At 38.3% G+C, this 288358-nt stretch overlaps 1 protein-coding gene and 1 pseudogene across 1 annotated transcript; one reads left to right on the top strand and one right to left on the bottom strand.

The window, feature by feature from the left end:
- Positions 1-24716: 24716 nt before the first annotated feature.
- Positions 24717-26125, bottom strand: LOC149749208 (peptidyl-prolyl cis-trans isomerase A pseudogene; annotated as a pseudogene).
- A 4845-nt stretch (positions 26126-30970) lies between these two features.
- DCHS2 (dachsous cadherin-related 2) lies at positions 30971-182402 on the top strand. The gene is made up of 19 exons (XM_022599653.3): positions 30971-31663; positions 46475-46706; positions 61735-61971; positions 62975-63991; positions 66753-66940; positions 68258-68357; positions 79663-79820; positions 80912-81755; positions 83969-84208; positions 102397-102531; positions 102748-102957; positions 109741-110598; positions 138804-138917; positions 148666-148877; positions 151924-152075; positions 168934-169064; positions 171752-172038; positions 173017-173149; positions 175105-182402. The coding sequence occupies exons 2-19, from the start codon at positions 46634-46636 to the stop codon at positions 177729-177731; spliced, it is 7716 nt and encodes a 2571-aa protein (XP_022455361.2). The 5' UTR covers positions 30971-31663; positions 46475-46633; the 3' UTR covers positions 177732-182402.
- Positions 182403-288358: the final 105956 nt, after the last annotated feature.

Consider the following 288358-nt stretch of genomic DNA (forward strand, 5'->3'; position numbering starts at 1 on the left):
ATCCATGGAAAAATATTCAACGTCATTGATCCTCAAGGAAATGAAGATTTCACAACCACTAGAATGGATAAAATTAAAAAGACTTCATCAGTGTTGACAAGGATGTGGCGCAGCTGGAAGTCTCACGTGTTGCTGGGAAAATACTTTGGGAGAAAGTGTTTGGTAGTTTCTTAATGAAGTTAAATATACACTTATCCATGACCCCGCAATTCCATGCCTAGATTTTTACCCAAGAAAAGTGGGTAAAAAGCCACGTACAAGAATGTTCATAGCAGCTTCTTTCACAGTAGCCCCAAACTGGAAACAACACACATGTTTATGGGAATGAATTGTGCTATGTGGATTTAATATAACACTACCCAGCAGTATAAAAGAATGATCTGTTGAAACATGAAACACTATGGATGAATTTCAAAACCCCTATGTTTGAGTCAAAGAAACTAGACACAAAATAGCACATATATTATTGATATTTTATTTATGTGAAGTCAATGAGCTAATAAAATTAGTCTGTGGCAATAGAAATTAGAATGGTTGTTGTTTATGGGGTGGAGAGTAACTGGGTGAAGGAATGAGGAAACTTTCTGGGGTGACAAATATTCTGTATTTTGAATCATGTGTTGGTTATGCAGATACACACACATATGTATATATATATATATATATATATACCATGAAATACTATGTATATTAATATATATGCAGTATGTACATATATATTAGTCAAAACTCATCTAACTATACCTTAAGATTGACACATATCTGAATATAACTTTTACTATAATTTTTAAAAATGAAGGAAAAAAGCTTAAGGTAAGGGCATGGACGCCATTTCATTTTCTGGAGATGGATGTAGTCGGCAGCTCACAAGTTGGGAGCAAGCTGGGGTCTGGGCAGAGAATGACGGTGGCTGCAGGTAGAGGAAGAGGCGAATGAGAGCACAACAGAGCTGGGAGAGAGGGAGGGATATCGTAGCTATCCTGAGTATAAAACTTGGGGGAAGGCAAAGCTGTCCAAGAAGGATGTTTAGGGAATTCTGTCTGTTGGAAGCAGTGTGAAGACTCTGGTCGTCCCTTTAAGAAGACCTGAAGAGCTCTGTTATTCTTCTTGGCTTTCAGAATAGATTGGTGTTCTTTTGAAAGTGTGACCATACTGAAACTAAGGGTTTCAGGTGGCATGCCCAAGCGAATTCAACTCTCTTGTTTAACTACCATACAACACAACACCCCCATGGCATGGGGGTGGGTACTGAGGAGTGTAGTGTAAATCTCTGATTTCCTGGGTAAAAGGGGCCTTTGAAGGAGGTTCTGCAGTCAGCCTTCTGTCATCAAATGGTAAGGGATAGTCCTGAGAGCCTAGTCACTTTAAAGGGAAATTTTACCTCTGCTTTATAAATGAAAATCCTGGTGATTTCTTCTTGGTTGCTTGTACAGGCTGAAGCACCCTGTGCTGTGGATTTATAGTCTCTTGCAGCTTGTTCACAGCAGTTTGGAATTCCCTCTCTATTCCTTTGTTTCCAGGGGGACCCCTAGGTTCCCCTGACTGTTGTGAAACAGCTCAGAGCTTCGAAAACCTCAGGAGAACATTCTGGGCACAGCTGGAATTTAGTCTGTTTACTGCTCAGCCACTAAAGACCTATATTAGTTATGGATTCAACTTTGGTATATGAATCCCTTTGCCACCAACCCCCTCTGCTGGCCTTGAATTTGCATCTTACACTCAACCCGTTTCCCCATCTAGTGTGATTTTTTTATTTTCTTGGAAAATAAAGAACTCCAAATGAAAACAAAATGTTCATTTATGAGTAGGCACTCCACAAGACAGTTATTATTGTCCCCAGTTCTCGTTTTCTGCCCGCCTTCCTGTCCTTATCCATCACAACACCGTGACTCAGTAGTTCTCAACCCCACTCCCCAATACATCATTGTACAGCCATGAGACACGTCTCAAATGATGGGCTTTCCCCCCTAAATGCAGAGAGCTTAAAAAATATATTTCCATAAAGTATTTCTAACTATTAACAGATTTGTTTACTAGTTTTTCATGTTTCTTGGCAGATTTTAATGTTAAAATCTTGCATGCCATCTGCTTTGAGGGAAGGATTAAGAGCAAGGGGAAGGGTGGGAAGGTAGAAGCTGAATTATTCTTAACAGCTCTGGGAATGATACCATATTTTAAAATCAATCCAGAATGGAAAATGGAAATTGCTTTCAGGCATGACGATCCAGCATTTACAGCTCAGTTTCTGTTTCCAGTTCTCCCAGAACACAGATATCATGAAATCTTTCATGAAACTCCAGATCTCCTCTTAAGATGATGTTTTGGAGGCATGGAAAAAAAGCCACAAACACTGAGGGCTTTTGCTGATAAAGGGTAAAATAAGTCTGTTTCCTATTCCCCCTCAACTAGTGAGAAGGAGGTCGGAGTGGGAGTGAGGTCCTAAGAATTTGATCAGGTTAAAAGAAAAAGTCTTTCTAAAGCCTCTGTCGATGTGCTGCTCTGAGGTGTGCACACCTATAATGAAAGAGCCTGTTAAATAGGATACCTTAGTGAGTTGAGTTTTTGAGGATGCAAAGCTAGATTTAGGCCTTAGCTTTGAGTAGGAATGGAGAATTGAATGTCTTCATCTAGTAGCTTTACAGGCATACGTTTACTGCTTTTTGCAGATATTGCATTTTTTATGAATTAAAGGTTTGTGGCAGCTCTGTGTCAAGCAAGTCTATCAATGCCTTTTTTCACAGCATTTGCTTATTTTGTGTCTCCGTGTCACATTTTGGTAATTCTCACAATATTTCAGACCTTTTCATTATTATTATATTTCATTACAGTGATCCGTTATCCACTGATAATCTTTGTTGTTATTATTGCAAAAAGATTATGACTCAGTGAAGGCTCAGATGATGGTTAGCATTTTTCAGCAATAAAGTATTTTTAAATTAAGGTATGTACATTTTCTATGCCTAATGCTGTTGCACACTTAAAGACTATAGTATATTGTAAACGTAACTTTTATATGCACTGGGAAACCAAAAAATTTGTGTGACTCACTTTATTGTGATATTCAGTTTATTGCCATGATCTGGAATTGAACCCCAGTATCTCTGAGGTTCTGAAACGTGCCTGTATATGACTTTAGTGATTGGGGCTGGCAGTCAGTTTGCGGAGAAGGGTCCTACTTGGGAGCTTACTGGAATGAGAATGACTAAGAGTGACATTATCCTGGGGATAGCCTGATAAGGATAGACATCGAGTAACATTTATTTTCCACAGAAATAGACTCACAGGCATAGAAAACAAACTTATGGTTACCAAATGGGATAGCGAGGTGGGGCGGGGGAAGGGCAAAGAGATAAATTAGGAGTTTGAGATTAACATATACACACTACTATATATAAAATAGATAAACAACAAGGACCTACTGTATAGCACAGGGAACTATATTCAATATCTTGTAATAACCTATAATGGAAAAGAATCTGAAAAAGAATATATGTATATGTATAACTGAATCACTTTGCCGTACACTTGAAACTAACACAACATTGTAAATTAACTAAACCTGAATAAAAAATAATAACATTTATTTTCCAAAAATTATTCAAGAACTTTGGAAGTTATCCTATATCATAAGCACATTATCTGAGACATGCCTCATTGCTGAGCCCTGCAATGATGTATTGCGGCATAGTTGTTGAGAACTACCTCAGTGTGACATTGGAAGGGCTGGAGTTGTGATGGGTAAGAACAGGAAGGTGGGCAGGAAAATGAGAACTGGGAATAATAATTTTGTTTTAGTGCTTATTATGTGTCAGGCATTGGGCACTTTCTGTACATTATTTCATTGAATCTTCACCCTGGGAAGTGGCTGTTATTCCCACTTAACACAATCAGTAAATGATGAATCCAGGATTCAAAATCCTATTTAGTGACCCTATTCTTATAGGGCATAGAGAAAATGTACCATATGTAATTCCTTATTTAAATGAAATTAAAATAAAATCAATAAATATCCATTGATCACAGTATAAGTCTTTGTAAGGACATAGATTTTGAATTATTCAGCCTTAAAACGGGAGATCCTACCATTCATGACAACATGGATAAACCTGGAGGACGTTATTCTAAGTGAAATTAGCCAAACATGGAAAGAAAAATACTGCATGACCTCACTTGCATGTAGAATCTAAAAAAGTTGAATACAAAATGTAAAATAGTGGGTTATCAGGGGCGGGGAGGTAAGGGAAATGGGGAGATGTTGGTCAAAGGGTAGAAAGTTTCAGTTATGTGGGATGAATAAGTTCTAGAGATCTAATGTACAACGTGATGACCATAGTTCATAATACTGAATTGTATAGTGAACATTTTCTAAGAGAGTAGATATTTGGTGCTCTCACCACACACACACACACACACACACGTAACAAATAAGGAGATGGGTGTGTTAATTACTTAACTATGTTAATCATTTCACTAGATGTATGTATATCAAAACATCATGTTGCACACCTTAAATAGATACAATTTTAATTCAAAAAATTAAATTTTAAAAAAGGATAGAAGGTAAACATATATCAGATGGGACTTCTCTTCCCAAAGCAAAAACAAAACCCAAAGCATCTTTACTTCTACACCCATCCTCACCTCCTTTTCGGGCTTGGTCCTTGGTCTACTCAGCAACACTTTTTAAAAAAATACCTTCAGTCTCTCCTCTTGCATCCCTTCTACATAGTTCTACTTTATCCAGCTGAAAGATGAGCAGATATTCTGAGATAATGTGCCAGGTTTTCATTCTTCATTTTCTGGTGAATGAGAGAAGGGAAAATGCCTCCCAGCCTGCCCCCCCATCTCCTCATTTTAAGATGCTGTTGCTGTGAAAGCAGGACTACAGAATTCATCGGCAGAGGTGAAATCCAAGTCTCAGTAAATGCAGTTTTTAAAAGGAAACCTCTTGTAAGAAGGAAACACGTTGTCTGTCCTTGAGAGTGTTAATTGTGAAGTGGGTAAAACTTGGACGTTATGGCCCAGTCGGGCTTAAAGAGCAGGGGAATGCCTGACTGCCAAGAAGGGACAGTTGTCTAGAAAAGCAGAGGACACAGCATCATGGGATTAAAGGGTGTCACAGTTTTGTGAAAAAGCAAGTCATATTTGGTAAGGAGCCTAAGAAGTGTAAGTGAACTTCTTATATGATATGTGATGCAATATTTTATTTAAGTAGAGCTTATGTCCTAAGTTGGGCCATTTTCAGGAGTACAAATTAGCTTTCTTCTTGAATGTAGACTAGGTTTCCTAGACTTAGACAGCCCTGATTTCAAATTTCTGGCTTAATTTACAAAAGAGGTTGAGAACAGAAATAGAGAAGATAACCAGTTATTAAGTCCTAACTCAAATTATATGTGTGGTGAAATAGGATTTGACAAATACGTAAGATACTTTTGCCTAATAAATGTTCAGTCAGATAACTGTTTATGTCCCCTCCCTATTCCAACTTCTAGGGACTCTCCAATGTCATTAGAATAAAGGACACATTTGATTGCATGTCCTGCTTCATAGTACAATGTCCTTGTCTACTCTTGGCTTATACAACCTGCCTCTGAGCCTCCTCCATCCACGACGGCCTGGGTTAGACAGTCATGTCTCTTATTTTTTTGCTCAGACTGTTAATTTCACCAAAGACACCTTCCTCTTTTCTTAGGCTCCCCAGTTCCTTCCAATTCCTTGAGATCCTGTTTAAAGAAGTGATGGCAGGAAGGTTTAAGAAATACAAATAAATCAAATAAGGAATGGTCAGTATTATAAGAATGAAATTCTATGGGAATTCAGGGGAAGGAAAGATTACTTCAGCTCAGTACATCAGGGAAGAGGTAGCAAGTCGTTGAAATTGTCGGAAGACAGAAAAGCAGGGAGAGACACACATTCGCACACATGTGCACACACTCAGGCGTCAGCCGGGGACGGGATATGGGCCAGGCAGTCATGGTCTTCTCAGATCTGGACTCAGAATGCCAATTATTAACCCCCAGCCCAGACTGGCTTCAGCTGTCACCTCTAGACTGCCCTGTGTGACTGTGACTGTGCCTCTGTGTGCAACTGCAGGGGAGCTACATGGAGCGGCCGTGCTGCCCGGGGACAGGTGTGGACAGCAATTCTTGGTGGGTGTAGCAATTGCATTTGGGCCTTTGCATTCAAATAAATGAACGAATTCTGAGTAGGATTTGATCATACTGAAGTGAAGGGAGGGAAGGAATTCCAAGCAGAGAGAACACCGTGAAACACCATGTGTGAAATGGGGGACTGTATTTTGACAGGAACACAGACACTAAGAGTGAAACAAGAGAAAATAATTTGTAAAAGCGGGTTAGGGACACTGGAAACTTTGAATGCAACTGTTGGCATTGGGAACTCATTCCCTTCCTGAGTTCAGAGCCAATTAAGAGATCTCAGGAGTCAGTAGTGATGGGATCATAATCTCATCACTATTACCTTTAAAGCTGATTAGAGAGTGTTCTTTTAGACCAGTGGCCAGCTGGGTTTGTTAATTAGAATTACCAAACAGGAATGGGAATCACTGGGTAACTCAAGGCCTCTTGAAGGAGAAGGCCTCTTACTATGTGGCAGACAGCAGGGACTATTCAATTGGTTATTTCCTCCCTCCCTCCCTCCCTCCCTTCTCTCCTTCCCTCACTATTTCCTTCCTTCCCTCCCTCCGTCCCTCCTTCCTTTCTTTTCTTCTTTTCTTCCTTCCCTTTTTCCCTTACCAGCTACTCTTCTACATGCTGAGGATAAAGTACTGAACAAGACAGACACAGAATTTATATTTGAGAAAGAGTTCAAGTTAAGGCTGACCGAATCTGAAAAGAAAATCCCAGAGAGGCCTCAGCTGGTTATGCTCAATTTCTTCTCCCAAACTCAAGATGCATTATAACCACAAAATGACAAATGTTTACCTCACTTAATTTTCTAACCTATAAAATGGTATTAAGAATTCTTCCCTTGAATAACTCCTCAATTTTTTTAAGTCAAATGAAAACATATTGAAAATGTTAGCATACTATTAACACATAAAGAAACGTTTAGTTAATAAACTGTAGTGTTTTCTCCATGTGCTCTTTCTTCTCCTTCCTTAGCAACTCTTATTACCTTAATTTTTCTTTGTCTTCTTATTTATTCTTTCGCTTTCCTTCTTAACTTGGCTGCTTTTCTCCACTAAGGATGTTTGAGTTCTTTCCAAGAAAACCCTTCCTTGAGTTACTTTATGTAAAAGTCCTATAGCTAATCTGCATTGGAAAGAAAATTTGCTTGTGCTTTGGAAATGCTTTAAGTCATTATTTAAATTTGATAAGCTTGATGAATTGGGAGATTGGGATTGACATATGTACACTAATATGTATGAAATGGATAACTAATAAGAACCTGCTGTATAAAAAATATAAAGTAAAAATTAAAAAAAAAGAATTTGATAAGCTTCTGAGTGTAAAAATAGAACATGGTCAATGAGCAGAAACTTTCCATTAGAACAGGGAGCTTTATTGAGTGCTTGGCTGCACCAAACACCCTGCTGGGCAGTGGGAAATAACAGAGAGCAAGATGGAAATGGTCCCTCTCCGTGAAGAGCTTTTGTTCCGTGGGGGGGGACAGACCACAAGGGTGATCAATGATGGGGCAGTCCAGGGGGCTATGAGGATAGATGCGAAGACTATTTGAGGAAGTGCTATTTAAGGACTTTAGCTGGGTCCCTTAGATGGCATTCTGAGGACCAAGAATCTTTAGCTGACATAGTATAGAACAGTGTATGGGCATGTGCACCACAAGTGCACACATCTGCGGGTGTATATTGATTAAGTTAATGTATTTTGTACTCCACCTAATTAAAAATATAATATGAAGCTGCTAATAAAACTACACAAAATTCACAAAGATAAAAATAAAATTAAGGAAATCAGGGAAAGAGATAAGGGAAGCGGCACAGTAAGATTAAGCTAGGAAGAATTTAGCACATGGAAATAGAGTCTGCAGGATCACGCACATGCGTTAAGGCTGGAACTATTCCCGTAGTGACAGGATTCATGTAGATACATTTCTCCTGTTCAGAAGAAGAAGCATTGACTTTCCTGGAACTAAAGCCTTGGGGAACCTTTCTCCTGTAGTTCTTTACAGAGGGAACACAGAAATGTAATAGGAAATCCCCTAAACAGTGTGCTTAATGATAATACACCGTTCTGTAAATGTGTTTGTATTGGGAGCAGGGAGGCAAAGCAGTGCAGCCCGTGCTTCCATTACATGTACCTGCACTACCTTCTTTTTCCTCCAGGAAGGCAAAGCTGCTAAGGCGTCTAAGTTTCCAAACCTTAACATTTGCCAGCTGTGGTTATGATGCTTTTCCCAGTATGAAATCAGCAAGTTGGAGTCTGTAATGGAACTCACAGCCTTAAGTCTATAGTGTGGATTTCCCCACTTTGCCTTCCCACTATTTGTCTTTTCATTAGGATTTTTCAAACCCATGGGTCCCCCTTGAGTTTAGGGTGTACGTGTTTGTGTTTATATCTGAAAGTACACCCTTCAGATATAAAAGACCTCTGTGCATAAATTTAGGGTACCCCTTTGTTTTTACAAAACATATACAGGAGAGGTACAACTACAAGATAAAAGTCAAATGATTCTAAGTGATGATATTCATTCCCCAAAGAGGATGAGATGCTTAAACGTGGATCCTTTTTTTTTTTCACATCTTTATTGGAGTGTAATTGCTTTACAATGTTGTGTTACTTTCTGCTGTACAGCAAAGTGAATCAGCTATATATATGTACATATATCCCCATATCCCCTCCCTCCTGAGCCTCCCTCCCACCCTCCCTATCCCACCCCTCTAGGTGGTCACAAAGCACCAAGCTGATCTCCCTGTGCTATGCAGCAGCTTCCCACTAGCTATCTATCTTACATTTGGTAGTGTATATATGTCAAAATGCTACTCTCTCACTTCATCCCAGCTAAATGTGGATCCTTTAAAAAAAAAAACCAGCAACCAATTCCCCTTTCTAGACTTTTCAGACTTTCAGGGTGTCCTGTATGGGTGGAGTGGGGCAAAGGTGACTCTTAAAAATCATACAACATAGAAGCTTCATATATATGTGTGTACAAACACACACACACATATATGTGGAGTAAAGCAGGCTCAATAGAAAACACTGTTTACAGAAACACACCATTTAAAAAGTTAATGTTTGCCATGATTTCATCCCAAGAGAGAATGCCTGTTACGAGTTTGGGGGGTATATTCTTCAGATTTTTATTTCCTCTGGAAATAGTAACATTGCTGTAACTCAGCACGATGGTCTTCTATCTTGAATTAAGAAACTGGTCAAAAGGAAATGAGCCTTACCTTTCAATGGGCCAGGCAGTACCACGTGGCCCATCATCTTCATCTCCTGCTGCTCACATTGAAGGAGTGCAGGTGATGGCAGGGAAAGTCGTATCTGATTTTCTTCCTCTGGATGGAGCCCCCAAACATGTATGGTCTCCTTTGTATTTTAGATTCTTGAGTGCAGTGCAGCCCATGATGGAGTTGACAGGGTTGGGAAGTGAGGCATGGTACTCCCAGCCTCACTGCCCCTCTGCCCTGCTCTGGCTCGGGCTTTCATTCCCATTTGCGTGTGGCCTCTCTCTTGAAGAAGTATTCCTTTGCCCTAGTCCGGCAGTCTTTTTAACTCTTCCTCTCTTCCCTCAGCACCTTATCTCCTCTTGAAAACTCAGCCCCAGTAATTCTCTGATCCTTCCCTTTTGCTTCTGGAGTGGAAGAGGTTGATTTCATCCTGAAGTAGAGGTGAGGAAGACCTGGACAGCTGTGGAATATCCAAGGAATATTAAGACATCTCTCATAATGAACGGGAGTCCCTCCCTAGCCGACCCACCATAGTGCACAAAAAGAGCCCTTGTCCCTCTGGGAGAACCATAAAAGCCCTTCTCTTCCCTTCGCCTGTGACGCCCTAGACTCAGAAGCAACAGGACCATTGTACCACATATGTTATTTTTTTAAATTCAAAAGTGGGATCTAACTGTACCTATAAAATTTTACAACTTTTATTCTTAACAATATATCCTGGTTATTTTTCTATGTGTGTACACATGGATCTGTTTTATTCTTTTTAACAAACGCATACGATTCCACTGTGTAGCTCTAAAATTAACTAATTCCATTGTGATGGACCTTTGTATTGTTTGCAATTTTTTCTGGAAAATGATTATATCTTCAACATTCACTGGACATGATCAACATTTTTTACCTTTCCCAACTGAAAGGCAAAAATAATATAAAACAATCACAAAAAAGATTAGATCAGAGCTTTTATGATTATTTTTGAAGTCAACGGTTTTTATGAATGTTTCTACGTATGTTTTTACATATGTTTCCTGGCCTGCACTTACCTCACTTGATCTCTCAGCATCATTCCATAACTTCTACTTCTAAACTAAGGAGCACAGTTAGTCTGCAACTATTTTGCTAGGCCTTTTTTTCTCACAGTTAGGAGACAGAGTAGAAAGTTTACTCCTAGGTTTTTGACTTGAGCCACAGGGTGTATGGATGCCATCTAACTGGAAAAGAGAAGAGAGAAATGGGGAGAGAAGTGACTTGGAGCAGTGGGTGGGAAGAAGTGGAAAGTTTTATTTTGGGTATGTTGAATGTGAGATGCTCATAAACCAGTGGGCAAGTCATGGTGAAGGAGTGAATCTGAGCACAAAGAGGGTTTGAAGTTGAGGTTATCCTAACGTAAGAAGTATTTAAAACTGTGTAATTGATGAGCTCACCAAAGCAGGAAATCCAGAGAGAGAAGAGGATATGTTTACTCAGCAGTTTGAAAGCACTGATGACTGTGCATATGAGGCAGATATGAAAGTAAATGAAAGTAAATGAAAGTAAATCCCATTGTGAAATACTAGAGGTAGGAGGAAATTAAAAAATTAGGTATATCAGCTTTTGTAATCCCCGTTTCCTCTGCCAAGTTTCATGTAAATCTCATATTGGCTAAAGAATTTATGTCTGAGCTTCAGGGAAATAACACCTTGGAGGAAATATTTAGCTAAGATCCCCTTATGAATTTGTTTGTTATTTAGGGATTTATGGTATTAGACATTGTGACTGTCTCTGATAATCATACAGCATTTGTAATACAAGTTCATTTTTCGATATACAAAATGTTTCTGATTGTGTAATTCTTTTTGTTTCCAGATACCTGTAAGAATACCATGAAAGCATACAATTAAAGATTGATTTTCTTGAAACACATTTCTTTTTCATTTTATCATACTTTGGTGATGAAGAGTAATGTAAAATATTTGAAAATGACAGTTATTTTGAATAATTAAAGAAGTTATACCGTGATATTGTTTGTGAAAATGATACAGAGGACAATAGTAAATGTTAGATAGTAAGAAGAACCAGCACCAAGAGAATGTTACTCTTGTTACTAACACTGTTAATGCTAATAATAAACAATTCAAAAGAGACCTTGAAACTCAAGAAACTCATACAGTTAGAACTTGTGATACCAGAAGTCATAACTGTTTTCAGGTGTATCTGGAAGTAAAAGATGATGTAGGTATATTTTGGGCTACTTCATGTGCGCGTGCATGTGTGTGTGCATGTGTGTGTGTGAATTATTATGAAGTGAGTTGATTTTTCTTTTATTTTTGAATTTTATTTATTTTTTTAAAAAACAGGTTCTTATTTGTCATCAATTTTATACACATCAGTGTATACACTGATTGTCAATCCCAATCGCTCAATTCAGCACACCACCATCCCCACCCCACTGCAGTTTTCCCCCCTTGGTGTCCATACGTTTGTTCTCTACATCTGTATCTCAACTTCTGCCCTGCAAACTGGTTCATCTGTACCATTTTTCTAGGTTCCACATACATGCGTTAATATATGATATTTGTTTTTCTCTTTCTGACTTACTTCACTCTGTATGACAGTCTCTACATCCATCCACGTCTCAACAAATGACCCAATTTCGTTCCTTTTTATGGCTGAGTAATATACCATTGTATATATGTACCACAACTTCTTTATCCATTCCTCTGTCGATGGGCATTTAGGTTGCTTCCATGACCTGGCTATTGTAAATAGTGTTGCAATGAATATTGGGGTGCATGTGTCTTTTTGAATTATGGTTTTCTCTGGGTATATGCCCAGTAGTGGGATTGCTGGGTCATATGGTAATTCTATTTTTAGTTCTTTAAGGAACCTCCATACTGTTCTTCATAATGGCTGTATCAATTTACATTCCCACCAACAGTGCAAGAGAGTTCCCTTTTCTCCACACCCTCTCCAGCATTTGTTGTTTGTAGATTCTCTGATGATGCCCATTCTAACTGGTGTGAAGTGATACCTCACTGGAGTTTTGATTTGCATTTCTCTAATAATTAGTGATGTTGAGCAGCTTTTCATGTGCTTCTTGGCCATCTGTATGTCTTCTTTGGAAAAATGTCTATTTAGGTCTTCTGCCCACTTTTGGATTCGGTTGTTTGGTTTTTTTTAATATTGAGCTGCATGAGCTGTTTATATATTTTGGAGATTAATCCTTTGTCCGTTGATTCGTTTGCAAATATTTTCTCACATTCTGAGGGTTGTCTTTTCATCTTGTTTATGGTTTCCTTTGCTCTGCAAAAGCTTTTGAGTTTCATTAGATTCCATTTATTTATTTTTGTTTTTATTTCCATTACTCTAGGAGGTGGATCAAAAAAGAGCTCGCTGTGATTTATGCCAAAGAGTGTTCTTCCTATGTTTTCCTCTAAGAGTTTTATAGTGTCCAGTCTTACATTTAGGTCTCGAATCCATTTTGAGTTTATTTTTGTGTATGGTGTTGGGGAGTGTTCTAATTGCATTCTTTTACATGTAGGTGTCCAGTTTTCCCAGCACCACTTATTGAAGAGACTGTCTTTTCTCCATTGTATATCCTTGCCTCCTTTGTCATAGATTAGTTGACCATAGGTGTGTGGGTTTATCTCTGGGATTTTTATCTTGTTCCATTGATCTATGTTTCTGTTTTTGTGCCAGTACCATATTGTCTTGATTACTGTAGCTTTGTAGTATAGTCCGAAGTCAGGGAGTCTGATTCCTCCAGCTCTGTTTTTTTCCCTCAAGACTGCTTTGGCTATTCAGGGTCTTTTGTGTCTCCATAAAAATTTTAAGCTTTTTTGTTCTAGTTCTGTAAAAAATGCCATTGCTAATTTGATAGGGATTGCATTGAATCTGTAGATTGCTTTGGGTAGTATAGTCATTTTCAAAATACTGATTCTTCCAATCCAAGAACATGGTATATCTCTCCGTCTACTGGTATCATCTTTAATTTCTTTCATCAATGTCTTATAGTTCTCTGCATACAGGTCTTTTGTCTCCCTAGGTAGGTTTATTCCTAGATATTTTATTCTTTTTGTTGCAATGGCAAATGGGAGTATTTCTTTAATTTCTCTTTCAGATTTTTCATCATTAGTGTATAGGAATGCAAGATATTTCTGTCTATTAATTTTGTATCCTGCAACTTTACCAAATTCATTGATTCACTCTAGTAGTGGTCTGTTGGCATCTTTAGGATTCTCTATGTACAGTATTATGTCATCTGCAAATAGTGACACTTTTACTTCTTCTTTTCCAATTCGTATTCTTTTTATTTCTTTTTCTTCTCTGATTGCCGTGGCTAGGACTTCCAAAACTATGTTGAATAATAGAGGTGAGAGTGGACATCCTTGTCCCGTTCCTGATCTTAGAGGAAATGCTTTCAGTTTTTCACCATTGAGAATGATGTTTGCTGTGGGTTTGTCATATATGGCCTTTATTATGTTGAGGTAGGTTCCCTCTATGCCCACTTTCTGGAGAGTTTTTTTTTATCATGAATAGGTGTTGAATTTTGTCAAAAGCTTTTTCTGCATCTATTGAGATGATCATATGGTTTTTATTCTTCAATTTGTTAATATGGTGTATCACATTGATTTATTTGCATATATTGGACAATCCTTGCATCCCTGGGATAAATCCCACTTGATCATGGGATTTGATCCTTTTAATATATTGTTGGATTCTGTTTGCTAGTATTTTGTTGAGGATTTTTGCATCTATATTCATCACTGATATTGGTCTGTAATTTTCTTTTCTTGTACTATCTTTGTCTGGTTTTGGTATCAGGGTGATGGTGGCCTCATAGAATGAGTTTGGGAGTGTTCCTTCCTCTGCAATTTTTTGGAAGAGTTTAAGAAGGATGGGTGGTAGCTCTTCTCTAAATATTTGATGGAATTCACCTGTGAAGCCATCTGGTCCTGGACTTTTGTTTGTTGGAAGATTTTTCATCACAGTTTCAATTTCATACTTGTGATTGGTCTGTTCATATTTTCTATTTCTTCTTGAATCAGTCTTGGAAGGTTTTACATTTCTATGAATTTGTCCATTTCTTCCAGGTTGTCCATTTTATTGGCATACAGTTGCTTGTAGTAGTCTCTTAGGATGCTTTGTATTTCTTCGATGTCTGTTGTAACTTCTCCTTTTTCATTTCTAATTTTATTAAGTCCTCTCCCTCTTTTTCTTGATGAGTCTGGCTAATGGTTTATCAATTTTGTTTATCTTCTCAAAGAGCCAGGCTTTAGTTTTATTGATCTTTGCTATTGTTTTCTTTGTTTCTGTTTCATTTATTTCTGCTCTGATCTTTAAGATTTCTTTCCTTCTGCTAACTTTGGGTTTTGTTTGTTCTTCTTTTTCTAGTTCCTTTAGGTGTAGGGTTAGATTGTTTACTTGAGATTTTTCTTGTTTCTTGAGGTAGGCTTGTATAGCTATAAACTTCCCTCCTAGAACTGCTGTTGCTGCACCCCATAGGTTTTGGATCATCGTGTTTTCATTGTCATTTGTCTCTAGGTATTTTTTGATTTCCTCTTTGATTTCTTTAGTGATTTCTTGGTTATTTAGTAACATACAGTTTAGCCTCCATGTGCTTGTGTGTTTTATGCTTTTTTCCCTGTAATTGATTTCTAATCTCATAGCATTGTGGTCAGAAAAGATGCTTCATATATTTTCAATTTTCTTAAATTTACTGAGGCTTGATTTGTGACCCAAGATGTGATCTATCCTGGAGATTGTTCTGTGTGCACTTGAGAAGAAAGTGTAATCTGCTGGTTTTGGCTGGAATGTCCTATAAATATCAATTAAATCTATCTGGTCTATTGTGTCATTTAAAGCTTCTATTTCCTTATTTATTTTCATTTTGGATGATCTCTCCATTGGTGTAAGTGAGGTGTTAACATCCCCCACTATTATTGTGTTACTGTCGATTTCTTCTTTTATAGCTGTTAGCAGTTGCCTTATGTATTGTGGTGCTCCTATGTTGGGTGCATATTTATTTACAATTGTTATATCTTCTTCTTGGATTGATCCCTTGATCATTATGTAGTGTCCTTCCTTGTCTCTTGTAACATTCTTTATTTTAAAGTCTATTTTATCTGATATAAGTATTACTACTCCAGCTTTCTTTTGATTTCCATTTGTATGGAATATCTTTTTCCATCCCCTCACTTTCAGTCTGTATGTGTCCCTAGGTCTGAAGTGGGTCTTTTGTAGACAGCATATATATGGGTCTTGTTTTTGTATCCATTCAGCAAGCCTGTGTCTTTTGATTGGAGCTTTTAATCCATTCACGTTTAAGGTCATTATCGTTATGTATGTTTCTATCACCGTTTTCTTAATTGTTTTGTGTTTGTTTTTGTAGGTCCTTTTCTTCTCTTGTGTTTCCCACTTAGAGAAGTTCCTTTAGCATTTGTTGTAGAGCTGGTTTGGTGGTGCTGAATTCTCTTAGCTTTTGCTTGTCTGTAAAGCTTTTGATTTCTCCATCGAATCTGAATGAGATCCTTGCCAGGTAGAGTAATCTTGGTTGTAGCTTCTTCTCTTTTATCACTTTAAGTCTATCATGTGACTCCCTTGTGGCTTGTAGAGTTTCTGCTGAGAAATCAGCTGTTAACCTTATGGGAGTTCCCTTGTATGTTATTTGCCGTTTTTCCCTTGCTGCTTTCAATAATTGTTCTTTGTCTTTAATTTTCGCCAACTTGATTACTATGTGTCATGACGTGTTTCTCCTTGGGTTTTTCCTGTATGGGTCTCGCTCTGCTTCCTGGTCTTTGGTGGCTATTTCCTTTCCCATGTTAAGGAAGTTTTTGACTATAATCTCTTCAAAGATTTTCTTGGGTCCTTTCTCTCTCTCTTCTCCTTCTGGGACCCATATAATATGAATGTTGTTGCGTTTAATGTCCTAGAAGTCTCCTAGGCTGTCTTCATTTCTTTTCATTCTTTTTTCTTTAGTCTGTTCTGCAGCAGTGAATTCCACCATTTTGTCTTCCAGGTCACTTATCCGTTCTTCTGCCTCAGTTATTCTGCTATTGATTCTTTCTAGTGTAGTTTTCATTTCAGTTATTGTATTGATCATCTCTGTTACTTTGTTCTTTAATTCTTCTAGGTCTTTGTTAAATATTTCTTGCATCTTCTTGATCTTTGCCTCCATTCTTTTTCCATGGTCCTGGATCATCTTCACTATCATTATTCTGAATTCTTTTTCTGGAAGGTTGCCTATCTCCATTTCATTTAGTTGTTTTTCTGTGGTTTTTTCTTGCTCCTTCATCTGGTACATAGCCCTCTGCCTTTTCATCTTGTCTGTCTTTCTGTGAATATGGTTTTTGTTCCACAGGCTGCAGGATTGTAGTTCTTTCTTCTGCTGTCTGCCCTCTGGTGGATGAGGCTATCTAAGAGGCTTGTGCAAGTTTCCTGATGGGAGGGACTGGTCGTGGGTAGAGCTGACTGTTGCTCTGGTGGGCAGAGCTCAGTAAAACTTTAATCCACTTGACTACTGATGGGTTGGGCTGGGTTCCCTCCCTGTGGGTTGTTTGGCTTGTGATAACCCTACACTGGAGCCTACCTGGGCTCTTTGGTGGGGCTAATGACAGACTCTGGAAGGGCTCACGCTAAGGAGTACTTCCCAGAACTTCTGCCGCCAGTGTCCTTGTCTCCATGGTGAGCCACAGCCACCCCCGTCTCTGCAGGATACCCTCCAACATTAGCAGGTAGGTCTGGTTCAGTCTCCCCTGGGGTCACTGCTCCTTCCCCTGGTTCCCGATGTGCACACCACCTTGTGTGTGCCCTCCAGGAGTGGAGTCTCTGTTTCCTCCAGTCCTGTTGAAGTCCTGCAATCAAATCCCACTAGCTTTCGAAGTCTGATTCTCCAGGAATTTCCCCTCCCATTGCTGGACCCCCAAGTTTGGAAACCTGACATGGGGCTCAGAACCTTCACTCCAGTGGGTGGACTTCTGTGGTATAAGTGTTCTCCAGTCTGTGAGTCACCCACCCAGCAGTTTTGGGATTTGATTTTACTGTGATTGTGCCCCACCTACGGTCTCATTTTGGCTTCTCCTTTGTCTTTGGATGTGGGGTATCCTTTTTGGTGAGTTCCAGTGTCTTCCTGCCAATGATTGTCCAGCAGCTAGTTGTGATTCTGGTGTTCTCACAAGAGGGAGTCGAAGTGAGTTGATTTTTGAATGTTAGTATTGAGTCAACCACTTACTTAACGTTGCTACCAGTATTTCTATCTGTTCTTTTGCCACAAGATTATTAAGAATATCAAATACCTAAATCAGATCACTGAAATTAGTTAATAAATCAAAACCAAGTAGGATTTTGAGCCTACCAATCAGGGGATCAGCTACTGGCAACCTAATTTTTATGTCATAAATATCAGCTAATTGTTCTTTTAAGGATGAGTATCTTACCTGTGTTGGAGGATTTGACCTCATGAAAACAGTGTTATTGGTAGAAAAGAGCTCTGGGAGGAGCACTTCCATGTGCTGTGGGACTGGGTGACTCTATTCCTCTCACTTTTTTTTGATTCCTTTAGCACCAGTACATTGGAGGGTTTGGGGTTTTTAATTTTGCTAGATTTGAGTGACTATGTGCGTGTGTGTGTGTTTACAGTTAAGTTTAAAAGGAGCTTCACAAAAGAAGATAATGTTTTTAGTTTTAGTTTTTCCAATGACAAGCATTATAAAGGCATAATATAAAAATTTAACTGAGCGAAAGCATTGGCTGGGCCCTGAAATAAAATAAAATCATTTGGTTCTTCTTCTTCCTCTGCTGCTGCTGCTTCTCCTTCTGTTTTATAATTTAGCTTTACTGTAGGGATACAACATAGAGGCAGCAATGAATGGAGAGTAAACTTGCGAATAAAACCAGCTCAAACACAGGATCTCAAATGAGCCCCTGATAAACTTTAGACTGAAGTCACTTCAAAGTTACTCTCTTGGGCCTGAAGCACTGACCATTTTTCTAAGAGAAGATTTCTCCCTATGCTTTAGATTGCGGATTGACAAACTATGGCAGATGGACCAGATCTGGTCTGTTGCCTGTTTTTGTAGCACCTGTGAGCTAAGAACGTTTTTATATTTTTAAATGATTGGAAAAAAAGAGAAATAATATTTTGTGATAAGTGAAAATGTTATGAAAATCAAACTTGGTGTTTATAAATAAAACTTTTATTGGAACAAAGCCATTCATTTACATGTTGTCTGTGGCTCTTTCACGCTAAAATGGCAAAGTTGAGTGGTTGTAAAAGAGGTCTTATGGGCTGCAAAGCCTGAAATATTTATTATCTGTCCCTTTACAGAAGAAGTTTGCAGACGCCTGCTTCAGCAATCAGTAATAACCTAGGCCTTGTAACTCTTATACATCTGAGCTTAGTGGGTCTTCAAGAATGAAGTACTAGAGGATGCACTCTCAAAAAGCTGTATAAATGGATGGCAAATACCTATAAATACAATTCTTTTTAGGTTTTGTATTTTTGCTGCTCAACTTCTTTTTCATAATATTGTTTCAATAAAACTATCTCTATGAAAATGTGGACAAAAAAATTGTCTCTTAGCAAATTTCAATTAAACAGTACAGTGTTATCAACTGTAGTCACCATGTTTTATATTGGATCCTCAGACCTTATTCATCTTATAGCTGAAATTTTGTACCTTTTTACCAGCTTCTCCCTCTTTCTCCCAGCCCAGGCAAACATTTGTCTACTATCTGTATCTATGAGTTTGACTCTTTTTTTAAAGATCTACCTATAAGTGATACCATGCAGTATTTGTCTTTGTCTGACTTATCTCACTTAGCATAATGCCCTTAAGGTCCATCCATGTTGTGGCACATGACAGGATTTTCTTCTTTCTCATGGCTGAATAATGTCCCATTGTGTATAAACATACCAGATCTTCTTTATCCATTCATTCATTGATGGAGACTTAAGTTGTTTCTATATCTTGGTTATTGTAAATAACTCTGCAGTCAACATGGAATGCAGATATCTCTTTGAGATACTGATTATATTTCCTTTGGATATAAACTCAGTAGTGGGACTACTGGATCATATTGTAGGTCTGTTTTTAATCTTTTGAGAAACCTCCATACTGTTTTCCATAGTGACTGCACCAACTTACATTCCCACCAACAGTGCATGAACGTTCCCTTTTCCCCATATCCTTGCTACCACTTGTTATTTCTTTTCTTTCTGATGATAAGCCCTTCTAACAGGTGTAAGGTATTGTCTGATTGTGTTTTGATATGCATTTCCTGATGATTAGTGATGTTGAGCACCTTCTCATGTACCTTTGGCCACATGTATGTCTTCTTTGGAAAAATATCTATTCAGATCCTCGACCTATTTTTTATTAGATTTTTTTCCATTGAGTTATATGAGTTATTTTTAATATATATGTTGGATATTAACCCCTATCAGATATATAATTTGCAATTTTTTCATTCCATAGGTTTTCTTTTTATTTTGTTGATGGTTTCCTTTGCTATGCAGAAGCTTTTTTGTTTGATGTAGTCCTACTTGCTATTTTTGCAAGTTGTCTTTGCTTTTGGTGTCAAATCTAAAAAATAATTATAAGACCAGTGTTAAGGAGGTGACCCACTATGTTTTTTTTTTAGTTTTTTTAAATTTTATTTATTTTTTGGCTGCATTGGGTCTTCATTGTGGTGTGTGGGCTTTCTCTAGTTGCAGCAAGCAGGGGCTACTCATCATTGCTGTGCACAGGCTTCTCATTGCAGTGGCTCCTCTTGTTGTGGAGCACGGGCTCTAGGTATGTGGGCTTCAGTAGTTGCAGCATGCGGGCTCAGTAGTTGTGGCTCGTGGGCTCCAGAGTGCAGGCTCCATAGTTGTGGCACACAGTCTTATTTGTTCCGCAGCATGTGGAATCTTCCCGGACAAGGGATTGAACCTGTGTCTCCTGCATTGGCAGGCAGATTCTTAACCACTGTGCCACCAGAGAAGTCCCCCCACTATGTTTATTTCTTGGAGTTTTATGGCTTCAGGTCTTACATTCAAGTCTTTAATCCATTTTGAGTATGATATTAATTTTTGTGTATAAGATAGTAGTCCAGTTTCATTCTTTTGCATGTGGCTGTCCAGTTTTCCCAAAACTGTTTATTGATGAGACTGTTGTTTCCTCATTGTATATGCCTGGCTCCTTTGTTGTAAATGAATTGACCATATATGAGTGAGTTTCTTTCTGGGCTCTCTATCCTGTTCCATTAATCTATGTGTCTATTTTTATGCCAGTACCATGCTGTTTTGATTACTATAGCTTCATAATATAATTTGAAATCAGGAAATGAGATGCCTCCAGCTTTGGTCTTCTTTCTCAAGATTGCTTTAGCTATTTGGGGTCTTTTGTGGTTCTGCACAAGTTTTAGCGTTGTTTGTTCTATATTTGTGAAAAATGCCATTGGAATGTCAATAGGGATTACATTGAACCTGTAGATAGCTTTGGTAGAACGGACATTTTAACAATGTTAATTCGTCCAATCCATGGGCACAGAATATATTTCTATTTATTTCCTTCAGTTGCTTTCATCATCGTCTCATTGCTTTCAATATAAAGTTTTTCACCTCCTTAGTTAAATATATTGCTAGATATTTTATTCTTCTTGATGCAATTGTAAATGGGATTTTCTTAAAAATTATTTTTCTGATAGTTCATTATTAGTGTTTAGAAATGCAGCAGAGTTTTGTATATCAATTTTGTATCCTGCAATTTCACTGAATTCATTTATTAGTTCTAACACTTTTTTTATTAAGGTTTTTGGGTGTTCTGTATATAATATAATGTCCTCTGAAAATGAAGACAGTTTTACTTCTTACTTTCTGATTTGGATGATTTTATTTATTTTTCTTACTTAATTGCTGTGGCTAGGACTTTCATTACTATGTTGAATAAAAGTGATGAGAATGGAAAACCTTGTCTTGTTCCTGATTTTAGATTAAAAGCTTTCAGCTTTTCACCATTCAGTATGATGTTAGCTGTAATATATGGTCTTGTCATATATGTTAGCTTGTCATATATGACCTTTATTATATTGAGATATGTTCCTTCTATGCCTAATTTTTTGGGAGTTCTTATCATGAATGGATGTTAAATTTTGTGTCAAATGCTTTTCCTGCATCTATTCAGATGATCACATGATTTTTATCTTTCATTTTGTTAATGTAGAATATAACATTGATTGATGTGTAGATGTTGAACCACACTTGATCATAGTGCATAATCCTCTTAATGTATTATTGAATTTGGTTTGCTAATGGTTTGTTGAGGATTTTTGCATCTATATTCATCAGAGATGTTGGCCTGTAATGTTCTTTTCTTCTAGTGTCCTTATCTGCTTTTCGTATCAAGGTAATGCTGGCCTTGTAAAATGAGTTTATTTCCTTTTAATTTTTATTCTATATATTGGATTTTTTTCATAAATGGGATATTTTATATATAATTCTTACTTGCCTTTTTTCTTTTTTACTTAATATATGTCTTTATGTATAGACATAGTTTCCATGAATACACTGAATTCTATCTTATGGATGAATTTATAATTTATTTAATAATTCTTTAATTGTGGGAATTTCAGTTTTAGAATAAATAATGCTATATTATATGTCTTTTATACAAATATTTGTCTACATATAGTCCTAGAAATATACTAACTGCGTTAAGGTATATTTTTAAGTTTGGGAGAATGCTTACCATATGTATATGGTAAAAACAAAGCTACTTTCTAGATAGGCTTTACAAATGAGAGCATACTTCAATAAGTGTTACTGGGAAAAGAGGACAGCTACATATAAAAGAATGAAATTAGAACACTCCCTAACACCATACACAACAATAAACACAAAATGGATTAAAGACCTAAAAGTAAGGCCAGACACTATCAAACTCTTAGAGGAAAACATAGGCAGAACACTCTATGACATAAATCACAGCAAGATCCTTTCTGACCCACCTCCTAGAAAAATGAAAATAAAAACAAAACCTAATGAAACTTAAAAGCTTTTGCACAGCAAAGGAAACCATAAACAAGATGAAAAGACACCCTCAGAATGGGAGAAAATATCTGCAAATGAAGCAACTGACAAAGGATTAACCTCCAAACTTTACAAGCAGCACATGCAGCTCAATATCAAAAAAACAAGCAACCCAATCCAGAAATGGGCAGAAGATCTAAATAGACATTTCTCCAAAGAAAATATACAGATTGCCAACAAACACATGAAAGAATGCTCAACATCATTAATCATTAGAGAAATGCAAATCAAAACTACAATGAGATATCACCTCACACTGGTCAGAATGGCCATCATCAAAAAATCTAGAAACAATAAATGCTGGAGAGGGTGTGGAGAAAAGGGAACCCTCTTGCACTGTTGGTGGGAATGTAAATTGATACAGCCACTATGGAGAACAGTATGGAGGTTCCTTAAAAATCTACAAATAGAACTACCATATGACCCAGCAATCCCACTGCTGGGCATATACCCTGAGAAAACCATAATTCAAAAAGAGTCATGTACTAAAATGTTCATTGCACCTCTCTTTACAATAGCCAGGACATGGAAGCAACCTAAGTGCCCATCAACAGATGAATGGATAAAAAAGATGTGGCACATATATACAATGGAATATTACTCAGCTTTAAAAAGAAATGAAATTGAGATGTTTGTATGAGGTAGATGGACCTAGAGTCTGTCATACAGAGTGAAGGAGGTCAGAAAGAGAAAAACAAATACTGTATGCTAACACATATATATGGAATCTAAAAAGAAAAACCAAAAAAAAGGTCATGAAGAACCTAGGGGCAAGATGGGAATAAAGACACAGACCTACTAGAGAATGGACTTGAGGATACGGGGAGGGGGATCTGTAAGCTGTGACAAAGTGAGAGAGTGGCATGGACACATACACACTACCAAACGTAAAATAGATAGCTAGTGGGAAGCAGCCGCATAGCACAGGGAGATCAGCTCGGTGTTTTCTGACCACGTAGAGGGGTGGGATAGGGAGGGTGGGAGGGAGGGAGATGCAAGAAGGAAGAGATATGGGGACATATGTATATGTACTGATTCACTTTGTTATAAAGCAGAAGCTAACACACCATTGTAAAGCAATTATACTCCAATAAAGACGTTTAAAAAAAAGAGCATATTTATTTCATGTTTGCCACACTTAATATATTATTTTAATGATTGCCAATTTGCTGTTAATTTAATAGTTGCCAATTGTTTTAATGGTCACCAATTTTAATAATTGCCAGTACTTGAAACATATTATTTTATTTTTCACCTATTTCACTACTAGTGAGGTTGAAAATCTTACACACATTTATTCTTCTGTGAATTGTTTATGTCCTTTGCCTAAATTTTTAGTAATGAGACATCAGTATTTTTATTTTAAAAATTTATTTCCATATTAACTATTTTTTTACATTTCTTACAGGTGTCATAACTAATTTGCATTGAAATTTTTTTGTGTGTGGTATTTTTGACATAGTGGAGTTTTAAACGGTTATGTAGTCATTGTATTGACTTCTCCCTTTGTGATTTCTGTCCATCTGTTTTAGTTTTGTAATTCTTTCTTGCTTTGAAATTTCTTTCCAATGTAAGAATCAGCCAAGAATTCCCCTATATATTCATTGTGCTTTAAATGATTTCATTATTTACATTTAACATATCTGTGTAGAATTTATTTTGGTGTGAGGTTAATAGCAAACTTGATTTTTTTCCCCATGTACTTTGCCAATTTTTCTAGCAACTTTTGTGGATAAACCCACATTCCTCAGTGGTTTATGATGCTTTCTTTGTAATATATAAAAAAAATAAAATAAGTTTACCAAGATCTTTTTCAGGTCTTACTTTTGTGTTCTACTGAACTGCCTGCTAATTCTCTTTTTTTTTTTGAGATCACACTTTCTTAATTTAACACTTTGTAATAACTCATAAAACAAGTTACCACCCCACCCCTACCCACTGGTCTCTTTTCACAACATTTCCTTTGGCTGTTTTTTTTGGGGGGAGGTGGTGAGAAGGGCAATAAGTAGTAGGATTAATGGTCTTTTAATCCCATTCCTCAGTTAAGGCAATAAAAAAATTATCAGAAAAGTAACATTTTTTAAATTGTAACTTGAGAGTATATGTTCAGTTTATTCATCTAACAGCTCTATTGACTTCTCTGAAAATACATTTAAAAAAATGAAAGTAAAATACAGTTCTGTTTCCAATTTCTGAATAGTTCCAAATGCCTGAGGATAGTTTTCTTCTTTTGCAAGTTTTAGCATTTTGGATTTTATTCTATGATGATATAGATTGATTAATGGATTGTGTTTTAGGAATAAAAAATATTCCTCAGTGAGTGTTTGATGGGTGTTATGAAATATCTTGTTCTTTTATTGTTGTTGTTGTTGTTTAATTTTTATTTCATAATCATAAACTTAACTCTGCAGTCCAGCAAGACTTGGAGGGGGACAAGGAAAATATGGAACCCAAAGAAGTGCCGTGAGAACACAGAGATTATAGGATGATGCATGCAGACAGGGATGATGGGTGCTCTCCTGAGCTGAAGGAATGGTGTGGTGGTTAAGATAAAATGCAAGTCAAATTTATTAGAGTTGTCCACAGTGGGCAACGGTGATGTTTTCTCTGGTCTTGCCATTCCTAGTCCCATAGCATTCCATAGCTTCCACAATATTCATGCCCTCTTTCACCTTGCCAGGGACCACATGCTTGCCACTCTGTCTTGGCAGTGCAGATGAAAAACTTGGAACAATTAATGTGGGGTACAGCATTGCTATGGACAAGATACCCGGGTCCCTATGCTTCAGGATACTATTGTCATCATCAAATTTCTCCCTTGGATGGACTTGCTACCAGTGCTATAATGGCATGTGAAGTTACCACCCTGGAACATGAACCCTGGAATAATTCTTTGAAAGCAGGAACCCTTATAACAAATTCCTTCTCACCAGTGCTCAGAACAAAAGTTTTCTGCTTGTCCTTGGGAATTTGTTTGGAAACAACTCAAAGGAGACGTGGCCCAAGAGCTCGCTGGTGGTGGCCATGTCAAAGAGCATGGTGGGGGGTGACCATGGCTGGGCAGCGCCATGAAGCTCCCGGAGGGTGGCCCTGGTATCTGTAAAGCTATCTTCTTCTTATACTTATGCAATTTTTCTAAAGTCAAAATAGATTAGATTAGTTATAAAAGCTATTTCTAAAACATGCTTGCATTTTATGTACAATATTAGATTCCTTCATTCCTGCAACAAAGTTTTAGAGCATCTTCATCTTGAGCCAGGTACTACTGTTGTGGGTGCTGGAGATGTAGCAAGGAGCAAGAGTGATGTAATTCCAGTGGGGAAGACAAATATTACATAAGCAAATACATAAAAACATATAATGAAGTATAGAGATCAGTGCTCTGAAGAAAAGCAAAGCAAGGACAGAGGATAGCAGAGGTGAGGGTGACACTCTAGTGTAAGGTGATCAGGAAAGGCCTCTGGGGGGATTAGGTGGTGTTTGCAGAGATTTGAAAGAAGTGAGGGAGTAAGTTATACAAGCTGGTGGATTCATCAAGGAGATCAGTGTATTCAGAGGGGAGTGAGTGAGTCAGAGAGAAGTGGGAGGCGAGGTCAAATGAAAGAGCTGGATTCTATGAGTATGAGAAGCCACTGGAAGATTCTGAGCAGGAGAGTGACATGATTTGGTGTCGTTTCAGTAATATCTCTTTGGCTGCCAAAACAATAAGTGAATGGTGGTGCCATTCACTAAAAACACTGGGAGGACAGCAGATATTGGAGCGGTGGGAATTAAGAGTTCTGTTTGATCATAGAACATTGGAAGTGCCTATTAGTCACTTGAGAGGAGGTGTAATTGGATGATGCATGAATCTGGGGTGCAAGTCCAAGTATTGGGGGAATATATGTTGGTTTAATGCCCTGGGGCTGGGTCAGATCACTCAGGATATGTATTAGTTTCCTAGGACTTCTATAACAAATAACCATGAACTTCGTGGCTTTAAACAACAGAAATTGTTGTTGCTCATAGTTCTGGAGGTTAGAAGTACAAAATCTAGCAGGGCTTTGGCCCCTCTGGGGGCTCTAAGGGAAAGTCCGTTCTTTGTTTTTTCCAGATTCTGCTACCTGTAAAGTACTCCTTGACTTGTAGCTGCATCACTCCAGTCTCTGCCTACAAGGCCACATTGCTTCCTCCTCTTCTATCTGGGATATCTCTGACTCTTTCTTATAAGGACACTTGTCACTAGATTAAGGGTTCATCTGTGTAATCCAAGATAAACCCCTCTCAAAATCCTTAATCACATCTTTGGCAATATAAGGTAATATTCACTCTTTTGTAAAATAAAGTAAAATCCACAGTTTCCAGGGATTAGAAAGCAGACAAGTCTTTTTGGGGACCACCTTTCAGCCTGGTACAGGCAATGACTGTGGATTGAAAAGCGAAGTGGCCCTAAGACTGAGCTCCAGGGCACTGCAGTATTCAGAGGTCAGAAAGAGAACACAGAGGCAGTAAAGAAAACTGAAGGGGGTCAGTGAGGTATAGGAGGAGAAAGAGAGTCACAGTGTGGTGTCTGATGAAGAAGTGCTTCAGTGAGAAGGAGATGATTCACTGTGTAGTGAACAGCTGAGTGGTGTAGAAAATAAGGGCCCAGCCTTAATTGTTAGACTTGGTCGTTGGTGAACTTGCCAAAATTGTATTCAGAGAGTGGCATACTTGATTCCATGTGTTCCCCAATCCTGAATCCAGCTTCCACTGAAATATAATCCTGTTTTAGCTGTAGGATCCATGGTTGACCAAGCACTTCAATGTAAGAAGCTATTTTGTGATTCCTTTTTTTCTATTTCAAGTTCTGTGTGTAAGTATGTTGTGTCAATAACCTTGTTTCTTCAAACTGGTTTATGCTTATGGTAGAAATTTTGGAAATTACAGTAAGAACAAATTAAAGTGAATTATTTAATTTAAAATTTTAAGTGCAGCCACTTTTTTTTTTCCCTAGGATTTTTTTTGTTTATCACTCATTTTTTTGATTGGGCTCTGAGGCTTTTGTACAGACATCACTGAATTAAGTGTGATATGATTGCCCAGCAACAGGTAAAGGACAGTGTTGCTAACAATATATTACCCTATCTATGACTCTTGGTTGAGTTTTGGGTTTCAGGGTGCCAATGTGATTGGCTGGGAAGGTGCCCAGTTGTTGAAGAGGATATCTTCCAAAGTAGAGGGAGGCTATGCTGGTGATGGGAAGGCAAATAGATCCAATCTGTTTGTAAAATATGAAAACACGTTTTCAAGAACCAGCGTTCTCAATTTGTCCCTGCCTCCATGACACATTCATATGGAAAAATCCTTAACCAGATGTTAAAATGAAGGAAGTGGTAAAAATTCTTTAAATTTCAGGAAGCTAATAATGGAATCAGGGAGATATCAATATTTTATTAATTTCTTGCATCTTTATAATGTCTGCATTAAATTTGCGAAAGATCAAACTAAGGGAGAACAGTTCTGAGAATAAGTTTAAAGTAAAACTTATCAAATTCCTCTCAGTCAAAAGCAGGTAAATTGAGATTGAGAGGAGGAATGCAAGGATGGCATTGAGGGTGCTGTAGTGTGGCTCTTTGAGTAGATTCAAGGATAAGATCCTCCCAAGATCTCCTCTAGATCCCCAGTTTAGCACCATAAGATAGTGATAATAGACTCTGACCAGATGCTTCTTTCTTTGATTTAAGCTGCTATCTCCAAAGAAAGGGCCCACTGAGCTTATTTACTTACTAATCAGGATTTTCTCTTGAAGATTTGGCAAAGCCATTTCCATTTTCTACTATTTCAAATTATCTAAGTTTTATGCGTAAGTCAATGGAAATTGGAAAATGTAGACCTCTTAAAAATGCCAAATTATATGTAGACATTCAAAACCAATTATTAGTGGGTGGAAAATGCTGTTCTGGTATATTAGGCCAATAGTTTTAGGGAGTTGAGTACAAACAAGGAGGAATACATTTTAACTTCATGATTCTGAAACTCAGGATCTGAACTGCTAACATAAATTGAGATCGGTACTCTTATCCTACTTTTGACTCCATACATTTTGCTTTGCCAAAAGTCCAGATGACAAAAAAGGTCTTGAAAGTGGAAATAAGGAAACTTATTATTGTTTTATATAAGCCACATTATTTGTTAATATGTGCTATTACAGGCTGAGAATGAATTTTTTGAATTTAAACGTCATTGTATTTATCTTCCAATCAAGCCAAAGTTATTGAGAATACCATATGGTTTTAGAAGATATATTTGGTGTCTTTGGGAACGTGAGGCTACTAAATAATTAACAGCTGACAGAATGGAGTAGACCAAATGTACTTGGAATTTAGCTCTTTGTAGTGAGGAAGTTTGTGGATTCCCTGGTTCAGCCCATCTGATAAGAAGAATAACTCACAAACATGTTAGCTGGTTGCACAGGATGAATAATTTTGCCCATGAATATGTGATAGATGAGAGTGAAGATAAATTTTAAAGACTGTGTCATCAGCTGAAAAAAATTAAAGAGGGAAATAATATTGCCAGTTGTTAAGCATTTCATCAGGTGCAGGGGTTCTCAACCTCAGTGCTATTGATATTTGGGGCCAGATAATTCTTTGTTGTGGAGTCTGTTCTCTGCATGGTTTAGCAGCATCTCTGGCTTCAGCTCACTAGATGCCAGTAGCACCCTTTCCCCAGTGTGACAAGAAAAACTGTCTCCAAACAGTGCCAAATGTCTTCATGGGGGCAAACTTGCCCCTGATTGAGCTAGGCTACACAGATAACCCCCAAAGTCAAATTCTAGTTATATGTTCAAGATATAGTAGAATGAAGGGGCAGGCTTCTTGAGAACTTGTGCTTGTTGAACATGTTATTGGGATGGGGTTTCATTTGGGCAGCATAATAATTAAGGTTTAGCTTCTGCATATACATTGTATTGATGAAAAGTAGATATTTTTTCAATCTAGATTTAATTGAGAACAGTAGATATTGTAGGTGATTGATTGTCTTCTATTTCACCTCCCTCCAAAAAGCCTGACAGAAATATGTAGGACTGCCAAAATGAAATCTGTAGTAGGATAACATTGGGGAGCCTTCTCAGGGTATGACTTTCCACTTACTTGAATTTCACTACGTAGAGAGGCCACCGGTGACTTACATAATTTTATATGTGTGTCTTCCTATAGAGATGAAGTGGCACTTGTGGCAGAGACTGTATTCACCAAATGCCTATGAGATCCTTGACTTTTCCCAGTCTCCTTCTGAGTTAGGTTGGGGCCATGTAACTAGCTCTGGCCAGTGAAATGTAAGCTGAACCTAACTTCTGGGCTGAGGAAGCTAAAAACCAGAGTGCCTCTTCCACTCTCTCCTTCTCCCCTATCGTAGTGGCTTTGGGAGCCTATGAACCAGACAAGAGTTGCTCCTTTCTTTCATTGTCTCTGTACTCATTTCATGGAACGTCTGTTAGTTGGACATTGAACTCTCTGAATTGATCTGCTTAATTCTTTTATTTTCAGTGGCCATCACTCTTTATTTTTCTACCGTTTGGAACTCAGTTGGAATTTGGCCATGGGGAATAGAAGGTTCAGCTAAGACTCAGGCATCACTGTCAGTTGCCTTTTTTCATGTTATTGATATTCTGGTGAGAAAGCCACATGCATATGAGGTAAACAGTTACTTGGAATGATGTTACACCTGATCTAGCAACTTCTTCCCTGAAGGAAGGTCAGGGGATTTCGGGAGTGTTTTTTCAGTAAATAAAGGATGAAATGACGAAAGGACAAGTGGTGACACAGGAGGCAGGATAGCATGATCATTAGGAGTGTGTAGTCTGCGGTTCAACTGCCTGGATTTGAATCGTAGTTTTGACCCTTTTTAGCTATGTGATCTTTGGCAAGTTACTTTAGCTCCCTGAGCCTGACTTTTCTCATCTGTAAAATGGAATTCATTATAGGTTATAAGTATGTAATATATGTTTAGCAATTAGAATAGTACCTGTTCTGTAGCATATAGTTCTTTTACTTTTTTTTCTTTCTCCTTCTTCCTCTACCTCCTCTTCTTTCTCCTCCTTCTCCTTCTTCTTCTTCTTTTGGTTGATCTTCCCTTAAGGTGCTTCTTTTATTGTAAGTTCTATTTAGATGTTTGCTGTTACTATTAATTAGGTTGCAAATCAAAAGAATTATACCAAGCCTATGAGCTCAAGAATATGTTGAGTTTTATAAATAGCCTGTTGTATTTCTCACTATATACTCCCATAGTTAGTGTAAATCAGTTAAGTGTTTTCATAATTCCACTTGCTTCGTCTTTCCTACCAGGCATATGACAACCACTAACATAAATGGTATTTATGGTCAAAGAGAAAGGTGCCCTTTCCTCTGTGCAGTTACAGCTCCATGTAAGTGCACCTGTTGGCAAGCAGAGCACTGGCTGTATTTCATCCCCATGCAGCCACTGGGCAGGGCGCCTCTGTGTAGTGTTCAGTCTGCATGACTGTTGGGGCTCTGATGGGAGCATTACCCCTGGAAGGAAATCTGGCTTGGGAAGTTCAAATCTCATGCTCCAGGGTGAATTCTGTCAGTTGGGTTGGATTACTAGTAATTGTGCCTGATTTCCTTGTCCTTCCCTTGTTGCTCTGAAAGGGTGAGGGCGAGCATTGAGCCCATCACCTGAAGGGCTTGGGTATGAGTGGGAATCCACAGGTATGTTATCAGGTGGTTAGTATATGGATTTAAATCCTTGAGAGTGGATGAAATCACTTAGGTGTAGTGATTGGAATAAGAAGGCAAATGGACCAAGGAACTCACACTTTCAGAGATCATGTGAAAGTATAGGAAAAGAAAAGGAGACTGAAAAGGAGACCTCACAAAGGGAGGAGGACAGTGAGGGTGAGTTGTCGCAGAAGGTAAGAGAAGAGAAAGAGAAAACCAAAGCCTACACTTTGTGAATAGCTATGCGGGCTACTTGGCTGTGCACATCAGGATAGTGATTCATGATCCATTGAAAGGTGACGCTAGCATTTCTCTTTCCTCACTGATCAACCTCCTGTCTCACAGGTAAAAGCCTCCGATGCAGATGCAGGACTCTATGGCTTTGTTGAATATTCTCTTTATGCTGGATTCCAAAGCTATGAAGCATCTCAAGCATTCCAGATAGACCCACATGATGGGCAAATCTGTGTTTCTCAAGATATCGACAGGGAAAGGGATCCAGCCACCTACGATCTCTTGGTGAAAGCTAAGGATGGGGTAAGTCTTTATGTATGAAATTTTAAACATACTCAAAAGTGAACCACTGTGTGTGTATTAGAGAATACCAAGGATTATCAATCAACAACTGGCCAATCTTGTTTCATAAATCACTACCTCTTTCCTTTGCTGGAGTGTTTGGAAGCAAATACCAGACATTATATCATTTCATCTGCAAATAATTCAATAATATCTCTAACAGATAATGACTTTTTTTAAAAACACAACTATAGTAAATTAACAGTAATTCTGTAATAATATCTACTATCCATTCCATTTAAAATTTACTGGATTACCTAAAAATGTCTTGAAGTAGTTGGCGTGTTTAAATCAAGATCCAAATAAGTCCACGAATGGATTTGATCGCTGTATTCCTTAAATTTCAATCTGTAACAGTTAGTCCCCCACTCATCCCCCTTACCTTTTCTCCTACAGTATTTATTTTTGGAAAAAAATCAGATCAATTGTCTTGTAAGTTTTCCATATTCTAAATGTGGCTGATTACATCCTTAGGATTCACTTAATGTGTTCTTTTATCGTAGTTCCTATAAACTGGCATTTTGAGCTAGAGACTGATTAGTTTTGGCTTTATATAGGTGGTGCTCTGTGCTTCTTATTACATCAGCAGACACATAACATTATTTCATTAAGGGTTGCAGTAGGGTGATTTTTGAATTCTGTCTTTCCTTTTGCATTTATTATCTGAAATACTTCAATTAAGAAGAATGTTCTCAAGGGCTTCCCTGGTGGCGCAGTGGTTGAGAGTCCGCCTGCCGATGCAGGGGACACAGGTTCGTGCCCTGGTCTGGGAAGATCCCACATGCCGCGGAGCGGCTGGGCCCGTGAGCCATGGCCGCTGAGCCTGTGCGTCCGGAGCCTGTGCTCTCCAACGGGAGAGGCCACAACAGTGAGAGGCCCGTGTACCGCAGAAGAAGGTTCTCTCATCAACTATTTGATTACACTGAAATATAATTCGTACAGGAAAGGTAATATAATGCTTGATTCTTTCACTGTATCAGTTTTTAGAATAATGAGTTGGTGCATTTACCATCTCCAAACATTACTGATGATTTTTTTCCTAGTTTGGTTATAAATTCTTATATTTTTTGTATATTTGTTATGTTTTGTACATTACTGAACTTATCTTTTCTGATGTTCATATTAATTGAACCATCTTGGATCAGTGGGGGCACCTTCAATTTGGCTTTTATGTCTTTTTTGGGTAAACTTTTAAACTAACGTATAAAGTGCATGCAGAAGACTGCACAAATCATGAGTGTACAGCTCAATGGATTTTTGAAGAATGAAAACATACGTAGAAGCAGATGAAGAAACATTACCCGTACCCTGGAAACCCCTCTCTCAGCCCCTTACTGTGACCATCCTTCCCACCCTTTAGGATAATCATTATTGACTTCTAATACCAAATATTATTTGCCTATTTTTAAGCTTTCAGTGAATGGATTCATACAGTATGTGTTTTTATTGTTTCTTTTACAGGGCATTATTTGTGAGCATCATTCTTTCTGTTGCGTGTAGCAATAGTTCATTCATTCTCATTGGTTTATATTATTCTTTTATGTGAATTTACAATAATTTTTAATCTGTTTTGTAATTGATGGAATCCATTTTAGGCTATGACAAATAGTATTTCTATTAACTGTGTTATACATGTAATTTATTGAAAAAATATAGGCATTTATATTGGGTATATATTTAGGAATGGAATTGCTATGTCATAAGAAAATCAAACAACTTTTCAAAATAGTTGTACCATTTTATACTCCCACCAATTTCAGTTGTTGTACATCCTCCCCAACATTTGGTATTTAATGTTTTTTTACTTATAGCAGTTCTGTACCTGCGAAGTAGCGTATCACATTAGAGTTTTACTTTGCGTTTCTTTGATGACTGATGAATTGAGCACTTTTTCATATATTTATTAGCTATTTGTATAACTTGTTTTGTGAAGTGTCTAATTCTTTACCCATTTTCTATTGTACTATTGACTTCTCTTTGTTATTGATTTGTATGAATTCTTTACACTTTTGGAATGGAAGCCCTTTGTTGGATATATTTATGCATCTATCTTGTCCAGTTCTGTGGCTTACCTTTTCACTCCCTTAGTGGAGTCTTTTGAGGAACAGAAATTCTTAATTCTAATTAAACTCAGTTTATCCATTTGTTTCCCTTTACGTCTAATACTTTTTCTGTCCTTTTAAGAAGTATTTGTTTACCTTGGGGACATGAAGTTATTCTCTTGTTTTTTTCTTCCAAAAATTTTATTGCTTTACTTTGTACACTTATTATTTCAATCTAGTGGGAGGAACATTTATTTTTTCACAATATGGATATTCAGTTGACTCAGCACCATTTACTGAAATGATCACTCTTCCCTCACTGTGCTGTAGTGTCACGTTTGTCATGAATCACTTGACTGTACATGTGTGTGTCTATTTCTGGACACCCTATTTCTGACCTCTTTGTCTACCTTTGTACTAACTCCATATTCTCTTAATTACTTTAGCTTTATAATAGGTCATGATATCATGTATTTGTTTAGCTTTGTCCTTCATTTTCAAGATTGCCTTGGTTGTTCCTGACCATTTACATTTCCAAGTACATTTTAGAAACAGCTTATTCAACTTTTATTACATTACAGCAAAGGCAGTCTTCTTTATGCACTGTTCTACACATTTTTTTCACTTAGTCTATTTTGGAGACTTTCCTTATTTCTTTTCTTATCTGCCTACTACTTACTTGTGTAGATTGGTACTGCTAACACCTTTCTGGTCTAATCTTTCTCTTTTGATATTAGTGGGAGAATTTACCTAAGACACAAATTGATGGGAAAAGGTGAATCTAAATATATTTATTACAAGTAATCACGTAGAAACAAACATGAAAATAAAGTCATTTAACTCAATAAAATTACAATGATGTATTTGCTTAGATTTAACAGCCCCTCTCTATGTGGTTTCAGGAATTTTTGCTTCAATGTAAGAAAAGAAGTAGGAAACAAACGCAAGAGTAAACAGAGGAGTTTAGGTTAATTCAAGTCTATGTGATTATTTAAAACTCAATATATGCATACACAAACATTTATCCAAGGCTTCAGAAATATATTCTTAATAGACTTTGAGACAATTATAAAAGGAGTCCATAACCAGTTTAAATCCGATACTGCAGTAGTTGAACATTTGTTTCTAATTAGTTGGGTTTTTTGGATGATTTTATAAAAGCGTATGTAGAAATTATCTTAATATAAATAAGATTACTTTATGCCAGAAATTTTTTACTGCCAAAAAGTAGTGCATTAATTAGGAGCATTGGCAGTGGAATGAAAAATCAACCTACATATTCTATTTAAACCTCCTTGCTTATTTCTTTCTGTTTCCATATTGAACCTACTCTACACACATACTCTATGAAGAATACCTTCTTTCCCTCTCAGCTCTCCAGTCTCTATTGAAAATTCAAGTTCATCTTTAACCACACCATACCTCCGTAAAGCTTTCCAAGACTGAACAAAGGAGATGCTTTTTTTTCTCCAGTTAAAAGGTATTTTATTTTCAGGATAGCTGAGAAAGTGTTTACAGACAGTGTAGCAGCTTTTGCTAGTTTTTAGAAATCAAAGAAGAGACAATCTTCAGGTTGATTATTGCTATGGTCTGAATATTTGTGTCCCCCCTCAGATTCATATGTTGAAATCCTAAAGCCCAAGGTGGTAATATTAGGAGGTGAGGCCTTTGGAAGGTGGTTAGGTCATGAAGGTGGAGCCCTCAGGAATGGAATGAGTGCCCTTATGAAAGAAGTCCCAGAGATCTCCTTAACCTCTTCTGCTGTCTGAGGACACAGCAAGAAGTTGTGGCCTTCACCAGAACCCAGCCATACTGACACCCTGATCACATACTTCTAGCCACCAGAACTGTAAGAAACAAATTTCTGTTGTTTATAAGCCATCCCGCTATGGTATTTTGTTATAGATGATGATGTGCGTGAATATTCTGTACAGTGTTTATATGTTTAGAATATTCTTCTGTAAAAACTCCTTGTTTTGTAGATGGAAAACACTCCAACAAAGTACAACATATTCCAGTTTTGTTAGAATAGAAACATCCTTCCTGTGGGTACTTCATATTCAAGGTCTCATCCTCCTTTTGAGGTGATATCCTAGGCCCAGCTCCGTTAGCCATGGGAACTGGTCTGCACCCTTCCTGGTTTTAATTTAGATTTTATTATTATTCAAGAATGAGTAAGGAGACAACTGCCATGGAAAAAACAGTTTGTTATACTCACAGACCCCAAGAGGAGGAGCATGCCACATTCTGGGAGGGAGTGTACATGGTGTGTGCACAACGGGAAGCACTGGGTTTGTCAGGAGGCAGAGGGAGAGAGGAAAACTCTGGGTAGGGGCCTTTTTTGTGGTTTCCAAGGGAAGGAATGGGAGAGGCAGAATAAGCAGGCTTAAGCCTGGCTAGAGAGAATAGTTTCAGTGGCCTGGGGCATAAAGTCTGTCTCTAGTTATCTGGTACCTGGCTGTGGGGTGATTAGGACAGGTGAATAGTGGTCCAGAGTGTGAGAGCCAATAAAGGAGGTGGTTGGGAGTGTTGGTTTACATTGGAAAAGCATTCTCGCCTGACCCCCTGGCAGTCCCTCCAGGACAAGCAAGACCCCGGATGTCAAAGCATCAGGACCCAGAAAAGGAAGATGCAGCCAATGCACTACCCTGGTGCAGAGTCTTTCCAGAGAGGATGGCAAAGGGCTGACCTGAACCCTGGTACGCATCAGACTACACAAAAGAAAATCTTTGCAGCCACCTTGTTTCACTCCAATTTCTTGGAAATAACACTCAGTCGTATTCAGGGAATTCACTACTCAGTTTAACTTCTGGCCCAGAGTAGGATCTTAAATCATCAAAGCAAGTTCGGGTCATGGTATGGGCTACTCTCAGCACTTTCTTCTCCTTTGTGTCAGGCCCCGGCATCTCAAGAAAACTTCACTCAGTACTGCTCAGTCCTGGGTAGAGTCCACATACTGTTGGTCAGGCGCCACCAATGTGCACCTACCTCCTCTTCACCCTCCTCCCCACTTTCCTCTTTGGTCATCATCTTCCTCAGCTTTATCTCTTCCTTCTGAGTCTTTTAACTCATCTCCATCATTCTCCAAGTTTACCTCCTGCAGATGCTCTTTGTTTTTGGATCCATCTCACCAAAGTCTTCCATTCTTCCATCTTGTAGAAATCAAGGCAGTACAAGTCATTGGGGATGAAATGGCAGTTACCTGCTTCAAACAAGCCCCAAAAACGTAGAGCAGCCTGTGCTTTTGGACCAGTATGATTTTGGAATGAGGACTTGGCTCCATCAGAGGTCACTGGCTTTGTCTGAACCCTCTTCCTCCTTCCTGTTGCCTGTGGTGGAGGGCTCTTGTTCAATGGTGATCACGGTCCCATCTTCAACATCTGCCACTTTAACCCCCTCCAGGGGCTCCTGGATGCCGGCTTTCCCACATCCCCGCTTGTTATCACCTTTGGGTTTCACTTTTTTTTGGTCTCACTTAGTTTTGTCTTCTCTGACCCAGGTGTCATAGAAGTACAGTTAATCAAAATCATTGCCCTTCAGGCTCTCTTCCCATTCTTCGTCACAGACACCCCCAAGGAGCAGTGTCTGATGATTCAGAACCACACCTGCCTAAACGCCAGCTCTTGGAGTGAGTTCCCCAAGGGGTACTCTGAGTCCACACCCATTTTCCTTTTCTTCCTTCCTCAGACTTTAGTTGGAGTTTATTTGAATGCAGGGTATGTTTGTCCACCTTTGTTGAACTTTTCCAGTAGCCTCCACAGATGAATATGGCCCTCTGGGGAGTGACGGATCTTTGGCAGCCCAGCCTGGGTGTGGCCCCATCCCTCATGGTGACAGCTCACTCCATGTGAATGTGCCCAGGTTAAAGGCATATGTGTCATTGTCCTGGAGGTAATCCCTTGTACTGTTGTGGAAACCACCAAGAAGAATTAGCTGTGTTTTCCAGGCTACCATCTGATACCTGCTTTGACCTAAAGGACCTCCTGATGATTTGATTTGCTCCCAGGTCTTGAGTGCCAAATGCAGGACCCAGAGGTTTGTGTAACGATAGGATCAATTCATCTTTCTCAGAATGAGCAGAGAATGACACATTCAACATTGGTGAGTGGGGAATCACAGTGTTTCTATTGTCTGAGTCTTTTTTAGCATCTAGCATTTAGAAATGGGCTATCAGAGCCTCAGGGTCTCCTCCTTCCCCAGCACTTGGACAACTTCTGTCTTCTCCTTCTTGCCCATCATGAGGGGTCCCGGTGGCGGGGGCTCCAGAAGGGAGCGGCACACTCAGCCAGCCTGGAGGCAGGTCCTCTTGGGGGCAGACCTGGCGATGCATTTTTAAAGATAAGTTTTAGAAGAGTCTTTCCCCGCCCCCAAACCATAGGATTTTAACAGCTTCCTAATCTTCACCTTGTTCAGACCTGAAACTGCCTCCAGTGTCCCTAGTGTTTGCGTCAGAATGTATGAGAGCAAGCAACTTGTGTGTGTGTGTGTGTGTGTGTGTGTGTATTATCCAGTGTTCAGGATTTATTCTGTTATCAGCATAACCTTTGTAAACTTCTTCTGTGATGAACTGTGCATTTCTACAGGGTGAAGTCTTCATCTGTCATCATTACTCTAATGCAATATCTACTCACAGCACATGTTCCTAATCAAAAAAGATTGGTAAAGATGAAGATATCAAGGTTGATAGCGACTTGGTAGGCTGTCCCCTAGAAGCAATCTAGCTCCAATTTGAAAAATTAATGAACTCAGGCAAGACGTTTTAGGTCCAAGATGTTGGATTCTAGGCCATAATGAATTTAATTAAAACAATGAACTGCACCTTGACAAAGGCCTTTAACTGTACAAAATTACCTTGACAATCTATGGTTTTTCCTCTGATCCTTTCTGTTTCTAATATATGTCCTGAAAGCTCTTTGGAAGAAAATTGCTGAGAACCCATTTGCTGCTGGTTGCTAAGAGATATTTATCTATCAATAGAAGAATTCTTATTAAAATACCTAGATGTTCTGGGCTTCTTCTCTATTTATCCTTGTGATGACTGTCAATATTTTTTAAACTCAATCCCTTCTATTCTACCTGTATTGCTTCTGAAATAGTCTATTTTTGCTACTGCAATTGCTGCTATTTACCTCATACATAGAAGTCATGAGGAGGCTATAAAATTACATGATGAAAATAAATAATTGGATTACACTGCAGGTCAACTGATTTTTCACAATAATTGAATTATTCCATGCTTATGTCTAACTCCTATTTCCTTTTACTATTCATTTTCTGCAAATGAATGTTTCCTTTTTGGTGTGTGTGTTTATTAACATTCTATCTCTATTTTTTGTGACATCCTGAACTCTGTAGCTGAAATATGTGTTTGAGATAAAGCTATTTCAACTCTTATCTCACCACTCCAGGCTTACGGGAGGGTTGTTTCAGACTAGCAATATAGAAAGTAGATTGACACCATTATATATATTCATGATAAATGTTGACTATTGAAGTTATGCTGCAGAGTTTGTATATAATGCAAATAAATCTCTGGAAGCAAACTTGCTAAGTAAAAGGGCTAATTTTTTCCTTTCCCCCCCAGCTTGATTGAGGTGTAATTAATAAATTAAAATTGTATAAGTAGGTGTGCAGCACGTTGTTTTGATTATATGTACACATAGTGAAACGGTAATTACCACCATTAAGATAATTAACATATATCCATCATCAAGCACAGTGAGTGGTGAGAACACTTAAGATCTACTCTCAGCAAAACTCAAGTACACAGCAGAGTTTTATTAACCATAATCATCATGCTGTACATTAGGTCTCCGGAGCTTATTTACTCTACATAACTGAAACTTAGGGCATGCTCATTTTAATTTTAATAGATTATGTTATCTCATTTTCCAAAAAAGAATTCAAGAGCTTATTCTTATCTTATATTTCATTGGTCACAACCCTGCTACCCCAGTTTGAGGAATAAACCATTGCCCAGTTGCCCACATTTTCTAGCTAAATTGTCTTAACCATATCTCGAAATGCTTGTCTGCCATTCTTTAAAACACTACCAGGATTAATTCCCAGATGTCTTAAATGCCACTTTGCCTCGTTCTTACCTCTAGAAGTGTAAGCCTCCCAGCCATCCATCATCTGTATCCTCATCCCCATCCTGCTCTGTTCATCCTTTAATCTGGACCAATCTTCTACCCACCCTCCCGTACTCTTCTACCACACCCTCAGGAACTCCTGGTCCATCATTTAGCAAAATCTCTTGCACACCCAGCCTGGTGTCTGACTGCTTCTTCATCTTCTTGCCCTGATCAAAACAGGCTTCCCCTGAGGATACCGATTCCTCTTCGCTCTCTCGCACAGCATTCCATATTCCACTAATCACAAGCCGGGAGTGAGGTGCTGAGGTGGGTGCCCTCCTGTTGCCCACTGCAGCATCCAAATCATTTTTACTCCTTTCTACAGGACCAACTCCTTTTGAAGTTCATATTGTCGGACCACACCATGGACGATCTTTGTTGCTGCTGTCATATTCTAAACCTTGTTGTCACCAAGGACCTTTACATCTTACTCAGTCTTCCTCTCCATTACTGTTCCCTCCTGGAAACTTCACTGTCCATTTTTTGGACCACCCAACACCCTGAGCCTCTCAATTCCTTGTCTTTCTTGTTTCCAACCTCTGAAATCTTGATGTCCAGCATGCTGTATTCTGATAAGCATTCTCATCTTTCTCTCCACTTACATAGCACCTCCACTCCCATAGAGTGATCTCCTGTTAAGACCACTAGTTTACTGACCCATCTTTAAAGTCATTCAGCTGCAAACTCCCTTTACTTCCATTGCTCCACAGAACTTTCCAGATAAAACCCCAGCCCTATCTAAACCCGACTCTGCCTTTTCTGTACTTGCCTAAGCAGCTGAATGTGCCTGGAGAAAAATAATATACCTGCTTGAGAGAGAAGTCCTTATCTTCCTGCCAGCTATTGGCTCACATCCTTTGCCCTCTTTCCTGTTAGTAGAGAAGAGATGTCCCTGTTTGCGTTGAAAGCAAATCCCTCTGCTGTTCAGGCTCCCCCCATTCCAGCCTTCTTAAGGATCTCACTTCTGTAATGATTTTGTCAAATTCAATTGAATATCTCCCTCCCGTAAGCCTACAGGGCATAATACTAGTGTCCTGGGGAGGGGGAAGGGTAAGCTGGAACAAAGTGAGAGAGTGGCATGGACGTATATATACACTACCAAATGTAAAATAGATAGCTAGTGGGAAGCAGCCGCATAGCACAGGGAGATCAGCTTGGTGCTTTATGTCCCCCTAGAGGGGTGGGATAGGGAGGGTGGGAGGGAGACGCAAGAGGGAGGAGATATGGGGATATATGTATATGTATAGCTGATTCACTTTGTTATAAAGCAGAAACTAACACACAATTGTAAAGCAATTATACTCCAATAAAGATGTTAAAAAAATAATAGTAGTGTCCATCTTTTGAAAAAAAACCTCCTTTTGATTGCAGGTACCTTTTGAGAAAACCGTTTTCTTCCTCTTCTATCTTTCACTGCAAATCTACTTAAAATAGTTGTCTCTGTTTCCTCATTTTTCAGTCTTTCTTTGATCCATTCTTCCCATCCCACCTCTCTAGTAAAACTGCTTTTAGTAACATGATTTACATTGTGACACATCCTGGGGTTCTTTCTTTATTTTCATTTTATTCGGCTTCTCAAGCAACTTGAAATTGTTCTTTGGACACTGCTTCTCTTGGCTTTGGTGACACCATGGTTCGCTGATTTTTTTTCCTTAACAAACTGGACCCTCAGTTCCCTTCACCTTTGCTTGTTGAATTATGAACTATAGACTTGAATGCATTGGCAAAAGAAAGCACAGCCCAGAAAAAGCTAAGAAACGTGAAGGATAGATATTAATATTCTATTCAGGAGTCCCAGAGGCAAAAACAGAGAGCATGGGAAGCAGACAATGGCCAAAATAGACAAAACAACAGATATTTTTCCATATCCAGTGTTGGTCCTAGACAACCCTCCTGCCTTCAATATTGCATGCTTTCAAGTCTGGTGATTTCCCCCAATACGTCTAACTTTCACAGCACTTCTTGAGAGGATTGGGATTCAGGTAGATTGGTTAAGAGTCTCTTACCATAATTTTAAAACCTAAATGATTAAAATTATATCAAAGTGAACCACAACTTATTGGTGGAAAGAGAAAGGATAAGACAAAGTTAAGAAATATTCATATAAAGAATTTATGAGGTGTATTAGTTACCTATTGCTGTGTAACAAATTATTCCCACATTTAGCAGCTTAAAATAATATGCATTTAATATCTCATGCAGTTCTAAGGGCCAGGAACCTGGAAGCAGCTTGCTGGGTGGTTCTGGTCAGGGTCTCTCAGAGGTTGCATGATCAGGACAGTCTTGAGGAGCTGGACAGAAGTTTAGTTTCAGAGGATTGGGAAGTGAACACTTGATGGAACAGAGAAAGCTTAGATTAGCTTTCACCACACTGTGCTCTGTGGGATACTTGCCTCCTGAGATGTTCATTCCACTGAGGGTTCTGTGATAAATAATAGTGGAAAACAGCTCAGAAATCACCCCACCTGATTGAAATGTGCCTCGGGAAGGTTCTGTGACAAGTCCTGAGGCCGAGAACCCATTTGACTTGGTTAATCCACCGTTTCCTTTTTGACTAAGGAACCTCTTTATTTGTTTATTTTTATGATGCACCTTTTTTTGCTACCTCAGGTATCTTTTTCTAAAACTTAGATTTGATCATGTCCCTTCATTCATGACAGCAATAGTGTCCCAAGTGGGGGTTTAGGAGGAAAACATTACAACTTAGAATTTCATCCTTTTAAAACTTTTGTGGTATTTTTAATATATGTAATGTTTAGCATAGTAAATGAATCTATAATTTATTAGTAAATATATAGGTATTCAGGGTGTACACTCCACACTTTTTACTGAGAGAGTCTACAGGTGTGCAGAACAAAGTCTATCCTCCTTAGCATTTAGATGAAGCTCCATGAATCTGACCATCAAGGCTTTTCTTTAGATTTTTCCCACCCTCTACTTCTCCCTCCAAGCCATGCCAGTGTGCTTACCTCTCCTACAACATGACAGAGACTTTTTAAAAAATATCTTTATATTTTCTAGGATGTTATTTTTACCTGAAATATCTGTTTTATAAATCCTATTTTTTTTTAATTTTTAAGAATTTATTTGAGCAAAAATTGATTCAAATGAGGCCGCATTCAACCAGAAGTAGTTAGGAGTGCCCCATGGACAGGAGCAGGGGAAGGATTTTTATAAATAAGATGCAGAAGCAAAGCAAGGAAATGATTGGATTGGCTGTAGCTGAAGCACTCAGATTCTAGTCCTGTTCATTGTCTTTGAGGTTTTGTTATCTACCTATAAATGGGACTGGATCCTGAATTTTTCTAGTTTCCAAATATCTGGCTGTGACTCTCCAAACCACATTTCCAATTTTCTCCTACTCTTCTGATTTGGAATCACTATAACAAAGACTGCCCTAGAAACTCACTGGGAGGGACTGTACCAGGTCCTCCTCAGTCCCCAGACGGCAGCCATGCCTCAGGGCCCACATCTCCCGATTAAAATGGGCTCCTCCAGACTCAGACCTGCACACCCGCTGGAGCTCTAAAAGCCTATTTGTTTGTGAGGACCCATCTCAAGGATCCCTTCAGCCCTGAGGCTTCCCTCCATTCAATGCTCACAGCACATCTGCATCTGAGTAATAAAGATCCACAATCTTTTATGTGTAGTTCTGAAAGCTCTCAAGATGGAGAGTTTTGAAAACTCATTTGGTGAGAAATCTGACTTGAACCAACATGAGACTATTCATGTTTTTTTTTTAATCCCTCTAAATGTGTCTATTCATCCATTTTGCTACAGAATATTAAGTGATTAAGGGCTGACACTCCAGACCTCATTAGGTATAGCCACTATATTTCTTTTATAAAACTTAAAAAATTCAGGATTCCAAGACAAATCTATCTGGTCCCAAGTATTTAGGATAAGGAGGCTGTAAAATCTTATAATTGATGGTGACTAGCCATAATAAATCCTTTCATACATATTATATCACTGCTTCCAACAGCAGGCCTGCAAGGTGAACAGGCGGCCCGCTTTACAGAAGAGGCAGCTCAACCTCAGGCTCCCTGACGTTCTTGAGACTGTGGTCCCAGAGGCCAGCAGGACCAGATGTCAGATCCAGACCTCCTGGCTCCAGATTGTCCCTCTGTGCCACAAACCCCGTTGTATAGTGTTTGTCTCATAAATGTTAAGTCCTTTGTAAGCAGGACTTAATCTGAGATGGAGTCCATGGTTGGCATTGCCCATAGCATAGTCTTTAAACAAGTCCTTCGTGAAAGGTAGAATTTATACCATAGCAATAATTTAAAGATCTAATTTAAAAGAAGTCACAGGGGCTTTGGGGACAGATTAATCTCTGTTCCAGTTGCAGATCTGCTATTTATAGTCTCACTTACTTTGGACAAGTCACATAGGCTCTCTGTGCTTTGGTTTTCTAGTTGTAAAAGTGGGGAAACCATAAAAATCTTTAGAAAGGGAGATTATAACAATTGAAGGTGAAAATACACGTGAAACACACTTAACATTCATTCACAAATGGTTATTATAAGAGGAAAGTGCCCTCATTGATACATTTAACAGATAAAAATTGGATTCATGAAAAGGAAGACTGAATCTATGTATAATACTGTTCCTGCAAAAAGATTCACTAATCTGTGACAACAAGCTCTTCACTTTGTCCATTTAATATTTTGCTTGTTTTTGGTGACATGGACTGATTGAGGGTCTTCATGGATAGCCCAGGAATGAACATCTTTGTTCTTAAAGATGGAGTGATCTTCATTTCTTCACATGTTCCCCACTCTCTCATTTCTTCTCTTACCTGCTTTCTCAGCACCCCCACCCCCCGCACCCCAAACCTAAATGACTTCTTGAACTTGTGGAGAAATTTAAAAGAAAGAGGAAAGTAAGGATAAAAGGAAAGCAAAACTGAGAAGGAATCCATTTTGGAGAATCAGCAGGCACAGCCTTTCCCGTCTGCTAGGAGTCAGCTTGCAGCCCCCTCGCTCCGCTCCACTCCACCTGAGGATCCACAGGTTACTTAGCTTTACTAAAGCGCCAGTCTGCATTTTAAGGATACAGACTGGATGGAACTGCCACTGTTTTTATTTTTACTGTGTTAATTTAGAACTGGCATAGGCCTGGCACTTTATTCAGCTTAGAACATGGAAAATCACACTATTTTTTAGTCTTTCTCAATTCTGTTTTAGTCCCCAGTGTCTCGGGTACATGGGCCCTCAGCACATGAGAGGCATTTCTGGATTCGTGGTTAACTTCATCCCAAACAATATGAAATGATGCTCTCTCTCTTGCCCTTCATCACCCTCAGCTCATGCTCCCTCCAGAGCCCACAGCAGCGTGCTCTCTTTGTCCTGTGCCAAATCTTCTTCTTCACTGCCTTTGGGTTTCCTCTTTGCTCAGTGCATCCTGCCACAGTTGGGGAGGGGGAATGTGGGGAGACAGAGAGAGAGAGGGAGGGAGTATAAGTAAGTGAGAAAACTCAGGCTGTTGTGACTTACCAAGGATTTTTGTCCAAGATGAAAGTATCAAAGTGTACCAGATAGTAATAGAAAATGGTGCTTTAAGTAGGAACATATGCTTTACTTTAGAAAAGTAAAACTTGCAGAGGATTATCTTCTTCTATTGTGCTCTCTCTCCTCTCCTTATTTTTAGATGGAGGAAACGCACACAAAAAGCCAGTATGGGATCCACTTCTCACTGTTTTATACACTATATTTCTTATCTAATACATGGAAAATTAAGAACCCCAAAACAAATCTGGTCCCAAGTCTGTAGGAAAAGTACTTTCACTGCTACCTTCTGCTCTGGACTTGATGATTTTCTGGCTTCCTAGCTGTGGTCCCAGAGGCCAGGAGGACCAGATGTCAGATCCAGATCTCCTGGCTCCTCCAGGAGGAGGAGGGTTCAAGGAGGGTTTAAGGAGGGAAGAAGGTCTCCCTCCTTCCAAACTTGCTGCCCTTCAGGGCAATCAACCTACTCCTCTGCTCAAAGCCCTCAAATGGGTCAGAGCCACGGTCCCCTCAAAGGCCCACAGAGCCCTCTGTGAACTGTCCCTGCCCGTTTGATATCACCCTACTGGTTTCCTTGCTGTTCCCTGAACAGGCCTGGGATGTACTGCACTCCTGTCTCAGGGCCTTTGCACTTGCTCTTTCCTCTGTTACAATTTTCCTCCAAATAACTGAAGTCTAGCTCCCTCATATGGGTCAGTCTTTTCTTGCACTCCCCTCCAATACTCCCTTACCCTTTCTCCTTAGCAGTTAAAGATTATTTGTGGGATGAAAGTGGTTCTTTTTTTTCACTCTTTGGACATCAGGGAAACTTTCCTTGAATATCTTTGGCCTCCACTCTGAAATTATTGCCTCTTAGGAGCTTTAAGTGGTAATCTCATTCCTATTTAAGAATCAGCATTGGAGTATAGATACCATGAACTCATAGCTCAAGGTTAAAAGTAAAATGAATATATATTTAAAGTGAATATATATATATATATATAAAATTTGTTGTTTCAAAAGTCTATTCTAGGATCCTTCTTAGTTATTCTGCATCCCAGTGTTCAGGTGAGACCCATTTGTAACCACTTCTCATCCATCCAACAGGGTGGACTCAGCGCCCAAGCTTTTGTTCGTGTGGAACTGGAGGATGTGAATGATAATGAACCCGTGTTTAACCCGTCAACCTATGTGACGAGCATTAGCGGCCAGACCCAGCCAGGCACTGAGATCATCAATGTTCTTGCCTCAGACAGGGATTCCGGGATGTATGGAACAGTGGCTTATGAGCTTGTCCTCGGAGACCTGTCATTCCTTTTCACCATCGACTCCACCACAGGTATGTGAGCTTGGAATCAACAGCTTCTGCATAAGAGCCAGAAAATTAGCTGAATTGGTTTTTCCTTGACAGGGGTGTTGCAGGACTCACTTCACCTTCCATCAGGCAGCAAGGCATGCTGAAAGGAGCCGGGCTTTGTAGGTTAGGACTGGATCTGATTCCCAGCTTTGCCTCCTCTTGGTTTTATGACCTTCATTGGCCTCAGTCATCATTTCAACATACAAATACACCCTACTAGTGTAAAGAGCATTGTACGGACATCCAAAGAAATCCCTTTCTGGTACTAGGTCTGGCATTCCCTTAATCTCTTTGGGTCTTAGTTTCCTTGTTTTTGAAATGACACCTAAAGCTCCTTTTAGTTCTCTAATATGGTAATTGTGTATCTGCCAAAAAAGTCCAACGGGCAAACAATCTTTCAGAAATAATCAATATTTAAGAGGTTACTTCCTCTTCCTATTAGTTTGTTGTTAACAAAAAAAAAGTTTGAAATACCTGGTTACAATATTTGGTTACAATATTTGGTATTTTATAACCAACATTTGGTTATAAAATTTCAAGTTTATAATATTACATTATAATCCTATGGAGATATTACAGATATTTTGCCCAAAACTGAGGCTGCAAAGAAAAAGAAAAAATTTTTTTCCTTTTGCTTTTTTACTTTTACAAAATATTTTATTTTATTTATTGTAGTAAGAACATTTAACCTGAGATCTGCCCTTTGACACATATTTCAGTGTAGAGTACATTATCGGTGACAAGAGGTACAATGTTGTACAGCAGATCTAGGGTTTATTATTCATCTTGCTTAACTGAAACTTTATGCTCATTGACTAACAACTTGCCATTTCTCCCTCCTCGCTGGCCGCTGGCAACCAGCTTTCAACTCTTGGATCTGATGAACTTGCCTATTTTAGATCTTTCATATGAGTGAAATATGTAGTATCTGTCCTTCTGTGGCCGGCTTAGTTCACTTAACATCATGTCCTCCAGGTTCATCCATATTGTCCTGTGTTGCAGAAAGTCCTTCTTTTTGTCAAGGCTGAATAATGTTCCATTGTAGGTATATGCCACATCTTCTTTTTACATCCATCTGTTGATAGACATTTAGGTTTTTTCCGCAACCTGGTAATTGTGAATAGTGCTTCATTGAGAATGAGAGGGCAGAGATCTCCTCAAGATTATATTTCTTCTTAAAACACCTGCTCTGAGCATGGCTGGAATGTGTTTCTGTTGTGATGATGATGGTGTCAGGTGCTACACTAGGCAGTTCCGTACGTTGTCTCATTGGATCTGTACAACATCCTTTGCAACGACAACGTTCATTAGCAACAAACAATAATTTACACAGGGAATCCGATCTACCGAGTTAGTTTGCCCTCTCAACGAGCCCCATTAGGTAAAGAGTCATTGCTTCTTACCTGGTAAGTGTACTTCACCTGGCATGTATGACTGGCTGGGGGATTAGTCGTTTACAATGGCAGTCTTTACAAGGCAAAACTTTCCTTGGTCAAAATAATCCACTGATGTGTGGCCCTTTTAACATTTCAAAGATCAGAAGAAAATACATTTTTAGGAAATTAGTCTACTTATCTTGGCTTTTTCAAAATTCATCTAAACTGAGGACCTTAGCTATTTAAATGGTCAGGTCCTCCAGGGCACTAGCATTGCCAAAAATATATAGGTCAGCCAGTAATCAGGGCACAGGATCTAAAAGCATTTAGCAGATTGTTTTTAAAAGACATCAATACACTCATCCTCAAGTTTCCCCTGGATGATCTTGAAGAATGAACTATACTGTATTGTGTTTTTAGGAGATATTTCTGTTGCTGTGCTGGCTTCAGTCAGCCACAGGCTTCCACTCCTGGCACGGGCATTAGACAAATGCCATTGTTAATCAGGGAGAACACTTTAAGTAGGTTATTATCTAGGGAAGTATGGTATTTTTTTTAAAGCAAAGACCAACTTCATATTGGAAGTAACCTTGGGTTATTATTGTTGGCAATTTCGATGTTGCTGCATTTAGGGTGAAAACATTCTCAGTCTTACAGTGCTGAGAATGTGGTTGCACCTAATCACAACTCATGAGAAAGTCATAAGAGCTGGTAATGCTTTACTTTTTTAACCTTTAGAAGAGAATGAAACAGTATCATGATTAACTATGGGAAAAAGTTGCCTAGTGAACAGGTAGTCTCCAATTTGAACAGTTGAGTTGTTCATCTGTTGGTTGACTACAACTATGGTCACATTTTCTATTTTGTACATAATAGTTAGGCCTCTAGGCCATGCCATAAAAGTCAGTTTAACTGTTGATGTTCTCAAAGAATAGAACAAGGACCTGTATTGAAATATGGTTTTCCTCTTCTGGATCTGTGTCTTTGTTGAACCTATAAAAGGCTGGGCTTTCTTGCTTTCACTATAAAGGCCTGTGTCTACAGAGCCTGTCAGTGTAAACATAGTCTCAAGAAATTGCCTCTGTCAATAAATATATGTGGAATAAATGAATAAATGACCTTTAGAAATAATTGGAAAGTGATTTAAATCCTTATTGCATCCTCTTAAGAAATTGCAAGGCAGTATCATTGATAACACAGAGCAAACCTTCATTTAAAATCCTCTTTCCCTATTGCAGCATGGCGGGGACACTAGGGCCTACCCCCACTTTCCCCAGAATTCTCCCAAATTCTCTCTCCAGTGTAACTGTGCCAGCTCTTTTCTAGGTATACAAGTATACAAACTAAATACACACACACACACACATGCATATAGTTGTACATAGTTATATAGTAGAGGAGAAGATTGAGAATTGATAGCCAATTTATACATTATCACTTCTTGAAATACTCTAAAATTCTCTCTTAGAGACATTCATTCATTTTCTCATTGGTTCCTTCGTGCTTTCATTTTGAGGCTTCCTATATTAGACATGCTATTTTATAAGCTTACATACTTTGTGTTATAGCCTCAAGTGTTCATGAAGATGAGATTTTCCATTGATCTGTTTGTGCCACAACCAAGACTCGTGCATTAAAAATAGAGCTTTTGGACTTACTGTGTTCATCTGGGAAGAAAAATGTTTTGGAGAAAACTGGAGGGTGTGTGGCGATGTCCTAGTTGTTTTCTCTTGTGGGTTTATCTTCCTGTTCTGTTTCTGGCTTTCTAAGTGTGTTGTTGGTTCAAAGAACATTTTTGTATAACGGGTTTCGGCACCAGGAGAGAGAGATTGACTTAAGCCTTCGTTTCTGTTATTCTCAGTTAGTGGGTTCTTTTGATGTGGGCACGAGGCAGACCACACTGTTTTGAGTTTTAAAAGGAGGAAACACAAGAAGCTTATTTATTAATAGCTCTTTTTCATGTATTTTTAATCCCATTTTTTGAACTACAGGTTGATTTTTTTTACATTGTCTGAAGTAGTCTCTTTAGTAAATAAAAGGAGCAATTTTTAGCTTTTGTGTTGTCCTATATATTTAGTAATTTTACTCTGCAACAAACATTAGTTCTAATTCAAATCATTTTAAGGTGACAGGTTTCAAGCATTTGTGTGGGTCATTTATTATTGCCCAGTTACCTCTTTTGCTAGGGCTACCTGTGGTTAAATTTTTGTGATTTATCTCATGTTAATGATATACAGAAAAGTCAAAAGTTCGGAAAAGAAAGGCAGAAAATGGAAGCAAGTTAATTGTTTCCACAGATATGAACCAAGCAGTGCTATCCGTGTTTGGGATACATCAGTGTATAAGACAGACAAAAATTCCTGCTTGCTCTCATATATCTGATAATAGACCTTATGTTGCCTCGCTTATTGCCTGTCCTGGGTTTAGTTGTGGTGCACATAAAAGCCAGGTTGAATACCATGGAAAAACAAGGAATTAAAAGGGCAACTGAATGAGTTAAACCAGCCCTGCCTCTGTGTTTAGTTGTAATCTCTTGTTTGTTCAGAGTGTGTGGATTTTAACAGGGATTGTAAGTAATGTAGCACAAAGTCTGTTTTTATCTCAAGGGCAGATTCTTTTCTAATCTTAGTTTTACACTCAGTATTCATACCTTGTAATGATTCTCATAATTCTTCATGATTGTCACTTTCCTACATTCAGAACATTCTGATATATAGTTAACAAATTAATACCACACCTTATTTCATATGGGATGTGAACTTGCTCATGCCCCCAAAAAGTGACTTTCTTTCATTTGCAAGACAGAGACTAAAATTAATCATGAGCACCTAATCAGTGTGTGTCACTTTCATGGGAAACAAAAGCATGTTAGAGGGTTTTCTCATTAGTTTTTCCAGTATAAGATCACAGACTCTTGGAGATGGAGGGGACCTTACAGATCAGCTCCCTCATTTAGTGGAGGAAGAAATTGAGGCAGAAAGGGATTTAGTGACTTCCCTAAAGGTACACAGTTGGTAAATGGCATAATAGGACTTGAACTCCATCTTAGACCTGTGATCTGTCCCTATACTGTTCCATCTCAGACAATACTTTTTGACATCTTTTCCATATATTGCCTATTTGAGCCTTACATCAACGTATGACATAAGCAAGGCAGATGTTTTTATTCCCATCGTAAATTAAGAGACTGAAAACCCTAAGAGACTTAGTGATTTGCTCAAGGAGTTAGTAGTACTCCTGACACTTTTACTTCTCTAATTTCCATTTCAAAGCTCTTTCCATGGGACTTCCCTGGTGGCACAATGGTTAAGAATCTGCCTGCCAATGCAGGGGACACAGGTTCGAGCCCTGGTCAGGGAAGATCCCACATGCCGAGGAGCAGCTAAGCCCATTTGCCACAACCACTGAGCCCACGTGCCACAACTACTGAGCCCATGTGCCGCAACTACTAAAGCCCATGTGCCTAGAGCCTGTGCTCCACAAGAGAAACCACCGCGATGAGAAGCCCTCACACCACAACAAAGAGTGGCCCCATCTTGCTGCAACTAGAGAAAGCCCATGTGCAGCAACAAAGACCCAACACAGCCAAAACTAAATAATAAATAAATTTATATATAAAAAAAACTTCCTATGATTATGGTTTTAAAAAAAAAAAACTAAAGACAAAGCTAAGATAAATGTAAGTTCCATTGATTCAACTAAATAAGATAGAAATGATCTCTCATTGTGACTTCCTATATAAGCCTATTTGAGATAATAATTATTCTGTTGATTTATTTACTCTTTTCAGTTGAATAAATAGAATTCAGTGGAATCTTCCAAAATAGGTACATTTTTCTTAAGAACTGTTTTAGTTGTCAGTATGAGATAGACAAGTTCAAAATATTCATCCTACTCCTTTCAGCCAATGCAGCTTAGTTACCCAGATTTGTGTGGAAAATAAAGAGTACAATATCATCTATTTGGTGAATAAGCTTCTATATTCTCACAAAAGGAATATAGGAAGGACACCATAAATATCAATAATCAATAAGAAATTGATATTGATATCCCATAGTTTTTGGTCTGTCTCTGTTTTTGAGAAAATTACAGACTCCATGTTTGGTGAAGGTCATGATTTTGTGCTTATTTTTGTTCTTTTTAAAAAAATTTTTTTTTGGGTTGTGTTGGGTCTTTGTTGCTGTGCTCAGGCTTTCTCTAGTTGCAGCAAGCATGGGCTACTCTTCATTGTGGTGCGCGGGCTTCTCATTGTGGTGGCTTCTCTTGTTGAGGAACACGGGCTCTAGGCATGCGGGCTTCAGTAGTTGTAGCACGCAGGCTCAGTAGCTGTGGCTCAAGGGCTCTAGAGCACAGGTTCAGTAGGTAGTTGTGGCGCATGGGCTTAGTTGCTCCACAGCATGTGGGATCTTCCCAGACCAAGGATCGAACCCGTGTCCCCTGCATTGGCACGTGGATTCTTAACCACTGCACCACCAGGGAAGTCCCTTATTTTTGTTCTTAACTATCCCATAGCTTTCACTTTTAGTAATGACCTATAGGTTATTTTCTAACTACAAAGTACTACTTTGGTGAAGAGTATCCCATCTTTTCTAGGAAGCTTGATTCTAAAATTATTGCTTAATTAGTTGAAGAACATGCTTTTATTTGTATATCAGATTTAAGAGACCTTTGTCTTTAAGTTCTTTTATTAGTCTATCAATTAAAATAATTCATCCCAGCAATTTCCTCTATTTAAATAAGTGACAAGATAAATAGCATAGACAAATACTATTGCACATTATAATTAGTATGTATAACTCTAAGCACTACAGTAACTAAAATTTAAAATAAGTAGTGCTCTGTAAGTGAATCAACATCTATTTTTTAAAGTTAAAATTGATCCCCTGGACTGGTGGTTAATGATAATTTGCAAGTGTCATGAAAAAAATGAGAGCCAAATAATCACTGTACTTTAAAGTCTTAAAATATAATGTCATAAGTCTTAAGCTGGCTAATATACAGGTAAAGAGAGCTATTGATTTTACTTACTGTTTTATTATTTATTTTCTATATATATAATATGTAATATATATATATTTTTACAGCTACATTTTCTGGCCCATCAGCATTTAGTAGACAGCTTAGTCTATTTACGAATGTTGAATTCAAGTAAGTGAGTTTTCTAGCTCCCCTTTATACTTGAATGGTTTTAGAAGTGAATGTTTTGAAATATTCCACATATAGAAGGGCACACTTAATCTTAATACTCTCCTCTTCTAAGTGGTGACTGTTCATTCAAAGAAACTTACTAGCTTCTTACTGGTCTCTAGTAGAAACTGTTTCACTGCACAAAGTTGGCTTTGCAAGCCAAAAAAGTAGTCCTTGGCTCAGAAGAAGCCTAGTAAAATTCATACATATAGGCATGAGATGGAACTTGTTCAACTATAGAAAGACAGATTTGGTTATCTCACCTGCTTGCCTAAAATCTTTCGATGACTTTCCATGGCTCTTTGGCCGGAGACCAAATCCTTGTTATGGTCTCCCAGGCTCTTCATGACCTGCCCTCCTTTCCCCTGTGGCCTGAGCTCCAGTAATTCTCTTTACTCTTTGTTCTCATTCTTTTTTTTTTTTTCGGTACACGGGCCTCTCACTGCTGCAGCCTCTCCCGTTGCGGAGCACAGGCTCCGGACGCGCAGGCTCAGCGGCCATGGCTCACGGGCGCAGCCGCTCCGCAGCATGTGGGATCTTCCCGGACCGGGGCACGAACCCGCGTCCCCTGAATTGGCAGGCGGACTCTCAGCCACTGCGCCACCAGGGAAGCCCTGTGCTCATTCTTTACACCAACTATTTCTTCCCCTTCTCTTCCTCCTCCTCTTTCTTCCTCCTTCTCCTCCTTTCCCTGAGCCCACCATGTTTCCCTCCATAGGCACGTCATGCATTTTCCCTTCTGCACAGAACATTTGATGGCTCTATCCTCTTCTCTTCCCACACTCACATATTCACCTAGGTAATGGCTGCAGACACAGTCTATTTTGCTCCCTACCACCTTTCCAGTTACTAGCACATTTCCTGGAATGTAGATGGTACACAATAAATGGTCGTTGATATAAAAAAGGAAAGAATGAGATGGAGCTGTTGCCACGAGAAAGTTTGCAGTCCAGCTGAATCGACAATAATAGCGCATATAATTTACAGAGAAGAGATCGGTGGGTGCCGGAGCTGGGGATGGAGTGGGGCAGGTCACGTGGGCAAAGGGGGTTAAAAGGTACAAACTTCCAGTTATAAGATAATAAATCCTGGGGATATATGTACAGCATCGTGACTGTAGTTAACAATATTATACTGTAAATTTGAAAGTTGCTAACAGAGTAGATCATAAAAGTTCTCATCACAAGGAAAAAATTTATAAATATGTGTGGTGATGGATGTTAACTAAATTTATTCTCGTAATCAGTTCACAATACATACATATATCAAATTATTATGTTGCACATCTAAAACTAATACAATAGTATTAGTCAATTATATCTCAATAATAAATAAATTAAAAAATCATATTATGAAATTACAATAATTTTTAAAGTTTAATACCGGAAAAGAAATAGATAGTCCAGACCAGAGTACAGAAAACTATGGAAACATATGTGGAAATATAGGAAAAAAAAATATAGAAGGCCAGACTCAATAATTACATTCCGAAGGTCAAGTATTTGAGAATATGACCACACACTGTAGTGTAGTTATTTGACCAAAAGAAGCCCAGCTGTCTGGCTCCTAAGAATCTTCAACAGATGGCATTCTATACTTAAAGTATTTTATCTTCAGACTTACATTAAGCAAGCTCTTTCTTTTGATGTATCAAACTGAATGCCAGTTACCAGGTTATAGGGAAAAAACGTAACTGTCACAGGAACTGAATTCTTAAGGCTTCGTGTCCAGCTTGCCTTCTCCGCTCAGGCACACTATGGAGAAAGCCAAATCAGTCTGGGAAAGTTTACAGAGAAACGTTGATTTTTAAAGAAGGGAATGAGATAATGTTAATGTTTAGTGGTACCAGATTAAAATAACCGGATGGATCTTCTCCGTAATAAAGATGCTCTTGCCAGTAGAACAGAACTGTGAAGGCCTGCTGACTCACAGCGTTCTGCGTTACTCTGCCGTTCGCTGGGAGGGAAGTACCTGAAGGCTGTTCCCACTTCTCTTGTACAGCCTGGGCCTGAATTTGTGTGCCTAACATTTACCTCTCTTTTACCTACTTTTTCTGGACTCGTCATCAACCCTCTGGGTTAGAACATTTAAAAGATACATTTTAGATACAATCAAGTGTGTAAGCCATAGACTCCCACTGTCTCATGTCTCATTAAGGTGACTTTGCATTTGTCTTCCCTGAAACAGAAATTCTAAGAGTAAACTCCACGTATTGATGGCATGAGGACCACAGGGAGAGCAGACCTTCAGAAGAGAACTTGGGAGAATCTAGAGTAGTCGGGGAACTTGAGCTGAACCTCACAGGAGGGCTCAGATTTGGATATGCAAGTGGGGGAAGAACGATAGTGATTCAGGAGAAGTGAAGAATATAAATGAAGATGTGGAGAGGGAGATTAGTAAGCATTTGTAACAAGAAATGAAAATGGAAGTTAGGGCTGAGTTACTAAGATATATACCACAGGGATCCTGTGCAGGATTATTTACAAAGGAGGGAACTGAAAAGCAGTTTGATTTTTCTACTGAACTTTACCCAGCTTGTCAGAAGTATAAAGGTTTCTAAATTGGAGATAAAAGGGTTGATAATTTGGAGAGAGCTGCTGTGGATTTGTGGGTTACCCCCAGGTGGGGTGCCTGCACTTCACCAGTCAGAGAACTGAGTATTAACCCCTGCGGTTCGGGGCTAACAGACTCAAGTTTGTCTCTCACCTGAAAAATCTAGAGCAGGAATGATGGACGGTGGAAGAAAGGAGGGGTTTCTAGGGTGAAGATAAGCCGTTCCTGGAGTTTGTGGGGCCCGTGGTCCTCTGGGGTGGAGACAGCTGGTGTGGAGCTGTTTTAGGTCCTGCCCACTAAGGCCAGAGGGAGAGGTCTGAGCGTTGTTAGCTTTTCAGGAGGCAAGGAAGCAGTAAGTGAACAGTCTGAAGAGGGATATGGTTACGTCTGTTAAGGTTGCCTCAGATTAGAAGATGGAAGGTTTCTCCAAAAAAGCCACAAAAACACTAGTGATAGAAGGTGGTTTCTAAACAGCTGCCCAGGTGGAAGAGCACTGACGCTACATCACGGCGATGGTGCCTGTCCAGTGAGAATGTTCCCACTCCTCTCCCATCCCCTCCTTTCCCCCCAGGTGCACCGAGATGGTTCAGAAACTCATATTAGCAATATGAGGAAGAGAGAGAGAAGCAGCCAGCGACATCTGACCTACAGCATGTGCTCCACCTGACCTTTATTTATATATATTTTTTGCCTTAAATTATACCTATTTATTTATTTATTTTTAATTTTATTGGAGTAGAGTTGCTTTACAATCATGTGTTAGTTTCAGGTGTACAGCATAGTGATTCAGTCATACATACATATATTCATTCTTTTTCAGATTCTTTTCCCCACCTGAACTTTAACTCAAGTTTACACTTTGATTCTTCTAAAGACATTTATATTCTAGTTATTAAATTGAAACTGTTTTGTGACTTAAGGTCACAGAAATAACTTTAATTGGTTGCTAGTGATTGTGGAGGTGGTAGGAGCTTCCTGAATTTTCACGTAGGGGCAGGAGAAGAACAGGTGGCCATACAAAATAAATCAAAATAGGTAAAAAGAAATTTCACATCATCCTGTACTGTGAATATAGGCTACAAACTAGTGTGAAGTTTGGCTTATGTTTAAGAATTCTCAAAGGAAATTTTTACCCCTCTGTTCTGCACCAGGTTTCAAGTCATAAATTTTCACTGGGGAGGCAGGGTTTTATTTCTAGCTCCCTCTTACACTGAAAGTTTTGTGGATCTAATTTTATTGGTGGAAGTCCTGCAAGACTCTCCCTCTCCAACCTGCTCCCATCCCCAAGGGCCCTGGTCTTGTCTTCTGCCCCCAGAGTTCCACAAGATCATTAGAAGAAAAGTTCAAGTACACTAGGGTTTGGTAAATACACTGAAGGCCAAAGCTAAATTCAGTATGCTGCATATGCTCTGGGTTCCTGACATCACTTAATTTTTTAACTTCTTTACTGTCAATTTTTAAAATGTATTTAAGAGGTTATATTTTTATTTTTTTGCAGCACTTGCTTTCAAGGGGAGGGTTGGTCATTGTATTTAGTATCAGAAAACAGTTGTTCCCTTTAGTAATTCTTTCAGTGATAGTTTGTAAGAAGTAAATTATCTAACTGTCTTGGTCTTATTTTATGCTTGTGATAGTTAATTTTATGTGTCAACTTGGCTAGGCTATGGTACCTAATTTTTGGTCAAACACCAGTCTAGATATTGCTGTAAAGGTGTTGCTGTAAAGGCTATGGTACCTAATTTTTGGTCAAACACCAGTCTAGATATTGCTGTAAAGGTGTTTTTTAGATATGATTAACATGTAACTCAGTAGTATTTGGGCAAAGCAAATAATCTTCCATAATGTGAGTGGGCCTTCTCTGATCAGTTGAAGGTCTTAAGAGAAAAGACTGATGTCCTCCCAGGAAGAAGTAAATCTACCTCTAGACTGCTTTCCAACTCAAGACTGTGACATTGACTCCTGTAGAAATTTCTAGCCTTCCAGCCAGCCCTACAAATTCCAGACTGACCGACCCCCACATGAGCCAATTCCTCAAAATAAATGTCTCTCTCTCTTCTCTCTTTCCCTGTCTCTCCCTCTCTCTTTCCTTATCTCTCTCCCCCTCTTTCCCTGTCTATCTTCTCTCCCCCCATCTCTGTCTCTGTCTCTATCTATCTATTGCAACTATTCGTTTTTGCTTCTCTGGAGAACCCTGACTGATCCAACGTTCCTCCTGTAAAATAGTTTACCTGGGGCTTCCCTGGTGGCTCAGTGGTTAAGAGCCACCAGTGCAGGTGACACAGTTTCGAGCCGTAGTCCGGGAAGATCCCACATGCCGCGGAGCAACTAAGCCCATGCGCCACAACTACAGAGCTCGCGCAGCTAGAGCCCGTGCTCTGCAACAAAAGAAGACACCACAATGAGAAGCTCACACACCGCAATGAAGAGTAATCCCCGCTCACTGCAACTAGAGAAAGCCCGTGTCCAGCAACAAAGACCCAGTGCGGCCAAAAATAAATAAATACATTAAAAAAAATAGCTTATCTGAGTAGAAAATTCTAGGTAGGCAGTTGTTTTCTTCTGTAACTTTCACAATATTACTTCATTAACTTCTGACCTCTGTTGTTGCCATTGAGAAGTCTGTTGTCAAAGAATTGTTCCTTTATATGTTCTCAGTTTTTCTTCTCTTGTTGCTGCTATAAGATTTTATCTTTGTCTCTCTTTATTCAGAAACGTCACTGATGTATCTAATTATCAGCTTCTCATTTTCCTGTATATGAGAATCATTCCCCTCAGAAGTACCACCATCAGCCACACTGGTCTTGCAGTCCCCCTTGGGTGGTAAGCACCACCCTCACTGTGCCTTCTCAAAGGTGATCTGAGGGTAGATTTCTATGTTTTGAACATGAACAAGTTACTGTTAGATAAATATTGCCAAAAGTGCCTTTTGGACAGTGTACATCCATACCACACCCTTTATTAACCCTACATAATATAACTTAAAAGTTTTAGCAAACATTAGAGGTGAAAACAAGAGGTAATTATTTTTATTTTGCATTTGTTATTTTTAATGAGTTTGAGCATTATCATATTTATTCATACTTTATTCTTTCTTATCTATCTGCCCTTATCCACTGCTACCCTAACTTTTGGCTTACCTGTATTTTTTCATCTTAGTTACAGAACTCTTCAGTTATTATGTATACTAAATTGTTGTTTATATATTTTCAAAATGTTGTTTTTTGATTTTATTTATAAACCATGGAGTAAACTAATGAATAAGTGAATGAATGATAAGAAAGACAAAAACCATTAAAGTACAATGTAGTAAATGTATGATAGGCACATGTACTCAGGCCACTGTGAGATCCTGGAAGAGTGGTCTCTGAAAGAGAGTGGAAGGTAAGAGAAGGTCATCTGCGCCAGGTGAAAGTTGAGCTGTGCTTTAAAACATGAGTAGAAATCATTGTCAGAGAAGATGAAGTTATTCCAGGAAGGGGATGCAGCAATCTAAAGGGAAGAGCAAGATCTATTCTGGAAATTAGAAAGAGTTGACTGTGCCAAGAGCAAAATGTCCTGTACAGAGAGAATGGTGAGATGGGGCCACAGGGATGCAAAAGCGCTAATTGAGTGGCTTGGTTATTACGATAAAGCATTTGAACTTCCCCTGAAAACTGGGGGAAGCACTGATAGGCTGAGATTTGGATTTTAGGAAGACTATCCTAATACAAGTATGAAGAATGGTTTAGAAGGAGTCAGTCTGAAGGCAGGAAGACCAGCTTATGGTCTACTTGAGGCAGGCATTAATCTTTTCATTGTCATAATCATCAAGAGTGGAAAATAAAACTCTTAAAAAAGTCTCAATAATTAAAATTGAGTTAACTCTAGAAGACTCTGTGCCCAGGGAGTGGGGGGTTATTGGGGTAGAGAGACTTTTCATTTTCTTCTGTAGACAGACACTTTTGCATTATTTGAGTTTTATTTTTTAATCAAGCCAAGACTTTAATAAGAAGAATTCTGAAGCTACTCAATAACGGAAGGGAAAGACCTGACTTAGAAATTAGTGTGATGAGTATTGAGTGCTTTGGTGGACCAGCAAATCAGTGTGAACCCCGATTTTAACACGGCTGCTAAAAGTGGGTGTGATAATACTTGGTTACATTAGTATTTTATAAGTATTCCAATAAAGAATGTTTATACTCTTCTTTGTTATAGTCAGATTGTTATCTGGAACCATGTGTTCCTGGATCAACTTGGAGAATGTTCAGGAGAAAGGAACTGTAAGAGAAATGACGTAAAATCATGTCAGATAAGAAAACGGGGATGCTGTGCCTGGAGCAGGTCTGATGAGATATTTGGCTTTGGTTATTGATGATGTGTTTGCCAAGGAGAAATAAGACAGATTCACTAAATTTCTAATGGGAATAGGAACAAGGAATTGGAGTTATAAGAGGGAATATTTGATTTAAAAAAAGAAAGAAATCAAATGGGTGTCACCTTTTTTATGCCTAGAAAACTGATAATTCTGATGTTTTTGCAAGCTTCTCATAAACTGGCAAAACTGCAGTAGTCCTTCATTTAACTAATACTTACGGCCAATTGTGTTGTGATAGATTCCATACACTTCAGCCACATTTATTTGTTTGTAAATTCATTTAAAAGTTTGTCTGTTTTTCTTTTTTGTTAACTACAACTAACATTTTCATTTCTAAGTTGGTTATCTATTTTCATGTTTTCACACTAACACACCAATGGGTGGGTTAGCCATATTAAATGATTGGTTTTCTTAGCATTACTGGATCTCTCCCCAACTTATCCATTAAGACCTTCTCCTCTCACAAACACTCTGTGTATAAGCCTAGCTTATCCCCATGGTTTTAACATTTTTGAAGTTTTCCTACCCACAGCCATTGATATTATACCCTCTCATCAATAACAAAAAAAATGGAGTTCCTTGAAAAAAAGTGCTGCACTCCATGGTCTTGTTCAGGACAAATGGCAAATACCCCAGAAGATAAAACTTTAATTTCATCTGTAGATTTAGGGTCCCGGTGCCTGGGTAGATTGTGATCACCCAACAACCCTGCATTAGCTTAGACTACATTGGATTACGGGGTATACTCTGCTAGTCCATCATCCTGGGCTGCTGATATGGTAGGAAGGCCTAACAAAGGCAACAGTTTTTGTTTTTCTGGTGAATTGATATACTTCCAAGATGTCTAATATTTAAGCTCTGGAAATATTGCTTACTTGACAGAATTTGGACCATCATTTTGCAAATATGCTCAAGTTCTTTGATTGGAAAGTAGATGTATCAAGGTTCTCCAGAGAAATGGAACCAACAGGAGACATATAAATATAAAGACATATAAAGATAAATATAAAGAGATTTATTGTAAGGAATTAGTCCTGTGATTATGGAGATTAACAGGCCCCAAGATCTGCAGGTGAGTTGGTAAACTCAGGATCCAGAGAACCAATGGTGTAGCTCGAGGTTGAAGGCTGGCAGTCTCAAGACTCAGGTGGAGCCAGGATGTTTCAGTTCAACTCCAAAGGAAGGGAAAAAACCAATGTCCCAAGTCTAACAGAGTCTGGCAGGAGGACTCTCTCTTACTTGGAGGAGGACCAGCCCTTTTGTTCCAGTCAGGCCTTCAACTGATTGGATGAGGCCCACCCACAGCAGGGAGGCCAATATGCTTGACTCAGTCTATCCATTTGGGTTAATCTCACCCAAAAACACCCTCACAGAAACATGCAGCATAATGTTTCACTGAATATTTGGGCACACCATGGTCCAGTCAAGTGGACACATAAAATTAACCATCACAGTAGCATTAACAGATCAGGTGTTACTATGGCTCATCAGTATTTATTGCATGTTATCTGGTTTTTAATTCTCTCCTTCCCCTACCCAGGGATTATTTACTTAACATCAACTCTTAGTCATTTGGAATCCACGACACTTTTGCTGATGGTCTGTGCTCGAGATGGTGGTGGGCTCACATCTGTCACTAATGCTGAAGTCACCATACACATTCTTCAGACAACTCTGGCACCCACTGAATTTGAAAGGCCTAAGTATACTTTCTCAATTTATGAAGATGTGCCTGAAGACAGTCCTGTGGGGACAGTGAAAGCAAAAGAGTCCTTGAGTAAGTACTTCTTATGCTGCATTGAAATCCATTACTGGAACATTTTCTATATTTTCTTAGGTTGTACAGTCTTGAATAAATCTTTCCTTTTCTCCATGCAAGAATTGAGACCATACAATCTATGGCTTGTTCTTTGTCCTCTCAACATTATTTTTATCCTACTTTGTTTTTCTAATCACAAAAGTAACAGGTACTTTTAACCCATTCTTCAAAGCGCACGTGCACACACACACACACACACACACACACACTTCCAAAAATTTTTTAATGAAAATACATGCAACTATCTTTGTTGTTCTACAATGACCATTTTTCCCCACTTTGTATATTGTGGACAGTTTTCCAAGTAACTGGACATCATTCCGTCTCATTAAAATTAGAAGTTGCATAGTATTTATTTAAACATTTCCCTTTTGCTATCAATTTGAATGATTTACAATCATTTTTGCTAGTCCAAATACTACTCAAGCAAACATCCTTATATGACTTGTACAGATTTCTCTGCAAGAAAAATTCTTAGAAGTGAATTACTTGTCCAAAGATCTTGTCATGCTCCGTAACCCTAACCCATCTTCTCTCCTTTCCTTAAATTTTAGGGAGGGTATTTTCCTTTTATTGGTAGATATCATAGAGAAACACCAGTGTAAACTTGACTTTGCTTCCTCAAATATATAAAACAGACTGTAAAACAGGCATCCACGTTATTTTCTGAATACCTTTCCCTTTTACTTAATACAAGAAGAGGTAAGGAAGATGGTGAAACTCGTGGCTTGCGCCTTGTCCATTGGACATTACTTTTGTCCACTAATACATCTGAAACCATGTGTCCACTTATCAACAGGCTTTGGAGAGCTGAGGAAAATGTGAGAAATTGCATCGTATTCTCTGTGGATGTGATATACATTAATGCTTTCAGTTCTGTTTCCAGTAGGTACATTCTTTTGGCATAAAGTGATTGCTTTCTCTTTTCATTTTGCTCTTTTTTTTTTTTTTTCCTTTTCAGATTCCTCAGAGCCAATTCTTTATAGGATCTCCTCTGGTGATCTGGACGGAAAGTTCTTTATTCACCCATGGCTGGGCACCATTCGAACCCAGAAGCCTCTGGATCACGAAACACAGCCCGTGGTTGTGCTCACCATCCAGGCACAGCTCGGCAGCTCTGCCGCCTGCAGCAGCACAGAGGTCAACATAACTGTCATCGATGTCAATGACAACCGCCCAGTGTTTCACAAAGCCTCCGATGGGGTTACGATATCCCAGAGCACAATGACTGGCACAGCCTTGTACCACGCCCGTGCAACAGACAAAGACAGCGGGCCCAACGGGGTCATCCGCTATGCCATTGCCAGTCAGAGCCCGAGCATCTTTTCCGTTGACTCGGGGCTTGGTGTGGTGTACCTCAACGAGAGCCTGGCAGGCGCTGGGCCCCAGGAGTGCACTCTGACCCTCATGGCCCAGGATCTCGGCGTTCCTCCTCAGGCATCCCTGTTAGTGCTGACGGTCACTATTGAAAAGCAAGAGCAAAACCCGTCTTTAACTTTTGAGCATTTGGTCTATCAAGCGGAAGTTAGTGAGTCCCTCTCACTGATGACCCCGGTCCTGAAAATCCAGGCCTGCCAGCTTGGCCCACAGCACACACCCCCGCAGCTCCTGTACTTGCTGGAGTCCGGCCCAAACTCGGCTGCGTTTGGCATCCATCCTTACACAGGTTGGATTTATTTGCGGCGACAGCTCGACTATGAATCCACACAAACATATAATTTTAGAGTGTTTGCCTGGATCCCGGAGGACAGAATGTCACAAAATGTGAGCACTTCAGTAATTGTTCATGTCCTGGATGAGAATGACAATTCCCCTACCTTCTTGCATGATGTCTTGTTTCTGAAAGTCAAGGAGAGTCCTGTTCCCCAAGGGGTAATAGGCAAAATTACAGCAATTGACAGAGACTCGGGAAAGAATGGACAGCTGTCATATTTCCTTTTGTCTGATGGAAAATTCTTCAAGATGAATCCTAATACAGGTAGCATTTTGTAGCTTGCACTTATTCCTTTAAAATTGGAATTGACAAAACTCAAATCTTTTAGCAAACATATAGTTAAAATTACAGTTTTTAGTAAATATCTTTCTTGATTATAGTATTGTGATTTTTAAAGTGAAGTCAAAATTGAACAGAATTTTCCCTTAAATGATTCATATTTCTCTTGCCTCACACCCACATACTGTCCGTATATGGTTCTTATTTTGAATTAGAGGTACACTCAGAAATGGACTAGATAAATTCTTGTGTAAAGTCTAATTCCACCCCCCCGCCCAACCACTCTTTTTCATTTGTAGATGTCTTTAAAATTTTTCAAATAATATTTTATAAAGTATAAATGTCATCAGTGAAAAACTAGAGAATAATCCACTTTTTAAGATTTTAAGTTAAGATTTCAAAGTCACTCTTTTGATATATTTCTCCATTCTCATTTTGATGAGGGAAACATAGGGAAAGGGCAAATATTTACACTGAGGTTTTTTTCATGTCTTAATTAGTTAAGTTAAATATACAAATGTTATTATATTGTATACATTTACAAAGTCTTTAATTCCTGCAAATACCTACAAATGAACTATGTTTATACTGCAACCATGTAGTTGGAGAAACTGAAACTCGAGTAGCTCAAGTAACATGCCCAAAGTCACAGAGCTAGAAAGAAGTGAGAAGGTCACCGCTTTGTACAATTCCAGGAGGCACCATTCATGTTGTGGCCTTGGTACGTGGTGCCCCTTGCTCTATAGTGGGACAGAATTTGAATTCAATTCTGATTACCTTCAAAGTACCTATCGTGTGGATTAGGAAAAGGTGCCCCTTCCTCCAGCAGATGGAGCTTTACACCAGGGCACAAGGCCTGCCGAGATTGCAAGCTGGATCTCGGCTCCCATTCAGTCCTGAGCTGGGCCCCGCAGCAAGGCACAAACTGCACCGGCTGCACAGGATGGTCCGGCTTGCTCTTTACTTCCACGTGTTAGATAGTTCGCTAGGTTTTCTACTGCACTCGGTAATTTATTTTTTTCGAAAGAAGTTGAAATATACATTCGGTTCCCCCATGATCTTCTCTTTCCCACAGTTAGTCCAGATTCAGACCAGGTGTCCATTCCTAGAATCGCTGTACGGCTAGAAGCAAGAAGCTTCACCTTGGGACTCAGTTTCCTTACCTTGAAAAAAGGAGACAATTGCCGCCATGCTCCGTGTCCCGCTCTGGGTGTGTGTGTGTGGGGGGTGGGGGGTGAAGAGTTAAAGTGTTATGAAGGGACTTGGAAGGCTACATACTCGTAAGCTGTTCCTGTTCACTGGGGCTGGGGACAGTGGGGCAGCGCAGGGGTTGACGACATCCTCCAGTGCGTGGCGTGCATGCGCAGCACGCAGGCACGCCCTCCACATCCGGGGCTCTGAGCAGCCTCAGGTGGTGACCCGAAACCTCACTCCCACGGAACCCTATGTGGAACCCCCATGCCCAGCCCCGGCTGAGCCTCCTAGTCTTTCCGAACAGCTGCTACATGTCAGTCAGAGTTGGTGCAGCAAATAAAAATCTGTTTGCCATTCAGGATTTAGGGTTTTTCTAGAAGAATTGCATTTTGGAACTTTAAAGATGCAGTTGTTGTCTTTGTCATTTTTATTAGAATCACACTTATACTAAACACTTTATAAATATAGTTGATATAGTAATTGGATATGGTAAACACTGCATTATACCTTCACCAATTCAGCAACTTATCCAAATATGAATTTTTTGTTGTTCCTGATTTCACTTTTTGTTTTGTTCTACACACTGTCATTTGTTCTACACATTTCATTTGGAGGAAGAGGGCAAAAAGATCTTGGTAATGGCAATGTTAGGTAGTAGTTGCTTCTTGATTACTTTCTCACAAATAGATATTTTCATAAATAGTGAGGATATTAACGCCTGTTGGAACTCTGCAGCGGGAGACGGGCTACCAGAGATGGCCCTTGGCGGTAGGTAGAGGCAGTTACGATTTTATGCCTGAGTCTGTGGATGAAACACGAGGCTAGTCGCCTAGAAAACAGTTTTAGCAAGAATATGTAAAATATGGCTTGTAAAGCATGAAGAGTTTTATTTGGGAAGCCACTGTCCTCACTATACATATATTTTGTGAGATAAAAATAAATAACTCTATACATAAAAGACAAACCATCACCTAGGACTGTATTTGATTTTCATGAAGGTACCTTGCCATTATCTTAAGTAATGATAACAACTCTCACGTTCGTAATAATTTACAGCTTACAGAGTCCTTTTAAATTTATGATTGCGTTAGTGTTTGATAGCCCTAGGAGGTAGGGTCAGAGAGGTCCTTCTGTGCCTGAGGTGAAGAAACTGGCGCCCAAACCAGACCTTGTGATGTCAGAGCTGAGGTGCTTTCTGTATATTCAGTATGAAGGGAGACATGCTGTAACTTTAAATCTTCTAAATTATTATTAAATTACCACAGAGTATTTTATTATTTGTTGTTATGGATTCATTCTTTAGTTCGAATGGTTGATGGTAGATAATTTGAAATACAAAGAATGACAAATTGAAGGTGGCAGAAGAAACTTCAGAAAATTCTTTCAACAGCAGAGCTAGATTACTAAAGCATGTGGTCTTGGAAGTTGTGCTTTTAGAGCTTTATATCTGATTTTCCTTTCTGGGAATTGGTCTGAGATTTAATTGGTGGTTCATAAAGCCACAATTCTAGTACAAGCGTCAGCCTCTTTCATCCTGCTCTGTGTTTCTCAGGCGAACTTATCAGCTGGGTGGCCTTGGATCATGAGCAACGGGTGCACCATCAGGTGACTGTCTTAGTGACCGACCACGGCTCCCTTCCTCGAAATGCCACCGCGCTGGTGTATGTCTCAGTTACTGACATCAACGATAACAGGCCGTATTTCCCACAGTGCCTTCCTGGGAAGGAATTACACATCAAGGTATGTGGAGCCAAGTAGCCGTGCAACGTTTGTAGTATTCTTAGTTACTTGTTTTGAGCACCATCTTGTGGTAAAAAGCATGAATTTATCCAGTCAGTCTTGTGTGGAAATGCATACATTTCTAGAGTTCGAATTGTCCACATGTCAAAAAAAAAAAAAAACACAATTAAAACAAGAAAAGAAAATGCTTATATGTGTTATTTGGGATCACACATTCAGTGGTTTTATGATAATGTAGTTCTGTCTGTTGTATGCAAACGTCATGGTACTTCATTATCAGTATTGCTCAGACATGGCTTGTTTTTTTTCAGTAATTTGCATGCCTTTCTTTGTCTACAGCTCCTTGTGGGCAATTGAAACACATCTCTAAGATGGTTAGTTGAAGATAGGAGAACAATTTGTAGCTCTAAAGTGGAGGGACCTGCAGCCAGAGATTGTAGCATTTGATCTTTGCAGGCACATGCGGAAACTTCTCATTATATTTACATGATCTTATCTTTTTCATTTCCATGTTTTTGTATGTTTTATAATGTACATAATAAGTTAGCATATTAGTTCATGTACATAATTAATAAATGTATCTTGGAGGAACTCATACTTTTTTTTAAATGAAAGGGTTATATGAATAAAACGTTGGGAAGCTATTGCTCTGAAACAATTGGGCGTTCAAATTGAGATCAGGTATGCATATTGAAAACCTCGAAATAGGTATTGAGGAAGTTAATAACTTTAAATTTATCTTCCAAAATCATATTTAAAGAAAATTCTACCAATGCAGAACATTATGATACTATCCTTATGATTTTTATTAATATATCGTTTTATGTATCATGGCTTAATTAGGCAGTAAGACCCTAAACTTGGAGTTCAATTCCACATGTACATTTCAGAATTTCAGGAAAGTTTCTGTTAATTAATAAGGTATGTTTCCTGAAATAATGGCTTATGTTTATCTTTAGAGTATTTTGGATCTTTTAAAAGAAAGGGATGAATAAGAAAATGCCAGAATTCTTAAAAAGCATCAAAAGTCTAAGATTTTTTTAGTCAATTTTATTTCCTTTTTTTCTCAAAATTAGATTAAATGCTGCAGGTAATTTGTTCAAATTGAGAAAAACATTTACATTTGTAATGTGGATTTTTTTCATGGTTTTACACCCATATAACTTTTATATGGTAGACATTTGCATTTCGTGTGGATTTAAAAGTAGTTTAAAAAAATAATGCTTAGTAGTAATGTGTTCTGTAACTTAAAGATTCATTGATATTTCTTTTTTAAATTTCACTGACTAATTTGTAAGTCATTTGTCTTAATGACAGGTTCTGGAAGGTCAACCAGTAAATATGTTGGTTACAACTGTGTTTGCAAAGGATCTTGATGAAGGAAACAATGCAGAAGTTATATATTCAGTATCTTCAGGTAAAAGTTACTATATATAAAGGATTAAGAGCTTTTAGAATTTCCTCTTTTGTCTACCAACCATCTGCCTCCTTCTGGGAAAATAGTTAACACCGAAAATAGCATCATATTGCAAACAAAATACATTTGTTATTTTCTAGAATCACCTTTAAAAAAAAAAATTAAAGTTTAATGGGGGCTTCGGTCGGATCCCAGGGAGAGGACTGGGGTTGGCTGCGTGAACACAGCCTGAAGGGGGATAGTGCGCCACAGCTAGCCGGGAGGGAGTCCGGGAAAAAGTCTGGAGCTGCCGAAGAGGCAAGAGACTTTCTTACCTCTGTGTTTCCTGGTGTGTGAGGAGAGGGGATTAAGAGTGCCGCTTAAAGGAGCTCCAGAGACGGGCGCGAGCCGCGGCTATCAGCGCGGCCCCCAGAGATGGACATGAGACGCTAAGGCTGCTGCTGCCGCCACCAAGAAGCGTGTGTGAGCACAGGTCACTATCCACACCTTCCCTGCTGGGAACCTGTGCAGCCCGTCAATGCAGGGTCCCATGATCCAGGGAAAACTTCCCTGGGAGAACACACGGTGTGCCTCAAGCTGGTGAAACGTGATGCTGGCCTCTGCTGCCGCAGGCTCACCCTGCATCCGCACCCCTCCCTCACCCCCGTCCTGAGTGAGCCAGAGCCCCCAAATCAGCGGCTCCTTTAACCCTGTCCTGTCTGAGAGAAGAACAGACGCCCTCAGGCGACCTACGAGCAGAGGAGGGTCCAAATCCACAACTGAACCCCGGGAGCTGTGCGAACAAAGAAGAGAAAGGGAAATCTCTCCCAGCAGCCTCAGGAGCAGCGGATTAAATCTCCACAATCAACTTGATGTACCCTGCATCTGTGGAATACCTGAGTAGACAAGGAATCATCCCAAGTTCAGGATGTGGACTTTGGGAGCAACGATATATATATATATATATTTTTTTCTTCCCTTTTTCTCTTTTTGTGAGTATGCATGTGTATGCTTCTGAGTGTGATTTTGTCTGTATAGCTTTGCTTTTACCATTTGTTCTAGGGTTCTGTCTGTACTTTATTTTTTTAATCAAAAAAGTTTTTTTCTTCATAATTATTTTTTATTTTAATAACGTTATTTCATTTTATTTTACTTTAATTTATTTTCTTTTATTTTATCTTCTTCTTTCTTTGTTTTTGTTCTCCGTGTTATTCTGAGCCCTGTGGAGGACAGGCTCTTGGAGCTCCAGCCAGGTGTCAGGGCTGTGCCACTGAAGTGGGAGAGCCAATTCAGGAGACTGATCCACAAGAGACCTCCCAGCTCCAAGTAATATCAAATGGTGAAAATCTCCCATAGATCTCCATCTCAACGTCAAGACCCAGCTCCACTCAATGACCAGCAAGCTAGAGTACAGGACACCCTATGCCAAACAACTAGCAAGACAGGAACATAACCCCATCCATTACCACAGAGGCTGCCTAAAATCATAATAGGCCACAGACACCCCAAAACACACCACGAGACATGGACCTGCCCACCAGAAAGACAAGATCCAGGCTCACCCACGAGAACACAGGCACTAGCCCCCTCCACCAGGAAGCCTACATAACCCACTGAACCAACCCTAGCCACTGGGGACAGACACCAAAAACAACTGAAACTACGAATCTGCAGCCTGCGAAAAGGAGACCCCCAAAACAGTAAGTTAAGCAAAATGAGAAGACAGAGAAACACACAGCAGGTGAAGGAACAAGGCATAAACCCACCAGACTTAACGAATGAAGAGGAAATAGGCAGTCTACCTGAAAAATAATTCAGAATATTGATAGTAAAGATGATCCAAAATCTTGGAAATAGAATGAAGAAAATACAAGAAACATTTAACAAGGACCTAGAAGAACTAAAGAGCAAACAAAGAGTGATGAACAACACAATAAAGGAAATTAAAATTTCTCTAGAAGGGATCAATAGCAGAATAACTGAGGCAGAAGAACGGATAAGTGACCTGGAAGATAAAATAGTGGAAATAACTACAGTAGAGAAGAATAAAGATAAAAGAATGCAAAGAATTGAGGACAGTCTCAGAGACCTCTGGGACAACATTAAACACACCAACATTCAAATTATAGGGGTCCCAAAAGAAGAAGAGAAAAAGAAAGGGACTGAGAAAATATTTGAAGAGACTGTAGTTGAAAACTTCCCTAATATGGGAAAGGAAATAGTTAATCAAGTCCAGGAAGCACAGAGAGTCCCATACAGGATAAATCCAAGGAGAAACATGCCAAGACACATGTTAACCAAACTATCAAAAATTAAATACAAAGAACTAATATTAAAAGCAGCAAGGGAAAAACAACAAATAACACATAAGGTGATCCCCATACAGTTAGCAGCTGATCTTTCAGCATAAACTCTGCAAGCCAGAAGGGAGTGGCAAGACATATTTAAAGTGATGAAGTAGAAAAACCTACAACCAAGATTGCTCTAACCAGCAAGGATCTCATTCAAATTTGATGGAGAAATTAAAAGCTTTACAGAAAAGCAAAAGCTAAAAGAGTTCAGCACCACTAAACCAGCTTTACAACAAATGCTAAAGGAACTTCTCTAGGCAGGAAACACAAGAGAAGGAAAAGACCTACAATAACAAATGCAAAACAATTAAGAAAATGGTCATAGGAACATACATATAAATAATTACCTTAAATGTAAAAGATTAAATGCTCCAGCCAAAAGAGATAGACTGGCTGAAAGGATGCAAAAACAAGACCCATATATATGCTGTCTACAAGAGACCCACTTCAGACCTAGGGACACATACAGACTGAAAGTGAGGGAATGGAAAAAGATATTCCATGCAAATGGAAGTCAAAAGAAAATTGGAGTAGCAATTCTCATATCACACAAAATAGACATTAAAACAAAGACTATTACAAGAGACAATGAAGGACACTACATAATGATCAAGGGATCAATCCAAGAAGATGATATAACAATTGTAAATTTTTATACACCTAAAACAGGAGCACCTCAATACATAAGGCAAATACTAACAGCCATAAAAGCAGAAATCCACAGTAATGCAATCATAGTAGGGGACTTTAACACCCCACTTTCACCAATGGACAGATCATCCAAAATGAAAATAAATAAGGACACACAACCTTTAAATGATACATTAAACAAGATGGACTTAATTGATATTTGTAGGACATTCCATCCAAAAACAACAGAATACACTTTCTTCTCAAGTGCTTATGGAACATTCTCCAGGATAGATCATATCTTGGGTCACAAATCAAGTCTTGGTAAATTTAAGAAAGTTGAAATTGTATCAAGTATCTTTACTGACCACAGTGCTATGAGACTAGATATCAATTACAGGAAAAACTCTGTAAGAAATACAAACACATGGAGGCTAAACAACACACTAGTTAATAACCAAGAGATCACAGAAGAAATCAAAGAGGAAATCAAAAAATACCTAGAAACAAATAACAGTGAAAACACAACGACCCAAAACCTGTGGGATGCAGCAAAAACAGTTCTAAAAGGGAAGTTTATAGCGATACAATCCTACCTTAAGAAACAAGAAATATCTCAAATAAAAAACCTAACCTTACACCTAAAGTAATTAGAGAAAGAAGAACAAAAAAACCCCAAAGTTAGCAGAAGGAAAGAAATCATAAAGATCAGATCAGAAATAAATGAGAAAGAAATGAAGGAAACGATAGCAAAGATCAATAAAACTATAAGCCGGTTCTTTGAGAAGATAAACAAAATTGATAAACCATTAGCCAGACTTATCAAGAAAAAAAGGGAGAAGACTCAAATCTATAGAATTAGAAATGATAAAGGAGAAGTAACAACTGACACTGCATAAATACAAAGCATCATGAGAGATTACTTCAAGCAACTCTATGCCAATAAAATGGACAACCTGGAAGAAATGGACAAATCCTTAGAAATGCACAACCTTCCGAGACTGAACCAGGAAAAATAAAAAATGTGAACAGACCAATCCCAAGCAGTGAAATTGAAACTGTGATTAAAAATCTTCCAACAAACAAAAGTCCAGGACCAGATGGCTTCAGAGGTGAATTCTATCAAACATTTAGAGAAGAGCTAACACCTATTCTTCTCAAACTCTTCCAAAATATAGCCAAGGGAGGAACACTTCCAAACTCATTCTACTAGGCCACCATCACCCTGATACCAAAAGCAGACAAAGATGTCACAAAGAAGGAAAACTGCAGGCCAATATCACTGATGAACATAGATGCAAAAATCCTCAACAAAATACTAGTAAACAGAATCCAACAGCACATTAAAAGAATCATACACTATGATCAAGTGGGGTTTATACAAGGAATGCAAGGATTCTTCAATATACGCAATCAATGTGATATACCATATTAACATATTGAAGGAGAAAAACCATATGATCATCTCAAGAGATGCAGAGAAAGATTTCAACAAAATTCAACACCCATTTATGATAAAAAACCCTCCAGAAAGTAGGCATAGAGGGAACTTACCTCAACATAATAAAGGCCACATATGACAAACATCGTCCTCAATGGTGAAAAACTGAAACCATTTCCACTAAGATCAGGAAAAAGACAAGGTTGCCCACTCTCACCAATATTATTCAACATAGTTTTGGAAGTTTTAGCCACTGCAATCAGAGAAGAAAAAGAAATAAAAGGAATGTAAATTTGAAAAGAAGAAGTAAAACTGTCACTGTTTGCAGATGACATGACACTATACATAGAGAATCCTAAAGATGCTGCTAGAAAACTACTAGAGCTAATCAATGAATTTGGTAAAGTAGCAGGATACAAATTAATGCACAGAATTAATGCACAGAAATTAATTAATGCACAGAAATCTCTTGCACTCCTATACAATAACAGTGAAAGATTAGAAAGAGAAATTAAGGAAACAATCCCATTTACCATCGTGGCAGAAAGAATACAATACCTAGGAATAAACATAATTTAAGGAGACAAGAGATCTGTATGCAGAAAATTGTATGACACTGATGAAAGAAATTAAAGATGATACAAATAGATGGAGAGATATACCATATTCTTGGATTGGAAGAATTAACATTGTGAAAATGACTATACTGCCCAAAGCAATCTACAGATTCAATGCAATGCCTATCAAACTACCACTGGCATTTTTCACAGAAGTAGAACAAAAAATTTCACAATTTGTATGGAAACACAAAAGACCCTGAATAGCCAAAGCAATCTTGAGAAAGAAAAGCGGAGCTGGAGAATTCAGGCTCCTGAACTTCAGACTATAGTACAAAGCTACAGTAATCAAGACAGTATGGTACTGGCACAAAAACCGAAATATAGATCAATGGAACAGGATAGAAAGCCCAGAGATAAACCCATGCACATATGGTCACCTTATATTTGATAAAGGAGGCAAGAATATACAGTGGAGAAAAGACAGCCTCTTCAATAAGTGGTGCTGGGAAAACTGTACAGCTACATGTAAAAGAATGAAATTGAACACTCCTTGACACCATACACAAAAATAAACTCAAAATGCATTAAAGACCTAAATGTAAGGCCAGACACCATCAAACTCTTAGAGGAAAACATAGGAAGAACACTCTATGACATAAATCACAGGAAGATCCTTTTTGACCCACCTCCTAGAGAAATGGAAATAAAAACAAAAATAAACAAATAGGACCTAATGAAACTTCAAAGCTTTTGCACAGCAAAGGAAATCATAAACAAGACAAAAAGACAACCTTCAGAAAGGAAGAAAATATTTGCAAATGAAGCAACTGAGAAAGGATTAATCTTCAAAATTTACAAGCAGCTCATGCAGCTCAATATCAAAAGAACAAACAACCCAATCCAAAAATGGGCAGAAGACCTAAATAGACATTTTTCCAAAGAAGATATACAGATTGCCAACAAACACATGAAAGAATTCTCAACATCATTAATCATTAGAGAAATGCAAATCAAAATCACAATGAGATATCATCTCACACTGGTCAGACTGGCAATCATCAAAAAATCTAGAAACAATAAATGCTGGAAAGGGTGTGGAGAAAAGGGAACCCTCTTGCACTGTTGGCGGGAATGTAAATTGATACCGCCACTATGGAGAACAATATGGAGGTTCCTTAAAAAACTAAAAATAGAACTACCATATGACCCAGCAATCCCACTGCTGCGCATATACCCTGAGAAAACCATAATTCAAAAAGAGTCATGTACCAAAATATTCATTGCAGCACTATTTACAATAGCCAGGACATGGAAGCAACCTAAGTGTCCATCAACAGATGAGTGGATATAGAAGATATGGCACATATATACAATGGAATATTACTCAGCCTTAAAAAGGAATGAAACTGAGTTATTTGTAGTGAGGTGGATGGACCTAGAGTCTGTCATACAGAGTGAAGTAAGTCAGAAAGAGAAAAACAAATACTGTATGCTAACACATATCTATGGAATCTAAAAAAAAAGAAAAAAATTTGGTCAGGAGAACCTAGGGGTAAGATGTGAATAAAGATGCAGACATAGTAGAGAATGGACTTGAGGATACAGGGAAGGGGAGGGTAAGCTGGGACAAAGTGAGAGAGTGGCATGGATATATATACTCTACCAAACGTAAAATAGATAGCTAGTGGGAAGCAGCAGCATAACACAGGGAGATCAGCTCGGTGCTTTGTGGCCACCTAGAGAGGTGGGATAGGGAGGTTGGGAAGGAGTGAGATGCAAGAGGGTAGAGATATGGGAACATATGTATATGTATATGTATATGTATATGTATAACTGATTCACTTTGTTATAAAGCAGAAACTAGCACACCATTGTAAAGCAATTATACTCCAATAAAGATGTTAAAAAAATAAAATAAAATAAAATTTTAATGTAAAATCATATTATTTTTTCTATGTCCTATTTAGAAATCAACCAGCCATCCACTTTAAATGAATAATTTTCAGTAATCTGAAATGCAAATCAACTTTTACTGACAGGAAAATACTAGTTAATGGACAAAAATTGGTATTGAGTATAAAGACATATGATTATGAACACCAAGCATCTGTGAATCTCTATGAAAATTAAATATTCTTAAGTTCAGAGTAAATCATATTTAGAAAATGCAGAGTGAAGTAAGTCAGAAAGAGAAAAACAAATATTGTATGTCAACGCATATATGTGGAATCTAGAAAAATGGTAGATGTACCTCTTTGCAAGGCAGAAATAGAGACACAGACATAGAGAACAAACGTATGAACACCAAGGGGGGAAAGGGGAGCTGGGATGAATTGGGAGATTGGGATTGACATATATACACTAACTAATATGTATAAAATAGGTAACTAATGAGAACCTGCTGTATAGCATGGAACACCTGCTGTATAGCAGGGAACTCTACTTCACTGTACAGTAGAAACTAACATATCATTGTAAAACAACTATACCCCAATTTAAAAAAATAGGATTAATAAAAAAATGCCACATACATACACACATATATGTGTATGTGGGAATTTTATTGAGACAGGCTTATGTTTATGTTTTTCCTTGAGAATGCACAGGCCTCAGATTGGATCCAGTGATTAACTTTAGTTGGCATTGTGTTTTTATACCATTTTAAAAGAAATTTGTTGCTTTGTCGTGTTTGACACAAATGTAGGGAAGCAAGGGACAACATTGCTGTTACCTGCAGATAATTTAATTGTCTTCATGGAAAACCCCAAATATGCTACAGGCAAATCACTAGAATCAATAACATAAAAAATTTCTGGGAACAATGTCAACATACAAAAATCACTAGCATTTTGAGAACTAAGCAGGATTTCAAAAGTTTCATTCACTGTAACGAAGAAAATCATTGGGTGTGGGGTCCAGTTTACTGTGAAGATCATGAAGTTTAGGCTTCAAGGTTCTTCACTAGCACGGGCTCCTCTGGGTGGGAATATTGTCCTATTTTCTTTAAAGAAGGACCATCAAATTATGTGTTTCCCCCCTCTCCCAAATCAGAATCATCTTGACTAGAAGCATAAGGAGGAAAATTTCAATAAAAGATACTTAAGACCTTTATGTAGAAAATTACAAAATAGATGAAAGACCTAAAGTAGAAAGAAATGAAAAGGCAAATCATGTTCATGCTTGGGAAGATGACATAGTGGGTTGTGCAGTAACAATGAGTCTGCTGAATACACACACACAGGTTAATAGATTAAGCTATAATCCTGCTATGATGCCGTTATTTGGAAAGGAACAAAACCATGCTATATATTACTCATGAATATATGGACTAGAAAGATACACCCCCACTTTAGAACAGAGGCTGTCTACAGGGAAGGAGGAAATGAGATTTGGAGGTACACACAGGCCCTCTGCTACACTTATATTCTGTCATTTCTTTAAAAAAGTTGAAGAAATATTGCGGCTTTACCAATCTGGAAATGTTTACATGGATGGTCATATATTTCTGAATGTTTGAAATGTTGATTTTTTAAAAAAATTAGCTTCTGAAATGATACTTGGGGCATCACAATATAAAAAGGTGGTGATATCTGTTATGTTACTCATACCTTTGCTTTAACTTTATCCAATTACAAAATAGAGGCAACTACAAAATATAAGATAAAATAACAAGATAAAAATCAATATGAGAACAAAGATATATATATCACATTCATGAAAGTTTTCATTCTCCTATGTAAATGGATCAAAGCATAGAAATCATAACCAGTAGATGTTACATAATTTCCTGCTCTATACTCTGACTTTCTTAAGAGCAGGAGTTCTTTTTTATTTGCCGTTATTTCCCCTATAACTGGTAGTGTCTGTTACATGATAGTGACTCACTGACAGTTGAATAAAAGAATGAAAGAGAGCCACTAGCCTAGACATCGTCTGAAGTTCTTTGGGTTGTTTAAAGTATTTAGATTTTATCAAAGAACACAAATCTGCCATTTAGCAAACCAAATAAAAAAACCCCTGCCATGATCAATTTGAATTAGAAGTATCAATATAAACTTATGACATATTTTAGTGTGTGCATGTGTGTATTCTGTGACCACTGAAAAAGGCCTAGAAACAATGACTGACCCAGAAGCAATGAGCAGGATACAACCTCCCAATACTGTATTCCATGGAATGAACCAGGAGTCCTTGGAGAAATGACTGACTCCAGGTCTTGAACAGGAAATCTTCAAGATGAGTCTGTAACATTTTGTCACCCCAGATACAAGGAGGCTGTTAAAGATGACTAGGATCATATCAAAGACTCAGGAACCTCCTTTAAGACGATCCTAAGGTTCAAAGATGGAACAATTTGAACACCAATAGGGATAATATTGGGAATAGATTGAAACTCTTATAATATGTTTAAATTTATGCTTAATGATTCTTAAAACAGAAACTAAACAAACCTTTAATTATCATAGTTGAAGCACTGAAGGATGTTAGTAAACCAATCCATTATTTTGAAGACTGTTAAATAAAAGTTTACCATCAAACATTTATCCTGACTTTTCGTATAATGAACTGTCCCACTGGGTTACCAATAAGTACATAAGAAGAAGTTGCTCTTTAGTAATATATTCCAGCTAATAAATGAAGAAGAGATCATAGACTCAATGTTATACTTTGCAACATTTATTGAATCATTAATGGATCCAGGCTGTGCACCAAAGGGGGCCCACATCACAAAAAGAGACAATCAGACATGTGCTTCTGAAGGAAAACACAAAACAGCATTTATGAAGTAGTCTTCCCCCCAAACAACCTGAATCTGATTAATTCTCTAGATGTACCTCCCAATTTAAGGAGAACATAGAGGACAGAAAAACATATTAAGCTACACATTGGAGATAAGCAACAGGCAAATCTAGACCACATGAAGCTTCAGGATACATGATCCAGTTCTTCAGCAAATGAGTTGCAAGAACAAAATAAAGAGATGGATGGCAGGAATGCATAGATTGAAGAGATATGCAAATACAGATTTTATGTTGAACCTAATTTGACTAAAAAAAATAAGATATTTATGAGACAACTGGAAATTTAAAAGTTAATTAGATATTTGATAATATTTAGGAATTATTACTAATTTTTGAAAGTATAATATGGTACTGTGGTCGTATTAAATTTTTCCTTATCTTTTAGAGAGCATGTTGAAAAACATACAGAAGAAATGATATGATTTCTGAACTTTGCTTCAAAAGAAGATGGTGAAGGGAAATATGTGAATGGGGAATAAGATTAGCCATGAGTTGGGCTTCCCTGGTAGCACAGTGGTTGAGAGTCCGCCTGCCGATGCAGGGGACACGGGTTCGTGCCCCGGTCCGGGAAGATCCCACATGCCGTGGAGCAGATGGGCCCATGAACCATGGCCGCTGAGCCTGCGCGTCCGGAGCCTGTGCTCCGCAACGGGAGAGGCCACGACAGTGAGAGGCCCGCGTACCACAAAAAGATTAGCCATGAGTTGATAAATATTATTATTATTTTCCAAATGTTTTTTTAAATAGGATATTGAATATAGTTCCCTGTGTTACACAGTAGGACCTTGTTGTTTATCCATTCTATATATAATAGTTTGCATCTGCTAATCCCAAACTGCCAATACAACCTTCCCCCACCTCTCCTCCCCCTTGGCAACCACAAGTCTGTTTGCTATGTCTGTGAGTCTGTTTCTGTCTCATAGATAAGTTCATTTGTGTCATATTTTGGATTCCTACATATAAGTGATATCATATGGTATTTGTCTTTCTCTGTCTGACTTATTTCACTTAGTATGATAATCTCTAGGTCCATCCATGTTGCTGCAAATAGCATGATTTCATTCTTTTTTATGGCTGAGTAGTATTCCATTGTATATATGTATCACATCTTCTTTATCCATTTACATGTTAATGGACATTTAGGTTGTTTCCATTTCTTGGCTATTGTAAATAGTGCTGCTATGAACACAGGGGAGCATGTATCTTTTTGAATTAAAGTTTTGTCAGGATATATACACAGGAATGGGATTGCTGGATGATATGGCACATGAGTTGATAAATATTGAAGCTAGGTGATAGGTACATGAAAGTTCATGATATCACTGTCTACTTTTTTATATGTGAAAATTTCTATAATAATTTTTTTAATCTGTTATGTTTCTTGTCTGTATTTTTAGTATTATCCTTATGCTCATATTCACACAGAGCTTAAGGTAAATAAAATTTCCAAATGATCACATGTATATTTGGATTAATTAATTCTCTGTATTCTGCATTGTCAACTAACGTTAACTTCTTAATTTTGTGTGTGTTTGTGTGTAGAGGGTAGTACTGATCACTTCAAGATTGATGCCAACAGTGGTGAAATAAGAACAACCAGAGTACTTTCACATGATTATGGACCTTCTTACAGGATGACTGTAATTGCCAGAGACCAGGGGGTGCCTCCTCTTCAAGGACAGGCAGTTATTAATATTCAGGTAATAGCTCATATCACACAAAGTGTGGAAAGATGCTCTGAGGGCTTTTTTAAATTTTATATACAAATGTAGAGTGAAGATACATTAAATATACGAATACTCTTTTTGAGCATTGCAGATGTATGTGTGCATTATATTAAGTGATTTTATTATCACTTGAGAAATGATTAGGTTTAAATAATTTTTTATTTTAAATTTGTACAGTTACTGACAAGATACTTACCTCCATCACTATGTGGATGTTTATCCTGCTTTGTTTATAAAGAACAAAAAGTATCTTTTCTTTTACTTTTTCCTAATTGCAAGGACCTGGTAAATTTGCAGGAGAAACGTGTGTAAATAAATGGCCAATATAAATTGCATAGTTTTTGTAATTATTTTTAAAATTAGGAAAGGCACTTGAGATTTGTATTTTAAGACTTTCCTTTAGTCGTAATGAGCAAACAAGCTGTAGGAAGTCTCCATAGTAGGAAAAAATTACATCAACCCATCAGAAGCAAAATGACTGTTTACAGGAAGATTTTTTTGTTCAAGCACGTGATAATCAGTAATATTAATATAGGTATGTATACTAATCAAGAATATATGTCCCCAAGAGTTCTGTTTCCAAATTATATTCTTTATTGATTAAGGATATGTGGGTTAGGAGAAACTTCTATCATAATATCTCAAGAATCTGGTTTCAGATAAACAAAGGCATATGATACTTAAATGTATGCAGATGTTGTCATTAAGGAAATATGAGTTTCTAGGACTTAGAGTAGCTTGGAGAACTAGCTCTTGTACACTGTCTTTGAAGAACCATAAGACTACAGTTCACATAAACAACAGCGTAGCCTCACCAAACTATCATTGCATCCATTGCAGCAAACGGGAGTGGAAAGTCCTATACTTTCTTATCTCCTAGCTATTATGCAGTTTTCAGTCTTCAGAGGCATACTGGAATTATATAAGATAAAAAAAGACATTTTCTCACAATTAACATATGCATATTACACAACTGGAAGGAATTAGCTTCCAAAAGAATAGCAGCACCTGTGAAGTCTTTTTAAAAACCCCAAATTAACAACTCCTTTTTATTCTTATTTCAGGTGATACCACTATCCAAAGGGAGAGCTCTCATTTCTCAGAATATTAAACACTTAGTTATACCAGAAAACTTGAAGCCTGCAAAAATAATGAGCTTGATAAAGTCACCTGATCACCTTCAACAACATCATAGTGGAAAGTTACATTTTAGTATCGCTGCAGATGACAAGGATGGTCACTTTGAAGTCGACAGCTCGACAGGAGACTTGTTCCTCTTTAAGGAACTGGATTATGAAATGACGTCCCATTATCTTTTCAGGGTGGTAACTAAAGACCACAGCAGAAACCCTCCCATGAATAGCACAGTCTTCCTTAGTGTTGCTGTGGAAGATCAGAATGACCATTCCCCATCTTTCCGGGAGGAGTTCATTGTGATCAGCGTGGAAGAGAATGCCCCTGTCGGGACTCTGGTGCACGTTTTCAATGCCAAAGATGGTGATGGCAGTTTTTTGAACAGTAGAGTACAATACTTCATTGAAGCCCACCACCCTGGAGTGAATCCATTTCTCATCCACCCCTCATTTGGCACTTTGGTCACCGCTTCCCCCCTTGACAGAGAGAGAGTTCCGACTGTTGTCCTGACAGTAACTGCATCCGATCAGGCTGTGAATGTGACAGACCGGCGACTGAGATCGCTGATGGCGAAGGTAGTGATTTTGGATATAAATGACCACAGCCCCACTTTTACATCTTTCCCCATCGCCCTTGTCAAAGAGGATGCCGCGGTGGGCTCCTTGGTGCACCACATAACTGCTCAAGATCCAGACGCAGGAAGGAATGGAAGAGTAACATTCAGCATCCTCTCAGGAAATGAAAATATGGCCTTTATGCTAGATGAGTCATCAGGTACTGTCCTTGTCACTGTCAGTTAAAGCCTGTGATCACTTGCTTACATTTATCTTTTTCATTTTCCTCTGTTATAAAATCATAGTTCTCAAGATGCATATGCTTTAAGGAAATTTGACTTGATTTACTGTTTAACTTATATAGATGATAGGCACAGAGGTCATATTCAGAGAACAAAGAGTAATTGGCCTGTTTGTTAACATTGACCTGCTTTGTAGCTAGCTCACATTTCCTGGGATGAATATACAGTAGCCAACTTCTTTACCCCCATTGTGTGTTTTCATAGGGTAGGAGATGAAACCAAGAGTGAATCAAGGTAGAACATGAGTCAACATTGTTCAAAGAGTTTAGTATGGAAACTTATCTCTAAGATCATACAAACATACACTTGTAAATAGTTGGAAATCATGTATTTTTAAATGGTTGTATTGATATTGACATTAAGACCCTTGCTTTTCACAACTGAAACATTTTATTTTTGGCAGAAGCATTTATTCACTGTCAAGTACTCTTTGGAAATGGCACTCACTGTCACTTCCCTTGTCTTGCTGTTACCATATTGTCAGATAACATCTTCTAAAATTTTTGATGTTGTTTGATGGACAATTATACATTCAAAGTGTCATTCTTGTTATATTGGAAATGAAATTCCCTCAACCTGATTTTCAGAAGATATTGAAGTGATGGACTACCATCTCATTCTCTAAAGAATAAAATCATTTCTGCATGAGCCTTAGAAAAAAATCTCAGATGTATACCATTTGGCCCAACTGTTAGTAAGAGCATTATTTGGAATGGGACTGAATGTGTAGAATTTGGAAATCATGATTATAGTCTGGCTATATACTGTTGGAAAATTTCATCAAAATATTTATTAAATCCTGTGCATATGGTTCTGTTCTGAGACCTGCATGAACACCACCTAAAAGCCCAACTGACAGAGAGATAGTCCAGACCCAGTTGGTGATTTCTGTTAGAGCTGGGGTCTCCAAGGATCTATTTAAACGATATTTAAAATGCTTTACAAAATGGCTAAGGAAGGTCTATTTCAGATTGTTAAAGAGGGTGGATAAAATTAGAATTGCGTCTCAGTAATATAGATATCCTGAATCTTAAACAATTGCAGTGGCTGTTTCAGTTGAGATATTTTTTTCAAAGACATAACATGCTAATTGCTGAAGGCACTCTTATGAAATAGGCTATTTTCCTCTCACAAAGCTCATATTTTTTAACCAAGAAGACAAAGTGATATTTTCAATGGCTTTTGGCTATGAAGTGTAAAATGATAAGCAATTATGGAGAAACCATTTTATATATAAAATCTGAATCAGTAAGCTTCTTTAATTATTTGAAGAAAAGTTCTTATAGGAGGAGCACGTGTTAGAGGAGCAAACAACAATCCTAAAAGAAAAAATGTGACAATTGGAGTTATGTAACAAATATATGTGTGCAAGTTGCTTATATGAGTTATATGCTTAAATGGCAGTTGGATGGAGACATTGTATTCGTGAAGTTTATTGTCCGAGTTATAGTCTTTACTATTTTTTGTTAATAAAAAAAGACAGTTAAATGAGATTAGTATAAAGAGACTATAACTCTTTGACAAAAACTAAATCTCTTAAAGGATGTAGCCATACTTTTTGTAACTTGGTCACTTTTACACATGAAGTGTCCTTTGACACGAAGAGGGATACTGTTAGAACCTAGATATATTTTTAAATGAAGGTAGAGGGACTTCCCTGGTGGTACAGTGGTTAAGACTCCGCGCTCCCAATGAAACCGGGTTTGATCCCTGGTCAGGGAGCTAGATTCCACATGCATGCTGAAACTGAGTTCACGTGCCACAGCTAAGGAGCCCATGTGCAGCAACTAAGACCTGGCACAACCAAATAAATAAATATTAAAAAAAAAAGAAGGTAGATGTTGGGTAGATAAATATTCTTGATGTAATCATCTTAGTAGATAATGATATGTTATGGATTATTTCTGAATTCTCATTCATCCTTATAATTTAAATTAGAATGACTTTTCTAATTAAAGATGTTCTCTTTTATTCCAGATAATATATAAATTTAAAGTTGGTTTCATAATATTTATTCTTTAACAGAGAAAGCTTCTGAATTTTTAGCAACTTAGATGAGTTAGAAAAAAGTATAGTAAGCATGACTTCTCCAAAGAATATTACCTATTGCTTTTCTCTTCTTTCAAAACAGGTTTACTAACTACTACTTCGCCTTTGGATTATGAGTTAAAAAGTCAGTACATTCTGACCCTTCTGGCACTGGATGGTGGCACACCAACACTTTCTTCATCCCAGACTTTGACAATTACTGTTCTTGATGTAAACGATGAGGCCCCAGTATTTAAACAGCACCTATATGAAGCTTCAGTTAAAGAAAATCAAAATCCAGGGGAGTTTGTCACAAGAGTTGAAGCTGTGGACAGAGATTCAGGTAACTCAAAAATGTGGGAACTAAGTAATCGATGTTAAAAGCAAAAATTGACATTTACCAGAAACTTGAAAACAGTTGCTAGTTATTTCAAACTTCTAGAATTTCTTTAATTAGCATACACAGAAAAAAAATTGAATGCATAGTGTGTACTTTTTATAGCATTTGCTTGTATTGATTTTTATTATTACTTAGAGTGGTACATATCTAATTAATATACATTTTATTGATTTGATTTTGATAATAAACAGAAGTATAGACAAAGGATCACACTTTTTTCAGACTGTAATAGCTAGATACATGGAGTACCAGAAGGTAAATCGTTCTTTATTTTCTCTATATGTAGCATAATGGAAGAGATTGGATGCTGGTGTCAGACTGCCTGGCTTTGAATCCTAGAACCACCACTTAAGCTGTGTAACCTTTAATAAGCTATATACTGCTCTCTCTCATCCTCTGTTTGCTTATCTGTAAAATGGGGATTATGATACAGCCTAATTCATAATTCTGTTATGAATATGAATGAGTTATTACCTACAAAAGGCTGAGACCAGTATCTGGCACAATAAACAGTCAATAAATGTTAACTTCCATCATTACTGTATTACTGTTGTGTTATTAATATCAACCACTGTGTTCAGACAAATGACTTTGAAGTAAACAGTTACTATGGCTAGGAATTTATAAATGTCTTAGAATTGCTTTTCAATATCACTATGACTTTTTTGGCCATGTAAGCTTCAGTAACTTTAATAATATCCTTTTTTAATTTTAAACAAAATAATTATAAAAATTATAGTGAAGTAGTTGCCATTAACAGCATATGCTGAATTTTCCCATCTGAATTAATACAAATAGTTTAATAAGCCAGTATTTTTAAATTCACATTTGTATATAGCAAGTGGCAATACATAATCAATATAATATTTTGTTCTTTTCTTGCAAGAATTGTAACAGATGTTTCTATGGAAATAATAGTATGAAAACTAGCACTTTCCTCCTAAATTGTTTATCAAAGGGGCAAAATATACATTTTCTTGAACTTTTAAATTATATACCGTTTAGATGCTTTGCACTTTGGGGAAACATCATATTTTAATGAAATGCATTTTATGTGATGCGATGAAGATTTTCAAGGGCCAACCCAATTTTCTCTTTTGACCAGAGCGGGGCAGTGTGATCAAAGAGTTTTGCTTACTGTGCTCACCAAGAGGGCTGGAGTGTGCTAACAATTGCTTGTCCCAACTCTGCTTAAAGAATTTAGCACATTTCTGGCAGTGTGGTTTTTAGTTGATAGAAACAATGGAGAACATACATAAGCTTTGTGTTTCCAATATACCCAGTTTAGTAAAGTTCTCCGAGAGGATTGATTCTCTGGTGTAAATTGAGTAACGCAGAGCTCCGGGCAACACAGAAACCACTTCCCAAAGTACACAGACATATGCTGAACCCATCACTGACATGTGATTTAGCAAGCGTTTAAGGTCTGTAAAATGCTTCCTCCCTTTGACTTTATTTTATTAATTTTATTTTTTAAAATGGACTCTACTTAAAGGATTTATTTGCTTTAATATTTGAAGGCAAAAAGAATTTCTCTCAAAATTTTTCATATGTCAACTAAAGATGATTACCATAAATACGCTTTCCAATTTTTACTGTCAAATTGCCAAGCGTTAGTGTAATTTTCTTTTGGAATGAATGGTCTGCAACCTGTTACTTATAATTGAATTGAAAGTTCATTATTCTAGACATTATGGTTTGCCAGGGAATTTAGATGCAAAATTGCTGGTTTTCTGGCTTTGGCTTTATGGGTGTTTGAGATACACATTAGCATTTCCTGAGTCTCACGCACCTTCACAAGTTTTGTAGACAATTTTGGTTTACTGGAAATCTCAGTGTTTTTAATGAAGCCAGATCTGTTAAGCCAGTGGTTATGTAAATGCATGTGAATTTGGGTGTATGCATGTGTTTCTGAACATATTTTTCCTAAATCTTTTTTTTTTTTTTGCTTATTGGGTTAAGACAATGAAAAAGGATTATGCACAAGAATTAAATGATGTAGTCAAGATTTTAACATAACTGGCATCATATTGGAATTTATGAATGGTTTACTTTATAGTCTGTATTTTTAAAAATATTATATCATTACTTAATACTAGAAAGGTTAACATATGTTTTCTAGCATTCTACAATGTAGTTTTTAAAATGTAAGCCTAACAGCATTGTTTGGCATTCAAAACCCATAGGAATTTGAGCACTGAATGTTTATGATGTATGACTCACACTGGTTCTAACAGGAGTTTTTTCTTGTATTAAAAGGGAAAAACAACTACCACTTTTAAACTAAGATATTAAAACTGCTGCAGCATTTGGTGCCAACAACAAGAGCTCCATTGTTAGTGGGAAAAGATCTATCCCTAAGGGTACCTCTCCCCCAGTCCTGGGAGGAAAGGGTGCCCCAGCAGGGAAGATGACTCAGTCCTGGTGATGCATTGGCTCATTCATGGTGAATACAAAATAATTCAACAGCACATCACCATACAAAAATGTCGAATTCTATAGTGAAATCTTATTCTCTATCCCATAAAAATTGTATTCTGTATCTGGATTTATCTTGAACAAACTCTACATCTGGTTTCCCAGAAACTGTCTCATGCTGGATGCATAACCCCACCCAACAGCCTGCTGTCGGAGCAAAGGAGAAACACTGCCATGACAGTATTTCATCTGTTTCATTGAATCTAAGACACTATTAATTGTAAGAAGCATCTAACTTCAGATATATTAAAATTTGGGGAAAAAATGTGTCTTAGAATTAATGAAAAAATTAAACAGACAAAAAGGACTACTCACCCAGAGACAATCACTATTAAAACTTTGAAATATAATCCTATTTCGTTTAATACATGGTGTTTTGATTATATGATTGTCTAATTTTCTGCCTGCCTTTTAAGCTGTGAACTCATGGATTCAGAACATATTTTACTTGCTTTTATCCCAGGTCCCTAAGATAATGCAAGCTATGACATAGGAGTTTAGTAAATTTTTTTGACTATATGATTTGAGAAACTGGAACATCTGTGAAATAGGCTGCTACAAGCTGCCTTCACTCTTCAGAACTCATTTATTTGTTTATTTCTTCATTCAATCAGCAAGGTACAATCCTGTTTTTCCTTTAGGAATGTTTGAGTTGTGTAGGCATTGTACAGTTGAGGAATCACATGAAAAAATATTTTCATGAAAAGTAAATCTGAAAACAACACTCCCTTCGTCAGAATTCTTAATTAATTCCTCATGGTTTTGAGGATGAAGTTCTCTTCTCTTTTAGCTTAACAACTAGGCACTTTAATAAGTGACTGTAGCTTTCCCCTCTATTCTCAACTCCTATCACTCGCCTGCCTTTACGGTAGGACAGGGTTATGCAAACTTTTCTCTGTAAAGGGCAAGATAGTGAATGTTTTAGGTTTTGCAGGCTATACAGTCTCTACTACTTAATTCTGATGTTGGAGCAAGACAACAGCAATAGATAATACATAAAGAATTGAGCGTGGCTGGGTTTCAGCAGAACTTCACAAAATCAGGGGGGTAGGCTGTATTTGTCCACTGGGTTTGCCAGCCAATGGTCTGACAGGTATATCTAATTAAGACATCTAAGTTTCTTACAATTTTCTGATCATCAGATCCAATTATGATGTCATCATGGTAGTAGATCAGTGTGATTATCTACTGGATGCTGAGATGATCTTTATCTCTGCTGAGTAGATGATGGCTGATAGTGGAAGAGTTTACATAAAGATGTACCATTGTTCCTGCTGGATGAAATCAGATCACTTGTGATAGTCCTTACAAATTTCTATAGAGTATTGGTTCTCATTTCAGTTACTGTGTTCTTTAACTGTTTGGTTGTTCTTTATATTTTCTAACTCTTTTTTTAAAACTTCTTATAACTCCTTGCTCTGTGCATCCATTCATTTCCCAAGTTCTTAGATCATCTTTACAGTCATTACTCTGAACTCTTTCTCAGGTAGATTGCCTATCTCCATGTTGCTTAGTTATTCTTCTGGGGTTTTATCTTGGTCCTTCATCTGGAACATATTCCTCATTTTGTCTAAATTTTTTTGTATTTCTATATATGTTTTGCTTCTCAGCCTTGGAGAAATGGCCCTCTGTAGGGGATGTCCTATATGTCTCAGCAGTACAGTCTCCTTTCATGACCCAAGGGCCAGAGACCAACTAGTCCCAGGGTAGATTCTGACCTGTGTTTGTGGACTCGGTTCTGCAGGCTGCCGGACAGTTTTCTTGCTTCTGGCAAGAAAACTGCCCTCCCCCCTGGTGGATGAGGCTGATCTAGAGGCTTGTGCAGGCTTCCTAGTGGGAGGGGCCAGTGCCTATGTAATAGGGAAGAACCTTTTGTATTCTATTGCAAGTTAATCACTAAAGGGATGTTGCCCAAAAGCTTAAATTATACATAATGACCCAACTCTCAGAACCCTGCCTCCCAGGTAATGAGCATTAAGCTAAAATACCTTTGTTTAGCTCACAGGAAACATCCTGACCAGGTCCACCAGTGAGTGACTGCAGGAAGGAACAAATGAACATGTTCCCCTCCGGAGGCTGATGGGAACCAGGAAGTGTTTGACTTTACTCCCTCCCCTTTTAGTGTGAAAGAAGCCTGAATTCTACCTCAGGCAAGATGGTTCTTTGGGGCACAAGCCCTCCATCTTCTCAGTTTTCTGACTTTCCAAATAAAGTCATTACTCCTTGCCCCAACAACCTGTCTCTCAATTACTGGCCTGTTGTGCGGCTAGTGGTATGAGCTTAGACTTGGTAACACTTGCCCACTGGTGGGTGGAGTTGGGTCTTGGCCCTCTGGTGGTCAGGAGTGTCAAGGAGTATGTCTAGAGGCAGCTGTGGGCTCAGGAAGTCTTTAGGCAGCGTGTTTGCTGATGGGCAGAGCTGTGTTCCCACCCTGTTGGTTGTTTGGCCTGAGGCAGCCCAGCACTGGATCCTGCAGGCTACTGGATGAGGTCAGGTCTTGGTGCCAAAATGTTGGCCTCCAGGAGAGCTCATGCTGATGAATACTCCCTGGTACATGCACCACCAGTGCCCTTGTCCTCAGAGTGAGACACAGCCGCGCACCCTCCCTCCATCTCCCTCCATCCAGGAGACCCTTCAAGATCAGCAAGTAGGTCTGACCCAGGGTCCTATGAAGTCACCGCTTTTGCAGTCCTCCAAGGGTAGAGTCTCTGTTTCCCCCAGTCCTGTGGAGTTCCTGCAATCAAGACCTGCTGGCCTTCAAAGCCAAATGCTCTGGGGGTTCAATCCTCCATATTCCAGACCCCCAGGCTGGGGAGCCTGATATGGGCCTCAGAACTCTCACTCCTGTGGGAGAACTTCTGCAATATAATTGTTCTCCTGTTTGTTGGTTGCCTACCTGAGGGGTATGGAATTTGATTATATCATGAATCCTCCCCTTCTACCACCTCACTGTGGTTTCTTCTTTATGTCTTTGGATGTAGAATGTCTTTTTTTCATAGGTTCCAGTCTTTTATCGATGGTTGTTCAGAGTTAGTTGTGATTTTGGTGTGCTCATGAGAGGAGGTGAGCTCAAGGTTCTTCTACTCTGCCATCTTGTCCAGAAAGTTCGAGAGTGTTGGTACTCAAAAGGTGGTCCCCGGGACCAGTGGCACCATCATCCACAGCCTACACAGAGGGCAACTACCAGAGGGCATTTAAAAGATGCTGGTGTCCCTCTAACCAATGGCTTTCCCAGGGTCTTTATGAAGGGAGAATACTCTGAACTGTTGGTAAATGTAGTTAGAGGAGGGTGGTGGGCATGTCATGATAAATGGTAAATTTACCATTGGTAAATCCATCCTAATGTTCTTCTCCATTTCCTTAAGCTTTTTGATTCCTTTCTGTATAGTATGCAAGGGAAGATCTGGCATCTCAATCTCAATGATGATAGACCACTATTGAATGCAGCCAATCAAAAGAAACTGTCAAGGGAAATAACTAAAAGAGCTAGCACATTAAATTCAGAATCTCTGGTAGGAACACCACATCAATAAATCCAGCTGAAACCAAAGTACTATTTTATCTTCCTGGGTTTCACATCCTTAGAATTGATTTCCACACATTTTCCACAGATTTATTCAATATAAGTTAGAAAAATCTTGCTATTATTTTAAAACTATAAGCTGTCTCTAATTGAGTCATATTTGCATGTAACTGCCTGCAGTATGTTGAGATCTGACTCTGGTTGTAGGTCTTCTCGTGAATAGGTATCCCCTTGCAAGAAGTTACCTGTTATATATCTGCTGTTCAATTTGGTTCTGATCTTCAGAGAGATTAATTTGGGGGCTTCCTTAGAAGTTTTTCAGTTTTTTGACTATGACTTGAGCTGCGACTTTAAAGACTCAGCTTATAATTTTCTTTCTGTAAGTTCCCATTGCATTCAGAGACAGCCAGTTCACATCATACTCCTTTTACTATCCCATGGCCAAAGTCAGCCCCACTTGGTCCTCTAAGGAATAGAAATCCTTTAATAGTCAGTTCATCACAATCAAACACAGGTGATAATTTAAATGATCATGGTACCGTTGAAAATGAGAAATTACTAGTGTTCCATTTCCTGTGGGCAGGGAACCCAGCACTGCCTTTAAGGCCAAAGGCATAACCAAATCAATCTCAGAATCCCTAATACCTGGGACCCAGTCCTGGTGCCAAGTACCGTATCAATCAGGTGCAGTCAGGAAAACCAGCTATTACAATACAGGTGTTGGAAGGCTGAATAAACAGAAAGGGAATCCTGAAGTAACCCAGAAAAAAATAACGGTAGGAAGCAGCTACCACCTCTAATCCCTGGAAACAAGGAGAATAGGTCGAGATTATCAGAACCTAGGAAAAAAATGAGAGGAGGGGCCTTGCAGAGCCTGGTCTGGGAGTGCCAAAATAGAAAGTTGTGAGCAGTTTCTGCACTAGAAGAAATGGCGTTGCTGACAGGGAAAATAAGAAAACAGGAAGAAGAAGTCCCATCTGCTCTCCTCTGACCTCAGTCTCCCTCGAGGGTCCCTTTGTGGCAGATCCTAAGAGGGGCTCAGCTGGCAAAGGAGATTCTGCACAGCTGTGGTGTGCAGATTCCCTAGCCCCAGCATCGCAGGGCGGAATGGGGAAGAATGGATTCAGAGCTGAGTCACAACAGTTTAATAACTAGTACACCATGTAAAGGACAGAGGGAGGAGCTGGCAGAGGGAACAGCAACTACAAAGGCCCCAACAGAAAGACACTTAGCATGTTCAGAGAGCAGAAGTGAAGCCCGTGGGCCAGGAATATAGTGCAGGAGCAAGTATATGAGAAGAGCTTGTGTCCACATCACATGAGACTTTGTAGACTGCGGTATGGAGTTTGGTTTCTATTTTGAGTGCATTCAAACACTTTCTTCCCTCTTACTTGTTAAATCCTATTTATCTTTAGGGTCTAAGCTTATACAGAAAGCAATACAAACTCACTCAGTCATGTCTTACCATGTGGAATTGTAATTGTCTGCTTACTTCTCTGTATCCAGTGCTACACTATAAGCACTGTGAGAGCAAAGAATGTGTCTTCTTGCCAGCAGTTATATCCTTAGCACCTGGCATGGTACCTTGGCACCCGCTATCACTCTCTCTATATGTTTACTGAATAAGATAATAAATGAACAAACTATCTACCTGTAATAAGTCTTCCCTGATCCCCTTCCTCAGTGATTTCACATATTCCCCCACACCATCTCCCTCACTAGAGGGGAGCTCTGAGGACCAAGATAAGTACTAATTATTCAATGGTATCTTTCCAGTGCCTGGCACTTGGTAAATGTGCACTGCATAAATAAACATATAAGTGAATGAATCAATCAACCAAATAACTGGCGCTCAATACATATGTGTCATCTGCATATAGGTGGAAACTGAAGCCAGTGAAGTGGGAAAGAGGTGGAATGAATTCCTTCCTCCCTCCTTCCCTCTCCCCTTCTCTCCCTGCCTTCCTCTCTCTCTCTTTGTTCCTTCCTTTCTGTGTTTTTTAACATCAGTCAGCAATACCTGAAGCCAAGAGAAAACAAGTCAACTAAACATGGTCAGTAGATCTTACAACCAGAAGCTTACTGGTGACTGTAGAAAGAATAACTAGATACAGCAGTGGTTTCAAGCTAGCTGCAGAGAATTTTAAAAAGATGCTTGGCTATAAAGAGGAGGAAAAAGTCTTGTTTCTTACAGCTAAACTATAATTCAAGGAAAAATTATAAATGGGAAAGATTAGAACTGACAGGAAAATTTCAAGAGAGTATTTGAAGGATTACTTTTGCCATTGAGACACAAAGCAGGAGGTAGAGTTGAATACAGATGCAGAAAGTTGAGGGAGCTTTTTCCCAATGCCTCCATTTTCTCTAGGAAATAGGAAGGGAAATGATTTGTGAGAGTGAACCAGGGGGTGGTCGGGTAGAAGAAATGAATAGGAGAGGGGTGACCAAAGAGATCTGGAAAGATTGCCAGATGACAGTAACATTTCAGTGGCCTCCATCTATGCTTTCGTGAAGTTTTCTCCAGCCCCAGTTATCTGCTGGATATTCCAGGAGGACAGAGAGATGGCTGGAATGAATCTGGACTGAGGTTTTGCTGGCCTTCTTTGGTAAAAAGCCACAGTACCTGAGGAAATTTGCAAAGTTGCCAAAGTGTTAATTCATGGGGCTGGACTGAAGAGGAAAAGAAATGAACTGAAGAGGCGTATCCTAGAGTAGGAGAAAGCAAGAAGTCATAAGGCTGTAGGTCTCGAGGTCTAAGAACAGATATATGTATGTGTACACACACACACACACACACATCCTTTGGTGTGTTGTAAGTGTATCACTGAATATCTTCAGATCCAGATTTCCAATTTTCTTAGTAAGGTGATGGAATTAGACTCAATAATCTCTATTTTACTTTTATTTTCTTTGTTCTCAAGTTTGATGATGTTGTGTTTAATCTGGAGGATTATAATAAGTGTGTGAGGAGGAAGAAGCAAGGCACTAATTGAATTCTAAAAGAGCCATAGTACAATACTTTAAATTTAGCTCACATTATTTAAGTTGTGAAGGGTGTGAAGTTCGGAGTGTGAAATCATATATGTGCAAACTACAGTTATAAATAAAGATCTCATTTATCCTTAATAATATACTAGGAGGATTGAAGGTGAGTAGATTGTTACCTTAGGGATCAAAGCTATATAGAATAATAGAAATGATAAAATCTGAAAGTTTCTAAAACGTCAGGGGAGTATTGGATACAAAGGTAAAGCACATTAGAGAATAAGTAGACCAATAGGAAGAAGGGAAACCGAAAAGATTTGAGTTTATGTTTAAGCATGTGAAGACATTTTCTAGATTTGACAAGTGTTAGGAGTTTAAACTGTATAATATATAATATATGTAATATATAATATGTATAATGTGTAATAACATATTATAAATGAGTGGATTATTGAAAAATTAAGGGTCCAAAAATTAAAAGATGCTGTTCTCCATGAAAGCTTCCTGCAGGTAGGGGCCATACCTGCTGGATTCACCACTCTCTCTTCGGCAAACAGCACTGTGCTTGGCACGTAGTTATGCTCACCAAATATTTGAGGAACAAAGAAATTAGATTTAAGTTGGTATAGTCCCCATTTTCATAATGTAGGATGAGATAGGAATAACAAATTTTATCAATCTGGAATTTTTAAAAATTCTGTCTTGACCATAGAAGAGATTAAGGTCATTATGAGATCAAAGTAATCACTATGAGTGTTAAATAATCATTAAATTAATAATATGCTTAATGACAGAATAAATTTTCTGGTGACCTCTGATTATACCATATCAAATACTTTGACCCTGCCTTATTAGACTTTTTTCTCAAGGTTATTAAAATGCCTGCAGATAATCCCAAATATCCTTTCTCTTTCAAGTGACATAGTAAGAAGTCATTTATATTTATTCTTGTATAAAACTGGCATTATATTCCACTTTTTCCAGTACTCAGTTCTATATTGTATCTACTAGATCACAGCAGATGAAAATTTAGTTTTTAAGACAGGCAAGATGGAAATGTGTAATTGAAGTTTTTTGTTAAGTCCAAAGAAGAGTGTTTCATCATTTATTAAAGTGTAAATCATATATGCTAAGTACTATGTCTGTACCTAGATACTCATCAGTGAAGAAAAGAACATAGGAAAATGACTGAAAGGAACTTGTGTGAAGTGCAAATAAGCTGCAATGTCATGGGATAAACTCGTTCAAGTTAATGGTATGAGAGATCTTCATACCCAGTGATGGAAATGATGTGACACTTTTCTCTGAAGGGAAATGAAACTGCAGAAATATAGGAAGAATTATTTTCAAAATGCATAATAATATGGTACCACATTTCTCACTCCAGATAACAGACTGAATGCTAAGTAGAAAACAAAATGAACCAAAAATACACACGTGAGCAATTCTACATGCTCACCTCCTGTGCTGGAGAATGAACAGAGTAACATAACTGGGCACAAGCAGTTTTGTTTGTTTGTTCATTTATTTATTTATTTTAAAATCTTTTCTAGAGTATAATTGCTTTACAATGGTATGTTACTTTCTGCTTTATAACAAAGTGAATCAGTTATACATACACATATATCCTTATATCTCTTCCCTCTTGCGTCTCCCTCTCTCCCACCCTCCCTATATCACCCCTCTAGGTGGTCACAAAGCACCGAGCTGATCTCCCTGTGCTATGTGGCTGCTTCCCACTAGCTATCTATTTTACATTTGGTAGTGTATATATGTCCATGCCACTCTCTCACTTTGTCCCAGCTTACCCATCCCCCTCCCCAATATCTTCAAATCCATTCTCTAGTAAGTCTGTGTCTTTATTCCCAAATTGCCCCTAGATTCTTCATGAACATTTTTTTCCTAAGATTCCATAGATATGTGTTAGCATACGGTATTTGTTTTTCTCTTTCTGACTTACTTCACTCTGTATGATAGACTCTAGGTCCATCCATCTTGCTACAACTACAAATAACTCAATTTTGTTTCTTTCTATGGCTGAATAATATTCCATTGTATATATGTGCTACATCTTCTTTATCCATTCATCTGTTGATGGACACTTAGGTTGCTTCCATGTCTTGGCTATTGTAAATAGAGCTGCAAAGAACATTGTGGTACATGACTCTTTCTGAATTATGGTTTTCTCAGGGTATATGCCCAGTAGTGGGATTGCTGGGTCATATGGTAGTTCTATTTAAAAAATTTTAAGGAACCTCCATACTGTTCTCCATAGTGGCTGTATCAATTTACATTCCCACCAACAGTGCAAGAGGGTTCCCTTTTCTCCACACCCTCTCCAGCATTTATTGTTTGTAGATTTTTTTGATGATGGCCATTCTAACCGGTTTGAGGTGATACCTCATTGTAGTTTTGATTTGCATTTCTCTAAAGATTAGTGATGTTGAGCATCCTTTCATGTGTTTGTTGGCAATCTGTATATCTTCTCTGGAGAAATGCCTATTTAGGTCTTCTGCCCATTTTTGGATTGGGTTGTTTTTTTCTTTTTGATATTGAGCTGCATGGACTGCTTGTAAATTTTGAAGATAAATCCTTTCTCAGTTGCTGCATTTGCAAATATTTTCTCCCATTATTAGGGTTGTCTTTTCATCTTGTTTATGATTTCCTTTGCAAAGCAAAAGCTGTTAAGCTTCATTAGGCCCCATTTGTTTATTTTTATTTCCATTTCTCTAGGAGGTAGGTCAAAAAGGATCTTGCTGTGATTTATGTCATGGAGTGTTCTGCCTATGTTTTCCTCTAAGAGTTTAATAGTGTCTGACCTTGCATTTAGTACTTTAATCCATTTTGAGTTTATTGTTGTGTATGGTGTTAGGGAGTGTTCTAATTTCATTCTTTTACATGTAGCTGTCTAGTTTTCCCAGCACCATTTATTGAAAATGCTGTCTTTTCTCCACTGTATATTCTTGCCTCCTTTATCAAAGATAAGGTGACCATATGTGTATGGGTTTATCTCTGGGATTTCTACCCAGTTCCATTGATCTATATTTCTGTTTTTGTGCCAGTGCCATACTGTCTTGATTACTGTAGCTTTTCAGTATAGTCTGAAGTCTTGGAGCCTGATTTCTCCAGCTCCATTTTTCTTTCTGAAGATTGCTTTGGCTATTTGCAGTCTTTTGTGTTTCCATACAAATTCTGAGATTTTTTGTTCTAGTTCTAGAACAATGCCAGTGGTGGTTTGATAGGGATTGCATTGAACCTTTAGATTGCTTTGGGTAGTAGAGCCATGTTCACAATGTTGATTCTTCCAATCCAGGAACATGGTATATCTCTCCATCTCTTTTTATCGTGTTTAATTTCTTTCATCAGTGTCTTATAATTTTCTGCATACAGGTCTTTTTTCTACTTAGGTAGGTTTATTACTAGATAATTCATTCTTTTTGTTGTAATGGTAAATGGGAGTGTTTTCTTAATTTCACTTTCAGATTTTTCATCATTAGTGTATAGGAATGCAAGAGATTTCTGTGCAGTAATTTTGTATCCTGCTACTTTACCAAATTCATTGATTAGCTCTAGTAGTTTTCTGGTAGCATCTTTAGGATTCTCTATGTGTAGTATCATGTCATCTGCAAACAGTGAGAGTTTTACTTCTTCTTTTCAGATTTGGATTCCTTTTATTTCTTTTTCTTCTCTGAATGCTGTGGCAAAACTTCCAAAACTATGTTGAATAATAGTGGTGAGAGTGGGCAACCTTGTCTTTTTTCTGATCTTGGTGGAAATGGTTTCAGTTTTTCACCATTGAGGACGATGTTGGCTGTGGATTTGTCATAGGTGGCCTTTATTATGTTGAGGTAGGTTCCCTCTATGCCTACTTTCTGGAGAGTTTTAATCATAAATGGGTGTTGAATTTTGTTGAAAGCTTTCTATGCATCTATTGAGATAATCGTATGCTTTTTCTCCTTCAATTTGTTAATATGGTGTTCCACATTGATTGATTTGGGCACATTGAAGAATCCTTGCATTCCTGTTATAAATCCCACTTGATCATAGTGTATGATCCTTTTAATGTCCTTCTTGGATTCTGTTTCCCAGTATTTTGTTGAGGATATTTGCCTCTATGTTCATTAGTGATATTGGGCTGTAGTTTTCTTTCTTTGTGACATCTTTGTCTGCTTTTGGTATCAGGGTGATAGTGACCTCATAGAATATGTTTGAGAGTATTCCTCACTCTGCTGTATTTTGGAAGAGTTTGAGAAGGATAGGTGTTAGCTCTTCTGTAAATGTTTGATAGAAGTCACCTGTGAAGCCATCTGGGCCTGAGCTTTTTCTTGTTGGAAGATTTTTAATCACAGTCTCAATTTCAGGGCATGTGATTGGTCTGTTCATATTTTCTATTTCTTCCTGGTTCAGTCTCGGAAAGTTGTTCTTTTATAAGAATTTTTCCATTTCTTCCAGGTTGTCCATTTTATTGGAATATATTTGCTTGTAGTAATCTCTCATGATGCTTTGTATTTCTGCAGTGTCAATTGTTACATCTTTTTCATTTGTAATTCTCTTGATTTGAATCTTCTCTCTTTTTTTCATGATGAGTTTGGCTACTGGTTTATCAATTTTGTTTATCTTCTTAAAGAGCCAGCTTTTAGTTTTATTGATCTTTGCTATTTTTTCTTTCCTTTCTTTTTCATTTATTTCTGACCTGATCTTTATGATTTCTTTCCTTCTGCTAACTTTGGGGTTATTTTGTTCTTCTTTCTCTAATTGTTCTAGGTGTAAGGTTAGGTTGTTTGTTTGACATGTTTCTTATCTCTTAAGGTAGGATGCTATTGCTATAAACTTCCCTCTTAGAACTGCTTTTGCTCCATCCCATAGGTTTTGGATTGTCGTGTTTTCATTGTCATTTGTTTCTAGGTATATTTTTATTTCCTCTTTGATTTCTTCAGTGATCACTTCGTTATTAAGTAGTGTATTGTTTAGCCTCCATGTGTTTGTATTTTTTACAGATCTTTTCCTGTAATTGATATCTATTCTCATAGTGTTGTGGTCAGAAAAGAGACTTGATATTACTTCAATTTTTTTAAATTTACCAGGGCTTGATTTGTGACCCAAGATATGATCTATCCTGGAGAGTGTTCCATGAAGCACTTGAGAAGAAAGTGTATTCTGTCGTTTTTGGATGGATAGTCCTATATATATCAATTATATCTATCTTGTTTAATGTATCATTTAAAGGTTGTGTGTCCTTATTTATTTTCATGTTGGATGATCTGTCCATTGGTGAGAGTGGGGTGTTAAAGTCCCCTACTATGATTGTCTTATTGTTGATTTCCCCTTTTATGGCTATGAGTATTTGCCTTATGTATTGAGGTGCTCCTGTGTTGGGTGCATAAATATTTACAATTGTGATAAATTGTAAATTTATAACATTTCTTCTTCTTGGATTTCTTCTTGGATTGATCCCTTGATCATTATGTAGTGTCCTTCATTGTTTCTTGTAACAGTTTTTCTTTTAAAGTCTTTTTTGTCTGTTATGGGAATTGCTACTCCAGCTTTCTTTTGATTTCCATTTGCATGGAATATCTTTTTCCATCCCCCACTTTCAGTCTGTATGTGTCCCTAGGTCTGAAGTGGGTCTCTTGTAGACAGCATATCTATGGGTCTTGTTTTTGTATCCTTTCAGCCAGTCTATGTCTTTTGGTTGGAGCATTTAATCTTTTTCATTTAAGGTAATTATAGATATGTATGTTCCTATTTCCATTATCTTAATTGTTTTGGGTTTGTTATTGTAGGTCTTTTCCTTCTCTTGTGTTTCCTGCCTAGAGAAGTTCCTTTAGCATTTGTTGTAAAGCTGGTCTGGTGGTGCTGAACTCTCTTAGCTTTTGCTTGTCTGTAAAGCTTTTAATTTCTCCCTCAAATCTGAATGAGATCCTTGCTGGGTAGAGTAATCTTGGTTGTGTTTTTCTCCCCTTCATCGCTTGAAATGTGTCCTGCCACTCCATTCTGGCTTGGAGAGTTTCTGTTGAAAGTTCAGCTGTTAACCTTATGGGAATTCCCTTGTATGTTATTTGTTGTTTTTCCCTTGCTGCTTTTAATATTTTTTCTTTGTATTTATTTTTTGATAGCTTGATTAATATGTGTCTTGGCGTGTTTTTCCTTGGATTTATCCTTTATGGGACTCTCTGTGCTTCTTGGACTTGATTAACTATATCCTTTCCCATATTAGAGAAGTTTTTAACTATAATCCCTTCAAATATTTTCTCAGTCCCTTTCCTTTACTCTTCTTCTTCTGGGGCCCCTATAATTCAAATGTTTGTGTGTTTAATGTTGTCCCAGAAGTCTCTGAGACTGTCCTCAATTCTTTTCATTGTTTTTTCTTTATTCTGCTCTGCACTAGCTATTTCCACTATTTTATCTTCCAGGTCACTTATCCGTTCTTCTGCCTCAGTTATTCTGCTATTGATCCCTTCTAGAGAAATTTTAATTTCATTTATTGTGTTGTTCATCACTGGTTGTTTGCTCTTTAGTTCTACTAGGTCCTTGTTAAATGTTTCTTGTATTTTCTCCATTCTATTTCCAAGATTTTGGATCATCTTTACTATCATTATTCTGAATTATTTTTCAGGTAGACTGCCTATTTCCTCTTCATTTGTTAGGTCTGTGGGTTTTTACATTGCTCCTTCATCTGCTGTGTGTTTCTCTGCCTTCTCATTTTTCTTAACTTACTGTGTTTGTGGTCTCCTTTTCACAGGCTGCATGTTTGTAGTTTCCATTGTTTTTGGTGTCTGCCCCCAGTGGGTAAGATTGTGTAGGCTTCCTGGTGGAGGGGACTAGTACCCGTGTTCTTGTGGATGAGGCTGGATCTTGTCTTCTGTTGGGCAGGTCCATGTCTGGTGGTGTGTTTTGGGATGTCTGTGACCTTCTTATGATGTTAGGCAGCCTCTCTGCTAATGGGTGGGGTTGTGTTCCTGTGTTGGTAGTTGTTTGGCATAGGGTGTCCAGCACTGGAGTTTGCTGGTCGTTGACTGGAGCTGGGTCTTGGCATTGAGATGGAGATCTCCGGGAGATTTTCACCATTTCATATTACATGGAACTGGGAGGTCTTTTGTGGACCAATGTCCTGAACTTGGCTCTCCCATCTTAGAGGCACAGCCCTGACCCCTGGCTGGAGCACCAAGAGCCTGTCATACACATGGCTCAGAATAAAAGGGAGAAAAAAAAGTAAGAAAGAAAGAAAGAAGGAGATAAAATAAAATGGAATAAAGTTATTAAAATAAAAAATAGTTTTTAAAAAAATTTTTTAAAGTAATAAAAGAAAAAGCAAGAAGAGAGCAACCAAACCAAAAGACAAATCCACGAATGATACCAAATGCTGAAAACTATACTAATACACAAACAAAAACAAAAACGGACACACAGAACCCTAGGACAAATGGTAAAAGCAAAGCTATACAGACAAAATCACACTCAGAAGCATACACATACACACTGACAAAGAAAGAAAAAGGGGAAAAGATATATATATCGTTGCTCCCAAAGTCCACCTCCTCAATTTGGGATGACTTGTTGTCTATTCAGGTATTCCACAGATGCAGGGTACATCAAGTTGATTGTGCAGATTTAATCCGCTGCTCCTGAAGCTGCTGGGAGAAATTTCCCTTTCTCTTCTTTGTTCGCTCAGCTCCTGGGGTTCAGCTTTGGATTTGACACTGCCTCTGCGTGTAGGTCGCTGGAGGGCATCTGTTCTTCGCTCAGACAGGATGGGGTTAAAGGAGCAGCTGCTTCGGGGGCTCGGGCTCACTCAGGGTGGGGGGAGGGAGGGGTAAGGATGCGGGGCGAGCCTGCGGCAGCAGAGGCCAACGTGACGTGACATTGCACCAGCCTCAGGCACACCGTGTGTTCTCCCGGAGAAGTTTTCCCTGGATCATGGGACCCTGCAGTGGCGGGCTGCACAGATCCCAGGAGGGGAGGTGTGGAGTGACCTGTGCTTGCACACACGCTTCTTGGTGGTGGCAGCAGCAGCCTTAGCGTCTCATGCCCGTCTCTGGGGTCCGCACTGATAGCCGCAGCTCGCGCCCGTCTCTGGAGCTCCTTTAAGCGGTGCTCTTAATCCCCTCTCCTCGCGCACCAGGAAACACAGAGGCAAGAAAATGTCTCTTGCCTCTTCGGCAGCTCCAGACATTTTTCTGGACTCCCTCCCGGCTAGCTGTGATGCACTAGCCCCTTTCAGGCTGTGTTCACGCAGCCAACCCCAGCCCTCACCCTGGGATCCGACCTCCGAAGCCCGAGCCTCAGCTCCCAGCCCCCACCGGTCCCGGCAGGTGAGCGGAGAAGCCTCTCGGGCTGGTGAGTGCCGGTCGGCACCGATCCTCTGCGCGGGAATCTCTCCGCTTTGCCCTCTGCACCTCTGTTGCTGCGCTCTCCTCCATGGCTCCGAAGCTTCCCCCCCTCCGTCACCCGTAGTCTCTGACTGCAAAGGGGCTTCCTAGTGTGTGGAAACCTTTCCTCCTTCACAGCTCCCTCCCCATTGCAGGTCCCGTCCCTATTCTTTTGCGTCTGTTTTTTTCTTTTTTCTTTTGCCCTACCCAGGTACGTGGGGAGTCACTTGCCTTTTGGGAGGTCTGAGGTCTTCCGCCTGCATTCAGTAGGTGTTCTGTAGGAGTTGTTCCACATGTAGATGTATTTCTGATGTGTTTGTGGGGAGGAGGGTGATCTCCACATCTTACTCTTCCTCTATCTTGAAGCTCTTTGGGCACAAGCTTTTAAACACAGGGTCCACCTACAGAAATTGCCATTTGCCCTGCAAGCTTATAATGATGCCATTAAATCACAATTGGGTGTTAGCAGGAGTAATTAAGAATATGTTGTAGGGTTGCACACTCATAAGAAATTTTTTATGGGAGGGAGAAAATCTTAAGCATTCACTGTGGGAAGGATTTTTGAAAATCCAGCATTTCAGCCAGGAGACTTTTATTTAGCAAGACCAGCCAAAAGAGTTGTTTTAAATTTTTGTTTTTGTTTCTGACCTTAATTTGAAGGTTACGTGTCTTGCCTTTTTTAATCTATGGCCCAACATGTTCATAGGAAAAAGGAGAAGAGACAGTTGGATTCCAAGGGGATAATGGCTGAGTTTTTCCTCTATATTTTCCTTTAGGAATCAATTCCAAGCTTCAGTTTGAAATCATGCCAGGTGCTTTATTCGGGTTGTTCGAGATAAATCCTGACACTGGGGAGGTGGTGACAACCACCACACTTGACAGAGAAGTTCAGGAAGTCCTCACCCTTCGAGGTAAGGGATCCCTTGACTGTGCTAAACAAACAAAAACAAAACCAGGCAGCAGGCCATTGAGAGGGGAAATTTTACATTTCAGTAGGTTGTCTTTAAATAAAATATTATTGACCCAGTGCTACCCGGTTAATTTGGTCTGTTGCTGTCTGGTTAGGGCAGCATATTTTAGGTATGAATTAATGGCTACCATCTGTGCCATCTTTTGTTCCTTGTCAGTACTTGTACGTGATGGGGGAGCCCCTGCTCTGTCTGGGACTACAACAATTCTCTGCACAGTGGGAGATGAAAACGATCATGCACCGGAGATTATTGTCCCCAGGCATGACATTGAGGTTCTGGAAAACCAAGAGCCAGGGCTTGTCTACACTGTTTTGGCCTCTGATATGGATGCTGGCAATAATGGAGCTGTCAGGTATCACATAATTGGTAAGTATTATCTTTATTTAAATAACCCCCTCCCCAGGATACCAACTCGGTTGACACACACTTCATGGAGTGCATTCAGCATTTGGTATCTAGTGCAGTGTTTACAGAACGCACACCTGCTAAGAACTGATTGGTGCCCTGGGTCTCCTCTCCTCCTCCCCACAGCCACCCTGATTCAGTGCCCTCCAAACTCCTCAAAAATCTGCCCTTGACAACTCTCGCTGTTAGTAATCCACTAATATTAGTGCATGTACAGATGGAACAGATAGCTTTTGTTTTCTATTTTCACTTTTTCTCTATTTTTACTTCTCTCATATGATCACTTAGTTTTATTATTTTGAACAGTCAAGACTTTCTTTCAGGTCTAGAGGACATGAGTAGAAAAACAATTCCCAGATCTGCAGACCAATGAAACACTTCAGATCTACAGCAATACCCCAGAGATCAAAGTCTTTAGGAACTTCTACACTACCAATTGTGGTTAAGGACCAGGGTTTGTGTTTTTCGAAATTTCCAATCTGATGTGACTGATACTTTTGTAAAATCCAATAAATATAAATTACTGGGAGAAAAAAATCAAAGGCATACAAAATGCAAGCCCCAGTTTTTAAAAACTATTACTGTATTATGAAAACATAAGATTATTCTCTCATGTTGCTATAAAATTTTCTAAATACTTACTCTTAATTTCTTTGTATTTATCTTGTTGAGGACCAGCTACAAGTAATCCCCAAACAGCACCTGTCACCTCTCACAGCATCAAGGACATTCTTTTTGACCATTCACTTCCCTTTCCCAAATGGTCAACGGTTCCTCTCTACTGGCTTTTCCCATCAGTATTTCCAGTATTTCCCATCTTGAAAAGCATAGATGTCTCCCTTCACTCACTGTCTCTTTTCCTTCACAATCAAACTTCTTGAAAATTGTTGTCTACACTCTGGTTTCTGTGTCTTTACTTTCATTTCTTAGCCTGCTGTAAAATGTGTTCCACTGAAGTCACTCCACCGAAACTACCCTTTCCAGAGACATAAAAGATCCCGTTGTTGCCAAATGCGTTGGATCTTTCTTAGTTCTTAATTTTTTTTTTTTTTTTTGCTGTACATGGGCCTCTCACTGTTGTGGCCTCTCCCATTGTGGAGCACAGGCTCCGGATGCGCAGGCTCAGCGGCCATGGCTCACAGGCCTAGCCGCTCTGCGGCATGTGGGATGTTCCCAGACCGGGGCACGAACCCGTGTCCCCTGCATCAGCAGGCGGACTCTCAACCACTGCGCCACCAGGGAAGCCCTCAGTTCTTAATTTAATTGTATTGCTTTGTGTCTTTGTGCACCATGTCCTGGACACTTGGTCTCGCCTTGACTTCAGAAAGCCACTTACTTTCTTTTGGTCCTTCATCTGTCTTTCTAGACAAGTCTTCCCAATGTCCTTGTTCTTCTGGTGGTTCTCTGACTTGTTAGAGTTTTCTGGATCTTTTTGGCATATCTTTTTCTTTTCTCATAGACACACTCTTTCTGGTCATTTCATCCAGTTCCTGTTTTCAGCTACCACTGGACCTCAATATCTCCCTATCTTGACTGTACCCTAGATCTAAGTCCCATTAAAGGACATTTTAAAAATTGAAGTATAGTAGACTTACAATTGCAGATGTCCAACATAATAATTCAATGTTTTTATAGATTATGCTCCATACAAATTTATTATAAAATATTGAGTATTCCCAGTGCTGTGCATTACACCCTTGTAACTTATTTTATACCTAGTAGTTTGTACCCATGATTCCCCTTCACCCACTTTGCCCCTCTCCATGACTCCCAATACTATGTTAAATAAAAGTGATGAGAGTGGGAATGCTTGTCTTATTCCTGATCTTAGAAGAAAAGTTTTCAACTTTTCAATGTTGAGTTTGATGTCAGCTGTGGGCTTGTCATGTATGGCCTTTATAATGTTGAGGTATGTTTCATCTTTACCAACTTTGATAAGAGATTTTATCATAAATGGATGGTGAGTTCTGCAAAATGCTTTTTCTATGTCAAATGAGATGATCATATGGCTTTTACCCCCCCCTTTGTTGATGTGGTGTAACACCTTGATTGATCTGCAGATATTGAACCATCCTTGCATCCCTGGAATAAATTTCAATTGATCATGATTAAAAATCCTTTATATGTATTGTTGAATTTAGTTTACTAATATTTTTGTTGAGGGTTTTGCATTATGTTCATCAGGAATATTGGCCTGGTAATTTATTTTTGTAGTGTCTTTGTCTGGTTTTGATATTAGGGCTTCATAGAATGAGTTTGGAAGTGTTCCCTTCTCTTCAATTTTTGGTATAGTTTGGGAAAGATAGGTATTAACTTTTCTTTAAGTGTTTGATAGAAACCCTCAAATTCTGGTGTTAGGAGTTTTTTTGTTTTTTGTTTTTTGTTTTTTTTTTGCATTACGCGGGCCTCTCACTGCTGTGGCCTCTCCTGTTGCGGAGCACAGGCTCCGGACGTGCAGGCTCAGCAGCCATGGCTCACGGGCCCAGCTTCTCCGTGGCATGTGGGATCCTCCCGGACCGGGGCACGAACCCATATCCCCTGCATCGGCAGGCGGACTCTCAACCACTGCACTACCAGGGAAGCCCCTGTTGGGAGTTTTTTGATTATTGATTCAATTTCATTACTTTGGTCTTGGAAGTGTGTATGTTTCTAGGCATTCTTCCATTTCTTCTAAGTTGTCCAATTTGCTGCTGTATACCTGTCAATAGTATTCTCTTATGATTGTATCTCTGTGATATCAGTGGTAATTTCTCCTCTTTCATTTCTAATTTTATTTACTTAGACTTTCTCTTCTTTTCTTGATGAGTCTGATTAACAGTTTTATCAATTTTGTTTATCTTTAAAAAAAAAACAGCTCTTAGTTTCACTGAGCTTTTCTTTTCTTTTTTCTTTTTTTGGTCTCTATTTTATTTACTTCTGCTCTCATCTTTATTATTTCCTTCCTTCTGTGGACTTTGTACTTCTTTTTCTAGTTCCTTTAGATGGAAAGTTAGGTTGTTTATTTAAGATTTTTCTCGTTTCTTGAGTTAGACCTGAATTACTATAAACTTCCCTCTTAGAACTGCTTTTGCTGTGTCCCATAGATTTTGGAAAGTTGTGTTTTTCTCTTCATTCATCTCAAGGTATTTTTTTTTAAATTTCCCCTTTGATTTCTTTGTTGACCCATTGGTTTTTTAGTAGTATGTTGTTTAGTCTCCACATGTTTGTGTGTTTTCCAGTTTCCTTCCTGTAATTGATTTCTAGTTTCATACCACTGTGGTCAGAAAAGATGCATACTTGATATGATTTCAATCTTCTTAAGTGTATTGAAGATTTTTTTTGTGGCCTAGCATGTGATCTGTCCTGGAGAATGTTTTATGTGCACTTGAAAAGAATGTTTTCTGCTGTTTTTAATGGAATGTTTTGTAGATATCTATTAACTCCTTCTGATCTACTGTGTCATTTGATGTGTCCCTTATTGATTTTCTTTCTGGATGATCTGTTCATTTATGTAAATGGGGTATTAAAGTTCTCTACTGTTATTGTATTTCTGTCAGTTTCTCCCTTTATGTGTGTTAATATTTGCTTTATATAGTTAGGTGCTCTTGTACTAGGTGCATTTATGTTTATGAATGATATATCTTCTTCTTGGATTGACCCATTTATATGATGCCTTTCTTTGTCTTTGTTATTAACTTTATTTTAAAGTCTATTTTGTCTGATATGCATATTGTTATCCCAGCTTTCTTTTCATTTCCATTTGCATGGAGTATCTTTTTCCATCTTTTTACTTTCAAGTGAATATGTCTTTAGATCTGAAGTGAGTCTCTTGTAGGCAGCATATAAATGGGTTTGTTTTCTTATCCATTCAGCCACCCTATGTCCTGTGATTGGAGCATTTAACCTATATACATAAAGTAATTACTCACAGATATGTACTTACTGCCATATTGTTACTTGTTTTCTGGTTGTTTTTATAGTTCTTCTCTGTTCTTTTCTTGTTCCTTTAGTCTATTCCCTCACAGTTTAACTATTCTCTTTAGTTTTACGTTTGGGTTCTTTTCTCTTTGTTTTTTGTATATCCATTGGAGATTTTTGATTTGTGGTTACTATGAGGTTCATATATATCAATTACATATAGCTGTTTTAAACTGATAGTGTTTAAGTTCAAACACATCCTAAAAGCTTTACATTTTTTCACTCCACTCCCAACATGCTTTATGTTTTGTTGTCATATTTTACATCTTTATTTACATCCCTTCAGTGTTTATCATAGTTATTGTTGATTTTATAATTTTTATCTTTTAACCTTTGTACTAGCTTATTTAAGTAGTTGATTCACTGCCTTTACTATATATTTATATTTATCAGTGAAATTTTTTTTCTTCACATCTTTTTAAAAATTTTCTTTTTATAGCCTTTTCTTTTTCACTTAAAGAAGACACTTTAACATTTCTTATAAAGCCAATTTAGTGGCAACAACCTCTTTTAGTTTTTGCTTGTCTGGGAAACTCTTTATCTCTCCTTCAATTCTGAATGATAACCTTGCTGGGTAAAGTGTTCTTGGTTGTAGGGTCTTTCCTTTCAGCACTTTAAATATGTCATGCTACTCCCTCTGGCTTGCAAGATTTCTGCTAAAAAGTCAGCTAATATTTATCGTGGTTCCCTTGTATGTGACTCTGTTTTTCTCTTCCTGTCTTTAAAATTCTGTCATTCACTCTTTAACTTTTTCCATTTTAATTATGAAATGACTTAGTGTGAGTCTCTTTGGGTTCATCTTGTTTAGGCATCTCTGTGATTCTTGGACCTGGATACATTTCCTTTTCAGGTTAGTGATGTTTTCAGCTATAATTACATCAAATATGCTTTCTGCCCCTTTTTTCTCTCTCTTCCTCTCTGACCCCTATAACACGAATGTTAGTATGCTTGATATTGTTCTAGAGGTCCCTTAAATAATCCTTATTAAACTTTTTTTCTTTTTGCTGCTCTGATAGGGTGATTTCCACTATTCTGTCTTCTAGGTCGTTTATGTGTTCCTCCATATCACCTAATCTGCTGTTAATTCCTTCTAGTGTATTTCTCCTTTCAGTTATTGTATTCTTCAGTTCTAATTGGCTCTTTTTTATATTTTCTAGTTCTTTGTTGAAGTTCTCACTGTATTTGTCTATTCTTTTCCTAAGTTTGGTGAACATTTTTATCACTATTGCTTTGAACCCTTTATCAGGTAAATTACTTATCTCTGTTTCATTAGGCTTCCCTCCTCCCCATCCCAGTGTTTTATATTGCTCTTTGCTTTGGAACATGTGCTTGTGTCTTCTCATTTTGTTTGACTCTCTATGACTTTCTTCTCATTTTGTTTGTTTGTCTCTATGAAATTAGGGAAAACATACCCTTCTTGGTCTTGAAATCATGTCTTTGTGTTGAAGCAGTTGGAGCATCCCTATGCAGTCTGCCTATGTCCAGTGGCTTTGGTGGTAGAGCTGGATCTAAAATGATCATGGGACATGTCTTCTTTTGGGATGTGCTAGCTGTCACTGCCCTATCAGGGGGTGGGGCCAGGGTCTGAGGGGCTGGGACCACAATCCTGAGTGAGCGTAGTGTCTCCTTTGTGCTATAGAGGTTTCTGCCTTGGCCAGGGCTGGGGCTAGGACCCAGAGGGCTGGAATCGGAGGCTGGTGCAAGCCCTGGCTTCTCCCAAGGTGCACTGATGGTTTCTGCCTTGTTAAGGAGTGGGGCTGGAGCAGGAGAGGCTGAGGTAAGAGCCTGTCTCAGACAGGGGTAAGGTGCACTGGAGAAGTCATAGCAGGCTGGCCAGAGCACCAGGCATGTTTCAGTCTGCTGCCTCCGTGCTGGGACTGGGAACAAACAAGTGAGTGTCCACACTCTTCAAGAGCAGAGTCTCAGTTTCCTACAGGCTTCCATTAAGCCCCACTGGTTTTCAAACCACCTAAAGGGGCTTCTACTCCAAGTGCTGGACCCCAGGGCTGGTATGCCCAATGTGGGGCTGAAACCCCTACCCCTGAGGGAGGATCCCTGAGCCTCTGAAATCCTTCTCCTCTTCTGGGTCACACACCAGGGGTGTGGGTCCTGACTAGATTTCTTCTCCTCCCCTCCTACCAGACTCCACATGGTTCTTTCTTTGTAATCTTGGTTGTAGAAGAGCCATTCTGCTAATCTTCAGGTCAGTCTCAGAGAGAGTTTCTTTTTATGTAGTTTTGATGTCTTCCTGAGAGGAGGTGAGCTCAGACTCTTCCCACTCCACCATCTTGATCCTACCTCCTAATAAATTTTTATTTTCCACTCTCTCTCTCCTTTTCACAGTGAGAAAGCAGAATCAGGATCAGTGCCTTTGACAAGAAATAGCATTTTTGTTCACACTTTATGTCCTGTGGTGGACTGTGGACTTTGCTCTGTGTCATCCTCACTCCAGAACTGCCCATCAAAGGACGTATTTGTATGACTCTCATACCAAACCAAACCAAAAAGATGTTAAAATTAGTTCAAGGAGAAATGTAAGAAACACACACATACACACACAGAGCAAAAATAAGGAATTCTGAAATGCAGAAGAGGTCTATCCATAGGATAGTAATCAATGCCATTCCACTAGACACAGTTAATTATCATGTACTTACAAAAGTACTTACAAAAGTGCTAGGATGTAATAATCAGGAAATAAATATTTGTTGTATGAATATATATATTCATGGGAAAGGGCTGCTACTTTTTGAATTCAAATGTATTTTGAATTGTTTTCTTTACTAGATGGAAATACTGATGAGTACTTTGCTATTAATGAAACATCAGGAGAACTCTCAATCACTCGTGCTTTGGACCGGGAGCAAGTCAGCAACTTCACCCTAGTCATCCTGTGCTCCGATCTGGGGGATCCACCCCGGAGCTCCATGGTGCAGCTGCAAGTCAGAGTTCTGGACGACAATGACCACAGTCCTTCCTTCTCCAGGCTCCATTACCAGGCCTCTGTGAGAGAGGACGCTCAAGTGGGAACCGTGGTTCTTGTGCTCTCTGCCGTGGACAAGGATGAAGGCCTGAACGGGCAAACTGAGTATTCTCTGGTGGAGGAGGCTTCCGGGGCATTCACCATTGATCCCATAGCAGGCACATTGAGAACCAGCCACATCCTTGACCGAGAAGCCAGAGCTGAGCATACATTTAAGGCTGTGGCCAGAGACTGTGGTGTCCAGGGCTCAAGAAGCACCACGGTGATCATAAAAATACATGTCACTGATGTTAATGACAATGATCCAGTTTGGGAACAGAATCCCTTTGATATTTTTCTTTCCCCCCAGTCACCTACTAACCAGATGACTGCCATCCTGAGAGCCAGTGACCCAGACTTGGGGCCCAATGGAACTGTCATATTTAGTTTTGCAGAGCCCCAGTCAGTGTTTTCTATTAATGAATACACAGGAGAAATTCAACTTCAGCAAAACCCAGCTTCAGAATATTTTCCTATCTGGCTGCAGTTAAAAGTTGTTGACCAAGGGTTCCCAGCTAGGACAACCACTGGTCTCTTGGTCATTCACATGGAAGAAGAAGATGTAAGGATTTCCTTCAGCCAGCATGTGTATAATGGGATTGTGCCTGAAAATTGTGAGGCAGGTGAGTGTCAACTGTTTTGTACATTGTCCCAGTTTTGGCAAAATGCTTAAAACTAAGGATTATAGAACGAGCGCTATCACGGTTCAGTTATGAATTTTTGAGTCCAGCCAATTCTTGATATGCCAACTTTCATTCAAAATTTGTCATTAGAAAAATACACTCAAATACAGTAAAACATGCACACACACTCCCCTTTAAAGACAGCAAAAGGTAGTAAAAATACTGAAAGATAAATTATTCAAGGCTCATAAAGTTTAACTTAAATTTAAAATCTCAAATAAAAACCCTTTTATTTAAATGTTTATGAATTCTGAACAACTGTACATTTCCTAAAGTACTTTCCTAGAAGTACAATGAAAGGTGAAGTATGTTGTCGTTCAGTGACTGTCATTGTGTCCTTGGGCAGCTGGATGTCTCTGCCTCAGTTTCCTAATCTGCAAATTAAGGATAAGTTTGGTGCCTACCTCATTAGGGTATAAGACTGAATAAGCCAGTTCATATAAAGCACTTAAAACAGTATCTGACTCAGAATCAACATGTAATATATGGGAACTGCTGTTATTATTATACTTCATTTTATATTATACTTCATTTTGATACAGTCAGCATTGCTTTCAAACAGTGCAGTAATATCTGATCTTCAAAGAATTTGGCACAGATTATACTACTCAGAACAGGCTTCAGTGAATGGTAACTATTTTTCCTCATAATGCTAAAATATTTTTCAGTTATTTCCCTACTCAAATGTATGCCATAATGGGAAACATAAAAAAAATTAATTTAAATGATCTTTCTAGCCCAAAGCAAAAAAACCCATTTGTATATAGTTGTGGATTGAAAGAAATCCAATCTAGGTAATTATATCTAACTAGAGAGTTGAGAAATAAATCTTCTGAACCTTTCAGCCAGCCAGAGGGCAAAGCACATGGACTCCAGGGCTTGGGAGAGAAGGAGTTTGCCTGCGACAGTTTGATTTGTGCTGTTTGCTTTCTCCAGTCATTCTTGGTTTTTGTTTTGTCATTTTGGATTCAGTTTCACTTTATCCGTACCTACAACAACCACTATTTAAAAGGCAACCTTCATTTTTCTGTAATTGATCTATACATTCCATAGTGAAAATATTTTGTTACACGTTATATTCTTTATGAAAAGAGAATATTCAATTTAATATTGAATGTCAAATTAGGGTTCTTCTCAGTTGCAGATTATTAACCTTTGATCTTGTTTTGAATTATGGTTATCTCATGGGCTGCTTATTCGGAAGGCCTCTTATTGATTCTAAACATAATTAAGGGTAAATTGCAATTAGCTTCATTAAATGAAATAATAGCGAAAATAACTGGAAATGTCCACCCATATACTTAGGTGTGATGAGATTTCTGTGTAAGAGTTAAATGTTAAATAACATGAGATATTCCTTAGAGCTCTGTTTCTGTACCTCTGGAGAGGTATACATCCCAACCCCAGAGCAGAACCTGATAGAAAGGAAAGGTGACATTTTCTAAATAATACAGCACAAAATATATGAATCAATCTTGAAATTGATCTGATAAAATCATAGAAATTTTGAGCCCAGCTTTTTTCTGCAATGAACATATAAACATTTTTTTTCCTAAATACCCTTGACACATGACCTTTCAGTCTCTACTTGAATATTTCAGTGACTGAAAGTTTAGGACAGTGGTTCTTGAACTTGTGTGTGAAACAGACACTCTGATGATCCCTGAAGTTTCTGCTTCAGTAGATCTGGGGTCCAGGAACTGCTGTTTTTAACAAACTCTGCAGGTGATTTGGTTGCATGACAATGTTGGAAAACCCTTTCATGTGAAAAGTCATTCCTGCATTAAACCCAGATCTGCCTCTTTTATGTCTGTCCATAAATCCTAGTCCTGCCCTCTGGAGCACTCCACTGATCTACACAGTCACTCTTCAGATATTTTATTTGCTCCTTCAACAAAATTTTTATTGCGTATTTTGTGCCAGGTCCTCTTCTACTGGGATATGTTAGTGAGCTAAAAGACAAAGATGCTTGTCCTTGTGAGGCTTACATTCTAGCAGGGGTAAAGAGACAATATCAAAGAACGTAATAAATAAATAAAATGTAGTGTATGTTAGACGGTGTTAAGAGCTATGGTATAAAGAAGCAGAGCAAGGGGTGCTGGGGGAGGCACAAATGCAATTTTAGATAGCAGGTTAGGGCAGGCATCATTGAGCAAGTGACATTTGGGCAAAGACTTAAAGAGAGGAGGTAGCCATTCGTATATTTGGGGGAAGAGCATTTCCGAAAAAAAAAAAGGAGAAATCCAGTGGGAACCCGCCTGGTTTGCTCAAAGAACAGTAAAGAGGACTGTGTGACTGAAGCAGAGTAAGCAAAGTGAAGAATGGTAAAAAATGAAGGTCAGAAGCAAATGGACCAGGCAGGGCCTTGTAGGTCACTGGGGGGTCTTTGGCTTTTACTCAAAATAGTTTTCCCGTCTCTAGTTCTTCACTTATTCTTCACATAATGAGATCTCTAACCACGGCTAATGAACATTCTCATCCAATATAAATTCTGCAGAGTAGTAGGCATTAAATAAATTATCACTCAAAAGAATTGGCACAGGACTCATCGTTGTGTCACACTTTTTCACATTAGTAATTGAAATTTCTAAAAATTGAGTAATGTACCTGGCCATTTCCTAATAAAGATATCCCTGGTGGCGCAGTGGTTGAGAGTCCACCTGCCGATGCAGGGGACACGGGTTCGTGCCACGGTCCGGGAAGATCCCACATGCCGCGGAGCGGCTGTGCCCGTGAGCCATGAACGCTGAGCCTGCGCGTCTGGAGCCTGTCGCTCCGCCACAGGAGAGGCCACAACAGTGAGAGGCCTGCGTAACGCAAAAAAAACACAAACAAACAAACAAAAAGATATCCTTTCTCAAGTCACCCACGATTAATTTGTTTGCAGGATTAAACCTAAATAAAAGTCAATATCTAAAGCACCCCAAAGAAAATATTTCGGTATGACATTAAGTTATGGGTTAGTAAGTATAATAATATTTGTGGTTGAATTCAGAAATGATTTAATAATAACCCTAATAAAAACTGCTGTGGAAGGGGAAATTATTCACCTGTTTTCATCTTTGCAGTGCGCCATTCATTTCTGTGTCCGAGACTCACTCTGTCGGTAGTGGTTGCCTTTACGGGAAGGGAACTACCCCTACTTTGGTCTGTTTCCCATCACTCAACCTTCCGTCTACCCCCAGCCGCAACAGTTGGGAGTAATCAATGTGGCGAAGAGTAACCTTGTCTGAGATAAAAAATAAAACTAGGGCAGAAGACAGTGAAGACTAAATTACTTTCTTACCTCTGAAGGTGGGCCTCCTGTTTCAGTTCATTCAGAAAAGCTAAAGAATACATGGGCAGAAGCCTCTATTCTGCTATCGCATCATTGTGTTTTCTTTGACCTCTGATTAGAGTTGTCCTTCTTAGTCCTCTTGTATTTAGAATTACTGAACTAAATTTGACTTCTACCTTTTTAATAGAACTTAACACTCTTAAAATTTGTTTATTAAATCTTACACATAAGCAAGGTTAATACCTGGCAGTAATACAGCATATGGTACCCATCAATATCCAGGTAGGTGTACTTTTCAAGACATCAGAAGCAATGGGTTGGGACCTTGCTTTGAAGAGTAGCTATGACATGTGAAGGGCATGGAGGCTAAGGGGAGAGTAACCTAAAAGCTGCAGCATATGACAGGAAGGAGAACTAGAGGAGGAAAGGATGGTGGTTAAGAAGGCTGTTGAATCTGATTAGATGCAGCTAACCTACACCAGGGTCGTCAGGATTCCCTAGGCCCCAGTGAACAACGACAACAAAGTGCGTAACGTACTGATTGACATATGCCCCAAATATTTCAAGCTGGCCAAAGCTTTGCCTGGAGCATGAATTTCGTACATATTGCCAGATCATATCATGGACACCAGAAGGTGATTTTTTTAAAATTTGGATTCCAGTGGTTTTAAGAGATTGTAAACCCATTGATCAGTGTTAGAATGGCCTTGATATACATTATTTAATAGCATTTTATAACTTCCAGAATTATTCCTGTCCCAAATACATCTGCAATTTTAATCTTTATTTTCAAAGGAAACATATGTGCCTATTGGAAGCTCACATCATCTGTGGCTCACTCAAGCATCCCATCCGGCAGGCACCGCCTGACATCCCGAGTGAATTATGTTCTGTATCATCATAAATCCTATTACCCTAAACTGCTTTTAACATTTAGATTTTTTTTAAAGAAAATAAAACGTTAAAATAAATAACTCTAATGTATTTATATTTGTTTAACATTTCTTTCTTGGAAAGCCCACACGTTTGAGTTTTGATTGACATTATTTTCATCTATTAACAACATTAAACTTAACACTTCAATTGTTTAAAACAGTACATAGTTCAAAAATAGATTTATATATATATACATACGTATATATACTTTTTTATAGTTTATAGCATTTTAGAAGAAACCCTTCAGTAGGTAAGGTCTCTTTAAGTCATGAAATGTTCATTTATTCACAGAAAGAGTCATTTCAGAACGTGCCAGTTGCCTGTAAGGGAGAGGCTGGCCATACAGCAAGGTGACAAGAAAAGCTGAATCCCAAATGATTCCCCGCTCTTTACCCTTACCACTTGCTGTTCCTTTTTTACCCACATGAGACGAAATATAACCATTCTGAATCTTTTTGAAGTGAAATATAAACCACTTGGTTGTCTGTGACATTCCAATCCATTAAACCATTTAAATGAACCTTCTAGAAGCCAGCTTTTATTTCTTCTTTTCCACTTCCAGAGCTTTGGTTATACCAATGAGGGTGAATCAGCAACCGTAGTCCCCATTGTGGACTTTTCACAACTTCATGCATTTTTAATAATTACTAGAGAGGAAACATTGAAATTATGAATTGCCTGATTAAAAATGGAATAGTCAGACATTAAAAGACTTGAGATAAAATGAAAACATGATGATGATACAGGAGTGCATTCTAACTAGTAAAATATATTTACTATTGTCTCATAAACAAATTAGATCTTGATATTTTGGAGGAAAACCTTTCTTCTGGCCCTTTGGCAATTGATCCAGAATTCTGGCTCCTGCTGTCGGTAAGGTGGGGTGCATGTACGTGGAGTATGGACATTGCGATAGGACTTAATGTAGCTGAGTGAGTCTCTACTGCTCTCCTGCCCAGGATGGGCAAGTTCTCTTTCTCCTTCTAGAGAGTGGAAATAATAACAACTGACTCACAGAGAAACGGTAAGGATCAAGTGAAGTCATGTGAGGGTACTAGTCACAGTTTTCATTGTTATTGTTACCTTCTTTCTGTCCCAAATCCTTGATTGAATTCTATAAAGTTAGCTGGCTATACATTCACACCAGAGCAACCAGTTGTTACTTAGCAGTTATTTAACAGCAATGAAATATTTGCAGTTTCTAAATCCCTACCACTCCTTTCTGTTCCACCTGGTCCCCAAACCAGGTAAGAACTGTACTTTCCAAGGTGACAGAGTTCCCATAATTTTGGAAGTGCTGTCTCTATGTCATCCACGGCTTTGGAACAGGGCCCAACGTATAACTTATGATAATGAAAAGAGGGAAGCAAATAGTATCTATCATTCCTATTCCATTCTTTAAGGCCAGTCTCCTGTTTGGAATGAAATTCACTGGAATCAGTGCCATCTAACTAGCCATTGTCAAACAGTGTCAAATTCCATCACCTTACCTATGATTCTAAGATAGCTCTGGAGGAGACAGAAGGAGAAAGGCCTTACAAGGTCAAATCCTCTCAAAAGAAGATGAACATCTCACAAGGAATTTTTCATTTTTGTAAATTAACCCCAGTCCCACATCTGAGCCTCAGTCACCTGGCTCAAGGCCTCATCTTAACAAACCAGGGAGTTCTTCCCCTGAGGTTAGGGGTTACTAACTGTTAGGAAGGAGACTGATACATAAGCGAGAGTGCAGTTCCTTTATTTACAGAAGAACTATGATTGCCATGTGGATTATAGTAGTCATGTCAGGACGACCAGCTCTCTCTTTGTAGGAAAAAGGTCACAGGAACCCAAACTGTACTCAGAAGGTTGCTTGTTAATCCTAAATAGTTCAAGCAGGATGTGATTCAAGTGTTGAATGTCATCAGCCTGTGTTACCCTTTCTTCAGAAAGAACTCATGCAGCACTGCCAAGTAGAATTTTGTGATGCCTTCATGACTGTCTGGCCTTCCGTTGCTCATTAACTTGCTTTTTATTTTTTTGCTTTAAAATTTTTTTATTTTATATTGGAGTAGAGTTGATTTACAATGTTGTGTTAGTTTCAGGTGTACAGCGAAGTGATTCAGTTATACCTATACATATATCTATTCTTTTTCAAATTCTTTTCCCATTTAGGTTATTACAGAATATTGAGCAGAGTTCCCTGTGCTATACAGTAGGTCCTTGTTGGTTATCTATTTTAAATATAGTAGTTTGTATATGTTAAACCCAAACTCTTAATTTGTCTCCCTCCCCACCTTTTCCCTTTGGTAACCATAAGTTTGTTTTCTAAGTCTGTGAGTCTGTTTTGTTAAATAAGTTCATTTGTGTCATTTTTGCTCATTGACTTCCTTTTGGCCACACATACCTTCTTTTGGTATCTTAACACTTCCATCAAGCCTTCTGCCATGGGAACGATTCTGTTTTTTCAGGTGATTTTGCATAACTCTCTTCTGAACCATTATATTTTGTTTAGCGATGTAACAGGGTTAATGTTTTTTAACAACTACTTTTTAAAGACTGTTTAGGTACACAGTAAAATTGAGGGGAAGGTAACAGAGATTTTTCATGTACCCCTTGCCCCAGTACATGCATTCCTTCCCTCATTATCAGCATCCTTCCCAGAGTGGCACACTTGTTAAAATCAGTGAACCTACACTGATACATCATAATGACCCAAAGTCTATAGTTTACATTAGGGTTCAACCTTGTTGTTTTACATTCTATGGGTTTGGACAAATGTATAATGACATGTATCCACCATTATAGTATCATACAGAGTAGTTTCACTGCCCTAAAAAGAAACATGCTCTGTCTGTTCATCCTTTCCCCCATACCTCCAGCCCCAAACCCAGACAACCACTGATCTTGTTATTGTGTCCATAATGTTGCCTTTTGCAGAATGTCACATAGTTGAAATCATACAGTATGTAGCCTATTAAAATTAGCTTCTTTTACTTAGTAATATGCACATAAGTTTCTTCCATGTCTTTTCACTGCTTGATAGCTCATTTCTTTTCAGCACTGAATAATATTCCATTTTCTAGATATTGCAGTTTATTTATCTATTCATCTACTGAAGGACATCTTGGTAGCTTCCAAGTTTTGACAATTATGAATAAAATTGCTACAGAAACCAATGTACAGGTTTTTGTATAGACATAAATTTCCCACTCCTTTGGGTAAATTCCAAGGAGTTTGATTCCTGGGTCTTGTGGTTAGAGTATGTCTAGTTTTGTGAGAAAATGCCAAACTGTCTTCCAAAGTGGCTGTACCATTTTGATTTCCCACAGCAATGAATGAGAGTTCCTGTTGCTCCACATCCTTGCCAGCATATGGTGCTTTCAGTGTTGTATATTTTGGCCATTCTAATAGATGTGTGGTTATATCTCATTTTAATTTGCATTTCCCTGATGACATATGATGGGGAGCATCTTTTCATATGCTTACTTTCCATCTGTATATCTCCATTGTTGAGTGTCTTTTAAGGACTTTTGTCCATTTTTAATCAGGTTGTTTGTTTTCTTATTGTTGACTTTTAAGAGTTCTTTGTATATTCTGGATAGCAGGCTTTTATCAGATATGTCTTTTGCAAATATTTTCTCCCAGAATATGTCTTGTCTTTTAATTCTCTTGGCATTGTCTTTTGCAGAGCAGAAAATTTTAATTTTAATAAAGACCAACGTATTAATTCTATCTTTCAGGGATCCTGCCTTTAGTGTGGTATCTAAAAAGTTATCCCCAAACCGAGTCACCTAGGTTTCCTCCAGTGTCTAGGAGTTTCTTATTTTAACATTTTAAATTTAGGTCTGTAACCCATGTTGAGTTAATTTTTTAAAGGGTGGAAGGTCTGTGTACAGATTCTTTTTTTTTTTTTTTTTTGGCATGTGGAAGCCTAGGTGTTCTACCACCATTTATTGAAAAGACTCTCCATTGTATTGCCTTTGCTCCTTTGTCAAAGATCAATTGACTGTATTTACATGGGTCTATTTTGGGCTCTCTATTCGCTTCTATTGGTCTATTTGTCTATTCTTTCACTAATACCACACTGTCTTGATTACTATAGCTTTATAGTCTTAAAGCTGAGTAGTGTCATTCATCTAACTCTGTTCTTGTCCTGAGGGTTAATATTTTTGAACCATATTTGTATTGCCTGTCTGTGGGTAAGACCTTCCACCTATTCTGCAAGAGACATCCACTTGTTCTGGATACATTAGGATAGTTACAGCAAAAATGCAAAGAGAGAATATTCTGCCTTTGACAAGCAAAATGGGCGGTCCTTAGTATAAACAAAGATGGCTCCTGAAGAAATCTGCCACATGGAAGGAAAGGAAAGCCTATTCCATCTACTTGCTGGGGAATGCAGGAAGGCCAATGAGAAAAGATGTAGGAAACAAGTGGTCAGCCACAAGCATCCCGGGCCCCCTTCCCCAAAGCTGTCATCCTGGAGGGAGCCAGTGAGACAGCCTAGGAAAAGCTAAAAGCAGAGGACACTTTGGAACTCTGGGAGGACAATGCCTCACGGGGTAGATTTTTCCTAACATGAGTTAGTGGGAGCAGACTAAAATGGGCAATGTGTTTAGGTAAAAAGAAGGCACAAGTGAGTGTTCCATTCCTGTTTGGCTCTTGCAAGGCCTAGAAGACCCCCCATAGTCCCAGCATTCCCACTGTGGACACAGATTAATGCATAGTACAGGCCAGCTGACTGCCATGAAGACCATGGCTGCAAGTGATGAGATGAGCCCCTCCCCAAATCTGTTGGGTAGACAGCTGAAACGCAGGGTTACATAACATGCCAAGTATCAAAAACCTACATCAAAAACAGCTGCAGTGGGGCCAGGCTAGCAGGGTAGAGTTCTGAGCCTGTACATGTTGACATGAAAGATGAGATTCACTGCCTGAAGACAAATTCTAAAAGCCAGTGGACAGCACACAAAGATCCCACCTCATCACTGCCAGTCTCCCCCGAGCAGTGTCATTTTAAAGAGCAGCAGCAATGCAACAGGGAGGGAGCCTCAAAGACTGAGCATGCATCCCAAAGCTGCTAAGTTACCTGAAAGTACTGTTTCAAGGGAACAGACTGAGATGACATTAATAGCATGTTAAGACGGCCATTTTTCTCTGTTGTCCATTAGGGTGGGGCTCCTAAAGAATATTAGACCCATCATAAGAAATATAGAAATTATTTTTTCTTTGCACATCTAAGTTGTACTGTGTAAAACTGAACTCTGCTTCATTCATTTTAAGTTCTTAAAGAGCACCCATCTCTGTTCTTGAGGATGCCAGATAAATGGTGACTGTATACACAATGTTGTGTGCTCAGTACTCATTTTTTTAAAGGTATAGGAAATGGGTGGTCATCCTTGTAAAGACCTTTGAACATCTCTTTCATCTCTTCTCTTACAAGATAGTTTTGATGACCAAATAAGCATTTTGTAATCTCCAAAACATTTTACTTCATTGCTACCAACAGTTATAAGTGTAAGACATGGAGATGAAAGTACAGCCCGGAGTAGCTGGGAGAAGCTTCCCACTATGAACAGAACCAGAAAAGAGCTTGCTTCTAGTAGGTGTTCACCAAATTCTTATTGAACTCATTTCACCATTTAACAGTTATACTTCTAAGAAAACAAAATGGATATGCTCAAATGAGAATAAAACCAGGCCAAAGAAAAAAAAAAAAGATGAGGAAGACACTTAGTTCTGGGCAGGGGAAGTGGTCCACACAAAGGCGTGGGGACTCAGGAGCATGTGGCGAGTTTACCATCCTGTGCAGCAAATCATCTGGAACAGCTAGACAGAGGCTCTCATGAGATTTCCAATGATGAGCTGGACCAGAGAGACACTGATGGCCTTTCAATTATCAAAAGAGTGACAAAAGAAACTTTCGTATTGTAGAAAACTCACTTTGGAGGCCTTGTGAAGAAGAGTGCCTTGGGAAAGAGAGATGAGTTAGAAGGGTACTGTATAATCCACATGGTGAATGACCAGGGCCCAAGTAAAACTGCGGTGGTGGGGGAAGACAAGAGGGAATGTTGTCTCTGTGTTTCCAAGACAGCCACGGTGGGACTTCTTGATTATTTAGACCCAGGGTTCTCAACCCTGGCTTCATGTAGATACACCTGGGGAGTTTTAAAAATTACTGATACCTGGACATCAACTCCCCCAACCCCCAAACCAATTAAATGAGAATCTTTGAAGATAGAACAGACCTTGTGAATTGGTAGAAGCTCCCATGTAATTATGTGTGCAAGTCAGGGGTAAAGGTAGATAGAGAGAGGGCTGAGAAGAAATCCAAAGTAATGCCAATATTTTACAGGAGTTGGAGATGCAGTGCATCTACAGAAGAGATTGAGATGGAGAGGCCGAGGCACTGCTGACCATTCCTGGGAGGATGGTGTTAGAGAAACAGGAAGGTGGCACATTCCAGAAGCAGGGAGTGGTTAACCATATCTAATTTGCAGCTGAGGTTTGGGAAGATAAGGACTGAAAAGTGGCTGTTAGCTCAATCGGAGGCCTGTCCCCAGAGCAGAAGTGAATGAGGTGGTGGGGCTACCACCCACTGGGAGTGGGGCTACGGCGCTCACAGAACCTTTCCACGGTGGAGCTGGGAAGAGTGTTACCTGAGATGGTCTGAAGATACCATCTTGGCATAGGGAAGTAAGAACATGGTAGAAAGGAAGGCATGTCTGAAAAGGTAAGTCCGTGCATCAAATATAAAAGGATAAGAGAATGACACAATTAGCAAAATGAAGGGCTGGAAGAGTTCAGGAAGGAAATTCTGAGGAGTAGGTTTGAAACGCTGTTGAAATTGTTCAGGATGTGGCAAAGAATAAAGACCAGTAGCCGAGACATCCTAAGTGAACAAGAGTCGGCCGTGGCTGTTTACAAGAATCGTGTGCAGCCAAACAGACTTCAGCAGCTTTGGAGAGGATTGTGAACCTTGGAGAGCACCAAGTTGCTAGAACTTAATATTTTTAGAAACCAGAGTATAGAGGAGTGCAGAGTGAAGTGGAGATGGGGAATTCAGCCATTTTTGACAAGGCTGGGCCATGAAGGGACAGAAAGGAATGTTGCAATAGCTTTAAGAACCCTGAAGATCTGAGGGCTATTTTATTTTGTTTTTGAAAGCTGAAAGAGTTTTAGACATTGGTGATTTACTGCACTTTAAAGTCTACAAAGAATTTTCGTTTACATGTAAGTCAGAAACAACAAAGCACTTAGAAATATCAGAATCTCCATTCATTGCTTTCTGGTCTCAGTCGGTACCTGTCATTTGTGGAGGCTAACCCAACTTTCAGATTATTTTGAGGGCAGCAGTCCTGTCTCCCTGAAAAGCTGCTGTGGCAATCAAATGGACTCATTAAAATTAACCTCATAAAAGGCATTTCTTATAATCTAAGTGAAACATTTTTAAGATTTTGGGAGCCACATTTTATTTGTTTCTTGAAATAATTGGAAATGTGCTATCTCATAACCAAAGTTGATCACTCATATAAAAAATTGTGTAACCTTTCTTTCTGGACATGTGCAGGCTCTGGATTCTGACTGATTTTTGGGTTCCAGGAGCTGAACGGAGAATAAGGATGGGTCTTAAAAGTGCAGGGAATATTAAGTCTGATTATCAACCTGGGGATGCAGCCTAGACAGGGAATGGCTGCAAAATGAGGGGAGATCAGCAGCGGCCGGTCCACAGGCAAGATCTGGAGTCTGACCCAACATCGAAGCAACAGTGAAAATTCTCAAGCTCATATTTTGAATCTTCATGTTTTAGTTTTCTGTAAATTACAAAATTGGAGAGTAAGTAGGGGCCTCCAGGAATCATTTTAGCACTGCGTTTCTCAAGGTTGTTATGAGTGCATTTTTAAATGATTAAATGAAGCCATTTACAGTTAATCACTCCTTTTAAAAAAGTTGCCCACTAAAATCCGTAATCCCATTAAAAAATATATTTCAGACTGTTTACTTCTCATTGCATGTATTAATTCTATATTGGTTTTCTTCCTCATGCGTCTTTCTCTAAAGTACATGAAAAGTCAAGAAGCACTTTTTATGACTTCCTCTATTATTTCCTTAGGTGTTCACAAAAGCAAATGTGTTCAAGATTGCATGTCTTTTACATTTTAAAACATAGTTTTCATCTGTTCACAAATTTTGGAAAATTACTCATTTTGAGCATTTTCCATGCTTTTTCTCATCACAGGGGTAGAATTTTTGGAAAGCCCTATGTTCAGTCATTTTTTGATGATGAGAAGGTGGGAAGGAAAAAAATCAACTCTTTTTTTTTTTTTTGGCTGTGGTAAGAAACACATAAAATTTACCATTTTTAAGTACACAGTACAGCAGTGTTAACAGTATGTATATCATTGTGCAGTGGATTTCTCCAACTTTTTCATCTTTCAAAACTGAAACTCTACACTCATGAACAACTCTTTCCTCTCCCTCCACTCCAAGCAAGCACCATTCTACTTTTTGCTTCTAAGGGTTTGACTATTTTAGATACTTTATATAAATGGAGACATGCAGTATTTGTCTTTTTGTGGCTGGCTAATTCACATAATATCCATCAATGTTGTGCCATAAGACAGGATTTCCTTCTTTTTTAAGGTTGAGTACTATACCATTGTATGTTTATACCACATTTCTTTATCCATTTATCCACTTAAAGACATTTAGTTTGTTTCTACTTCTTGGTTCTTGTAAATAATGTTACAGTGAACATGGATGTGCAGATAAGTTTTTAAGATCCTGTTTTCAGTTCTTTGGATATATACCCAGAAGTAGGATTGCTGGATCATATGGTCGTTCTAATTTTGATTTTTAGAACATCATCCACACTGTGTTCTATAGTGGCTATACCATTTTACATTCCCACCAACAGTGTACAAGGGTTCCAGTTTCTCCTTACCTTTATTGACACTTGGTAGTTTCTTTTTTTGTTTGTTTTTTTTGATAGCAGGCATCCTAACTGGTGTGAGGTGACATCTCACTGTGGTTTTGATTTGTATTTCCTTGGTGATTAGTGATGTTGAGCATCTTTTCATGTACCAGTGGGCCATTTGTATATCTTCTTTGAAAAAATGTCTATACAAGCCCATTGTTCATTTCATTTTTCAATTGGTTTTGTTTTCTGTTGAGTTGTAGGAGTTCCTTATATATTTTGGAGATTAACCCCTTATCAGATATATAATTTGCAAATATTTTCTCCCATTACATAGATTGCTTTTCACTCTGTTGATTGTTTCCTTTGCTGCATAGAAGCTTTTTATTTTGATGTAGTCCTATTCATCTATTTTTGCTTTTGTTGCCTGTATTTTTGCTCTCACATCCAAGAAATTATTGCCAAATCCAATGTCATGAAGTTTTACCCCTATGTTTTCTTCTAGGAGATTTAAATTCATTTTTAGTTAATTTTTAAATTATGGTGTAAGATATTCAAATACATTTATTTTGCAGTTATCTAGTTTTCCTAACACCATTTGTTAAATAGACTATCCTTTCTCTATTGTGTAGCCTTGGCATCCTTGTCAAAGATCATTTTAAAATATATGTGAAAGTTTATTTATGGCATCTCTATTCTGTTCCATTGGTCTGTATACCTCTCTGTATGTCAGTACCATACTGTTTTGATTACTGTAGCTTTGTAATGTGTTTTTAACTCAGGAATGTGAGACCTCCAGCTTTGCTTTTCTTTCTCAAGATTGTTTTGGCTATCCAGAATACTTTGAGATTTCATATGAATTTTAAGTTTTTTTTCTATCTCTGCAAAAAATGCCATTGGGATTTTGATAGGAATTGTGTTGATTCTGTAGATTGTTTTGAGTAGTATGAACATTTTAACAATATTAAGTCTTCTACTCCATGAACACAGAATGTATTTCCATGTATTTGGGTTGTCTTTCATTACTTTTAACAATGTTTTGTACTTTTTAGTATATAAGACATTCACCTCCTTGGGTACGTTTATTACTAATTATGTTTTGATGCTATTAATTGGAATTGTTTCCCTAATTTCTTTTTTTCGATTATACATGGTTAGTGCATAGAAATACAACTGATTTTTTGTGGAATGGTTAAGATTTTCTACATATAAGATCATGTCATCGTGTCATGAGAACAGAGATAATTTTACCTCTTTTTTGATTTGGAAGCCTTTAATTTCAAAACCTAATTTCCCTGACTAGGATTTCCAGTACTATATCACATAGAAGTGGCAAGAGTGGACATCATTGCCTTGTTCCTGAGCTTAGTAGAGAAGCTTTCTGTTTTTCACCATTGAGCAGCATGTTTGTTACCTGTGGGGGTTTTTATATGTGACCTTTATTATTTTGTGGTAATTTCCTTATAATACTTCTAGTTTATTGAGTGTGTTTATCCTGAGAGATTGTTGAATTTTGCCAAATACTTTTTCTGCATGTATTGTGCTTTCTTATCCTTTGTTCTATTAATGTGGTGTATCACAGTGATTGATTTTCATATGTTGAACAATGATTGCATCCCAGGGATGAGTCTCAATTGGTTATGGCACCTGATCATTTTAATATGCTGTTTAATTAGTTTGCTAATACTTTGTTGAGGATCTTTGTATCTATATTCACCAGGGTTATTGGTGTGTAGTTTTCTTTTCTTGCAGTGCCTCAGTCTGGTTTTGGTATCAGAGTAATGCTGGCCTCACAAAATAAGTTTGGAAGTGTTCTATCCTCTTTAATTTTTTTGGAAGAGTTTGAGAAGAACTGGTGTTAATTCTTCTTTATGTGTTTGGTAGAATTCACCAGTGAAGCCATCTGTTCCTCTTTATTGGGAGGTTTTTGATTACTGATTCAATCTCCTAACTAGTTACAGATCTGTTCAGATTTTTTCTTTCTTCATGATTTGATTTTGGTAGGGTGTATGTTTCTATAAATGTATCCATTTCTTCTAGGTTATCTAATTTGTTGGTGTATAATTGTTCATAGTAGTCTCTTATGATACTTTTTATTTCTATGGCATAAGTTGTAATGTGTCCCCTTTCACATTTCTGATTTTTCTTATTTGAGGCTTCTCACTTCTTTTTTCTTTTCTAGCTAAGGAATTTTTAATTTTACTGATCTTTTTAAAAATAAAGTTTTATTGATTTTTAATTGTTTTTATACTTTTTTATTTATTTCTACTCTAACCTTTATTTTTTATTCTTTCCTTTGTTTTCAGTTTGTTCCTCTTTTCCTAGATCCTTGAGGTATAAAGCTATGTTGTTGATTTGCAATCTTTCTTCTTTTTTAATGTAGGCAGTTACTGCTATAAAATTCCCTCTTAGTACTGCTTTTGCTACATCTCATGTTTTGATATGTTGTGTTTTTGTTTCATTTGTCTCAAGATATTATCTAATTTTCCTTTAGGTTTCTTCTTTGACCTGTTAGTTGTTAAAGAGCATGTTCTTTAATTCCCATGTATTTGTAAATTTTCTAGTTTTTCTTTGTTGTTTATTTCTAGTTTCATTCCATCATAGTCAGAAAAGATAGTTGGTATAATCTTCTCAAGTTTGTCCAGATTCTGTGGCCTAACATATGATATGCCCTGGAGAATGTTCCATGTGCTCTTGAGGACACACTTGGGAATGTTTAATACACATGAGAATGTGTATTCTGCTATTGTTGGGTTAAGTCTTCTGTGTATGTCTTTTAGGTCCAGTTAGTCTATAATGTTGTTCAAGTCCTCTGCTTCCTTATTGATCTTTTGTTTGGTTGATATATCCATTATTGAAAGTGGGGAATTGAAATATCCTACTATTATTGTGTTACTATCTATTTCTCCCTTCAATTCTGTCAATGTTTGCTTCATATGTTCAGGTGCTCTACTGTTAGGTACACATATACTTAAAATTGCTACATCTTCTTGGTGAATAGACCTTTTTTTATATAATGTCCTTCTTTGTCTCATGGCAGTCTTTGACTTAACCTCTATTTGGTTTGATATAAGTACAGCCATCCCTGTCGTCTTTGGGGTACCATTTGCATGGAATATCTTTCTCCATCCTTTCACTTTCAGCCTATGGGTGTCCTTATACCTAAAATGAGTACCTTCTAGACAGTATGTAGTTGGAGTTTGTGGGTTATTTTTAATCCATTCAGCTACTGTGTTTTTTAATTGGGGACTTTTATCCATTTATGTTTAAAGTAATTATGATCGGGAGGGACTTAGTATTGACATTTTAAAATTGTTTTCTGTATGTTTTGTAGTTATTTTGTCCCTCTTTTGTTCTCTTGCTGCCTTCCTTTGTATTTCACTGATATTTTGAAGTGTCAAGCTTTGAGTTCCTTCTTATTTCCTTTTGTGTTTCTTCTATAGGTGTTTTCTTTGTGGTTACCATGGGGATTACATAAAACATCTTCTAGTTTAGCAATCCACTTTAAACTGATAACAACTTAACTTTGATCATATACAAAAACTCTTCTCCTTTACTTCTCCCTTCCACTTTATGATATCAATTTCACAAGTTATATCTTTTTATATGTTGGTCCATTAACATAGTTTTCTACTTAAAGTTATATTTAATGTTTTTATCTTTTAAATTTTATACCAAAATTAAAAGTGATTTATGTACCACCATTACAGTGTTACAGGATTGGTATTTGTCTGTAGATTTACCTTAACCAAAGAACTTTGTATTTTTGTATGCTTTCATATTGCTATCTAGACTCCTTTTATTTCAACTTGAAGGACTTCCTCCAGCATTTCTTCTGAGGCAGATCTAGTGGTGATGAACTCTCTGAGCTTTTGTTTATTGGAGGTCTTTATTTCTTCTTCATTTTTGAAGGACAGTTTTGTTAGATATAATATTCTTGGTGACAATTTTTTCTTTCAGCACTTTGAATAAATCATCCCACTCCCTTTTGGCTTGGAGTTTTCAAAAAGACTTTTTGGACCATCTACTGTAGTTGTTAGACTATATCTCTATTGGGGACTAGATCTAAGGTTTTCTATTCAGTCATCTTGCTGACGTGACTCCCACTTTTTTTTCTTAAATGATTGAAATATGTTTAAGTGTTTCAGTGGCTGGACATTTAAGATATAATAGATATTTCAAAAGTCATCCAAATGTTAAAAAAAATATTTCTCAAGTCAGTCATCTATAAGAAAATGCTTGCATTGCTTAGAAATAACAAAAGTAAAACTCTAGAATTATTTACTCAGGACAATTCTAAATAAAAGTTCTCATAATTATTTTACCTAAATATATCCACAAATATTGATTTTTATACTCCCACTGTGTTTATTGTTATATAATTCTGCCTTTAAATGTTGCTGTAGGTGGTGGTAGTGTTTTAACAGTATTTTTGTAAAGAAGAAAAGAACAAGAACATTAACTGTGTTATACTTTTCTTATGCAATGTTAGACTTAAAATGAAATTCATAAAATCCTGAAAATGTAAAAGGTAAATGCTTCCACATATTTCACTCACCTCATGGAAATTGAAGATACAGTATTTTTTTTTAACATCTTTATTGGAGTATAATTGCTTTACAATGGTATGTTAGTTTCTGCTTAATCAACTATACATATACATATATCCCCATATCTCCTCCCTCTTGCATCTCCACCCCACCCTCCCTATCCCACCCCTCTCCGTGGACACAAATCACTGAGCTGATCTCCCTGTGCTATGCAGCTGCTTCCCACTAGCTATCCATTTACATTTGGTAGTATGTATAAGTCCATGCCACTCTCTCACTTCGCCCAGCTTCCCCTTCCCCTTCCCCATGTCCTCAAGTCCATTCTCTACATCTGCGTCTTTATTCCTGTCCCAACCCTAAGTTCTTCAGAACCATTTTTTTTTCTTTTTTTAGGTTCCATATATGTGGGTTAGCATACGGTATTTGTTTTTCTCTTTCTGACTTCACTCTGTATGACAGACTCTAGGTCCATCCACCTCATTACAAATAACTCAATTTTGTTTCTTTTTATGGTTGAGTGAGTAATATTCCATTGTATATATGTGCCACATCTTCTTTATCCATTCATCTGTTGATGGACACTTAGGTTGCTTCCATGTCCTGGCTATTGTAAATAGAGCTGCAATGAACATTGTGGCACATGACTCTTTTTTATTTTTATTTTAATTTTTTTTGCGGTACGCAGGCCTCTCACTGTTGTGGCTTCTCCCATTGCAGAGCACAGGCTCCGGACGCACAGGCTCAGCAGCCATGGCTCATGGGCCCCGCCGCTCCATGGCATGTGGGATCCTCCCAGACCAGGGCACGAACCCACGTTCCCTGCAACGGCAGGTGGACTCTCAACCACTGCGCCACCAGGGAAGTCCACATGACTCTTTTTGAATTATGGTTTTCTCAGGGTATATGCCCAGTAGTGGGATTGCTGGGTCCTATGGTGGCTCTATTTTTAGTTTTTTAAGTAAACTTCATGCTGTTCTCCATAGTGGCTGTATCAATTTACATTCCCACCAACAGTGTAAGAAGATTCCCTTTTCTCCACACCCTCTCCAGCATTTATTGTTTATAGATTTTTTGATGATGGCCATTCTGACTGGCGTGAGGTGATACGTCATTGTAGTTTTGATTTGCATTTCTCTAATGATTAGTGATGTTGAGAATTCTTTCATGTGTTTGTTGGCAATCTGCGTATCTTCTTTGGAGAAATGTCTATTTAGGTCTTCTGCCCATTTTTGGATTGGGTTGTTTGTTTATTTGATATTGAGCTGCATGAGCTGCTTGTAAATTTTGGAGATTAATCCTTTCTCAGTTGCTTCATTTGCAAATATTTTCTCCCATTATGAGGGTTGTCTTTTCATTTTGTTTATAGTTTGCTTTGCTGTGCAAAAGCTTTTAAGTTTCATTAGGTCCCATATGTTTATTTTTGTTTATTTCCATTTCTCTAGGAGGTAGGTCAAAAAGGATCTTGCTGTGATTTTTGTTATAGAGTATTCTGCCTATGTTTCCCCCTAAGAGTTTTATAGTGTCTGGCCTTATGTTTAGGTCTTTAATCCATTTTGAGTATGTTTTTGTGTATGGTGTTAGGGAGTGTTCTAATTTCATTCTTTTACATGTAGCTGTTCAGTTTTCCCACCATTACTTATTGAGGAGACTGTCTTTTCTCCATTGTATATTCTTTCCCCCTTTATCAAACATAAGGTGACCATATGTGCATGGGCTTGTCTCTGGGCTTTCTATCCTGTTCCATTGATCTATATTTCTGCTTTTGTGCCAGTACCATACTGTCTTGATTACGGTAGCTTTGTAGTATAGTCTGAAGTGCAGAAACCTGATTTCTCCAGCTCCGTTTTTGTTTCTCAAGATTGCTTTGGCTATTTGGGGTCTTTTGTGTTTCCATACAAATTGTGAGATTTTTTGTTCTAGTTCTGTGAAAAATGTCAGTGGTATTTTGATAGGGATTTCATTGAATCTGTAGATTGCTTTGGGTAATAGAGTCATTTTCACAATGTTGATTCTTCCAATCCAAGAACATGGTATATCTCTACATCTGTTTGTATCGTCTTTAATTTCTTTCATCAGTGTCTTATAGTTTTCTATATACAGTTCTTTTTGTCTCCTTAGGTAGGTTTAGTTCTAGGTATTTTATTCTTTGTGTTGCAATGGTAAATGTGAGTGTTTCCTTAATTTCTCTTTCATATTTTTCATCATTAGTGTATAGGAATGCAAGAGATTTCTGTGCATTAATTTTGCATCCTGCTACTTTACCAAATTCATTGGTTAGCTGTAGTTGTTTTCTGGTAGCATCTTTAGGATTCTCTATGTATAGTGTCATGTCATCTGCAAACAGTGACAGTTTTACTTCTTCTTTTCAGATTTGGATTCCTTTTATTTCTTTTTCTTCTCTGATTGCTGTGGCTAAAACTTTCCTAACTATGTTGAATAATAGTGGTGAGAGTGGGCCACCTTGTCTTGTTCCTGATTTTATTGGAAATGGTTTCAGTTTTTTGCCATCGAGGACAGTGTTGGCTGTGGTTTTGTCATATGTGGCCTTTATTATGTTGAGGTAAGTTCACGCTATGCCTACTTTCTGGAGGGTTTTTATCATAAATGGGTGTTGAATTTTGTCAAAAGCTTTTTCTGCATCTATTGAGATGATCATATGTTTTTTATCCCTCAGTTTGTTAATATAGTGTATCACATTAATTGATTTGCATATATTGAAGAATCCTTGCATTTCTGAGATAAACCCCACTTGATCATGGCGTATAATCCTTTTAATATGCTGTTGGATTCTGTTTGCTAGTATTTTGTTGGGGATTTTTGTATCTATGTTCATCAGTGGTATTGGCCTGTAGTTTTCTTTCTTTGTGACATCTTTGTCTGGTTTTGGTATCAGGGTGATGGTGGTTTTGTAGAATGAGTTTTGGAGTGTTCCTCCCTCTGCTGTATTTTGGAAGAGTTTGAGGATAGGTGTTAGCTCTTCTCTAAATGTTTGATAGAATTCGCCTGTGAAGCCATCTGGTCCTGGGCTTTTTTTTGTCGGAAGGTTCAGTATTGGTTTTTATGTTTTACCATTTTTACCTTGATGTGAAATGAGCAGTAATTGTAAGTTTTATCCAGATGCCCAGAGACAGACTTTTACTTAAAATGTGTACAATAAGGCAAGACCTAGAAGAATTCCTGATCCTTTAGTTATTTCCTATTTTTTCAGGCAATCTCAGATTTAATCTTTGCTGACCTCAGCTTCTAATTTGTAGTATTTTCATTGAATGATATTTTTTGTGTGCTACTGTTCCATTTAATATTATGAACATTTTAGTTGCAATAAAAATAGGATTGTTTCTTTCATGAGAGAGGCCATATGTGATTCTTATTTGCAATTCTGTACTCACCTTTGTTCTTTTACATGCAAGCCATCTCCATGTTTTCTTTTGTGATTGGGCATGTAATAAGCATTCTAACCCATGAAGAAAAGGCCATCAGCAAGACCATACATCTTGCCGTTGTGGCTGTTTCTCTTCTTACTGCCATTGTTAAGAATACGTGACAAGCCAGTTGAAATAAAATTTCCTGTGTTTAAAAAATAAATTGTATCAGGAAGCACAGAATTGTGATGTAGCACTGAAGATAAAAAGTACTGTGAAGGCATATTCCTACCATAAATGTAAGACATTTTTATATTAACAAGGTCTCCTGAAATGTAACAAAATAAGCATCAGATTATAATGCAATTTGAGAGTTCTTAACATATGTAGTAACTTGACTGAAAAGGATTGATTAAAATCCTTTATTTTGTGACTGAATGACTTCATAACTGGTTTGAAAAGAATAATTATTTCGAAACTCTGACAAATGATTTTTAAACTTTGTCACAGTTTATTTTAAACATAATGTTTTAAAACAGAGTAACACATCCAGTTTTGGTTTCCGTGTTCTTTCTCCATTATGGATATTGTTTTATGCCTTTTTCACTGAATTTTCAGTTTTGTGGAGAATATCACATACGTGTTTCCTTTAATATTTATAGTGATCATTTCTCTTTTCTTGAGTGTTAAGTGTTGAAAAGGCTCCTGGGGTAAATATTGTCTGTTCCAAGCCTTTTCTTTCTTCTTTTCTTTTTAGTGAAAAACTTTTACCTATCTGGAAAAAAAATATGTCAATTTGACTTCATTTAGGGGTTGTCTCTACTATGGACTGTATCAGGATGGGTTTCAAGCTTGTTCCTAGGCCCTCTACAGTAGGATTCAATGAGGAAACCCAGTAGAGATCTTGAATAGGTGCTATTTTTTTCAACTACTGCAAATCCCACTATCAGAAGTGGTGTTCTTGCATTGAATAATTTAAAAAATAATAGCTGCTGTTGTTTTAGAACAGTCCTGAAGGCAGAGAAGCATTTTTCTAATCTCCCAGTCTGTAACACTTCAGTGATCACCTCTTTTCCTTACTTCCTCTCTCTGTCTCCTCTATTCCCTCCCATCTTTCCATACTTATTAAGCACCTACTTAATAGGTGTACAAAGGAACAATATTTTTCTTCCAGTTTTATTGAGCTATAATTAACATACAATACTGTATAAGTTTAAGGTGTACAGCATCATGATTTGACTTAGATATATTATGAAATGATTACTACAATAAGTTTAGTGAACATCCATTATCTCATATAGATATAAAACTAAAGAAATAGAAAAAAAAATTTTCTCCTTGTGATGAGAGCTCTTAGCATTTACTCTCCTAACAACTTTTATATGTAACATAGAGCAGTGTTAATTCTGTTTAATCTGCTGTACATCACATTCCTAGTATTTATTTATCCTGTAACTGGAAGTTTGTACCTGTTGACCACCTTCATCCAATTCCCCTACCCACCATGACCCTGCCTCTGGTAACCACAAGTTTGATCTTTTTTATGTGAGTTTGTTTGTTCATTTTTGAAGTATAATTGACCTACGACAGTATGTTAGTTCCTGGTACATGACACAGCAATTAGATATATCTGTACATTTCAAAATTATCACCATTATAATTCTAGTTGTCATCTGTCACCATACAAAGATATTACATAATTATTGACTATATTCCCACACTGTACATTTCAAAATCATGACTCATTTATTTTGTATCTGAAATTTGTACCTTGTAATCTCCCTCACCTATTTCTCTCCTCCCTTCTGGCAACCATCTCTTTGTTCTTTGTATGTATCTATGATTCAGTTTCTGTTTGGTTATGTTTATTCATTTGTTTTATTTTTTAGATTCCACATGTAAGTGAAATCCTATAGCATTTGTCTGTCTCTGCCTGACTTATTTCCATCCATATTGTCACAACTGGCAAGATTTCCTTCTTTTTAAGGCTGAGCAATATTCCATTGCACATATATACTACATCTTCTCTATCCATTCATCTATTGATGAGCACTTGAAAATGATGTGTATTCTGCTGCTTTGGTGTGGAATGTTCTATACATATCTATTAAGTCTACCTGGTCTAATGTGTTGCTTAAGGCTGGTGTATCCTTATTGATTTTCTGTCTGGATGGTCTCTCTATTGAGGTAAATGGGGTGTTAAAAGTCTGCTACTATTATTGTATTACTGTCAATTACTCCTTTTATGTCTGTTAATTTTTTCTTTACATATTTAGGTGCTCCTATTTTAGGTGCATATATATTTACAATTGTTATATCTTCTTGGAATAATAATTTTATCATTCTGTAATGTCCCTCTTTGTCTCTTATTACTGTCTTTGTTTTAAAGCCTATTTTGTCTGATATAAAGTACTGCTACCCTTGCTTTCATTTCATTTTCATTTGCATGTAATACTTTTTTCCATCCCCTTACTTTAAATCTATGTGTGTCTTTAGATTGAAGCGGGTCTCTTGTAGGCAGAATATATTTGGGTCTTGTTTTTATATTCATTCAGCCACTCTATGTCTTTGGAGCATTTAGTCCATTTACATTTAAAGTAATTATTGATAGGTATGTCTTATTGCCATTTTGTTAATTGTTTGGGGTGTGTTTTTGTAGTTCTTTCTGTTCCTTTTTCCTTTTTGCTCTCTGCCCTTGTGATGACTGTCTTGGTGTTATATTTGGATTTCTTTCTCTGTTTTGTGTTGTATCTGTTATAGATTTTTGGTTTGTGGTTTATATATAGCTATGTATATAAATCACACATATATGTGTGTGTGTGTATATATATATATATATATATAATTATTTTAAGTTGCTGATCTCTTAGTTTGAATACATTTTAACAACCCTACATTTTGACTCCACAGCATTTACTGTTTTTGACATATTCTACAACTTTTTGTTTTGTGTATCCCTTAACTACTTATTGTGGATGTAGATGATTTGACTACTTTTGTCTTTTAGCCTCCATTCTAGCTTTATAAGGGGTTGATCTACTACCTTTACTTATATTTGCCTTTACCAGTGAAATTTTTCCTTTTGTAACTTTCATATTTCTAGCTGTGGCCTTTTCTTTTTTGCTTAGAGAAGTGCCTTTACCATATCTTAGAAAGTTGGATTCCTGTTGCTGAACTCTTTTAGCTTTTGCTCATCTGTAAAACTTTTGATATTTCCTTCAAATCTGAATGAGACTTTTGCTGAGTAGAGTGTTCTTGGTTGTAAGTCTTTCTCTTTCATCATTTCAACTATATCATGCCACTCCCTTCTGGCCTACAGAGCTTCTGCTGAAAAGTCAGCTGATAGCCATATGGGATTCCATGGTATGTAACTTATTGATTTTCCCTTGCTGCTTTTAATATTCTCTCTTTATCTTTAATTTTTGACATTTTAATCACAATGTGTCTTAGCGTCATCTCTTTAGTGTTGATCCTGTTTGGGACTCTCTGTGCTTCCTGGACCTGGAGGTGTGTTTCCTTTCCCAGGTTAGGGATGTCTTCAGTTTTTTTGTCTTCAAATATGTCCTTTCTTTCTCTCTTTTCTTTTGGGACCCCTAAAATGTGAATGTTAATATTGATGTTGTCCCAGAGGTCTCTTAAACTATCTTCATTATTTTATCCGTTTTTTTTTTTTTTTTCAGTTCAACTTGAGGGATTTCTGATACTCTGTCTTCCAGGTCAGTGATCCATTCCTCTGTATCATCTAATCTATGGTTGATTTATTCCAGTGAATTTTTAATTTCATTTACTGTATTCATCTCTTTTTGGTTCTTTTTTAAATTTTCAAACTGTTTGTTAAACTTCTGTGTTCATCCATTTTTCTCCCAAGTTCTTTGAGCATCTTTATGATTATTATCTTGAACTCTTTATCAGGTAGCTTGCTTATCCCTACTTTACTTCATTGTTTTTCTGGGGTTTTATCTTGTTTCTTCATTTGAAACATATAAAGCAGCAAATATTTGATACACACAACAACATGTTTGATTCTCAAAAATGTGTGCTAAGGCAAAGAAGACAGTTATTGTATGATTTGCGAGTACATGAAACTTTAGAGGCAAAACTAATCTAGATTTATAAAAATATATAGAATACAAATATATAGAAAAGCTCTTCTGCTCTCATGGAATTTAGTTCAATTTTAGCAGAGAGGTAAGATCAGTCTTCAAGTGTGTTCTGAACAAGTTCATGAGTGACAAATAAGTACCACCATCTAAGAGCTAGAAGATCTGGTAACAAAAAAGGAGAAATTCATCTTCTCTGTCAGAAATGGTAAATGGCCAGACACAGGACTGTAGTCAAGCCACAGCAATATTTTGTTCAACCCAGGTGGTGGCTTATTTTTCTCCCTAAATTAAATATTTTCTGACATTTGGGAATTGGGAGATTTCACATGAAAATAAATATCAATTTTTGACTTTCTCTTGAAAAGACCAGAATCCCCAGTATCCTGAAGCCTGCTTTCCCTGCTGGCAGTAATAAGTTAAAGCTGAGTGCCTTAGTCGCATCAGGCAGTCTCTGGCCCCCTCCACCCATCTAGCTCCTATATATGTCCATGCTTCTTGCTTTTACCAAAAAGCATCTGAGCTAATGAGCCCTGATATGTACTCATCTCTGACACCTGTTTCCTTATCAAATGTTTCCTTTCACTTTTCCTCTGGTGCTTTGCTGACACCATCTTATATCAGGCCCCCAGTGATACATACTCACCAGTCAGAGAGCCTCCTACAGAATCCACCTCATTCTCATCTCTCCCACTCAGTGCAACATGCCTTTGCCAGTAGGCAGCATCCTATAGGTCAGGATGAAAGTTAAGAGGAGAGGCAGGGTCATTGCCAGAGTGGGAGTCTAAAGTAGATGCCATAAGTTATAGGCCTAAGACAAGAGGGTCAGGATGAGTAAAGAATTATCAAAAGTGGTGGGTAAATAGAGAACAAGAAGGCAAAGTACAAAGATGAACTAAAAAGGGGATTGGAAATGGCCAATAAGCACATGAAAAGATGTTCAACATCATCAGACACTAGGGAGGTTAAAATTAAATCCACAGTGAGACACCACTACACACCCACTAGGATGACCAAAATTAAAAAGACTGACAATACCAGTGGTTGTAGAGCAACTGGAATTCCTGTATGTTGCTAGCAGGAATGTAAAGTAGTACAACCACAGTAAAAAACAAGATCTTACTGTATAGCACAGGGAAATATAGTCAATATCCTGTGATAAACCATAATGGAAAAGAATATCAAAAATATTATGTATATATATATATATATAAGTTAATCACTTTGCTGTACACCAGAAACTAACACAACATTATAAATCAACTATACATCAATAATAAATAAATAAATAATAAAATGGAACAACCACTTTGGAAAATAGTTTGGCAGTTAATAGTGTATGCAGGTTAAACATACACTTACTGTAGGAGTTTACCCCTCAGGAATGAAGACATGTGGCCATCAAGCCCTTTTACATGAATGCTGATAGCAGCTTTATTCATAAGCCCCATACTGAAAACAACCCAAATGCCCATATGTAAGTAATGGATAAACAAATGTAGACTGTCCAAGGGTCTGAGAGAACTTTCTGAAGTGATAGAAATATTCTACATCTTGATTGTGATGGTGGCTACACAGGTGTGTATAGTTGTTACAGGTGTGTATAGTCATATATAGGCATGTGTAGTATATAGAACTATATACTTAAACTATATGTATATTATTGTAAGTTTTATCATAATAAAGTTGATTAAATAAAAATACTTAAAAATAAAACAGGACAGGCAGTCATAGGAGGGAGACAAATGGACAACCAAGACAGGAAGCAAAGCAGAGGTGAGCAGCAAAGGGCATAAGATATTATAAACAAAGACGGCAAGGTGCTAACTTGGGGCCCAGATGGATTCTTGAAAATCCTCCCAGTGAAATTGCAGTTCTAATCATACCAATTGTCTTATTATCTCTGTCAGTCCTTGCTAATTCTTCTCTTATGCTGGTAATCAGTCTGTTTCCTAGAAACTGACATGACTTCCTTCTTTCTTCTCTAATTCCTACCCCTAAATCAATTTCTGTTTTTCCCTTGAAGTTATCTCTTTACTGCCCCTGCCCTAGCTTAACAATTCTTGAATGAATCTGTATCATGCAGTTAAGACCTTGGTTACTTTCTAGTTGGGTTGCTTTTACCTACAAGTCTACTGTAAACTGGTTAAAGGAAGATTTCTTATATTTATACCCTTGTTACCTCCTTTCCCACATCCCATGCAATGTTCAGGGAAATGTGTCAGCATATGTCTTTAATTTGTCCCCTTCTTTTCATCCCCCCCACCACTATCCTAGGTTGTTGTCTCTTGCATGATCTATGGTCTATTGCAGTATTTCTTTTCCTTTCTTACAGCTCCTTGTTGTCCAGACAGCAGTGAGATTGATGCCTTTTAAAAGTAAATCAGATGATTTTACTTATTTCCTTTAAATGCTTCTATATCTTCCCATTGCACTTAGAGTAAAATCTAGTCCCTCCCACCTCGACACTGTCTTCACCATCCACATTTCCCCTACGCACTGTGCCTCACCAAACCAAGCCCTCTCCCAGCCCAGGGCCTCTGTGCTGCTCTTCTTTCTCCTAGAATCCTTTTCTTCCCACTCTTTCTATGGCTTCTCATGTTTCAAAGTTCAACTGGAATGTCATTCCTCTGAGGCCTCTGCAAAGGGGTATCCACCTCCCTGCAGAAAAAGTATTTTATATCACATAACCTTGTTTATTTCTTTTCAGGGAACTTAGCATATCTGAAATCTACCTTGATTATGTATTTCTTTAATGGCTTACTGTTCATCTCCTTCCATCAGTTAATAACCATCAAGAAGACAGAGATCTTTTCTACCTTGCTTGTTGCTATATCCCCAACACCTAGCATGGGGCTTGGCTTTTTGAAGACACTCAATAAATAATCATTGACTGAATGACAAGTGAAAATATAATAGGCAAATAATAACCAAATAACCAAATAATAACTTGGTGTTTGCTCTTGTTTTTCCTGAATTTTCTTTTCCTAAAGCTCTTTTTTTTTTACCTAATTTTTACAGGCACTTCTATTGTGACTATAAAAGCTTTTGCTACTGACTCAGTTCGGGACAACATTAAATATTCAATTTTTAGTGGAAATGAAGATGGAGTTTTTTCCTTGTGCTCCAACTCAGGTAATCCTTCTCTACCTTCTAATAGCTTTATTTTCTGCTCCACTTAATGTTACTAATAAGACATACTTCTGCAAAGAAAACTCAAAATTTGAAAGGTAGAAATTAGAGGTAAATAATTTAAAAGGTAAACAACAAAGAGTTTTTTATTCTGGCTGATGAGAAATCAAGAACTATTTGTTTATATGTATTCCTTAAGAAGTCTATTCCCATTTCCAAATTAAACAGTACCTATCCTACCCTACTTGTTATTTGATGATAACATGGTTTCTATTTATGATTTACCTATCCATTTGGGAGAATTGGAGATGTAGTAGGGAGATCAGTGAGAATGGGTTTGAATTGAAAATAAGCACACATGTGTAGCCTTAGGAAATTTTCATCAGAGATTCTTCTGATTTGCCACTTAATGTCAACAGTGCAACAAAAAAGGATGGCTGGAAAGGTTTCTATGTGGTGGTAAAGAAATTACTTCCAAATACAGCATGTATTAAATTTAGCTTTAATAAGACCATTATTGTGCTTTAAATGAATACCAATTGATTATTTGGAACATACTTTTTTTAACTAACAACTATGTAGTGGATATGTATCTACTGCTTCGTTGTTAACCTCAAGAAGAATGTTTTTAATAATTTCTATATTACCATACAACTGCCTTATTTAATCCATACTATGTGCACATGGGAAGAATTGAGAGGGGTCATTTCTTAAGCAAAAGCCTTCTCATCCAGGGTAGCGTTACGACTTTTTGGTCCATGCAGCCTTTGCTCAGCAACCTCTCTAAGGTAGCCTGCAAGAAGTCTTCATCTCTTCACCCTATCATTTGGTTAAGGGGTGATGCAGAAAACCTGTTGGCAAGAAGACCATTTGCAAATACCACCAAGCTTTAAGTTTCTAGCAGTCGGGTGTCTGAGGGTTCTGGGAAAGGAGCTGAGATTAGAACATTGAGGAAGAAGGTGAATATCAGAGTATGCACATTTTCCCAGGTCACCCAAATCCTTCTGCCATCACACACCTAACATGGCCCAGGTTTGGCCTTATTTTCTATAGTCTCTCATTAAAATGCAGATAAAATATGCCTAGGGTTAGTTCAAAGAAGTCATCCACAGAAAACTCTTTATTTTTTAATTAAGAGATCATTTATTTAAGTTGAAATGTATTTCAAAATTTTATTGTGAAATAGCTACAAGATGGTATGTTGAGGTATACAACTGCTTAATGGACAGTAGTAAAATAAAAGCCCATGTCTTTGCCACCCATCTCCAGAGATGAGACATGGCTAGAAACTCAGGAAGCCCCTGTGTGTCCTTTCCCTCTCACATCTGTCTTATTTCACCCCAGAGGTCATTGGCAAATCAGTAATCTGAATTTGGTATTGATCCCTGCCTTTTCTTCATTATAATTTTCCCACCCCATTTGAATCCCTAAAAAATGCGTTATTTAGTTTTACTTTGATTTAAACATCATAATAGAATTATGTTGAATGAACTCCTCTACGGCTTGATTTTTTGCTCAACATTTTTACTATGATGTGTAGTGCATAAGCCATTATGAACACATGAAGGAAGAATAGCAAAGAATGATATGTACCTGCTGCCAAGGCTATAAAATAGAATACCACCATTATCACCGATGCTCCCTTTGGGCCCTTTTGTGATTGCGCCTTTTCTCTACACTGCTCCAGGCTGATTAATGCCAAGACTTCAAGGATAATCATCCCCTTGTGACTTACAGTAAATGTATTCCTACAAATAGGAATATAGTAAAAGCATTGATTTTGCTTTGAAATTTACATAAATGGATTCATACTCTATGTATTCTATTGATATTGTTTTTTAAATTCCAAGTTAGAATCACCCATGTTAATGTGTGTAGCTGGGTTCTTTAATTTTCATTGCTTTACGGTATTCTATTGTAAGTCTATATCACAACTTATTTATCAATGTGCTGTTGATGGACAGCAAGGTTTCTCTGTCTGGGGATATAATGAACAATCTTGCATGTGTCTTCTGGTGCACATGTAAGGAGTTCTGTAGGTCCTAGAGTGTATGTTGGGCGTGTATCTCAGAGGGTGCCTATGTGCAGCTATACAGATAGTGCCAAATTGTGTTATGAAGTGGTTTATCCGACTTTATATTCCACCAGCATTGAATGAGAACTGTCACAGTTGTCCATGTCCTACTTTCTATTGCCAATCTGGTGGGTGTGAAATGTTATCCCACTGTGGTTGTAACTTACATTTCCCTTAGTACGAATATATTTGAGCATTTTTTCATAGTTTATTGACTATTTCTGTTTTCTTCTATGTGAAATGCATATTGATATCTTTTGCCTATTTTTCTGCTAAGTTTTTTGTGTTTTACTTGTTGAAGTGTAAGGATTTTTAATATATTTTTATTAGTGTTTATCCTTTGTTTTTTGTTACAATTTTTTTTAATAATTTGTGACTTGTCTTTCACTCTCATTAAGGCACGTTTTGAGTTTAACGTTAGAATGAATCAGTCTTATTTTATGATTTGCCTTTTTTGTAGGCTGTTTAAGAAATTCTTCCTCACCGTGAGATCATGAAGATATTCTTACATTGTCTTTTAAATTTTTTATAGTTTTCCTGTGTTTCACATTTATATCTTTAGTGCATCTAGGATTGATTTTTGTGTTTTACGTGAGTTAGAGATAGCTTTTCTTTTTTTCTTTTCCTCTCTTCTCCTCTCCTCTCCTCTTCTCTCCTTTCCTTTTCCTTTCTTGTTTTTCAACCAGGACTCCCAGTTATTCCAATGGCCTTATTACCGTGTGATCTACAGTACCAGCATGGTCATACACCATGCTTCCTGACTCTACTGGACTCTCGACTCTTTTCCATTCTTCTCTTTGTCTATCCAAACACTGACACCACACTGTCTTAATTACATTTGCTTTATAAATCTTCATATCAGGGAAGCAGCAACCCCACAATATTTACCCCATCTTCATATTCTTCCTCATGAGTATATTAGCTGTTATTGTCTATCTGGCTCTAATATAAAGCATTGTATCCACTTGTTAAGTTCTACACACACACACACACACACACACACACACACACACACACGCCTATTGGGATTGTTTTTCCATGGAAAGGATATTTATTCATGAATTTTGGGATTATATACAGCTGTTCACACCTTCATGCATGTAACCCATATAACTATGGCATACACATTTGATTTCAGGTGGAACCTTACCCTAATTAACAACAACAACAACAACAAATCTCAAAAAAAATCATATAGCTTCAATCTAGAATTTAAGTAACTTAATCATCAGGCCAAAGTGTCCTTCTTTTAAATCTCACAAAGTCCTGCATAGCTATGCATTGTAGGTAATAATCATCTACGAAAACTTTTCTTGATTGACTTTTAAAAAAATTGTTGTAAGAACATTTAACATGAGATCTCTCTTAACACATTTTAAGTGCACAAAACTGTATGTTAACCATAGGCATGGCGCTGTGCAGCAGAGCTCTAGAACCTGCTCATCTTGAATAACTGAGGCTTCATTTCCCTCTAACCAGCAACTCCCTGTTTCCCATGCCCCTACCCATGGCAACCACCATTCTACTCTCTGCTTCTGAATTTGACTACTTTAGATACCTCACATAAGGGGAATCAAGTAATATTTCTTTTTTCTGTGACTGGCATATTTCACTAAACATATGTCCTCAAGGTTCACCCAGGTCATATATGGCAGGATGTTCTTTGTTAAGGCTGAATAATCTGTCATTGTAGGTATACACCACATTCTCTTTATCCATTCATCCACCAATGGACATTTAGGTTGTTGGAATTTCTACTGGAATTATATTAATTCTAAATATCAATTTGGGGAAAATGTGTATCTTTACAGTATTATCTTCGAATCCAGGAATAATATGGAAAATCACACCAATTACTTGTTAATAATTTAATAAAATTACTGTTTCTTTAATAATTGTAATAAAGATTTTTCTATAGCATATTTCTTGCTAGATTTAGTCTAAATATTTTATACTTCTTGCTGAGGTAAATGAAAATAGTGCTTTTTCTATTTTTTTTTAAAGATTTTTTTGATAGGGACCATTTTTAAAGTCTTTATTGAATTTGTTACTATATTGCTTCTGTTTTACGTTTTGGTTTTTTGGCTGCGAGGCATGTGGGATCTTAGCTCCCCGATCAGGGGTCGAAGCTGCACCCCCTACACTGGAAGGTGAAGTCTTAACCACTAGACCACCATGGAAGTTCCCCAAAATGCTTTTTCTGACAGTGTTGGTGTGTACACTTGAAATTAACTTTTATATTTTAATTTTGTATCTAGCAAACTTGTAAACTCTTATTGATTCTGATATTTTTCTGAACATTCAACGTATACAATCATCTGGGAATGACCATTTTTCTCTGTTTGTTGGAAGTTATATAGCTTTTTCTTTCTTTTAGTGGTTAGCCTAGCTATTTTTTTTTATTATTTTTTTTTGCAGTACGTGGGCCTCTCACCGTTGTGGTCTCTCCCATTGTGGAGCACAGGCTCCAGATGCGCAAGCCCAGCGGCCACGGCTCACGGACCCAGCCACTCTGCAGCATGTGGGATCTTCCCAGACTGGGGCACAAACCCGTGTCCCCTGCATCGGCAGGCGGACTCTCAACCACTGCACCACCAGGGAAGCCCTAGCCTAGCTATTTTGACATCTACAATTAAAGCCTAACATTAATCAATACCGTGCTCCTAAATAATATACGAGACTTAGAATTCTTTACCTTCTAATATCCCTTTTCCAATTTATAAAATTTTTTTGACCACAATTTTAGTTCTTTCAAATTAAGCATTATTAATATTTTAAAATTTACCTGCTTCTTTGCTACTCTCTTTGCTAACTGTTCTTTCTTCCATCTCAGACTTTCCTCTGGAATCATTTTACTTCTACCTAAAGTACATCCTTTTGTGAGAGTCTGTTGCAGTAAACTCTCTCACATTTTAGTTGTCTAAAAAAGTCTTTAATACTTGTTTTTAAGAGATATTTTTGCTGGGTTTCGAATTCCAGGTTCATAGTTATTTTCTCTTATCATATTTAAGATATTACCCTACTGTCTTCTGGTTTCCACTTGTTGCATTAAGAAATCAGCTGTTGATCTAAATACCACTTACTTGTACCTTTCTTTGGAACTCCAGTTAGACAAATATTGGGGTCATATCACTCTCTCCTACATCTTTTTCAAATTTTTCATCTCTGTGTGCCTCTTCTCTTCAGCCTAAGGAACTATACTTTTCATTTCCAGAGGTTATCTTGGATTCTTTTTCAACTCTTTTTGGTGTTTAAAAAAAATAACCTTTTGTTCCTTGCTAATGCTTCCAACCTTCTTTTTTATATATTTAAATATTTAATAATTACATATTTTGTGTCCAATAATTTCTGCATCTTAAGTCTTTGAAGATTTATTCTGTTATCTATGGATTTGCTGGCTGTCATTCATGGTGCCTTGCTTCTCTGTGATTTTTGTGCTTGTTAACTATAAGCTACTCCATTGTCCTGGAAACTTTTTCTTTGAGGATTCTTTGAAGCCTGGGTTGAATTTTTTCCCTAAAGGAAAGATGTGTTTTTGATTCTGCAAATCACCTAGATGCTCATCAAGCAAAGCTGATATAATGGCTTACATTAATTTTGGGGAATTTAAATATATATATGTATATATATATATATAATAGTATAGCTACCATAAATTCAGGCTTAAGCTAATGAATTCTCAGCAGAGATTTTTTCTCTCTTTCATCTGACATCAAGGTCAAGAAAAGCAAGTTTCTGTGCATTCATTTTTAATTTTTTTTTAATATTGACCACTAATTTGGAACATATGTAGCCTTTAGGTTTACAGCTTTATTTTGGTTTTCCTATTGGATCGTTCACCTTTTGCGGGTTCAGGCTTCTTCCCTTGTTTTCCACACCATGTGCAGTTATCAGAAGTGAATCTCAAGGAAGAGGTTATGTTAAAAACCCTTAGAACAAAAACAAGCTTTTAGTGCTTGCTTGCCTCCCTGAATGACTGTTTTCATTTATTTTTTTTTTCCTCTGAGGATTCCTTACTACTGTAGCAACTCAGTAATGCATTTCAACAAACACACACACACACTCACAATTTATCAAGCATTTTAGTTGTTTTTATGATGAGGATTGTTCCAGTCTGTAGTTTACCATACTTTTGTCAAGAAACATTTCTAAGAATCTTTAATTATGATATTAAATTCATCTTTCCTGACACATAATCATTAAATTTGTGTCTCAAGGCATCTAACATAGGTTTTATCAATGTATATTTTTTAAAACATAAGCCAGTTAAAATAGAAAACTGGTATGTATGACAAATCAGTAAACTTGATCTCTAATGTTGCAGTCACTTTTCTTCAGGGTAAAATGCGAGAAAACTATTTTATTAGTTATTGGTTTAGTAAGTTATGATTAGATGGCTCTCTGATGAGAACTGTGTTTTCTGTCCAGTTGTGTCCGAGTGTGCCCTGTTCCATAGTCACAAACCACAGGTTTACTTTTGCATCTAAACTTCTTGTCACTATAACTTAAAAACATCTACTACTCACTGTTTAAACCAGAAGGAATTTTGGAGCTTGACTATTTGACTAACATTGTCTATGTAAATAACAGATGGTGGTTTTCATTCCATTATTTGGTAGATTAACATAAAACAAAATGATCAAACTTTCAGTGTTTCAAGGACGTAGCTTTAGAGCAGAGAGTTTAAAAGCTTTTCGATAACATAAATGTATATCACGTTCTGCTTTGGGCATATACATGTATGTGCGCACAGCTTGTAATTGACTGAAGTAACTCACTTATGCTATCAAACATTGAGTATTTGAAGAATCTAAATCTCATTTTGATGTGTACTTAAAACTTGGACAAAAGCTATACAAGTCCATATATCAGAAGGAAAATATTACTACAATTTTCTTCTCAAGTTATTAAATAACTGGCATGCTAACATACAAGAATGAACAAAAAGTTGGTATTTGTGAGCCTGTTAGTCTAAGGAAAGCATGGACTTCTGCCCATATATTAGACAGAGCCCAGTAGTACTTTGATCTCACTGGTGACAGTAAATCCTTGATGTCTCTGAGAAAAATATACATAGATCATCCAAGGCGAATTGTGGATCTAGTAGGTGTGCCAGCCTTGAATCATCTCACAGACTGGTTATTGTCTTTTCTATTTGCACAACTTTCACAGCATGTGCCAATTATTATGTCAAAAATAAAAACCAAGCAAGGAAAGCATTAGAACTGCAGATCCATTCCAAGTGCAAAATTCCAATTATCAAAGCCTAAACACAAGCCTTTTATTAGAAAATCCACTTTGATCTGCACTGTAATTGGCACACTTTCTACTAAGTGACACTGGCAATTTAGTGTTGTGTTTCAACTTTATTTTTCTTTACTAATAGTAACAGAACATGGTAGCAAGCTGAATGCCCTGTTTGGTGGAGACAGAGCTCCAGATGAGAGCTTTGGGTCCACCTAGACTGGGGCTTCTCTGCTCAGCTCTTGTTCCACAGAGACTTCTAAAAACCATATTCTTTCATTAGCAGCTCATCAGCATGCATTTTAATGATTCTTCAGCTGCCAATCCTTAAATCTACTCTAAATTTGCTAAGAGGGGCTTTGGTAACATCAGACCATGGTTTGTAAAAGTAATTTGGTTTTCTGAATTGACAACTAAATCTGATGACAATAAGTGAAAGTGAATTTATGAAGTTTTAAATTTGGCAGTATAGTGAGTCCTTCATATAGTATATAAATATTTATTTTTTCTTAATAACAGAAGCAATAAAATCCCCCCAAAACACTCAATGCCAAAGTTAGACTTATTAGAACAAGATATGATTACTATTAGCATCCAAGTAGGTACATGATAGCCTGAAGTTTCCTTGGCCTACGTTGGTTCTCTAGGGGATCTGGTTCAGATAGAGCAATCAGAACTGTGGCTTCCAGGTCATATTTCCAGAGACTGTACAGGTTCTTTCACCAGAAGAGCAAATTTTAATAGTCCATAGCTATTAAATGTTCTCCTTCTACATTCAGAGCTTATACAGATATTAAATCTGTATCTGCTGATGGAGGGCGTGAGAGACACATGCACTGTGTCACTCTCCCAGCAACCCTATGGAGCCATTATTCATATCCCCGTTTTACAGAAGATGAGACTCAGCTCGACAGAAGCTGAGTCACTTACTACAGGTCACAAGCTTAGTAGTGAGGGAGCTAGGTGCTTTACCTAAATGAAGCAGCCAGGGCTAGGGTTTAGGCTTGGTTTCAGGTTTCTCAAACTCCAAATCAGTATGCACTTCAGCAGGCTCCACTCGACGGAATTTCTGACATTGAGAGCTAAGTAAATCATGACAGTGGAATAATAATAACAATCAATTCAGTAAGAAATTTAATTACAAAAGGGAAGAAACAAAACAGAGTAGAAACTAGAGAAGGGAATTCTATCGGGGAGGAATTTTCTTAGTCTGGGGAAAAACCTGTGTAGGGCATAAACCTCAAGGCTCAGTTTCCCTCACCTGGTTCTACTTGTTACCTGGGGGTGTAACAAATATTATTGGGTGCTTCCATGTGCCAGACCCTGAGCTAGGGATTTGGGAGATGGTGATGTAAGAGATAACCATCCTCACCTTGTGAATCTTCTAAACCAAGAGGAATAACTTGGCAGAAATAGGTGAGCAAAGGCCCTGCAGGCACTTTTGGAGAGTCTGTTGGGGGCAGACGTGATGATGGTACAGGGCTGGGTGGTCTGGAAAGAACCCTGAGGATGTACAGAAGTGGGGACAATTCCAGGTGGATGGAAAATCCTGCAGGACAACTCTGAAGTGAGCGTTTGAGGAACAGAACATGTATGAGTCTTACAGCCAGAGCAGACAGAGCAAAGGGGAGAAAGAGAAGAATGAGATTTCTCAGGTGGGAGAGGCTGGAGCAGGTGGTCCTGGGGAGGCTAAAAATGCTGAACTTCATCTTAATTGCTGTGGAAGCCAATCAAGGGTTTTATGCAGGACAGTCACAGTGTTGGTTTTTATTATTTAATTCAGAATGGGAACTGGTTGAGTGGGGAGGCCAATTAAGTAGACTAACACAGGGGACAAGGTGGGAAATGCTGGTGGCTTGGAGGAGGGCAGCAGCAGGGAAATGGAGAGGGTGGATTCAGGAGATGTTTGAAAGGTGGACTTTGCAGACATGGGCTAAATATGGAGACGGAAAGATGACTTAAGAGAAAGCGCTCAGATTTCAGATACTCATGGCTTCTTTCCCTCCTACGTGTCTGAACCGTGTAAATGTCTGCCTGTTCTCACCTTTTTTCACAATGACCCCGGGCACTAGGAAAGGGGGCCCAGCCAGTGGGAGGAGTTGAGGGACAGGTAAGCATGTGAGCATATGGGTCAAAGGTGATTTGAGACTTTTTAAATAAAATAATTTTCTGGGCTTCCCTGGTGGCACAGTGGTTGAGAGTCTGCCTGCCGATGCAGGAGACACGGGTTCGTGCCCCGGTCCGGGAAGATCCCACATGCTGTGGAGCGGCTGGGCCTGTGAGCCATGGCCACTGAGCCTGTGCATCTGGAGCCTGTGCTCCGCAATGGGAGAGGCCACAACAGTGAGGAGCCCGTGTACCGGAAAATAAAAAATAAAATAAAATAATTTTCCTTTCTTTTTTTTTTTTTTTTCTCTCTGGAAATAAAACTAGGAGAACTCACTGTGCAAGAACCCAAGTTTCTGGATTTTGAAGTCAGAAATGAAGTTCAGCTCATTGTTTTAGCTGAAAGTAGCGAGCATAGAGCCTATAGCAAAATAGCAGTCTTCATCCAAGATGTGAACGATCATCCACCATGCTTTGGGCAAAGCATTTACCAAGTATCAGTGTCTGAGGGCCAGTTCTACAATACTCACATCATACAGGTAACAGAAATGTGTTGTGTGTGGGGGAGTGTGAATTAAATTTTAAATCTTTCCTTGGCATATACAATATTTGATGCACTGGATGGAACTTTAGGTTGAAGGAAGTCTGGAGTTTCTGAGCTCACTCTCCTTCCCCCATCCATTTCGTGCTCGGTTAGACCCACATGCTTTCTGTAGGGCCCCCGTAGAACACTAGCAGGGAATCTAGAGGGGCACAAAAAGCAGCTCACCTTACACATGTGTACAATTCAGTGCGGAAGTCAGAAGACTAAGTATACAATTTAAATGCAAATTACTAATGTTATAATAGAAGTGTATGTTGAATGTCATGAGAGAAAAGAGGAGGCACAGCCTGTTCCTGGAGGAGAGTGTCAGTCTTCATGAAGAATGAGGTTTGCACTCAGTCTTAAAGGGTGAGCAGGCATTTGCCAGGTGGAGCTGCAGCCAGATGAGCATGACGGCAGCACAGACACATGGAAAGGGCCCCTGGTTTGGGTTTGCAGGTGTCTCATGTGAAAGTCATAGATTTGCTGTTTCAAGCCCAGCCCTATCTTGGGACAAAGCCCCATGCTCTGAAAAAAGAGGGTCTGTTCACATGGCAGTCTTCTTGTTCAGGCTCCAAACCCACCCGTCCTTGATAGACTCTACCTGCTTCAGGGACTGGTGCCCATTTTCACCTTTCCCTTCAAGGTTGAACCGATGTTTTGAATTCAAGAACCTGGACATTACAACACCTACAGGCTCTTGGGAATCTGCACAGGAAATGGGTATAAACCCCCATCGTGACAGTCAGCAGCCTAGTGGGACATTCCCTTTGGCCTCTGTAACCCCACTCCCATGACCCAGCACCGCATGACTTTCTCTCTGTGGTAGATGGGGGCAGGGATCCAGGTGATCCCCTAGGTTACTGTGCCGCTACCTTCGCCTGAACATATAGAGACACTTTCCTTTGATTCCTGCCCAGTTCAGATGCACACGTTCGCCTCTGACGGTGCAAACAAGACCAGTAGAGGCTCAGCTGTCTTGGAGTTTTAGCTCTGTGCTCCCCACATGGTCCAGGATTCCCGGGATTTCCTACATTATTTCTGCCCATTTATTTTGTATGATTGGAGCCTAATTGCTCCAGGTTCCAGCCTGTTCCAGAAGTGCTGCACCTTTACTCTAGCCATGACAGAGATGCTTGAGAGGAAGGTGAGGAGGTAAAGGCGTTCTCTTGTTCAGCCCCCGCACCCCCAGTGATGCCTCTTCAGCGGGGATCATGGACGCCTCCAGCGCCACTGCGGGGCCTGCTTGGTCACAGAGGACTCCTCCCCGGGGCGCTGGTGCATCACGCTTTGTCGCACCTGCTAACCTGGACAGAGATAGACCACTCATGTGGAATATGTGAGGGTGAGGGTCCCATTAAAGCCCATGTACACCCGACAGGGAGACAGCCTGACTTGCCAGTGGTTCAGGTGATAAAACCTTCGAGAAGGCCCAGTCAGAGACGGATACAAGGAACTTTGTTCTTCATATTTTTAGATCATTTAGTTTCCAGGAAACTAGAACTGCCATTTGCCTGTATCCTGTTCAGATAGACAGGAATGTAGAAGGCTCTGGAGTTCTTGCTTTTTGCTACCACACTGCCTACGCACCCTCCTTTTGGTTGCAGCCCCACAAACTCCCTTTAGGAACTGACCCTCCTCAGCCAGATGCAGTCTTGATGGGACTGTCGGTCAAAGTGGTGACCTCCCCCCGACCCCACCCTGCCACAAGGTGCTGTCAACTGCCTCGGTCCCATAGAGACTTTCTCTCCCTGGAATTTGAATCTTGAGTGGTAGGACACCAGACAGAGACATATTAGAGCTGATTCGTCTTGATGGCAACAGCTCAAAGAAGCTGTGCCTTAGAGCTGTTCAGGTTCTTGTGCTTCACCTGGGCACCGTCTTTCTGCTATGTTTCTTTCCTGATGAAGTTGGCCATAGTGGATTTGTGTTGCTGGCATCCAAAGACCCTAACTGATACGCCTCCTGGGAGGCCTACTCTCTGTAACTCATTTAAGTGTACGGCCTAGGGGACATAATGGACTTTATTTTGCTGGTGTGCAGATAAGTTTCTCTTCCTTGTGATCTCGAAGGGAACTGTCTGTTGCTGCCTTTCTGTACCAAATAGCTGGTGTGTGCCCTCCTGATGAGGTCCTGATGAGGTTCTGGATCCTCTGAGAACTCTGGCAGCAGTGTGAAGGATAGATTGAAAAGGAAGGGAGTTACAAGCAAAAACCCACCAGGATATCAGTACAGTCACCCAGGAGAGAGATGACAGGCGATGGGAGCTCAGGCCAAGGCTGAGGAGCCTAGAAGATAAAAATAAATAGAAAGAGGGACTTCCCTGGTAGTCCAGTGGCTAAGACTTCATGCTCCCAATGCAGGGGGCCTGGGTTCGACCCCTGGTCAGAGAACTAGATCCCGCATGTCACAACTAAGAGATTGCATGCCACAATTAAAGATCCCGCATGCCACAACTAAAAGATCCTGTATGCCGCAACTAAGACCCAGCACAGGCAAATACATAAATAAATAAATATTTTTAAAAATAAATAGAAAGAAATTAATCTGTCAGCTTGTTCTTAAACAAGATCTTGAATCCACTAATAGAATTAGTTTGTGATTAAAATGTAAAGCAGACTAAATAATATATCTCCATGGAGAGTGATGCAGAACTTTTGTTTTATCTTCAACGCTAGTACTTGGACAACTCATCAAATAAATCACCAGGACCTAACTTTGTTAGCACTAAATCTAGGTTTTGTTTCATTTAGCGCAAAGCATGCAGTACTCCTACTGAAAATTACTTGGAAATCCTTTCAATGAATCTTCAGAATAGTCTTCTCACCCATTATCTACTTTAATATAAATGTAAGCTTCAGCCATGGCTAATATTCCTTTGGTCATTGTCTTTAAAGTGTGTTTGACCGTGTGATTCTTTCATAATGCATTTCTCTGAAAAACAGGCTTAACCCATTCTGCAGATTCAATCCTTACCTAACGGAGGAGTTTCTTCCTCACAGGTTTTTGCCACAGACCAGGACAGTGGGACAAACGGCCTCATCGAGTATTCTATTCTCTCCAGCAACCAAGTACAAGCGTTCCAGATGGACACACTGAGCGGTGTGCTAACAGCAAGTGCAGTTCTGGATTATGAGTACACCAGAGCCTACAGGTTTGTCCAAGACTCAGATCCGTTTGACCGGCTATTCTGCTTTGTTGCCCCACAGTGCTTACCCTGCAGGCCTCTTTGAGTAAAAGCACACCCATAAAGTTGGACGACTTCGGGAAGAAAACCTAAGAAACTGTGAACCTTGTTTGTCTCTGGGGAAGTGGTCACTTGGGAAGCCTGGGGTCAAAGAGACGCTTGACTTCCTTATCATGCATTTCAGTCTGCCTTGTATTTGTATGTTCTTCCGAAAGACCATGCACAGACAGTGTTTCTTTTAATCCTCACGGTCACCTCCAGAGAAGTTCAGTTAGGCCTTTTCTCACTCACTAATGAGACAAGGGACATGCAGTGTCTCACTCAGGGTTACAGAACCATTTAACCATTAATCATGGTCTCACTGCCAGGTGTTCTAATGCCAAATCACACTGTTTCCACCCTACAAGCTACAGAGCAGACCTTCTATTGAGGGAAAAAACAGGAACACAAGATACCTGAGTGTCAATATTCTCCTAGGCCAGACTACTTACATGTTATATGAAGAAAGTGCAGTGTATTCCTGTGGTTGAGTAGCAAGAGCCAATTAAAATGGGATCTGTTGCTGGGTGGACTGGATTAATTTAACTCTGAAAAACTTCCCAACTCTAAACGTTTGATTAAGTGTTTAGTTCTTTTTGTTTAATATATTTCAAAATATTACTTCAAAGGTATTTTAAAAGTTTAGTTTAAGACCTTACCCTGTGTTAACTAGTATAATTTTTTCAGGATTATTTTAGTGTAATCAATTGTCATGATACTTACTATATAAATATATTAAAATCAATTGTATAAATATGTTATAACCTATTCCTGCTACATTGTATCTATAGTAATTTTAAGTGTAAAGCTTTTTTTTTCTCTCCATAGATGACTGCAGGTAAATCTCAGCCTAGTTGCCACCTGAGTGATTACAAATTCAGAGATTCTTGAAGGTCTGCTATGTTCCAGGAACTAAGCATTTCCTGATTGCAATGACTTTCTGTTACAATGTTCTTATTCAATGGAGCATAATTAACGATTAAATTGAACTCCTTTCAGCATTTTCCTATTTGAGTCACAGTTTCAACGTTCCCATTTCCAACATTTAAATTGGTCCCAATATTTAAAAGCACCCCTCTCCAATTCCTCATGAATTTAAGCTGGGAGAAGCAGGAACTGAGGGAAGATGAAATCTGCACACACTGCCACAGAGAGACTCAGAGGCAACCACACTCATGCTCACACACACACACACACACACACACACACACACACACACGCAGTCTCCACTGTCACCGAGGCAAGGGAACATTTTGAACCCCCTGCCTCTTCAGGTTTTCCCCCTTCCCTCCCCCCTTGTGGCTTCTCTGACTTTTTAGTGCTTTTCCTGATATTTAAGGCAGTGAGAAAAATAGGAGGATTTTCCCCAGCCTGCTATACCTTTAGTGAATGTTTTGGAAAAGATGTCATTTAGCATTTAACTTTTGTTTTTAACTTTTGAATTTCGCTATTTTGTCTGACACAGGAAGATATTCCCAATTCCAGCCCTCTCTTTTACAGTATAAAATGAGGGGGAGGAAGATACTGTCAGTTGTGATTCTACTCAATATAAATGCATTAAATAATTTTTAGTTCTCATATTAAGCCACATACAGGAAAACTCAGTGGACAGACTATGAAAAATTAGTTCTTTAGTTCTGTCTGACTGATATTTCTGAATTTCATAAACTATTTACCAAGCATGAGACTGGGAATATAAAGACACATGAAACAGTTCTTGTTTTCAGGGAACTCGAAAATCGAGTGCCCTGATAAGCCATGGCAGGAAGCATAGTAATAATCACAATATGTGCCATTTATGGAGCACCTGTTTTACCGGTTGAATTCTCATAACAGCCTTAAGATCTACAGAGTGAGGAAACTGAAATTCAGAGATGTAAAGTCTTTTGCCAGGAATAGGCAGCCAGTAAATGTAGAACTGAGATTCTTGCCTGTGTGAATGGTCATAGTAGGACTTCTTACCGTATCCTGTGAATGAATCTTTAGAGTATATACCTGTATGTTTACAAAAACAAAGCAGAAAAAACACTTTAGAAACTTAAAATAGTAATATAAAATAAGTTCCAACTCACAGTTGTGAAACAACACATGTCTAGCTGTGAGCATGCAGAGATGGGATTTGAATCACTGTTCTCCACTGCTTGAGTTATAACTGATGGGGTGAGATTTATCCCTGCTTAAGTTGGTAATCGATATTCATGTAAGTCTTATAAAACTTTAGGGCCAAGATTTAGTTAGTCTTTTCAGGGACTTTAAATAAAAACGAGAAACAAAAAAGCCCTAGGCAAATTTAAATGTTTAAAAATTCACTTTCTGTAGCATAAATATTCAAGGTCAAAGAGCAGTTATTGCCAGGAGCAATGCTAAATTCATACACTCCATTGAACACTCATTATGACTGTGAGAGAAAAAATAAAAAGCAGTTATATATACAAGGTAGGAAATGGGCTGAAATGTTAATTGTCTTTTCCAAAATACATGACTCATAAGCAGCAGGGCTGGGATTGGAACCTCAGTCTGTTGAGTCCCCATGGAAAATGGAATAAAGGCTTTCCAGGCAAGAAGCATGAGGAAGGGCATGGACACGTGAAAGTGTTTGGTATATTTGGAAATAACAAGTGGTACAGTGCACCTGAGAAGCACTTGAGTGTGGGATTATAAAAAAGAGGCTGGGGGTGTGGAGGAATAGGAGGAAGATAGTCAAAATGTACAAACTTCCAATAAGATAAGTACTGGGGATGTAATGTACAACATGATGACTATGGCTAACACTGCTGTAAGATATACAGGAAAGTTGTTAAGACAGTAGGTTCTTAGGGTTCCCATCACAAGGGGAAATGTAGTTTTCGTGGGGTTTTTTTTGCATCTATGTGAAATGATGGATGTTAACTAAACTTATTGTGGTAATGATTTCACAATATATGTAAGTCAAATTATGCTGTACACCTTAAGCTTATACAGTGCTATGTATCAATTATATCTGAATAAAACTGGGGGAAAAATCTCAGTCAGTGATGTGAAAAACGAAACAAAGCAACAGCAAAAAAAAGAGTCTGGTAGGTCACAGGCACATTTTTGAGAAATTTATATGCCATGTACTGGAAATTGTACTCTATTCTGTAGGCTATATAAAAGTGTAAGCAGTTGAGTGCATGCTAAGATCTTTATTTTTGAGGACATCTGGTAATGGATGTCTTGCAAGACAGAGAACCAGCATCAGACAGACCAGTTAAGCTAGACAACAGCTGACAAAGATCTATTATGTGGATGAAGCTGTGAGGATGGGAGGAGGGGACATACTTACTAGTTGATTCAGATATGGAGTCCATAGGAACATGGTGATCAGTTGAATTTATTCAACAAGGAAAGAGATAGAAAATGCTTCTGAAGTTTCCACATAGGAAAGGCGGGAAGAAGAATAGATTGGGATTGGGATTTTTTTTCTGGGCATTTTGAGTTTGAAGGGCCAGTGCAAGAGCAAAAGTAAAGATACTCCTTTGGCAATTAAAAATAATGATCTGGAGCTCAGGAAAGAGATCTTCATTCAGGATTTAGACTTGGGCTTCATCCAGGGAAAATGTGTAAAATGGAATTACCTAGGACACTATGTGAAATGAGAATTTGGGGGATTATCACCACTTGGGGGCCAGACAGAGCAAAAGCAGCCAGCAAGATAGATTCAGGGACTACAAACATCAGAACAGAACCTGGAAAAGGGGATTTCGTGGAAACCAAGAGGAAAGGTTGACTGCACAAAAGAATAAGCTTTCAGAATTTGTTTGGATTGGAATCTGCAAAAGTACTCCTTAATGTAAAAAGTTTGCAAGGAATATACTTCTCCCAAATTGTTTCCTAACAAGATAAAGTACACACTGTTGTATTTGCAGGTTAATTAATATAAAACAGTGAAGTTAACTTAAAACTCCAGTTAACAGATTGATTTTCTTTTTTTTTTTTAAATAAGAGAAAGAGGGACATTTTATGATAAAAGAACTAATACAGGCAGTGTACAGTAGCCATAAACTTTTACATACCAATCAACAGTAGAGCCAAATACATAGAATAATATCATATTTTTTTGTTTTGCTGTGATGATATTTTCTTTTTAACATCTTTATTGGAGCATAATTGCTTTACATTGTTGTGTTAGTTTCTGCTGTATAACAAAGTGAATCAGCTATACCCATACATATATCCCCATATCTACTCCCTCTTGTGTCTCCCTCCCACCCTTCCTGTCCCACCCCTCTGGTCACAAAGCACCGAGCTGATCTCCCAGTGCCCTGCGGATGATTCCCACTAGCTATTTTACATTTGGGACTGTATATATGTCAATATCACTCTCTCACTTTGTCCCAGCTTGCCCTTCCCCCTCCCCATGTCCTCAAGTCCATTCTCTACATCTACATCTTTATCCTTGTCCTGTCCCTAGGTTCTTCAGAACCTTTTTTTTTTTTTTTTTAGATTCCATATACGTGTGTTAGTATACGGTATTTGTCTTTCTCTTTCTGACTTACTTCACTATGTATGACAGACTCTAGGTCCATCCACCTCACTACAAATAACTCAATTTCCTTTCTTTTTAATGGCTGAGTAATATTCCACTGTATATATGTGCCACATCTTCTTTATCCACTCATCTGTCGACAGACACTTAAGTTACTTCCATGTCCTGGCAACTGTAAATAGTGCTTCAATGAACATTGTGATATATGACTCTTTTTGAATTATGGTTTTCTCAGGGTATATGCCCAGTGGTGGGATTGCTGGGTTGTATGGTAGTTCTATTTTTACATTCTTAAGGAACTGCCATACTGTTCTCCATAGTGGCTGTATCACTTTACATTCCCACCAACAGTGCAAGAGTGTTCCCTTTTCTCCACACACTCTCCAGCATTTATGGTTTGTAGATTTTTGATGATGGCTATTCTGAAAGGTGTGAGGTGATACATCATTGTAGTTTTGATTTGCATTTCTCTAATGATTAGTGATGTTGAGCATCCTTTCATGTGTTTGTTGGAAATCTGTATATCTTCTTTGGAGAAATGTCTGTTTAGGTCTTCTGCCCATTTTTGGATTGGGTTGTTTGTTTTGTGATATTGAATTGCAAGAGCTGCTTGTATATTTTGGAGGTTAATCCTTTGTCAGTTGCTTCATTTGCAAATATTTTCTCCCATTCTGAGGGTTGTCTTTTCGTCTTGTTTATGGTTTCCTTTGCTGTGCAAAAGCTTTGAAGTTTCATTAGGTCTCATTTGTTTATTTTTGTTTTTATTTCCATTTCTCTAGGAGGTGGGTCTTGCTGTGATTTATGTCATAGAGTGTTCTGCCTATGTTTTCCTCTAAGAGTTTTATAGTGTCTGGCCTCACATTTAGGTCTTTAATCCATTTTGAGTTTATTTTTGTGTATGGTGTCAGGGAGTGTTCTAATTTCATTCTTTTACATGTAGCTATCCAGTTTTCCCAGCACCACTAATTGAAGAGGCTGTCTTTTCTCCATTGTATATTCTTGCCTCCTTTATCAAAAATAAGGTGACCATATGTGCATGGGTTTATCTCTGGGCTTTCTATCCTGTTTCATTGATCTATATTTCTGTTTTTGTGCCAGTACCATACTGTCTTGATTACGGTAGCTTTGCAGTATAGTCTGAAGTCAGGGAGCCTGATTCCTCCAGCTCCGCTATTCTTTCTCAAGAGTGCTTTGGATATTTGGGGTCTTATGTGTTTCCATAAAAATTGTGAACTTTTTAGTTCTAGTTCTATGAAAAATGTCAGTGGTATTTTGATAGGGATTTCATTGAATCTGTAGATTGCTTTGGATAGTACAGTCATTTTCACAATGCTGATTCTTCCAATCCAAGAACATGGCATATCTCTCCATCTGTTTTTATCATCTTTAATTTCTTACATCAGTGTCTTATAGTTTTCTGCATACATGTTTTTGTCTCCTTAGGTAGGTTTATTCCTAGGTATTTTATTCTTTCTGCTGCAATGGTAAATGGGAGTGTTTCCTTAATTTCTCTTTCGGGTTTTTCATCATTAGTGTATAGGAATGCAAGAGATTTCTGTGCATTAATTTTGTATCCTGCAACTTTACTAAATTCATTGATTAGCTCTAGTAGTTTTCTGGTAGCATCTTTAGGATTCTCTATGTATAGTATCATGTATGTGCAATCAGTGACAGCTTTGCTTCTTCTTTTCTGATTTGGATTCCATTTATTTCTTTTTCTTCTCTGATTGCTGTGGCTAAAACTTCCAAACCTATTTTGAATAATAGTGGTGAGAGTGGGCAATCTTGTCTTTGTCCTGATCTTAGAGGAAGTGGTTTCAGTTTTATACCATTGAGAATGTTTGCTGTGGGTTTGTCATACATGGCCTTTATTACATTGAATTAGGTTCCCTCTGTGCCCGCTTTCTGGAGAGTGTCTATCATAAGTGGGTGTTGGATTATGTCAAAAGCTTTTTCTGTATCTATTGAGATTATCATATAGGTTGTTTTTAAAATATCTTTATTGGAGTATAATTGCTTTACATTGTTGTGCTAGTTTCAGCTGTATAACAAAGTGAATCAGCTATACATATACATACATCCCCATATCTCCTCCCCCTTGTGTCTCACTCCAATCCTCCTTATCTCACACCTCTAGGTGGTCACAAAGCACAGAGCTGATCACCCTGTGCTATGCAGCTGCTTCCCACTAGCTATCTATTTTACATTTGGTAGTGTATATATGTCCATGTCACTCTCCCACTTCGTCCCAGCTTCCCCTTCCCCTTCCATGTGTCCTCAAGTCCATTCTCTACATCTGTGTCATTATGCCTGTCCTGCCCCGAGGTTCTTCAGAACCATTTTTTTCCTGATTCCGTATATATATATCATATGGGTTTTATCTTTCAATTTGTTAGTATGGTGTATCACATTGATTTGTGTATATTGAAGAATCTGTGATAAACCCCACTTAATCATGGTGTGTGATCCTTTTAATGTGCTGTTGGATTCTGTCTGCTAGTATTTTGTTGAGGATTTTTGCATCTATGTTCATCAGTGATATTGGCCTGTAGTTATCTTTCTTTGTGACATCTTTTTCTGGTTTTGGTATCAGGGTGATGGTGGCCTCGTAGAATGAGTTTTGGAGTGTTTCTTCCTCTGCTATATTTTGGAAGAGTTTGAGAAGGATAGGTGTTAGCTCTTCTCTAAATGTTTGGTAGAATTTGCCTGTCAAGCCATCTGGTCCTGGACTTTTGTTTGCTGGAAGATTTTTAATCACAGTTTCAATTTCAGTGCTTGTGATTGGTCTCTTTATATTTTCTATTTCTTCCTGGTTCAGTCTCAGAAGGCTGTGCTTTTCTAAGAATTTGTCCATTTCTTCCAGGTTGTCCATTTTATTGGCATAGAGTTGCTTGTAGTAATCTCTCATGATCCTTTGTATTTCTGCAGGGTCAGTAGTTACTTCTCCTTTTCATTTCTAATTTTATTGACTTGACTCTTGTCCCTGTTTTTCTTGATGAGTCTGGCTAATGGTTTATCATTTTGTTTATCTTCTCAAAGAACCAGCTTTTACTTTTATTGATCTTTGCTATTTTTTCCTTCATTTCTTTTTCATTTATTTCTGATCTGATATTTCTGATTTCTTTCCTTCTGCTAACTTTGGGGTTTTTTTGTTCTTCTTTCTCTAATTGCTTTAGGTGTAAAGTTAGGTTGCTTATTTGAGTTTTTTCTTGTTTCTTGAGGTAGGATTACATTGCTATAAACTTCCCTCTTAGATTGCTTTTGCTGCATCTCATAGGTTTTGGGTCATCGTGTTTTCATTGTCATTTGTTTCTAGGTGTTTCTTTTTTTTTTTTTTTTTGCAGTATGTGGGCCTCTCACTGTTGTGGCCTTTCCCATTTGTGGAGCACAGGCTCTGGATGCGCAGGCTCAGTGGCCATGGCTCACGGGCCCAGCCACTCCGCGACATGTGGGATCTTCCCGGACTGGGGCACGAACCCATGTCCCCTGCATCGGCAGGCGGACTCTCAACCACTGTGCCACCAGGGAAGCCCTGCTTCTAGGTGTTTCTTGATTCCCTCTTTGATGTCTTCAGTGATCTCTTGGTTATTTAGTAGTGTATCATTTAGCCTCCATGTGTTTGTATTTTTTGAGTTTTTTTTCCTGTAATTGATATCTGGTCTCATAGTGTTGTGGTCAGAAAAGATACTTGATACAATTTCAATTTTCTTAAATTTACCCAGGCTTGATTCGTGGCCCAAGATACGTGCTATCCTGGAGTATGTTCCATGAGCACTTGAGAAGAAAGTGTATTCTGTTGTTTTTGGATGGAATGCCCTATAAATATCAATTAAGTCCATCTTGTTAAATGTGTCATTTAAAGCTTGTGTTTCCTTATTTATTTTCATTTTGAATGATCTGTCCATTGGTGAAAGTGGGGTGCTAAAGTCCCATACAATTGTGTTACTGTCGATTTCCCCTTTTATGGCTGTTCGCATTTGCCTTATGTATTGAGGTGCTCCTATGTTGGGTGCATATATATTTACAATTGTTTTATCTTCTTTTGGGATCGATCCCTTGATCACTATGTAGTGCCTTTCTTTGCCTCCTGTAATAGGTTTATTTTAATGTCTATTTTGTCTGATATGAGAGTTGCTACTCCAGCTTTCTTTTCATTTCCATTTACATGGAATATCTTTTTCCATCCCCTCATTTTCAGTCTCTATGTGTCCCTAGGTTAGAAATGGGTCTCTTTTAATTTTATTTATTTATTTATTTATGGCTGTGTTGGGTCTTCATTTCTGTGTGAGGGCTTTCTCTAGTCACGGCAAGTGGGGGCCACTCTTCATCGTGGTGTGCAGGCCTCTTACTATTGCGGCCTCTCTTTTTGCAGAGCACAGGGTTCAGATGCGCAGGCTCAGTAATTGTGGCTCACAGGCCTAGTTGCTTTGCAGCATGTGAGATCTTCCCAGACCAGGGCTCAAACCCGTGTCCCCTGCATTGGCAGGCAGACTCTCAACCACTGCGCCACCAGGGAAGCCCAGAAGTGGGTCTCTTTTAGACAACATATATACGGGTCTTGTTTTGTATCCATTCTGCCAGTCTATGTCTTCTGGTTGGAGCATTTAATCCATTTACATTTAAGGTAATTATCGATATGTATGTTCCTATTACCATTTTCTTAATTGTTTGGGGTTTGTTATTGTAGGTCTTTTCCTTCTGTTGTGTTTCCTGCCTGGAGAAGTTCCTTTAGCATTTGTTTTAAAATGGTTTGGTGGTGCTGATTTCTCTTCACTTTTGCTTGTCTGTAAAGGTTTTAATTTCTCTATTGAATCTGAATGAAGTCCTTTCTGGGTAGAATAATCTTGGCTGTAGATTTTTCCCGTTCATCACTTTAAATATGTCCTGCCACTCCCTTCTGGCTCCCAGAGTTTCTGTTGAAAGATCAGCTGTTAACCTTATGAGGATTCTCTTGTATGTTATTTGTTGCTTTTCCCTTGCTGCTTTTAATATTTTTTTTCTTTGTATTTAATTTTTGATAGTTTGATTAATATGTGTCTTGGCATGTTTCTCCTTGGATTTATCCTGTATGGGATTCCCTGTGCTTCCTGGACTTGATTGACTATTTCCTTTCTCATATCAGGGAAGTTTTCAACTATAATCTCTTCAAATATTTTCTCAGTCCCTTTCTTTTTCTCTTCTTCTTCCGGCTCCCCTATAATTCGAATGTTGGTGTGTTTAAGTTGTCCCAGAGGTCTCTGAGGGTGTCCTCTATTCTTTTTTCTTTATTCTGCTCTGTGGTAGTTATTTCCACTATTTTATCTTCCAGGTCACTTATCCATTCTTCTGCCTCAGTTATTCTGCTATTGATTCCTTCTAGAGAATTTTAAATTTCATTTATTGTGTTATTCATCGTTTGCTCTTTAGTTCTATGTCCGTGTTAAACATTTCTTGTATTTTCTCCATTCTATTTCCAAGATATTGGATCACCTTTACTTTCATTTCTATGAATTCTTTTTCAGGTAAACTGCCTATTTCTTCTTCATTTGTTTGGTCTGGTGAGTTTTTACTTTGCTCCTGCATCTGCTGTGTATTTCTCTGTCTTTTCATTTTGCTTAACTTACTGTGTTTGTGGTCTCCTTTTTGCAGGCTGCAGGTTCATAGTTCACGTTGTTTTTGGTGTCTGCCCCCAGTCCGTAAGGTTGGTTCAGTGAGTTGTGTAGGCTTCCTGGTGGAGGCGACTCGTGTCCATGTTCTGGTGGATGAGTCTGGATCTTGTCTTTCTGTTGGGCAGGACCATGGCTGGTGGTGTGTTTTGGGGTGTCTGTGACCTTATTATGATTTTAGGCAGCCTCTCTGCTAATGGGTGTGGCTGTGTTCCTGTCTTACTAGTTGTTTGGCATGGTATGTCCAGCACCAGAGCTTGCTGATCCGGTCTTAGCGTTGAGACAAAGGTCTCTAGGAGACCTCTCGCCAATTGATATTACGTGGGGCTGGGAGGTCTTTGGTGGCCCAATGTCCTGAACTCGGCTCTCCCACCTCCAAGGCTCAGGTCTGACTCCCGGCCAAAGCATGAAGACCCAGTCAGTCACACAGCTCGAAGAAGAGGGAGGGAAAAAAGTAATAAAATAAAATGAAATAAAGTTATTAAAACAAAAAATAAAAGAATATGTTATTAAAATAAAAACTAATAAAAAAGAAGAGAGCACCCAAACTAATAAATAAATCCACCAATGATAACAAGTGCTAAAAATTATATAAGATAAGCATAAAAATCAGAAACTAGTCAGTTGCATATAGGAAACCCCAAGTCTACAGTTGCTCCCAAAGTCCACCACTTCAATTTTGGGACAATTTGTTGTGTATTCAGGTATTCCACAGATGCAGGGTACATCAAGTTGATTGTGGAGATTTAATCTGCTGCTCCTGAGGCTGCTGGGAGAAATTTCCCTTTCTCTTCCTTGTTCGCACAGCTACTGGGGTTCAGCTTTGGATTTGGCTCTGCCTCTGCATGTAGGTCGCCCTCTGGCATCTGTTCTTAGCCCAGACAGGATGGGGTTAAAGGAGAGACTGATTAGTGGGCTCTGGCTACTCAGGCTGGCAGGAGGGAGGGGTATGGAATGCAGGGTGAGCCTGGGGCGGCAGAGGCCAGCATGATTTTGCAACAGTCTGAGGCATGCTGTGTGTGTGTGTGTGTGTGTGTGTTCTCCCAGGGGAATTGTCCCTAGATTACGGGACCCTGGCACTGGTGGGCTGCACAGGCTACCAGGAGGGGAGGTGTGGATAGCAACCTGTGCTTGCACACAGGATTTTTGGTTGGCTGCAGCAGCAGCGGCCTTAGTGTTTCATGCCTGTTTCTGGTGTCTGTGCTGATAGCCACGGCTTGTGCCCGCCTCTGGAGTTCATTTAGGCAGTACTCTGCCTTCTGTGGGCAGACAGGGTAGGAATCCCGTCTCCTGGCACACCTTGAAACAATGGTCTCTTGACTCTTAGGCACTTCCAAACTTTTTACTGGACTCCCTCCTTGTGAACTGTGGCACACTAGCTCCATTCAGGCTGTGTTCATTCAGCCAACCCCAGTCCTCTCCATGGGATCTGAGCTCCGAAGCCTGAGCCTCAGTTCCCAGCCCCCACCCACACCAGCGGGTGAGCAGACAATCCTCTCAGGCTGGTGAGTGCTGGTTGGCACCCATCCTCTGTGCGGGAATCTCTCTGCTTTGCCCTCCGTACCCCTTTTGCTGCGCTCTCCTCTGTGGCTCCGAAGCTTCCCCGCCACCACCCCGCCATCTCCACCAGTGAAGGGGCTTCCTAGTGTGTGGAAACATTTCCTCCTTCACAGCTCCCTCCCAGAGGTGCAGGTCCCCTCCTTATTCTTTTGTCTCTGTTTTTTCTTCTTTCTTTTGCCCTCCCCACGTATGTGGGGAGTTTCTTGACTTTTGGGAGGTCTGAGGTCTTCTGCCAGCATTCAGTAGGTGTTCTGTAGGAGTTGTTCCGCATGTAGATGTATTTCTGATGTATTTGTGGGGAGGAAGGTGATCTCCACGTCTTACTCCTCCACCAACTTTTTACCTTCTTACATCCAATCCTGTCTTTGTATTCATAGCACTATTCATTTAATCAATAATCAGTGTTTACATAAAATGAGTATACAGGTGTTTACTTCAGAGCCAGGTCATACTGTATAATTATATTTCCTTCCTTACCCTCCCCCTTATCCCCAGCATTAATGATTATCTTTGGGTTTTGCTCACCTGATGTGCTATATCCATGTACTTAATTCCTTGTAAATATTCCATTAGCTCTGTCAGACATGCCCACTCATCTTTCTCCACTGATATGCCTCTCATATCAAATATTCTGTGAAGTCCTCTGTTCCTTGGAGACCTCGGTCCTACTGCTTTCTGCCCTCCTGATCTAGCTGGACAGTGTGGCTCCCTAAGCCCGCTGCAAAGCTGGACCCCATGACTTGTGACTTTGTTTTACTGTTCTCCAACATTGGGCCTGTGATTTTCAGATCCCGTGTCTTTCTCTTACTTTGCTCTTCCAGTAGTTTTGTAGGAAAAGGTGCCAAGGAATTAAATTCTCTGAGTTCTTGCACATCTGAAAATGCCTTTATTCTACTCTCACATGTGATTTATGCAATGGATAATATAGAAGTTGAACATTTCTTTTAGATTTTTAAAGGCATTTTTCTGTTATATTTTAAAACTCAGTTTTGCTATTGAGAAATCTGATGCCATTCTAATTCTGTGTTTGGTATATGATTTGTTTTTTCCATCTTCTGTGGAAATTCTCAGGTTATTTTCTTTATCTACAATGTTTGGACATTTTGTCATTATGTACTTTGGTGTGGGTCTTTCCTTGTGCTGAGTACTTGGTGTGCTCTTTTAATGAGGATAAATGTTTCTATTTTTTGTATTATTTCACTGATAATTATCTCCCTTTTGTTTATTGTTTTGTTTTATTTGTTTACTTTGCCCTGCCTCTTTTTCCTGGATCCTATTCAGTCAAGAGTTAGACTGCCAGATCGATCCTTTGTCAGTGATGTTTTATTCTCTACTTTCCATTTCTTGTTGTGTGTGGGGTTTTTTTGTTGTTTTATTTTTCTGGGAGATTTTCTTAATTATAGCCTTCTAAACTTTCTTTTTCACTTTTTGGTTTGAAAATTTTTGAATATTTTGTATTTTTTATTTCCAAAAGCTCTTCCTTGATCTTTGAGCTTTTCCATAGCATCTTGTTCTTGTTTTATGCATTATCTTTATTATTGTCTCCAAGGACATTAATTAGAATTGTTTTAACATTGTCTTTTTCTCTGTCAAGATCTCTGCATCCTTTGGGTTTATTTCTTCCCTTTGTCTATTTTACACTCTCTTTTTCATGTGGGAGACTTTCTGTAAGTAACTAACAATCCTTGGTCCTAGGTGAGGCAATAGCAAAGTCAGTTTCTCTGGGTGGATCTCATTGACCAGCACACTTGGCTTTCAGATGAACCAGAGAAGAACCTGACTACTTTGCAGGATGACATACAAATAACGGTATATAGAGAGAGTTTTTTTTCCCTTTGGGAGGGGATTTCATTTCTTCAGGGACAGTCCCTCGATATTACTTACTCTTAGTATGAACATCAGACATTGTGTTGCCTGGGAGTGAAGAGCAATGGGCAAGGGGACTTGATTGTTCTGGATTTTGAGTTTAAAAGAATCTTTAAGCTATTTTTAGCTCGATATCTCACCCTGCCCTTTGCCATGTTTTGAGCTTCTCCTTGGTTATATGAGAGCAAATCTGTTTCTCACTCATCCTTATCTCTTTACAAATGCAGAATGCATTTTAATCTATGGTTTTCTCTGGCCCACTTATCTGTAACCACTTCTCAATCTACTTGCATTTTCCAGAAATTTGTTTAAATTTCTCCCCCACTCCACTCACTAATATCTTCTCACATTTTCTTTTTTAACCTTATCAACATATACCTTATTTTAAATTCTTTTGCCATCATTACAGCAGAATATCTAGAGGAAGAGGAAATAAAACGTGTGTAGATATAACCAGAAGTCATAGCTCTTCCTTTCAGAGGTGTTATGATTTTGGCTGATATCATATGATTTTGGCTGGAATTTCAGTAGGAACACTTAATTCTGGGTATACTTTTAATATATTGTTGAGAGAGAGTTTTGAAAAAGTCCTCTACCACCATCTTAAATATTAAGGCAATCAGAAAAGATTCTGCCTGGTCAAAGTCTCATTTAAACTTTAACACAGTGAGAAATAGCTTTCCATCAGTGGTAGAGTAGGAGAACTATGCTCTGAACTAGAATGGGACTGTCTTTATCTGGTCAGCTTCATTTATTGTCTCTGCTGATACACTAATCAGGGCAGCAGTTCTGGAACATGGAACCAGTTGGACCAGCTAAGAGTTTTACAAAACCTGCCGGGGAGCCATCACAGAAAACTTGAGGTCCCTTAGAAGTTATGTGTAGAATTTCAGTGGATCTACCTTCATAATTTTTCATTTGTTCTTCAAACCATTGAGTTGTCCTTTTGTTTTGAAACAGAATCATATTTCTCTCTATATCAAAGAATCTTGCTTTTTTAACCTGACATAGGCATTACATGGAACCCCTGAAGTTATAATACTGTGAAAATAAGAGTGGTTATGGCTATAGTGGAAGAATCAACAGAGCCATACTTCGATGTCTTGGCTGAGACTTTAGTATGACATTGGGGAGGGGCAGGCAGCAGGGGCAGAGAACATGATGAGTTGATTATTTTTAGTAAAATTTTTCCATGTGTACCTGACTTACATTCATGCTAACAAAATTAACTTTCTACATGGAATTATTCCTATGCTCTAGAAATGTGAAATTTAAATAGTTGTTCTACTGATGTCCCAACTTCAATAGGGTAGAAAGCAGCCTGTGTTCTTCATGAGCAATAGATAAGTAGTGATCATTTGCTACTAAGTGGAATTTAAACCAACAAAAAGTTGACACTTATTTTGCATCATTTTAAACATTTAAGGTTGGAAGATAAAGAACACTTATCAGGTAAGCTAATAATGGAAAATAAAGTAGAAGTGTGTCAACTTCCAAGTCTCCGTTTCTTAAAAGATAGTATCACCAACTGGCTAAGACTAATTCCACTTCTGAAATGAAGATCATCTTCCAATTGACAGCTTACTTTATTACTCAGCTACCCTCCTGGAACTCATAGTGTTTAGAGGGGAGTGAAAAGCTAATGATTATGCATTAGGGTGTGATATATACACAGTAAGAGAGGCATATTGAAAAGTATCATATAGTAGAGCACAAGCTTTCCAGTCAACCAAGACCTGGGCTTGAATCCTGGCTCTGTCATCTGATACATTTATAATCTTGAGCAAATCTTGAGAAACCAGTGCTCAAAATATATTAAAGAAAATCAAATAAGGCAAGACATCTACCTTTAAGGAACTTGTAGGAGAGGCAGACAAATCATTAAGAAGAAGAGGTGATGATTGCTATGGTGGAAGAATGTACAGGGTGTTATGGGGTAGAGAAAGAGGCATCTAAATCAGATGAAAGGCCAGTGAAATCTTACAGAGATGTGAGCTTTGAAAGACAAAGATGGTGTAGGGACCAGAATTCCAGGCAGAAGCTGTGTCATAGAAGGTCGTGTATGTGCACAAGGCTGTATTACTTCTTGTAGACATGGAAAGCTAAGGAAAAGTTTTAAATAGGGGAGTCAGGTTTTCAAACCAGGATTTTTGATAGAGCAATTGAGGAGTTGCAATGTGGAGGATGAAGAGGAGCAGGTGAGACTTGCAGTAGGCAGATTGATGAGTAACAAGTACTCCAGTTGAGAAAAGGTATAATGAATACACAGAATGCCAGGTAAAGATGATGAGGGGATGAGGCTACAATGACCAACTTGTCCTAGTTTGCCTAGGACTGTCTTGTTTTAAAAAAAACTGAAAGTCCCATGCCCCAGGAAACCTTTCAGTTCCTGCAAAGCAAGATGGTGGATCAGCCCATCTGAGGTTCTGAAGGTAGGAGTGAAATGGATGGGGACACTGATCCAAGTCATATTCAGATGGTAAAATCTATAAGACTCATAACTAGTTGGATGTTGTCAGGGTGGTGACAGAAAAGGAGAAGTTGAAGACACTAATCAGGTTTCTAAGTTGGTTGCTGGAGTAGCGAGTTGTACCATCATCTGAGAGAGATTGAATCACTGTGTGTAAATTCTTTCAAATCATGGACTTTTACCTCTACTTTATAGTCCTAGTCAATAGTGCCTCTTTTGCACATGTATTATTCATGGCAGTTCCCTCTCTTAATTCTACAATTTTGATTGATTTGCAATCTAGATCTGAAAAAAAAATAATACAAAGCAATCTTTTAGTGGCTGTATCTTTTGTTAGTGCAGTAACATGGAACTATGTAGCAGCACCCAGGCCATGTGTCCAGGCTGGAGGCAATCTCCTTATCTAAAAAACAGGTGCTGGTGTTTGTACTTTTTAGGTTGTTCTTAGTAGAAAGGACTGAATTTTATAGTCGGTCTCCTAGAGAGGGTTCATCTGTTTTAACTACTTCACAACCCCTAGTCTTTGGATTTGATTCCCTAAATGTGTCAAAAACAAATACATTTCAGGCTACCATTCTTATGAAATAAATTTTAAATGATGCCATTTAGAAAAGTCAGGGGAGACATAAAAGTAGCTATTCAGCTCATTTTTAAGTTTTCAACTGGATATTTCATATTTATGTTGTTTTCTTATTCTCTGAATGATGGATAACATTCCTTGATTCTTTTCTAAACCAGCTTGATTGTACAAGCCACAGATAAAGGTATACCCAGGCTTTCTGGTACAACTGTGATCAAGATACAAGTGACTGATACAAATGACAATGCCCCGGCTTTTCTCCCCTCTGAAGCAGTGGAAGTTGCAGAAAGTAAGTGTGGTGATTTGAAATATCAAACTTGTATAATATCATCTACCATTTTTTCAGCTGGGTGCTATGTGAAATATAAGTACTAATCCTCAACAACCACATAACATAAATAGTTTTTATCTTCATTTTACAGAATAGAAAATGGAGGGTCAGAAGTTAAATATCAAATGTCAAAGAAGTTAAGAGTTAAAGTTGGGATTTGCATTCAGACCAGCAGGAGGCTGGTTTCCCAAGGTCAAACCACCATTCCACACAGCTTCTTCATGTGTATGGACATTGCTTAAAAGTGAAATCTCTATGAAGAGCATCTTTTGTTGACTGCGTTGCTCACCATGAAGCTCCCCTGAGAGGCAGTGATGTTCTTAGACTAATAACTCTATTAGTCTTTGTGTTGCTGAACTCAGGTCTGGCTGTTCACCACTCGAAAGCCAAACTCAAGAGGCAAGTGTTGGTAGAAAGGAAAGGCTGATTTTTTTCAGGAGGCCAGTAATTGGGAGGGGAAAACATACTTGTGTCCAAAGGCCAATTCCCCACTGCTGATCAGGGGGCAAGAGCTTCTAAAGGGGAGTTTCATGGGTGTATAGCCAGAGGGAGGGGGCGATGAGCAGAAGAGCACAGTCAGCTCTGAGGATCAAGTTGAAATTTGTCATGTGATGGTCTGATCAGCATCATCTTGATTGCTTTAAGCCCAGATAATCTTCAGTTCCAGGGTTAGTTTGTTCCCATTTCTTTAAGGCTGATTCTCAGAATTGTGGCAGCTTATGTCATGGCTACAGCCTGGCCATCATGTAGTTAACTTCTTGATCTGGTAGAGGTTTCAGTATCTACAAAACAGCTCAAAGAATATGGCCCAGAATATTATCTATAGCCCTTGAGGAGGAGCTAAAGGTCCTTGACCATGCTTAATGACTAAACTATTATGATTTTGTCCTGTTTGACTACTTTTCTTTTGTTTCTGTATTTCCTCACTTCTCTGATTAAATTTATTCTTTTATTTTTTTCATTTTTTGGTCATGCCACGAGGCTTGTGGGATCTTAATTTCCCTACCAGGAATTGAACCCAGGCCCTCAGCAGTGAAAGCATGGAGTCCTAACCACTGGACCACCAGGGAATTCCCTAAATCTATTCTTTGACTAAAATTTTTCTACAGACAAAAGAAAGGGGGAGGACATGGTGGGGTATCTGTCCCAGGAAAGCCCCATAAGGTTCTGCTCAGTTTTATTTGCAGTACACTAATGACAAGTAATAAGTGAAGGGAGTTGGATGTTCCTCGCACAGAGTTATCATTTCCTCTAGTGTAAACTAAACTTCAACATTTGCAGAAAAATTTTACCACATTAATGGTAGAGGTTGAAAATACAAAGTTTTACGTTATATTCTGATTAGCCTTAATTGTTTGGGTCTCTGGGTTATATGAAGACTCCGTAGTCTGTGATCTCAAAGTTGTTTGTGGTCAATGGCTGTACTGGTAAAACCCAACCCAACTTTTTATAGTTGAAGTTGCAAATAGTGGCCCTTCACTATCCTCTCTCCTTTCACTCTTAATATCCAACTTCTTCCTAAAATGTGCTTAACATTTTGTTATGTTCACTTTCCAAACAAATTATAAACATTACTGCTTGCAGAGGGCTGTATTCCAGAAATTTTTATATATAAGGATACCTACAAATATTTTTAAAAATCTAAAATACTCTGCCAGTAAAAAATTGTCTAGTTTCGCCTCTCACCAGTTGGATATATTTTTCCCAGCTTTTACTGAAGGTAAGAGTACATGCACTGGAATCAAAATGCAGCAATGTGCCCAGGATAAATATATCACAAGAACAAGCTGTATAAATCAAAACATACCGAAAGGGGTCAAGTGTGGTTGGTGCATGTCAAGAATGTTCAAATTTGAAACATGAAAATTATGAGTCTCCCACACAGTGGAACTATTCTGAATGCCTTGGCATCTTCTTTCCACCTGCACCATACCTGTCAGCTCCAAAACAAAGTCCCTGTCTTGGCAGTTTAGGCTAGAGAATATATATGACATGTGAGACATTTACCATGTCATCTATTTGTGATTTTTTTTGGTGAATAATATTAGATATCTGTTTTCATCACTAGTATGATGTACACTTTCTATAGTCTTTATAATTTTGAGAGTCAGATTTTAAGAGAAGGAAGCAGTGTGTGCCACTCAAAAGAAATAATTTTATAAAAATGAATATAAGGAACTAAGTATCTATTTCTAACTTTAGAATCCAAATATTTTCATTTAAATCTTGCCTACTTTTCATAAATTTATGTTTTGTATTAATGTTTTGAGTAATAACCTTTTTCCCACCCACATCCCCATTAATATATGGTTTTGATATAGAAACTATATAGTACAAATAAGTGGCTTAGAATGTTTCTTGGTGCTGGAATTGTGTTATAAACATATGATGAAAAGTGTAATATAAAAATTGAATATACCCTACTTCCTCAATTCCATACTCACTGGTAAATTTTCACTTTTATTGGGCTCATAAATTCTTCAGAGTTTTTGTTCAGTTCATAACGAGCCTTGTATGAGAAATCATGCCAATAAATAGCAAATCATGTTGGACTTAAAATCAAAATGCTTGGATTGAACTGTTAAAGAAAAATATTTCAAAGGATGACTTTTAATGGAGACTGACAGTGGTCATGACTATTTCAGATTCTTTGCCTGGTGTAATTGTGACTCAGATATCAGTTCATGATGTGGATTTGAATCCAGCTTTCATCTTCAGTTTCGTCAAAGAGAGTAATCCTGGAACTAAGTTCGCTATTGATCGGAACACTGGGGTAGTGGTGCTAGTGAAAACACTGGACTTTGAAGAAGCTACTGAATATGAGCTGCATATCCAAATTTCAGATTTGGTGCACCACACGGAAGGGACACTCATCGTCCATGTGCTGGACGTCAATGATAACCCACCAGTATTTTCTGAAGATTCTTACCAGGTAGAGAACTTAAGAGATGTTGGAACTTGAAGGAATAGGGAATAATGTTGACACTAATTTAGACAAACAGACAGTATTCACTGCTTTTGCTGCCTAAGTTGTTGCTGAGAGTTTTATATTTAATATTATGGAGGATAGAAGTACATATGGAATTGAATATCACATTCAATTCAATTTCTTAGGTATGTATCACAAATCATCATATGAAAGTATGTCACCATTTTTCTAGTTTTTAGGGATTGGGATCCAGTTGTTCATAATAATTGGGACTTGCCTAATATTTGCAAAGCCACAAATAAGACAATAAGGTAGTTTGGATTATCTGCAGTTAATTTGAGAAAACCTTTTCTTTCCTAGGCATGTATTTTTGAATATATTGATTAACATTTTGCAGAAACAAATCATGAACAAAACTCTACAGTGTAAACTGTAGATTTTAGGGCATAGTATATGTTTATAGAAGTAAGGACAATGATAACATTCACCTAAGTATTTGGATATGGGCTCCAGGACTCTTGAATGTAACAAATGCAAGGTTTACCTGTAAACACAGGAGAGAAACTAACAAATGCAAGGTTTACCTGTAAACACAGGAGAGAAGCTAACCTAAGTAATGATCTTCTGTGAAGGCTTGTTAAATAATACAATGCTCATAATTATAAAATGTACAGTATAATAATACATTAGTAAATGCATTAGCTGTCCTCTACCACACAGAAATAATTTTTAGAAGGAAAATTTTTCATAATAAAAATCAAAACTGAATGAAAAATTTTTAAAGTTTTTGTTTTTCTGAATTCTGGAACTACTAATACAATCGTCTTAATATGTTCACTCTATAAATTAATCTGCCTAAAAAAGTCAGGTTCTCTGTCTTTTCTATAAGCAAAATGAATAAAAGGGCCTCAGGTTCTGACCCTGCTCATGAAAATAGCTACAACCTTAAGCACAGTGCCCATCTCCCTCTTTTCCCCTCAGGTCACCATTTCCGAATCGGTGCCTGTGGGGCACGCAGTGCTGACCGTGGTGGCCACAGATGTGGAAAGCAACGAGAACATTTCTTACAGGATCCTTTCTTATTCTAAGGCATTTTCAATTGATCCTACAAATGGTGAGTTATTTATAGTGGCTTTAGCATTCATAGGTTTGAGTTACAGGGTGGAAGCCTGAAATAATCCTTTCCAAATGTGCCACCTCCATCCCCACACGCTGGTATCAAAGACACCACCTTCTTATTTCTCTTCACGTCAAATTCTGTGGTAGCAGATCCTGGTGCTATTTCTCTTCTCCAACATTTCAATGGCTGGAAAGCAAAAGGAACTGATTAAATGCTGGCAAATGCACAGAAGTTCAGAGACCTCAGTATAGTAAATACCAGCTCATCCAGCCAACCAAGCACAGTTGAAGTAATTAGCCCAGGCCTCAACAAGAATCAAAATGAAGTCAAAGAGGTTCATTTAGAACTGAAGACTTCATGTTACCAGAGTTTAGAAGCTTTTTTTCCAAGCCAAGTACAAGAAGTTCAGTAACAGCATCACATATTCAACAAGGACCAAAAAAAAAAAAAAAAAAACCAAAAAGGAAAATTATTTGAGCATCTCTACTAAGTGAAAACAATTGAGGATGTTCTGGTTTCTTTGATGTCTCCCAAGGCTCCTCGTTTTGTTATCAGAGATCACGACATTTGTGGTTGTGAAATGCATTCAGGCAAGGATTTCAGGTTAGAAAAGTAAAGCATTGTATAGAGAAAATTTAACAGCAAGTAAACATTAAAAGCTAAATTTGATAAAGATGAATAATTAGCAAAGTGCTGTCCCTAACAGAGCACATACTAGAAAAGAACAGGGCTGGGACACGTTACACTGTGTGTTCCCCATCTCCACCCACCACTGCGTTGTTTCACAAGTGAGAGCTGACTTATAAGTCAAACTCTGGATGATCGATGTTAATTAGGTTTACTCTGCTGATCACTTTACAGTTACACAAATATCGAATCATTATTTTGTACACCTGAAACTAATATAATGTTATATGTCAATTATATTCTCAATTTTAAAAAGTTAACCTCAGGATTACCTGAACGGAGAATTTAGTCACCAAATACGAGTATGAGGCCCTCAGAGTATGGTAACGGGGAGAAGTAGGTAATGTCGCCACACAGCCTGTAGATGAATGATTACTGGGTGGACTCGAACATGTCAAGAATTTGGCTTTCCTCTCTCTCTCTGTCTCGCTCTCTCTGCCACAGCAAATTGCAGTGTGACATCGTCCCTCTGAGCACTCGATCCTGGCAACACTTTTGCTTGATGTGCATTATCAACAGACTTTACATTGATTAGAATGTTTTTAAAATCTTGAATATTATCAGGTCAACTGAGTTCATGGTGGGACCCAAACTGAAATGTGGCATTTAAAAGATACCATTTTGTATTCTTTCTTTGTGACCATACTTAAGACACATTTTCCTTAGAAAAATATTGTTACATACATACTTATAAAAATTATATATTTCTATATTTAAGATGATAAAACGTATTACACATATTTCATCAATGGGGAAAAATCCACTTGCTGAATTAAACAAGAGCTTTAGGAAAAGCATCTCTAGAATTCAGCAATAGTCGTTAAGTCTGCATTATCATATTTACTACTTTCATTTGACTAGCATGAGTGCCATCCAGCATTTCCAGATTAAATATCTTTATGCCAGAATGTCTCTATACATGTGTCTATGCATAGTAGAATGGGGTATAAGTTATTCAAATAAGAATACATTTTCTTTAAAAAGTAATAATGGAACAATTTACTATACAAAAATAAAATGTTTAAAAACTTGTGGCAAAATCATCTTCAAGCAGCACACATATTTAATAGCGTGAATGCCATGAATATTATTTCTGAATCTTAAGGTTACAAAAGTATAAATGTAATCATCTAAATTTTCTATTTGGAGTTACCTTTGGTTGTAACTAACAGATATCTTTACATATTAGTAAATATTTGCTGACTAAGATGATCATGAAAATTTTACTTCACAACATTGAAAGACTATGTCTTGTTTTTCAGGCACAGTATATACTATCAATCCTGTCTTACTTCTGGATAGAAAATCAACAATTCGATTTCTTGTTGAAGCCAGTGATGGTGGAATTCCTGACCTGAAGGCTGTTACCTTAGTGGAGATAGAAATACAAGATGTGAACAATTATGCCCCTGAGTTTGCAATAGAATATTATAATCTTAGCTTGAGTGAAGACACTCCAATTGGAAGCACACTTGTCACCTTTTCAACTGTTGACCATGACTGGACCCATGAAAACACTCATGTTGAATATTCCATCATCAGTGGTAATTCACAGAACAATTTCCATGTGGAAACTAGTTTCATTCATTCAGAATATACTTACAAGCAAGTTGGTTACCTGGTGTTGATTCACAATCTGGACAGAGAAGCAACCGCCAGTCATAAGCTTGTCCTTCTGGCATCTGACCATGGCTGCCCTCCACTGAGTTCCTCAGCCACTGTGTCAATAGCAGTACTCGATGTGGATGATAACCCACCTGCATTCAGCAGTCTGGAATATCATGCCCACATCAAGGAAGGTACCCCTCGAGGGAGCCCCATCACTGTGGTCTCAGCAAGTGACTGTGATGTGGCTTCACATGCAGAAATCGTCTACCACCTAATCTCTGGAAATGAGAAGGGGCATTTTCACTTAGAAGAAAAAACTGGAGTTCTTTATTTGATTAAACCTTTGGATTATGAAGAAACGATAAAATTTACTTTAACTCTCCAAGCTTCAGATGAAGAAAAGAAGCATTTTTCTTTTGCAGTTGTGTTTGTCAATGTCCTGGATGATAATGACCATGCACCTCAGTTTATGTTCCCAAACTTGAACTGTGCTGTTCCTGAAAATCTTCCTGTTTTCTCCACCATATGTTCTGTAAATGCTTTGGATTTTGACACAGGTCCTTATGGAGACTTGACCTATTCTATAGTTTCATCCTGTTCTCTCCTTCATGAGATGCCGCATGATCATGACCTCTTCCTCATTGATCCCTTATCAGGGGATATTCGTGCTCAGCAAGTCCTTGACTATGAACATGACAAAAAACACTGCCTCACAGTTCAAGCCAAAGACAAGGGTGACTCAACAGCCTCCTTAATGGTTTGGGTGGATATTGAAGGGATAGATGAGTTTGAACCCATTTTCACTCAGGATCAGTATTTTTTCAACCTCCCAGAAAAGAGTAATGTAAGACAGTTGATTGGCAGAGTGGAAGCATCCGATGCAGATGCTGGTATTGATGGAGTTATTCTTTACTCCCTCGAAACTCCATCTCCCTTCTTTTCAGTAAATAAAACTAACGGAAATATTTATTTAAGTGGAGCCCTTCCCCTAATAAAAAGTCAAGTCAGCAAAGAAGACACCATCGAAATGAAAATAATTGCTCGTAGCCCCAAACTGGACTCCAAGTTTACATCTTGTACTGTTTTTGTGAATGTGTCTTTTTCCTTGGAAGGAAAACACTCCACAGAATCAGCTAACAGCTTTTTGATCAGTCTCACTGTCTCCTTTTTAGTGTTTTTGTTACTTGTCTTCATTCTAATTGTACTTATTTTAAGACATAAACAAAAAGATGCAATAAACAATTTTGAAGAAAAGAAAACATCATCAGCCTTAGATATCAGTGTGAGACCGACCAGGGATGCCAGCACGCTGAAACCCTTCCAAAAAACTAATGAGAGTGATAATGAGGTAGTGCCCGTGGACTCCATGCCTGAATGGTTGAGTTTAACAAGAATTATGGAGAAGGACATTGCACATCTGTACAGGCACTCAAACTCCAGTGGTCACTATTCTGTGGAAGGAGAAACTGCAGAAGATAAGGAAATCCAGAGGATAAATGAGCACCCTTACAGAAAGGACTCTGACTCAGCTCTGAGTGATAGGGAGTCCAGGGTGCCAGACTCCGGCATTCCAAGGGAATCAGACCAGCTCTCTTGTTTGTCTGGGGAAACTGATGTGGCGGTCACTGCTGAAACAGCAGAAACCAGCCATACATTTGAGGAAGGAGATCAAGGACAGGGCTGTGGCACTACCTATGTTCAAAATAACATCTTACTCCAGCCTCTAAAGAAGAGAGAAGGAAAAGTGGGCATCCTGGCTGATGTCAGAAAAGAGGCCGTCTTTATTTCAGGTGATCAGGAAGCAGGATGTGCAGCTCTTTCAACCCAGAGAAACTCTGATCATGATGTAAGAGGCAACTATCACTGGGATTATCTCCTCAGTTGGGAACCCAAGTTCCAACCTCTTGCATCAGTATTTAATGACATTGCAAAACTAAAGGATGAGCACTTACTTATGCCTGGCATTCCAAAGGAGAAGAAATCTTTTGTTTTTCCACCACCTTTGATAACAGCAGTAGCCCAGCCCGGGATTAAAGCAGTTCCACCAAGAATGCCAGCCATAACCCTGGGGCAGGGACTTCAGAAATACCCACACTCCCCCATTCGCTATCATCAAAGTTCTCTGCCGAAAGCCATGACGCCCAGTTTTTCTCCATCCCTTTCTCTGCTGACCACACAGACCCCTGCCATAACCCCGCTGCTGTCAGATGGAGAGTTATTAGGAACACATCTGAGTGGTACATGCCATGAACCTAAAGCAGCAGATGAAGCTCAAATATAAAACAATTGTGATGTCAAGCACCTGCTCTCCATTGGTCATGAATGATTGGACAAAACATTCCTAAGTGAGCTCCTTGAGATTGGGCTCATTTATCTATGAGTGAGGGATATAATTTAGTCTAGGTTTTTAGAACTCTCTCATTTAAGTTTGGAGAATTTGTTTCAGTCTTAATGAGAAGTTACCCTGTCTTTTAACCTTTATGTTTTGCTCTCAGGACTCAAGTTTGTATATATTAAGTAGTGTATATTCTGTCACACCTGGTCTTCTGTATGGTTAGATTTCCAAAGGACACAGTGAACTTGGCTGACCGCCAAAACGTTTATATGAAAATAAATGGAAATCAAGTATACTGTATTCTGGTCACTTTACTGCTGATCATTCTGCTACTTATAAAACAAATTAGTAAAGATGAATAAAAAATGACTGTAGGACAAAAAGTAGCAGAGAGTGGAAATTTGGAAGGATAAACAAGTTGTAAAGTGAAGCAGTTTTCTGCAGATCTGATATACTTGGAGATGCGTTTCCCCATTTTCCCCATAAGCCACACTTGGGGAGTTTAGCCATAATTTGAATTTACTATGGTGTCTTTTGGAAATCTAATGAGAAATTAAGAATGAAATTTGTCATACCTCTGTGCCAAATAAGAAAATTATTCTTGATTAAATGAACCAGAAATGCATGTTCTTAATGGAGAGCCAGTATTGATAAAAGCAATAATGTGTGGTTGGCTGCCACTGAAGACATATTTCCTTGGCCTTCTTTACAAATAAAATGATTTTTTTTTCAATGTTCTGTCTTGTAACATGGTACGGGTACAGACACTAAACTCTGAAGATTAATTTGTGTATATTTCTTCATTTTATTTTCTTCTACATTCAGTAACTTTTGGTGAGAAATAATTTATCCACTCAATGTCAGTTTAAAAATTTTCACTCAGATAAAATTATGTTATTTGCTAATAATAAATTTCATAGAGTAATGTAGCAATATATTTTTAATGAAGATTTTTTTTATATAAATACTCCTACTATAAAAGTTAAGAATGGATGTCAGAAGTCTTTCTACCATTTGTTTATACTCTTATTTAGCTTCAACTGTCACTAGGCGGAACAGTTTGGCAACATGGTTAAAATAATTGTTTTGTACAACTACTGTTTCAGAAATATAGTGGTACTGTGTGGTGCCCATATATATATGTATATATAAAATGCTAGCTCCTTCTGTTTGGTGAGCCTGAGAATCTGTCAGAGATTCTTATCCCTTCCAAGAAAGCAGAGCACATCCTGATGAGGCTGGTCCAAAAGTCATCCATGGTAGGCAACGTGGCCAGGCTTTGGAGTAAGAGTTTAGGATTCTAATGTCGAGTCTAGAGGGCATCTGGTGTAGTTTTCTTAGTAGTTAGTGTGGGATTCAGCTATAGGAATATTTCCTTTATGTTTTCTTTCAGTAGTCCTATCTGTAAATTTATGTGGGATGACTAATGTCTCTTTACTGAAAAACATTTTAGGATGCCATGTTTGATATCTAGTTTTGTAGATAAATAATTCTAAGAGTTCCTATGCTGATTTTATCAAATATATATTAGAAATTGTATGAAACATGAAGGCTTTTGGAGAAGCCTGGAATCCTAGGGAAAGTGATTTAGGCATGGAACGCTTAGATATTAAAGGATGAGTGCATGTTTCTCTTTTTCTTCATGGCATCCGGAGAAGAAGATTTCATGGTTTTTCTAAAAAAAAAATAATAATTATTACAGTGTTCCAATGTTTATTCTCTCTTTGATTTTCTTCGAAAAATTCGTTTGAGCATACGAAGAAATGCTATATTGATTTTCTTTTCTAATTATACATGGAAGTTTTGTTTTGCGACAGAATTATTTCTAGTAAGCAAGAACATTTTGTTGTTTTTAATTAAACAGGTTCTTCATTACTTATGCTTAAAAAGCTATCTATCTAACTCTTCTGTAAGTTATTTGCCAGTGATTTTATTCCTCATTCTGGACACAATTCTGCATTTTTTTCTAGACATTTAATAAAAACAGAAGACATGAAGAATTTAGAGCTATTCCTTACCAACATCTAGTGGATTTTTAATTGATGACTTTATTAATACAGTATCCAAAGCCACACCACTGCCAAACGACTATTACAGTAGGGTTGAGAGTAAAAATGTGAACATGCTGGTTAAGTGTTTGCAGTAAATCATATGTCAGCCCTTTCAACTAGAGTGTTTTTTTCCTAAGTAAACAATATAATTTGTACAGTTTTCCTTCAAGTTTAATATTAACTTGCCTCATATGTTCTGTGTTACTTTGCTGATCTACACACCAGCTTTAGCACTCTGGAGGGGGTACAGAACTTGTTAGTGGAAAATCATATTAAGCCCCAAATTCATAAGCTATAAAATAAAAGACAGTTGTCTCTTGTGGAATTTTGCCTGCCTGAAATTCTGGACTTTCTTGTTGGCAGCCTTAAAAATACTGGTGTAAATCAGGACCAAATGGATATCAAAATTCCATGTCCTAGTAGTAATCATGGAGTTAGCTTCCAAAACAGATTCCCAGGCAAAGAAAAGGAAAAATGCAGCATCTTTAGGGATTTGATCATTTAACTGTTCTTTAAAAATATTATAATGCACTGTAAACTACCAGCTGCTTACAGGTGTGCACACTTGGTCCATGATAGATGTCCTTGTGAGACAGGGCTTGTGTTTCTCAGCACCTTTACCCTCAGTTTCAGAGTCCCCCTTTCTGTGTTTTCCAGAAGTTATGGTGATGAAAATTAATTATTAATTTAAAAATTATTTCCATCCAAACATGTTTTGTTACTTTTGTTTTGACCTTTTACACATACCTTATCTTTAAGTTAAAAAAAAAGCAAGACATAACTAAGAGGATCTAAGATGTTAACCCACTTCAGAGCACTGAAGGATATGGATGGCTAGTGGATTCTCACATGACGTCATGGATAAGCTCATTGGGTTTATTTTCATTGAGCTCGAAACTATAGAGCTATCTGTTTGGTCATAGCTGGAGAGTTTGTATGGATAATCATTCTGTCCAAGAGGGATGCCAGGACCAGGAAAGTTGCAGAAGTGTTGCTTATGACCCAAACCAAGCATTCCAGGGTGAGTCACTGAAAGTAGCTTTCATCCATTGTAAAGGTGGAGGGAGAGAAGGAGGAAAGGAGAGAAGGAACAAAGGACAGAAGAGAAAAGAGAGGATCAAATCTGAAAAGGAATAGTTTAGGGCATGGGTAAAGAAATACAAGAAGGCAAAAGGGTAAGGACCTGTAAAAAGAAATTTTTAAGTGTAAAGATTTTGCTGAGTCACTTGCCCTTCCTGGTTCATCCTGTTGAGGAATCTCTCTCTTTTTTAAGGAATTTCTTTTCTCCTTCTTATCTGCTCCTCTCAGGCCTCTGCCTCCATCATCTGATAATTTAGGTTTATCAAGCTGTGAACCTAAAGCTAGGCGACAATGAACTAGAATGCATTTGACCATAAGCACTTGAATTTGTTGTGGGGTGGGTTGTTTTTTTCTTTTTGGTGAATTAAAGAATTAAAAAATCGGAATATTGCCTTACCTTATTCCCCACTCTACATAACTTTGGCATTGCAAGAGCCACAAATTTAAGTTAGTGACTTCATACCAAATAATGAAAGTTCAGAAGGCAGTTGGGACAGAGTATGGAATTTTAGTACTTAGTCTTTTTTTCTGGTAGCTCATCCTCTTTAAAAATGAGCACTTGCTTCGTAATTGGGATTTTATATTAAAATGTTACATTTTATATAACTTTTAAGCCACAATATAGGCATAGTCAATAGTTTGTTCTCAAGTATTGTCAATTTTATTTGAATTCTGGTGACATAAATTATTTTGATTCCATATTCATCAAAGAAATCTGTCTCTTAGAAACAAAATTATGGCAATCTTAGAAAGAATCAACCCCAAATGACTGGAGTATCAGACTATTTCTTTCTCTTAGACACTTGGCACTTGGCTATTTAATGACAATTTAGCACTTCCTACTGTTTTGGTCTATATAACTTTCCTCATCTCACCCAATATATTTGCTAAGCCAAAACTGTGAAATGAGTAGTAGAGAGGGGAAAGTGTACCAAATAGATAGCAGATGCACAAGTGCATCTCTTGAGTGAGAAAGCCTTATTTTGGTTAGAAAACTAAATACATGGATTTTGTTGTTAGATAGTAAACCCTCAGGGCAAAGGCCTGGTCTCCACCTGTATTATGAAATACAGATGTTCTTAGAATGAATGAGTACATATGTGAATGTTCACAGACAAGGCCATAGTTTGAGGGTGAGATGCATAAGCCTTGACCCCATTAGGTGGGAATTCTAACATAGTTCTGTGATTTGAACCAATCATAGGAGAGAGAGAAAGTCAGTGTAAAGAGCCTATCAAAATATTATAGAATATCTTAGATAAAGTCAAATGACCAGGTAATTCCTTCTTCAATCTGATTTGTTTTCTCTTTCTCCCTTCCTTAAAATGTACATACATTTCTTGTGAGTTTTAGACATCATAGAAACAAGTTAGAGATGACATTCAAAAGCATATTGTTTGAGACTGTGACAATTCCTGACTAAGCACACTGGTTCAATTTAATTTCAGTTCCTGGATTAAACCACAACTGCCCTATGCCTAGCAGAATGAAGTTCTATCAATAAGAGAAGAGAATATAGTTCAGTAGATATGCCTAGAATGTTTACATCAAAACTTATTAAAATATAAAATAAAAGCAATATGAGGAATTTATGAAGGAAATTCTATATATGCATATATTTAGTATGTGTTAAAAGTGATATTTTAAACAAGTACAGATTATTTATCAATAATAAATGCATACTGGGGAATTGAGGGAGGGGGTAAATATGATGTATTTCTTCTCACACCATAAACAAAGCTGATTTTTAACTGAATGAGTAAAAGTTAAAATGAAACCATAAGGACTGGAAGAAAAGCATAGAATAAAGGTAGGAAAGACCTTTTTTAAATATAAAAGCAATAAAAAGTATTGCTTTTTATTATGACAATAAAAAGTACTGTAACCAGTTATGAGAAATGATAATTGGGAAATACTTCATAGGTTTAATCAACAAATACTTAGTACCTATTGTGGACAAGTCATGGATCTGGGCTCTGGAGATACAGAAGTTAGGAGAATAGATAAAGCCAGTGAATTTACATTTACTTTTTATTGAGGGAGATAAAAATAAAAATACAATTTCAAGTAATGTTAAGTGTTATATGAAGAAAAAATTTTAAAAGCTATAAAGAAGAACAAAGACATTGACAAGGTTGTGGTGGAATACAGCAGTGCAATCCTGATTGTATCTTTGGGGGAGGTTTCTGATACGATGCTATTTGAACTGAATGAAGTGAATGAGCCATGCAAAGGTCTGAGGGGGAAGTATTGAAGGTACATGTGTCAGCAAGCACAGGGGGCCTGGGGTAGGAGCAATTAGAGTGTTTGGAAAACTAAAGCCAGAGTGGTCTAGAATTACTGTGAGAGGAAGAGTAGCATGAAATAAGATCATGGGGGTAGCTAGAGTTCAGATTATGTACAGTCTTGTAGGTTATGGTAAAAGGCTTCAGATTTTGTTCCAAGTGTTATGGGAAGTCATTGGTGGCTTCTTCCCAGAAATATGATATTATCTGATTTGCATTTTTGAAGAGTAACTGGCTACTTTTTGAAAATTAGGCCAATGCAGAGGTGGGGAGCAGGTTAGTGCAGTAATAGTACCCTAGTCAATTGGCTATTGCAGTAATCTCAGCTGGCGATGATTGTAGTTCAGCTGGGCTGTTATAAGTGGAGGTGAATAGAGTCAAGATATATATTGGAGGAAATGTTGCTAGTTCTTGATAGTGAGTTGGATATGGGTATGGAGAAAGCTAGACATGAGTCCAGGGCTTAAGAGAGAATTTAGGGCTATAGAGAAAAATTGCAGTCATCAGATTATGGATATTATTTAAAGTCAACTGGATGAGATCAGTGAGGAGTAAAGGTAAATAGAGAAAAGATCCCAAGACTACCTCTTGGTCCTTACCAAGAGATCAAAAAATAAAGAAGATCCAGCAAATAAATCCCAGAGGAAAACAACTAGTGAGAAAGAATAGAAAATCAGGAGAGTTTGATTTTCCAAAATCCAAGTAGGGAAAGCAGTTTACGTTCTGGTTAGTGCAAGATAGCAACATCAGTGTAGATTTTAAATATTCTCAAATGACCTTACGAAACAGAACAAGTGAAGTCATTCCTACAAATTCTATAATATAAGCAGGCAAAACAAAAACACCAATTATTAGCAGTAGCAGCGAGGAGCAAAGGAGGAATTTCCAACTTTCAGCCAGAGAACTGGAATCTCCAACAAGTACATGCCTGTGCAAGAAAGATCTATCCTTGGAAGAGAAACCTAGCAGGCAGTTCTAAGAATAACTGTCAAAACTGGGAAAGGGCTACAGAACACCTACTTTGTAGATGAATGTAGAAAGGCTAAAGTGAAATTAGACTATGCTGGTGTGTCCAAGTCCTCAGAGCTTTCAGAAATACACAACCAAATTGCCTTCTAAAAGGCACACAAATTGCCTTCTAAAAGTTGCCACACCAACTCTCCTGAAAGTAGAATTCAAATTCATATGACTAATAAAGGGAAAGAAGTCCTAGATACAAAGGGGGAAAGGGGACCAGAGAAACTAGAAGGTACAAAAACGCTCTTATTTATAAATAATTTGCAGAAACAAGAGAAGATGGGGGTCCTAGAACCATGAATCTAGGAAAGCTTTTCTAGTCTGTCATCACCCCTATACGGTAATGTTCTAAAATAAGGAAAATCCATCTCAATAAAACATGAGTAACAGAAAATAATTGCAGTATAAAATATATTGTAAGCAAAAAGACTAATTCTCTGAATGACGTAACAATGGACAGTGAAGACACACTAGAATAATTATGGCTAAAAGGCCAAAGAATACTGTGACTTAATATTTCAAAACTAGGTAAAAGAAAGTAATAAAACACTTTTTAAAACACTGTAAAGTTTGCATAATCAATCAGAAAAGACTAGCTAAAAGACATTAAAAGAAAGAGCTAAATGAATAATTAAAAATAAAAGAAAAAAATTGAAGACTAATCTAGAAGGAACAAAAAGTTAATAGATACTAATGAAATGATAGTAAGAGAAAAAGAATGAAAAGAAAAAAATGGAAAAAATCAAACAGAATTTTTTAAAATGAGTAAAAGAATTAGAGATGATAGATTTAGCAGACTGGAAAAAATGATTCAATGTGTATATAAATTTCATTCCTTAAGAAGAAAACTAAAGAAAGCAGAAAAATTATAATTCAATAACACTTTCCAGACATAAAACAAAATTTGAATTTACATATTGAAAATGTATACCATGGAAAAATCAACCCATGTTAAGACTAACATAGATTTTTTCAATCTATTGTGCTTTAAAGAGAAAGGATATATCCTTTGGGCTTCCAGATAAAAAAGCCAAGTGACTTACAAGGTGAAGAGATTGACTTACTTTTCAACAACAGTATTTTAAGCCGAAGACTGTGGTGTAGTATATTTAAGATACTTGAAGAAAATGTAAGCCAAAAGTTTGTATCTAGATAAACTTACCTTTAAGTATACATATATCATCAATGAGGCTGTGAATGTGCAAGACCTCAAGGAATATTTCTAAAGAATCAACTAGGGAATGAATTCTGAGAAAGGTTCACCATAAAGATATTAAATATATTTAAAGGTAGAGCTGATAGTGAATATAAAGGTGGTAGCATATTATTGAATATATATTTAATATATGCCCTGACAATGTTTTTAAATTACAACTTTAAAAATGGGGAAAGAAAGGAAGAGCACATGGAAATAGAATGGTTGTCAACTGCCTTATAGGTCCAAATTGGGAGTAAATGGTATTAGAATTAGAAAGTAGAAGAAATTAAAGGTAAAACCAGACATTACTGAGCTATAAAACAAACAAAAAGATACCCATGGAGCTTATGAATAAATAAATCTGGGTCTTTAAAAATCAACTAAATTAAATCAGTTAAATGTGAGAAAATACAAGACTAGAAGATAGCATATAAAACTAGAAAATAATATACAAAATAAGAAATAGAAAGAGGGAGTAATGATAGCTGTCAAAAGAAAGAAGGTAAATCAAAAGAGACTTTTCTGCAAATTCTATACAAATTCATTTGAAACTCTAAAAGGAAATAAATAATTTTCTAGGAAAATACAATTACCAAAATTGACCCAGGTAAACATAGTCTAAACAGAATGAACTTAAAAGATTAAATAAAGATGTAAAGAATCTTCCCCACAGATATTTCTATAGTGAAATTTTACAAAACCTATAAAGATTAGGTCACCCAAATGCTATTTAAACTATTTCAAAACATGAAAAAGTAAGGAAAATAATGGATTTAATATAGAATTAATATCAAAACCTGAAAAATAATGTACAAAACAGAAAAATAGTCTATTTTCACTTATAAATATGTATGCAATTATTAATTAAAATATTATTAAAAAGAATTAACTGTACATGAAATGGCCATCATCAAAAAGTCTACAAACAGCAAATGTTGGAGAGGGTATGGAGAAAAGGGAACCCTCTTGCACTGTTGGTGGGATGTAAATTGATACAACCACTATGGAGAACAGTAACTTAAAAAATTAAAAATAGAACTACCATACGACCCAGCAATCCCACTATTGGGCATATGCTCTGAGAAAACCATAATTCAAAAACAGTCATGTACAACAATGTTCATTGCAAAACTATTTACAATAGTCAGGACATGGAAGCAACCTAAGTGCCCAACAACAGATGAATGGATAAAGACGATGTGGCACATATATACAATGGAATATTATTCAGCCATAAAAAACAATGAAATTGAGTTATTTGTAGTGAGGTGGATGGACCTAGAGTCTGTCAAACACAGTGAAGTAAGTCAGAAAGAGGAAAATAAATACCGTATGCTAACACACATATATGGGATCTAAAAAAAAGAAAAAAGAAAAAAAGGTTCTGAAGAACCTAAGGGCAGGACAGGAATAAAGACACAGACATAGAGAATGGACTTGAGGACACAGGGAAGGGGAAGGGTAAGCTGGGAAGAAGTGAGAGAGTGGCATTGACATATCTACACTACCAAATGTAAAATAGGTAGCTAGTGGGAAGAAGCTGCATAACACAGGGAGATCAGCTCGATGCTTTGTGATCACCTAGAGCAGTGGGATAGGGAGAGTGGGAGGGAGACGCGAGAGGGAGGGAATATGGGGATATATTTATATGTATAGCTGATTCACTTTGTTATACAGAAGAAACTAACACAACATTGTAAAGCAATTATACTCCAATAAAGATGTTAAGAAAATAAAAAGAATTAACAGTACATGAAAAAATTTACACCGTAACATGGGAGACATTTCATAAATAAAGAGATGATTAATTATGAAGAAATCCATCAATATAATTCATCATATTAATATACTATGGAGAAAAAATAATATGAACATTTTCTTAAATGGCAAAAAGGCACTTAACAAAATACAACATCTATTCTGAACAGCACTTGGTAGTCATGAATGGACACTTACATATTATGAATATTTCCTTAAAATGATAAAATCACATCTAATCCAAAAGCCAGTATCTTCCCCAGAGAAACTGAGACACACTAGATCCTTTTTTGCAAAAGCCAGGAACAAGACAGTATGCCTACTACCTCCACCAAAATCTAATATTGTAGAAATTAGTCCACAGAATTAAACAAGAAAGAAATTAGAAACAAGGTTTGAAAGAAAAAGGTAAGACTATTTTTACTTGTAGACTACATTATGTATTTATGAAAATATCAAATTAATTGATGGAAAAGTATTGTGAACAATAAGAGAATTCAGTAAAGTTGCAAGATATAACATTAATATACAAACATCAATTCGATACTCTTCACATATATGAATAATATCCAATTAGAGGATGAATGGAAGAGAAGACTTCATTTACAGTAGAAAAAAATCTAAGTAAAACGTTAATAAAACAATATCTAGCATTCATATGAGGGAAGTTATAACATCTCCTGAAAGACACAGAGGAGACATAAATAGATGTTTTTTAATAGACTCAATGCTAAAAAATGTCAGTTGCTCCTAAGTAAATTTATAAATTTAACCTGATCCCAATACATATACCACTTTTCTTTCTGGAGTTAAATAACTTGATTACACAATTTATTTGGAAGAATAAACAAGCAAGAATAAATAGGAAACACTGAAAAATTATGAGCTGTGTGTCTGTATATTTGTGTATGTGTATGTGCATTAACCTTACCAGATATAAAAATATATCTTAAAGTTCTCTATAATAAAATAAAGTGGTATTGGTGCATGACTAGATAGACTAATGGAATAAAATAGGAAACCCAGAAATGAATCCAAGTGCATGCAAAGGCTTCCTGTAATGATAAATTAACTTGTTGTATACCAATTCCCCTGCTGAGAATAAGTAAAAAGCTGAATAAGGATAAGAAGGATAAGGAGAAAAAGAAACAGTTTTTTTGTATATGTGTGTGATAGGCATCAGAGAACTATCAAGCCAGTGAACACTGGAGGAACCATGTGCCTCAAGAGAACAGAAACACATTGAGATATACCTGATAGACTGTGTCTCAAACCCTCTTGAGATGGAGGGAAAAATGTCAGCTGCAAGGTTGAGAAGCTAAAAGCAGCTACTGGAAATTTTATGGGGACAAATATTAGAGTTAAAGGCCTACCAAGGAGGAGGGGCTCATTGATAAATACATCAGTGAATAAATTGGAACTCCTAGAAAGCTGTCCCAGGAGTAGGGGTAAATCAGAAAAGGCAAGCCCTCACAAAACCTGTAGTCAAACTTTGAATAAAATCAGTTACATATTTGTGTATGGTGATCTATCTGTACTCTAACTGCTTGCCAAAATTAATATCTAGTCCCCTATAGAGAATAAAATCATTCAGAATCTTTATGATTATTTATAACAATATCCAGCATTGAATAAAAAATGGCTAGATGTACTGAAGAAAAGGCATACATGATCAAAACTAAAAGAAAGGGCTTCCTTGGTGGCGCAGTGCTTGAGAGTCCACCTGCCGATGCAGGGGACATGGATTTGTGCCCCGGTCCAGGAGGATCCCACATGCCATGGAGCGGCTGGGCCCGTGGGCCATAGCCACTGGGCCTGTGCTCCGCAATGGGAGAGGCCGCGGCAGTGAGAGGCCCGCGTACCAAAAAAAAAAAAAAAGAAAGAAAGAAAAAAAGAAAAAAACTAAAAGAAAACAGACATACAGGAGATCCATATATTGGCATTATCCCACATGGACTTTAAATAACTCTTCAAGAAATTAGATGCCATATGGAGAACTTCAGGAGAAAAGTGAACTATAACAACTATAAACTAAACGATAAAAAACTATCTTTAAAGTATAAAAAAGAAAAAGGTAATTCTAAACTATAAAGTACAACTGCTACTTCACACTCTCTAGGATGGCTATAATAAAAAAATACAGATAATGACAAGAGTTGATGAGGTTGTGGAGAAATTGGAATTCTCATATATTGCTAATGGGAATGTAAAATAGGGCAGTCTCTATGAAAAACAGTCCAGGAGTTCTTCAAAAATTTAAACATACATAGAGTTACCATAATTAGCAGCAATCTCACTCCTAGGTGTACACCCAAGAGAAATGAAAAGTTATGTTCATACACAAACTTGCCCATGAATATTCATAGCAACTTTATTCATAATAGCTAAAAGTGGAAATAACCCAAATATCGATTAACTAATAAATAGATAAACCAAATGTATATCCACACAGTGGAATATTATTCAGCAATTAAAAGGAACTAAGTATGGACACATGCTACAACATAGATGAATTGGAAAGCATTATGGGAAGTGAAAATATTCAGTCATGAAAGAACACATTGTATGATTCTGTTTATGTGTAATATCCAGAATAAGAAAATATATAGAGACAGAAAGCAGATTAGCAGAACCTAGTGATAGGAGTGTTGGGAGAAGATGGGGAGTGACTGCTAATGAGTATGGGGTTTCTTTATGGAGTCATCAAATTGTTCTAAATTTGATTGTGGTGATGGTCATATAACTTTGTGAAGATACTAAAAATCATTGAATTAGACAGTTTAAGTAAGTGAACTGTATAGTACATGAACTATATCTCAATATAGTTGTTAAAAATACAATATTTGAAATAAAGAACTCAATAAGTATGTTTAAAGAACTCAATAAGTATGTTTAACATCAGATCAGACAAAGATGAAGAGAGTATTAGTAAATTAGAAGATAAATCAAAAGAAAATATATAGACTAAAACATAGAGGGATGTTTGGGAAATACTGAAAAGAGAATAAAAGATGTATGGAATGTGGTTTAAAGGTCTAACATATGTGTAATTGAAATCCCAAAAGGAGAATGGAAAGAATAGGCCAGAAGCAATATTTGAAAAAGATGGTGGCTGAGAATCTCCCAAAACTGACATTAAATCACAATTCAAAATGTGCTAGAAACCCCAAATATGATAAATAAAATGAAAACCATAATCAGACACATTGTTGTAAAACAAATGGAAAAATATTAAAAACATTCAAAGAGAAATGACACATTACATTCAAAGAACTGAGTATATGGAAATATAACATAGAATACAGGCAGCATATCAAATTAGTGAAGGAAAGACGTTTGAAATGGGGTTGGGATAACTAGAGAGCCACGTGGAAGAAAGATTAGATCGATCTATTCTTCATACTACACACCAGGATAAGCCATACAAATAAATACAAGTAAATACTAGAGGAAAACCCTACTGTATACTTTTATAAACTAGAATGGAAAAATCTCCAAGAGTCAGAATCCAGAAGCAATAAGGGACATGAGTGATAAGTTTGACTAAAAAACATTTTGCAATCACAATGTTCAGGAGGATGGATTCTCTGGCCCCATGTTCAACATTGTGTTGAGAGGTAAGACCGTGTGATTGGTAAACACCTGGTGGAAAAAGGCCAATTCCTGAAATGAACAGATGTCTATCACCATAACACAACAATTTAGATGCAGTTTTTCACATTGCATGTCCACTTATAAAACTAATTTATAAAGCTAAAGCATAAACTTACCAGCTTTAAGTGCTATTTCACAGAGCAGAGTTTGCTGGTCTAATAAGCAGAAGGTTAAAACTTTACAATGTTAGTAACTGAATCTTTATTTGGTCTTTAAACTTGGATTTTAATTTTTTTATTTTTAGTTACCTTATTTCTTTTTCTGTCATTTCTAACCCATCATTCATTTTTCTCTTCAGCTAATGCAATGGATGTAATTTTCCTATTGTTAGAATATTACAGTAGTTGTCAACAATGAGACAAAGCTTAGTGGTCTTTGATTATTTTATAAAGTTTTATTTTTTTAATTTAATTTATTTAAAAGTATAGTTTCTATTTCTTATCTAAAAATTCTGGGAAATCCCTATACTACATGCTAATTACTGAAAGCATGTACTTAATTTTATAAAATAGACAAATTGAAAGTCATGAAAATAAAAGACTTCAGATTATTGTCAAATTACATGTTATATAAAAGGGAAATGTATTAACCTTTGTGAACTTAAATAAATAATAACTAAATTTTATTGAGTGTTCATTATGTGCCAAATACTGTGCTAAATGTTTTATGTGTACTATATTTTGTTTAATCTTCAGAATAACCCTTTAGTGTAGATACTAATACGATCTCTTTTTACCTATAAGAAAACCATGACTGAAAGAGTGAGTAATTGGCAGAGCCTGGAGTCCAACTCACTGGTGTTACTAGAAGCTCTTCTCTTAACCCCTTCACTATATTGCCTCACACTTGGAAGTTCCTTAAGAATGTCTGGTTTTTAAAAAAATAATAAACTTCTATTGGCCCCATTTAAAAAATTCTTTAAGATGTGCAGATCATGTTCAGCAAATGAGCCATATGGCAACTGGGCAAGCGGTTTGCCTTGTGTTGGGTTTTACAGTCACAGGAGATTGATAATTTAGGGAGTATTCTACAGGCACATAATAAGTATAATTTTCTTGATTCTCACCTGTTCTTACATAAAAAAACTTATATAAAAAAATAGAACCAATAATATTTTTGCCCAAAATGGCTCTGAAAGTTTGCATATTGCTTCAGTCTCCACTGCAAACAAATAGTAAGAGATAAAAAGTTTTAAGCCAAAGTAAAAATAAAAATGATATCGGTTCAAAAACAGGATAATCATCTCCATGGCAATATCCAGTAAAGTTGAACATGTTTTATCCTATAAACTGGTTAATTCCATTTCTAGGTGTATATGCTAGAGAAAAATATCCCAAGATATTGAACAAGAATAGAACAGAAACTCAGTGCAGTGACCATGGCTGAAGTTTGGGCTTCCTGGGCTGCTCCAGGAAGCAGGCATTGCTAGACATGAACATGCAGAAAAGTGCTAAAAATATTTTATGTAAGATGGAAACCATAATTAGGGTAAGTGCTTCAACTCGGGGACTAAGTAGGGCTGCTGAGCACCCTCCAACACATAAAAGGATGGACAGAGGTTACTGATCACCTGGGACTTTGGCTGTTAGTAACCTGGGGAATTTGACAAACAGAGGGTAAATACTCAATGTTATTATGAATGAGAACACATTTGCCCACAATTCAGTGATTATTCTACAATATCCAATATTGCTCAGAGACTTAAGCCTTTGAAAGTCATTATAAGAGCTGATTCTGGAATCAGCATTCCCATAAATGTCAAGAATGATTTTAAAAAGATCTCTTATATTGCTATTTTAAAGTGTTCATGTAGTTGTATATAATGCAGTAAGACCAGGAAAAAGAAATAAGGTACACATTTGAAAGAAAGAGACAAAAAAGTCTTTATCTGAAGACAATACAACTCCCTATACAGGGATTTCACATGTAAATTATTAAAATTAATAGAGAAGTCAGCAAGTTTGTGAATACAAGATCAGGATCAAATATCATTAGCATCCTTATATGTCATCAACAATCAACTAGAATATGTAATAGATTAAAAGCTCATTCACAATAACAATGAGGACTATAAGGTAATAAGAATAAATCTACAACATTTTGAAGACCTTTTGGGGAATTTTAAAAACATTATTGTGGGAAATAAAAGACCTAATTAAATGAAAGTATACAGTGAAGGGGGATACCAATGAGCTCAGTATCAATTCTCTATGAATTCCTCTAAAACTCAGTGCAATTCAATCAAAAGACCAATGGACATTTTCGTATTTGTATTGAATTGGACGATGTTATTAAAAAATTCATATAAAAGAGCAAAGTCCCAAGAATAACAGAGATAACGTTGAAGAAAAAGAAAGGATGGGGAGGGAGGAGTCACTTTTCCTACCAGATATAAAGACATGGAATACATTAGAGAGGCTTAGAAATAAACATATGTATGGAAATCTCATATCTAGATGGCTTACTAAATATGGAAAGGGTGGATAATTTAATAAATGGTGCTGGGGGAGGAGCTTCAGGATGGCAGAGGAATGAGACTTGGAGGTCTCCTTCCTCCCCACAAATACACCAGAAATACCTCTACATGTGGAGCGACTCCTACAGAACACCTACTGAAAGCTGGCAGAAGACCTCAGACTTCCCAAAAGGCAAGAAACTCCCTATGTACCTGGGGAGGGCAAAAGAAATAAGAAAATACAGAGACAAAGAATAGGGATGGGACCTGCACTACTGGGAGGGAGATATGAAGGAGGAAAAGTTTCCACACACTAGGAAGCCCCTTCACTGGCGAAGATGGGGGGTGAGCGGGGAGGAAGCTTCAGAGCCATGGAGGAGAGTGCAGCAACGGGGGTGCAGAGGGCAAAGCGGAGAGATTCCCACATAAAGGATCGGTGGTGACCAGCACTCACCAGCCTGAGAGTCTTGTCTACTCACCCACTGGGGCGGGTGGGGGCTGAGAGATGAGACTCAGGCTTCAGAGGTCAGATCCCAGGGAGAGGACTGGGGTTGGCTGCGTGAACACAGCCTGAAGGGGTAAGTGCACCACAGCTAGCCGGGAGGGAGTCTGGGAAAAGTCTGGACCTGCCTCAGAGGCAAGAGACAATTGTTTTGGGGTGTGTGAGGAGAGGGGATTAAGAGCACCACCTAAACTAGCTCCAGAGACAGGCTCGAGCCACGGCTCTCAGCGTGGACAAGAGAGATGGGCATGAAACACTAAGGCTTCTGCTGCAGCCACCAAGAAGCCTGTGTGCAAGCACAGGTCACTGTCCACACCTCCCCTCCTGGGAGTCTGTGCAGCCCACCACTGCCAGGGTCCCATGATCCAGGGACAACTTCCCTGGCAGAACACACGGCACACTTCAGGCTGTTGTAATGTCACTCTGGCCTCTGCCACTGCAGTCTCACCCTGCATTCCAAATCCCTCCCTCTCCCCGGCCTGAGTGAGCCAGAGCCCCCGAATCAGCTGCTCCTTTAACCTCAGCCTGTCTCCGTGAAGAACAGACACCCTAGAGTGACCTACATGCAGAGACAGGGCCAAATCCAAAGCTGAATCCCAGGAGCTGTGTGAAGAAAGAAGAGGAAGGCAAATCTCTCCCAGCAGCCTCAGGAGCAGGAGATTAAATCTCCACAATCAACTTGATGTACCCTACATCTGCGGAATACCTGAATAGACAACAAATTATCCCAAAATTGAGGTGGTGGACTTTGGGAGCAACGGTATATATATATTTTTCCTTTTTCTCTTTTTCCATTTGGCTGACAGGGTCTTGGTGCTCCAGCTGGGTATCAGGCCTGTGCCTTTGAGGGGAGAGAGCTGAGTTCAGGACATTTGTCCACCCAGAGACCTCCTGGCTCCACGTAATATCAAATGAAGAAAGCTCTCCAAGAGATCTCCATCTCAACGCGAAGACCTAGCTCCACTCAACGACCAGCAAGCTACAGTGCTAGACACCCTATGCCAAGCAACTAGTGAGACAGGAACACAACCCCACCCATTAGCAGAGAAGCTGCCTAAAATCATAATAAGGTCACAGACACCCCAAAAAACACCACCAGATGCAGTCCTGCCCACCAGAAATACAAGATCCAGCCTCACCCACCAGAACACAGGCACTAGTCCCCTCCACCAGAAAGCCTACACAACCCACTGAACAAACCTTAGTCACTGGGGGCAGACACCAAACTATGGAACTATGAACTAGGAACTATGAACCTGCAGCCTGAGAAAAGGAGACCCCAAACACAGTAAGTTAAGCAAAATGAGAAGGCAGAGAAACACACAGCAGATGAAAGAGCAAGGTAAAAACCCACCAGACCAATCAAATGAAGAGGAGGTAGGTAGTCTACCTGAAAAAGAATTCAGAGCAATGATAGTAAAGATGACCCATAATCTTGAAAATAGAATGGAGAAAATAAAATAAAAGTTTAACAAGGACCTAGAAGAACTAAAGAGCAAACAAACAATAATGAACAACACAATAAATGAAATTAAAAATTCTCTAGAAGGAATCAATAGCAGAATAACTGAGGCAGAAGAACGGATAAGTGACCTGGAAGATAAAATAGTGGAAATAACTACCGCAGATCAGAATTAAAAAAAAAAAAAAAAAAAAAAAAAGAAGGAAAAGAATAGAGGACAGTCTCAGAGACCTCTGGGACAACATTAAATGCACCAGCATTCAAATTATAGGGATCCAAGAAGAAAAAGAGAAAAAGAAAGGGACTGAGAGAATATTTGAAGAGATTATAGTTTAAAACTTCCCTAATATGGGAAAGGAAATAGTTAATCAAGTGCAGGAAGCACAGAGACACCCATACAGGATAAATCCAAGGAGAAACACACCAAGACACATATTAATCAAACTATCAAAACTTAAATACAAAGAAAAAATATTAGAAACAACAAGAGAAAAATGCCAAATAATATACAAGGGAATCCCCATAAGGTTAAGAGCCGCTCTTTCAGCAGAAACTCTGCAGGCCAGAAGGGAGTGGCAAGACATATTTACATTAAATGAAAGGGATGAAAGGGAAAAACTACAACCAAGACTACTCTACCCAGGAAACATGTCATTCAGATTCAATGGAGAAGTTAAAACCTTTACAGACAAGCAAAAGCTAAGAGAAATCAGCACCATCAAACCAGCTTTATAACAAATGCTAAAGGAAATTTTCTAGGCAGGAAACACAAGAGAAGGAAAAGACCTACAATAACAAATGCAAAACAATCAAGAAAATGGTAATAGGAACATACATATCAATAATTACCTTAAATGTAAATGGATTAAATGCTCCAACCAAAGGATATAGACTGGATGAATGGATACGAAAACAAGACCTCTATATATGCTGTCTACAAGAGACCCACTTCAGACCTATGGACACATACAGACTGAAAGTGAGGGGTTGGAAAAAGATATTCCATGCAAATAGAAATCAAAAGAAAGCTGCAGTAGCAATTCTCATAACAGACAAAATAGATTTTAAAATAAAAGCTATGACAAGAGACAAATAAGGAGACAACATAATGATCAAGGGATCAATCCAAGAAGAAGATATAACAATTGTAAATATTTATGCACCCAACACAGGAGAATCTCTATACATAAGGCAAATGTTAACAGGCATAAAAGGGGAAATTGACAGTAACACAATAATAGTAGGGTACGTTAACAGCTCACTTTCACCAACGGACAGATTATCCAAAATGAAAATAAATAAGGAAACACAAGCTTTAAATGATACATTAAACAAGATGGTTTTAATTGATATGTATAGGACATTTCATCCAAAAACAACAGAATACACTTTCTTCTCAAGTGTTCATAGAACATTCTCCAGGATAGATCATATCTTGATTCACAAATCAACCTTGGGTAAATTTAAGAAAATTGAAATCATATCAAGTAACTTTTCCAACCACAACCCTATGACACTAGATATCGATTACAGGAAAAAAAATCTGTAAAAAATACAAATACAATGAAGCTAAACAATACACTACTTAATAACCAAGAGATCACTGAAGAAATCACAGAAGAAATCGAAAAATATCTAGAAACAAATGACAGTGAAAAAACGACAACCCAAAACCTATGAGATGAAGCAAAAGCAGTTCTAAGAGTGAAGTTTATAGCAATACAATCCTACCTCAAGAAACAAGAAACATCTTGAATAAACAACCTAACCTTATACCTAAAGCAATTAGAAAATGAAGAAGAAAAAAATCTCAAAGTTAACAGAAGAAAAGAAATCATAAAGATTAGATCAGAAATAAATGGAAAAAAAAAAGGAAGGAAATATAGCAAAGATCAATAAAACTAAAAGATGGTTGTCTAAGAAGATAAACAAAATTGATAAACCATTAGCCAGACTCATCAAGAAAAAAAAGGGGGAAGAATCGAATCAATAGAAATAGAAGTGGAAAAGCAGAAGTAAAAATTGACACTGCAGAAACACAAAGGATTATGAGAGATTATTACAAGCAACTATATGCCAATAAAATGGACACCTGGAAGAAATGGACAAATTCTTAGAAAAGCACAACTTTGCAAGACTGAACCATGAAGAAATAGAAAATATAAAGAGACCAATCACAAGCACAGAAATTGAGACTGTGATTAAAAATCTTCCAACAAACAAATGCCCAGTACCAGATGGCTTCACAGGTGAATTCTATCAAACATTTAGAGAAGAGCTAACACCTATCCTTCTCAAACTCTTCCAAAATATAGCAGAGGAAGAAACACTCCAAAACTCATTTTATGAGACCACAATCACCCTGATACCAAAACCAGACAAAGTTTTCACAAAGAAAGAAAACTAAAGGCCAATATCACTGATGAACATAGATGCAAAAATCCTCAACAAAATGCTAGCAAACAGAATCCAACAGCACATTAAAAGAATCATACACCATGATCAAGTGGGGTTTATTCCAGGAATGCAAGGAATCTTCAATGTATGAAAATCAATCAATGTGATACACCATATTAACAAATTGAAGGATAAAAAACATGTGATCACCTCAATAGATGCAGAAAAAGCTTTTGACAAAATTCAACACTGATTTATTATAACAGCCTGCTGGAAAATAGGCATAGAGGGAACTTACCTCAACATAATGAAGGCCATATATGACAAACCCACAGCCAACATCTTTCTCAATGGTGAGAAACTGAAACCATTTCCACTAAGATCAGGAGCATGACAAGATTGCCCACTCACACCACTATTATTCAACATAGCTTTGGAAGTTTTAGCCACAGCAATCAGAGAAGAAAAAGAAATAAAAGAAATCCAAATCGGAAAAGAAGTTAAGCTGTCACTGTTTGAAGATGACATAATGCTATACATGGAAAATCCAAAAGACGCTACCAGAAAACTACTAGAGCTAATCAATGAATTTGGTAAAGTAGCAGGATACAAAATTAATGCACAGAAATCTCTTGCATTCCTATACACTAATGATGAAAAACCTGAAAGATAAATTAAGGAAACACTCCCATTTACCATTGCAACAAAAAGAATAAAATACCTAAGAATAAAACTACCTAAGGAGTCAAAAGACCTGTATGCAGAAAAACATAAGACATTGATGAAAGAAATTAAAGATGATACAAAGATGGAGAGAGAGACCATATTCTTGGATTGGAAGAATCAATATTGTGAAAATGACTATACTACCCAAAGCAATTTACAGACTCAATGCAATCCCTATCAAACTACCACTGGCATTTTTCACAGAGCTAGAACAAAAAAATTCACAATTTGTATGGAAACAAAAAGACCCCGAATAGCAAAAGCAATCTTGAGAAAGAAAAATGGAGCTGGAGGAATCAGGCTCCCTGACTTCAGACTATACTACAAAGCTACAGTAATCAAGACAGTATCGTACTGGCACAAAAACAGTAATACAGATCAATGGAACAGGATAGAAAGCCCAGAGATAAACTCATGCATATATGGTGCACCTTATTTTTGATAAAGGAGACAAGAATATATAACAGAGAAAAGACAGCCTCTTCAGTAAGTGGTGCTGGGAAAACTGAACAGCTACATGTAAAAGAATGAAATTAGAGCACTCCCTAACACCATACAAGAAAAATAAACTCAAATGGATTAAAGGCCTAAATATAAGGCCAAACACTATAAATCTCTTAGAGGAAAACATAGGCAGAACACTCCATGACATAAATCACAGCAAGATCCTTTTTGACCCACCTCCTAGAGATATGGAAATAAAAACAAAAATAAACAAATGGAACCTAATGAGACTTAAAAGTTTTGCACAGAAAAGGAAACCATAAGCAAGATGAAAAGATAACCCTCATAATGGGAGAAAATATTTTCAAATGAAGCAACTGACAAAGGATTAATCTCCAAAATTTACAAGCAGTTCATGCAGCTCAATATCAAAAAAACAAAAACCTATCCAAAAATGGGCAGAAGACCTAAAAGACATTTCTCCAAGGAAGATATACAGATGGCCCTCAAACACATGAAAGAATGAGCAACATCACTAATCATTAGAGAAATGCAAATTAAAACTACAGTGAGGTATCACCTCACACCAGTCAGAATAGCTATCATCAAAAAATCTACAAACAACAAATGCTTGAGAGGGTGTGGAGAAAATGGAACCCTCTTGCACTGTTGGTGGGAATGTAAATTGATAACGTCACTATGGAGAACAGTATGGAGGCTCCTTAGAAAACTAAGAATAGAGCTACGTTAAGATACAGCAATATCTCTACTAGACATATACACAGAGAAAACCATAATTCATAAAGACACATGTACCCCAATATTCACTGCAACACTATTTACAATATCCAGGACATGGATGCAACCTAAATGTCCATTAACAGATGAATGGATAAAGAAGATGTGGCACATATATACAATGAACTATTACTCAGCCATGAAAAGAAATGAAATTGAGACATTGGTAGTGAGGTGGATGGACCTAGAGTCTGTCATACAGTGTGAAGTAATTCAGAAAGAGAAAAACAAATACCATATGCTAACACATATATATGGAATCTAAAAAAATATATATTTATGAAGAGCCTAGGAACAGGACAGTAATAAAGACACAGATCTAGAGAATGGAGTTGAGGACACAGAGAGGGGGAAGGTTAGGCTGGGACCAAGTGAGAGAGTGGCATGGACTTATATATACTACCAAATGGATAGCTAGTCGGGGGCAGCCGCATAGCACAGGGAGATCAGCTTGGTGCTTTGTGACCACCTAGGGTGGTGGGTAGGGAGGATAGGAGGGAGATGCAGACGGAGGAGATTTAGGAATATATGTATATGTATAGCTGATTCACTTTGTTATATAGCAGAAACTATCACACCATTGTAAATCAATCATACTCCAATAAGGTGTTAAAAAATATTGTGCTGAACTAGTAATTTATTTTTATTAAAAAGAAGAAAGTAAAATTTGATTTCTTTTTCCCATATACAAAATTAAAGTGAAAATTAAAACTTTTAAGCTTTGAGAAGAAGATACAGGAGCATATCTTTATGACGTTAAAGTAGGGAAGACAATTAAACCAGGTACAAAACACACAAAAAAAGATTCATAAATATAATTATGTTAAAATTAAGAATGAATAGTGAAGCAAAGACAACAAATGACCAAAGTTATAGAAGAAATGTATAACCTAGAACAAGGCATTTACAATATACATCATGGGGCTTCCCTGGTGGCGCAGTGGTTGAGAGTCCGCCTGCCGATGCAGGGGACACGTGTTCGTGCCCCGGTCCGGGAAGATCCCACATGCCGTGGAGCGGCTGGGCCCGTGAGCCACGGCCGCTGAGCCTGCGCGTCCAGAGCCTGTGCTCCGCAACGGGAGAGGCCACAACAGTGAGAGGCCCGTGTACCGCAAACAAAACAAAACAAACAAACAAAAAAAAACAATATACATCATGAAAAAGACTTAATATCCATACCTTACAATACTAATACAAAAGTGGTAGCTTAATAGAAAAAAAATGGGCAAAGAGTGTTACAGAGGAAGCTTGTATGGCCAATAAGCATATATATGCTCAATGAGATATACTATTGGCAAAAATATGAAAATATGACAATACTAAAGGTTGGCAAGATTGCAGAGGAACTTTCATACAATGCTTGTGGGAATTTCATAATTTTCATACACTGTTGTTATAGCCTTCGTAGAGAGCAATTTGGCAATATTTAGTAAATTTGGAGATATTCTCTCTGACAACCCGGTTAATCCCATTTTTAGGTTTATACTCTAGAGACAATCTCCCTTGTGCATATAAGAAGACATGTATAAGCATGCTTATTACAGTACTGTTCTAAAAGCAAAAATTGGAAACAATATCATTTTTTTGCAAAAGAAATACTGATAAATATTTGTGGTATATTCATAATGCTAGCCAGTAATTAAACTGAATGAGCTAAAGTTTTTTTTTCAATACGGATAAGTTTTAAAGTATTCTATTTCAGAGTAACTTATACTATTTGATATAATTTACATAAAGTTTAAAATATGCAAACAATGCTATATAAATTCTTTATCAATATATACATATATAGTACATATGTAGCATTAGTGTAAATACATGCCTAGGAAAAGAAACCTATTCACACTGGTGCTTACCATTGGAAAGAGCTGAGCATGGGGTTTCAAATGGGTTTATAATATTTCATTGCTTTAAAAACTCTGAAGCAAATCACAAAAATATATTCATAGAGCTGAGTTGTCAGTAAGATTTCTAATTTAAAAATATATAGTATTGATTATGAATATCAGTATCACATAAGAGGATTTGACTTGAAAACTTTGGCTTCATCTAAATTCACACTTCTAACTTAGGGAAACTGAGTTGTCTTCTAAAGTAGAGTGTTTTCCCCATGAAAACTGTGGCAATGAATCTAAGCATTCAAGTGTTGTGGAAAATATTTTAGACAGAATGCTTTAATCAGAATCTTCTACCAATGATTTTTCTTTTCTTTCACATTACAAAGAATGCCAGGAGAATGAATGCAATCATGCAACTACATGATTATTGAGGTGAGCCACAGAACCTGAGAACGGCCGGGGTTTTTCAAATACACGTTTTAATTTGGAGAAATAGAGTCCCTTGTTTCTGTGATGAATGTGATGTGGCATTTTCTGATTGACAAGTGACCCATAGAAAGCACCCAGGGAATGATCATGTCACAGTCCAACTTCATAATCAAGTGTAGCTTTGTTTGTGGCCTTAATTGCATTTGTTGGAAGCTGAGTCCTTGATTTCCCAATCAGGTCTGCATGTTTACTTGCCCTATGTAAAAATGAATAAGAGGAGGTATATCTCCATAGCAATATAAATTTGGGAGATTTGTCTGGTATGGATAGCAGTAGAAAGTTTATCTTATTATTTAGCTGGCATCATCCTCCCAGGAAAAGGCTGAGCCTTCATAACATCTGGGAGTTTTAGCTATTCAATATAATCAAGAATTTGTCCTTTCAGCTACATGCTGCTAATCTGATACTTCTCCCTAAACTGTGTTGCCTCAATTACTAAATAAGCTGGTTTAGGTGTCTAGCTCTTTGACATAGCTTTATATACACAGATGTTCCACCCCAGCACAACCATCACTTGCATCTTCCCTCTGGAATAATATAAGGAAGTTGAAAAATATGAAAATGCTCCTGGAAGTAGGGGAGAGTCACATTTATGTAACTCTATGTTCTTTTCCTTTAAAGGAAAAATGATGCTTAGTGGCTACTGGCACTTTTGAACATGAGGTTTCCTTCAAGGAGAGCTGGGTGGAAAGAAAGGGTATGGTATTCACTATGGCCAAACGAGACCCAATTTTCTCAGGAGGATGAACCTTCACAAGCCCACAATGAGTGTCTGGCAGGCAGTGGGTTCCCAGTGTACCCACAGTGATTCCAGAAGCATCCTCATTTCATCATGCCAGTCTACGTGCAGAGACAACTTCATTCCACCTATAAATAAATGCTTGCAGCACCACTAGGCTTGTAGAATAAAGGATTCCCGTGTCTATCACTGGAATGTCTCTTTGGACATGTTTGCCTGAAATCATGTCTTTACTATTCTCAATACCGTTGTTATTGGCAGACCCACGGGGCTGACAATGATTCAACACACAGGTGCGGCTTTGGGAGAAGGCAGAGAGAAGCTGACTCTTGGAATTTCTGCTTCAATTAGAGGTGGTGATATACATTTTTATGATTTCAGACATTAAACAAGATCACAAAAATTCATGCTTTGTAGACTTTTCTCTCTGGAGCCCCAAATCATGTCAGTCCCAGTGTGGATCAAGGTAGTGTCCTATAGATGAAATATGTCTTAGCTCTCCATTTCTTTTGCTTTTCAAAATTATTCCTGTAAGCCTAGATAACTCCAAGATGTACAAAAGCTTGAGCCAAAAATCTGAATACGTGCTTTGTTTTCCACTTTCACAAGCAGCTATGCTGACTGATTTCCCTCCCCAACCCTATTTCCCCATCACCTCTACGTCAGCCCTAACACCTGACTGCCTTAGAAGCTCTTTTCTAAGAATCAGCAGGTTGCTTTGAGATGAAAAAAAAGGGAAACAAATGATAAACAGCAGAACATTCTGCACTAACAGAAAGGCAGTGTGTCTAGAGGAAAGCTGGGTAATACTTGTTAAGCGTCAAGTTGCCTGGGGTTGTGAAGGAGGGAGGAGCCTAGGAGGCTAAGATTGCTCACCTCTGTGCCCTGTGAAGTTACTATGTAATTTGACAAGCCAGTTTCATCACGTAAGTTCATTTACTTAACTCCTTGAGAGTACCCATTCTCTAAAATGATGTCATATTTCCTTGACTGAGACATGAATTGATGCATCAGAATTCAGAGAGGACTGGTCTTGTGGATGCTAGTACCTAACAGAACACAGGAAAAGCTCCCTTTAAGTCCAGGTTAAGACCACAGAAAGTCCCCTGCGTGAAGGCAGGTTGTTGTCTGTGCAGCCAGTCTTGACCTCTTCCAGGACAGCACATTTGGGCAGCAATGGTCAGGAAAATTGTCACTTGTACCCAGTACTATAGCCTGGTTTCCTGCTGGGGTTATACAAATATTAATTTCAATATTAATCTCCATTGCTTCAAGTCTTATGTGGCCAAGCAAATCCATAAAATGTGTCTTAACTTTCCAATCTCCTTCCTAGGGCAGCTCTCTAGGACTCCAGACTCCCAATCTGTACAGAGCCTTCACTCTTTCCCCCTCCTGAGGCCACTCTCCCTTGCACAATAGGTTTTCAACATATGAAACTGGTGAGGACACAAACATTCAGACCACAGCAACAATGTTGACAATTTATTTTCACTGGAAATGAAAGATCGTTTTTTCTAACCCAGATTGAGTGCTAAAATGTTGAATTTACTATAAGGTCCTCTCCTATCCCATCTTTTCAGAGTTAACCACTATACTGAAATCTGTCTTAATCATTCTCTGACTTTAAAAAAAATGTATAGCTTCATATATATACATAGACAGAACTATATATATATTTGTTTAGCTTGGCTTATTTCTAAGCATTATAGAAATAATATCAGACTGCTTTCAATTTCCACAACTGGCTTCACAAATTCAAGATTATGTTTCTAATATTCCTTCAAGTTGTGTCATTCATGTAGCATTAGCTCATTTCTTTTTATTGGTATGCATGAAACTACCATCATTCATACTGGACATTTGGATTATCTCCAGCTGTTTGTTATTGCAAATGATGACATGATCATTCTAGCACATGTTTTCTGGGAAATATGTTAAGAATTTTTTAGGGCTTATTTAGGAGTGGAATTGCTAGATTAGAGGGCATGTGGATTTAAACATTATGAGATAATACTACATTGTTTTCTAAAATGGTGGTATCAATGTATACTTTCACCAACACTTGGTATTTTCAGACCTCTTAAATTTGTCAATCTATTAGGAGTAGTAAAATGACATCAATTGGTTCTTTAAATTTTCATTTTCTTGATTGCTAGTGTTTCTGAGCATCTTTTCATATGTTTTTTGGCCAATATGCTTATTATTCTTCACTTATTCATGTGCCTTACCCATTTCTGGGGGATGATTTTTTTATTAGTTTTTATTAATTTGTAAGAGTTCTTCTTTAATGCTGGATATGACATCTTTGTGAGTTATGTGGATTGAATACATGTTCTTCAGTGTTGTATTTTGCCTTTTTACTTTCTTTTTGTGTCTTGCTGAGCATAATTTATTTTAATTTACTTGAATTTATCCATCTTCCCTCTTTTTTATTGAGATAAAACTGACATGTAACATTATATTAGTTTCAGGTGTATGAAAGATCATTTTTTTAAACATCTTTATTGGAGTATAATTGCTTCAAAATAGTGTGTTAGTTTCTGCTTTATAACAAAGTGAATCAGCTATACATATACATATATCCCCATATCTCCTCCCTCTTGCATCTCCCTCCCATCCTCCCTATCCCACCCCTCTAGGTGGTCACAAAGCACCGAGCTGATGAAAGATCATTTTTAAAGTCCATAATTATAATCATGGCTATCATTGCTATCACTGCTCATTGCAAGAGAACAATTAGAGATAATGAGTTAATTTAAGATAATTTAAGGATTCACATTTTCTTCATTTAGTAGACTATTAGTTAATGCTCTGAAATCATTATCTATTAGGAACAATGATAACAATGTATGGACGTTTTTACTGATAAAAGGCAGGATGTGAAAAAACTGACTTGGACCCAGACTTCCTTGTACTTTCCATGTAACCTTTGCAAGTTCTTTTTTTTATTATTAATTTTTATTGGAGTATAGTTGCTTTACAATGTTGTGTTAGTTTCTTCTGTACAGCAAAGTGAATAAGTTATACATATACATGTTATGTATAAATCTTTTTTAGATTTCCTTCCCATTTAGGTCACCACAGAGCACTGAGTAGAGTTCCCCATGCTATACAGTAGGTTCTCATTTGTTTTCTATTTTATACATAGTAGTGTGTATATGTCAATCCCAATCTCCCAGTTTATCCCACCCCCCTTCCCCCTTGGTAACTGTAAGTTTGTTCTCTACATCTGTGTCTCTGTTTCTGCTTTGCAAATAAGTTCATCTGTACCATTTTTCTAGATTCTACATATAAGTATTAATATATGATATTTGTTTTTCTCTTTCTGACTTACTTCACTCTGTATGACAGTCTCTAGGTCTATCCACGTCTCTGCAAATGGCACTGTTTTGTTCCTTTTATGGCTAAGTAATATTCCATTGTATATATGTACATCTTCTTAATCCATTCCTCTGTTGATGGAAATTTAGGCTGCTTCCGTGTCCTGGTTATTGCAAATAGTGCTGCAGTGAACATTGGGATGCATGTATCTTTTCAAATTGTGGTTTTCTCTGGGTATATGCCTAGTAGCGAGATTGCTGGGTCATATTGTAATTCTATTTTTAGTTTTTTAAAGAACTTCCATACTGTTCTCCATAGTAGCTGTATCAATTTACATTCCCACCAACAGTGCAAGAGGGTTCCCTTTTCTCCACACCCTCTCCAGCATTTGTTGTTTGTAGATTTTCTGATGATGGTTATTCTGACCAGTGTGAGGTGATACCTCATTGTAGTTTTGATTTTCATTTCTCTAATAATTAGTGGCATTGAGCAGTTTTTCCTGTGTTTGTTGGCCATCTGTATGTCTTCTTTGGAGAAATGTCTATTTAGGTCTTCTGCCCATTTTTGATTGGGTTGTTTGTTTTTTTAATATTGAGCTGCATGAGCTATTTATATTTTGGAGATTAATCCTTTGCTGATTCGTTTGCAAATATTTTCTCCCATTCTAAGGGTTGTCTTTTCATCTTGTTTATGGTTTCCTTTGCTGTGCAAAAGCTTTTAAGTTTCATTAGGTCCCCTTTGTTTATTTTTGTTTTTATTTCCATTACTCTAGGAGGTGGGTCAATAAATATCTTGCTGTGATTTATGTCATAGAGTGTTTTGTCTATGTTTTCCTTTAAGAGTTTTATAGTGTCCGGTCTTACATTTAGGTATTTTATCTATTTTGAGTTTATTTTTGTGTATGGTGTTAGGGAGTGTTCTAATTTCATTCTTTTACATGTAGCGCTTATTGAAGAGACTGTCTTTTCTCCATTGTATACTCTTTTGTTTCTTTCTCATAGATTAGGTGACCATAGGTGCATGGGTTTATCTCTGGGCTTTCTATCCTATTCCATTGATCTATATTTCTGTTTTTGCACCAGTGCCATACTGTTTTGATTACTGTAGCTTTCTAGTATAGTTTGAAATCAGGGAACCTTCCTCTGTGATTTTTTTGGTAGAGTTTGAGAAAGATAGGTGTTAGCTCTTCTCTAAATGTTTGATAGAATTCACCTGTGAAGCCATCTAGTCCTGGACTTTTGTTTGTTGGAAGATTTTTAATCACAGTTTTAATTTCATTCCTTGTGATTGGTCTGTTTATATTTTCTATTTCTTCCTGGCTCAGTATTGGAATGTTGTACCTTTCTAAGAATTTGCCATTTCTTCCAGATTGTCCATTTTATTAGCATATATTTGTTCATAGTATTCTCTTATGTTCCTTTGTATATCTGCAGTGTCAGTAGTAACTTCTTTTTCATTTCTAATTTTATTGATTTGAGTCCACACATTGAGTGGGGACTCTCCTTTGCTCTGTGGTTGTCACAGCCCTATTAGGGGCAGGGTCTGCTCCCTAGATTTTGGAATAGACGTCCCCAGATCTGTTTCTTGGCTGTGATTTTGATCTGTGGTGAGAGGCAGCAAGGACTGGAGCACTCCTACTGGGAGGGAAGCCACAGAGTTTTCCTCTTTTGGAGCTATTCACCTGTGAATGTGCTCTGTTGTGTGGGCTCAAAAGTATACTGTTTTGGGCACTGCTTTCAGTCCCGCCTTAACTGTGGGTGTGCCAGCAATTGGTCTTGGTGACTGTCAGGCATTGTTTTCACCCAGCCACCAGCACAGGTCCACTGAGATCAGGTCCCAGGACTGCAGTAGTCATGCACGTTGACTGTGGAGGCAGCTTGAACTCTTGTCCATCCTATTCCCACGTGTATGTGCCCAGAGAGACCACAGCTGCTAAAGCCAGACTCATCCCAGCTGCAAGAGCACTTGTTGACCTTTCAGATGTTTTGCAGGGACTCAATTTAGGAAGGTGTCAGCAGAGGTGTAACTCCGCAGTTTATGCAGCCATGAGGAGAGATTTCAGCTCTTCTTCATTAGTCACATAGCCTCTGGGGCTCAGCTGTGGTTTCAGCCCCTCCTCTGGGAGATTTCCTATTGGGGAAGTTGTCTGCACCCTCCCAGGACAGCAGGGTGGTTCCCAGCACCCACTGGCAGATTTCTTAGTAGCAAGAGTTATCCACACACTCCTGGGACAGTTGGGTGGGTTCTGGCACCCACTGATGGATTTATCAGTCATGGAAAGTATCTGCGACCTCCCAGGACAACATGGGCAGGTCCTGGGGCCAACTGGTGGAATTCCAAGTTGCTGGATCTCTCTGTACCCTTCTGGGTCAATGGGAGTGGGTCCTGTGACCCACTGGTGGAATTTCTAGTTTTGGGAGCTGTCCATGCCCTTCCTGGTCAGCAGGGTCTAAAGAACTCGGGGTCTAAAGAAATTTGATATTTAATGAATGTCAAGTGGCCTCCTGTCAAAAGACTTTCCATGTTGTCAATCTGTCAATAGAATGTGCCCACATCCAGAAACAGATGAGCAGAACACTAGCAAATACATTTACAGAGGACACACACAACCTTGAATCTCTTTCTTCTTGGACCAGCATTTCCTTAGATTTAATCAGTTTAAACCAGAAACTACAGACATTCAAATAGAGATGTAAGGGAAGTTTTTATAGGGAGGCAAATTCCTCACAGAAATATTTATTGTTTGAAATATAATCAAAAACTAATTTTGCCACAATTTAAACCTCATCAACAGATTATAATACAGCTTTAAAGAGTTTCAAATATTCACCATTGGCATTATTCTACAGAACAGTAACAAAATTTAGAAAGAAACAGAATTTTTAAAGATGGTTTAGTTTGGAATTTTTTTCAAAGGCAAGTTTTTGCTCTCCCAGCTTTTTCCATTTCAAAAACATTACTATTAAATACTTTCCTTTTCTGAAAAGAAAAGCAGAGAATGCAATGAGACTAAATAAATAAATAAAGTTGTCATTAGAAAAGAACTAGAAATTCTAGAGAAGAGACCTGATTTTTGATGTTAATTTTTACTAGGGAATTAAAATTTTTTTTTTCTACAATTTCCCCATCTTACAAAATTACTTCCTCTATTTGGTGGATCTTTGGAAGAAACAATCAATCTATGTATCTCTCCTCCCAGCCCTCCCCAGTCTCCGTTCCCTTCCCACTAGCCAGGGAGATCCCTGGAAGGAGCATAGGAAAATTCCACTAGCCCTTCCTCTAACTTCATAGTCTTAGGCAAGTCTCTCAACCTCTAAACCTGGTTCCTCAATTTAAATGTAGGTGTTGAAAGTGGTTATCTTCAAGAGTCTTTCCAAATGCTAACATTCTATAAACTTGCTATTTTTAGAAGTTGTGTTCGTTAGCTGCTCTATATCAGCTAATATAGGAACCATTTATATTTGCCCTTGGAATGGTTTCTGTTCTTGTAACTGATTCTGTATGAGATGGAGCCCAGCCTACTCCATTATGAAGCCCCCCTTCTGGGTCTTCCTTTCTAAGTGTCCCTAGCCCCTTAGAATAATAGAGCATAATTCCTCACGAGAGCAACAGCATTTGAAGAGGACGTGATTAAGTGATGGAGTTAAGTGACTCTGTCAGATTATACCACTTGGAAGGACAAATAAGGATAAGCAACATTTTAATATCAGCCATTGATTATTTTACTATTAAATATTTTTATGTACTCTGTTTCATTTTTTTCAGTGCAATATACCCTACATAAAGTAGAAACAATTGAAAATTAAAAAGCTGCTTGATACATATGAACCTCTACAAGTACGCCTAAGAATACTTTGGAAACTCACAAGTCCCCTGAGACAACCTCAGAGAACTGAGTGACCTGCCCAGGTTCAGGTGCGCTGAGGAGAGAGCCTTTGGCAGTGATTTCCCTGTCTCCCAGTCCCTGCATCACTCTAGCCTGGGGGACTGGGAACACCAGTGCTCTGTGATCTGTATCCATTTCCTTAACTGGTTCTTGTCTGGCTTCCCTTTGGTCACACCTCATCTTGTACTGCAGCCCCAAAGACCATATCGAGGTCTTGTCCTCAGATGCTCTTCTAAATTCTAGCTGGCTGTTGGATCTGACCTTGTTCACCACACTTTTATAGTTTCCTGAAATGTGGTGTCACTTCCCAGTGGTTTGGGTAGCCGTGCTTTTGCCTTGCTTCTCCAACCTTTCAACTGTAGTTAGCCTCCCTCTGAGGCCCTGGTCCAAAGCTGTCTGGTCCTTTATATCTATGTTTCTCTGTTAAAAGAGCATAAATAACAATCATTTTAGCCCCACGAATTGTAGTGGCATTTATTAGATGCGTGGCGCTGTGCTAGGACTGAGGTACAATAACAAATATGAAATTGTTCTTGTCTGGAGTTGCTAACAGTCTAGGGTCAGGGTTCCATCTGTGTCCTCAGGATCATCAGAGCCTCCTGAAAAGCCACATATACTCCAGGCATTTTCAACCATGAGGTCAGTTCTGGGGTTTGAGGAGTTTTGTTTGTTTGATTGCTTTCTGTCTGGGTCTGGGTAGCATCTTTCTTGAGAACATGGCACACAATGCCTGCTTAATAAACAAGATGTTGATGATCATAATTGAGGTTGGAGTTTTTCCTGACTTCTTTGGAGAAGATTCCACTCCTAAATGAGGGCATTGTCACTTTCATTTCTTTTTAATCTTTCACCCTTTAAAGAAAATACTCATAACAGTAGACTTGTGTTACACGATTAAAACGTTGTAAGGCGTTTGATATATTGTCCCCAGATGGGACATGCAAAATAGGATGTTTGCCCACAAGTCCTCTTCCAGAGCTCAGCAAACAAGAGGGTAGGAAGGAGCAATAGAGTTTGCCAGTTCTCTGGATGTATTTATTTAATTCATCTCCTTGCAAACTTTTTCTGTATCTTATTTTTTGTATATTATCCCACAAAGAGATTTACAAAAGAGTTATAAAAGTACCACTTTATACACCAAGAAAGTGAGGATAGGAGAGTCACAGGGTCTCCCAGGAAGGTCAGTGGCTGAGTTGAGCCCAGGGATTGGGATTCTGGTGTGGGTGGGAGAGGTGTATATGGAGGTGTGATATCATGGTTTATGATAAGAAATATATTTGGTTTTCATCCCCATTTCTGGTACAAAGCTCCTAAAACTCTTGGAATTTCCTAAACCCTGAGAGCAATAAAGGGCTTCTGTTATGTTAATGAGGTGACTTTTGGATCCCACCTAAGGATGGGGGCTGGCTGCCAGCAGAGCCAACTGTGATTAGAGGGTTGGAACTTTCAGTCCTACCTCCCCACCCCCAATCACCCACTGACCTCCTGGAGGGGAGAGGAGCTGGAGGTTGAATCAATTTCCAGTGACTCATGATTTGACCAACCATGCCTATGTAATGAGGTCTCCATAAAACCCCCAAAAAGCAGGATTCTGAGAGCTCCCAGGTTGATGAACAGAGGGCGAGCAGCATGCTTGGGAAGGGCGTGGGGGTATCTCACCCTTTCCCCACACCTGACCTTGTGCATCTCCTCTATCTGCCTGTTCCTGAGTTATAGCCTTTCAAAATAAACCAGTAATCTAGTAAGTAAAATGTTTCTCTGAGATCTGTGAGCCACTCTAGCAAATTAATCAAACCCAAGAAGGGGGTCATTGGAACCTCCGATCAATAGTCAGTCTGAAGCACAGCTGACGACCTGGACTTGTGACTGCTGTCTGCAGTGGGGTACAGTCTTACAGAACTGAACCACTAACCTGTGCGATCTGACACTTTCTCTGGGTAGACAGTTTCAGAACTGAGTTGAATTGTAGGCTATCCTGAGCTGGTGTCCAGCTGGTGTCATAAGAATTGCTTGGTGATAATGAAAAAACCACCTTCCCACCCACGTTGGAATTAGGTGTCAGAATCTCAGCTTGTCTTTCCAGCTATACTTCCTGATTCTTCCCATTCTTTCCTCTTTCCATCCCATGGGCTTGGTGGTCTGGGTGGTCCTTTGCTTCCTGGGACCATCATTCAGGCGTCCAATAACTTGGATTGTTTGGAGGAAGCAACAAAGCAAAAGAAGGATTAACTGATCTAATTATGGCCCTAAAAAATCAGAGCATCTTATAAGGGGCTTCTTTGCTCATTGCTCACTTGGGTTCAGGAACCCAGGAAAAAATGATAAAAAAAGTCACACTGTGACAGGGTCTGATCCACCATCTGATAAAAGTGAGTGTCCTCTCTTACAGTGTTTGTACTGTTGAAAATGGAGATGGATACATTTTGCTGTTAACATAAATCCTTTTTGGGACTTCCCTGGTGGTCCAGTGGTTAAGAATCTGCCTTCCAATGCAGGGGACATGGGTTCAATCCCTGGTTGGGGAATTAAGATACCACATGCCACAGGGCAACTAAGCCCATGAACTGTAGAGCCTGCACACCACAACAAGAGAGCCCAAAAGCCGCAACTACTGAGCCCACTCACCACAGCTAGAGAGAAGCCCACATGCTGCAACAAAGAGCCCACACGCTGCAACTAAGATCCGATGCAGACAAAAATAAATAAATTTTTTTAAAAAAACATAAATGCTTTTCTTTACCTTATTTTGCCTTTTGTTATTGTGGGGGTAAGAAGGGGGTGTAAGGAGGGTGTAGGATTCAGGACAGTTATTGGGAAGTCAGGAAGAACATCCACCATCCTTCAGCTCTCAGATCCATTGCTAACATAGGTTTCCTTTGCCTGTTCCACAGGGCTGGGACAGGGACAGAATCCTATGTGGAAGCCAGCTGGGGACCCCTGACACCCTGTGTAGGAAAATAAACTGCAAATCAATAGCAAGAGATTTGCTTTCAAGGAAGGAGATTCTTAGAATAGTTCTCAGTCCCATTATGGGACCGAGTGCATCAAAACCAGATGATAGGGCTTCCCTGGTGGCGCAGTGGTTGAGAATCTGCCTGCCAATGCAGGAGAAACGGGTTCGAGCCCTGGTCTGGGAAGATCCCACATGCTGCGGAACAACTAGGCCCGTGTGCCACAACTACTGAGCCTGCGCGTCTGGAGCCTGTGCTCCACAACAAGAGAGGCTGTGATACTGAGAGGCCCGCACACTGCGATGAAGAGTGGCCCCCGCTTGCCACAACTAGAGAAAGCCCTTGCACAGAAACGAAGACCCAACACAGCCAAAAATACTGAATACATAACTACTTGAAAAAAAAAAATAGGGTAGATGCGTGATTAAGCTTACATATATTTAAAAAAAAAAAACAGATTATGCCTTTTACGCTGATCTGTGGAGGAAAAACACATGTGATTCTCCACATTCTGAGGGATTTACCAAAGCCTCTTTATCAACCATGCATATGTCCACAAGGCTTTTTAAAAAGTCTTTAAACCCCTAAGACAGTAAAACAAGGGTAACATCAACACCGACCAGTAACTTCATCCTTCTAACCCAGCAACTTCCAAACATTTGTAACTAAGGAGTTGCTTAAAGAATGGGCAGATCTCCCAAGGAGCAAGAGCTGCTTGTTTCAGTAAGGCACAAGTGTCCAGGACCCAGCTGTGTATGTGTTTGTTTTGTTTTGTTTAACTAGCACTGCCCCAAAAGTACATATAGATACCCTCTCTGAAATCAATCTTCAAGGTTTTTCTCATTTTCTTTTAATAACTATTTTTTTCTCTGTTGTTGAAAAAGAACTGCCAAATCATGTCAATAATCTGTTAACTTTTACATTTACTTCTACTTATGCTTTAAATTGCCTTAAATACACCTCCCTTGAATTAAAAAGATTTCATCGTCCCTTGATTTTTAGATTTAGTGAATAATTTCATGGATTTTTTTTTACCATATGCCTTTCCTAAACTCACTTGATTTTTTTGTTTAGTTTTGTTTAGCTTTGTTTTGTTTTGGAGGGGGGTAGATTTCTTAAGATTTTCTACATTGTCAATTATGTCACCGGTGAATAATAGTTTTACTTCTTTTCAAATTTATATGGATTTTATTTTACTTTACTTTTTATCTTATTTTATTTTAGTGCCTATTGCACTGACTAGCACCTCCAATACAAAGTTAATTAGAAGTGATAAGAATGGACATTCTTGCTTTGTTATTGATCTTACTGGGAAAGCATTAAGTCTTTCACTGTTAAGCATGATGTTGGCTGCAAGTATCTTACAGGTGCCCACTTATCAGATGGAGAATGTTTTCTTCTGTACCTAGTTTGCTGAGAAAGTTTTTTAATCATAAATAGGTATTGAATTTTATCAAATGCTTTTCTGCATCTATTGAGATGATCATGTGTTTTTTTCTCTTTTAGTCCGTTTATGTAGTAAATTACACTGATTTACAAATGTTAAACCAACACTGCATTCGTGGGATAAAGCCTACTTGATCATGATATACTATCATATTTTATATATAGCTAGATTTAGTTGCTAAATCTTCTTAAGAAGTTTGAGTCTATATTCATGAAGGATATTAGTTTTCTTTTAATGTATCCATCTGGTTTTAGTATCACAACAATGATATCCTTATAAAATGTTTCTTCCTTCTGTTATTTCTCAAAGAGTTTACATAGAACTGGAATTATTTCCTCCTTAAATATTTGATAGGATTCACCAGTTTAGCATTGTGGGCATGGAGTTTTCTTTATGGAAAGTTTTGAAGCTATGAATTTAATTTTTTTAATCATATAGAACTAGTAATGCATATCTATTTCTCTTAAATGAGTCTTAGTAGTTTGTTACTTCTTTCAAGGAACTTGTCCATTTCATCTAAGTTGTCAAATTTATTTGGTTTAAAGTTATTAATAATATTTACTTACTACCTTTTTGATGCCTGTAGGATTTGAAGTGATGTCTTCTCTCTCATTCTTGATATTGGTCTTCTTCTCCTCCTTCTCTCTCTCTTTTTTTCTTGAACTGTATGGATAGAGCAGAGTTTCTCAAACTTGACACTATTAACATTTTGGGCTAAATAATTCTTTGTTGTGGGGAGTAGTCCTGTGAATAGAGGATATTAGCATCATAATTTAGCCTTTACCCACTACATGCCTGTAGCAACTATAATACATCCTCTCCATTTGTGCCAATCAAAAATGTCTGCAGACATGGACAAATGTCCTCTGGGGTGGGTGGAATCACCTTTTGTTAAGAACCACTGGGTCAGAGGTTCATAGATTTTTGTCTCATTGACTTTTTAAAAATATAACTTCTGTTGTTTTATTTCATTGTTTTCTGCTCTTATCTTTATAATTACCTTTCTCTTGTTTACTCTGGGTTTAATTTTTCTAGCTTCATTAGCTTAAGATCATTCTTTTTTATAATATAAGCATTCAGTGCTGCGTATTTCTTCTTGGCACTTATTTAGCTGCATCTCATTAATTTTATATGTTGTGTTTTTATTTTCATACAGTTCACATTATTTTGTAATTTGCTACTAGATTTCTTCTTTAACAAAGGGTGTCTTAGTCTGGTTGGATTGCTACAACCAAATGCCCCAGACTAAGGTGATTTATAAACAGCAGAAGTTTATTTCTAAAGTTCTGGAGGCTGGAAGTCTGAGATCAGGTTGCCAGCAGAGTCGGTCCTGATGAAGTTCCCCTTCCTTCTGGGTTGCACACTGTCAACTTCGTGCTGTGTTCTCACATGGCTAAAGGGGCTAGAAAGCTCTCTGGGGCCTCTACAAGGGCACTAATCCAATTTATGAGGACCCTGTCCTCATGACTGTATCACTTCCGAAAGGCTTCACCTCCTAACTTCACCTGGGGCATTAGGCTTTCAACACATGAATCTTGGGGGTGACACAAACATTCAAACATAGCACAGGGATTATTTAAAAGTATGCTGTTTAATTTTTAAATGTTTGAGAACATTGTCAGATATCTTCCCGATCTTCCTGTTACTGTTTTCTAGTTTAAATTCATTTTGGCCACCATATTTTTAATTATTTTCATTTTTAAAAAGTTACTGAGGGAGTTTCCTAGTGGCCTAGTGACTAGGATTCTGGGCTTTCACTGCAGTAGCCTGGGTTTAATCCCTGGTTGGAGAACTGAGATCCTGCAAGCCGTGTGGCACGGCCAAAAAAAAAAAGTTACTGAAAATTTTTTTTTTTTAAACCCAGAATATGGTCTATTTTAGTGAATGTTTCATAAGCACTTTAAAAAGTTGTGTATCCTGCAGATATTGGTAAAGTGTTCTATAAATGTCAGGTCAAGTTGGTTGTATACTTAAAGTCTCCTACAGCACTACAAATTTTTTATTAACAATCTATTTATTAACAAGTGAGAATTGTTATAATCTCTGTATAACTGTAGACTTGTCAATTTTCCCTATTAGTTCTATCAATTTTTGCTTTATGTGTTCAAAATTTTTGTTATTATATGCATACACATTGAGAATTTGTCATCTTGAACTTACCTCATTAATCTTTATGAACTTTATCCTTGATAATACTCCTTGTTCTGAATTTTGATTTGTTAGATATTAACATAGCCACTTAAGTTTTCTATAAGTAGCTTTGCATTATATAGCCTTTTTCCATCTTTTTACTTTTAAACTATCTGTGCCTTTATATTTTAAGTGGGTTTCCTACAAACAGCATATAATTCCTCAGATTGTCTAGTTTATATGAAACTATCTTTAAGTTTACTAGCACTTTCTTCTGTCATCTCCAACCACCTGTTAAGGCTGTCCAGTGTATGTTTTATTTTAGATATTAATGTTTCAGTTCTATGATTTCAATTTGGTTATTTCCAACATTTTCTATTTCTCTCTGGCATTCCTTATTTATTCACTTGAGCATATTTTCCTTTATAGTGTTGAGTATATTTAAAAAACTGCTTTAAAATCTTTGCTAATTTCAATATCTGTGTCATCTTTGGGTTTGTCTCTATTGATTGCCTTTTATATGAGCATTGGTCGCATGTTCTTATTTCTTCACATGTCTGGTAATTTTGGATTGTATCTTGGAGATTGCTAATGATATGGTTTTGGTTTCTCTTATGTCCCTCTTTAGAATATTGAATTCTTTTATCAGATAATTTTCTTGACTGCAATCATACTATAAACTCTTTGTTTGTGTGTTGTGTGAAGCAGTGGAAACCTAGTTTATTTCTTCTAGCATTGGTTGGGCTGCTTGGAGCCTTCCCCATGCACGTGTAGTTCAGGGATCAGCCAAGGATTTAAGCACAATTTATGTGCAGAATATAAGTCTCCTCCATGGCCCTCTCCTTTCTGAGATTTGATCTTAAATTTCTAGCTGCTGTGTTCCCCTTGAAACTTGTCCTCTGACTATTCAAGCCTGTAGGACTATGGATTTTCTGGCCAAGTTTTAGCCACCCCATCTGCCATACATTGGGGTTTGCTCTCAGGTAAACAAGTTGAGAAAAAATGAGAAACTTATCCCATGTCATTTCTTCCTTCCAAGAGTAGACAGCTATCAAGTTTCTGCCTGTTTTTGTTTGCTCTCCAGTGCCTTCACATAGTTGTTATATTTTCTCCAGAGTTCATAGTTGTATTTTTAAGAATATTTGGCCCAATAAGAACTATTCTTCCATTACCAGAAACCAGAATCCCATCACTCTGGCTTGAATTCTTTTAATATACAAATACAATTCTTCTCCATCACTGACAATTTTCTGTTTATTCTCAAAGATAAATCAGATCTTTCAGGGGTCTATTCTTATCTTAACTACCCAAAATGACTTAGTATCATCCCCAAATATATTTTGCTTTGTTGTCTCTTTTTCAAGTTATTTATTAATTCATAAAGTCTTTACAGAACGCTCTTATTCACCTATTTCTATTCAGAGAAGTGTTCATTTATTTATACCATTTGTTTCTTATCTCTAAACCCTTTACAAGGTAAAATAGACTCTTCACCACAACCTGACAAGATTTTGAAAATAGCTTGTGTGAAACTTTGTCAAAGGCCTTTTGAAATTCTCAGTGGACAATATCAACCAATTGTTTATGCTTATGCCTTTTTAGCTCTTTAAAGACATCAATATTTTTTTAATATGGGAAAATATAACCCATCTCTCTGTGACAGGGCACACATTAAGGACATCAATAATTTATCCATAACTTTTTTTTTTTTTTTTTTTGCGGCATGCGGGCCTCTCACTGTTGTGGCCTCTCCTGTTGCGGAGCACAGGCTCCGGATGCGCAGGCTCAGTGGGCATGGCTCACAGGCCCAGCCACTCCACAGCATGCGGGATCCTCCCGGACTGGGGCACGAACCTGTGTCCCCTGCATTGGCAGGCGGACTCTCAACCGCTGCGCCACCAGGGAAGCCCTATCCATAACATATTTTAAAAATGTTTTTCTGAAGAACCCATGTTGCCTCACGTGTTATTTTAAGAGTTTGATAGTCCAATCCTTTATTAATTATAATCTAATATCAGCTTGTCTAGAATAGAAATGTGATGTAATTTTAAATTCTTGGATTCTTTCTGGATTTTTTTAAACTGTTATTACAGTTTATTATTCTGACCTGGAAATCATAACAAGTCAAAATTTACATTTTGGCCACACATCTCTGATTTTATACCTCAATGACTTTAAGAGTGCCATCTAATTTTGGTGATTTAAGATAAATTTATTTTGCTAATATTAGCTAATATTTATTGTGCATGTATTAGATGCCAGACAATGTTCTAAGTGTATGATCTCATTTTGTCCTCCAGTTGCCCTATAAATTGGCTTCATCATTCCCATCTACAGATATAAAACTGTTGGAGCACATCTGAGGTATTGGCCACCGTTTGATCTAATGCTTCTAATATTTTTCAACTTAGAGGAAATTTTGGAACAGCACATCTTTTTTCTCAGCAAGCCTTCAAAACACAAGGTTTCTTGACCCATTCTTTAAACTGGTCCGACAAGAATAATATGTTTTTCCCCCAGGGAGGGAGAACTTTAAAAAGTGGGAGAAATGACAAAGTCAGGAGGTTGTCACTCAAAAAATTAGAAATGCTGCAGCTGTCTACAGAAATAGACTAGCATGTTGTGGGGTAATAAATCATATTTTATTACTCTCAGAGCATCATTCTTTTATCAATGTTTGAATAAAACAGGTATGTTTTACAATTTTTTTTCCATGTGTTTCTGGCTCAGTTTATTTGCCCCATATGTTTCATGTCTTTCTTTTCCTATTTTGGGTTATAGTTTGATTTTTCTGCCATTCAGTTTGAGGCATTCCCTTGGGGCCTTTTTCTCTTGACATATCTTTTCATTTTTTTAAACCTTACTTTTTGTTGGGAGAGTCTTTTCCTTTTCTTATCATTGTCTTTTTTTAAAAACTGTTTTATTTTTCCATTTTTCTCTTTTCATCTTCTTAGTCAGTTGTGATTCATTTTCATTCTTTGTGTTTTGAATTACAAGCTTCCTCCATGGTGCTTATTCTCTGCTCCCTTTCATAATTTTCCTTTATCTCTTCACAACATATTGTTTTCTTTCTAGAATTAACCATCTTATTTGACTGCCCCAGTTTTTTTGTGATTTCTCCCATAGTGGGGTCCTTTCCCTTCCTTCTTTCCTTAAACTCTTCTGCCAGCACTCAGACTGGTAATGCACTGGGTTGAAACAAAGGATTTCATGACATTTCCATTGCTTCCATTACCTGCTTTTCAAAAACAAGTCCTTGAAATTACCCACTGTCTTTTTAGACTGTAATTCTCCCTTCAACTTAGATTAAAATGTGACAGGTGTAGTTAGCAGATGCAGTTGGAAGTTGCCCACATTAATCACATAGAATATCTGGAACAAAGCACATCTGAACTAAGGACATGAGTGTAAGAGCTCTTACTGATGAAAGCAAGGTTTCTATGTGTTGAGAAGGAGCAGAAAATAGTCCTCTCAATCAATGAGGTGAGAGATGAGCTGGTGTTGGTTTGAGTTCTTGTTTCCTGAAGTAGTAAATCACTGAAAACAAAAACAATATTGAAAAACATAGTTTACAAAAAGTTTTCTAGAGTCTTACTGCCTTCCTTTGGATTGTTATGCTACCTTGCATTTATTTGGTTCTTATTTCCAAAGTGTTTTTAAATATTATCTCAGTTAATTCTGTTTATAACTCTGAGAGAAAAGAGCTGCAGTGAAATTATGCCCAGTTGAAAGGTAAGCTCACTGAGGTATGGAATTTCACTTACCTGACATACAATCATTATTTAATAACAAAAAGGATTTAAATCTATGTCTATTGAGTTGTGTGCTTTCTCAACTTTTATTTCCCTGCCACCCTCCCCACCTTACCTCCACACCTCCTGGTTTTATATTCCTGTTTTTCTCCCCTTTTGTAACTCTTCAGTTCATTCTTCTTTATCATCAGGAGAACTAGGATGATTTGAACTGAGGGAGAAGGAAGTAGTCATCATTTTCATGCACTCCCATGAAAGTGGACCATATATACCCATGCATTTAAACCTCATCTAATAATTATTTAAGTTCAAAGTTGGTTACTATTCGTGAGGAGTTCCTAAAACTTTTCAGCAGAGAGAAAAGACAGATGAATCAAGGGTGGAAATAATGGGGAAGATGGTTTAGTAGGGAGGATGGCTAAGGGCCCCACACAGGGCGGGAGGCTGAGGAACAGAAAAAGGTTTTTCTGTCTTTATTGTTTCTACTTCCATGGTCTTCTGGTAGTGTCAGTGACAGCGGTGACTCTCCTCAGGTTCTGGAATAACCAGGAGCCCAAACTGTGCCTCCTGTTGTTTTCCTGTGGAAGGAACAACTGAACATCCTCAAATGGCTTCTTATCGCAAGCATCCAAAAATTCTTTTGAAGAGCTCTCAAGATACTCTCTTTTGTCAGCTGCTTTGTTTACTTTCTACAAAGCCTAAGGGACTCACACCCTGTGTTCTCATGAAAATATTTACAATCCATTGTTCCCTCCCATTATCCAGCTTGCGTCAAGGTCACCCATTTCACTGCTCAGCTGAGCTTCCACGGACCGGAAGTAGTGCTGAAGAGTATAAGGAAGTTCTGGGCTTACCCCCGGCGAAGCAGGCACAGTCCTGCAGCAGAGGGTGACTTTGATTAGTTCCGAGAGGTCTCATTTCATCTGTTGGGTTTCCTCACTAGTAACTTCCACTGTAGACACATTTGATGGAGGTGAGGGTGCGGCAGTGTGGAGCATGGGTAGAAATAGGAGCACAACTGAACAGAACGCTCTGGCCACCTAGTCCTGCTAAAATTTGACAGCCTCATTGCACTAACTGATAGGAGAAGCCAGCTGGATGGCAGTCTGTGGTCTGTGGTCACAATCCTTGGTCCAATCTAAGTTGATGAAAACTTCTTTTGGAAATATTTCATTCTAAAGCTAGCTTGAATAAAAAATCTGGTGTGAAATAGATCTTATCCTGTTTCCCTGCCATCAGTCACTTTTCAGAGTTCATCCTGCAATACAACATGCTGAATAAATTTAGTCTAAGGAGAAGCACTATACTATACATTAAATACACATTTTTAATGGCCAGTAGCAATTTATCCAGAGAAATCTGTTTTCCACCACCCTCTGTAGCACAGTAAATGGCTCAGTGAATGGTGTTTGCCATAGCCAACAACTCTTGCTGATGCTTTTCCAAAGAGCCACACCAACCAAGAAAAATATATCATGAATGTTATTGAAAGTAAATTGGTTTTTGAGACAATGAAAACATTTTATTCATTTAAATTAAAGCAGAATGGCAGTGGCCTGCTTTTAATTCACGTAGTCCATGAAATTGAAGTAATGCATTCGTTTTGAGTTTTTCATGCTCGTTGTCCTTATTTTTAAATGGTCAACTTCAATTGCCTCTTATTTGCTCAAGTTGTTTAATTTTTTAAAAAAAAACAGATTTCTAATTTTTATTTATATGTGTGATTCTTTTTTAATTTATTTTATTCAAGTAAAAAGAATATGAAAAAGTGGTTTAACTTTGAGTCTGTTTTTGACCAAAATTAAACAAGTGCATTGAAATGTCATTGTTTAACACATGGCCAGTCATCTCCTTCAGTGAAGCAACTTGTCCTTATAGAGTATTCAGAGCCCCCAAAGGTGGTATTCTCCTTGACAATGAAAAAATGTTGTGCTTAGGGATTTGGTAATGGGAAGAGAGTATTTGCTAGTACCGAAAAAGCTAAAATTGAAAAAATCCTCACAAAATAGTCAGAAGCCAGCATATGCAGTCATTTAAAGTATGGTGTGTATACATAGTCCATCATTTTCAGAATCAGCTTCACATTTAGGAAGTGGAAGAAGGTGATACTGATAATTTCTAAAGTCACTCTTAGCCCCCACAAATTAGTGATGTGTGACAGGCATACAGAAACATCTTCATTTTTTGAGATAAAAACTTTGTAATTTTTTTACACCAAACTTTTCACATTAAACTGATGGCTTATGTTAAAATGTCAGCTTCTGCAACTGGCACAAAATTTTTAAATGTTCTAAATATCTCAAAATGGGTGACTATATAATAAACCTTGTGCCTCAGAAACATTTATTTGTGTCACCAAAACCAGGGAATAAATATGTTGTCTAAGTGTCCTTTGAGTTGTACATGTCAGCACCATTATTCATTTATAATTATTTATCATAAATAATTATGAGCAGCATTTACACACAGTTTTCTTTTATAGAAAAAGATCATCAAACCACAAGACTAGGTTAAAAAATTTTAATTTACAGAATGTTTCTTAAGGAAATTGAGTTGTTTCTTTTACAAAGTACAGATAGAGTGGTATTGAATGTTTATAAATGGAATGAAGGGGAGGAGTTATGGTCCTTAATAGACTTACACTAAAAATCCCAAGGACCTTTATAAGGAAGGGAGTTGCTAGACCTGGAAACAAGAGGAAAATGAAAGAATCTTTATTCTGTCAGCTCTTATTTTGAAATAATAAAAAAACTGCTTTGAAAATCAAATATTTTATTCTTAAGGGCCCAAAACATTTTCAATAAGGAAATAATTTTCAATTTTCTATTAAATAAAAATCATAGGAGTGGTGTTTCAATTATGTAAAATTCTGGATTAGTGGAGTACAAATTAAAGAGGAATTATAGTAAAATAGAAACAGATTGTACAAGTTTAGTTTTAGAGGTACTTCAAAAATTCAGCCACAAAGCAGGATTTTGGAACATGTCGTGATTATGGACTCTGCGCAGAGGCTGCCTTCTGAGTTTGGAAGGGGCTACATGTCTGGGTTGCCAGGCCTTCATTTCTCAGAGGATGCCATATTGAAATGACTTAGCGATCTCCCCACAGAATTTAGTTTGAGAGGAAGATGAATTGAAACTTCAGAGTGAAAATGAGAAGTGGAGCTTTCATCATGGGAGAAAGAGAAGTTTTATAACTGGACACATATGATAGTCATTTACTTTGCTATTAATGCTTTTGAACCTAAGTACATCTAGCATTATGGATATCACACAAAGAAGAGGCTATTCTTTGGGCTGGAATGAACTCAGAGAAAGAATCTAAGGATTTCTCTAGTGGACCTGAATATTCTGGGCATTTTTTTCCCCATCACTCCCTATTTATTGCCACTTTGGTTTCCTTTATCCTTCTATCATGGGCTACACCTAGTCACCGAGTCACACAAAGCTCACATTGTGAATTTAGGAGGAAAATAACACCTCTGACCCCAGTCCGAGTCCTGAACTAACTGAAATACAGAGCAGAACTCCTATAGATAGGCATCAGAAAGTTTGATTAGGTAGTAATAAAGCCATTTGTTCAATATAGTTTAGGTACAGCCAAAAATGGGCTTGATAGCATTCTTCTGAATTAGACATTCACCACCAGAACATAAGCTTTCTGCAGGCAGGTATTGCTCCGAAAAGAAAGCTCAATTCCATCTCTGAAACTTACTAATCGCCATAAGTGGTAAAGAGAACTTAGGAGTGTTACTCTAATGCAGTGGTTCTCAAATGTGTTCCAGGGCTTGCAGATCCACAAACCCTTTCAGGAATCCACAAGGTCAAAACAACTTTTGTAATGATACTATTATTTGCCTTTTTCACTCTCATTTTCTCGCAAGTGTACAGCAGGGTTTTCCAGAAGCTTATGACACACAGTGTTGCAACAGACTGAAAGTAAAATTCAGAATCCAGCTGACTTTCATTAAGCTGTTCATTAAATAGGATTTTCAAAAATGTAACACAAGACCACTTTTCTCACTGAATTGTTTCTTTAGCGTCTTAAAAACTTTTTGTTTTGAAATCATTTTAAACTTACAGAAGAGTTACAAAGATAGCAAAAACAGTTGCAGTGTACACTTTACCCGACTTCTATCAACATTTCATGTAACCATGATGACATTATCAAAACTAAGAAATTAACATCGATGCAATACTATTAATTAAACTGCAGAATTTATTCAGATCTCACTGGTTTTTACACTAATGTCCTTATTCTGATCCAGAATCCAATCCAGGATATGTCATTGCATTTAGTTGTCACATCTCTTTGATCTCCTCTGATCTGCGACAGTTCTTCAGTCTTTCCTTGTCCTCATGACCCTGATACTTTTTAATCATACTGGTTAGATATTTTGGAGAATGGCCCTCAATTTAAGTTTGTCTGATACTTTCTCATGATTGGATTGGAGTTATGGATTTGGGGGAAGAATGCCCTAGAGATAGTGAACTGCCCTTCTTTGGGAATATGTGATATTCCTATGTCATGTTACTGGTGATGCTAAACTTGATTATTTGGTTAAGACTGCACCTAGCAGGTTTCTCTAGCAAGTTACTACTTTTCCTTTTAAATTCAATAAATATTTTGTCTCTGCAATACCCTGTTTCTCGTTAAACTTTTGCCAACTAATTTTAGCATTCATTGATGGATCCTCCCTGAATCAATACTATTGTGGTGTTCTAATGCTGATTTTCTATTTCCCTCACGCCATCTACACTTTTAATTTAAAAAATTTTGTGGTTATCTTTATCCCTCACATATTTATTTATTCAATTATTCATTTATATCAGTATGGACATTTATTTTATCCTTTGGACTACATAAATTATTATCATTAATTATTTTGTTGCTCAAATTGTTCCATCTTTGGACATTGGGAATTTTTTCATCTTGGATCATGGGTTCTTTTGAGACTTCTTTACTTTCTGACACTACCAAAAGTTCCAAGGTCATTTTGTACTTTTTCTGCCCCAACCCTGGAATCAACCAATTCTCCAAGGAACACTGGTTCCTTTTACTAGAGAAGATATTTAGAAATGAAGATGTCTGAGTGCTGGGTGTGCTCATTGCTGTGGGAGTGTCACTGCTTCTAGATACTAGAGCAAAGGTATATGTATGTATAGTAACTCACGTCTATCTGCCTGCTTATTATCTATCTAGCATCTATTTTTTAAAACACATGAGTTCATATAAATAACTCCAAATCCAATCCAGCATTACATAACGCATTCTAGAATCTCCCCTCTGCTTATCTGTAACTAATTTCTGTTACAGTGAGAAACTGACTACTTATTTGTTCAACTCTAATATACACGTAAGGAAAATTCAGAATTTCTAACCTAGACTTCTGTGAGAAACAAATTTACCATCTAAAACAGCGTTTGCATAAAATTATTTGTCTTTAGCCTCACAGCAGCCAGACAACACAGTTTCCAAAGTTAGATCAGCTCCTTTGTTCCATACCTTCTTCATTGTCATTATGTCATACATTTGTAAGGTAGTTAGATATAATTATCACAGTCTATATTCCATCTTGGGTCCCACTGTTCTGGTTGATTTTTTATTAGTTCATGTGCAATAAAATTCTCTCATTGTGATGTGTAGTTCTATGGATTTTGACAAATCCACCACCAGGACACTATACAGAACAGTTCCTTCACTCCTAAATGTCTCTCATGCTGTCCTTTTACTTATTTATTTTTTAATTTTTTTAATACATCTAATGGGAGTATAATTGCTTCACAATGTTGTGTTAGTTTCTGTTGTACAACAAAGTAAATCAGACATATGCATACATATATCCCCATAACCCCTCCCTCTTGAGCCTCTCTCCCACCCTCCCTATCTCACCCCTCTAGGTTGTCGCAAAGCACCGAGCTGATCTCCCTGTGCGATGCTGCTTCTTCCCACTAGCTATCTATTTTACATTTGGTAGAGTATATACGTTGATGCTTCTCTCACTTCTCCCCAGCTTCCACATCCACCCTACGTGTTCTCAAGTCCATTCTCTATGTCCGCATCTTTATTCCTGCCCTGCCACTAGGTTCATCAATACTATTTTTTTAGATTCCACATATGCATTAGCATATGGTATTTGTGTTTCTCTTTCTGAATTACTTCACTCTGTATGACAGACTCTAGGTCCATCCACCTCACCACAAATAACTCAGTTTCATTTCTTTTTATGGCTGAGTAATATCCCATTGTATATATGTACAACTTCTTTCTCCATTCATCTGTCAATGGACATTTATGTTGCTTCCATGTCCTGGCTATTGTAAATAGTGCTGCAATGAACATTGTGGTACATGTCTCTTTTTGAATTGTGGTTTTCTCAGGGTATATGCCCAGTAGTGGGATTTCTGGGTGGTATGGTAGTTCTATTTTTAGTTTTGTAAGGAACCTCCATACTGTTCTCCATAGTGGTTGAATCAATTTACATTCCCACCAACAGTGCAGGAAGGTTTCCTTTTCACCACACCCTCTCCAGCATTTATTGTTTCTAGATATTTTGATAATAGCCATTCTGACCAGTGTGAGGTGATACCTCATTGTAGTTTTGACTTGCATTTCTCTAATAATTAGTGATGTTGAGCATCTTTTCATGTGCCTCTTGGCCATCTGTAGGTCTTTGGAGAAATGTCTATTTAGGTCTTCTGCCCATTTTTTTAATTTTTTTTTTGCTTTTTTGATATTGAGCTCCATGAGTTGTTTGTATATTTTGGAGATTAATCCTTTGTCCGTTGTTTCATTTGCAAATATTTTCTCCCATTCTGAGGGCTGTCTTTTCGTCTTGTTTATGGTTTCCTTTGCTGTGCAAAAGCTTTTAAGTTTCATTAGGTCCCATTTGTTTATTTTTGTTTTTATTTTCTTTACTCTAGGAGGTGGATTAAAAGAGATCTTGCTATGGTTTATGTCAAAAAGTGTTTTTCCTATGTTTTCCTCTAACAGTTTTATAGTGACCAGTCTTACATTTAGGTCTTTAATCCATTTTGAGTTTATTTTTGTGTATGATGTAAGGGAGTGTTCTAATTTCATTCTTTTGCATGGAGCTGTCCAGTTTTCCCAGCACCGCTTATTGAAGAGACTGTCTTTTCTCCAACAGTCTCCAAGACTGTTCTTGCCTCCTTTGTTGTAAAATAGATGACCATATGTGCGTGGGTTTATCTCTGGGCTTTCTATCCTGTACCATTGATCTATATTTCTGTTTTTGTGCCAGTACTGTATTGTCTTGATTACTGTAGTTTTGTAGTGTAGTTTGGAGTCGGGGAGCCTGATTCCTCCAGCTCCATTTTTCTTTCTTAAGATTGCTTTGGCTATTCGCAGTCTTTTGTGTTTCCATACAAATTACAGAATTTTTTGTTCTAATTCTGTGAAGAATGCCATTGGTAGTTTAATAGGGATTGCATTGAATCTGCAGATTGCTTTGGGTAGTATAATCATTTTCACAATATTGATTCTTCCAATCCAAGAATATAGCATATCTCTCCATTTGTTTGTGTCATCTTTGATTTCTTTCATCAGTATCTAATAGTTTTCTACGTACATGTCTTTTGAGTCCTTAGGTAGGCTTATTCCTAAGTATTTTATTCTTTTTGTTGCGATGGTAAATGGGATTGTTTCCTTAATTTCTCTTTCTGATTTTTTGTTGTTAGTGTATAGGAATGTGAGAGATTTATGTGCATTAGTTTTGTATCCTTACCAAATTCAACCTTACCAAATTCATTGATTAGTTCTAGTAGTTTTCTGGTGACATCTTTAGGATTTTGTATATATAGTACCATGTCATCTGCAAACTGACAGTTTTACTTTTTCTTTTCCAATTTGTATTCCTTTTATTTCTTTTTCTTCTCTGATTGCCATGGCTTGGATTTCCAAATGTATGTTGAATAAGGGTGGAGAGAGAGGAGCTCCTCGTCTTGCTCCTGATCTTAGAGGAAATGCTTTCAGGTTTTTACCATTGAGTATGATGTTTGCTGTGGGTTTGTCATATATGGTCTTTATTATGTTGAGGTAGGTTCCCTCTATGCCCATTTTCTGGAGAGTTTTTATCATAAATGGGTGTTGAATTTTGTCAAAAGTTTTTTATGCATTTATTGAGATGATCATATGGTTTTTATTCCTTAATTTGTTAATATGGTGTATCACATTGATTGATTTCCATATATTGAAGAATCCTTGCATTCCTGGGATAAATCCCAATTGATCATCCTTGCATTCCTGGGATAAATCCCTTTTAATATGTTGTTGGATTCTGTTCGCTAGTATTATGTTGAGGATTTTTGCATCTATGTTCATCAGTGATATTGGTCTATAATTTTCTTTTTTTGTCATAACTTTTTCTGGTTTTGGTATCTGCGTGATGGTGGCTTTGTAGAATGAATTTGGGAGTGTTCCTCCCTCTGTAGTTTTTTGGAAGCGTTTGAGAAGATTTAGTGTTAGTTCTTCTCTAAATGTTTGATAGAATTCACCTGTGAAGCCATCTGGTCCTGGACTTTTGTTTGTTGAAAGGGTTTTAATTACTGTTTCAATTTCATTACTTGTGATAAGTCTAATTTCTATTTCATTTATTTCTGCTCTGGCCTTTATGATTTCTTTCATTCTACTGACTTTGGGTTTTCTTTGTTCTTCTTTCTCTTCTTGCTTTAGGTGTAAGGTTAGATTGTTTATTTCAGATTTTTCTTTTTTCTTGACGTGAGACTGAATTGCTGTAAACTTCCCTTTTAGAACCACTTTTGCTGCATCCATAGGTTTTGGGTCATCGTGTTTTCATTGTCATTTGGGTCTATGTATTTTTTAATTTCTTCTTTGATTCTTTCAGTGATCTCTTGGTTATTTAGCAGTGCACTGTTTAGCCTCCATGTAGTTGTGTTTTTTACAGTTTTTTCCTTTAACTGATTTCCAATTTCATAGCATTGTAATCAGAAAAGATGCTTCATATGATTTTAATTTTCTTAAATTTTCCAAGGCTTGAATTGTGACCCAAGATGTGGTCTATCCTGGACAATGCTCCATGTGCACTTGAAAAGAATGTGTATTCTGCTACTTTTGGGTGGAATGTTTTATAAATATCAATTAAATCTATCTGGTTTAATATGTCATTTAAAGCTTGTGTTTCCTTATTTATTTTCTGTTTGGATGACCTGTCCATTGGTGTAAGTGGGGTGTTAAAGTCCCCTAGTATTATTGTGTTACTGGCTATTTCCCATTTCATGGTTGTTAGCATTTGCTTTGTGTATTGAGTTGCTCCTATGTTGGGTGCATAAACATAAAGTTGTATCTTCTTCTTGGATTGATCCCTTGATCATTATGCAGTGTCCTTGCTTACCTCTTGTAAAGTCTTTATTTTAAAGTCTATTTTATCTGAAATAAGTATTGCTACTCCAGCTTTCTTTTGATTTCCTTTTCCATAGAATATCTTTTCACATCCCTTCACTTTCAGTCTGTATATGTCCCTAGGTCTGAAGTGGTCTCTTGTAGACAGCATATATATGGGTCTTGTTTTTGTATCCATTTAGCCAATCTATGTCTTTTGGTTGGAGCATTTAATCTATTTATGTTTCAGGTAATTATCGATATGAATGTTCCTATTGCCATTTTCTTAATTGTTTTGGATTTGTTATTGTAGGTCTTTTCCTTCTCTTGTGTTTCCCACCTAGAGAAGTTTCTTTAGCATTTGTTGTAAAGCTGGTTTGGTGATGTTGAATATTCTTAGCTTTTGCTTGTCTGAAAAGCTTTTGATTTCTCCATCAAATCTGACTGAGATCCTTGCTGGGTAGAGTAATCTTGGTTGTAATTTTTTCTCTTTCATTGCTTTAAGTATATCCTGCCACTCCCTTCTGGCCTGCAGAGTTTCTGCTGAAAAATCAATTGATAATCTTATGAGGATTCTTTTGTATGTTATTTTTTGCTTTTCCCTTGCTGCTTTTAATATTTTTTTCTTTGAATTTAATTTTTGATAGTTTGATTAATATGTGTCTTGGGGTGTTTCACCTAGGGTTTATCCTGTGTGAGACTCTGTGCTTCCTGGACTTTGGTGACTATTTCCTTTCCCACGTTAGGGAAGTTTTCCACTATAATCTCTTCAAATATTTTCTCAGACCCTTTATTTTTCTCTTCTTCTTCTGGGACCCCTACAGTTCAAATGTTGGTGCTTTTAATGTTGTCTCAATGGTCTCTGAGATTGTCTTCAATTCTTTTCATTCTTTATTCTGCTCCTCCACTGTTATTTCCACCATTCTGTCTTCCAGCTCACTTATTCATTCTTCTCCCTCAGTTATTCTGTTATTGATTCCTTTGAGTGTATTTTTCATTTCAGTTATTATATTGCTCATCTCTGTTTGTTCTTTAGTTCTTCTAGATCTTTGTTAAATATTTCTTGTATTTTCTCAATCCGTACCTCCATTCTACTTCTGAGATTCTGGATCATTCTTACTATCATTACTCTGAATTCTTTTTCAGGTAGATTGCCTATTTCCTCTTCATTTACTTGCTCTTGTAGGTTTTTACCTTGTTCCTTCTTCCGTGACATTTTTTTGCCATCTCTTTTCTTTTAGGGGGGGTGGTATTGTGTTTCTATCTTACTGGTTGTTTGGCCTGAGGTTTCCAACACTAGAGTTTGTAGGCTGTTGGGTAGAGCTTGGTCTTTGTGCCCAGATGAGGCCTTCTGGGAGACCTCACTCTGATGAATATTCCTTGGGGTCTGAAGTTCTCTGTTAATCCAGTGGTTTGGACTCGGAGCTCCCACCACAAGAGCTTTGGCCTGACCCCTGGCTCGTGAACAAGGATCCTGCAAGCCATCCAGGATGGTGGTTTGCTTGGGGTTTCCTCCCATTTCCTTGGGCATCGAGGTGCCCCACCAGTGTCTGGCAGGTGCCCTAGTTGTGGGGAGACATCAACTCCATGTTGACGCCTCCATCTTGACTCCGCCCTGCCATGCTGTTCTTTTATAGTCAAGCCTCCCCCACCGCAACACCTAGCAACCACTGATACGTTTTCCATCCCTATAGTTTTGCCTTTTTCAGAATGTTATATTTTGTGTCTGGATTCCTTTACTTAGTGAAATATATCCATTTTTCTTAATGAATCAATAGTTTGCTGTTTTTAACAAACAGTTTTCCATTGTATTGATTGTACCACGGTTTGTTTATCCATTCATCCACTGAAAGACATCTGGGTTGTTTCTAGATTTGGGCAATTATGAATAAAGCTATTATGAACATTCACATATGGGTTGTGTGTAAGTCCAATTGATCATTTTTTTCTTCTTTAGATTGTGCTTTGGTACTGTATTTAAAATTCTTTGGCATACTGAAGGTCACAGAAATTATTCCATGTTTTCTTCTAGAATTTTTATAATTTTGGATTTCATATTTATGTCTATGATCTATTTTGAGCTAATTTTTTATAAGATGTAAATTAGAAATCAGTCTGGCTCTTTTTCATGGTAAGGATGGAAACATGCTTCTCCCACTTTTTTATATCCTGGTATGTAAGCAGAAGTCTACTAAATTGTGTGTGTGGGGGGGGGTTGTCCAAGAAAATATACTTATTTTCCTTTTTCTCCCACTTGCTTGTTTCTTTTTAAAAACAACTTTATTGAGATAACTTTGACATATGAAAATTGTATATATTTAAGGTGTACTTAATGTTTTGATATACATATACACTGCGAAAAGATCTACAAGATGAAGCTAAGTATCTTATCTACCATATCTACATAGTTACCATTGTGTGTGTGTGTGTGTGTGTGTGTGTGTGTAAGGTGTATGGAAAGGTGTTATTTATGTTAGTAGGCAACAGGGATAGTATTGTTATATTTAAATAAGTAAACATTCAAAAAATCATTTGTTTTTAATTTCTAATTCCTTACAAGCTGAAGTAACAGAGACATATATACCCTCCTACCTTAAACAACAACAAAAAAAGAAAGAGACAATGGTTTTATATATTAGACAAGTAGCATAGGACTGTGATACTAAGAGAGGGGAATAAACATGGAGAATTCAACAACTGCCTCAACTTACTTCCTTGAGAGAGTTTCCAGGCCTCAAGGCAGACAGGAAGAAACCTAGGTGAAGCCCAGACATTTCTTTGAGTTCAGAAGGTGGAGCTGGGAGTTTAAGAAGGCTAGGGAAACTAGAGTTCACAGGGAAGAGTACTGGAGAACAGAGAGTTGCACAGAGGGAGAGTATAGGAAATGTGCAGAGAGCCTCCTCAAGTCCTTAGCTGAGTACTGATGAGTGCATGCATAAACACACACACACACACACACACACACACACACACACACACACTACACAGCACTGGGAAAGGAACACTCATAATAATCCATAGGCTCACACATGACCAGGAATAGCTTGTGTTCCCATGAGTCAGAATGAAAAAATACCAAAAACCCTGCAATAGGTAAGGCACATGGGTAGAGTACTCAGAGTCCTTGGTATCTGTAGTGGGGCAAAATTAGCCTTAGAGTAAAAGCTGTTTTAGTCCCACTTAACAAAGCTAAAAAGTGTACCTCAAAAGGGCCAAACTATTTACTAGCAACTTAACTATGTCTCAGAATAAACCTAAAAATATTTTTAAATATATCTGAGGGCTTCCCTGATGGTGCAGTGGTTGAGAGTCCGCCTGCCGATGCAGGGGACACGGGTTCGTGCCCCGATCCGGGAAGATCCCACATGCTGCGGAGCGGCTGGGCCCGTGAGCCATGGCCGCTGAGCCTGCGTGTCCGGAGCTTGTGCTCCACAATGGGAGAGGCCACAACAATGAGAGGCCCGCATACCACACACACAAAAAAAAACCTGATTATCCAACATCCAACAAGGTAAAATCCACAGTGGCTTCATCCAATCAAAGATGACTAAACATGCGAAAAAGAAAGATAATATGATCCACATTGAAAACGACAGCATATTTCTCATCAGAAAAAATGCAACTTAGAATTCTATACTGAGAGAAATATCTTTTAAAAATAAGGTAAAATAAAGACTTTTTCAGATATACAAAACCTGAAAGTGTTCATCATCAGCACACCTGCACTGCAGAAAATAATAAAGTACTCAGGCAGAGGGAAAATAATACCAGAGGGAAATATGTGTGTATAAGGAAGAACAAACAGCACTGGAAATAGTAAATATGCAGGTAAAATATAAAATATATTTTTCTAGATTTGAACATCATGTTAAGGTAAAATTAATACAATGTATGATGGGATTTATAAAAAATGTAAAGTAAAAATGCATGACAACACTGGGACACAGACTGGGAGGGGAAAAACAGAAGTATACATCTTAAGGTTCTTATAGTGTACATGAATTTATATATTACTTGAAAGTAGACTATAATAAGTTGAGGGCATATACTATCAACCCTAAAGCAACAATTAGGAGAATATAAAAGGTATAGCTATTGTATTAGTTTCTCAGCATAGCTGTAACAAATTACCACAAATTTAGTGGCTTGAAAAACCACAAATCTATTTTCTTGCAGTTCTGGAGGTCAAAATTCTAAAACAGGTCCAAAGGGCTGGGTTTTCTCTGGAAGCTTCAGGGGAGAATCTGTTTCCTTGCATTTTCTGGCTCCTAGAGTCACCCTACATTCCTTACCTCATGTCCACTCTTCCATTTTTGAAGCCAGCAGCACAGCATTATCTCTTCTCCAACCTCCTGTCTCCCTCTTATAAGGCCTCTTGTGATTACTGCAGGTCCACTCAGGTAATTCTGATCTCTGCCTTCATCTTTGCATGGTATTTCTCCCTGTGTCTTCACATTGTCTTCCTCTGCCCTCCTTTCATGGCATTCTCTTTATAACGACCCAGTCATATTGGATTGGGAGCCCACTCTACTCCAGTGTGATCTTGTCTTACCTAATTACATCTGCAAAGGTCTATTTTCAAACAAGGTCACATTCTGAGGTACTGAGGGTTAGGACTTCAACACATAAATTTTGAGGTAAAATAATTCAGTCCATAACAGACACAAATTACCAAAGCTCATTCAACAAGAAAGAGATAACTTGAATAGCCTTATATTTGTAAAACAAATTGAATTTGTATTAAATTTGTATTCAGAAACCTACCCACAAGGAAATTCCAGAACTGGATGGCTTCATTGGTGAATTCTACTACCAATAAGTAATATACATTCTACACAAACTCTTCAAAAATTGAAGAGGAGAGAATTCTTTTCAATTTATGTATAAGGTCAGGTTTACTTGATACCAAAACTAGAAGAAAACATTACAGGAAAAATATAGATCAATTTCCATCATTAAAATAGAAACAAAATTTCTTAATAAATTTTAGTAAATTGAACAAAAAATATGTAAAAGGGATAACACACAATGAACAAGTGGAGTTTATCCTAGGAATGCAAGGCTGGTGCAAATTTTGAAAATCAATGAATGTAATTTAAGCTAAAGTAGAAAAATCATATGATCATTTCAATAGATGTAGAAAAAGCATTTAACAACAGTTAACATACATTCTTTATAAAAAACACTCAAGTTAGGAATACAAGAAACTTCCTCAACTTGACAAAGGTCATTTATAAAAAGCCTAGAGCTAACATCATAGTTAATGGAGAAATACTGAATGCTTCCTCCCTAAGAAGGTGAACAAGGTAAGAACATTTGCTCTCATCACTTCTATTCAATATCAAACTATAGGTCCTAGACAGTGCAATAAGGAAAGAATGTAAAGGGATCCTTAAAACAAAAAATGGAGAACACTAATCTAATGGAAATTCCTTCACATAGACAAATGAACAGTGAAAAGTAGCCATTTCTTTCTTTATATTATTTTTTCTCCTAAGTTTAGACTCGTGTAAATATTAGACTCTTGTCTAATAATGATTACCATTTTTGAATGACTGCCATGAGTTTCACAAGCAATACATATATTATCACATTTAATCCATATACCAACCACATAAATTAATGTCATTTTAGAAACAAGGAAAATGAGGGTCAAAGATATTAATTAATGTGCCCACAGCCACATAAGTGGCAGAATTGGAATTCAATCCAAGCCTGTCTGATTTCAAAGCCCATGTTCATTCCTCTACATCATGGGCAGGTAAGTAAATGCCCTCAGCTCAAGGGGATGGAGAACACTTTCCCATCTTGTAATGCAGGCAGAGGTAGTGGCTTTGCGTCATATGTCTATTCCAAGGGACTAGCTTCCAAAATGGGAGGGAAAGGGATGGGGAAGGTGGCAGTGTGGTACAGGCACCTGGCGCTGCCAGAAATGGCCTGTGAAGTTTCCATTGCATTCTCTGGAGGATTGAGGAGAATGCAGAGGGGGAAGTTTAGGCATCTGGGAGAACTCCTCACCCACCTTTTCCCAGGGGTCTGAAGACCATGGATGAGGGACTAGGTGTACGGTCATCAAAGATTTAGTGTGTATCTTTCATACATAAAACAAAGAAGGTAGTATTGCTATGTCTTGGGAAAGCAAACATAGACTTTCCTATCCCCAAGTCTCTTTCTGGAAGCCTACAAGGTCATTATTTTGCTTTTTCACTCTCTTTTATGCATGTGCAGTACAGTTTTCCAAAGGCTACATGATATATGAAATTGCAACAGATTCAATCTGCAGAAGTAGATATGTGAATCTGGCTTTCTCCTCTTAAGTCAAAACATTGAAAAGTTTTATAAAAATGCAAAACAATGTTACTCTTCTCACCAAATTTATTTCTGCTCTGGAAAATATAATTTTCACAACCATACATTATGTTAATATGAAATGGGTTTGTTACTGGTATTATAAACAAATTAATAACTGTTTAAAAGATTTCCAATTTTTAATTTCTAAGATGGTAATTACCAATAGATAGAAACTATGTAAACAAAAGCTCTTTGGAGACCTCAATTTTTGAGTGTGGCAGGTCCTTAGATCAAAATGTTTGAGAATCACTAGTGCAATAGAATCATATTAAAGATGACTAAGCTGAGGCTCACAGAGTGGAAGCAAATTGCCCAAAGCAGCTACTATCTGGCAGAGTTTAGACTCAAAGCCAGGGTTTCCCACTCCAGACGTTTGCATTACACCACTCTGACCCTCTCTCTTTTGCCCTTTCTCTTTTTCTCCATCCTGCCTGCCCAACTGCAGCCACTGTACTCAAAGGCGCATCACTTTTGTTTTTACACAAACATATCTGACCTCACAAACAGGGGTCACAACTTGTTACAAGCCACACTGACCTTCCCCTCCTCATCACAGATGGCCTCTCCATCCTCACCTGGTTTGGAACTATTTTAAACATAACACTCTCTTCCCAGAAGCCAATGATTGGAAACAGCCATTGAATCTCTGCACCATTTCAGGGTGGTCCTCATGGAGCTTTTTCCCTTCAGCTCTATTTCTAAATTCTGTTTCTTTTCTTTAATTCACTGGCACAATAATGTATTTGCATGAATTTAGAATTTCTATAAACGAAGCCTGGAAAACTTAGCCTGTGTCAAGGTTATTTAGAGAGTAGAAGGAATGTGTCTTAAAGTGAGCAGTTGCAGGAAAAATGCCACATTCCCCTCTGTCCACTCACCAGCAAAGAATGTGTGTGCTTTGGAAAGAAAAGACGTCATTTAAATGGATGCTAATGGACAGACACTGGATCCATTGGGGAATTTCTTCTGTCCTCAGTTAGTGCCTAGAAAAATAAAAGAACCCCCCCCAAAAAATTCCAAAGGCATATTTTTTTCAGATAGCAACAAGATCACCTTTCTCTACCATAAATACAAGTTTATTTGAATACTGAGACTAATTACTTGACAAACACCTTCAAAGGAACACAATTATCCAGTTCACAAAATCAGTGCTGATTAAGAAAGATTGGGGGCACTTTTAGTAGGGGTCCTCTCTACCTTCCACTGCCCCATGTATAAAGCCATGCAGCTCCTCTGACTGAAGGCCCTTTACACTTGAATAATCTGGCTGCCTCTGGCCTCACAGCTTCATCACACGTGCATTGGGATGGTACCTTGGTGTTCTGAGCAATCACAGCTATTGACCAAATGGAACTGCCCAACAGATTCTCTCTGGTGGATCTGACTCCCCACACACGTCATTCATTTCCTTCAAAAAAATGCACCAGATACTCTTAATAACTCTTTGTAATTTTCTCCCCTTCTAACTTCTTTCATAGTTTTCTTTTTTCTTTCTTTTTTTTTTTTTTGTATACTTAATGTGGACATTTGATAGAAGGGATGGGTTTGTAGGAGATAATTACAGATAGAATAGAAACACTTCCATTGACATGTGGAGAACTTGAATCTGAACGTTTTGTCCATCCCTGCCAGAGTCCTCAGGATGGCTCAGTGACTGATTTCGGTAACTAAGTACCAATCTGGGAGGAAGCTTTCATATCTGCTATTAATTAATTCTGTTTTCCCCATGCTTAGATTATTCCTGGTGATGATGTGCTCACCCCTTCCCAAAGGCATCCAGTGCACCTTAGCACAGCCTGCAAACTATCACAGAGGCATGCTTTGCAAACTCTTCCCCAGGGCCACTTCTGGAGAGCACTGACAAGCTGTGCAATAAAGGAAAAGAAAAGGAATTGAGTTCCCTACACCCCTCCCCACCACCTACTGGGGAGGGTCAGTTTGCCCTTCCATACTTCTTATTTTCCAGCAGACTTTCCAAAGATGTTTCACTTAACAGGAAGCATTTATTACTGTGAACATTAAAGGAATGAAATTTACAAAAAGGAAAGTCACGGTTTAAGAAATTGTTGTAACCATTTCGTTACTTGAAAGTCAGCAATGGAGCAAAAAATACTTTGGCAGATGTGTATACTATAATACTATAAATACTATATAAAGAGTAAATACTGTAGCAGTCAAGCTGTGAACATAGGTGTCTTTAGGTAAACAATAACTTTCTGGGCATGCCATGTCTCAATGGGTGTAAAAATGGTGGCAAGGAGAGCCTTGCATGGGACCTGAATTGTAAATATAACATGAGTTCTTTCTGCAGAAAAGTGCAGAAGTACTGCATTTTCAAATCCACTTTCCATTAATCCTAACAGCATCTACCAGCATCGTTATACTATCCTGAAACCCAGAGCAATTCGGGACCATGTTCAGAAACAGAGTGCCCAGATTTGACAGACAAAGGTAACTTATGTCTTTATTTTAAACATTTAATAATTAAGTGCCTCTGAGAATCACAGTTTCCCAGATGGTTTGTGAGGAACACATGAGCCACACTGCAGGCATCTCCAAGGCAGTCGGCACAATTGCTTGAGGACTGTGCCAAACAGCTAAATGCTGCTGATGGAAAATATGACCATCAGCACATTGGCATGTGACTGACGTGACTGCCATCCAAGCGGGGGAAGGGGGAGAGCTGGGCTTGGGCCACCACCACCTGCTGAGGCTAGTGATGGAGACCCCAAAAAGGAGAAGTTCACACACACCCCAAAAAACCACTCATTTAAGTTGAATAAATTCACTTTGAATTCTCTTTATCTTATACTGCGCAAAAAATGGTTAAAAATGAAAAAATTGTTAATAACCCTGACAACAGCTTTTTTTCCCCTTCAAACAAATCACTTTTTTTGGTGTGTGTTTTCCTTCAAAATAACTCTATGCTTTATCCACAAAGCAAACTCTATGCTTTATTCACTTTTTCTTTGTGTGTTTTCCTTCAAAATAACTCTATGCTTTATTCACAAAGAATAACTTGAGATTCCAATGTATTATTTGGGGTGGGAAAGCTGGAAGTTGAAGCAGAAAGCCCCATGTTTTTGCAATTATTTCTCTTTTGCTTCCCCCATCGTGTGTTCCCCAGTGAAGGAGCAGAGCTGAAACGTGGGGTAGGGTGTCCACAGAAAGAACTGAGCAACTCTCATGGTGAAGATGTGCTGATTTTAAAAGGTAGTAAAGAGCATCAGTGATAGAGTTCTGTAGACTCACGACTCATTTCTTACAAAAATACAGCTGTTTACTGTTGATTTTTATGCTATTTAAGTCTATAAAAATATTTTATTCAGACTATAAATAGTTTTGCTCCAATTAGCTTTGGGGCTAAATTGTGTTATATTGGTGCTCTCAGAAGGCAATCTGGGGACTTCCCTAGTGGTGCAGTGGTTAAGAATCCGCCTGCCAATGCAGGGGACACGGGTTAGAGCCCTGGTCCGCAAGAGCCCACATGCTGTGGAGCAACTAAGCCTGTGAGCCACAGCTACCAAGCCCACACGCCACAACTACTGAGCCCATGCACAACAACTACTGAAACCTGGGCACCCAGAGCCTGTCCTCAGCAACAAGAGAAGCCACCGCAATGAGAAGCCCGTGCACTGCAACGAAGAGTGGCCCATTCTCGCCAGAACTAGAGAGAGCCCATGCACAGCAACGAAGACCCAATGCAGCCAAAAATAAAAAATATAAAATAAATAAGTAAATTTTTTAAAAAAGGAGGCAATTTGGAAAGAAAGGTGAAAAAGATGTGACCTCCTGGGGAAAACTGTACAGTACAAGTGGAGTTTTCCTTTTGTGTGTGTGTGTGTGTGTGTGTGTGTGCATTTCAATAGATGGGAAAGAGATGGGGTTTTAAAAAAATACAAAATGTATCCTTGATCTCCTTTGCTAAGATTGAATAGAATTGGTTAAGGGTTAAAGAATTTATCAACAAATGGAAACAGCATAGAACACGTGTTGTTTTATAATTAAAATTTCTAAAAAAGTTTAAAGAACAACAAGAGTAGAATCTAGTTAGACCCCCACACACAGGCATCCTTATATGTGGAGGCACAGAAATCGTTCCCTGGAGTGCATGTATCTGTTGTCTCATCATCATCTCAAAAACGTGAGGGCGCTACCACAGATAATGTTCCAGCAATCCTGTGTGCGCACGTATACAATCAAAGTACAAGTCAGACCCTTGGGTGGTTCAAGCATGGATAAGGAATACGACAGCCTTGTTTTCAAAGGGACATTGACTTTGTCCATGGTGCTTTTGGGGGCAGGAGTGAGTTTAATAGAGCTGGCCGACTGGTCTCTGGGTCATGGCCTTGTGGGAGAAGCTGAGTGGAGGGAGGTGTTTCCAGAGATCTCTGAGAGCCAGGGAGTCACAGCCAGATAGGAAGCACAAAGAGAAAGCCAGAAGGCAATCCTTGGGAAGAGTGTTAAGAATCAAGTTTGAGGGAGGGGGAAGATGGCGGAAGAGTAAGACGCGGAGATCACCTTTCTCCCCACAGATACACCAGAAAAACATCTACACATGGAATAGCTCCTACAGAACACCTACTGAAGGCTGGCAGAAGACCTCAGACCTCCCAAAAGGCAAGAAAGTCCCCACGTACCTGGGTAGGGCAAAAGAAAAAAGAATAAACAGAGACAAAAGGATAGGGACTGGACCTGCACCAGTGGGAGGAAGCTGTGAAGGAGGAAGGGTTTCCACACACTGGGAAGCCCCTTTGCGAGCAGAGACTGCGGGTGGCGCAGTGGGGAAAGCTTCGGAGCCACGGAGGAGAGCACAGCAACTGGGGTGCAGAGGACAAAGCAGAGAGATTCCCGCACAGAGGAGTAGGGCCGACCGGCACTCACCAGCACGAGAGGCTTCTCTGCTCACCCGCCAGGGCGGGCCCGGCTCCACGGCTAGCCAGGAGGGAGTCCGGGAAAAAGTCTGGAGCTGCCGAAGAGGCAAGAGACTTTTTCTTCCCTCTTTGTTTCCTGGTGCGCGAGGAGAGGGGATTAAGAGCGCTGCTTAAAGGAGTTCCAGAGACGGGCGCGAGCCGCGGCTAACAGCACGGACCCCAGAGCCGGGCATGAGATGTTAAGGCCGCTGCTGCCACCACCAAGAAGCCTGTGTGCGAGCACAGGTCACTATCCCCACCTCCCCTCCCGGGAGCTTCTGCAGCCTACCACTGCCAGGGTCCCGGGATCCAGGGACAACTTCCCCAGGAGATCGCACAGCGCGCCTCAGGCTGGTGCAATGCCCTGCTGGCCTCTGCCGCCACACGCCCGTCCCGCATCCGTTTCCCTCCCTCCCCCCGGCCTGAGTGAGCCAGAGCCCCCGAATCAGCTGCTCCTTTAACCCCGTCCTGTCTGAGCAAGGAACAGACACCCTCCAGCGACCTGCACGCAGAGGCGGGGCCAAATCCAAAGCTGAGCACCGGGAGCTGTGCGAACAAAGAAGAGAAAAGGAAATCTCTCCCAGCAGCCGCAGAAGTGGCGGATTAAATCTCCACAATCAACCTGATGTACCCTGCATCTGTGGAATACCTGAATAGACAATGAAACATCCCAAATTGAGGAGGTGGACATTGAGAGCAAGATTTATTATTTTTTTCCCTTTTCCTCTTTCTGTGAGTGTGTATGTGTATGCTTCTGTGTGAGATATTGCCTCTATAGCTTTGTTTTCACCATTGGTCCTAGGGTTCTGTTGGTCCGTTTTTTTTTTTAACTTAAAATTTTTTTTCTTAATAATAATTATTATTATTTTTAATAACTTTATTTTATTTTATCTTATTTTATTTTACCCTCTTTCTTTATTTCTACTTTCTCTCCCTTCTATTCTGAGCCGTGTGGATGAAAGGCTCTTGGTGCTCCAGCCAGGAGTCAGTGCTGTGCCGCTGAGGTGGGAGAGCCAACTACAGGACATTGGTCCACAATAGACCTCCCAGTTCCATGTAATATCAAATGGCAAAAATGTCCCAGAGATCTCCATCTCAACACCAAAACCCAGCTTCACTCAATGACCAGAGAGCTACAGTGCTGGACACCCTATGCCAAACAACTATCAAGACAGGAACACAACCCCACCCATTAGCAGAGAGGCTGCCTAAAATCATAATAAGGCCACAGACACCCCAAAACACACCACCAGATGTGGACCTGCCCACCAGAAAGACAAGATCCAGCCTCATCCACCAGAACACAGGCACTAGTCCCCTCCACCAGGAAGCCTACACAACCCCCTGACCCAACTTTAGCAACTGGGGACAGAAACCAAAAACAACGGGAAGTACGAACCTGCAGCCTGGTAAAAGGAGACCCCAAGCACAGTAAGATAAGCAAAATGAGAAGACAGAAAAACACACAGCAGATGAAGAAGCAAGATAAAAACCCACCAGACCTAACAAATGAAGAGGAAATAGGCAGTCTACCTGAAAAAGAATTCAGAATAATGATAGAAAACATGATCCAAAATCTTAGAAATAGAATAGACAAAATGCAAGAAACATTTAACAAGGACCTAGAAGAACTAAAGAGGAAACAAGCAATAATGAACAACACGAAAAATGAAATTAAAAGTACTCTAGAAGGGATCAATAGCAGAATAACTGAGGCAGAAGAACAGATAAGTGACCTGGAAGATAAAATAGTAGAAATAACTACTGCAGAGCAGAATAAAGAAAAAAGAGTGAAAAGAACTGAGGACAGTCTCAGAGCCCTCTGGGACAACATTAAATGCACCAACATTCGAATTATAGGGGTCCCAGAAGAAGAAGAGAAAAAGAAAGAGACTGAGAAAATATTTGAAGAGATTATAGTTGAAAACTTCCCTAATATGGGAAAGGAAATAGTTAATCAAGTCAAGGAAGCACAGAGAGTCCCATACAGGATAAATCCAAGGAGAAGCACGCCAAGACACATATTAATCAAACTGTCAAAAATACAAAGATAACATATTAAAAGCAGCAAGGGAAAAACAACAAATAACACACAAGGGAATCCTGATAAAGTTAATAGCTGAACTTTCAGCAGAAACCCTGCAAGCCAGAAGGGAATGGCAGGACATACTTAAAGTGATGGAGAAAAACCTGCAACAAAGATTACTCTATCTAGCAAGGATCTCATTCATATTTGATGGAGAAATTAAAACCTTTACAGACAATCAAAAGCTGAGAGAGTTCAGCACCACCAAACCAGCTTTACAACAAATGCTAAAGGAACTTCTCTAGGCAAGAAACACAAAAGAAGGGAAAGACCTACAATAACAAACCCAAAACAATTAAGAAAATGGGAATAGGAACATACATATCGATAAACACCTTAAATGTAAATTGATTAAATGCTCCCACCAAAATAGACAGACTGGCTGAATGGATACAAAAACAAGATCCATATATATGCTGTCTACAAGAGACCCACTTCAGATGTAGGGACACATACAGACTGAAAGTGATGGGATGGAAAAAGATATTCCATGCAAATGGAAACCAAAAGAAAGCTGGAGTAGCAATTCTCATATCAGAAAAAAATGACTTTAAAATAAAGACTATTACAAGAGACAAAAAAGGACACTACATAATGATCAAGGGATTGATCCAAGAAGAAGATATAACAATTGTAAATATTTATGCACCCAACATAGGAACACCTCAATACATAAGGCAAATACAAAGAGCCATAAAAGGGGAAATCGAAAGTAACACATCCATAGTAGGGGACTTTAACACCCCACTTTCACCAATGGACAGATCATCCAAAATGAAAATAAATAAGGACACACAAGCTTTAAATGATACCTTAAACAAGATGGACTTAGCTGATATTTATAGGACATTCCACCCAAAAACAACAGAATACACATTTTTCTCAAGTGCTCATGGAACATTCTCCAGGATAGATAATATCTTGGGTCACAAATCAAGCCTTGGTAAATTTAAGAAAATTGAAATTGTATCAAGTAGTTTTTCCAGTCACAATGTTATGAGACTACATATCAATTACAGGATATGATCTGTAAAAAATACAAACACATGGAGGCTAAACTGTACACTACTTAATAACGAAGTGATCACTGAAGAAATCAAAGAGGAAATAAAAAAAAATACCTAGAAACAAATGACAATGGAGACACAGCGACCCAAAAGCTATGGGATGCAGCAAAAGCAGTTCTAACAGGGAAGTTTATAGCAATACAATCCTACCTTAAGAAACAAGAAACATCTCGAATAAACAACCTAACCTTTCACCTAAAGTAATTAGAGAAAGAAGAACAAAAAAACCCCCAAAGTTAGCAGAAGGGTAGAAATCATAAAGATCAGGTCAGAAATAAATGAAAAAGAAATGAAGGAAACAATAGCAAAGATCAATAAAACTAAAACTGGTTCTTTGAGAAGATAAACAAAATTGATAAACCATTAGCCAGACTCATCAAGAAAAAAAAGGGAGAAGACTCGAATCAATAGAATTAGAAATGAAAAAGGAGAAATAACAACTGACACTGCAGAAATACAAAAGATCATGAGACGTTACTACAAGCACCTCCATGTCAATAAAATGGACAACCTGGTAGAAATGGACAAATTCTTAGAAATGCACAACCTGCCAAGATTGAATCAGGAAGAAGTAGAAAATATGAACAGACTAATCACAAGCACTGAAATTGAAACTGATTAAAAATCTTCCAACAAACAAAAGCCCAGGACCAGATGGCTTCACAGGGGAATTCTACCAAACATTTAGAGAAGAGCTAACACCTATCCTTCTCAAACTCTTCCAAAATATAGCAGAGGGATGAACACTCCCAAACTCATTCTACGGGGCCACCATCACCCTGATACCAAAACCAGACAAGGATTACACTAAGAAAGAGAACTACAGGACAATATCACAGACGAACATAAATGCAAAAATCCTCAACAAAATACTAGCAAACAGAATCCAACAGCACATTAAAAGGATCATACCCCATGATCAAGTGGGGTTTATTCCAGGAATGCAAGGATTCTTCAATATATGCAAATCAATCAACGTGATACACCATATTAACAAATTGAAGGAGGAAAACCATATGATCATCTCAAGAGATGCAGAGAAAACTTTCAACAAAATTCAACACCCATTTATGATAAAAACCCTGCAGAAAGTAGGCATAGAGGGAAATTTCCTCAACATAATGAAGGCCATATAGGACAAACCCACAGCCAACATCGTCATCAATGGTGAAAAACTTAGACCATTTCCACTAAGACCAGGAACGAGACAAGGTTGCCCACTCTCACCACTCTTATTCAATATAGTTTTGGAAGTTTTAGCCACAGCAATCAGAGGAGAAAAGGAAATAAAAGGAATCCAAACAGGAAAAGAAGAAATAAAGCTGTCACTGTTTGCAGATGACATGATACTATACATAGAGAATCCTAAAGATGCTACCAGAAAACTTCTAGAGCTAATCAATGAATTTGGTAAAGTAGCAGGGTACAAAATTAATGCACAATAATCTCTGGCATTCCTATACATAATGATGAAAAATCTGAAAGTGAAGTTAAGAAAACACTCCCATTTACTACTGCAACAAAAAGAATAAAATATCTAGGAATAAACCTACCTAAGGACACAAAAGAACTGTATGCAGAAAATCATGACACTGATGAAAGAAATTAAAGATGATACAAATAGATGGAGAGACATACCATGTTCTTGGATTGGAAGAATCAACATTGTGAAAATGACTCTACTACCCAAAGCAATCTACAGATTCAATGCAATCCCTATTAAACTACCAATGGCATTTTTCAGAGCACTAGGACAAAAAATTTCACAATTTGTATGGAAACACAAAAGACCCCGAATAGCCAAAGCAATCTTGAGAACGAAAAACAGACCTGGAGGAATCAGGCTCCCTGACTTCAGACTATACTACAAAGCTACAGTAATCATGACAGTATGGTACTGGCACAAAAACAGAAATATAGGTCAATGGAACAGGATAGAAAGCCCAGAGATAAACCCATGCACATATGGTCACCATATCTTTGATAAAGGAGGCAGGAATGTACACTGAAGAAAGGACAGCTTCTTCAATAAGTGGTGCTGGGAAAACTGGACAGGTACATGTATGTATGTGTGAGATTAGAACACTCCCTAACACCATACACAAAAATAAGCTCAAAATGGATTAAAGACCTAAATGTAAGGCCAGACACTATCAAACTCTTAGAGGAAAACATAGGCAGAACACTCTATGACATAAATCACAGAAAGATCCTTTTTGACCCACCTCCTAGAGAAATGGAAATAAAAACAAAAATAAACAAATGGGACCTAATGAAACTTCAAAGATTTTGCACAGCAAAGGAAACCATAAACAAGACAAAAAGACAACCCTCAGAATGGGATAAAATATTTTCAAATGAAGCAACTGACAAAGGCTTAATCTCCAAAATTTTTAAGCAGCTCATGCAGCTCAATACCCAAAAAACAAACATCCCAATCCAAAAAAGGGCAGAAGACCTAAATAAACATTTCTCCAAAGAAGATATACAGATTGCCAACAAACACATGAAAGAATGCTCAACATCATTAATCATTAGAGAAATGCAAATCAAAACTACAATGAGATGTCATCTCATATCGGTAAGAACGGCTATCGTCAAAAAATCTAGAAACAATAAATGCTGGAGAGGGTGTGGAGAAAAGGGGACACTCTTGCATGCTGGTGGGAATGTGAATTGGTACAGTTACTATGGAGAACAGTATGGAGGTTCCTTAAAAAACTACAAATAGAACTACCATATTACCCAGCAATCCCACTACTGGGCATATACCCTGAGAAAACCGTAATTCAAAAAGAGTCATGTACCAAAATGTTCATTGCAGCTCTATTTACAATAGCCAGGAGATGGAAGCAACCTAAGGGTCCATCATCGGAAGAATGGATAAAGAAGATGTGACACATATATACAATGGAATATTACTCAGCCATAAAAGAAACAAAATTGTGCTATTTGTAATGAGGTGGATAGACCTAGTGTCTGTCATACAGAGTGAAGTAAGTCAGAAAGAGAAAGACAAATACCGTATGCTAACACATACATATGGAATTTACGGGGAAAAAAAATGTCATGAAGAACCTAGGGGTAAGACAGGAATAAAGACACAGACCTACTAGAGAATGGACTTGAGGATATGGGGAGGGGGAAGGGTAAGCTGTGACAAAGCGAGAGAGAGGCATGGACATATATACACTACCAAACGTAAAATAGATAGCTAGTGGGAAACAGCTGCATAGCACAGGGAGATCAGCTCGGTGCTTTGTGACCACCTAGAGGGGTGGGATAAGGAGGGTGGGAGGGAGGGAGACGCAAGAGGGAAGGGATATGGGAACATATGTATATGTATAACTGATTCACTTTGTTATGAAGCAGAAACTAACACACCATTGTAAAGCAATTATACTCCAATAGAGATGTTAAAAAAAAAAAAAAAGAATCAAGTTTGAGGAATTGGTACAAATTATAAACAGCAGGTCAGGCGAAGGATGAGGGACCAAGGAGATTAGGTGCAGATAAAAACTGTCGTTTGGTGGAGATTTTAAAATGGAGAGTGGATGCAAAAAAGTTGTGGATGCGGACTGTAAATGAGGCAGGAATGCAGTGGAAGGAAGCAGCAGTTGAAAAGCTGTGCCCAAGGGTCTCACGATGTCTTGTGGCTGAAGGAAAGATTTAACTGGCAAAGGAATTGCCAGGCTTTGTTTGCGCTGGGGGTCCAGCCTGGGAACCACCCCTTAGCCTGGATAGGAGACTCCCCACATAGAGGCAAGACCTGATTCTTTTAACAAGACCTGATGATTCCTGGAAGGTTTATTTAGCTTCTGTAATTTTTGAAACCCCAGAGAGAAAAGTGATAAAATATTTGCCCAAATTGGTGCAACCATCTTAAATGTTTCTACTCTTTCTTTATGCCTGACTCAACACCAACACATTAGAAAAAAGAAACGTGCAAACAAACCCAAACTGGGCTCAAAAAACCATTTACAAGCAATGTAGAGGGGTCTTGGAGAGGGAGACAGGGATTGTGCACATATTTGGAAAGCAAAATTTCCTAAGAATCCTCCTTGAACATTTATTTTCTTTCAGGAATTCTACTCCTTGAGGCAGTTCCTGCCTCTTTAACCGCATCTTCACCTGCTTCTCCACTCTTCCCGTTCTCCTTGTCCATCCCCTTTTGTCCTGGAATCTTCACTTCCTTTGCCTCCATCTTCTCTCCCGCAGCACAATTTGGCCTCCTCAGCTTTCCCATTCTCTCCACCTATCACCTCTCCCTCAGGGTGTCCTTTCTCTTTACAAGGCAGGAGAAGGGAAGGATTTTACATTTAAAAAGTAACTTTCCCTGTCACATAAGGAATTCAAATCATTGCTTCGAGTTCCTTGCTCAGCGTGATACAAATTTGAGTCAAGCATCTCGATTTAGATGCTGGGGTGAGCTGCTGGGAAAGAGGACTGCGGCCAGTTGGGATTCTTGGACTCCAGTCCCAGCCCAGCTACAAAACTGATTGACCTGTACCTGGCAAGACTAGCACTTCTATGAGTTTTGTGCAACATGAGGATGTCGGCCTGGACGACAGGAGCGCGAGTGACAGCCAGCACCTGGGCAGAAAGCACTCGCAGGTCACAAAGCACTTTTCACAGTTATATCATTAAATTTTTGCATAGCCTGCAAGGCTTTGGGGTCCACAGCTGACAGATGATGATAATCAGAGGGATTATCTAATTTGTTCAAGGTCACACAATTAGAAAGTGGTCAAGGCTGTATCAGAAACACAGATGGATGTAGAAGCATAAAATCTCAGTGCAAATGTAGATGCCCTTCCCCTCCAAGAGCCTTTTATTTCTCCATTGAAAAAGACACGGTCAAATACATTTGGTGTCAGTGAGCCCCAATAGCTTCAGGAACAACTACATATTTCTAGTGTATTTTAACCCTTTATAAAAATTCATTCTCATTTATTCATTGTATTAACATGGGACTCAACATGTCTTCAAATTCAGTCTTCTAATCTTTTGAATAAGCTGGTATTACAGAGATGGCACTGCTATCAGAGAGTCAACAGGCTTCTTCAGAAAGCTTGTTAGAATGCAGATTACTAAGCCCGTCCCAGACATTCAGGTGGCCTGGAGTCAGGGTCCAGGTGACTTGTGCAAATGGCCCAGGGCCCACATATTAAGAAACACTGGTCTTGCTTATAGCCCCTGGAAATCCAGAGCCACTGAATTTTCTTGGAATAGAACTGGAGATTTCTTTTCTGATAAGCTTTGAGATTGAGTAGAAATAAACAATCTGGCCACAGCCTCTATGGTATGGCCGGCCATGGTGCTGGAAATCAGGCAATCCATTTAAAACATTTTTTTCCCTCCAAGGAGACCATTTTCCTTTAGGGAAGACATTAAACTTTCATGTTATTGAGGAAAAAAATCATTTTAGAGTTTAGGGAATTTAGGAGGGACGGAGGACACCTGATGAAGAACAAAGCAAGGAGGCCCAGAAAGAGAAAATAGAAGGACCGAGAACACACTCCCAGCTGGTCCTCAGCCTGGGCTCATGTCCACCTGGGAAGATCTGAAAATAAGAATGCCTGGGTTCCGCCTCCAGAGATTCTGATGGAATTAGTCAGCATGCAGCCTAAGCGTCAGGATTTTTAAAAACTTTCCAGATGATTCTAACGTACCGCTAAATGGAGAACCGCTCCTTACTTCTGCCCCTGCTCACTTTGCTCAGCAAAAGGTAGGAGGTTTGTGCCCAAGTGAAAACTGTAGCTGCAAAACAGCACACCCACTGAGCCCACATGGGACTAGAAAACCTTGTGTTCCGTGTTGCCACACTCCTGGGACCACAGCAGGTGTTGACTGAGTCAAATGTAACGTTTTTTATTTTTATTTTTTGGCCATGCCATGTGGCTTGTGGGATCTTTGTTCCCCAACCAGGGATTGAGCCCGGGGCCTTGGCAGGGAGAGCAGGGAGTCCTAACCACTGGACCGCCAGGGAATTCCCCCAAATGTAAGGCGTTTAAAGGAGCAGCATTTTGTCTTGCGCTTTGGTCTTGGCATAGATGCACATTCAATGGATCTAGATAATAGCAAACTGATTGCAAGCACTCTGGTGTTTAGTGTGCATGTAAAAGTTTATGGTTTATTGAAATGGGCACCAGCAAGGGTCTCCTAACCCACAAAGGAAGTCTTTAACGGCCTGTGGGTTGGCAGCTCACAGTAGAGAGAGCGGGTCTCTTTTTTCTGTGTGTTGCGGGAATTGGGTTCGTGAGTTTTCGCGATTTTCACTTATGTAAAATCCCAGCCACAATGTTGCATTTCCATTAACTTAGTGGATACAGTTGTGTGTTCTGGCATGACTTCCAGCAATAGTCCCTGCACTGGTGAAGTCTTGCTCTTTGACACTGACCTATAAAACGTGTTATAATGATCTAAAATAAGGGAAAGAAATGAAAAATAAAACCAGCCACAGAGGCATTTTGAAATGAGGTAAGATTTGAAATGGCTTTGGCACGTGCAGTGTCCTATAAAGTCAAGTCCACGACTCAGCTTTTCTTTCATTTTTAAAAGATTCTTGAAAAAAAATACAGTAATATTTATATGATAAAAGACTGGGGATTGTGAATTCATAGCAAAAGCTGTCTTACAGAAAGAATCAGGACCTGCTTGCTAACAGCTTATCTTGTACATCTTATAGCCAGCCACAGGCAGTCACAAAAATCTCTAGGCTGTGTTTAGAGATTGTCTACCAAGAGCAGGTTATTATATAAAGATGTCTAAGATAGCACTTGATACCCATCACACAAAACACCTAATTTCCATTTAATGGCCAAAAATAATATCATCAACATTCTTAAAAGAAACAAGCTTACACACGTCAAACTCAAAAATGAAATGCCCTAGTTGCCACCTCCTACCAAACCAGACCCCAGGGCCACCTATAGAGAAGATGTCTATTTCAAGTCTAAGAAACATCTCCCAGACTTGTATGTTCCTTAAACGTCCTTTTCTCTTTTTAAGTGAAAAGCTGTGCAGAGCCGTGGCTGAGAGCTCAGCTTTGAAGTCAGGTAAAGCTGGGTTTGACTCCTAGCTCTGTTATTTACTTGCTGTTTGACCAAGTCAGCTACTTATCCTCTATGAGAATCAGTTTCCTAATTTGCAAAGTGGGCCTTAGCTACTTCATAGGACTGTTGTGAAGACCAAGCTGAGTGGTGGACCTGACTTTATAGCACACCACATGTGCTAAAGCCATTTCAAATCTTACCTCATTTCAAAATGCCTCTGTGGCTGGTTTTATTTTTCATTTCTTTCCCTTATTTTAGATCATTATAACACGTTTTATAGGTCAGTGTCAAACAGCAAGACTTCACCAGTGCAGGGACTATTGTTGGAAGTCATGCCAGAACACACAACTATATCCACTAAGTTAATGGAAATGCAACATTGTGGCTGGGATTTTACATAAGTGAAAATCTCGAAAAAATAAACATGAAAGGCTTAGTAAAGAGCACCACAGTAGAGTAGCTTCTGCAGAATTAGCAGCACAGGGCCGAGTTTGTATGGAATTATCTTCGATTCGGCATACAGTGGCTGGTGGATGTAGGGGACAAGGAAACAAAAGATGACTTTCAAATTTTTTGCTTAGTAGCAAAAAAAATTTTTTTACTCTTTTATATCATCTTCATAGCCAGAATGCTCTTGTAGATTTATTTAATGCTTTTTACTTGAAATATTAATAGTAAATTTTCTGACACTGGGTTACTTTCTGCATTTTACAAGTCACCTAAACTCCTTTTCTTAGTCTTCACTGAGAGAAGCACTAAGTAAAGAGAGAGAGAGAGAGAGAGAGGGAGATACTGGGTTAAATTTTAGTAAAGTGAGATCCTCGTAGCTCCAAGGCCCCCAAGCCTAGGCTGGCAGCGGATGCTGGGATGGCGGGAAGCGGGGCAGCTATGATTTTCTACGTCTCACCACCTTACACTTACACTTAATAATAAATATTTATGGAAACGAATGAATGAATTAGCCCTGCTCTGTTGTGTGCTGACAGCTATTTGTGTGAACTAACAATGACAAATGCTTCCCTCAGTATCTCAATTCCTGGGTAAGTCATTAATATTTATCCAGAAAATGCTGGCTCTGTGGGTGTCTGGAATATTCAGCACTTCCTGAGACGTCTACCTGTACATAATTCCATTGCCAGTGCGTTGGCTGCAAACTTTGTTATATGAATAATGGACAGTTATGAGCATTTTTGGCCTTCCAGCACATGGGCCTCCTTCCTGTGCTGGGGAAATCTTCCAGAGTGGGGGCTCTTAACTGGAAGTGGAGTGCCACTTCTCAGAAGCTCTGAACACCCTTATTGTTCCAGACCCCTAGAGATTGGCAGGAACCTAAATTCGCCTCCGCAGACGATCACCACGGGGTCCCAAGGTCTGGAGTGAGTACGGCACGGGGAGCAGAGGCAGCTGATCATACCTTCCAGAGGCAGGAGGAGTGCTTGCCTCCACCTCCAGTCTCTAGAGAGACATCGGAGTCAAGAGTCCAGCGCTGCAGCCAGGCATCCGTCATCAGCTCTGTGACAGCACTCTGTTCCCCACATGTGTTCTGCCTAAACTCTCCCTTGCTCCTGCCTAGCCTCCTTAGGTGTCTGCCCATCTTATAAACAAAGCTGGTTCTCCAGACTTCTGGTTGAGTCTGTAATTTATGAAGTATTGTCCCAATAAATTCCTTTTCTGATTAAGTTACCCAGAATCGGTTTGTATGGTTTTCAACCAAGAATTCTGATAGTCACAGTAAGACTGGATGGAGTTTGTGAAAGATGAATAAGGGCATACAATCTTTTTAAATTAATTAATCTTTTAAAAGCAATTGTCATTACACTCATGTAATTAACACTAGTTAATTAATAGTAGTTAACACTCTGTTCATTTTTATAATCAATCCAATGCCTAGCATGAATTAAGAACTCAATAAATATCTTTGTTGAATGAATGAAGAAAACGCAATAATTGAAATTAAGAACTCATTAGCTAAGCTTGACACCAGGTTGAACATGCAAAGACAGGTGAGCTAGAAGAGAGCTGAGTAGAAAATTTTCAGGCAACAGCAGCTGCAAAGAAATATGTTTGTGCTTTATGTCCCCATGAAACTTACAGTCTAGCTAAGAAGAGGAGACTGACTCTCAAGAAACAATTTGCGAACAGCAAAAGACAGAATTGTATATAAATAAGGGGCAAATGGGGAAAAGTGATGGAAGAATGTACATACTGTGTTCATTTGACATTCCTCTTTTGGTGTTTGTTGAATTATCCTTCACTCGCCAAGCATAAAGATGTGGGCAGGAAACGATCCAGAACAGAATATCCATGTACTCATTGTATTAGTTTTGAATGATGTCAGCTGAAACATTTATTCTCTGAGATCTGTGTATTGACCGAGCTATAATGCCAGGTTTGTCTATTGAGGTTTGGTTCAGAAATAGCCGTTGTTCTCTCTAATTAGAGAAGGCAAAGAACAGAAGTCTTGTTCAGCGACATCCCTGATTCCAGTCAACCTCTGTGGAAGCTACGGAGTCATACAGAGGGCTCCTCTGTCACTAGATGTATCAGCCAAGCACAAGCAAATCAAAATAATTTAAGAAGGATTTAATATAGAGACTATTTTCAAACAGTGTCGGGAGCTCACAGGAGATAGTGAAATACCCTGGGCTGTTACCTGCTGTAGGTCCAAGGGGACAAGGCGAGAGAGTAACTATTAAAAACTGGAAGGAGAAGGTCATAGAGAGATGGCCACCTAAGAGGAACTGTGACTTTGAATCAAGGGAATCAGCCTGCCCTGGAAAACACTGCTGAAAGGAAATCTGACTTACTCTCCTCCTTAACGTATTGAATAACCCAGCCAGAAGCCAGAGGATAAGAAAGGTTGTTGGTATCATCTATGTAGCCTCCAGGAGACAAGGAGCAGGGTGGGGAGGGGAGGGATTAATCTGGAGGGAAAAAGGAACATTATCTATCCCACCACAGAAGAGTGGTTTTCAGTGTGTTATACCCCTTAACTAATTTGAAGGACACATAAAGATTTTCCTAGGGGTATGTGGCAAGGGGAGCTCTAAGACACACAAGCTCTATATCTTTGACTTGAATTTGTATTCTTTCCTAATATTGATCTGCCAGAGAATGTGCCTTTGGTTGAGGCTACTTTTTTCCCTACCTCCCCTTCCACAAAGGCCGTAATTAAGCTTTTTTTTTTTTAAGTTGTATCTTACCCATCACGAAAGAAAGATATACCTCTTATCTACATTGATGCATTACCATGAAGTATGAAAACCTTTGAAATGACAAACAAAGGTACAACTTGAAACATTGGTGTCTGTGAACTCTCTTTCATCAAAATTTATAACATATTTAAATTATTGTGATCAATTGTGCACCTGGTAAATTTGCAATGGTTACTCAATCCACAGGAAAAATTTTCTGATATTTAGAGCAGCGATTGCCAACAATGGCTGCACATTATAAAGACTTGGAGAGATTTAAATATACCTTAATGCAAAAAGCACCCAAGACCAATTAAATAAGAATTTTTAGGGGTAGGACCTATATATCAGCAATTTTTAAAGCTCCCTAAGTAATTCAAACTACAGACAAAAATGAGAACCATTTAATTAGAGACTTAGAGAATTAGAAACCATTGGTCATAAAAATTAAATTCAAAAAATATTTTGTTTAAGAAAAATATTATATGGAAATCATAAGACATTTAAATCTAAGATTACATAGGATACTTTTGGAGAAACTAGAATGAAACTATGTAAATAAACCAGTTCAAGGAATGAAAGAAACAGTTCTAACATAGAACTTCTAAACAAATAGATAATGGTATTTATCAAATTTTTACTATGTTAGGCTGAGAGAGAGTAGCTTTCAGCAGACCATACTTCTGATGAGGAAACTAGAAATGCTGGATAAAACACAAATACATTGTAAAGCAATTATACCCCAATAAAGATGTTAAAAAAATAAAAAAAAATAAAAAAATAAAGAAGGAAAAAAAAAAACACAAATAAAAATTCTCTTGACCTCGTAGAGGTCATCAAAGGACTACTAAGGTAACCAAGACTTGACAAGCCAAGATCTCAGAGCAAAGAAAGAAAGGTGCACTGACATTCCTTGAAACAAATTACAAATTGAGGTATTTGCTGATTTCAGCCCTGGACAAGAGGCTGAAGACTCAAGAAGAGCATCATGGTGAAGAGGCACAGAAATCAGCAGAGCTTTAGGCAATCTTACAGGCTCAGGAGGCAAAATTTATAGTTAGGGGTGCCGAGGCATCTAGGACTTGGGGGACCAAGATCTTAGAGAAAGGATGTACAAAGAAATAAGCCCCGTGCAAAGTGTTTTCCCTTCAAAGGAATGTGCCAAATATTAATCTTCTCAGGGCAAAATGCTATGTATCTAAGCCAAACAGCTTCTGAAATGCAGAGCGGTATTTTCAGCAGTGTCAGAGGGTGGTAAGATTCACTGATTGTAGCAAATGTACCACTCTGATGAAGGACGTTGATAGTAGGGGCGGCTGTGGGGGGTGGGGGGTGAGCAGGGGGTATTTGGGAACTCGTTCTTCTTGCTGTTCAGTCTTGCTGTGAACCTAAAACTTCTCTAGAAATAGAGTCTATTTCTTAAATAATGTCAAGCATACCAAGAAATGGGACCAAAAAGAAGAAGAAAAGAGAACTATTGATGACCCAGTTACTGAAGTACTAGACACAGACTTTCATCTGTGTCAACATATTCAAGAAAATGAATGTTAAGATGTAGAATTTCAATAAGAAACTAAAATATATTTTAAAACATCAAGTGGAAATTATCAAAATGAAAAATACAATAATATAAATGAGGAATTCAATAGATAACCTTGACAACAGATTGGATATAAAAAGGATTAGTGAACTGAAAGACAGAATAATAGATATTCTAGAGAGAGAGAATAAGAATAAGAAATATCTGAGGCATAATGAAATTCCATCAGAGGGACATCCTATACTCTACCTGACCAGCACTCCTCAAAATTGTCAAGGTAATCAAAAACAAGAACAGTCAACACCAAGGGGAACCTAAGGAGACATAACAATCAATGTTAGTTTATTAATTATAACAAATGTACCATATTAATGTAAGATGTTCATAATAAGGGAAACTATGTGTGGCTGTATATGGGAATTTTCTATAATACCTGCTCAATTTTTCTATAAATATAAAACTATTCTAAAGTACAAAGTCTATTAATTAAAAAGAGGACATTATGAATAACTTTATTCCAATACATTTGAAAGTTTAAAAACCACAATTGAAAACCACAATTTTGATAGCTCAAAAACCACAATTTACCAAAATTGATGGAAGCAGAAATTTTTAAAATCTGAATATTCTTATATCTGTTAAAGAAATTGAATCTGTAACTAAAAATCTTCTTAATTACAAACAAAGATATCTCCAATAACACCTAATTTTAGAGGTAAATTCTCCAAAATATTTAAGAAAGAAATGACACCAATCTTAAACAAACTTTTCCAGAGAAGAGAATAATTGCTTCTTTAATGAGGGCAGTAAAAATGTGATTTCAAAATATGGTAAGACCATTAAAACAGACAAAAATTATAAGCCAATCTCTTAAGAACACAGATATTTAAATCTATGAAAGTATTAGCAAATTAAATCCAGATATATATCATACACATATACATACACATACATATATGGCAATGTAATTTACCCAGTAGCAGAAAGAGGGAGAAAAATTATATAATCATCTCGATAAATAAAGAAAAATGTTTAATATAATTTAATACTAAATCATAATTTTAAAAGTTTAGCAAACCAGGGATAGAGGAGAGTATTTACAAAAATTTTCTTTCTCTGATAAATAATATTTAACAAAAACATCATATTTAATTAGTACATATTGATAGCTGTCTTCATGAGATTAGGATGAATCAAAGATGCCCACTATCACCTTTTCTATTCAACACTGTATTTGAGGTCTTATCCATTTCAATAAGGCAAGGAGAACAAAGTTTTAATAAATGGAAAGAGAGGAAATTGTCACCAGAAGATGACAGTATTGCATGCATAGAAGCCTTCCAATTAAAAAACTAATAAAATTAATAAAACAATTTACAAAGTTATGAATAAAAGATTAATATATAAAAATTAAATGTACTTCTATATTTCAACAATAAAGAGAAATTTAATTTCGAAGTGATACAATTTATTTGTTAGAAATCTAAAGGAACACTGAAAACTACAAAACATTATTGAGAAAAATTGAACAAGATCTAAGTAAGTGGTAGACATGCCATGTTTATATGTTGGAAGACTCAGTATTAGAAATATATCTTCAAATTAATCTAATATATACTATATATCACAATATATATCAATATAACCTCAGTCAAAATCCAAGCTGGTGTGTGTGTGTGTGTGTGTTTGTGTGTATGTGTAAAACAGATTCTAATTTTGTATAGAAATGGAGAGAGTCAAGAATAATCAAAGTAATATTGAAAATGAATGAGATGGGAAATGTATACCACTAGACCATATTATAAACCTGTTGGGATTAAGATGGTATGGGACCTGCAAAAGAAAGGGCAAATAGACTAATGGAACTGAATAGTCTCCAGAAACAGCCATGCATATAAGATCACCTAATTTATAACAAAGATGGCCTTGTAGTGTTATGCTGAAATAAATGTCTTTTCAGTAAATGTTACTGGGTCAATTGTATGTAGGGGGAAAATTAATATTAGCTTTACCTCACACAATGCACAAACAATCAATTCAAATTGACTTTTACCTAATCAGTTAGGTAGTACAATACTAGTTGTATAATTAAATGTGGATGCTAAACCAATAAACGTAGATGAAAACTTGCAAGAATATTTTTTTGATGTTGGGTGGATAAAACTTTCTTATACAGGATACAAAAGATACTAACCATAAAGGGAAATAATTGAACATTGGTCTATGCTAAAATGAACAACTTTTACATTGAAAGACACCACTGGTAGAGTAAAATGAAAGCCAAAGAGTAGAAGAAGATATCTGTGAAAGGTATCAATACATCAGACAAAGGACTTACACAGAGAATATATAAAGAACACCTATAAATCAGTAAGAAAATGAAAAACTCAATAGAAAAATGGGAAGAAATCTGAATACACACTTCACAAAAACAGGATATCTAAATGGCCAAAATTATTGAAAAAAAAGCTCAAATTTCATACACATCAGAATAAGTAAAATGAAAAAGACAGACTCCCAAAGGATGTGAAGCAACTAAAATCATCATGCACTTCTAGTAAAAATGTAATTTGATACAAACACCCTGGAAAAATGGTACATAGTACCAAATAAAGCTAAATATATGCTTGACCTTATGACCTAACAATTCCACTGTTAGATATTTACTTAACATAAATGTTTACATACTTCACAAAAGGCATGCACAAAAATATTTATAGAAGCACACTCATAATAGCCAAAAATTGGAAAGAAGCCAAGTGTTCACCAACAGCATAATAAATAAAATGCAGTATATTCCTATCATGGAATACAATACAGCAACGAGAAAGAAGTATTGCTACATGAAACATAAATCTCATAAAGATAAATCTGAGCAAAAGAAGCCATACTTAAAAGAATAACTACTGAATAATTCCATTTATATAAAGTTTAAGAATAGGAAAACGAATCTATGTTGCTAAAATCACAATAACACTTACTCTGGGGCAGGGGAATGGCTTTGGGAGAAGTAAAGAGGAACTTCTTTATTTGCTTGTTTGCTGCTTACATGGATATGTGGTTCACTTTTAAAACCAGTGAGATGTACACTTAACACTTGTGAACATTTTTAATGAATGTTATACTTCAATAAAAAGTAGGTTTTTAGAAAAATCACTATGGTATTTTGATGCCATCAGTATCTTTAAAAGAATAAAATAATGGTTGAAATTTTAAATGTTATTTATGGACAACACGCTGGAAAATGATATCGTTTACAATTATTTAGTGTTTTGGTGAAAGTATTTTAGATGTTCACTTAAACATTTGTCAGACAGTATATCATTTTTCTCTTTAAAATATTTTGGTAGATGTCTGAGAAAAAAGATTGAGGACCACTATTATAGTTTGTAGCACTCTCAGTAGAGGAAGCAGAGCTTTATTCGGGTGCTACTTCAGTAAGGGACTGTGGACCTGTATGTATTTAATACTCTCCCAGTGTAGGTCTCAAGTTCGTCAAACATTAGGGCATGTTTATAAAGTTGGTGATATAAGTAGGTGAAGTGCTGTAGCTGATGAAAAGTTGTTAGCGAATTCAATGGTCATGCCAGCAGTGCTCTAGGATGTCAGTTGTGGGCAGAAATCATCCCTAGGATCAGCAATGCTTTCTTCTCCCTGTCCTTCCCACATGTTACTGGTAGAGGGGGAGGCAGTGGTCATACAGATGAGGGAATAAACCTTTTTACCGATCCTTTCTTGCTTTCTGGGAAATTGTTCCCTGTTAGGCAGGTGAAGTGTCTTCAGTCCCAGCTTTGGGCATATTTGGAGGTAGGGGCAATGGCTTGTTCTGATTCTTCTGCTTCTAGAATTTTCTAGAATTTACTAAGTCCACCTCTTTGATCAGGTCACTCTGCTTCTTCTCCCCTCTTCCTATGCTTGAAGTCTTCAAGAAACTCTCCACATAAAATGTAAGTTACTGGTCAGTTCTACATCTGCCTCTGTGCTGACACCCTCCATCCTCATCCTTCAACCTCAAAATCTCTGCACCTTCCTCCCCCTCCTCCTTCACCTGTGATTGCAATCTCATCTCTCTCCCCTGTTTCCTGCTTCATCCATTATACTGTTCTTCTATGTACCTTCAATGTCCTTGCTGCCAATAAATTCTTCCCTTTTTGTTTTAGCTACAAAGTCTTTATTCTTCCCCCAAATTTCCCTTTTGTCTCTATTCCCCCCTTGGGTACCAAATTTTGTTGTCCATCTCTCTGAAGGAATAGTCTGGTCTTAGAAACAAACTTGCACTCCAGTCATTCGCTATGTAAACTCATACTATCTGGATCCTGACCCATAATTACATGGAAAAATCTCATGGAAGAGTTGTCTGATGGACAAATCCAATAACCTATTTCAGTCCTCATCTTCTCTGACTCACCTGTGTCATTTTCCCCTGTAGACCAGTCTCTCCTCTGCAGGACAACTATCTTTGCTTTGATAAGGTGGAAGTTACTGACCTAGTTCCCTCTCTCATCAACTCCTTCTGTGTCTTCCTTTCTTTCTCTTGGCATCCAGCCTTGTAAAAGGGGGAGTTCCTTCAGGCACTGCACTAAGAATACCTCTTACTACACCTCACACTCCTTGTGCTTGCCTTCTCATTCATTCCCTGGTGTTGGCCTTACACATAGGAGCTCCAAACATGTGTTGCAGTGAGAACTGAGGCCTCAGCGAGGGCTCTTGGGTTGGATCTGTTGACTCTTAAATCATTTATTTATTTACTCACTCAACAAGATGATGGTTGCACGGTGTTTTGTGTGTGTTTGTATGTTTGGCATTAAGCTGGAATGTTTTCAATTTTAAGGTACCCAAGAGCAGAGGCCATGCATATTTAACTAACTCTCCACTCTTTAGTAATGATGATGTTGGCGATTTGAAAGCTTCATCTTTCTTACTTCTTTAAGTCTCACAATAACATCTCAAGTGGCCCTTTTCCCTGATAATCCCAACTTTTCACCAATGACTTGGCCTCTGGATGTAAGGGCAGCATATGGGAAACCAGTCAGAAATAAACAGTGCTTCTCCAGCAGTGCGTGAATCAGCAGCCACAAGTTTACATTTTGGAAATAGTTTTGGCAGTTGAGGAAATGTTCCTGAGCTCATTGGAACTGTTATCTCTGAGTGGAAAGAAGGAGTCATCTGAGGGTGAGGTGGGGCAAAATGAAATCAGTGGAGAAGAGGTAGCAATTAGGCTAACTCAACAGCAACATGGGAAAGGTTAGAAACAAATATTCCACTGAAACTGAATGTGATTTAGAGCCAGAAAATTCCTAGGAAACCACATGAGCCAAACCTCTCATTTCACAGATAAGGGGCCCAGAACAGTTGTTACACGAATATGTCAAAGGCAGAACCACACCAGGATTCCACAGCTCCCATGCCCAGTCCCTGCTGCCGTGGGATGCTTTCAGGACACAGTCTGCCCAGTGCTGGCCTGACGGTCCTCTCTGGTGGGCCTTTTAGGCTCTCAGGAGCCTTCAGAAGCATAGCCAACAACAACTTAGCAACACTTTCACAGAAAATCAAAGAAGGCAACAGTTTTGCGGGAGCTAAGTTGCCCACGTTGTACGTAGATTTTTTTCTTCCACCAGAGTCTTAACATCATCCTAGATGAGATTATCCATGTGTTGACTCAGCCATCGTCCCCGCCTTGTGGTTTCTTGACCTTATACTCCATTCCTACACATCAGTCCCCTACCAGGCCCACAGTCCAGATTGCCACTGCCAGGAACTGCTGTCTCAGGAAAATTTCACTCTCCGACATCTGTCTCTGGTTCTTTCACTTCTCACACTAGCTATGTCTGTTCTGTGAATTTTCCAGTCCCACTCTGCCTCCCTACCCTCCCACACTTCTCTTGGCTTCACTTTTCTCACCCAGCTTGGACCCCATACTCAGTAATTTCAACCACATCCTTGCCAGCATCTTTGAGTCTCTCACCTCCATGGTCTCTGAGTGTTGGGGCCAACAATTCATAACCTCACTTAAACCCATCACTTCCATTTGCTCTGTTCCTAATGGCCTGCTAAGTTCAGTTGAAGAAAATTACAAAGTTATAAAAATTAGCCACTGGTGCGTATTTATCATTTGCACCCTCACTTGGACCCTCACTAAAGCTCATCAGTCTTTTTATTCTCAGCCTCTTTCTATCTCCCAGATTGCGAAGTTCTCACTTTAGCTCTTTCACTTGCCTGCCATGACCCTCAGAGATGACCTCATCTCCTAAGAGACCAGAAAAGGACCCAATGATGTACCGCCCTCAGATTCCACCTTCCCACCTCCAAATAAATACATCTTTACCCACGCTAATCTTCTTCAACCTTCTCTCAAAAAATATGAAGCTATTTATATACAAACACTTGTGCTTACTCCATTCCAATAATAGGGGAAACCTCCTTATTGCACAGAGACATTAAAAACCATCATTGCACTGGGAGAAGTTAGGCCTCCTGCTTTCCCTCTTTTCACTTGCTAATTGAGTGTCTAGGTCCAGTTTTCTCTAAGTTTTACACGCGCACACACACACACACACACACTCTAATTTAAGAAGTCTGTATAAGCCAGTAAAATTAATGTCTTTGGTTAGTAATGGATTTTCTTTACAGAGCTCAGGGAAAAATAAATTTTGGTACATGTTAGGTCTGAACATTATGTTTCTACACAGTCTCCTAGTGAGTGATTCATATTAGTTCTACCAGTAATGAAATGCTGATTCTCAGCACTTAACACACATAGTTAACCTACTGACATCGTATGAAGTGAATCTTTTTATTTGCAAAATTTCTAAATTGACAGGTCAGCTTTGGGGTTACTTTATAAGGCATTCCTGATACCTATGATCTCCAGGTATGTTTCCCAGAATTTATTTTAACTAAGCAGCAACCATACACATTACATTTTCCCCATGAATACCATTTCTGCTGGGAGAAATTACTTAGCCATCTGCACATCAGGAAAAAATGGACATTTTGATGGCCCAGGATCCTGGCAAAAAACACACTCTATATTTCATAGGAAAGCTGAGAAAAAATACAAAGGTATGACATCCCCTAAATAAGTATCAGTATTTGTCCCTCCTTATCAAATAAACATAAGAAACATTTGAGTGTTTCTTGACTTATAGCTAGGTTGCCATTAGACAGAAAAAAGAACCCCACATATAATAGGAGAAGGAGATCCTATGTACTTTCTTTGGCTAGCTACCATTTTCAGTTTAGATATTTCCCAACTCCAGGCTGATGGCCATAGCAATGTTCTGTCTTTCATAAATTTGGGGTAGATACACACTCAGAATTCCTAAGGCTTCCCTAAGGCAGTTGATCCTGACCTTTGAGGTCCTTAATCTACAGAGGAGGATGGAATGAAGAGACTAGGCCATATGTTACTGTGTTTTATCATGACTTGTTCATAACTCATTTATTACACTTGGCACATGACATGATGTCCACAGCTGTACTTCTTTCCTGAATTTGTTTGGAGCTGATGGATGATGGCCCCTGAGCCAGGCTGGGCTGGCCCCCATTAATGGTGCCTTTTGCAAAGCTATTTTGTCCAGTATCAGAAATAACTTTGCATAACTTATTGCATTGCTTTATTGAGTCTAAATAACGATGTGTGTCATCTGATAGTTTATGAAGTAATGCACACATGCTCTTAATATGGCAAGCGATGCCCAGAGGTCAGGGCGATTTAAACATCCAACGTCTCCCCTTCTCTCTCTCCCTCACACCAAAAAAAGAAAGAAGAGGGAAAGTTATCTTATTCAGGAGTTAACAGGGAACTCTAACAGTTTCAGGTAGGGTTTAAGTATTTTATGTGTTCTATCTTTTAAAAATAGCCATAAGATGAAAACCTTTGGGAAAGTTTAACCGAGTTTAGGAGAACTTATGAATATTTAGTTCCTATGGCATTTTGGAGGATCCCAGAAAGAACAGGAATCTCTTCCTTTGTGCTTACTGTCAGGGTTTCCACTGATGTTGCTGTGGTTCTGAGCACTTCTGTAGACCAGATCTCAGGACAATAAATGCAGCAAATTAAATATGGCTCCAGTGGTTTTGGACCTGAACCAATAAGTTATCTTTATTAATGCATGCAGAGGAAAAGTTCTCATTTTTGCTGCATTGTTTCCTTAATGATAAAGGCAGTAACAACACTGAACCAAAACACACCAAAGAAATCTCTAGCTTTTGGCAGCCAGGTTAATTTCCCTGTGTGCTCGGTACAGTTAGGACTTGGCACTGTCCGACTCACTCACTCCTGTGTTCCAAAAGCAGCCCCCTCCCCATTTTCTCATGCTGCCTCTCTTTGCTTACTCTGACATTTTCTTGGATTTAGCTGAAATTTTGACACATAAATCCCACTTGTCCAATGATATTGTAAAACAAGCATCCAAGTGTCAGCACATGGCCCTATGGTCTGGGGACCAGAGTAAAATGAGGAGCTTTCATCTGCCTCCAGCCATCTGCAAGTAACTTGAAACCCGTCTCCAGTGCAGCTCAGTTTTTTGGCCTGGTAACACATGCACAGCCAAAAGAAAGTGCCAGAGTCATCAGAACCTGTTAACTCTGTAATGAGCAGATAAAACTGTATACTTTTTAAACCTGCCTCAGACCCATCCATTAGCATTCAATCAGCTGGTCTAAAGTCTCTTTTCAGTTACAATCTCACCAAACAGCTCTAGCCTGTTAAGATATCGAATTTGCAAAACACTCCCAGTCTCTTGGTCTCACATCTCTGGACTTGAAAATGGCTAAGACCCTGATAGGACTTCTGTGATCCTTCTGAGTGTGAATCTGAGACACTTCCTTATCACTTAAGGATAAAAACAGAGACTTGAATTCAAGATGTGGAAAGTATCTTATCAAGAAGCAGGTATCATCTTTTTCTGGACCAATCCATAAACTATCTGTGATTTTTCTTTATTCTTAGCAAACTTAGAGAGATTTCTGTGGAAATTTTGGTTTGGTTTGCAAGAATGGTGCAAAATTCCTGCAAATCCATGAGGAGAAAATCAAGAAAGAGAGGATGTAGAGAGGGAATGACTGCTAGAAAATGCCAGTCCATTCCAGGTCCTTGCCTGGACAAAGTCAACCTCATTGAATATCAGTTTCTTCATCTATAAAACGGGGACGCTAATAGGTACTTCAAAATGGCTAAATTGAATCCAGAAAATTTATCTAAACTGCTCAGCAAATGTTAGTATTTATTATCTTCTTCTTTGCACTGCTCCCCCAGCAGTAAGGAACAAGTATAAGAACCAACAAGAGATCGTTTTGTTACTGAATTAAGTCATGTGGACCTGGCTGGGGCCATAACCCAGCCAAGGTTCTCTGTCTTGGTGGGGCAGGGTCCTTTTTCCATTTGGGTTCAATCAGCTGAATAACGAAACTGCAGCTGAGACCGACACAGAACAAGCTTTATTCAGTTGCCAAAGAATGGAGTAAGGGGAACTAAGTTCATGGCTCAACTTCTCACCCACCTGGTGAGGGATTTAATTTTAAAGAGTAAAGACAAAGGGAGGAGGAGTGAGGCTAATGATGGGGAGGCACGTGCATTAGTCTACCTGGGAAGGGGCAGAGCTTTTTTGAGAGAGTGGACTGTCACCCCCTCTTTATCCTTTTTCGGTCCTTAATGTCTGGTCCTGGCTGCTGGTAGGTGTGTCATTTAATATGCTAATGTAGTCAAATCAGCATATAGTGAAACTCGGGATCTGTTGGAGATCAGATTTGTCACCATCTTGATCTTAGTTAGTTCCATCTGGTGCTTTTTGTTTGTAGCTTCCTTTATTATCTCTGGACCCTTTAACTTAGAGATTTATGTTAACTCCTTCACAATGATACACATGATGACTACCCAAACACACACTGACACACCAGTACATGATTTTTGTCTTTGTTCCCCATTATCAGCAGTACGTTAAGATCATTTGAACCTTTAAAAATCAACTTTGTAAACCAACCTAAATCTTGTAAAATGGTTTTAAACTATTTTTTACATGAAAAAAAATATTTATGTTACCTCTTGCTAAAGGTGGGGTCAGTGGGTTTTGAGTGAAGACTTGGAGCAGCTCTGGCAACAGCTTCACTGTGAATCTAAAGAAGTTAAAGCATCAGGGCCCCTCACATGAACATTCTCTCACCTAAAAGAGACCCCAGCAGTAGATCAATACACTTGTAAGATTTTAAAAAGTAAAATATGGCTATAGTAACAAAACTAATTTTTGAATTGACATCACCAATTCAAAAAGATTTAAGGTCAATCTTCACACAGTAAAACTTTAAATAACTGAAATCCACAGTTCTTCTGTAAAAGAGACTTGATAGAGATTTTTTTCCAAATTTGACAAGAATTTTTACATAACAACACCATTAACAAGTTGTGAAGCTGAAAGAATGTTATGAAACAATAATAAAAAAAATTCTGATCATCCCTGCTGGAACAAATATTGTTATTTTTCTTTTCTTGCAATAAAAAACGATCAAACAAAAGCATTGTCATAAGAAGCGGTAATTAAAGAGTATGCAGGCCAAAAATGTAGGAAAAAAGCATTTTAGAGGTGTGTCAGAAAGTTAATTAATGGAAATATATATAATTTTCTTGGAGTTTGTAATATGGTAATTACTGTTTTTAAATATTGTGATTTATCGTGGTTGGTCATATTGATGCCGAATCCTGCCTGTGTATCCCAACACCGAGTCAAATCTTGGAGACAGAGTTTTGGGTGAAGTAGAAAATAATAGCTTTATTGCTTTGCCAGGCAAAAGGGGCCACAGCCAGCTAATGCCCTCAAAACTGTGTGTCCTAACCTGGAATGGGTAGTGAGGTGCTTTATAGTAATGGTTCAAAGGGGGCGTGATCAACTTGTGGACATTCTTCTGATTGGTTGGTGATGAGGTAATCGGGAGTCAGCATCATCAACCTTCTGGTTCCAACCAGTCTAGGGTCTACTTGCTTGTGGGCATCATACAGTTAACTTCTGCCATCTTTGAGCAGAACAGCTCAAAGATATTTTTATGTGTATCCCTTGAGGGGGGATCCAGGACCATGCCCCGAGGCTGCACTATTGTTTCTTGACCAATCCTCCCTTGTCTCTGCATCCCCTCCCTTCCCTGATTAGCAATTGTTTGAACCTGCCCCTTGGAGCTCAGGAAAGTTCATAGAGGCTGAATGAAGCCTATTGCCTGTAATCAAGAAAACCCGGGACACAGAAAGTCTTTTGTACCCAGGATCCCCATAGGGTCCTTCTCAGTTTCAACATCATTATAAATTAATACTCACTTCCATATCAAGTCTTTTCATAATTTTTATCATTCTTCTCAAAGAGGGCTTCTATAATTGTATGCGCTTCAGGCCCCGGAACACCTAGATTTGCCCACGTGGCCAAGGAGTAAACTACACGCCTGTGATCACAGGCAGGCCGGGCAGGCCCTCGGAAAAGCTTATACTAGTTTATTTTTGGACACAGCTGTCCCTGCTGCCCCTCGTGTCTAATCCTGGTTTCCTCTTTCTGCCTGTGGCCTGGCCCTCTGCCCTTTAGTGTCATTCCACTAAGGCCAGAAACCAACACTGTCCTTTGCACCCTGCTTCCCCTCTTCTCTGCCTGCGTCACTGTCCATATTCACCTGTGCAAACTCATCTTCCGGAAACTTGCTAAGTCAGAACCAGAAAGCCCTTTATAGTTTACTATGTGACAATCAGTTACCTGACTAAATGCTAAACTGTGTAAATTAGCCATGCAATATTGTTGTTACTGAGTTTCCCAAAACTCTTAAGCTCTCCACCTAAAAATAAGAATACCGTTGCTTGCAGACATCAGGGCAGGAGGTAATTTCTGCATCTCTCAGTGCTGGAGCTTCTTTTCTAGTGGCTGGCAGTTAGCTGGAGATCTTTCCAGAACCTAACATACTATAGCTGGTTCAGAGGAGTCTTTAAAAGACAACAGCTGCCTGCTTTGTTTCTATTGTTCAGACCTTTTCACAGACTATTACTGAGATGTTCGGATAATGCAGTCATCCCAGAGGACAAACCCATAGGCTTTAGTTTACAAAAGTTTGTAGACTTCCCACTCTACTCTGGGCACAGAAGAAAAACAACCTCTGCACACATGTCCTACTGCCAGACCCTTCCCTTAGCAGCCCTGCCCACCCATTGCACAGTGTTCCCATCACCACCAGGACGATCGCAGGGCGGGTCCAGTTTGGTCACTGGTCACATTTTCAACCTCATTGCTGCCCATGAGGAGGTCTGTCTGATTCCATGGTCCCCAAACCTTGCTGACTGGCAAAGTGCAGGAGAGCATGTGACCAGCCCAGCAACTCAGCCTCACTGTGAACACACTGAGTTGGGATAAAGAGAACAGGTCTCCAGGTAATGTCGATGATTTGTTTATTCTTCATTCTCAGATATATTTTCCACACTAGTTGCTGGCCAGTCTCTCCTGTGCTCTTTTACAAGCCTCACTATTTGATCACCCTTCTTCCATAAAGCCTCAGTCTCCCATCCCACCTGAGAGAGATCCCACACCTCAGTGTTTCAGGACCAGAACTTTCATTCAGTAAGTCCCCATCACTGTTCATGTTGCCTGTAATGATCTACTGACCGGCAGTCATTCTGGGTCCTTTATGGGGGCCAGACACACAACAATGAAAGTGATCTTCGCAGCATACAAATCTCCATATATCACTGAGAACCTGTCCCAGGGCTTGCCTGGCACAGCCTTTCCCGTGTCCGGGTCCCCTTTGGCACCATCTGCCACCTCCGTCTCACAGTGCTCCTCCAGCCTGCGCCTCCTCAGTTCTTTGAATTGTCCATGTTATTTCCCCACCCCAGGACCTTTGCCCATGCTATTCCCCCTCATACATATTGCACAATCAGGAGGCTAAGCATATTCTTAAAGCCAGTAAAGCCTCAGCAACCAGAACCTGAGCAAAAACACCTTTAGAGCATATTTGGAAATTAAAAACAAAACATGGCAGGAAAAGGGCACAACTTTGTTGGCCTTCCTATGTTATTTGAAAGTTCAGTTTAGTTAAGTCTTCATTTTTAAACACATGCCACAGGGAGGGTGGCTGGGGAGGAGAGCTCCATCATTTTGTTCTGGGCCCCATTCCCAGAGTTTCTCGTTTAGCGGGTCTTGTATGAACCTGAGAATATGTATGTTTAACAATTTCCCAGGTGCAGCTGGCATTGATCATCCAGTATTTACAACTCTGAATACACAACAGAGTCACTCGCTGAGCTCTTGAAAATACAGTCGCCTAGGCTCACTCCAGGCATATTAACTAGGAATCTCTGGGGACAGAGCTCAGGCACTTTTATGTTAAGCTTCTCAGGTGATTGTATTGCAGTCAAAATGGAAAACCACTAGTTTAGGAATCACAGTCTTAATCTAGGCAGAGGACTCCCACTCATAGAACATTCTTCAGCTTGTTAATTTTTACCTATCCTTTAGATGTCAACACATGTCACTTCCTTTCTTATAAGCCCTAAGATATCTGTGTCTCTCCTTGGAAGGCTGTCTCAGATTGTAACAGCAGATCATTGATATGATGATTTTGGTGCTGTCTGTTTCTCTGCAAGGCTGTAAGTTCCATGGATCTGGGCTCATCATTGAAACCTCAGAGTCTAATGAAGTGCATAGCACATCACAGCTCTTCAATAAGTATTTGTCACATGAACGAACCATAAACTACCTAGTCACCACTCACCTCTCTCGTATCTTGTGATTCTAAGAAACCAATTCTAAGAAACCTGTAGAAGGAGCTTCATAACTTTGCTGGCAGTATGTAGGAGACAGGTCCATCTCATGCCACAGAGCAGCAAGCACACAGATGCATAAGGCTCAGAGTCTTGAACCAGTGCCCACGTCATGGAAAGGAACACCCGTTGGCTCATGAAAGAGAAAGGAAGCTTCCTTCTTTCTGTAAGTTGGTGTCCAAAAAGAGTCATCCATGAGAAATCAAAAACCCAGATTTGCCCAGGTGTGGGTAAGGATCCCAAACTGATACAATCTGCACAGTTCTACAACACCAAGCTGAAAAGTTTATGGTTGGGGGCCGGTGTGAGTTGCAGGTGGACAAAATTTATTGAAGATGCATTCACAATAAAAAAAAAAATTTACAAAACTCATGAGCATACAAACCACTATATTGAGAAGCTTAATGCAAAAGAACAAGCAACACCAAAGTCTAGGAGGACAATAAAGATGTGTTTAAAATAAATATACTTTAAAATGATTAAAGATATAAATTAACAAAAAAAACTTTAACAAAAGAACAAGATGTGAATAAAGGGGTATTTAGAGAGCTTCAGTGTTGAGTACATCCCAGGCTCAAGAGGTACCTCAGTGAACCAGGAAGGCCTCAAAGCACCCCAGATATCCCAATCCACAGGGGCAGAGAAGTGGACAGTCCTAAAGGGAGGATTGGTGCTAAGAAGGAGGAAACGGAGACAGATCGCTTGCATGGCTGGAGGGGCCTGGAGGCAGAGGAAGGACTGCGGTCCCAGAGCAGATGTGCAGGAGTGCAGGATGATGCTGATGCTGAGAGGAACTGGGCCAGGGAGGGCCAGGCACAGCGGTGTGACCAGAGCCTGTCTCCTAACTCCAGGGGGAAAAGGAAGTCATGCCAGGGGGAAAGGAAAGAAAGCAGCATGGGAGAGACTGAGATTGGCTGAGCATTTACCCAAAGGGGCTGACTAATTCAGAAGCAACTAACTTCTTTAAAAATTTTTTTATAAGTTTATTCATTTATTTATTTGTTTGTTTATTTATTTATGTCTGCATTGGGTCTTCGTTGCTGTGCACAGGCTTTCTCTAGTTGCAGCGAGTGGGGGCTACTCTTCTTTGCGGTGCGTGGGCTTCTCATCGCAGTGGCTTCTCTTGTTGCGGAGTACAGGCTCTAGGCACGAGGGCTTCAGTAGTTATGGTACTTGGGCTCAGTAGTTGTGGCACACAGGCTTAGTTGCTCCGTGGCATGTGGGATCTTCCCGGACCAGGGCTCAAACCCGTGTCCCCTGCATTGGCAGGTGGATTCCCAACCACTGCGCCACCAGGGAAGCCCTGACTACTTAAATTGACAAGTTTGTTATGTGCCATGGAGGGAAATGGGGACTGAGTTAACAGAAATAAAGTTTCTCCAGAAATGTAGTTGCTGTGCTGTCACGGCTAACTTTGCTTTTTATTGAAACCCTTACCTATTACCCGACACAAGAGGGCTTTTGCTGTTTTGTAGTGAGAGGAATCTTCCTACCACATGAATAATTTCATCCTTGGATTTGTCAGTTTGCAAGGAAAATGCTGGTGTTCCTTTTAAATGTTGTATCATGATACAAAGGGCAGGCCTGCCGGGGAGGGGACACAAGTCTCTACCAAAGGTTTTCTCATTTCTTGCCCACCTCCCCATGGCGCAATGTGGAGGACGCGTGTGCACCCTAACTCCTAACTTTCTTATGGAAACAGCAGCCGGGCTCTGGGCAGGTGCACCCTCACTGCAGATCGACATGCTGGTGTGCTGCTCATAGGTCAGCCTTGTCACCCAGTGGTGCCAGGCTGTCTTTAAAAGATGGAGCCCTGCTCTCTTGCTGTGCTGAGCAATCCTGTGTCAGAGCCTGCCAAGCTGAAGGTCAAACTTCAGACCATAGAAAATTCCCACTTGGGGTCATTCATCTGGCTTTTCTCCTTAGTACCTCTTGCCCACCCCCATACCTCTGCTGGCCCTGACTAGACCTTCTGTTTGTACATCTATGTGCAAATAACTTCTTGAACCACAACTACCAGGTCAGCACCTGGTGCCCATGTGCCTCCCTGTTTGCTGGAAGACTGATGATCTTTTAATTTTATCTCCACCCCGTGCACCATGACAATTCTTGGCAGTATGGGTTACTAGGGGTCCTGAAGGGTCACTGGAGAAAGGGGGGACTCAGATGCAATTAACCTAAACCAGAAGTGCTTTGTCAATGTATCTATGAGCTGACTGTAAGGGTGCTGGGTAGCAGCAGGTGCAGTGAACCCAGGGGACGCGGTAACCCCATTTTGTCCACGGGGCAGCCTCACGTGTGGACCACAGCAGCGCTGTCATTCCCTCTCTGCTTGCTTTCACCAGGCTTCTTGACCAGGTTGAAGTTGAGGCTCTCCCCTCACTTTAATCCTGCCTGGTAGCCCACATCTGTCACAGTTGGACCTGTAAGAGCCGCCAAAACAGGAGAATAAGATGAACTCAGGGGCTTCTAGTCTTTATTAGCAACATTTTCCTAAATAGGGACTTTTAAAAATGTCATCATTGAAGCCTCAAGAAAAAGAAAGAGACTTTAAAATATGCCTGAAAGACATATAAGTAGATTTGAACAAATAAAAAGATACACCTTTTTCTTGGATAGGGTGTGTCAACATCATAAAAATGTTACTTCTGTCCAAGTTAATTCACATTCTTGTTAAGTTTACTCTAAAATACTTTATATTTTTGTGTGTCTCTTATGGCTTTTATAAATGGTGGGGGGGTTTCTAATGCAAATTTATATCAGAATAGAACTGGAATCTCTCTTTCTCTTGAAGCTTCAATGGTGATATTTTTAAAAGTCCTTATTTAGGAAAATATCTGTCCTTTAAAAAAACACCTATCAAGCTTAGACATACACTTGGAGAAAATATTTGCAAAACACATAACTGATATAGGACAGGTATCCAGAACATATAAATAACTCTCCAAATTCAATAGTAAGAAGCCAAGCAATCCAGCTTTTAATAATTGGGAAAAATATTTGAACAGATTTTTTACCAAAGAAGATACACAGATGGCAAATAAGACATGTAAATATCTTGATATCATAAGTGCTTACAGAAACTCAAGTTAAAACCACAGTGAGATACTACTTTATAACTCTCATAATGGCAAAGAGAAGGAAGCATGGAAAGATGAAAAGAAGGAAGGAAGAGAAGGAGGGAGGGAGAGAAGAAAGAAGGAAGGAAGGGATAGAGGGAGGGAGGGAGGAAGGAAGGAAGGAAGGAAGGAAGGGAAAAAAACTTTGACAGTAAGTGTTTGTTGATGAGAACCCAGGATGTGTAGAGCAACTAGATCTAGAACTCTCACAAGTTGCTGGAAGGAATGCAAATTGATACAGAAACTCTGGAAAATAGTTTGGCAGTCTCTTACAAAGCTAAAAATACACTTCAAATAAAAATCAACAATTTCACTCCTAGCTGTTTACCTAAGAGAAACGATAACCTATGTCCATACAAATGTTTATGGTGGTTTTATTCAAAATCACTCCAACGTCTAAATGTTAAATAGATTTTTTTTTAATGTGTGCTCTATCAATACAATGTAATACTACTCATCGACAAAAAGGAATGATAAAAGGGATCTGTTAATTCTTACAACGTGGATTAAGCTGCATTATACTAAGTGAAAGAAGCTGGACTCAACAATCCAGGGCAGTTAAATGACATCTGGAAAAGGCTAAAACATAGTGAGAGAAGACACGATTATGGGCTGCCAGGGGCTGGGTGTTGAGGGAGGGGATAGAACAGAAAGGAGAATGAGGAAACTTATTGGGTGATGGGAACGCTCTACGGCTTGATTGTCATGTGGCTACATGACTGTATACAGCTGTGAAACCCTCATAGAACTCTGCCAGGGTGAATTTTACTGTGTGTAAAGTAAAATTCACTTAAAAACTGTAAACATAATCAGAGAAAATAATTAATTGAATTTACTTTGGAGTACAATTTCTCTGATTGTACATCCTCTGTGGAATATATTCTAGGACAGAAAGAACTGACATGAAATTTTAAACTTAGTATGCTTAGTATTTGCAGTAAAACTGGTATTGTAATTCTAAAACGATCTCATGTATAGTGTAGGATAAAGCAGTTAAGCAAATATACTAATATTATTAGGAGCTAATATTTGAACTAAAAGAGGAAAGAAGTGTTAATATAAAATTAAAGTTAAAATCTTGTAATTTTTCATTTTTAATTGAAATTAGTATGAACTTACAACTTATGTGCATTCTGGCATTGTCTACCTAAATCAGCTAGAAATGATGACACCCCAATAGGAATGAACAGAGTTAGTGTTTAGCTATTGATTTCTAAAGATAGTTCCACACTACACAGCGATTGTTACAGCGATAGCTAATTCTGGGTCTGGGGCAAGGAAAATAAGAGGGGCAGTGTGGAGTAAGACAACAACAAAGTGCTCAAACACTAAAGGCGCTAAATCAAAGAAACACGGGAGCCTTCTTGAATTAACTTCTTCTAACCAAATCTGGAACATTTGAATGTCAAAAAGAGCAGTGATGACAATGAATTATAATACACTGAATTTTTTTATTGAGTCCATAATCATATTAGAGGAGGAGTAAGATTGAGAAATAAGAAAATCTCCTTTTTGTGGAAGTATACCAGTTAATATATGAAGAAGGAATAATGAAATTGGAAAAATTACCATTTTGCAATCACCAAGTAATAATTGTAACAGGCAAGAATTATTGATAGAACAAGAAAATGTAAGATGAAAGTGAACACATCATATTCCCCCCACAGATTATTTACTAATCTCAAAGAGGGAAATGTACTTCACTATGGAGAGATCACTCTAGTCACCACTTTAACCAAGTGACCAAATTTGGGATCACTGGTGGTGGGACAATATGACATCATGTACCTCCTAGTGTAAAGCATTAAGAAATATACACCATAGATATAATGTTCTTGCCAAAGCATCTGAATCTAACAATGAAAAATCAATCAGGCCAATTCACAATGTACACGATTCCATAAGAAGACTGGCCTGGAATCTTCAGAAAAGTCACTGTCATGAAAATTAAAGAACAAACAAAAATGTGGGAGACCTGCTCTAGATTAAAAGAGACTGAAAAGACAACCAGATGCAACCCATCAATTATGATTGAATCCTACACCAATAAATTAATAAGTACAACAGAAAACATTTGGAAAGTAATTGGGGAAATTTTAATATGACCTTATGTTAAATGATACAATGGACTTATGATTAACTTGAGAGTGTATGATAATGGTGCTGTGGTTATGTCCTTATGCTTAGGAAATGCATAATAAGGTCCATAGAGGTGAAGTGTCATAGTGTCTGCTAATTACTTGCAAATAATTCAGTAAAAGTACATAAATAAATAAATAAATACATACATAAGAAAGAAGTGTGAAAAATGGATAAATCTAGATGTAGGGTATATGGATTTTTTATCGTAGTAGTCTGTATCTTTTATGTACTTTGGAAATTTTCAAAATAAAAAATTTGGAAGGAAAAATAAATAACTGCCTCAATCAATGAAGCAAAGGCCTGAGATGTATTTGCACCACATTGAGCAATGCATTCCTTATTGTGGTTTGGAGAAAGAGGTTAGCTTCTGAGGTTACTGACCTGTGGAGGACTTTGGTGCTGTTGGGAAAACCTGAGGCACTGATTTCCATGCCTAGGGTTCCACTGCCCAAGGCCAGAGTGCAGACTTTGCATTTTCCCAACCGAGAATCTGGAAGGCGCATGCAATACTGAACAACAGAGGTCTGTGCTTCCCAGAAGTTTAAGCAAAGGCATTGGGCCAAAAAGTTATTAGTCTTAATTCTAGCTAAACCGCTGGCAAAAATGGATGGCTCCTCTCAAATTCCTTGGGAATTGATGGAAAGTACAGGCTTCCTTGGAAACCTGCAGTAGGATTTCTGTGGGATTGCTTTGGGAAGTGATTTTCATTTGTTAATTAGTTTAACAAAGAACCATTTATCGTCACTCATTTTTAGCTACTCATTAGCATCACATCTAATCAAATTTAGATACAAGAGGAGACAAAGTCTTGGTATGAAATTACATTGTTTTTTTTACTTTGACAAACATTTGTGAAAGTATAAATTTTTTGTTTTTGTTTTTGTTTTTGTTTTTGTTGTTGTTTTTCTCCTCTACTAGATGTTTTATGGAGAGCTAAATGTTCTTCAAAGAATATTGTGGGGAGAGAGGGCTCTGGCTGGACAGAGAGATGAAAAAGCAAGTTTTCCAATGAAACAAATGGAAGAAGCTCTCCAAACCATGTGTATACCAAGGGCCCATCCCAATCAAAGAACTCAATCCAATCCACTCCAATTATAAAAGGAGGCTTTCAATACTCAATTTCAATACAATTCAAGCCAGGCTTTTGGTTGCTCAATCTTTGTAACCAGGTGCCAAAAACTTGGCCAAATGTATGGAAATGGATTTCTCTTCTATGAATGGCCGCAAGAACTTTGATGCTTATGCCAAGCAGAAGGAATCTAGGTTGATTACCCTCTCTTCCGAAAGACCACCCCTTTCTTGGTAAAGAGCATTCTTCCTCATTTATCCAGCTTGGAAGGACACCATGAATTTGGAATGCCAAACCTACGTGCTAAAAATCTCTTCCTTTTTTTGATCAACCTTAAGAATCAAAAATTCTCACAAAACAAAGTAATTAACTTTTGCAATTTTTTTCCTGATAAAAATCTGTTTTTAAGATAACCCAAATGTAATGTGTATTAGCATTTTCAGGGTATTATTTCTTTTTAAAAAGCAGCAAAATTAAATCCCTTTGATACTAGATTTCATAATTTGAAAAGTGAGTTTGCCTTGTGTTTCCCTACCCACCTGAGGTTTCTCCTGAGAAACTCTTGTACAATGTACTGCCTGTTATTCTTAAGACTCAATTGTATAATGTAAAAATATAACTAACTAGATATTCCAATGAAAATCCATGTAAATACCTCAGTATGTAACATTTTTAAGGAGTTACTACATATAGCACCTCCTCTCCTTAGCGCTCATTGGAAACATCTTGTTTTAATTAAACAGCTGGCATTTTTTCAGACTTTGAGCACTCTTGATTAATTTCTGAATCTCAGCTGACACTCCTAAAAGGGTAAAATAATTAAGTATTCTGATGTCATTTCAGATAAGATAAGAGCGGGTTTTAAAATGCTTGTTTGGCATGTGGGATTGGAATTTAAGACATCCTGTATATAAAATTCCTACACAGCAATTGGGAAGTTAGTCATGGACCCGGGCACTAGAAAAACATGTTTGTTTTTTGATACCTCTGCAAGGCAAATTTCATTATTCCCTCATTAAGAGTTATATAGGATCGTTACACAGAACCTACCATCATCACTTGTAAAGAGAAAACTCGATGCTTGTTTATTGTATGCATAGGTACAGCCAACCAAACATGCTAAACCACTTAAAGCAGTTCATTGACACTGGTGAGAAACAACAGTTTAGAAAAGCAAATGATGTAGATTGTATATTGTACAGTTTTCAAGGTTTCTCCAACCGCCCCCCTCCCGCCCTCTACTTTTCTTTAGAACAGCTTTCTACATTGAAAACATGTCAAGAATTTGGAAGCAACAAGCAATCAGGTTTGTTTTTTTTTTTCCTACTAAAGCTATAATTTGGTTACGTGCCCATCTCAAAGTGGACTTTTCAAATTTAATCAGTTTCACTTATTCAAAATGTGAAGGCCTATCCAACAATGAATACATATAGGTATTGGTTAGGTCTTTTGAGCCTGAACCAGTGAGCAGAAATCAAGCTAAAGATTTGCAAAGAGCACCTCTATCATCACCAAATTCCAAATTGAAAAAAATAGTGCTAATAGCATTCACATATTCAGTTTTACTTTTGACCAAACACTACAGTTAATTTTATGTTCTATGTGAAAAAGTAAAATTAGCCTCAGTCTACAAGCACTCAGTGAATAGACTTCCTTTAAAAGATAACATATGAATCTTAGGATATGGATTTTGGCAGAGTACTATGTGATGTGATGATTATATCATCATGTATCATTACTGAATCACCAGGTCCCACCAGTTAACATTTTGTTAACATAATGGATGAGAACACTACCAAACTGGATTTTGTCCTGTCATTTAGCAGTTCTGTGACCTTGGATAAGTTAATTAGCCTCCTTCTGCCTCAGTTTCCTCATCTACAAAATGGGGATAATAAGACCTTCTCTTAAGTAGACTACATGAAGATATGAATGAGAAAATATCTGTAAAATCATTAGTACAGCTCCTATCACATAATGAACAGTTATTGAGAGCTATTTCTTTTAAACTCTAGAAGACTTCTTTCTGGAATAGTATTCAAGTTGGTTCATAGAACAAATACATCATTCTAATTCACCCACAGACACTTCCTTGAGAAATCTTGATTTTTTTTCTGACCGCATCTGACTCCTGTCTAGCCTGCCAAGGCTTCTGCATTCCCAAGGAGAAAGGCAGCATTTGCATGCCAAGCAAATTAGATTTGGAAACTCATTATTCCTCCCAATAATCTTGAGGCAGGAACCATGATTATTCCCATTTTATAGCTGAAGAAACCGAGGCTAAGAACTTTCCTAAGGTTACACAAGCAGTGAAGAGGTGAGGGCAGCACTCAGATCTGTGAAATGGCATTGGATAATAATCACCAACTTAGAATCTGTCTGGTCCTATATTAAATTATTTAAATTATGTGGTAGAGAAGAAAAAAATATTTAGCAGGTGGAGAAAGGGAACCGTGTGCTCGGGGCTCACACTAGGAAGTGAGGTTTGGAGTTTGCGTTTTAGCACCTGCAGGACAACAGAAACATCTCATGGTTCAAGAACACTGACTCTCCTGGTTGAGAGGGGCAGCCATCACGTCTGTATACACGGTCCACGTTTGAATCCCATTCCAAGTCTGCCATTGATTTTGCCTTTCTGATCCTGGAGTGTGATAACAAAATCCAGATTCACATAGCTAATGTATTAATGCTCCAAGTCAGAGATAGATTGTAACAAGGTGAGGACAGTGGGATTAAACCTCTACCATCTCTACCTCAACAAACAGAGCTGCCTCGAGACTTTGGGCCAAATATCAGCCACTGCTCAGGTTCTCATCATTGTGCAGTTTGCACTTGACGGAATGTGAAGCAGTCCTAGTGTTCTGTGTTTATTAACTCATTTAATTCTCACAAGAACCCTAGGTGAGAAAACTGAGGCAGGAGAACTTTGCACAATGTGCCTCACGTTGCAAAGTCCACAGATGGCGTGGGCAGGATTGAAGCCAGGGGATGTGACAGCATCGCCTCATCTCCTGAGCCCCACTGACCATGAGTCTGGAAAGGGAAATGTCCGGTACCTGTGTGATTCACTACACACACTCACACACCTTCACACTTACTTTCAAAAAATAAAGGTAAGTGATTGCCAGGGACTGTGGGAAGAGGAGAATGGGGAGTCAGTGTTTAATGGGAATGAACTTTTAGTTTGAGAAGATGAACAATTTCTGGAGATGGAAGACCACTATCCATCCATGATGGTTACACAGCAAGGTGAATGTACTTAATGCCACTGAACTGCACACTTAAAAATGGTTATGATGGTGTATTTTATATCATGTATAAATTTGATACCTACAGATGTTTTTTAAAAAAAATCAGGAGCCAAAGGAGAAAACTTGCATGAGGTTAATCTGGCTGAAAGTGTCAACTGTGCTCAGGCTAAGAAACCCTGGGTCACAGACGGGGTGACAGGTGAGTGACAGTGTCCTGCTACACTGGGCATTGATCGGACTGGTTTTATTTTGAGAACATGAGTGTTTGCTGTCTGCTCTTTCCCAGAGAGAATACAGGCCAGAGGTTTGTTAAGCTCCTGGGAAATTCAGCCGTTTCTATTGGAAGAGGGCTTGTTTCAGTAGCTGGATTTCCATGGCTGGGAACACAACTTTCATAGAATAATGATGGTCATTGTCCAAAGTGGCTTCCGGGCTGAGGTGGCCTTGTCATCTCTCGGTGTTTTTTTGGAGAAAAAGTGATGTATCTCCAATATTACCTCTGCTCGTTCATTCAAAATTATAGAACAACCTTCAAGTGAGAACAGATTTTCAGATTTAGAAAATCTTTTTTTGCCCACTAATCAGAAAGATGGAAAAGGAGAACAAAACTTTGGAAATGGCTAAAACCCCAAACTGTGGCATCCAGGCCTTTTGTCCATAAGGATCCCGTCTCTCAATGAATCAAAACCTTACCCTTGAAGGTCAAGGTTTTCATACCAACCAAGACAAATAAAACTACAATTGCTTTTTTCAGAATGTCTGTTAGAAATATAATTCCACATACCTGCTTCTTAAAAAAATCCAGTCTTAAAAATGGAAAATAAAATTTAATACCATGTTATTACTTACAGTTGTCATTGGCAAAGCTTCTAGCTGCCTTCTGAATTTTCAAGCACCACCCAGAGTTGTTTTTCTTTCAAAAAAGATTTTTCCCTCTAGATTTTATGAAGATCTCTAAGTAGAATTGCATGCAACCCTATGAAGGGTATATTTTATTCATTTTACTTCCAGTTTGATTTTTTAAATGTTAACTTTGTAATTTTCCAGATGCTGCAGGATTTACACCATATGTATTCGCGTGGCCCTGTGCCTGGGAATCTTATCTAAATCTGTCATCCCTACGGGCCCCAACTGGGACTTTATCACTGGAACCAAAGTGCTGGAAAATCTTTTGTAATACTTTAGCTTTTATTGTGTAAAGCTGTTGATGGTGATAATAATATAGATATTGAGAAAAAGTAAAACAGAGTGTGCATAACAATTTTTGCAAGGCCTAAACTATTTCTAGTCATTTCCTCAAGCCTTCCTCTCATGCATCCACTCAACAAATGTGCATAGATCATTGTTCATGTGCCAGACTGTCCAGGCAATGTCAAGACAAAGGTTCAGTTTGTCTTGAACAAAACGGTTCAGTTCCATCTTTGTGAAAATGCATTTTAGTAAGAGGGTTAGACATTATACTACCAATTAGACAATAATTCATTAAACTGTGAATTATTTAATTATCATTGTAAGTGCTCCAAAGAGAACCAGAGGGCGTTGTGAAAGTTTAACTGTAGAATCTGGCCTTGTCTGGAAGTCAGGGGTGAAGACTTCTTTGAGAAAGGGATGCTTGTGCTCAGTATCACCCACCGGTCCAGGCCAGAGCCCCTGGCCCTGTGCTGGAAAAGAGCCCACAACCCCAGTTCCCAACCATGCTCAGGGTACCCTGAACCTCTGAATCCCTGTCCAAAGTACCTCAAGCCTGGTTCTGAGGTTCATGTAGGACTAATCTGTGGGTCTGCCATCTCAAGGGGGGCTGCAGGCAAGTGGTTCCAGAGGAGCCCAGGAGGGACCACTGACATAGTGTGAGTGTGCACTGACCTTGATGTGCCCACAGGGATGTTCACAAGTCCTTTCATGATGTGCAAAGGAACCAAGGATGGGGAAGGAGAGTCGTTCATACGTGGAACTCGTATGGAGGAGTCTGAGAGTCCAAATCCCATCTATAGTGTGTGACCATCCATCTGTACTCTTGCCTTGAGACCTGAAAATGTTAGGGGTGGTCCAATTTGACCTGGGCTTTGCAAGCTGGGTTGGGATTGACGGGCAAGGAGAGGGGGAGCGATCCCAGCAGAGGGGCACACATGGGAGCTGTTTCTGAGTTGGGAAAAAGATGATGTATGTAAGGAACTGAGAGGAAGCCACTGCGTCTGGGCCATGCAGAGTCTCCCAGTAGCCTGACTGCAGAGCTGTCCAGGGCAATGAAGAACATCCTTGGAGAGGAGCAGATGACATACGACGTGACCATAAATGAAAGCTCTCCATGCATATTGTTAAGTAGGTATTTTAAAAATTATGAAATGATTTGTTTTGCTAAACTATAATTTCTATGCCACATATATAAAAAAATTGAAACAATTATTTTGAAAATAATTTTCTTTCAAACACTGAATTATCAATGTTCCAATCTCTTCATAATCCCATGAAATAGAAATGATCCTTCACTACATTCCTCAAGTCTCAGGCCTAGGAAGGCAGATCTGTTCCCCACTGTTACTCAATTTTTATATTCAATAAATCTTCATAATATGCATTCCTTTGTTTACTAGTTTAACTCAGCTGTAATTTCCTCAGTTGCAATATAGGAATAATAATTATTATTAATAATAAATTAATTATTATTATTAATAATAATAGTTTAACAGAGATGTTGAAATCTCTCTGTTGGGAGGATGAAATAAATTTATATATATATATATATACATATATATATACACATATATATACACCTATACCTATACATACATATACATACACATACATAAATATATATGTGTATATATATATATATACACACACACACACAGAAACCACCAGGCACATAACAGAATGATATGGTTCCTGTACCCACAGGAGCTTCCAATTAGCAGTAAAACAAATGTACAAGTAATTCTATGATAAGTATATAAGAGTAGGAAGATTCTAAAACCACAGAGAAGGAATTGATTCCTTCTACCTGTAGAACAGGATGAGGTTTCATAGAAGAGGAGATATTTAATTACAAAGATTTCAATAAGCCCAGAAGGGAAAGGATAGCTACCCTCTTGACAAAAAGGATGAAGGCATAGAGTAAAGGAGAGTGTGGGGGGAGACTGGGTCACCAGTGTAACACAGGATGGATGGATCTAGTGTTGGGAGTTGAGCCTGGTGACACTCAGAGTTGAGCCAGATTAAAAGGGATTTATAACATATGCTGGGAAGTTGGACCTGGCAGTGTTTCTCAAAGGGTGGCCCTTGGACATTAGAATCCCTTGGTATTTGTTAAAAATGAGGGTCCATGTGTCCACTACAAACTTAATGAATTGGAACACAAACTTTCCAGGAGACTCTTGTTCATGTTCATGATTGAGATACTATGAAGCATTAAAGGAAGTTTTCAAACATATAATTTATACAAAGAGCTTTCTCTGAGACAAGTGCGTGGCTACATCCATACTATTGAGAAAATCAAGAAGCTCCCCTTCAGAAATTCAGAAACGTGAGCTTCTCAGAAACTAAATCAGTGGCAGATGCTTGTCGGGTAGATACGTTAAGCTGGGGGGAGAGACAATCTGAAAGCAAATGTATTTTTATTTACTTATACTCACTGTTCTCTAGGATCCTGATATCCAAGGGGGAAAAGATATGAATTCTCCTAAAAATATCATGACATTAATTTTTCTCTATTATGTAATACCTATTAAAGACCCCTAACCTAAAATAGCCTCAAGGTTTGTGAAACACTGTTTAGATAATAACATGTCACAAAACAATGGCAGGTATGAAAATTGGTAATGTTTCAAATTTCTATGAATGAAGGTCAATTAAATGCAACACTTTCAAACCTTCTTCCTTAAGATGTGTCATCTTAAAATGTGATATGTTGCTCAGTATAAGCTCCTTGAGTTTAAGATGTTTATAGCTTTACAGCTCTCTTCCTAATAAGCCTGTGTTTAATAAAGGGAATAAAGAGATTTTGCCAAAATCGAAACACATCACATAGTTCTGTTTTGTTGATTATTACCCTTTATACTATTTATGGAACATAACACCTTCAAAGAATATTTAACAACATGGGAAAATTAACGTAATATAAAAGAGGAAGAAAACATACTATATCTATACACACACACACACATATATAGTATATATACATATATATGTGTTTATATAGTCATTAGTTCATTAAAACTAAATCCCTAAGTGTAGATTAAAGATTAGAAGAACATAAAATAGCGGTTAACTCTGTGAATCCAGGGATGGTGGCATTACAAGTGACTTATATTTCCTTCTCTGTGCTTTTTTATAATTTTGAAAACCTCTAGAATAAACTAGCCTTAGTTTTACAATTTGAAAAAGCCCCCAAGTGTGTACATGATGATGTGGTGGGGTGGTACAAGAAGCAGGAATGAGACACAGCAGTGGGCAATGACCACCTTGGGCTGGGAGAAAGATGAAACATCCCCCTGCCCAAAGCAGACCCAACTTCTTCCTTTGTGACCCCCCCTCTGTTGGGGTCTGCCTCCTTCATAACTGTGAACTGCCTGTAACTCGTACCTGTAAGGCAGCACCTAAGGCAGAGTCTGGCCTTGAGATGTTCCATGGTGACTTCAATGAATGACTGGTCTTAGTTCTGCAGAAGCCTGTGCTGACACCCCATCCGGCCAAACCAGGCTCTGGATTCTGCTGTTGGGAGATGCCCTCTTCACTTTGGGAGCTGATCCTCAGCTCAAGCAGCATGAATGGAAATGATGATTTTGTGTTCTGCCCCAGAGAGCTGTGAACAGAACTAGGTGGCAGGTGCTAAGGAGTGGGCTCCTTGTTTTAAAATACCTACACTGGCTCCTGGCATTCTACCATCATAGCTTCATTCTTCATCTTCATTCTGAATTCTTGTAACAGTCCCCTATAAAAATGCAAATGCCTCTGGGAGGTGTTAAGCCTTTGTCAGCAAAGACCAGGTTTATTAACTAACGCCTGAGCTGACAGCCATCTGACAGCAAGTGCTTGTGGGAAATCGATTCTCAGAGAGCTGGGAGCAGTTGGAGGACAGCTGGGACCCTAAGGTAACTAAGCTCAGAATGGCCCAAAGATTTCCAGGGATGGAGTTGGTCAGCGGGAATGGGTTGGGACTCTACATTGTCAGCAAGGTGGCAGGGAGGGCTCAGGGGGCCTGTGTCTCTTGGGCTTGGGGGATCAAGGTGAAGACCCAGGTGGGGCATATGGCAGGTAGGCTGTTCTGGGCCTCAGCGCTCCCAGCCTCACAGGCAGTTTCACTTTCTCATCAATTTCCATGGCACCTAGAACTAGAAACAGAAACTTCCTGATAAAGTTTTTTGGGGTTTGACCTGGTCTGGTGTGATTTGGTTTGTTTTTTTGTTTTATTTGTTTGATTGGTCAGTTTTGTTTTTATTTTTTTAAATAAGATTGGTTGTGATTTTTGAGTTCTAAGCATAAATTTTCAGTGTTTGGGCCCCAGCTATGCATCTCAGCATTTAAGTTATTAGTGTAGTAGCTATTTTCTCCTTCATCTTTCATAAATTGATTCACACATATTTAATTCCTCTCATGTCTCTTCAAAATTCAAAGTCTTCATTTCTTTTTTTTTTTTAATAAATTAAATTTTTTTGTCTGCGTTGGGTCTTCGTTGCTGCGGGCTTTCTCTAGTTTCAGTGAGCAGGGGTTTCTCTTTGTTGTAGTGCTCGGGCTTCTCATTGTGGTGGCTTCTCTTGTTGCAGAGCACGGGCTCTGGGCAAGCTGGCTTCAGTAATTGTGGCACACAGGCTCAGTAGTTGTGGCTTGTGGGCTCTAAAGCGCAGGCTCAGTAGTTGCGGTGCATGGGCTTAGTTGCTCTGCGGCATGTGGGATCATCCCGCAGCAGGGCTCAAACCCATCTCCCCTGCATTGGCAGGTGGATTCTTAACCACTGCGTCACCAAGGAAGTCCCCAAAGCCTTCATTTCTGAAGTATTTTAAAAACTGTTCTATGATAGCCCTACTGTCTATCTGTGTCTTTCTGGAAATGCCATGACTAGAGAAATATGCTGAATTTACCCACTTTCATATGTATTATTAGTCACCATGGGAGAGCTAAATGGCACTCTGGGTGAGTGAATAAGAATAAGGTTTACTGAACAATTTTCAAATATTTGGGGTTCAGAAAAACCCAAAATGTGTTTTGCCAAAGCATTTGCTTTCCTCTTCTTTTTTTTTAAACCCATGTTTATTTCAAGGAGCATTTATTCCATGTGTTTTTAATGTATTTACACTCAGTTCATTAAAATGCTACTCTATAACAGTTCCTTGGTGTCCGAGAGGCCCATGGAGCCCTTCTGCTTTGAGAAGGTGGGTGTGTGGTGCCTGCCCCACCCCACCGGTTGAGAGGACTCAGCTGCTTCCTGGACTGGCACAAGGAACTAACTCACTCCCCAGGCCTTGGCTCCAGGGAGCCCTGTCAACCTGTACTGTGCACTTGGGCCGGATAGTGGTCAGGAAGGTCCTTGACATTTTAGTGCTCTGGTCAGAATTTAAGTGTTTAGGACTTCTGTCCCATCTTGCCTTTGTGAATCTTGGTACTGCTGAGGATTCAAAGGCCAGGCTGCAGCACCCAGGGCCTTCTTAAATGTCAGTACTGAGACTGAGAGGGGGATTAGGAGCTGAGGAAGTTCCCATTGAGTCCAGTCCTGTAGTGGTGAGGAGTGACTCAACCCTCTAGAAAAGATCATACAGATTTGGTAAATTGAAGTTGCTTAGTAACTTGCAAAGGTACCCTGGATTGGCCATCTCCCTGTTTTGTTCTGGATGCATTGTCCTAGCCTGAATGCCATTGGGTTTCTAAAGGGAGGGGGATGCAGAGGCAATCCTAAAAAGAAGGGTGTTTGGCTGCCTGACTTTGACGCACTGGTAGACTAGCTTCCAGTAGAATGTTTCCAAGATAAAATGTCTCCACGCATGCTTTGGGCTGTTCTCCATTTACATGGTCTTACAATGTGTCTAGCACTGGGCTCATGTCTCTGTGTGATCCCATTATATCCTTCCCACAGTCCTCCAAGGTAAATGTTATTATCCCCACTTTGCAAATGAGCAAAATGAGGTGCAGGAAAGAGCAACTTGCCTCAGGTCATGAGGCAAGGGGCAGTGGTGGGCAGGGTTTACTTTGGTTCTCAGACCAGCTGCATTGTTCCATAGCAGGGTCCAGGCCAAAGCCAGTCCCTCCAACACAGGAAACACCCAAGGAGAGCAGCCCTTGAAGAAAGGCAAATATTTTGAGAGGACTTGAGAGGATGGCAGTGCTGGGGAGATGGAGGGATTTTCCGAGGACAGCCTTAGCTTTGGAAGGGACCCCAGAGATTACTTTGTCCACCTTTCCTCAACTCTTTCTCTGTCAAAAAAAAAAAAGTGCTCTAGGTTCTCATTTTCCCTATTAAAGTATAGGTCACAGAATGGAACACAATCCTGCAGGTGTGGTCTGGACACTACCAAAGGGTAGGGTTGCCTGGCCCCCTGCTTTTGACAACCTATTAATAAAGCTACACTTCTCCTACTTCCCAAGCTCACTCACTGTGCACTTACCCCATTGTGCTGTTGCTTCCTATTCAGCTACCAATTAATAAACACACTTAACATTTTACTTTTTGTTTACTGACTTATTTACTTATTTTCTCATTTCCCCCAAGCCCCCACCTCAGTTAAGTTCAAGGTGGCCTACACGTTTCCTCCTGCTCCTGAGTTTCCAGTAGTCTCATCTCACTGGGTCTGATGACCCATTTCAGGTTCTTTCTCATTCACAGGAAATGTGGGCATGGCCGGAGTGAAGGGGTTCCGTCTTGTGAGCCTATCTGTTTACTGCTCTGCTGTCCCTGTTCAGAACCCTAAGCTTCCTTTTTCTTCTCATTCAGTCAATATTTTGAAAAATGTCCCTTTTCAATGTCTCCTGTAGTTTTAGAAAATGTCAGCTCGTTCTGATGCTATTTCTTTGGCATTTTGTCATAGGCCAGGCCATGATTTTGTATTCTCCTTAATTTTGGGGCCAGCTTCCACCTTTAGAATGAGTCCTTTCCTAGCCCCAAGGGCAAGCTGAGAAAGCATGATGATTCCTTGAACCTTTCCTTTTTGTTTTTTCTCTCATGTTTTAGGTTCAGAATTTTGCCTATTTAGACCCTTCCTATCTTTTGGGCAACTGCCCTTTAGAAACTCTGGCAGTAGAATTATACAAACTTTTCATGAATTTTTTGAAACCTGTTTTTCCAAATCCCAGGTTCTGGCCAATGCCCAACACATTCATTTTTTTGACAGAATTATTCAATGATAACATGGTCACACTTTTCTCTGGTTCCTATTATTTCCAGATTCCCCCTTAATTTACATTACTGCTCAGAATTAAGACCAAGTAGCAATTCCACTTATCGCTTCCCTTGAGTGCAGCAAAGTAAACAAAGCCTCTACATTGCACAAAATGAGCCATTAAGCAGACATCCAAATTGATGAAGTCTTCTATCTCTATCACAAGGTGCTTCCGTGATGGTTTTGTAATCTACAGGAGGAATGAGTTACCCATTTCTTGGAGGTGGCAGGGTTGCTCAGATTTACTTCCTCAGTAATGTTTTTCTGATCACTTTCTTTTTATTGTCTCCCAAGTTCTCTTCGATATACTTCCATGCAAAATCTCACAGAATCACAATTTCCACGTATTTGTGAAAATGGCCCAGAGTTTGGAGTAGAAGATCTTGGTGTATAACCACTCTTGCCGCTTCTGTATATTGGATATTGGAGGTGTAAATACTTTCCTCACAGGGATGTTGGGAGGATTAAACATGGCAATGTTTGGGTGAGGGTCTATGCAAATTGGAAAGAGTGGTAGAAATGTTTGTAATTATTTTTATTAAGTTATTATTTCTCTGCCTCTTCAATGAAACATGTCTGTGGAATGAGATATACCTCTCCTTTACAGCATTCCAAACTTGAGTCTTATTCTATGACTCTTCGTAAAACCATATTTACCTTCCTATGTTAGATCGTCAAGGTCTCATTGCTGATTAGACCTAATCAATATGTTACATAATAAGAAAAGAACTTCTCGAAGACAAGGAGCATCTTTTATTTTGTAACACCAGGCACCAAGCGTATACTAGGATCAGGCTTTAGGTGTCTGGAGAATATAGCTTTTTCCTCTTCACCCTGTAGTTTTTGCCTCAACAATCAAGCTCTGCATGAAAAGGGAAACTAACTATAGGAGGTTGGCGACTTGTA

The sequence above is a fragment of the Delphinapterus leucas genome, chromosome 5, assembly GCF_059928025.1.
Source record: "Delphinapterus leucas isolate spDelLeu-1000000601 "Yukka" chromosome 5, BTC_Dleu_Yukka2, whole genome shotgun sequence".
Classification (NCBI taxonomy): Eukaryota; Metazoa; Chordata; class Mammalia; order Artiodactyla; family Monodontidae; genus Delphinapterus; species Delphinapterus leucas.

Coding starts and splice junctions, on each gene's coding strand:
- DCHS2 (XM_022599653.3), top strand. CDS start 46,634: ATGTATGGAACAGTGGCTTATGAGCTTGTCCTCGGAGACCTGTCATTC. Junction 110,599..138,803: donor GCCTGAAAATTGTGAGGCAG/GTGAGTGTCAAC, acceptor TAATTTTTACAG/GCACTTCTATTGTGACTATA. Junction 152,076..168,933: donor GAGTACACCAGAGCCTACAG/GTTTGTCCAAGA, acceptor TTTCTAAACCAG/CTTGATTGTACAAGCCACAG.